Source organism: Scyliorhinus canicula, chromosome 17 (genome assembly GCF_902713615.1).
Source record: "Scyliorhinus canicula chromosome 17, sScyCan1.1, whole genome shotgun sequence".
Lineage (NCBI taxonomy): Eukaryota > Metazoa > Chordata > Chondrichthyes > Carcharhiniformes > Scyliorhinidae > Scyliorhinus > Scyliorhinus canicula.
In genome coordinates this window covers 86041789-86328086 of record NC_052162.1, presented here as the reverse complement: position 1 = coordinate 86328086, position 286298 = coordinate 86041789, and the positions used below count along the sequence as shown (strand labels likewise).

Below are 286298 nucleotides of genomic sequence, written 5' to 3'. Positions count from 1 at the left end.
GGTCACCCAACATCAAATCAAGCAGAAAAGAAAACCGATCTCTGTCCGCTCGTGGAATCCTTCCAAAAACGGTGTTCCTTCCGCATGGCAAACATCAACTGCAGTTTGGTTATGAGCACGAAGAAGAAGGCAACTGTGTTGGTGAAGAATCCGGAAACTAGGACATGCAGCTTAGAATCTGACTCAAAAGAATCTGCCCGTGTCTGATTCAGGATTGAAAAGGTCTAGGGGAGTATGTGATTCTAGGTGGTTATGTGCTCCAAACGGGTTATGGTGGCAAGCAATATTTTTTTAACTTTGCTGTAAACTACTCATTAATATTTTACACTGGTTATTTTAGAGTATAGTATCTGAATTAGTGCAATACAACTTCTGAATTGCCCATGTGAATGTGTGTACAGTGTTAGCCTGACAGAGAAGTAATCCATCTCCTTATGTGGCTAATTAAAAAGGTGGAATGCCGTATCATTATTCAGGGATGGTTTAGCTCAGTGGGCTAGACAGCTGGTTTGTGATGCAGAACAAGGCCAGCAGCGCGGGTTCAATTCCCTTGCCAGCTTACCCAAACAGGCGGTGGGATGTGGCGACTAGGGGCTTTTCACAGTAACCTCATGCTTGTGACAATAAAAGGCTATTATTATTCCTAGCTGCACTGTTACAGCTGTTTCATTCCAGCCGACATGGGAGGGTAATTGAATAACATAGTGCCCATTTTATAGGTGATGCACAGACTCCTGACTCTCAAAAATGGCATCCTGGATGTGTGAGCACACTTCCAACAGATTCTACCTTGGTAAAGGTGCACAGGACACATGTACTTAACAACTACTGGCAGCATTCAGAGCTGACACAATATGATGTGAATTAGTGTGCAATGCTGACATGATGTTAATGCTGCCACTTTCACACACCGTGCTCCAGCCAGCAGCCTGCCTTAAACAGGCACAGCTGAACATGATGGTAAATAGCATGAAGGAACCCTACCAACACAATATAAAGTGGCCCGGCCATAAAACAGCTTGCAGGTTAGTTGCTGGACGTATTGTTCTGGCTGCAGGGGAAATTGTGATTTTCAGAACTTACATATACTTACCCAAGATTTCAATATTCTGCCAGGAATGATCTAGCTGGTGCTGAGGCACCTTTTGTTCATTTAAGAACATGCAATAAATTACATCCAGCCATGGGTGGGCTGGTAAGGTTTCCTCTTGGAATTAAGCTGTGCTGAAGAGAATGAATAGAGGTCACACAGAGTAGGTTAAATTGCTAGATGAGGGAGTTGTGGGGCTGGGGGGGGGGGGGGGGGGGGGGGGGGGGGGGAGGATGGGATGCTCTCAGGAGGGTCTTGTATCCATTGGGATTCTTCGGGGAATAATTCTCTTTTCATTAAATTCATTTTTACAGGATGTGGGTTTCGCTGGCTCGACCAGCATTTGTTGCCCATCCATAATTGCCCTTGAGAAGGTGGCAGTGGGCTTAGACATAGAATTTACAGTGTAGAAGGAGGCCATTTGGTCCATCAAGTCTGCACCAACCCTTGGAAAGAGCACCCCAACCTCCACCCTATCCCGTAACCCAGTAACCCCACCTAACCCCTTTTGAACACTAAGGGCAATTTAGCACAGCCAGTCCACCTAACCTGCACATCTTTGGACTATGGTAGGACACTAGAGCACCCAGAGGAAACCCACACAGACATGGGGAGAACGTGCAGACCCCGCATAGACAGTGACCCAAGCCAGGAATTGAACCTGGGACCCTGGAGCTGCGAAACAACTGTGCTAACTACTGTGCTACCGTGCTGCCCCAACTTCATCAGAAACTAATGATTGAGGAATCTTCACTTCATTAAGAATGTTGTGACTGAAACCTTCAACTGCAACCTGAAGGGCAAGGATCGCATCGCCTATGGCTATCAAACTAACCAAGGGCAGAATTCTCCTCTACCCGGTGGGGCGGGCCGTACCGGCGCTGAGGAGTGGCGTGAAGCACTCCGGGCCGCCCGGAAGGTGCAGAATCCTCTGCACCTTCAGGGGCTAGGCCGGCGGTGGCAGGGTTGGCACCGTGCCAGCCGGTGCAGAAGGGTCTCCGCTGGCCTGCACGAGTTGGCGCATGTGTGGGAGCGCCAGCGCATGCTGGCATCATCCCAGCGCATGCGCAGGGGGGTTTCTTTGCACTGGCTATGGTGGAGGTTGACAGCAGCCGGTGTGGAGGGAAAGAGTGCCCCCCCGGCACAAGCCCACCCATGGATCAGTGGGCCCCGATCATGGGCCAAGCCACCCTGGGGACACCCCCCAGGGCCAGATGCCCCCGCGCCCCCCCCCCCCGAGGACTCTGCAGGCCACCCGCAGAGCCAGGTCCCGCCGGTACGGACCTGGTTTGATTTACACTGGCGGGACTGGCCGAAAACGGGTGGCCGCTCAGCCCATCACGGGGTGAAGAATCGCCGGGGGGGGCCACTGCCAACAGCCCTCGATCGGTGCAACACGATTCCCGCCCCCGCTGAAAAACCAGCACCGGAGAATTCGGCAGCCAGCGTCAGAGCAGCGGGGTGGGATTCACGCCCACCAGCCCCCCCCCCCCGCCCTGGCGTTTCTCCGACCCGGCGGGGGGTTCGGAGAATCCCACCCCTCGTTTTTGAATGTTTATGCAGCTAGCTCCTTTCAGGCTACTGCTGAAGATATATATATATATATATAAAGAACATCTCACAATGTCTGTCTTATAGGAAGATCATTGAGGTCTCTAAACACAAAATCAGCTTCATATCATTCCGTCTCGCCAGAGAAAAGCCAGATGTGCTGACATTCCACACCATAAAACCTACAGAGACTCCATCGGGTAATTTCAAAATTTAGACCTGAACTTTTGCACTGGTGGAAAGGCACTATGTTGGGAAAATGGCACTAGAGGCCCATTCCCAGAAGCCCTGCCCCTAAAGACATCCCCCACAATTTTTGCAGGGCAGGGAAGGCAGGAACGGGCAGCTGCCTTTAGTCAGGTCCAACTTTGGCTAGTGAGCTGCCTGGAACATGACCTGGTCATTTTATCTCTATCAGGAAAAGGGCTAAAGCTAGTGGAGTTCTTTGGGATTTGTAAAGTTAGACATGAATGGGCGTAAAAAAGTGGATGAACTCAATGGAACTGCCAATCTCATTGGTACTGTAAAGGGAGCTGTCCAGTTCAATGGGGCTGTCATAGGAATTGTCCAGGGGGCTGTCAACTGTCAATGGAACAGTCAAAGGAGTTGTCAAGCTGTGAAAAGAACGGTCAAGGCACAATGGAACTGTAAAACTGTCAAGGGAATTAAATATCCTGGCCTTAAAATTTTAAAAAAGTCTGCTAGAATAATCAATGCTTGCTATTTTATTCTGTTTATTGACAAAAGCCTGAAGATCATCATTATAGGGTTTGTGCTGCATGACATAATTCACAACTTTATCACCATGACATGAGGTTGCTTGTCACTTCACAGTTTAATTAACAACTCCAAGTGATTACCAACTCTTTGATGTAGGGCTGTGAATACTAATGTTGTGGTTATGAGGGAATAAGTTGTCGAAAGAATTTAAATTAGTTATTATTTTCTTTATCAATATGAATGTTTTATTTAATGTAATGAATTCATCAATAGAAAATTGGATCTTCTCAGCATGGATCCTGAGGCCTGCCCATGCTGAATTTTGGGTGAGTTGGCATGGAGGGTGTAAGGGAAAAGGGTGGTAGGTAGGTTAGCATGGGTTGGCATGCATTGGCAATAAGTTAATAGGACATAGGGGTTATGTAGAGATAGGGTGGCATGGATAGTAAGAGGGGCCATGGGGATTGGGTACAGGGACATAGGTTGGCAAGGATGGACCATGGGGTGTGTAGATTATTAGAAAATACTGGAAATAGATTAGAATCACAACAGTGCAGAAGAAGGCCATTTGGCCTATCGAGTCTGCACTGACCCTTCAAAAGAGCACAGTACCCATTTTCACTCCCCTGTCCATCCTGTCCTATTCCCATAACCTAACCTGCATATCCCTGGACACTAAGGGACAATTTAGCATGGCGAATCCACCTAACCTGCAAATCGTTGAACTATGGGTCGAAACCCGTGCACCCAAAGGAAACCCACAGAGAGAAAGTACAATCTCCACGCAGAAAGGCACCCATGGCTGGAATTGAACCTGGGCCTCTGGCACTGTGAGGCAGCAGTGCTAACCACTATACCACCATGCCATGTAGGGATGAGGGAGTGTGAATGGGTGAGGACCAGAGGGCTTTACCACAGCACTCAATGTCATCATCAAGCGTTTATTAGGTTGCATCACTCCTTATAGGAATGGAAGTGTTAGAGGTGCAAGCTAGAGAATAACTGGTTGGTCTTCAGTGGAGGCTTCGTATTGGCATTGGCCTTCTTAAATGGCATTCTGATTCCAACTAATATAAAGGGCCAAATTCCGATCCATTTGGACAGTCAAGTGACGTCTGACAGATCTTTTTTGCAACCTTCACCCTCTGCACTGTTAGAGATGACTGCTCTGTGGATTGCATTCAGCTCCATTTCCAAGGGGGACCTCCGGAACACTGGTCGTCGAACATTTGGAGCATGCCTCAGGAACAGACTCATTGAAAGACCTTGGAGCAATCAGCTCTACATTTCACAATTGTCAGTTTCTGCAGGCTCGAGACGTCATTGATTTATTTTTGCAGCTTTGACAAACTGCTGGATGATCTCCACAGCTGGCAACCCCCTTGCTGCCTGTTAAATGTTTTTGGGATAGGGGAGGGGGTGTCTGACATCCGGGTAAGCAAGGAAAGCCTGGAGGCAATGCCTGAGCCACATCTTAGTGACTCTAATTGGCTGCTGGCCCGGAGGGGCGGTGAAGATCTGATATCAGCCTTCCTAGTCCCCAACCCACATTCTCAAATTAGTCAGTGCAGGGAATGAAGTTGAGAATCCGGCATGCCGGTTGGTACCAGTATTTGGGTCCCTTCAACCTTCGGTGCTGACTCAACACCCTGAAAGTTCAGCTTTTTTCTTTTATTCGTTTATGAGGTGTGAGCGTCACGGGCTAGAGTAGAATTCATTGCCCATCTCTAATTGCCCTTGAGAAGGTGGTGGTGATCTGCCTTCTTGAACCGCTGAAGGGTAGGTACACCCACAGTGCAATTAGAGAGGGAATTCAGGATTTTGACCCAATGGCAGTGAAGGAACGGCGATATATTTCCAAGTCAGGATGGTTGGGGTGGCTTTGAGAGCAAGGCTGCTAACCTTGTCCTTCGAGATGGTAGTGGTTGTGGGTTTGGTGAGCCTTGGTGAGTTTCTGCAATGCATCTTGTAGGTGGTACACTCTGCTGGCACTGTTTATCAGCGGTGGAAGAAGTGGAGGTTTGTGGAAGGGGTGTCATTCAAGTGGGCTGCTTTATCCTGGATGGTGTCGAGCATCTTAAGTGTCTTTGGAGATGCACTCATCCAGGCAAGTGAATAATATTTCATTGCACTCCTGACTTGTGCCTTGTGGATTGTGGACAGGCTTTGAGGAGTCAGGTGGTGAGTTACTCGCCATTGGATTCCTAGCCTCTGACCTGCTCTTGTAGACACAGTATTTATATGGTTCGTCCAGTTCAGTTTCTGGTCAATGGTAACCCCCAGAATTTTAATAAAGGGGGATTCAATTATGGTAATTTCATTTAATGTCAAGGAGCGATGGTCAGATTTTCTCTTATTGGAGATGGTCACTGCCTGGTACTTGTGCGGCACAAATCTTGCTTGCCACTTGTCAGCCTAAGCTTGGATTTTGTCCAGGTCTTGTTCCATTTGCTTCAGTATCTCAGTAGTTGTGATTGGTGCTGAACATTGATGGAAGAAAGGTTAATGATGAAGCAGCTGAAACTCTTTGGATTTTGGACACTACCCTGAGAAACTCCTACAGTGATGTCCTGGAGCGGAGATAATTGACCTCCAACTATCGCAACCATTTTCCTTTGTGCCAGGTATGACTCCATCCAGTACAGATTTTCCCCCCCGATTCCATTTTACTGCAGTATTGCTAGGGCTCCTTGATGTCATACTCAGTCAAATGCAGCCTTGCCGTCAAGTGCAGTCATTGACACCTCACCGCCAGAGTACAACTCCTCCATCCATGTTTAAACCACGGCTATATTGACATCAGCAGTGAACCTGGTGGAACCATGACCATCTCCATCAAAAGAGAATCTAACAATCGCCTCTTGGTGGAACCAAAACTAAGTATCAGTGAGCAGGTTATTGCTAAGCAAATAAAGTCCTACTTGATAGCACTATTGGTGACCCCTTCAATCACTTTACTCATTATTGAGAGTAGCGTGATGAGGTGATAATTGGCTGGGTTGGATTTGTCCTGATCTTTTTGGACAAGACATGCCTGAACAATTTTCCACATTGCCGGGTCGATTCCAGTGCTGCAGCTCGACTGGAACAGTTTGGCGAGGAGTGCAGCAAGTTCTGGAGCATAAGTCTTCGGTGCTATTGCCGGAATATTGTCTGGACTTGTGGCCTTTGCAGTATCCAGTGCCTTCAACCGTTTCTTGATATCACATAGAATTGGCTGAAGACTGACATTTGTATGCTGGAGACCTCCAGAGGGGGCCAAGATGGACCATCCATTCAGCACTTCTGGTTTAAGATTTCTGCAAAGGCCTTAGCTTTTGCAATGATAATCAGGGCTCCTTCATCATTGAGGATGGGGAGTGGGCTGATGCTTCCAAGATCAATTTAATCATCCTGAGGTTTGGAACCCAGAAATGAACTGAATACAACAACAAATTCCATCTATACAGTGAGAACATTTTTAAGCCCGGCAGCTAGCAGGTTTGCAGAGGGGGTATGCATGCATTTCCTCAAATGGGCTTCTTAGTGGTTTCCAATTTCACGCTGGCACAGTTGAGGCCTAGATTGACCTGCCTGTCATTACGCCAATTGAAACCCTCAAGTAGCCAGCTATTACACTCAAGGGCTGTTTCCTACCCAGCCTCAATATTCAGGCGAGTGGGACGAGTCCTGAGAAGGAAGGCCAAAAATAAACTGGATTCCGGTGTTACATCGGAAATGGGTGCGTCTCAATCAGCAGCCCACTTTTAACATAGGGCTTCCCTCCCCATATGTTCCGAAAACTGCAGGTCCTCCCTACACCACCGGGCCTCGCCACTGACAACCGAATCTCCCTCTATCCACCCCCTCCAAGCTCACCTACTCTCCCCACCCTGACTTCGAAAACCTACCTGGTCCTGGGCTTCCAGGACTTCGGCTCTGCGGGACTGTTTGGTGACAGCTTCTGGTGCTGCAGAGACTAGAGAGCCCCTGGCCAATAGGATTGACTGGCAGTCCTCTAATGTGGGGTTTCCTCCCAGGTGAGGAACGAAAGTCCTGTCTCCAGCCAATTACTGCTAATTGGGGCTTCAAATGGCTGTGGGGCAGGCAGTACCCACGGAGATACATTCTCCCAGACTCTTCAGATGGCAGGAAGGCAAACTCTGCCATCTTAAAATTCCTGTCAGTGTCTTTAACAATACAAAATTCCTCAGGGACATTATGGGTGGGATTTTCCATGGTCTCCACAGTCTGTTTCACAGTGGCAGAGTGGCCTACCATTGATTGAAGATCCTGCCACTGTCAACGGGGTTTCCCGTTCTATGCACCGCACCCCCCAACCCCCCGCCGCTGTCGTGAGGAAACCCATGGTGGGGGTTCGCCAGCCGCAGTGCCGGAAAATCCGCCGGAAAGAACAGCTGGAAACACCTGGCTTATAAAACTAAGTATGCTACTGAGCCACGTGGGGATATTAGGGCAGATGGTCTATCGCTTGATCAAAAAAGTCGATTTTGAGCGATGTCTTGAAGGACATAAATGAGGTTGAGAAGCAGGGAGATTTAGGATGGGATTTCCAGAGCTTAGCGTCTCAGCAGCAGAAGGCTGAGTGACATGTGTAATTTTCTATTTAAAGGAATTGTTCCTGAATTAGGGTAACTTTCAAAGATTATAATTACTTGGCCTGCGATGTTTTCGCTTACTGCCCTTTGGACACCCCGTGGTAGACCCCTTCTGAAAGGGAGTCCGTCACTTTGTCGGTGTTAATGGAATACTCAGGCAACTAAACTCCATTTTGAAACTGGTATCACGCCATTAACAGCAGGAGAAGACAAATCTTTGATTGAAATGAAACTAGCGTGTGAAATTATACACGGGGAGGAAAATGGGGAGAAATCTGAAGTAAAACTCTGAATGCTATCTCCTTGATACCTGCTGAAGAGGAAAGCCAATCAGCCCATTATCCAGCCAGAAAGATACAGCATGAACCACTTCTTCGCCACTGCAGAATCCAATTCTTTTCTCTTCAGCAATTCCAGGAATTTGGACTTTAAACACATTGGGCGGGACTCTCCGACCCCCCCGCTGGGTCGCAGAATCGCCGGGGGGTGGGGGGGGGGAGGTGTGAATCCTGCCCCGCCACTGCCATACCAGCTGCCGAATTCTCCGGCGCCGGTTTTTGGGTGGGGGCGGGGGTCCCGCCGCGCCGGTCGGGGGCCGTTGGCAGCACCCTCCCCCACCCGGCAATTCTCCAGGCCCTGATGGGCCGAGTGGCCGCCCATTTGCGGCTTGTCCCACCGGCATGAAATGGACATGGTCCATCATGGCGGGAGCTGGCTGGTAGCCGTCTACCGGAGTCCTCGGGGGAGCTCGGGAGGATCCGGCCCCGTGGGGGGGGGCCACGATGGCCTGGCCCGCGATTGGGTCTACAGATCTGCGGGCGGCCCTGTGCCGTGGGGGCACTCTTTCCCTCTGCGCCGGTCTCTGTCGGGCTCCGCCATGGCAGGCGTGGAGACGAAACCCCCTGCGCATGGGCCAGAACACGCTGGCGGTTCTGCGCATGCGCGGGACCACGGCTGCCCTTCGACGCCGGCGCGGTGCCAACCCCTCCGGCTCCGGCCTAGCCCCCGGAAGTGTGGAAGATTCCGCACTATCCGGTCGGCCCGACGCCGGAGCGGTTCGCGCCGCTCTTGGCACCGGGCCATCTAGCCAGTTGCAGGAGAATCCCGCCCAATGTGTGAAGAAGACTTTTCCATTTAAAGTCCTAAATTTGTCTTTAACCAGTTCGCTTCTTGAGTCTCCTTTGTGATGAGGTACCTGTCCTGCCACTTTGGAGACATTTCTGGATTATCCGACTACCATCACTTTGATTCCCGAGTGAAGGCCTCCTTCATCAGACCACCGTCTCACCATACTACTAGTGGTAACCCATAGGAGGTGAAGGGTTAATGACTGGATTCAGCGTGCTCCACATGCTCCTGAGTGTAGCTTCTGATCAGATTTTAATGCACAATGACAGCTGTTCATATAGAATAATGTTGTCACTCTTTGAATTGATCCCGTGGAGATTAGGCACCATGTTGTTTGAATGATGGAACTCGAGGGTTTTGATTCATGTGATGGTTTGTACTTGCGTAGATTACAACTTCCCAGCTATCTTCAAATCTTGATAAATTTGGCAGCACAAATTTGCCAGCAGTTTCAACCGCATCTATAATTGTAGCTCCAACACACAGGCAAAAGACGTGTTCATGTACACTGGAATGAAGCACTTTAGTTTTCAAATTTGCAACATTGTTTTTCAACCCATTCACCAGCGCACATTGTAAATTTCCAGCTGTGCTTACTTGCAATCTGACACTTAGGCACCCTCCACTCTGTCTGTGAGGGCCGGTGTAGCTCAGTTGGCTGGACAGCTGGTTCGTGATGCAAAGTGAGGCCAACAAAGCAGGTTCAATTCCTGTACCGGCTGAAGGCGGTGATTCTCAGGGTAAATCACCACCAGTCAGTTCCTCCCCCTCAAAAGGGCTATGGTCATCTGGGATCAAGGAAACTTTACTCTTTCTGTAAAGGTGATTACACACAGAGGGATTCATCCAAGGTGACACATACAGGATGAATAACACAAGGTAATTCTCTCAGATTATTGCAATGCGTTAGAACGGGAGAGTCATACAGCCATAACGGCATAGAAGGAGGCCATTCAGCCCATTGGGTCCATGCCAGCCCTCTGTAGAGGAATCCAGTCAACCCCATTCCACCCAAATTCCTGCCCAAATTCCTTTCCGCCAGCCATATTGGCGGTAAGACCCATGTCATTACCATTCACTGCATAAAAAGTTATTTCTCTTGACTAAAGCCTTAAATGTGTCTCCCTCTCCCCTTAGACTTGGTACCATCAGCTAACAGGAACAGATTTTCTTTAACTGTCCCACTAGAACACGTCATAATCCTGCACATCCCTATCCAAACTCCCCACCAATCTAATTTGCTTCAAGGAAATAATCGTAGCTTCTCCATCCTAACCTTCTAGCTTAATTCCTTCATCGCTGGAACCGGCCCCTTCACACTCTCAAGGACCTTCACATTCTCTTTAAACTGTGTGACCAGAACCAGGTTTAATAAGGGCATTTTTACTTTACTAATCATTGGGAAAATTATGTTGCCTCGGCTCAGTGAAGCAGGGCATCTGCAGATAGCTGGTTTGACCATGCTTCCAGACCATTGCAGGCCAATGGCTCTGTGGAGATTCCAGGATCAGGATCCAGAATACGTAGTCAAAGTTATGCATTTTCTGAAATCACCATATGACCCCATGTACCCACCACCCTCACACCCCCTCCACTCCCCCCCTTCACCCCCACCCCTTCCACCCCACCTTCCCCCACCCACCCCCATCCACCCTTCCAGGATGATCTGATCCAAACTGGGTTATCTGCCTATTGTTCCCCAGCCAAGGGTTGTGCGCCTTTGTAGCCACCGAAGCTGGCCACTTCCCGACATAAAATGGAACATTGAGTTGCATGCAGGGAAAATTGAACAATGACAGAGAGGCAAGCTGGTTGCAGAACCTCTCTGTGGATTCTGTCTGTGAAGAAACCAGACAGCACAGAAACTAACAAGCTGCGTATATTAAGTGAGCGATTCCCGGTGATTCCCAGGCACAATGGACACAACAATTAGAAGAGATTGAAACATTCTATAGCAGGTCAGACATCCCGGCGCCAGTGGAGTCTGAAACAAAAGGACACAAATAAGGTGGAAAGAACCGCCCAGTGATCGTGGAACAGCCCCGTTATTGGGGAAATTAAAATCAATCGATTGGGAAGAGACCTAATCGATTGCAAGTTTATAGAGGGTCCGCCCAGATGGGCGCGAAACCCAAAACAGTATAAGACAGAGACCCCGACCCCAGCTCTCTCTCTTAGCCGGCCCTCCCAGCAGAACACCTTTGCAGCAGCTCTCCAGGACCGTGAACGTGAGAAGGAGAGGCCTGGCCAATTGCTACACCGACAAGTAAGTGTCATACAACGCACGCTACGAGAGTAGACACTCCTGACCCCTTTAGTCCACACCAACTGGAAGCCTGCGGATCCAGGACAAAGCAAGAGGCCATTGTTCCCTGATCCGGCAGTTCCATTATTCCAGATAAGTATTGGCCTAAGTAGTGGTAGGAACAGTTTAGTCTTAGTTTATATGCATGAGTAGCAAATAACTGTAATAATAAACATGTTTTGTTTGAACTTACTAACTGGTGTATTGAGTCATTGATCTGAATTTGAACTTGAATCTTGTCGCGGTATCATAAGAATACCTGGCGACTCTAGAGCTAAGGAATAAAACAGAGCCAATTGAGTGTAAAGCACACTCACCCAGAACGAGCAACACCTTAAAGCTATTAGGTACATATTGGATATCCTTCATTCGGCCAAAGTTATCTTTCACTGCCTGGGCAACATGTACTATTGTGCAAGAGCCTAAACTAATTCTTAAGGGGCTGGTTTAGCACACTGGGCTAAATCGCTGGCTTTTAAAGCAGACCCAGGCAGGCCCGCAGCACGGTTCACTTCCCGTACCAACCTCCCCGAACAGGCGCTGGAACGTGGCGACTAGGGGCTTTTCACTGTAACTTCAGCACGGTAGCATGGTGGTTAGCATAAATGCTTCACAGCTCCAGGGTCCCAGGTTCAATTCCCGGCTGGGTCACTGTCTGTGCGGAGTCTGCAAATCCTCCCCGTGTGTGCGTGGTTTTCCTCCGGGTGCTCCGGTTTCCTCCCACAGTCCAAAGATGTGCGGGTTAGGTGGATTGGCCATGCTAAATTGCCCTTAGTGTCCTAAAAAATAAGATTAATTGGGGGGAGGGGTTGTTGTTGGGTTACTGGTATAGGGTGGATACGTTGGCTTGAGTAGGGTGATCATTGCTCGGCACAACATCGAGGGCTGAAGGGCCTGTTCTGTGCTGTACTGTTCTATGTTTCTATGTTCATTGAAGCCTACTCGTGACAATAAGCGATTTTCATTTTTTTCATTTCAAAAGCCAAAGGTAAAGTTGCCTTCATACCATGTTTTTCGCAACCTCAGGGCTTCTCAAAGTGCTTTGCAGCCACTTAGGTATTTTTGAATTGTAGAAAACGCGACAGACAATTTGCAAACAGCAAAGTCCCACAGACAGTGATTGGTTAATGACCAGACTGTTAATCTGTTTTTCAGTGTTGGGCTAATGGATAAATATTGGTCAGGATACAAGAGACAACCCCCCTGCTCTACATCCACTGAGACCGGTTAATGATTATCGTTTGTGTCCAGCGAGATGATGAATGTTGAGAAGTCTCCATTTCTTCTACACGCAGTTCAACATTGCCTATTGTACTTGGACCCACGCATCACATTAAAATATTAAAACATTAGTACACTGTCACGAAACTGCCTAATTTTACCTTCAGTCACAAACGGACCAGCTCATCAAGTAATTCAGCTCCATAATCTGGGAATCATAGAATAGAATTCCTACAGTCCTTCGGCCCATCGGGCCTGCACCGACCCTCTGAAAGAGTACTCCAATCAAATATCCTCGCCCGCCCCATCCCAACATAACCCCTTAATCTAACCTGCACATCCTTGGACACTAAGGGGCAATTTAACATGGCCAATTGACCTAACCTGCACATCTTGGACTGTGGGAGGAAACTGTAGCCCCAAGAGGAAACTCACATAGACACAGGGGGGACGTACAAACTCCACACAGACAGTTATCCAAGGCCGGAACTAAACCCGGCTCCCTGGCTCTGTGAGGCAGAAGTGCTAACCACTGTGCCACTCAATTCAGGTTAACCACTGCTGCTTACAATTACACATTGATTGACCTCGATTAAAACCAGCTTATGTTCAGATCATATGTGATAACGTGATTGTTATAAACGGGGAATGCCCTGCGCCTCTCAGTTCCACATTCAGCTCAGATTTATTTTCCTAAAGATTTTCTTTAGAAATGGGCAGTGGGCAGTGGTCCCTTTGAGGATGGTTGGTTGAGCTGCATGTGTACCTATTTGTCTGAACTCAGCAAGCCTAGCACCAGTTGCCCCTAGACAAACCAATTTGGTCAAATCAGAATCAACCAGGCATTAGGCTGCTTGGCTGAATACACGAGGGGCCTAATCCCTCTTTAGGCCTGTCTCTTGGATGCCTCATTTGGCAGGCAGTGCACATCTGGCTAAGGGTATTATATGCCCTCATACCTGTTTACCTGTTTAAAGCTGTGTGGTGGTATGATTAGCATAGCTGCCTGCCATTGGTGCAGAACACCGGCTTACCATTGGCCCTGGTCGGTCATGTGCCTCTCGACCGGTTGGTTGAGACCAGTCATGTGACGGCTCCCCGATTGGTCGAGAGGCTGAGTTAACCCCGCCTCCACGGCGGGATATAAATACCCAGTACTCCCGGCGGTCGCTCTTCTACTGTAATCGACCGCAGGGCTTAACATCTAGTATGTTAAAGCCATACTTTTTGTTCAGCAACTCGTCTCGCATTCAATTGATGGTACATCAAGCTGCTTGTCAAATATATAGGTCATAGAGCTCACAATTTAATGGTTTCCCTGCTGGCTTGCTGCTAGTGGGGGGAGGAGGGGGGTGGCTGCTCCCGATCTGGCTATGAGTTTACAGGATCACAGGCAAGACCCCAGTTGAGGCCTTTATACCTCCTTAACTACAACCTCCTGCCTGGTCCCACTTTTCAGGCTGGTGGGAGGATGTCAGGGTGGAGGTGGGGCGGGGCGGAGGGGGGATGCATTTTAACATGCTCAGGCCAGAGGTGGGTAAACAGAGGGAGGTGGGTATCCCTCAAGGGCTTTCCTTTCTGAATCAAGATTTCCCCATCCCCACCCCCTCGAGATTTGTCTCCTCCTGGTTCCTCTTCCACATCTATCTTTTGGAACCCCCACATTCCTGGGGCCTCATTTCCTGGCCCCTCCAAGAGATCCCGAGTCACCCTTCATCCAAATCCTAACTTAACCTTGACTTAATGTAGTCCCAGCACTGGTTACCACTGCCAGTGGCGCTGCTGTAATAAAGAGTTGCCAGCCAACCATATTTTCTGGTTATCTCTCTGAAGCGGGTCTTTCTCCCATGAGGGGTTCGGAAGGCACCCCACAGTGCTCCTCAGAGGGTTAATGGCTGAGGAGAACCTGTCAGGAGATGGGAAGCGTGTTTCCCTCCGACTTTCTCAGTATAGCTACATGAGGAATGCCACCATCAATAATTTCTGCCAGATGTTTCTATTTGAAACTTATTGTGAAACTTCTGTTCGAGAAAATAGACATGTTGAAGCAATTTCATTTGCATTGACAGATCCAAAAGCAGTACAAACCCCAATCACTAGGAAAATAACTCCTGCTACATCACTGCCTTTGATATTGTGGAAAAGCACCAATGTTTTTGTTTGAAATTTCTCTATGACAATAATGAAAGTGCGATCCAATTCATTTCTAAACTAATGGAAGGAACAATATGCCCAACAGTCGTTTCTGGTCCGTAATATTTTGTTTAATGAATCACCATCTGTTTCATGGCTAATTCAGCAAGAGGATCACACTCAGACCTGGAGCACCCTGCTGAGGAAAAGCAACAAGACAGAACCTAATTATAGATTTCTGTCGTGCAACGGGAATTTAGTGTCACGTAGCTTTCAGTTAGTGAAGAGGCTTCATTCGGCAGGATGTTGTCCAGAAGAGTTAACGCCACCCAATTTCATCTAATTGGGACCCAAGAAAGGTTGGACTGAAATTTCAGCAAATGTTAAATCAAAAAACCTTGGGCTGGATTCACCGGTTTCCCAGCCATGTGTCGTTCGCTGGTGATGGGATTCTCTCTCCCTGCCGCTTGTCAATCAGAGTTCCCATTAAAGCCGGCCAATGCCGCTGGGAAATCCATGGGCAGGGGTGCGCTGCTAGCAGGAAAAGAGATTCACAATGGCCGGAGAATTCCGCCCTTCTTTTAAAATTTAGAGTACCCAATTATTATTTTCTTTCCAATTAAGAGGCAATTTAGCATGGCCAACCCACCTAACCTGCACATCTTTGCGTTGTGGGGTGCAGACACAGGGAGAAAGTGCAAACTTCATACAGACAGTGATCCGGGGCCAGGATCAAAACTGGGTCCTCAGTACCATAGGCAGCAGTGCTAACCACTGCACCATCGTGCTGTCAGCAATCTAGTTCTGAGCAGAAGTTCAAAGTCCTTACATGAGCGGCCATGGTCACTGAACTTACTTTAAACGATAGCACATCTCCGAAACATTGCACCACACTGACACACTTTATTCTCTCTTGCACGACACGGTGGTGCCGAACCTGAGGCAGGTTCACCAAATCTGAGGCAGCTGCACCTAATTGGCATGTGACAGGCACGGCTGTAAGGTCTCATGACCCACGGAGGAGAGGGTTCCGGCAATCATGGGAAGGGCCATGACTGAGACAGCTCCTGCTATTCCTAGTACCCTTCACCACAGCCCTACCCTTGTGCCTTTCTGCCTTTAGATATCCAAGAACATTGACCTGCACAAGCATGAAGTAGAAGAGGAGCAGAGCACCGATGAAGAAGAAACACTATCACTCAGTCTCAACACTCACAGCCACCAGCCTCGGTACTGGCATTGAACATACTTGAGAGGGTTGACAGGTCCCTCAACCTCGCTCCCTCCCCTCCCTCCCAGAACAAGGATAGAGTCCCCCTCGTTCTCACATTTCACCCCACCAGCCACTTCTAAGTATTAGACTAAATATTGTCTATCGCCAAGTCACTCCGAGAATAAGTGAAACTCGTCAGCACAAATCAAGGAGCCAACAGAAGCAATGGTGTCAGCACAAAGTATATGACAGAGGGAAAAGGAGTTGGCTGATTGTTATGCAATGCGGATTTGGCGCTGTGTTCAGTGGAACCATGGTCTCATGCGACTATACCAAAAGGAATTGTGTTGTTTACCTCCTCCCTTTCTCTTCTTCTTCTGCTTCGTCCTTCCCATCCTCTTCCTCCTGTTCCTATGGGAATCCCTGCTGAGTGCTGTGCCCCCATTATGGACGTGGGGCAGGTACATCAGACCACCATGTACCGACACATGTGTTCTGTCTGGTACAGGCAGCAGGAGTATTTCACCAGATGGTCTGCTTTATGATGTTTCCTGTGGTGCCTTGGCTCCCATTGTATGCCATTCTGGTAACGTGTGGTTGGATGGCATAGCACAGAAATGAGCCAGGTGTTAAGCTGATGGGCCTTGTTGCCCAACAGCCACCCTCTTGTTTGACGTAGTCGCTCAATTATTGAGGAAACAACGGACAGACAGAGTAAAAGCATAATGATTGATGCCAGGCTAGTGGGCATTTATCAGCACGAGTGTGCCAGCAGCACATTCAGCGAATGGTAACCTTTGGGGTCACAATATTGCTCTTTGGATGCAATGCCCAAAAATGTCATGGATAGACAATGGCTCCCTGTACCATGGGGAAATACAAGATCCTCACAGAAGCATGTGTATGATCTGTCTGCTTTTCACTGCTCACAATAAAACCCAATGAGCTCAGCACTGCTGGCAAGGAGTACATCTTTCACCTCTCAGATGCAGCAGTGGGTGCTGAGCTGGAAGATGTCACCTTCTCCAGCCCCAGCAGAAAGAAATTCATTCCCATGGTCACCTTCTCCGCCATTAGCAAGGTTGTCCTTGTCCTGCAAGTGGTGGAGTGCAGTCGACAAACGTTCTCCTCCCTCTTTCGGACGTGTGGTAGTCACCACTGTTGTATTATATTGTATATACTGGTATTACGGTAAGGCCCCTGTGCTACAGGTACGGGGATAGATCCCTGCCTGCTGGCTCCCCCCAGTAAGCGGAGTATAAATGTGTGTTCTCTCCGAACAGCAGCCATTTCGTCAGCTGCTGTAGGAGGCCACACATCTCTGTGTAATGAAGCCTCGATTACATTCTACTCTCGTCTCGTCGTAATTGATAGTGCACCAGGAGGTGAAGGTCGATAAATGCTCTCAGAAGGCCCGAGGTGGATAGGGCCTCCTGTTGAGATCCCTTCTTCCCCGCCTCCTTTTCCTTCTCCATCTTGCCTCTGTTCCATCTCGCTCTCATGTTACGGCCCAAGGGGGAATGGCAACTACAGCATCCATGGCTATGAATGGTTCTGACCGGAACTCGAACAGTCACAATCAAAGCCTTCTCCGTGTACAGTACTCCTCGCAGTCGAGCAACTTCAACCAGTTCCGGATACCAAACAAGCAATTTTATAATCTCGATCAGAGCCAGGTGAAATCAACCATGAAAGGGTCTGAGAATCAGTGCTCATTAAAGAGAGACTCTCACTGCAAGTGCCAACTTTGAAAACAGAGTGGTTGAATGAACTTACATTAACTTTGCCCTTTTATGTTTGACTGCCTGAGGACATTTTCTCTGTTTTAATCTGATGTGAAGCACAGAGGCTAAACATCACAGAGGAAACCTAATGTGCAGTGTTATTGAGTACATCTTTGGACAGAGAGTTAAATTATTATACACTCGAAATAATAGGGCAATGGGTTAATGTGTGTGTTACAATAATGGGGGAAGAAATCTAATACAAGGATCCAGCTAATATGATTGAGCATATTACCGTATGTGCTCGTAGTTGGTTGCAACTCCCTGGGTTAATAACTAGATCTACTGGTAATGATCATTTGCATTTGTGACAATGTTAGGCACAGCGAATTGTCCAATTCTGCTCCTCTAATTATGCTACAGGTTTCCTTGCTTCAGCAAAATTATTTTTATAAGGTCAGCAGAACAGACCACCAGATTTGAAAGCTTGCACAGTACTGAATGCTGTGTGCTGTCGCCCTCTGCAGTGTGTAGACTTTACAAATGGATCGGTTGCTTCCTGTTCCTTTATGTGCATTGAATTTGTTGCCCTATGTCCTCTGCCAATTAACTTGTCAAGTAAAGATCACTCGTGCGTCATTTTTATTTCCCTTTGCTATTCGTCTTCTTATCTTCCCAAAGACTCTGCCAGTTCGACACCTCCAACATGTTGTCATCCTAGGGCACAAACCAATGTCGCACAGTCCCAGTAAATCGGACAGCTCAAAGGCTGCCCTGAGTACAAATCCCACGTAGAGAAGGAGGAAGGGGTTCCATTGAAATTGCAATGCCACTTGTCTTAAGTCAAGTTGTCGTGAGGCCAGGCATCTGGATTACTTAAAATAAGCAAATTACCACAGATACTGAAATCTGAAACAAGAACAAGGGATGCTGGGACGCGGAACCGCTTTGTGAAACACCTTCGCTCAGTCTGCAAGCGTGGCCTCCCACCCACCTTCCAGTTGCTTGCCATTTTAACTTAGCACCTCGCTCTCATGCCCGCATGTCCCCCCCTGGGCCTGCTGTAATCATCCAGTGAAGCCTGGCGCAAGATGGAGGGGCAGCGTCCCATCTTCAGTTTGGGCACGTTGCAACCCTCGGGACACAACATTGAGGTTGGACACTTTAGATTGTGACATGTTGCCTCCATATTAAAACCCCTTTTTTAAAATGCCCCATACGTGTATTGCCTCAATACCACCCACCCCTCACCGTCCCCAAACCAGGCCGCCTGTCCTTTTCCTTAAAGTTGCTACATTTTGATGCAATCTCTCACAGCTACACTTGAAAATCCAACACAGTCTCCTTTGTAAATGTTCTGCTGAAGGAGGCCATTTGGCCCCTCAAGTCTGCACCACCCCTCCGAAATGCGCCCTTCTCTCCCTCCGCCCTATCCCCGTAATCCCACATAACCTGCTCATTTTTGGAAACTAAGGGGGCAATTTAGCGTGGTCAATCCACAAAACCTGCACATCTTTGGACTGAATCGACAGGGTTTGGTAAAGGTTTAAAACAACGATCTTTCATCCATGATATTTCTCTGCAATGGAAAATAGGGGTTTATTTCAGGTTGTGAGCCATAATGTGGATGCCTTGAGAACAATAAGCTGCAGAATATTGAATACAATATCACAATGTCAAGTCATTATCTATCTGCCACACTACTTAATAGAAGGAAAGACTAGGAGAAGCCGAGAGGCCACACAGGATCACTGGAGCTGATTGCTGTATTTCTTAAATCATCACAGGCGTGGAAATTATTGTCAGGCTCCGCTCATAACACAAAGGTTTGTTAAACAGAAACGTTGGACATAGTAAGGCTCTGTGATTTCCCCCCTTTCTAACAGATTTTCACAGCGGGAAAAAAGCCTGGTAAGAATTTTCCCATGACTCAGAAATATAAAAATATAAACATTTCTTGTGAGGGTAGGCAGATCCAATAATAAAGGGGGAGTGTGGGGGGTAGGAGGGGGAAGGGGAGTAGCTGGCTTCTGACCTGAGGCCTGTTCTGGATGTTCTCAAAACTCAGCCCTCAATGCTTCTACATTTCTGATGTTGATGTGGATTATTTAGCACGGGCTCCATCATGTGGTGAGAATAGTTATTACAGAAACACTTTGCCACAGGACCCCGCACCTCTTTATTACAATTATCATGATGCCCTGGGCCAGTGCGCGATCAATTCCAGTCGCACTTGACACAGAATCGCAACACAGGTGAAATTAAATGTTATTTAAAATACCCAAGGTCCTTTGAGCCCAAGAAACTACAGTCACTAGCTTTGTAACTTTGAAACACAAGAAACCTTTTCTTTAGTACAGTATATAATTAAACAGATAGAAGATGTAACTGACTGTAAAGTCTCAGGCAAGCGACGACTTGGAAGTGATGTCTGTTGAAACATTTTGTTTTATTCAGATTACTATACACTCCTCCTACTCTCCGAAGGATCTCCCACATCCGGCCCTCACCTGGGCCGGGGTATTTATATCCCAGCATTCCTTTGAACAGAGGGGTTAGGACCGCCCCCTCATCTGGGTAGATTATATTCAAGAGAGGCCACAGGGACTCTGATGTTGCAGATCCCTGGGCCTCCTGTAGGGTTATAACACCCCTCCCCTCTCAAGTCCGAAGCATCGTCCATGCCGATGGAAGGGGAAAATCCTTTGCCCTCTTTACTAAAGGCTGATTATCCGGCACCCACCGCTCTGGACCCGGAGGGTTATAACGGACTAGGGAGCGTTGCTTCCTGGTTGATTGCCAGGGCGGTTCTACTGCCTGTCGTACGGCGGCCACCCCAGGACTTGCGTCGATGTCCGTCGGCAAAATCTCCATATTCAACTCCTGGTCGGACTGATCGACCTCCCACATTTCCGAGTCACTGTGCCCGGCCGCCTCACGAGGTACCACTGGCAACTGCTCTGGAGGGAGGGACAGCACCGGTCTCAGGATCCGTGGTCGGTCCACGGGTACCCTGTTCCACCTGGCCCGGAGATGGTCCACATGCCCATTTGAGTCCTTCCCTTGCACCCGCATCATTGATTAAAAAGGGGATCAGGGGTGATGGGGAGAAGGCAGGAGAATGGGGTTGAGAAAAATATCAGCCATGATTGAATGGCAGAGCAGACTCGATGGGCTGAGTGGCCTAATTCTGCTCCCATGTCTTATGGTCTTATATATGAGTCTGGCCTGGTGTGTTGTATGACTGCCCCCAGAATCCATAATAACCCGTCAGTCAAATTCTGATGTCAATGGAATTGCCAGCGGTGAATTCTCTCATGGGCCTGGCTCGTTGCACTCTGGTCCGTTCATGCTGGTCACGAACCTTATCCCCGATGTCCGGCGAAACAAGGTTTGCGTGCATAAGCGATGACCCATCAAGAGCTCCGCTGGAGTCAGCCCGTTGATAGCGTGCGGCGTGGTTCTTTCGTGGAACAGAAAGCGGGCGAGGCGGGTTTCTGGTGATCCTGCAGTGTGTTTTCTCATCCCCAGTTTGAAAATCTGTACAGCACGTGCTGCCAACCCATTGGAGAATGGGTGATAGGGCACGGTGCAGACAAGAGGGACTGCGTTTTGCTTCATAAAATCCGCAAACTCCGAACTAGTGAAGGCGGTGCTGTTGTCCGACGTGAGGACCTCTGGGAGTCCGTGAATGCTAAAGGTCTGTTCAAGCCGTTCAGTAGTGGCACACGTAGTCATTGTCATTCTGTGTACATCCAACCATTTATAGTGTGCGTCTACTATCAGCAGGTGCATTGGCCCTGAAAATCCACATAGAGGTGGGACCATGGCTGGCCCGGCCATTCCCATGGGTGAAGTGGAGCTGCCGGGGGAGAGCTTCTGGTGCTCCTGGCAATGGGTACACTGTTCCGGCAAGTTCTAGATCACCGTGTCAATGCCATGCCACTACATGTAGCTCTGGGCCAACACCTTCATTTTGGCGACGCCTGGGTGTCCACTGTGGAGGCCCTGAAAAATGGTCTGGTGGCTGTGTTTGTGGATGTGTGGATGACCACCCGGGAACCCCGTAGGAGGATGCTGTCCACTATGCTGAGTTCTGCCACCTTCGTGGTACAAGCCCTCAGGTCCTCTGGGAGGGCATGGTGCTGGACCCCATACAGCATGATATGACGAACCCTGGCCAGCAGGGGGTCTGTCTGTCTTCAAGCCTTCACTGGGCCGCCATTACCGACAGCGAGTCTAAAAAATACAAGGTTGTGACTATCTCGTCAGATGCCAGTGGCGTGAGAACATCCACATGGGGAATCTTCGCTCCTGCGCGATACTCCAAAATATATTTGTATGCTGCCAGAAAGCGAGCCCAACGGCGAATGCGGGCGAACGCCATTGGGGGAATTGCTTTGTCCGCTTTTAATAACCCCAAAAGAGGTTTATGGTTGGCATAAGCCGTGAACGCATGACCGTAGACGTATTGATGGAATCGTTGAATACCAAACACCAATGCCAACCCTTCCTTTTCTATTTGGGTATAATTTTGCTCTGCCGCTGCCAATGTGCATGAAGCGAACGCAATGGACTGCTCAGTATCAGCATCCATCCTGTGTGCCCAAATATCCCCGATCCCGTGGGGTGAGGCATCACACGTGAGCAACAAGGGCTTCGCCAGGTCGAAGTACATCAGCAAGTGGGAAGACGATAGCCGGCGTTTTACTTCGTCAGGCGTCCCCTGCTGTCGGAGTCCCAGATCCGCCGCTGGCCCTTCTTCAACAACAGGTGCAGTGGGGCCAAAACCATCTCCAAATTCGGGATGAACTTCTCGTAATAGTTGACCAGGCACAATAATGAACGGAGCTGCGTGGAATCTTTTGTTACCCGCGCCTGTCGGATGGCACAAACCTTATCATCCACTGCGTGTAATCCGTGCTTGTCAACCCTGTAGCCCAAATAGACCACTTCAGTTACATGGAATACGCACTTTTCATGCCGCAGGCGGACCCTGGCCGCCTTGAAACAGTGCAGCACATCCTCAAGATCTTTTAGATGCTCTTGATCGGAGGATCCGGTGATTAGCACATCGTCCAGGTAAACTGCCCCCTTGTGGCATTCCTCGGACGATATTTTCCATCTCTCTCTGAAATATGGCACATGCCGATGAGACCCCGAATTGCAGCCTGGTATCTTTGTACAACCCCCTTTGCGTGTTGATGATCATTTACTTTAGGGAGGATCGATCCTAAACTAACTGGAGATAGGCAAGGCTCATGTCGAGCTTGGTAAAAATCTGTCCGCCACTGTGCTTCGCATATGAATCTTCAATCTTCGGCACTCGGTCTAGATCCAGTTCGGACGCTCGGTTGACTATCATTTTGTCATCCCCACAAAGGCAGACGGGCCCGTCAGGCTTCATAACCAGCACGACTTGCGCGGTCCAATCTGCAAATTACACCGGGTGGATGATTCCCAGCTTTTCCAAGCAGTCCAGTTCAGCCTCTACCTTCGGCCTCAAAGCATAAAGAATGGATCGGGCCCGAAAATAGCGGGGTTGGGCCTCGAGACCACTGATTTTCAGTGGCAGCCTTAGAGATGCCAAGGCCCTCCTGGAACACACCTTGGAAACATGCCAAAACCACGTCTGGTCCATCGGGGTGCCTTCGGCATACATGCTGCCAGTCCGTACGGAGGCGTTTCAGACTGTCGCGCCCAAGAAAACTTGGGCCAGAATCTTTCACCACAACTATTGGTAGGTTTGCCAACTGGGATCTATATTCCACAAAGACTTCTGAGTTCTCGCGATCTCTAACGGTTCCCCTCTGTACATCCCATCCGGGCATTGGTATCTTTCAATGCTAAGGCGCATATCCTAGAACAAATTTTGTTGGACGTGGGCAGCTGATCACAGATACCACGGCTCCTGTATCAAGTTCCATCGTAATTGGGAAACCGCTGATCTGGCCCATGGCCTGAAAGGCGGCGTCCATGTGCCGAAATGCACATCTGTCCTGCCATCTCCCCCTGGTGTTGGTGTTCTCATTCCGCATGTCAGGAAACTCTAGTGTATGGGATGCATGGCGTCCATCGGCGGGGAATTGGTGCCGTCAGCCCTGGCCCCCTGGAGTGCACCCCCAACAGCGGGAGTCTGAAATTTCTCCCTGGGAGGGGGACGCTCCGTGCCTTGCCGGGCACCCGAGGTTCAGGACGGCCATTCCTCGGAGCTCCTGAGCACAACGTTCTGTCCCCTCCCGGGACAACGGGTTCTTGGTTGTTTTTTTTCAGATCCAGATCAGTCTCACTCAATAAACGCTCTTGGGCCACCCCGTCCCTGATTCTGCAAACTAACTGGTCTCGGAGCGCTCTAATAATGCTGGCCCGAACTCGCCAAACTTGGCGTGTTTGCACAATAGGCCCAGGAATTCCATTTCACAGCAAAGGATGTGCCAGGCACTCACTGCGTTCAGAACAATAGAGTAGTTCTTTCACTTCAGCAAGCAGGAGAAAGAGAAAGAGAGCGCGTTCCTTTTACTTCCAAGGTTTAAACACTTCTGCCAAGTTCTCTCCGAAAGCTTCACACTGGAACCAATCACTGACTGTTGTCAGGCAGAACACTGTCCTTGGCCAACCCACCAGTTACCAGTTAACCAATCGAACCACCTTCCTCCAAGACCGGTTCCAAAGATCTACCCGGGGCTGAAGAATCTCCCAAACGTGAAACTTGGGAACACTGGGTGGGATTCTCCCGTACCCGGCGGGGCGGGGGGGGTCCCGGCAAGATGGAGTGGCATGAACCACTCCGGCGTCGGGCCGCCCCAAAGGTGCGGAAATCTCCGCACCTTTGGGGGCCAAGCCCTAACCTTGAGGGGATAGGCCCGCGCCGGAGTGGTTGGCGCCCCGCCGACTGGCGGGAATGGCCTTTGGCGCCACGCCAGCCGGGGCCAAAGGGACTTTGCCGGCCGGCAGAAGTCCGTGCATGCGCCGGAGCGTCAGCAGCTGCTGACGTCAACCCCGCGCATGCGCAGGGGAGTGGGTCACTTCCACGTCCGCCATCGTGAAGACTATGGCGAACGCGGTAGGAAAAGAGTGCCCCCACGGCACTGGCTCGCCCCCCGATCGCGGGCCAGGCCACCGTGGGGGCACCCCCTGGGGCCAGATCGCCCTGCGCCCCCCCCCCAAGGACCCCGAGCCTGCCCGCGCCGCCTAGTCCCGCCAGTAAGGTAGGTGGTTTGATTCACGCTGGCGGGACCGGCATGAAAGCGGCAGGACTTCGGGAGACGGTGGGGGCGGCATTCACGCCGGCCCCCGGCGATTCTCCGACCCGGTGATGGGTCGGAGAATCCCGCCCACTGTGTCCTGACAAGCAGGCTGTTTCAACTTTGAGTCTTCTGCTTAAAGGCACATACTGATGATGGGTCCACGGACCAAAATAATATAAAAGAAATGGGAACGAAAGGAAATAAACTGCCTTATCTGGTTTGAGTACCGAGACCACCAGTGCCACCCATCAGGCAAAACGTACGGTGGCACAGTGGTTAACACTGGTACCTCACAGAGCCAGGGACCTGGGTTCGATTCCAACCTTGGGTCCCTGTCTGTGTGGAGTTTGCACTTTCTCCCCTTAATATGTGTGGGCTTCCTCCGGGTGCTCTGGTTTCCTGCCACAGTCCAAAGTGTATTAGGTGGTTTGGTCATGATAAATTGCTTCTTAGTGTGTAAAAGGTTACATGAGGTTTTACTGGGTTATGGGGATAGGTTTGGGCATGGACCTGGGTAGGGTGCTCTTTCGAAGGGTTGGTGCAGACTCTATGGGCCGAATAAGACCATAAGACATAGGAGCAGAATTAGGCCACAGCCCATTGAGTCTGCTCCACCATTCAATCATGGCTGATAATTTTTCTCATCCCCATTTTCCTGCTTTCTCCCCGTAATGGTCTCCTTCTGTGTGTAGCTAGTCTATGATTCTATGAGCTGGCTGAATTCGGCCCCAACCTTTGCTAACAAGGTATAAGGAACCGGCCATGCCCTGAAGTTCCTCAGTTGCACATCCATGTCAACCTGAGTTCTTGCCATGGTCCCTTTTATTTTTCCCAGTCCTTGTTGGAAAACCTCAGGGTATTTTCCTAACTCTTCAGATAGACCCGCAGATCCCATTTGTTGCCTGTCCAGCTGTAGCGCGGCTAGCAGTCTGGGGTCATGTCCCTTGACTATGATCAACAGACGTTGCACCGACTGTTGTTCGTAAACTACTGGGGTCATTGTGGTTCCAGCAAACTGTTCACCGGTGTACATTGCAAATTGTACATAGATGTCATGCAGATCCAACAGCTGTAGCCCTGTCTTTATCCGAACGAAGGTTGACTGCCCAATGACTGAAACTGCATCTCCCTTGTCGAGTTCCATGTCTAATAGACGCCCATTAACTTCCATGGTTAACTTGATAGAGGCCACTCGGGGTCCTTCAATATATTCAGCTCCATGCACTCCTCCTCCTCTGGCTAGCCCAGGTGAAAGGAGCCCTTGATTGGCACCTACCTCTACCAGGGTGCCAGGGTTGTTGGCTGATTCATGCCTTGCACTCCCTGCATCTCCTGGAACCACATGCCCCACAACGCCCATCTTACCCTCTGCAGACTCTGGGGAGGTATCCAGCCAGGACATCTCGGTCCTTGACAAATGGACCTGGCCCCTACGGAACTCAGTTCAGGGCGGGTTTTCCATCTTGGGGGTGGGTGGGTTTCCTGCCGGTAGGGGGAACATCCTGAGATGTTATCTCCATCTCTCAGCAATTTCATGGGAAAGCAAAATTCCCAAGGCCTGCTGAAGGTCAAGGGCTGTTCGGCTAGCAACTTCCTTTCAGTAGCCATGTTACTTAGGCCACAGATCAGACAGTTGCGCAGCATTCCAGAACGGGAAGTTCCATAGTTACAATATTCAGCTAGTTTTCATAGCCTCATCAAAAACTCGGTTATGCTCTCTCCAGGGATCCTCGCTACCATATTAAAAGAGTACCCCTGTACTATAACAGAAGGTTTTAGGGTTGACGTTTTGCACCATTAGGGTCGCCAATTGCTCGAAAGCTTTAGTATCTGGCTTGTTACTCCTTCCTAAGTATGAGCTCAACAAGCTGTCAACAATATTACTGTCTGTCGAACAATAATGGTGATAGTATTCGCCCAGAAAAAGTAATGCATACATTCTGCACATTGTGTCCAATCCTCTGAGCTTGGGTTGAACACGTCCAATCCTCCAAACAAATGCATGTTTGTAAAAAAAGAAATTCTCCAACCTTAGTCCAGAGGTGAAACAGAGATGGCAGTGGAGCAGCATCAACAGTAATCCAGTTTTATCCTCATCGCCAGTTTATTATGTCACACATGAGTTCGAACCAAGATTGTCAAAAGAAAACTTGGTTTATTACAAAGCAGTTATATTTACATTATACATCAGATCCCAGCCAGGTCTCTCTGTCGGTTCCATACCTGGCCAACTTTATACAGATCTCAATCATGAATGTACTTAGGCTATCTGTCCTCTCAGCAGGGGAGCTCGTTTTCAGTGAGACCCCCGGGGAGACTGATTGCCCCAATCCCATAGGTGTCATGCGGATTGATATTGTGAAAGTAAAAAGTTATAATCATTAACCCACTAAGATCCAATGATTGTCAAGAGGTTTTAATATAAGAAAAATGTAGTTCTGTACCCTGTCTCACTGATGCAGATGGGTTTTCAGACAAATAGTCCGAATCCAAAATGTTAACTTCTCTCCTCTCAATCTATTGGTGGTTCTCAGCACCCACTACTTTTGTTTCAGATTTCCAGCTTATCATATTTCTCTGTTATGGTTTTTTCTTTGAATCCCTACAGTACAGAAGGAGCTCATTCGGCCCCTTTGAGTCTGCACTGACACTTTGAAAGACCACCTTACCTAGGCCCATTCCCCTGCCCGAACCCTGTAACCCTACCTAACTTTTGGACACTAAGGTGCAATTTTAGCATGACCAAGCCACCGACACCTGCATATCTTTGGACTGTGGGAAGAAACCGGAGCACCCAGAGGAAACCCATGCAGACACGGGGAGAACGTGCAGACTCCGCACAGACAGTAACCCGAGGTTTGAATCAAACCTGGGCCCCTGGAGCTGTGAGGCAACAGTGCTATTCACTGTGCCACTATGATGGAGATTTAACCCAAGCAACTGAATAGAATACCATTATATTTGTACAAGTTAGGGCAGCACGATGGTGCAGTGGCTAGCAATGCTGCCTCACGCCGCTGAGGTCTCAGTTTCGATCCCGGCCTTGGGTCACTGTCCGTGTGGAGTTTGCACATTCTCCCTGTGTATGCACGGTAGAATTGTGGTTAGCATAAATGCTTCAGTGGGCAGCACGGTAGCATGGTGGTTAGCATAAATGCTTCACAGCTCCAGGATCCCAGGTTCGATTCCCGGCTGGGTCACTGTCTGTGTGGAGTCTGCACGTCCTCCCCGTGTGTGCGTGGGTTTCCTCCGGGTGCTCCGGTTTCCTCCCACAGTCCAAAGATGTGCGGGTTAGGTGGATTGGCCATGCTAAATTGCCCGTAGTGTCCTAAAAGGTAAGGTTAAGGGGGGGGGGGGGGGGGGTTGTTGGGTTACGGGTATAGGGTGGATACGTGGGTTTGAGTAGGGCGATAATAGCTCGGCACAACATCGAGGGCCGAAGGGCCTGTTCTGTGCTGTACTGTTCTATGTTCTATGTTCTATGTTCTATGCGTGGGTTTTGCCTCCACAACCCAAAGGTGTGCAGGTTAGGTGGATTGGCCACGCTAATTGTCCCTTAATTGGAAAAAATGAATTGTGTACTCTAAATTTTGAAAACAATATTTGTACAAGGTTAGCTCTAGAGTTTTGACCGTTCAGCACTGTACAATGCTTAAGCGAGTCCTGGCTTTGTACATACAAGAAGGCTTCTTGTAATAGCTCAGATATCTGAGTCATTTATGTTATGCCCAGAGCCTATCGGAGAGCCCTCTTTGCTCCATAGTCCTGATCACATTAACTAGTCCGACATTTCAGTACACTGCTGAAGAAGTACTGCATTATCAGAAGTGCCATATTTTGAATGAGATGTTAAATTGAGGCCCCATTAGTTCCTCTCAGGAGGTTTGGAAAGATAACAGAGCACAGGTCATTGAAGAGCAGGGGTACTGGCTAATATATAATCCCTCAGCTAACATATCTAAATTAGATGGTCTGGTGACACATCTGTTTGTAGGATTTTGCTGCATTGTATACACTGGCTACTGCTTTTCCTCGCTTCTACCTCAAAAAGTACTCCATTATCTATAAAGCACATCAGGGTATCCTGAGGTTGTAAAAGGTGTAAAGTAAATGCAAGCTCTTTCTTCTCTCATTCACTGTATTTCTGTCTCACAATGTCATTGTGTGCTTTCATTATCTCTTCTTTGACTTCAGAGGACAGCACTATAAACACTTCAGTGGACTACATCTTGGGTTGGGAGAGTCAGTTTGCTGACTGTTGATTTGCCTGTCCATTGACCCCCATCCCAAGCACCAGACATGGGCTCATTTCACTGGGTTAATCATGAGGATGGTGGGGTAGTGGGGCTCCTTGAATCTGTAGGGGTGGAAAAGAGCCTGTACTCAGCAGAAGAAACTGGTGGGAAATCAGAGACACACCCTGAGGGGAGCTGGAGACCATAAAAGTGCAGATTTGATTTCCAAAAGCCATGCAGGGGAAACAAAATGTGCAGACCATGAGGTAATATACCCCTTCTGAGATTGGCTGATTGAATGTCCTTCAATGTTCCTAAGGCCCTGCAGCAAGCCCGCACCTACTCGCAGCAGCAGTGGTGTCTGAAGTGGATGCCAGGCAGAGATCTCTCCTGCTCCGGGTACCAGCTGAAATCAGGACTTATCACTTCTAGGATGGAAATCTAATGGGGATGGAGGTCCATCGCACATTTCAGTCCCCCTCAAAACTCTAGCGTTATATCCTCCTCGACACAGGAATTTCTAATGGTGCAAACTAGATTCGGTAAAATAAATATGCGTTAATGTTGTGAAATTAATCATACACTTGATGGCAAAAGAACTCTTGCCTTTCTTAAAACTTTAAGCAAAGATAATTTCCCATTTATCGGTTCAAATTTATTGCTCTGCCTCCTCAAGTTGCTGTTTCTGTTAACAAAGGTCAGGCAATACCATTTTGTTTCCGAACTGAGTAACAAATTCAATTTGCAGGCTGATTTTCTTAAATGTGTCTTTCCACTGTGTATTTGGTTATTGAAAGGTTTAGGGATGTCCTCCGCGCATCCTTTAATAAATCAGACGTCCCTGCCGACTCATGGGAGTCCCTGGTTTGTGATTGACCAAAATGGCGAAAGTTCATTTCGGAAGGCGTCAAGCACATCGAGAAACTTCGTCGGTAGCACGCAAGAGGCGAAAGTCGAGGCACTAGAGAGAGCACACAAAGGTCCACACACTTCACCTGCTGACCCTTCAAGCACCGCATGTTCTGCTGTCTGTGGCAGAGCACATTGGGTTTTGCCAGCCATCTCCGACGCCACCCGCCCCGAGTGGAAGAAAGTCATCCTCGATCCTAAGGGACTGCCTGAGACGGAAAAAGAACTTACTGATCGTAAATATTGTAGTGTATAGCCTGTCAGAGTCAGAAATTCTTTACTCAGAGAGTGGTAAGAATGTAGAACTCACAACAGCATGGAATAGTTGAGGCATAAACATTGCTTCATATGAAGGGAAGTTGGATAAATACATGTGAAAGAAAGAAATAGAATGTTAGGCTGATATGGTGAGATGAAATGGGGACAAAGGCGGCCTGTAAATCATGCCCTCAGTTGTGTCAAATGGCCTGTTTCTGACCTGTAACATTAAGTAATCTTCTATTGCAGTTTGCAGAGGTTTATCAACTTCCATACTCATACTCCAATTGAAAAATCAAGGTAGCGATCCCATAGCACAAAATTATTAAGTGCTCAGTTAGGAAGAAGTATCTTGCATACCTGCTGTAACTCATTGTGTGGGGACATCTCCCCTGATCCATCTAAACATCTGAGGCATCCCCTTAAGTACATAAGAACAAGAGTAGGTCAACCAGCCCCTCGTGCTTGTTGGAACATAGCTGATCTGTGTCTAAATAGTCATTTGGTAGTACAGAACTGGAGTACTGTTGAAAAAAGAGGCATGTCGAAGCTTTTGATCTTGCACTCATCAGGACTCTTTGCAAGAATGCCAATGTACAAGGGAAAAACAACAATTTATGCTGTAGGCGAAGAGAGATAAGTATAAAGTGTTGTTTTCCCCTTAGATTGGTATTCTTGGGAAGTGTCCTGCTGAGTGGAAGGTGAAAAACTTTGACATGTCTCTCCTTTCAGCTATAATCTGTATCTCAACTCCACTTACCCACCTTCGTTCACATTCCCAGGATACCCTTACCCTAACCTGAGTAAGCTAAGCTATTTCAATTGCTGGCTTTGTTGCGGTGCCGGAGAAGATTTTCAACCCTCCACCTATGTAGTGGATTGCCTGGCTCTAAACAATAAGGACCCCACTTTTATTTCGACACCTTAATTGAAAATGACAATCGGGCAACATTCTGTAATGGGCAGCTGAGCTGCAACACCGGGACAGTAAATTTGAGATCCACTTCTATCCTTCGGAAAGCCTTTTTTTTAAAAACTGAGTTTGGCATTAGTAACACCAACCAGAGTTTCAAGATGTGACCATAAATCACACCAGAATTGGTCACCATGCACATCAAGAGACTTCATCGGTAGCACGCAAGAGGCGAAGTTGAGGCACTAGAGAGAGCACACAAAGATCCATACGGTCAAAGATGAAGCTACAGTTTGAGCGTTGAGTTCACTCAAGCAGTTTGCAGTCTTCTTTAATTTCATGCCATCCATTGCAGAATGATAATCTTTTAATTCCTGTACTTAATAGTACATGAGGGAGTGTTTAAGGCAGAAAAAAATCACAAATTCAAAGGCAACGGTGGCTAAATATATGAAGCAGAAAAGGAGATGTGGCTCTGGGGAAAGCATGGGGCTGTAAGTTCATTTTGGATTGTGTTGGAAGAGAGCCAATACTGACAAAATGGGCCAAGTGGCCTCCTTCTGTATTGTAAGCTTCTTGGAATCCATAATAATTCACCCTGAGTGTCTCTCGCTGGGGTGACGCCGACAATGAATTGTGACTAATTAGCTGGCTGTGTCAAGCCATAGATAATATCAATATATTCCAATAGCTGTTGAAAGCCTGTTGGACCATTAAGTCTTGGAAATAGCTCATTGTTGTTCACACTTTGAGCAGCAAATGAGTCTGGAAGTTATTAGGACGAGTGTCTGACACCACTTGGGTACAAATTAGACAGTTAGCTGCATCATGCCAGGATAATGACTCTCCAATGCAGAGGGGAAATCTGTGCTGCCAGAGTTAAAAAACTGCAAACAGGGCCAGCAATTGCAAATAATGCCATGGCTTTGAGCAAGGCTGACTCCAGGTTGTTATTCAACATGTAGAAGCTGCAACACACCAAGTCACTGTTTGACCGCTTGTGTCGAAGCCTGTTTCTTTCTCCATGGTCTGAAAAAATGTTTCAATTTCAAGAACATATCCAAAATCCCTTTTGCAAATGATTGAATCTGCTTCCACCACCCTAACAGGAATTGTATTTACTGATCTGAATGATGTAGACAATGGCTGGCATAATATGGTGCCATTTTTACTGTGCTCTACCATATAACAAGAATAATGTAGGCAAAACAAAACTACATGCAGTACAACTAGATTTATTTAGATTGCAGTCTGTTCTAGATAACCCCAGTTATATTACACTTTGATGTAATATGTCGTTATTCTTTGTTTTGAGATCCAGAATAGTTTGATGAGTGGATGATAAATAAACCAGCAATCTTAAGATTGAAGCAAAAGTAATTTACTGAATAACGATTAAGTTAAATAGAGTTTGCACACTCTACAGAGCTATAACTATTAATACAGCAATCTATAATTTAATATTAACTAATGATGTCCTTGTGCTACTTCTCTCTAATCTAAACTATTCCTAGAGCTGTGATAAGTTCCTTTCCTCTGCTAACACTACCCGATTCCCTGAGATCTGATATTTATACTGGGAATTGGTTGTGCCCTCTAGTGTTTGAATGATACTGAGATGTAATAATTAACCCTTCACTGGTATACCCATATATATATATAATTACATCTCCTTTTTTAACATTTCATTTCTGTGTACAACGAAGGAAAAAACAGATAACATTATTACAATGCATGATATATATAACTTAGTGAAAAATCAATAATGAAAACAGAGTTCAATGTGAATGAGTTCAATGTAAACAATTTGTTTGGTTTTCTACTTCTCCTGGTAGATCTTCTCAAAACACGAGGAGGTGAGGTAGAAGTTAACACAGCCCTCTGTGAATCTTCACGAACCTGAGAGCTTGTCAGAGTATCATGAAAAATACTTTCATGAAGTTGTAAATCTGGAAAAATGTTACTGTGTTTCTTGACCTTTAGTAGTGCTTGATGATTTCACCAAACTTGTTCTGACAGCTGTCTGAACAATATACGAACATGGTTCTTCTTGTCTGATGACCTTTGCAGGAGTTGACCAACCTCCATCAGGTACTTTGATCCTGATGGTATCATCTGGAAGCAGTGAGTCCAGAGTGGTTGCATGTCGGTCATAATACAATACATTCTTTGTTGTTCTTGCTGATGTTTCAACTTTGGTATCACCGGCAGATGATTTGGATTGGGTAGAGACATAGATGGTAGGGTTGTTCTCAAATCGCCATTTGTTAACACTCAACTTGCGCACCGGAGAGTATGCGTGGGCGGTCCTCGGGGGGGGAGGGGGGGTGGCCTCCACAGTGGCCTGGCCCATGATCAGGGCACACGGAACTGCGGACGGGCTTGTTCCGTGGGGGCACTGCTTCCTTCCACGCCATATTGCCTGGGGGCCGGTGTGGGGAAGAGAACCCCCCGCACATGTGTGGAAATACGCCGGCCGGTCTGCGCATGCACGGAATCACGCCGTCCGTTCCGTGCATGCATGACCCCGCGCTGTCCCTTCGCCACCGGCTGGAGCAGCGCCAACCCCTCCGGCTTCAGCCTAGCCCCCTAGAAAGGTGAGAATTCCTCATCTTGGGGGGCTGTTGACGTAGGAGTCGTTGGCGCCAGTTTTCCCACAAGCATGGGGACTTAGTCCCCAGAAGGGAGGATCCCGACCCATGTCTGGCAAATATTTCCTTACTTGCTTTAATAACAGATCTGGATGTGAGATCATTTAACTTCATGACTTCTGGATAATTCGAGTCAGTCAATATCAGAACATAATCATGCCCATTGCAGTGAAACAGATCAATCCCAACTTTTGCCCATGGAGATGTTTCCAAAGCATGTTGTTGCAGTTTATTCTTCCATTGCAATGGCTGAAATTTCTGTTTTGCATCCAAGTACCATATCAGTGATGTCACGATTGACACCAGGCCAGTATACAGCTTGTCTCGCTCTTCTCTTGCATTTTTCAATGCCAAGGTGACGTTCATGAATTTGGTTAAGAATCATGGGTCGGAGAGACACTGGTATAACTGTCCGATCAAGTCGAAGTAACAATCCATCCACAACTGTTAAATCTGCTTGAATATTCCTGAACCTGGAACAATGCCCTTTTGACTGACCATTGTTGAGATGGTGGATGGCTCTAGAAGCTTTGCATCCTTCTTGGTTTCTTCACGGATGAGGTTGATTTTCACATCTGAAGCAGGGAGATTTTCAGCACATGGCTGAACTTGAGATTCTACATGCTGTATGAGTTCAAAGAGTCACTTTCTGAAATAATTGAACATGATAAAGCGTCTGCAATTATCAGGTTCTTGCCTGGAGTACAGATGAAGTTGAAGTCATATCTTAACTTCATCAATATCCTTTGTAGTCGCGGAGTCATATCATTGAGATCCTTCTGTATGATATATACAAGTGGTTATGGTCAGTTTCAACAGCAAAAGTCAGAAGTCTATAAACATAATCATGAAACTTTAAAATGCCTGTGGCATTCTTTCCCAATTTGTGCATACCGTTGTTCAGTCGGCATCATCGCTCTAGAAGCGTATGCAACAGGTAACCATGATGAGTAGTCGTTCTTTTGCAACAGAACTGCTCCTATTCCGTCCTGACTTCCATCAGTCGAAATTTTTGTCTCTCTGTTCGGATTGAAGAATCAAATAAGAGGGGCAGTCATCAATTGAGACTTTAAATCGAGCCATTCCTTTTGATGATTGTCAGTTCAATCAAACATGGTAGACTTCTTTATGAGATTTCTGGGAGCAGTAGTTCTGAACGAGAGGTTGGGAATGAATTTGCCTCGAAAATTCACAACATCTAAGAATCGTAAACGGCCTTTTTGTCCTCTGGAACTTTCATTCGTTGTATGGCGGCAACCTTGGCAATGTCAAGTCGTGCACCGTGTTCAGGAATCTGGTCTCCAAGGAACTTCAGAGTTGAAATACCAAATCTACATTTGGTTCCATTCAGTTTCAAAACAAACTTATGTACTCTTTGTAATACCTGTAATAACCTTGAGATATGTTCTCTTGTAGATGACCAAATGATTATAGCATCCACATAAACACGAACACCTTCAATACCCTCAGTCATCTGTTCCATAACACGATGGAAGATCTTGGACACTGAGATGATCCCAAATGGCATCCTGTTAAAACAGAACCTACCAAAAGCCGTGTTGAAAGTACATAACTTTCTACTGGATTCATCAATTTGCATCTGCCAGAATCCTCTGGAGGCATCTAATTTGGAAAAGAGCCTTGTGTTAGCCATTTTGCTAGTGATTTCCTCTCTCTTGGGAATGGGATAGTGCTCCCTCTTAATATTCTTGTTAAGATCTTTAGGGTTTATGAATATCCCCTGATCACCAGAAGGTTTCTTCACACAAACCATGGAGCTGACCCAGTCAGTCGGTTCAGTGATTCTTGAGATGATGCCTTGATGTTGTAATCTTGCTAGTACAAGTTTCAATCTCTCTCTGAGTGGAGCAGGAACTCATCTTGGAGGATAAACTACAGGTTTGGCGGCTGGTCATAACAGAATTTTGTACCCATGCTTTAAAGACATCTGGAAATTGGTCCAAGATCCTTTGAATGGCATCTTGAAAAATTGGTTGAGAAGAATTCGCACAATAAATCCTCTTGATTAAGTGTAAATCCTTGCAGGCTTGAGCACCTAAGAGTGAAGACTCGTTTGAATCAACAATCATATATCTTAGAAAAATTGCTATGTCATTATTGGTAACTAACAAGTAGCAAGATCCCATTGATGAGGTGCCATTGCCATTGTAGTTGCGCAGTTGACAAGCTGATTTCGGTGTTTGCTTTAGCTTTGTGAAATTAAGCTTATTAAGCAATATTGGCAGAAGCGGCAGTATCCAGCTTAAAGTTGATTGAATAATCATTGACTTGCAATCCTGCGTTCCATTCCATATCAGTGTTGATGGAGTGGACTATCTTGTGAGGTGACGATACTTCTGTGGTTCTATCATACAACTCTATGATGCCAACAAAGAACGAGTCTTCCAAAGAATAAGCATCTCTATCATTGGCAAAATTTTCTTCAAAACCTTTTTCCTTAGAATTGACATTTCTAACATTAATCGACCTTGACTTTGACTTTGCAGATTTAAATGTGTGTGTGGATCTGCACTGAGCAGCAAAGTGGTTCTGTTTGCCATATTGTGAGCAGAGCTTTCCTCGAGCAGGGCATTTTTTTGATAGTGGGCGGTCCCACAACTTCCACACGTCATTACGACCAGATGCCAAACCTGTAGTTCATCCTCCGAGATGAGTTCCTCCCAAAATTCTTTGTGCATATGCAGATCAGTTTTCGTCCGTCTCGCATCTTTTAACAAAGTGCGCATCTGTAGCATTAGAATATGCGCGGAAGAAGGCTGCCATCCGAAACGCACATTTTCTTCCTCTGCGACACTGCCTTAACACATTCTACCTTGAGGTTTGTTTTCTCGCCTTTTTCATGGAGAAAATATTCATGGTACTGACTTTTCGATAACTGATGTAAACAACACATTTCAATCGCATTTTAAGCAATTTTCATTTCATTTCAAGTGTGAGATCATTTTGCCTGAGCAATCGTTCTCTAAGCTTTTCATCAATTGTACCGAAAACTATTTGGTCTCTGATCATGGAGTCATTCAGCCCTGAGAAGTTACAAGATTGAGCTAGCAGTCTATGATCAGTAACAAAGCAGTCAATTGATTCACCTTTTTTTGCATTCTCTTGTTAAAAATAAAACGCTCAAATGTTTTATTGAATTGAATTTTGCAATGATGATCAAATTTAGCAATTATTACTTCAAACAGTTTTATCTTGATCCACCGTATATTGGAAAGAGTTATAGATTTCGATGGCATGTGGACCAGCCATAGTTTGTAGAAGAGCAATTTTACGAGCATTGGTAGCCTTATTCAAATCGGAAGCCTCTAACTAAATTTGAAGCTGCTGCTTGAACACTCGCCAGTGAACATCAAGGTTACCGGTGATCCGGAGTCGTGGAGGTTGAGCTTTGTCCATCAGTCCTGGAATCATCGCCGTTCTGCAGTCACAGGTTGGTGCTTCAAGATTCAAATTGCTTCTTAATTTTCTGTACTAGATCCTCACTAAACTAGTTACAGTAGACACATCTGGTATCATGTTATATGACACTTTGATGTAATATGTCATTATTCTTTGTTTTGAGATCCAGAATGGTTTGATGAGTGGATGATAAAGAAACCAACAATCTTAAGATTGAAGCAAAACTAATTATTTTAATAAGGATTAAATTAAATAGAGATTGTGCACTCTACAGAGCTATAACTATTAATACAGTAATCTATAATCTAATATTTACTAATAATGTATTCATGCTACTTATTTCTCTAACCTAAACTATTCCTAGAGCTGTAATCAGTTCTTCTCCTCTGCTAACACTGCCCAAGATTCCCTGAGATCTGATATTTATACTGGGAACTGGTGGTGCCCTCTAGTGCTTGAATTACACTGAGATGTAATAATTAACCCTTCACTAGTATACCTATTTACATATCATTACAAACCTGGGCTGGATTCTCTGTTGTGGAGACAAAGTGCTGCGCCCGGAATAGAATCGTGGGAACTGCGAGCTCCCACTGGGAATGCCGGCCAGGAGAAATTCAGGTCGTGCAAGTGGGCAGCCCAAGTGATTCCCGGCCCCACTGCCATTCGATTCTCTGGAGTGGGGAACTGACAAGCTGGAGCAGCTTTTAAGCTCTCCATTCATTCCAGCCAAATGGTTGGCTGCACGAAGGCCTGCTCCCAGGTTCCGGGAGTCGGAGATCGACAGAATGCTGGACGCCATTGAAGAGAGGAGAGACACTCTCTTCCCTCGGATGGGGGGGGGGGGGGGGGGGAGACTCAATCATGCCATACCGAACAAGGCCTGGGCTAAGTTAGCAGAGGTTGTGAGTGCTACCAGCCTCACTGAGAGGATCGGCATGCAATGCTGCAAGAAGATGAACAACCTCCTCAGGGCAGCTCGGGTGAGTCATCACCTCAGTGCTCCTGGCATCAGTCCCGCCCCTCACTCCTCACACCTGCCCCCAATCTCCTAGAGGCTAGCAACACCCCAACCGGATGCATCTTCCTTACAAACCACCCTCCATGAAACCCCAACGCAAGCATTGTCCTCAACGCAAAGAGCGAAAATGCTGGAAAATCTCAGCAGGTCTGACAGCATCTGTAGGGAGAGAATGGAGCTAACGTTTCGAGTCCAGTTGACCCTCTGTCAAAGCTGTGACGTAAGGGTACAAAGCTGAGTCCTTTGCTGAGAACAGCACGCTCAGCTTCAGAGAGGGGAAGGTCGGAGAATATGGCGAACACACGGCAAAGGCTGGGGCTAGATGAAATAGGGTAATGGGATTGGGACTGGTGGAGGACCTGGGGTGGGAAGTGCTGTTTCTAAGTTGTTGACGCATGCGTTCCTTAACATCTGCAAGAAAGAGGAAATGTTTCTTGTTAAGGCGTCGAATGATGCGAAGGATGAAATTTAACTCGGGACAGGGACAGCTTTGAGACAGAGAAAGACAGTGCTGCTGAAGAGAGATATCGAGTGTCTTCATGTGGTGGCGCATGGCACTGACTGTGGTTTTCAGAATGTGGCGAGAGGGCATTGAGAGCATTTGACTCGCTTGGCCAGTGATAGAGGGAAATGTCACAGGCACAGAGGGACATGTCCAAGGGTGAGGGATGTGACTCACTTGCTGAGGGACATGACTAAATTCAGTGTGATACGGCTGAGGGCATCAACACCATGGTTCAGCTGAGGGCGGCCTCCAAGACTGTCAGTGCCAGGTGATGGTGGTGCCTCCAGAGCTCACCCTGGCTTTCCCTCCATCCCATGGTGTAGCATGGGGGAGGGGGGGGGGGTCCAGCAAACACCACAAGGGAGGAGGAAGTGATGAGGCCCATGCCAGCACCTCCTGCAGGGGAGGCACTGGAACAGCTCAGCCCTTCCAAATCCCTGCACCTGGCACTGGCGCATCTGCTGGGCAGCGGGCAGAACAGGCTGATACGTTGTCACTGTGACACCGAAAGTCAGCCGGGCCCATTCTGGCCTCGAGAGGGTGCCCGCCAATGGCAGGATAGAGGGTGATACAAGCTGCAGGCCGCCTCAATTTCTGATACCCTGTCTGGTGAAAAGAAGCGGCAGACCATGGACGTGTAGGAAGATTGATGACACTTAATATGACATGGACGTAGAGACAGTGGGAGAAGGGTAGTTCACTCTTGAGCAAAACAAAGCCAGTGAATAGCGGGAGGTCGAAAACGGGAACTGCGCCAGGCGGCAAACAGTGTGCGATGCAACTGGCCCAATCAGGATCTCACCATCGCGTGGAAAGAAACCAATTATCACCGCTTATGCCCTATTTCCATACAATTAATAGGAGTGACCCCTTATCCAACAGCCTCTCAAGATTCTTCAGTGTGCTCAACCTGGCAAGGATTAGTACTCCTTTTTAAAATCGTGACCCTGGCATGATTGTTAATGAACCGCACATTGCGGACAACAGTGCCTGCAATACACATCCCAGACCTGGACAACTTTCCGGTCCTGCAAAGAATGCAACTATCTCGGGCCCAACACAAATCGGCGTATGACGCCCGCGCCACGGATCTCCCTGCTCTCGTGCCTGATGACCAGTTTCGTGTTCAGCTTCCTGAAGGTGACTGGTCTGCCACCGCTGTGGTAATGAAACAAGTGGCCCCCAGATCGTTTCTGGTTCATATGCAGGATGGCTCTTTTCTTCGCCGTGATAGGCGGGCACTGCGGCTCCTTACACTCTATGTTTGTTACATACACTCTATCTGCACTAGAAACCTTCCCGTGTAAATATGTTAGGATTTTTGTATATAGCCAGGGTCATGGTCATGTAAATATGCTCACATACTCTTGATATAGTTAGGCACATTCACATATCACACTGTTTATTGCCATGTACACATATTTTTTTTCAAAAAGGGGAAGATGTCATAATATACACACAAGTATATGATGGTGTATAGACAGACACTGGCTGACACACTGAATGACCAATCAACACACAGAACACAGCAGCCAATCACCAGACAGGACACGGCCACTATAAAGCCAGAGGGCACTAGTTTTCCCGCTCTCTTGGGATGTAGCCTCTGAGACAGCCAGAGCCCGTGAGCAGCAACACGAACATCTACCATGTGCTAGCAGTATAGTCTGGTCAGGTTAGCCTCAGGTCTCCAGTCAACTTAACATAGTGTCGACCCACAGTGCAAGTATGTTTAACAGCTCATAGTTAAATAAAATAGAGTTGTACTTCTACAAGTGTTGGTAGCCTGTCTCTCTCACTGCTATGGTAAACGCAGTCCTCGCAGACCCAGCACACCCAACACATCAAGTGCCACGGGGAGGGGACCAACGCTCAGTCCTGGTGATGTTTTGAGCAGTGGTGCTGTTGCTAGACCGGGTGGCCAGTTGCTGGAGACAGCGGCAGCAGCAGCGTCAATAGAGGCTCGAGGCGGCTGAACATGTGCCGGACCCCACTCCACACCCTAAGGACCTGGATGCCCATCAGGTCAGGGAGGGACCCAGAGGCAGAGTCCCGCGATGGCCCAGGGTGTACAGGCGTTGCTGGTCATTCGAACAGGTGACAGACAGAGCAGGAGGCTCGGCCTGAACAAGGAGATGGTGCGGCATCTGTGCCATGTCCCGTCAAGGTCACCTCAGTCCTGAACTTTCACACCTCGGGTTCATTCCAGGGCTCGAACAAGGTCATCCTTCTCACAGGCTATAGCTGACATAAGCATCCGATAAGTCTGGATGCCCCGTTTGCCCAGGCAAAAAACTATATCATCTTCAACATGGACCAAGCCCAGCAAGATGCCCGGGTAGCAGGTTTCTCCACCATCACGGCAGCACGGTAGCATTGTGGATAGCACAATGGCTTCACAGCTCCAGGGTCCCAGGTTCGATTCCGGCTTAGGTCACTGTCTGTGCGGAGTCTGCACATCCTCCCCGTGTATGCGTGGGTTTCCTCCAGGTGCTCCGGTTTCCTCCCACAGTCCAAAGATGTGCAGGTTAGGTAGATTGGCCATGATCAATTGTCCTTAGTGTCCAAAATTGCCCTTAGTGTTGGGTGGGGTTTCTGGGTTATTGGGATAGGGGGAGGTGTTGACCTTGGGTAGGGTGCTCTTTCCAAGAGCCGGTGCAGACTCGATGGGCCGAATGGCTTCCTTCTGCACTGTAAATTCTATGATTACCGGGATGCCCCAGGTCCAGGGCTGATAGATGGCATGCATGTTGCCCTGGATTCACCGGGCCTTCTGAGAGTGCCCTACGTTAACAGGAAGGGGTTCTACTACCTCAACATCCAGCTCGCATGTGACTGCCACATGAAGATCATGCAGGTGTCTGCACACTTCCCGGGGAATGACCACGACAGCTGCATCCTGGGGCAGTCGGTCATCCCCAGCCTCTTTGGGGAAATCCCAGGATGGGCGGCTAGCTCTTGGGGGATAAGGACCCACTGAGGACCTGGCTAATGACGGAGGCTTAACATCGAAGCGGAGACCCGATAAAATGAGGACCATGTGGCCACCTGGGCTGTCATTGAGCGATGCACCGGACTCCTCATGATGCGGTTCCGATGCCTCCACTCTGGTGGTGCCCTGCAATACACTGCCCACAGGGTCGGCTGCTTTGTTGTGATCTGCTATGTCCTCCACAACCTCGCACAGCAGCGGGGTGACAAGATGGAGGTTGGTGATGAGGAACATGTGGTCCTCCGAGGTGTTCTCCTCGGAGTCAGGAGAGGGGACCACCCGGGATGGACTGGTGTCGTCGGCTGGAGGACGTGCAGGAGAATGGACATGTGGTCAGTGGGAGGGATGGGTCAGTCAGAATGGAAAAAACAACTCGCGTTTGACAGGTCCTCCGGGTGCAGCCCAGTGGTTCCTCACCTCTGCTGCGTCCACCAGCTTCCACATTGGTGACCGCCCTGTCCTCGGCCACCTTAGTCACCACCAGGGTCCGTTCCACGAAGGAGATGAGGATTCCGAGGCACGACACCCCTCCGCCAGTCTGGTCCTCTCCCGGCCATTGTGGGGCCGTTTTTTCTGAGGATACACGAAACGGGCATCGGTAGACACAAGCGTGGTTCACAATGGTGGGGGGGGGGGGGGGGGGGGGGGGGGGGGGGGGGGTGTGAAGGGAGGATTGGGGGGGGGTTGAAGGGAGAGCTGGAGTAAAGGGAGGTTTATGGCGAGCGGACGGACCAACAACACCAACTCCCGATACTTCCAGCTGCACAGAGGCACCAGACAAGGATGCCCACTGTACCCGCTGCTGCTCGCTCTAGTGATCAAGCCACTAGCAATTATGCTCAGAGCAGCAAAAAGCTGGAGGGGGCAGAGAGCACAGAGTCTCACTCTATGCAGATGACCTGCTCCTCCACATTTCGCACCCACAAAGCACCATGGATGGAATCATCGCACACCTGAAAGAATTTGGCGCCTCCTCAGGCTACAAACTCAACATGAGCAAAAGCGATATCTTCCCGGTACACCCACAAGTAGGGGGGGCAGCACTAACGGGACTGCTGTTTAAACAAGCCTGACACAAATTCCGCTAACTGGGGATCCAAATAGCCCATGACTGGAAAGAGATCCACAAATGGAACCTCACCAGTCTGACAGAGGAAATAAAAAAGGACCTGCAAAGATGGAACACACTCCCACTCTCCCTCGCAGGGAGAGTCCAGATGATCAAAATGAACGTACTGCTCAGGTACCTCTTCCTACTTAGATCCATTCCGATCTACATCCCTAAGGCCTTTTACAAAGCACTGGACAAACTGATCATGGCGTTCGTATGGGGGGGGGGGGAGAAAGAATGCTAGGATCCCAAAGAAGGTTCTACAAAAAACAAAATCCAGGGGGAAGCAAAGAGGAGAAAGGTGCTGGAAAGGTGGATAAGGTGGCGGGGGGGAGGGGGGGGGGGGGGGTGGAAATTAAATGTATATTAAGAAATGGTAAAAGACAGTTAAAATGAAATGAAAACAAATTGGGCTGATCATCTGAAGTTGTTGAATTCGATGTTCAGGCCGGAAGGCTGTAGCGTGCCTAACCGGAAGATGAGATGTTGTTCCTCCAGTTTGCGTTGCGCTTCACTGGAACATTGCAGCAGGCCAAGAACAGACATGTGGGTTTCGAGGTGGGGCTGGACCCATTTGTTTTCATTTCATTTTAACTGTCTTTTACCATTTTTTTGTTTCTTAATATACATTTAATTCCCCCCCCCCCCGCCCCCCCCATCTTATCCACCTTTCCTGCACCTTTCTCCTTTTTGCTTCCCCCTTCCCCTCCCCAACACCTACAGTTCATCCTCTGATGTTAGTTTCCCTGCTGTTTGACCTTTCACATCTTTTGTCCTCTCTGGGAACTGCCATTAGCACTCTTTCCCCTGAGCATCTGTGGCCATTAGCACTCGGTTTCCCTGGGTTTCTGTGGCTATGACTCATCTTTCATTCTCACTCACAGTATAAATATTTCCCCCTTTCTCTGTCTGTTAGCTTTGACAAAGACTCATCGGACTTGAAACGTTAGCACTTTTCTCTCCCTGCAGATGCTGCCAGACTTGCTGAGATTTTCCAGCATTTTCTCTTTCGTTACAGATTCCAGAATCCGCAGTAATTTGCTTTGATACACATTTGGGTGCCGAAGAAACAATTACAGAGGGCGATACTCGAATGGGTCTGGCATTGGTGTTGTTGCTTGCTTCTCCCGGACGGCTCTCGCTGTCGTTGTCGTCTCGCGTGGAATGCAGTTACAAGGTTTTGTTGCAATGTATGAACTTAATGCAAGCGATATAAATATTATGAAGACAAATCGAAGGACAATGGCAGCAAGTTCACAGGAGCACTATCACCTGGAAGTGCCCCTGCAAGTCACACACCAACATGACTTGGAATGATATCGCCGCTCCTTCACTGCAGCTGGGTCAAAATATCTCCCTCCCTAACAGCACGGTGGGTGTACCTACACCACATGGTCTGCAGTGGTTCATGGACAGCTGCCCCTCATCGTCCCAAGATCAATTAGGGATGGGTAATAATAATTCTGGCCGAGCCAGCAAGGCCCATATCCATGAAATCACACCAGCTGTTAATTGCTGAGTGGACTCTAGATCATGGACTGGGGTTAAAGGGATCCGAGGATCAGGCAGGAAGGTGGATCTGAGACCAGGAAGAGATCAGCCATGATCTGATTGAATAGCGGGGCAGGCTCGAAGGGCCAAATTGTCTATTTCTGCTCCTAATTCTATTGTTCCTATGTTCATAACCCTATGATTTATGAACATGAAGTGTGGCACCTTTTCATCTTTGTGGCCACAACTTGCCAGAATAGCAATCCAGAGACAGACCAAACATTTTCTGGTGCCTTTTCTCCTTTGCACTCCCCAGCCCCAAATCATAATAACAAACACCCTAAATCCTTTAACCTTGCGGACTGAAATTTCTGACCCGGCGGAAAGTGAATCCTGCTGACCTTTTCACTCAGACTCCATGGGCGGGATTCTCTGATAATGGGGCTAAGTGTTGACGCCATCGTAAATACCGGAGCATTTTACAACGGCGTCAACAGGCCCCATAGCACACCGATTCTGTGGCCCACAAGGGGCCAGCATGGGCACTGCGAGAAGCGCGGGGGAGCGGCCTGAGATCAGTATCTCTACTCTAATACATTTGTTTGCCACCTGTTTATGTATATGTCGGTGAAGTTACTTTATCGTAAATGTACTTAATTAAAAGCGAAATATATTTTATTTTATGGCAAAGGGCCTTTAACCTCATGGTCAAATACTAATATTATATTTGCTGAGACAAGAATTGAAAGTGTATCAAGAGTTTTATTTTTCAGAGTATTGGGTAGGAGAAGTGCAAGTGATTGTTTAATCTTCATTTCCAACTACTTTTAAAACTTTTCTGGTGCTTTGGTACAGTTGTGAAATGGTTCTTGGTCTTTGGGTGCCCTCTTACAGACGTACACTCCAGTTGACGCTGCAAAGATGGCCGCCTGCCGTGCTGTCTCCCTCCTCTGGCCCTGACACCCCCCCCCCCCCCCCACCCACCCACCCCGATCCTGGAGGGCCTGCCCCCCCACTGCAGCCATGGCCTTGCCTGTTTCACCAGCCTGAGGTCCCCCCACATTGACCCCGACCTCCTCCGACCGACTGGCTGACGATTTTTCATACCACATTAGAAACACGCCATCGGGACTTCGGCCCATCTGGGGTGTAGTATCGTTGGAGGCCCGGAGAATCGCTCATCGGGCCACTTCTCACAATTTTGCACTGAGTGCTGAGCTTGTGGCATTTGAGTGCTACAGTGAGAGTTTGGTGACTGAGGGAGTATAAGGGTTATTTAAAGTCTAGTATTTCTTTTATTTAGTTAATTAACTTAAAAGTTGCTGTTTGGTCTATAAGAAGGTGAATTTTGAATCAGCTTTAAACAAGGTTCTACTTGGACTTACTTGCAGCTGGAGCTTGTTAATTAGTTAATTGCATTAGGCCAGTTTTTAGAAGCTAGAGTCACAGTATAAATAGGGGCTAGATACAGTGCAGACTTTGTTTGCACTGAGTGCTGAGCTTGTGGCATTTGAGTGCTACAGTGAGAGTTTGGTGACTGAGGGAGTGCTGAGCTTGTGGCATTTGAGTGCTACAGTGAGAGTTTGGTGACTGAGGGAGTGCTGAGCTTGTGGCATTTGAGTGCTACAGTGAGAGTTTGGTGACTGAGGGAGTTAGGTGAGGAGGGAGTAAGGTACTCCTTTCATTTAATTTCCTATATTTATCAAAGAGCGTGAAGGGAACCAGGAGTTTAGAGTACAGCTGACTGGGAGCAGAGCCGGAGGGCGGAGGTCCAGTTGGTCCACAGGGCAGCTAATTCTGTAAAGTAAGAGGGGATGGAGGCTAGGGCAGTTGCATGCTCCTCCTGTAGGATGTGGGTGGTGAGGGATACCACTGGTGTCCCCGCTGACTATACCTGCGGGAAGTGCACCCAACTCCAGCTCCTCAGAGACCGTGTTAAGGTACTGGAGCTGGAGCTGGATGAACTTCGGATCATCCGGGAGGCAGAGGGGGTCATAGAGAAGAGTTACAGGGAGGTAGCCACACCAAAGGTACTGGACAAGAGTAGCTGGGTTACAGTCAGGGGAAAGAAAACTAACAGGCAGACAGTGCAGGGATCCCTCGTGGCCATTCCCCTTCAAAACAAGTATACCGTTTTGGATGCTGTTGGGGGGGATGACCTACCGGGGGAAGGCCCCAGCGGCCAGGTCTCTGGCACTGAGTCTGGCTCTGGGGCTCAGAAGGGAAGGGGGGAGCATAGAAAAGCAATAGTAATAGGAGATTCAATGGTTAGGGGAATAGATAGGAGATTCTGTGGTCGCGAGCGAGACTCCCGAAAGGTATGTTGCCTCCCGGGTGCCAGGGCCAGGGATGTCTCTGATCGTGTCTTCAGGATCCTGAAGGGGGAGGGTGAGCAGCCAGAAGTCGTGGTGCACATTGGTACCAACAATGTAGGTAGGAAAAAGGGTGTGGAGGTAATAAACAAGTTTAGGGAGTTAGGCTGGAAGTTAAGGGCCAGGACAGACAGAGTTGTCATCTCTGGTTTGTTGCCGGTGCCACGTGATAGCGAGGCTAGGAATAGGGAGAGAGTGCAGTTGAACACGTGGCTGCAGGAATGGTGTAGGAGGGAGGGCTTCAGGTATTTGGATAATTGGAGCGCATTCTGGGGAAGGTGGGACCTGTACAAGCAGGACGGGTTGCATCTGAACCAGAGGGGCACCAATATCCTGGGGGGGAGGTTTTCTAGTACTCTTCGGGAGGGTTTAAACTAATTTGGCAGGGGAATGGGAACCGGATCTGTAGTCCAGCAACTAAGGTAGACAATAGTCAGGACGCCAAAGCACGTAGTGATGCAGTGGGGAAGGTAACAATGACAAAGGAGAGTACTTGCAGGCAAGGAGATGGGTTGAAGTGTGTATACTTTAATGCAAGAAGCATCAGGAATAAGGTGGGTGAACTTAAGGCATGGATCGGTACTTGGGACTACGATGTGGTGGCCATCACGGAAACTTGGATAGAAGAGGGCCAGAAATGGTTGTTGGAGGTCCCTGGTTATAGATGTGTCAACAAGATTAGGGAGGGTGGTAAAAGAGGTGGGGGGGTGGCATTGTTAATTAGAGATAGTATAACAGCTGCAGAAAGGCAGTTCGAGGGGGATCTGCCTACTGAGGTAATATGGGTTGAAGTTAGAAATAGGAAAGGAGCAGTCACCTTGTTGGGAGTGTTCTATAGGCCCCCCAATAGCAGCAGAGATGTGGAGGAACAGATTGGGAAACAGATTCTGGAAAGGTGCAGAAGACACAGGGTAGTAGTCATGGGCGACTTCAACTTCCCAAACATTGAGTGGAAACTCTTTAGATCAAATAGTTTGGATGGGGTAGTGTTTGTGCAGTGTGTCCAGGAAGCTTTTCTAACACAGTATGTAGATTGTCCGACCAGAGGGGAGGCCATATTGGATTTAGTACTTGGTAATGAACCAGGGCAGGTGATAGATTTGTTAGTGGGGGAGCATTTTGGAGGTAGTGACCACAATTCTGTGACTTTCACTTTAGTAATGGAGAGGGATAGGTGTGAGCAACAGGGCAAGGTTTATAATTGGGGGAAGGGTAAATACAATGCTGTCAGACAAGAATTGAAGTGCAGAAGTTGGGAACATAGGCTGTCAGGGAAGGACACAAGTGAAATGTGGAACTTGTTCAAGGATCAGGTACTGCGTGTCTTTGATATGTATGTCCCTGTCAGGCAGGGAAGAGATGGTCGAGTGAGGGAACCATGGTTGACAAGAGAGGTTGAATGTCTTGTTAAGAGGAAGAAGGAGACTTATGTAAGGCTGAAGAAACAAGGTTCAGACAGTGCGCTGGAGGGATACAAGATAGCCAGGAGGGAACTGAAGAAAGGGATTAGGAGAGCTAAGAGAGGGCATGAAAAATCTTTGGCGGGTAGGATCAAGGAAAACCCCAAGGCCTTTTACACATACGTGAGAAATATGAGAATGACTAGAGTGAGAGTAGGTCCGATTAAGGACAGTAGCGGGAGATTGTGTATTGAGTCTGAAGAGATAGGAGAGGTCTTGAACAAGTATTTTTCTTCAGTATTTACAAATGAGAGGGGCCATATTGTTGGAGAGGACAGCGTGAAGCAGACTGATAAGCTTGAGGAGATACTTGTCAGGAAGGAAGATGTGTTGCGCGTTTTGAAAAACTTGAGGATAGACAAGTCCCCCGGGCCTGACGGGATATATCCAAGGATTCTATGGGAAGCAAGAAATGAAATTGCAGAGCCGTTGGCAATGATCTTTTCGTCCTCGCTGTCAACAGGGGTGGTACCAGAGGATTGGAGAGTGGCGAATGTCGTGCCCCTGTTCAAAAAAGGGAATAGGGATAACCCTGGGAATTACAGGCCAGTTAGTCTTACTTCGGTGGTAGGCAAAGTAATGGAAAGGGTACTGAGGGATAGGATTTCTGAGCATCTGGAAAGGCATTGCTTGATTAGGGATAGTCAGCACGGATTTGTGAGGGGTAGGTCTTGCCTTACAAGTCTTATTGAATTCTTTGAGGAGGTGACCAAGCATGTGGATGAAGGTAAAGCAGTGGATGTAGTGTACATGGATTTTAGTAAGGCATTTGATAACGTTCCCCATGGTAGGCTTATGCAGAAAGTAAGGAGGCATGGGATAGTGGGAAATTTGGCCAGTTGGATAACAAACTGGCTAACCGATAGAAGACAGAGAGTTGTGGTGGATGGCAAATATTCAGCCTGGAGCCCAGTTATCAGTGGCGTACCGCAGGGATCAGTTCTGGGTCCTCTGCAGTTTGTGATTTTCATTAACGACTTGGATGAGGGAGTTGAAGGGTGGGTCAGTAAATTTGCAGATGATACGAAGATTGGTGGAGTTGTGGATAGTGAGGAGGGCTGTTGTCGGCTTCAAAGAGACATAGATAGAATGCAGAGCTGGGCTGAGAAGTGGCAGATGGAGTTTAACCCTGACAAGTGTGAGGTTGTCCATTTTGGAAGGACAAATCTGAATGCGGAATACAGGGTTAATGGTAGGGGTCTTGGCAATGTGGAGGAGCAGAGAGATCTTGGGGTCTATGTTCATTGTTCTTTGAAAGTTGCCACTCAAGTGGATAGAGCTGTGAAGAAGGCCTATGGTGTGCTAGCGTTCATTAGCAGAGGGATTGAATTTAAGAGCCGTGAGGTGATGATGCAGCTGTACAAAACCTTGGTCAGGCCACATTTGGAGTACTGTGTGCAGTTCTGGTCACCTCATTTTAGGAAGGATGTGGAAGCTTTGGAAAAGGTGCAAAGGAGATTTACCAGGATGTTGCCTGGAATGGAGAGTAGGTCATACGAGGAAAGATTGAGGGTGCTAGGCCTTTTCTCATTAGAACGGAGAAGGATGAGGGGCGACTTGATAGAGGTTTATAAGATGATCAGGGGAATAGATAGAGTAGACAGTCAGAGACTTTTTCCCCGGGTGGAACACACCATTACAAGGGGACATAAATTTAAGATAAATGGTGGAAGATATAGAGGGGATGTCAGAGGTAGGTTCTTTACCCAGAGAGTAGTGGGGGCATGGAATGCACTGCCTGTGGTAGTAGTTGAGTCGGAAAATTTATGGACCTTCAAGCGGCTATTGGATAGGTACTTGGATTAGGGTAGAATAAGGGAGTGTAGGTTAACTTCTTAAGGGCAGCACGGTAGCATTGTGGATAGCACAATTGCTTCACAGCTCCAGGGTCCCAAGTTCGATTTCGACTTGGGTCACTGTCTGTGTGGAGTCTGCACATCCTCCCCGTGACTGCATGGGTTTCCTCCGGGTACTCCGGTTTCCTCCCACAGTCCAAAGATGTGCAGGTTGGGTGGATTGGCCATGACAAATTGTCCAAAATTCTATGATTAACCTAGGACAAAAGTTCGGCGCAACATCGTGGGCCGAAGGGCCTGTTCTGTGCTGTATTTCTCTATTTCCTCTATGCTATTTCCAGACCGTGCGGCGCCTGCCACAATCGCCGTGGTTTTCGGGCGGGGTCGGAGGTTTGCGAACCGGCTTCTGAACGGCGTCACGGCTGTTCCAGCGTAAACGCCTATTCTCCTGCCCCATGACTTTCCTACTCAGTTTTTTAAAAAATTTAGATTAGGCAATTAAGGGCAGCAGGGTGGCCTAGTGGTTAGCACAGCTGCCTCACGGCGCTGAGGTCCCAGGTTCGATCCCGGCTCTGGGTCACTGTCCGTGTGGAGTTTGCACATTCTCCCCGTGTCTGTGTGGGTTTCGCCCCCACAACCCAAAGATGTGCAGAGTAGGTGGATTGGCCACACTAAGTTGCCCCCTTAATTGGAAAAAATAATTGGATAATCTAAATTTATTTAAAAACATTGTTTTAAAAAAAAGTTTAGCCAATTATTTTTTCCAATTAAGGGGCAATTTAGCGTGGCCAATCCACCTACTCTGCACATTTTTGGATTGTGGGGGCGAAACCCACGCAGACACGGGGAGAATGTGCAAACTCCACACGGACAGTGACCCAGAGCCGGGATCGAACCTGGGACCTCAGCGCCATGAGGCAGTTGTGCTAACCACTAGGCCACCGTGCTGCCCTCCTTTCCTACTCAGTTAGATATGAACTTTGATCACACCAACACCCCCTCCCCTCCCAAACTAAAGATTTCCCACACTTTGACATAATTTCTTGGTTCCAAATTCCCATAAAGCTGACTAATAATTATGTGTGCCGGTTGCCTGGCACCTCTCTCATCCCACTACTGAATGGGTTCCCTGGGCACTATACTCCCTCCTGCTCCTCCTATCCACCTTTCCAGCACCATATCCCTCTTCCTGGCCATTGTTCTCGCTCTTGCCCACCTTGGACTGATTATCCCCTTCCCTACTCTCTAAAGCTCTTTTGCCCTTTAATACTGAACTTGTGTGCAACATTGAATGCTTGTGTGCAACATTGTAGAACTGGTGTAAGTAAAATATCAAATTAGAGCCTAGTACAGTGACACAACAGAATGGCTGCAAATATTTCGATGCTGAAGTGCAAGACTAGTTTATTCTTAATTTTTATTTTCCATAACAATAACATGGAACTTTTTATTGAGTGTATATACAATACATACATACATACAATACATTATAAGACATGATGCATCAACTATATATACAATACCAATACATTATAACACATATATAATACATACCGTCGCTTTATGACATATTTGACATGAGGTGGTATACAACCTCCAAATATTGCAGTACCTGTCACATGACGCTGCACACTCAAATTGAATGTGACAGCCTTTCTCCAACAATTTTCAACATGGAAATCCTTGAAGATGGAAAAAGTCTTTGAACTGGAGTAACAGTGCTCAGTCGGCCGAAGGCAGCAACATGAACATGAGGTGTGGGTTCAATGAACACCTGGGAGATAGTTAGACACTGTTTTATTTTCCAACCCAGCATTCTCAAGGCATTTATGAAGTCATTGGCGTTTCATGCTCATGAAGTGGCAGCTTCTCAGACTGATTGCAATCGATTAACTTCACTTTAGAAAATTAATAATTCGCCCATTATATACAATTAAAACTCAATCCCCTTCTTACGCACCTGGATGAGTAACGTGATTTTCAACCATATTTATTTAATTGTCTTAAATGCCTAAAAGGTGTCAAGCAGCATCAATTAAGCTAATGACGACTGATTCTACAGTATACTAACTATACTAACAGCTTAAGGTGGGTAGATGCCCTACTTGCTACTTTGTACAAATGGTGACTTCAAACTACACACAGGAGTTTAGAAAGTCAAAGAGACATTAGTCTAGAAATTGGCGATACGTGTTCATAAACACTTCAATGTGTCATCCATTTGATTCCTATTATAATGCAGTTGTTACCTTGTGGTTTGGAAATGTGTTGTCACCCCCACCCAAACAGCAGACGATAACATCTTGCAGATAGTCCCATCACCAGTATTGCTAATAGTGACTTCTAGAAATTTGTCTTTTGGCCTCAGATTTCAAAGTTTCGATTTGCCGTGGCTATGTACAGAAGTTTGTTTGATTACTGTAATGTTATCTAACAAAGAGAAGAGAAATGCATCGCCAAGTTTGTATGGCAATAGGAGATGTTCGCACATCCAATATGCCTGATTTTTGCAGAGCGGGAGCTTCCTTGCTGTTTCCAGAGATGTAATCTGCCTGGTGACAATGGTCCATTAACTGTCTAAAGTGCAATATGGTACCACAAAATACCATGTTGAAGTGTGGCATTAGTGTTAAGATGAGGGTGAATGCTGAATACCTCATATTGACTGTCACATCAATTTGACTGTCACATCAATTTTGTATGTTTTTTTAAAATTCTGTTTATTCTGTACAGGCTCTGTCACTACTTGCTTCAGAAAATTGCCAGATAATGGAGGTACATGGGATGTTCTCCATCCATTGTAGAATCGTTACAATCCATTTTTGAGTGTATCCTGAGAAGCAAATCTTAGCTTTAGTTTGGGCCCAGGTATTTTGTTTTCGGTGTTGTTTCTATCCTCGTCCTCTCCTTTCTGATGTATATCTGTTTCATTGGAACTCTGTAAATCTTCTGGTTCTTCCTCGTTAATCCACTCGGTCCTGTGCGGTTGCTGAGGGGTCACTGACATGGACTTGGGTAGCTTTGGAGAGTGGTTTGCTGAGTTACTTTTATTGCCTCCGTATCCTCCAACTGCACAAAAGGAAACACAAAACACATCTTGAACTCTTTGCATAATAAAAGTCCCATCAAAATCTTTCAAGGCAAATTGTTCAATTGTGGGAAGCACCCAGCAGACCCCAAGTGAGACCACTGAATGGGTTTATAGTAAGATATAAGAACAAGAATATCAAGCTTCCAGGGAACATAGGAACAGCAGGCCATTCAGCCCCTGGAGCATGCTTTGCCATTTACTATGATCGTGGGAGATCGGAGGCTTAACTCCTTATATCTGCCTTTGGCTCATATCCCTTAATACCTTTGCTCCCATGGGAGAGCCATGGGGAGGTGGTGTTGTGGTGGTAATTTCACTGGCCTACTAATCCTGAGGCCATGGGTAATGCTGTGGGAACATGGCTTAAGTCCCGTTAAATTCAATGAAGTTCCTTGGGGATATAAATGTAGCCTCAGTAATGCTGCCTATCGATTTTCATCTGGCCTCTTTCACGGCCATCCTTACCTTGCCTATATGTGACTCCAGACCCACAGCAATGTATTTGACTTAAATGCCCTCTCGATTGGCCTAGCAAGCCACTCAGTTCAAAGGCAATTCGGGATGGGTAACAAATACTGGCCTTGGCCAATGATGCCCACCACCCAGGGTAGAATAACAATGTAATTGAAGTGACCCATAGCCTGAGAGGTTATGGGTCTAATGAGGCTCTTCTCTCAGGGAAAGCACTGAGGAGCAAGAAAGCCACCCTAATCTATCAGGGATCTGGAGACAGGCGGATTCCAGACTGGTAATCTCAACCCCAAAAATAATACTGGGACATTCACTGAGTCAGAGAAACAGGTCTTCTCATGGTGACACATAGCATAAGGAGAAGCCCAGGAGAGAGATTTTTTCCCCATTGGATTTTGGACAGAAAGTTGCCAGCCGAGACCAAAACTTGAATATTTGTGAGAGGATGGGGGCAGGTGGAATTTCGAATGACTAATTCGGAAGTCTAAGTTTCCCTGAATGCTCTGGAGTTTTAATTCTCCAGCATGAACCTTTTCTCTTTACAGCTCTCCCCAGACTCGCTTTCCAGTTGGGTGGACAACAATCCAGAGCAAGCCACAGGCACAGGTAGATCCAATCCGCAATTGAGGTGGCTTTGATCTTGGTGATGTATCATATACCACCCAATTCCTGGGGCTATGGTGGTGGGAGGGGTGGGGTTTGAGGGGGTTGGGGGGGTGTCAGTCAGGGTAGTCTGATCCATGAACTCAAAGAGCGTTTGATTCTGGGGTGTTCTATCATGGACCCAGAGCCAGACTGGACCAAACCTTGTTGTTCCTTGTATGAGGAACGTATGGGTGGCGGGCGGATGGTACAAAATGTTCTTCCTGGCCCACAAGCAATGCTGGAAAAGTCATTACCATTTTCCCCACTGCTCTCCTCATCGGCCTGTAACTTGCGGGTTTCCTTGGGCCTGGTGACTCAAATGTCTGCAAAGCAGGTTAAAACTAAGAATTCCAACCTCTCATTTAAAATGTCAATCCTTCCATGAGAGAGGGTTAGCAGTCTGCCTCCCATTTTTAAAAACCTAGAAATCAATGAGTCAGAATCAACATCCCAATAAACTTAGTAATTTACCCCATTTAAATTCTTATCTGCACCCAAATCCGCACACTCACCCATTTTAACAATCTTCCCAACATGTAAGAGAGTCACAGAAAATAAACAATAGGTCCAGCAATGGATGAGTCACAGACAGAGCAGAGCTTTACCTCAATAGACATGCTAGAATGAAGTTAATTTGCACGTGGATTTTTTGTAGTTCAGGTTGGAGATTATTAGAACATAGAACATAGAAAAATACAGCACAGAACACCACGATGTTGTGCCGAACCTTTGTCCGAGATTAATCATAGATTATCATAGAATTTACAGTGCAGGAGAAGGCCACACTTGTCTGCAATAAGAGGATCATTGACAAGGTGGAGTGTTGCAAGAGGATGTAAAAAGTGTATTGCGGTTCTATTAAGTCAGGTAGCTTTGTGTATATTGTGCTGTTCTGTGTAGCTCTGATGTTCAGTACACAACTATGAAATCGTATAGAACAGATCTGACCGATCATGAATTTGCTGGCTTTTTGAAAGAACCATCCTTGTAGTCCTAGCTCTTTACCCTTAATCCTGTAAATGTAAGTGGTGAAATTCTGTGTGCATGCTACAGTTATGAGTAGGGCATTTAGTTATTGAATATATTCAAGGCAATGATAATTCGATTTTTGTATGTTTAAGGGATATGGGAGCAGCACAATGAAGGTGGAATTGAAGTGGAAGATCAGCCACGATTGTGTTGGATGGTAGAGTAGTCTCAAAGGGCTAAGTGGCCTGCTTCAGCTCCTATTTCTTCTTTTTAAATGTTTTTATTGGCGTTTTTCAATTTTACAGAGTGATACTTTTAATGGATGCTGTATCTGGTATTTACACGTTGTACAGATTCTTATTTACATATTTCTTAACATACATTCTCCCCATCCCCCCCTTACCGCTCCCTGCCCCCTCGTTGGAAGCCCCCCTTCCACCCCGGGTATCCTACTGCTGAGCGACTCCCTTCTGTTCTGCGGCTTTTGTTGTTGACCTCTGGGTTCGGGGTGGGGTGGAGGTGGGGCGGGGGATGCTTCCTGCCCCCTCCCCTCCCCTCTTTTTCCCCCCATGTTTCTCTCTGTGGCTCCTTTGGGTTCCCTTCTCAGCTCTTTCCCCCTTCCCCCTTTGTACCTCCTCATTGTATGCGCTCTTGACTGCTCCCCCCATCTCCCCCTCTTTCCCTCATTACTGTTGGCTTCGAATAGGTCTTGGAACAGGCCGACAAATGGCCCCCACACTTTGTGGTAGCCCTCTTCCGACCCTTGGTTGGTCTACTTAATCTTCTGCAAGTGGAGAAATTCCACCAGGTCTGCCAGCCAGTCTGCAGCTGTGGGTGGTGCTGCTGATCGCCAGCCGAGCAGGATGCTCCGGCGTACGATTAAGGGAGCAAAAGCCAGGGCCCCATATGTACCTCTGGCTGTTCCGATAACCTGAAGACTGCCTCTCTCGGGCACGGCTCCACCCTCACCCCCACAAACTTGGACCATCTCCTTGATGTGACCATCAATTCACACGAGACGATTGGTAGAAGTGAACAGTGGTTTTAATAAGTTAGATCTGTGCCTGCCTGCGACTGCTCTGTACTGAGTGCCGCCTACAGGCTGCAGATTTATATACCACACCCGGGGGGGGGGGGCCACAGGCGGAGCCCACAATGACATCAACATAAAACAATACAATACAATGGTGAATTGTAGCAATATTGGGATACTTCCCCCACCCTTCCCACCCTTCCCCCCCACCCTTTCCCCCCCCTTCTCCCCTTCCCCCCACCCTTTCCCACCCTCTCCCCCTTCCCCCCACCCTTTCCCACCCTCTCCCCCCTTCCCCCCACCCTTTCCCACCCCCTCCCCCCTTCCCCCCCACCCTTTCCCCCCTCCTTTCCCCCCCACCCTTTCCCCCCCTTCCCCCCCACCCTTTCCCCCCCCCTTCCCCCCCCCACCCTTTCCCCCCCACCCTTTTCCCCCCTTCCCCCCCCACCCTTTTCCCCCCCTACCCTTTCCCCCCCACCCTTTTCCCCCCCTTCCCCCCCCCACCCTTTTCCCCCCCTTCCTCCCCTTCCCCCCCGGGTTGCTGCTGCTGCTGACCTAGTTCCTTATCGTTGAGCCAGAAAGTCGAGGAAAGGCTGCCACCTCCTAAAGAACCCTTGTACCGACCCCCTCAGGGCGAATTTGACCCTCTCTAGCTTAATGAATTCCGCCATGTCATTGATCCAGGTTTCCACGCTCGGAGGTCTCGCATCTTTCCACTGCAGCAAGATCCTCCGCCGGGCTACTAGGGACGCAAAGGCCAAAACATCGGCCTCTTTCGCCTCCTGCACTCCCGGCTCCACCCCAACCCCAAATATCGCGAGTCCTCAGCCTGGCTTGACCCTGGACCCTACCGCCCTCGACACCGTCCTCGCCACCCCCTGCCAGAATTCCCCCAGTGCCGGGCATGCCCAAAACATATGGGCATGGTTCGTTGGGCTCCCCGAACACCTAATGCACCTGTCCTCACCCCCAAAAAACTTGCTCATCCTCGTCCCGGACATATGAGCCCTGTGCAGTACCTTGAACTGGATGAGGCTAAGCCTCGCACATGAAGAGGAGTTCACCCTCTCTAGGGCGTCCGCCCATGTCCCCTCCTCAATCTGCTCCCCCAGCTCCACTTCCCACTTAGCCTTCAGCTCCTCTACCGACGCCTCCTCCACCTCCTGCATCACCTTCCCATCCCCGACCCACACCCCCGAAAGCACCCTATCCCTTACCTCCCACGGGGGCAGCGAAGGGAACCCCTCCACCTGCTGCCTAGCAAACGCCTTGACCTGAAGGTACCTGAACATATTCCCCGGGGGGAGCTCAAACTAAATTGCCCCTTAATTGGAAAAATGAATTGGGTAGCCTAAATTTCTATATTTTTAAAAAATGGCTGAACCATATCAAACATGCTAGTTAAACCTCAGCTGGAATATCATGTGCAGTTCTGGGTGCCAAGATTGTTAACACTTTGGAGAAAGCGCAGAAGAGGTTTACATGAATGGTCCCAGGGATGAGAAATTCCAGTTATGAGGATAGATTGGAGATGCTGGGACTGTTCTCCTTGGAGAGAAGAAGGCGAAGAGGAAATTTGACAAAGATGTTCAAAATCATGAGGAGGCTGGACAGAGTAGATGGGTGGGGGGGGGGGGGGGGGGGAGGAAAGATCAATAATGAAATGGCACAGATATAAAGTGATTTGGAAAAGAAGCAAATGTGTTGTCAGAAAGAGCTTCTTCACACAATGAGTGATTCAGGTCTGGAATGTTCTGCCTGAACGTGTGGTGGAGGCATGTTTTATCGAGGCATTGAAGAGGGCATTAGATAATTACTTGCATAGAAATGATCCAGAGAGGTGAGGGGAAAAGGCAGAGGAATGGGACTGAGCCATAATGTTCATTTGGAGAGCTGGTGCAGACACAATGGGATGGACAGCCTCCATCTGCGTCGTAACAATTCTGTGATTCTCTGAAAAAGGTTAATTGCGGGAGTAATATTCTTCGGTGGTACCTTTCCTTTGCGGAATGTTTGATCAGTTTTTCAGACCCATGTAAGTGTCTGTGGGGTCTGACTTTCTCAACCTGAGGTGGGGTTGATCATGTGAAAAGTACGCCTGATCTGGAAAAGTCCCAAGAAAGGTCTAGGATTATAATCCACTCCAATGGAACGCTGTGATATTTAATTCAATTAATCTTTCGTCAGGAAAAATCATCAAGCACAAGAGGAAAATACCTTTGTCAGTCTCGTTGCTTTCTAAACATTTCTTTTTCTATTTTTCAAAATGGAAAGTTGCTGAGCTTGGAGGATCACTCCAGCTGATCGGGCGGCATGGTAGCACAGTGGTTAGCACTGTTGCTGCACAGCTCCAGGGTCCCAGGTTTGGTTCCCAGCTTGGGTCACCACCGGTGCGGAGTCTGGACATTCGCCCCGTGTCTGCGTAGGTTTCCTCCGGGTGCTCTGGTTTTCTCCCGCAGTCCGGAGATGTGTAGGTTAGGTGGACTAGCCATGCTAAATTGCCCTTAGTGTCCAAAAAAGTTAGATGGGGTTGCCGGGTTATGGGGATAGGGTGGAAGTGTGGTCTTAAATTGGGCGTTCTTTCCAAGGGATGGTGCAGACCCGATGGGCCGAATAGCCTCTTTCTGCACTGTAAATTCTAATTCTATGACATGCTGGTTTCTGGAAGTTTCTGAACAGTTTGAAAGAATTCACACCTCCTGAAATGTAGTACTCCTCACATCGTATAAACATTCCAGCCAAGCAAATGTAATGGCTGAGCAGCCGGGATGTCTGCCCAAGCCATTATGGGCAAAGGCAGCTGTTTGTGACTCCTAATCTTCATTTTGGTGTTCATAGCCCCATGGTTGCCTGCCCCAAAACATGTGATTCACCAGTGGCCTGGTTCGCTGAATGGCTTAACCTCCCGAAGCCACCCTGTCACATGAACGAGCCGTCAGCTGTCAGAAATCCATTAACTATACAGGTTTTGAATGTTATCATCAGTCACTGCTTGACTTCAGAAGAGAAGCAGGACTTATCTCAGCAGCAGAAAGCGCCCATATCCAGGTTACAATTTACTTGTGCACATCTACACTGTGAACCACTAGAACATTGGAACTTCTGCATCTGTGCCTTCAAGACTAATTCATCGCGATGTGCCTTCTCCCATCGTGGAAGTCCTTGCTTCTGGAAAAATAGAATATCCTGCAACATTCTCATTTTATAATGGCAGCATATTTTTCTGATCAGTTCAGTTTGGAGTGTTCCAAACCATTATTAATAATCCCACAGCGAATTTGAGATACGGTAAAATAAGGAGGTTGGTTTATTTCATACACACACACATTGTGGGAAAGGGGTTTTGCAACATCTGCCCCACAGCTGACTGAACGGCTTATATATAATTGCTTCTAGTTACAGGCAATCAAGTTGCTTGAGCAGTGAAGAAGAGGTAAGGTTACAGCTGTATACTAATACTTGCTTTTCTATTGTATCTGTAACAGATACACATCGCAATAAATCATCATTGTCAAAAGTGTGGGCATGCATCATTTTCATTTATGCTTATTAGTCATAGTCAACAATCTGTTTTGAATGCTTCCATCACTCCCAAATGATTCTCATGTTTCATTGACATCCAGGTATGGTATGTGATTTGATTTACAACCAAGGTAATGGACTGTGGAAGCAAACTTAAGGAACTTTGCATCAGAACATTCTTTGAGATAAAAGGAGGAATTTTAATCTACCATGCCAGGTTGGAATCCCAGAGAATCAGGTGAAATTCTGATTTTACTTCCCCCCCCCCAAATATACTTTTGGGTCGGGATTCTCCCTTCCAAGGACTAAGTCCCCATGCCAGGGGGAAAAGCGGCAACAACGACTCCAGAGTCAAAGAGCTGCCAAGGTGAGGAATTCTCACCTGTCTCGGGGGCTAGGTGGATGCCAGGGGGGTTGGCGCTGGTCCAGCCGACGCCGAAGGGACGGCGTGAGTTCGTGCATGCACAGAACCGGCGGCGTGGTTCCGCGCATGTGCAGACCGGCTGGTGTATTTTGGTACATGCGCGGGGAGTTCTCTTCTCCGTGCCAGCCATGGCGGGGTCCTACAGGGGCTGGCACAGAAGGAAGAAGTGCCCCCATGGAACAAGCCCGCCCGCAGATCGGTGGGCCTCGATCACGGACCAGGCCACTGTAGGGCCCTCCCTGACTTACCTGACAGGTCCCGCCGTGTGGGACCATACGTAACCACGCCGGTGGGACTGGCCAAAAACGGACGGCCGCCCGGCCGATCAGGGCCCGGAGAATTGCCGGGGGGGCCGCTGTTAACGGCCCCCGACCAGTGTGGTGATATTCATCACTGTAGCTACACAAGGGGTCAATGTAAGTACATGTAGACTAGCTAGACACTAGAGGGAGCACCAGAAACATGACACACAGACACTCAACCAATAAGTCAGTAAGATAGGACACGACCAATGGGCATTCACGATACACACAGAGGTGACACTACCACAGGGGGGCATCACACCAACCCATATATAAAGGACACAGCACATATGATCTTACTCTTTCCAGTGGAGACACTCAGTGAGTACAGACACAGGGTTGATTCAACATCACACCCACCACGTGGATTGTAGCAGACTGCTTCGTCAGTCTGAGTAGCTATAAAAGGATTAACAGTAGAGGCGAATCCGAGTAGGAGAATTGTAAATAGTTTAATAAACATGTTGAAGTTATCTCCACATCTCAACCTTCCTTTGTCAGAGAGAACATCAAGGAAGCAGCTTATGCTACGCCAAGAGCATAACAAGACAACCGGCGAGGTGGGAATCCCGCCCCCGTCCGAAAAACGGCGCCGGAGAATACGGCAGCCGGCGTCGGGGCGGGATTCGCGCCGCCCCCTAGGGATTCTCCGACCCAGCGGGGGTCGTAGAATCACGCCCACGGAGTTCAATAGTGAGTGGAGTTGGGCAGAATGTGAAACCAAGATTACACCCAATCGTGTTCTTCTCCTGTCTGGTGGGATTGGCCAACATCGCTCTCAATGGATGGAATGTTGAGTCAACATTTAACCTGCTCCAATAAGACTGGTGAATGAGCTAAAATGTCTTCAAAAGCATTTGCCTGGTACATAGCATGTTCTTACAGAGATTGGTGATTTGCAACCATAAGGAAGATTTCTGGGTTGCAATCGAAAACTATGGCACTATAGGCAAAAACATCTTGCTGGATACTGTAATGTGGTGCATATGTTACGTGACTGGTCATCCAGAAGCCTGGATTAATAATCCAGAGAACATGAGTTCAAATGTGCTGCATGCCAATTTAATTCATTTTTTTAAAAAATCTGGAAATAACAAGCTTGTATCAGTAAAAGTGTCCATGCTGTTGAATTGATGCTAAAACCCAACTGATTCACTAATGTTCTTGAGGGAAGGAAGCCTGCTGTCCTGCCAAGAATTACTTTTATGTAGCAAGCAATATATTACCACAACCCTTGAAGCCATAGCAGGGGTGTACTCTAGGACACCCTCACGTCTGTTCAGGCACCAAACAACTGTTTCAACATGCTAATGGTGTGCTACATGATTAGTCGGATAACTGCAGGCAACTCATTAGACTGGTGTTCAGCTGGATATCCTCAGATATCACAGAGCTGTCATGCACCACAGCTCCAGAATACAAATTTCATTGATCCACGATCAACCTTGAGACTTGCCTTTGTAGGTTAAACGGCAGCTGCCTGGGAAATAAGCACTCATGCCTTATCCAAAACGTAGATAATTGCAAAATGCGCTAACATCCAGAGACTACAATCCTTTCCTATTCATGCAAGTGGTTGGTTTAGCACAGGGCTAAAGAGCTGGCTTTTAAAGCAGACCAAGGCAGGCCAGCAGCATGGTTCAATTCCTGTACCAACCCCCCCCCCCCCCCCCCCCGAACAGGCGCCGGAATGTGGTGACTAGGAGCTTTTCACAGTAACTTTATTTGATGCCTACTTGTGACAATAAGCGATTTTCATTTTTTCATTTCATTTCATTTTCATTTCAAGTGAAGGTCACTTTGCAATGGATCACAACAAGGGATTGGACGACAACCTGGAGCCCACTACTCAACTTGCAGAATTCCTGTTGTTTGGTAAAAGTTGCTGCTGCAAGACAAAGGGGGTTGTTTGAGTAAGTAAGGCAACAATTTCATTTGATACATCTACTGCGGTGATTTTGAGCGTGGGCTAGCCGTCCGTGGGATTGGCGGCATGGCGGAAAATCCCACGAGCATTGGGAAACAATCTCTCCCGCAAGCATCGTGTTTCCCGCCTTTCCCCGCCCTTCGCTGGCAACTGTGATTTACATCAATTTAAATATGATTAGCAGGCCCACTGCCACATGATCACTCCCTCACTAAATATTCACACCAACAGGTTCACAACAACTTTAGCTGGGCGTAAAGTAGTCAAGGTGATCCCTCGGGGGGGAGGGGGGGGGGGGGTGCAAAGGTTATCATAGCAACCCCCCCCACCCCTCCAGGGGAGGGGAGGGGATGTGTCCAGGAAGTACCTCCGACACTTGTTGGCACTGCAAACCTGACAGTGTCAACCTGGCAGTGCCAACCTGTGCCAGTACAAGCCCTAGTGGGAGCCCCATGGGGCGGGTGCATTAATGTGTGGTGGAGGGATGGGAGAGTGGACACTGAGGGTGGGAGATGGGGGAGTGTCAGTTATACTTCCATGGTGTTGGTCGGGGGGAGTGGATTGCCGGCAATAAATGTTGGTGGGGGGGTGGGGAGTATTCCGGTGAAGATTGTTGTGGGCAGGGCCTCGGAAAGCTCCATGATTGGGTCTGGGAACATTAGGCTGCAGCGCTGGTCAGGGAGACTTCAAAGATGGTGCGCTGACCTCTGTGGAGCTGCTTGACGGCTCAATGAGGCCCCGCCCTGCCAGTGATGGCGTAAACCACTTCCACTCTTTTTACTCCCTAAGAGAACCCTGATCTGAAAACTAAAGAGTCACACGGCACCCTAGGCTAGTGCGTGGTCAATTCGCACCCCACTTGACATAAAGTTGCAATTGAGTTAAAATTAGATTAAATTTTAAATACCCAAGGGCCTTGGTTGAGCCCAAATAACTACAGTCACCGATGGTAACTTAAAAACACAAATAATCTTTTATTATATACAGTATTATAATTAAACAGTCAGAAAATGAAACTGACTATCGATGAACCGCTTCCCAAATCCTCCCTTCCTAAATCGCCCCACTCTCTACTCACACACATAAACACAGACAAGCCACACAGACGGTGAAAAGGGAAAGAAAATATTGATACAAATAAAAGGATAAGGATTTTTGATGCGCTAGAGTGACTTCCAGTCAATAGCTTTCCGAAGTTCAGGCTTTCATTTTGGTACTTCTTCCTTCGAGGCTTGAGATGGTTTTCTCTGGCAAGGTTATCTACCTTTCAGGTTCACAGCCTTCAGAACAATAGAGCATCTCTTTCACTTCAGCAAGCAGGCGAGCAAGAGAGAGTGTTCCCTTCACTTCCAAGTTCTAAACACCTCTGCTAAGTTCTCTCAGAAAGTATCACGCAAGCACCAATCACTGACTGCTGTCAGGCAGAACACTGTCTCTGGTCAACCCACTTTGAACCAATTGAACCAACTCTCTCCGATGCTGGTTCCTAATATCCACTTGATGGCAAAGAGTCTGGTTTCTCCTCTCCAAATACAAAAGCTGGGAACACAGGGCTGGATTCTCTGATCCTGAGGCTAAGTGTTGATGCCGTCGTAAACGCTGTTGCATTTTACGACAGCGTCAACAGGCCCCCAGGAGCAGCGATCCTGAGCCCTACAGGGGGCCAGCAGGGCACTGAAGCGACCCACGCAGCTCCAGCTGCCGATACCGGCATCAAATGGGTGCCGCGGGTCTGCACATGCGCACTGGGGTCGGCATGAACTCGCGCATGCCTACTAGCTTCCTTCTCCGCGCCGGCCCCGACGCAACATGGCGGAGCGCTACAGGGGTTGGCGCGGAGTAAAAGAGGCCCCCACCAGGAGAGGCCGGCCCGCCGATCGGTAGGCCCCGATCGCGGGCCAGGCCACAGTGGAGGCCCCCCCGGGTCGGATTCCACCTGCCCCCCCCCCCCCCCCCCCCCCCCCAACCAGGCCACAGGATGGATGCCGAGGTTCTGCTGGGGAAGACCACATGTGAATGGCGCTGGCGGGCCTCGGTCTATCTTGGCAGCCACTCGGCTCATCCAGGGTGGAGAATCGCCGGGGGGGTGGGGGGTGGGGGGGCAAATAGAGCGGCCCCCAACCGGAACCTCGCCGACCGCGCCGGCACCAATAGCGCTGATTCTCCGGTCACCGGAGAATCAGTGGACCGTCGTCGGGGGTGGCATCGCGTGAATCGCACCAGGCCCGGCGATTCTCCAGCCCGACCCCGGGGTCAGAGAATCCCGCCCACACTGTCCTGGCAGACAGGCTGCTTCAACTTTGAGTCTTCTGCTTAAAGGCGCATACCAATTATGGGTCCACAGACCAAAGTAATAAAATAAAGCAAAAGAAATGGGAACAAAGGAAATTACACATCAGTTTTCAGTCTGAGCCTGAGCTTCAGTCTGAGCTTACTGTGTGAGGGAAAGGCTACTATATCACTTTGAAATGACTTGGGATGAACTAGAAGTTAAAGGCTGTAGAGAACTGCACAACCATAAGACCATAAGACCAGAAGGCCACAAGACCAGAATTAGGCCACTTGGCCCATCGAGTCTGCTCCGCCATTCAATCATGGCTGATATTTTCTCATCCCCATTCTCCTGCCTTCTCCCCATAACTCCTGATCCTCTTATTAATCAAGAACCTATCTATCTCTGTCTTAAAGACACTCAGTGATTTGGCCTCCACAGCCCTCTGCGGCAAAGAGTTCCACAGATTCACCACCCTCTGGCTGAAGAAATTCCTCCTCATCTCTGTTCTAAAGGATCATCCCTTTAATCTGAGATGGTGTCCTCTGGTTCTAATTTCTCCTACAAATGGAATCATCCTCTCCACGTCCACTCTATCCAGGCTTCAAAATATCCTGTAAGTTTCAATAAGATTCCCCCCTCATCCTTCTAAACTCATATGACAAGTTCTTCATTCCAGGGATCATTCTTGTGCACATCCTCTGGACTCTTTCCAAGGCCAGCACATCCTTCCTTAGATACGGGGCGCAAAACTGTTCATAATACTCCAAATGGGATCTGACGAGAGCCTTATACAGCCTCAGAAGTACCTCCCTGGTCTTGTATTCTAGCCCTCTTGACATGAATGCTAACATTGCATTTGCCTTCTTAATTGCCGACTGAAGCTGCACATTAACATTAAGAGAATCGTTAACAAGGACTCCCAACTCCCTTTGTGCTTCTGATTTCCTGAGCATTTCCCCATTTAGAAAATAGCCTATGCCTAATTTCGTCCTTCCAAAGTACATAACTCACACTTTTCCACATTGTATTTAATTTGCCCCTTCATTGCCCACTCTCCTAGCTTTCCCAGCAGCCCCCTTGCTTCCTCAATACTACCTGTCCCTCCACACATCTGCAAACGTAGCAACAGTGCCTTCAGTTCATTCTTCCAGATCATTAATGTATATTATGAAAAGTTGTGATCCCAGCACAGACCCCTGAGGCACATCACAAGTCACTGGCTGCCATCCTGAAAAAGAACAATTTATCCCCACTCTCTGCCTTCTGTCAGTCAGCCAATTCTCTATCCATGCTAGGATCTTACCCTAAACACCACGGGCTTTTAACTTATTTAACAGTCTCCTTTGCGGCACCTTGTCAAAGGCCTTCTGGAAATCTAAATAAATCACGTCCACTGGTTCTTCTTTGTCTAACTTCCTTGTTACCTCCCTTTGACAAAGCCGTGCTGACTCAGTCCTATTTTACGATGCACTTCCAAGTACTTTGCAATTTCATCTTTAATAACAGACTCCAAATTCTCACCAATGACTGAAGTCAGGCTAACTGGCCGATCATTTCCCATCTTCTGCCTTCATCCCTTCTTAAATTAAGTTACATTAGCCACTCTCCGGGACCCTTCCTGCCTCCAGTGATTCCTGAAAGATCATCACCAATACCTCCACAATTTCCTCAGCTATCTCTTTTAGGACCCCGGTGTGTAGTCCATCCGGTCCAGGTGACTTATCCACATTCAGACCTTTCAGTTTCCCCAGAATCTTCTCCTTAGTAATGGTCACTACACTCACCTCTACCCCCTGGTTCTCCTGAATCTCTGGCATCCCACTGGTGTCTTCCACCGTGAAGACTGGTGCAAAGTAACTATTCAGTTCGTCTGCCATTTCTTTGTTTCCTATTATTACGTCTCCAGCCATATTTTCCAGTGCTCCAACGTCTATTTTTGCCTCTCTCTTACCTTTTATATATTGAAAAAAAACTCTTCCTATCTTCCTGTATATTACTAGCTAGCTTGCACTGGGGCTGGTTTAGCTCACTGGGCTAAATCGCTGGCTTTTAAAGCAGACCAAGCAGGCCAGCAGCACGGTTCGATTCCCGTACCAGCCTCCCCGGACAGGCGCCGGAATGTGGCGACTAGGGGCTTTTCACAGTAACTTCACTGAAGCCTACTCGTGACAATAAGCGATTTTCATTTCATTTCATTTCATTTAATATTTCATCTTCTACCCCCTTATTGCTTTTTTAGTTGTCCACTGCTCACTTTTAAAGGCTTCCCAATCCTCTGGCTTCCCACTAATCCTCACCACTTTGTATGCTTTTTCTTTAGCCTTTATGCTGTCCTTGACACCCCGCGTCAGCCATGGATGCCTTGTCCTCCCGTTAGCATGTTTCCTCCTCCTTGGGATGAATACCTGTTATGCCTCCCTAATAACTCCAATAACTCCTGCCATTGCTGTTCCACTGTCTTCCCTGCTGGGCTCCTTTTCCAATCAACTCTGGCCAGCTCCTCCTTCATGTCTTTGTACTGGGAGAAGTGCCTCCATTAGGTGAGTTTAAGACAATATAGAAAGTTGCATAATTTGTTCATGGTTTTCCAAACAAATTGCACCCTTAAAGAAGGGACTTGCAAGCACAGCGGTGAACTGAGTGTTTTGGGTATTAGGATCTTTGGATGTTAAAGGTACCCAGCAAGTCAACACAACCTGACCGGCCCTGTAATGCTCTGTTTCCTCTTATTTCAAGAAGGACAGATGGAGGGGAATACCCAGGGAAAACTTTATGTTACTATAGTACAGCTGGACAAAAAAGTGATTGGATCCCAATTGTTACAAAATTCCATAATGGCAAATGACAGCACCAAAGGAAAAAGGAAAACTGACTGAAACTTGAGTCGTGAACCTTCTTCTCGAGGTCTTTAAATTAATTTCAATCAATATCGCCATCTCAAGCAATCCTAGACAGCCTATTGTCAATTGCAGAGCCATGTCTGTACCTGAATAAACGGGAGGTCTGGTGAGACATCGGGAGGTTGCACAGATGTCTGAGTGAAATAACTGAGAGAGTATTCCTGGGAACATTCTACACCTGTCAACCTTTTCTTGGATTGCCACCTTACCGTGGTGAAGCGGTTTTATCATTCTGATTGATCCCAAGAGCAATGCCTTCAGGAGTCTTAAACTCCTGTTAGGGTCACCCATGATGGAAAGGATGGAGGGGAGGAATTGGACAAAGCGTAATCGAAAACAAGTCCTCGATGGTAGATTAGGTGGAAGATACTCGTGTGGTATCAACAGCTGCAATGGCGGATGAAGGCTGTAGTATGGGGGAGATGCCCAGTGGGTCGAGGTTCCCTTTCTACTGGAACTGGACCTACCCACTGGACAGTGAGACCTGGAAGTCCCTAGCTTTGGACTGACATGTAGGCGATAAAGTTTGATTCAGTCGTCTCGCTCTTGGAATAGGAACAGGGGAGCGTTTTGGCAGCTTCTTTCACCACTGAGCAGCCTTCGTCAGGATCCACTCTGCTCACCCTGCATGGGCTAGGCATTCTAATGTCTTTACTATGCAAAGTTGGAGCAAATGGGATTATGGACAGTGTCTTGAGATGGATGGAAATCTGGTGAGCAAAACGTTGGAATAAATGGGTCTTTTTCCGATTGGCAGTGACTAGTGGGGTACCGCAGAGATCTGTGCTAGGACCCTAACTGTTCACAATTTATATTAATGATTTGGATGACGGAACTGAATGTATTATCTCCAAATTTATAGACGAAACAAAGTTGGTGGGAGGTTGATCTGTGAAGAGAATGCAGCAATGCTTCAGCCAAATTAGGACAGGCTGAGTGAGAGTGCATGTGGGTAGCAAACATAGAAAGGCAGATTATTATTTGAATGGGTGTAAATTGAGAGAGGTGGATACTCAGCGAGACCTTGGAGTCCTTGTGCATCAGTCACTGAAAGTAAGCATACATGTACAACAGACAGTAAAGAAGGCAATTGATATGTTGGCCTTCATAGTGGAAGAACTTGAGTATAGGAATAGAGATAGGGATGTTTTACTGTAATTGTATAGGTCGTCGGTGAGGCCACAGGTGGAGTATCGTGTGCAGTTTTGGTGTTCTTATCTGAGGCAGGTGTTCTTGCTATGGAGGGAGTGAAGCAAAGATTTACCAGGTTGATTCCTGGGAACTGTCATGGGAGGAGAGGCTAAGTGGGTTAGGATTATATTCATTGGATTTTAGAAGAGTGGGAGGGGATGTCATAGAAATTTATAAAAATACAACAGGATTATAAAAATACAACAGGGCAGCACGGTAGCATGGTGGTTAGCATAAATGCTTTACAGCTCCAGGGTCCCAGGTTTGATTCCCGGCTGGGTCACTGTGCGGAGTCTGCACGTCCTCCCAGTGTGTGCGTGGGTTTCCTCCGGGTGCTCCGGTTTCCTCCCACAGTCCAAAGATGTGCGGGTTAGATGGATTGGCCATGCTAAATTGCCTGTAGTGTCCTAAAAAGTAAGGTTTGGGGGGGGGGGGGTTGTTGGGTTACGGGTATAGTGTGGATACGTGGGTTTGGGTAGGGTGATCATTGCTCGGCACAACATCGAGGGCCGAAGGGCCTGTTCTGTGCTGTACTGTTCTATGTTCTATGATTAGACAGGGTAGATTCAGAAAGAATGTTCCCGATGGTGGGGGAGATCAGAACGAGGGGGTCATAGTTTGAGGATAAGGACCTTTAAGGACTGAGGTGAGGAGAAATTTGTTCACCCAGAGTGTAGTGAATCTGTGGAATTCATGACCACTTAAATGTAGTTGAAGCAATGTTGTATAAATGTTGTGTAATTTCAATAAGGAATTAGATATAGCTCTTGGGGCTAAACTAAGGGATCAAGGGGTATGGAGGGAAGGTGGGATCAGGATCTTGAATTGATGATCAGCCATGATCATAATGAATGGTGGAGCAGGCTCAAAGGGCTGAATGACCTCCTTCTGCTTCTATGTTCAACATATCTATGTCTGTGTAATAGAGTGGAGGGAAACTGGAGAGCTGTGAAGATTGCCATAATCTCAAAATGTATAAAAAAGATTGGTTACAAGGCCAAGAAACACCAAGACAGGTCAAATGAGAATAATCGCACCATCCAACACCTCATCAACAAGAAGAGGAAAGCTCTCCACGTCTGGTAAAATCAAAACCTGCAAGCCAAAGAGAAGAACTCATCAAAAAGCAAAGGTGGAGATGCAAAGAAGAACTAGGGAAATCAAGAACCAATGGTGGACTGAAAAAACTAAGGAGCTGCAATGCCTTGTTAACAAGCAAGACACCCTGGGCTTCTGTAGTGCCATCAGGGCCCCAACAGGCCAATACCCGAGGCCTCAAACCAGTACAGAGGAAGGTCAGAACCTTCTTGAGGAGCAGAAAATGTTGGCTTTCGATGGAGAGGCCACTTCGAAGAACTCCTAAACCATGACACAACGATAAATAAGGACGTGAATGAGGAAATCCCCAACTCCCCATGGATGAAGTCGAAGCCGCCATTAAACACATGAAGAATAGAAAAGCCGCAGGAGTGAACTGGGTTCCAGTGGAGATTTTCAAACTAGCAGGAGAATAGGTCATTTCCATCAGCTGTTGCTGAAAATCTGGGACAGAGAAAAATATTCCGGCTGAACTCAGCAATGCCTTCATCACGACCACCTTCAAGAAAGGAGACAAAGTGAGGAATCTCCTTATTCTCCATGTCCGGGTGGGATCATTGCCTGAATCATTACTAGCCGCCTTCCTCCAATCTCTGAAGAAATCCTTCTGGAAAGTCAATGTAGCTTCTGACCAGACAGTGGAACAATGAACATGATTTTAACTGCTCGGCAACTTCAAGAGAAATGCCAGGGGCAACATCAGATACTCTACAGACCTTCATCAATCTGACCAAGGATTTTGGCTCAGTCGATCGGGAAGTGTTTTGGTAGACCCTGTCAAAGGCTGGGTGTCCAGAGCTTTTCATCAACATCCTCTGACTCCTCCCCGACAAGATGTCGGCCACAGTCCTCACTGACAGAATTCAGACAAAAACCTGCGAGATCAAGACTGAAGTCAAGCAGGGATGGAGCATTGCCCCATTCTTTCTCCATCTTCATTGCCACCATCCTTCACCTTGTCAAGAGCAAGCTTCCCAGTGAGTGGACATCATCTACAGGATGGGCGGAAAACTTACCAACCTCGACTGGTTGAAATCCAAGAAGAAAATGACATTGACATCGCTCATGGAGCTTCAGTAAGTGGATGAAATCAGCATCTCTACTATCAGAAGAGAATCGCCAAGCTATGCTTGACACCATCGCAGAAGCATACAGGCAAATCGGTCTCAGTCCCAACTTCAAGAAGACTCAAGCCCTTTACCAACCCACCCAAGGTCTCTCCCTCCATTAATATCAACAGAGAAAACATCCGAAGTGTGGAGGATTTCCCCTACCTGGGGAGCCAACTCTCCTCTCCGGCTGACGTTGATGCAGATTTCCAACATCAGATCTGTGAGTGCCTACTTCGGACGTCGAAGAACGAGATTCTTTGATGTTCATGACATCCCTGCTGAGACTAAGATCCTCATGTACAAGGCGGTGATCCTGTCTACTCTTCTATATAACCCAGATATTTGGACTACATAAGGTGCCACCTCATGCTGGAGAGGTGCCATCTGTCTGAGATGGATTCTCCACATTAGCTGGGAGGACAGGCATACGACCACCAGTGTCCTTGAAGGAGCCCCAAGATCGCCAGCATCGAGATTAGGATCATCCGAATCCAACTCCGTTGGGTCGGCCATGAGCTTAGGATGCCAAAGTCCCAACCACCAAAGCAAATCTTCTCAGCTCAAGGAAGGCTTCCAAACAAGAGGAAGACAAAGGAAGCACTTCAAAGGCTTACTGTAAGAAATGCAACATAGACATCAACATCCTGGAGACCCTTGCTCAGAAGCGATCTACTTGGAGGAACCTCCTGAGTGAAAGGACACATTTCTTCGAGGCCACCTGACAGCAAGAGGAGGCCTGGAAAAGGAGCCTGGGAAAGGAACATCAGCAATCAAAGGACCAATCCTATCTCCCAGAAACACCTGCCAAGTGTGCGGTCAAAATGCAGCTCCAGGATTGGGTTCATCAGCCATGCAAAGACCCAGAGAACCCATGACCAGAAACATAGAGATTTTTAGGTGGACAATCATACTCATTAGTGAATGATTGCTGAAGAGAGGACATATATCAACCTCCCAACTGCATGTGCCCTAAATGGGCAGAGTGCTGGCTTAATACAGCAGTAGTTGTGATTAAGCTGTATGGAGTTGGAGATGGATGTACAATGGAAGATGTGTGTCAGGAAGACCTGATGTACAGACATATGTAGGATTCACCCAGCAAGCTTCACCTTTTGGTGGGCTGACTCCGTGCTGCTTGGGACTTTCGGTGGATGTCTCGGACCCTGAGCTTAGACCAGAAACTTGGACCAGATACCCAGGAAATGTTACACAGTTTAATGCCGCATCTAACAGCCGTGTAACTCAACTCAGCATCACAACCAAACCCCGCATTAACCCCATGACTACCTAGCAACCCCAACCTGACCTAATCTGCCCAAATCATTACCCTCCCAAACGTATCTGACCTCACCACCCAACAACATCCCGTTGACCCAACCCAACTACAGTCCAAACATCCCATGACCCTTCCAAACTGATCTGACCCCACCACACAACCATCCCTCAGACTCAACCCAAAATTCCCATGACCCCACCAAACTGCTCTAACCACAACACCCAACAACCCCCTCAACCCAAGTCAACCACCCCACTATCCTCCCAACCCAACACGACCCCACCAACCAACAACACCCAGACCTAGCCCATCTACATTCCAACCACCTCACCACCCTTCTGAGCTAACCTGAATCCCCATGGCTACGCACTTGCCCTTGACCACTCAACTACCCACCAGCCATCCAACTGCCCACTCGACTATACCAGATAACCAACCCCAATCCGACCACCTGGCTGCACCCAATCAACCCTTGGTCTCTCGACGTCCCCCCCACTCCCCCCCCTCCCCCCACCCACCCCCACGACCACCTGAATACCCACTCCACTCACCTACCCACTCCACCAAGCTCACCCCTCTTCTATTATGGACCAGGGTGTAGAGAACCCCAAAGTATATCATGGAGTTCACCTGACCCACAACTTTTAATAGATTTTGGTTATGGGGAGCACAAGGGCCCACTTTACAGGTGTGATGCAACAGAGGACCAGAAGTATTTTGAAAACAAAACAATATTAATTATATATTTGGTTCTATGAACCAAATGGACTGCAGTAGTTCAGTATAGCAGCTCACAACCACCATTAATAAATAAAAAAGTCCACAGGTCAGTTATTTGCCGCAGAATTCCCAGCCTCTGACCTTCTCTTGCATCCACAAACTTTACATGGCTAATCCAGTTAAATTTCTGATCAATGTTGACCCCCCAAAATATTGATTTAGAATCACAGGGGAGGTGATTAAGCTCTCCAGTTTGAGATGATAATTGGCTGACACTTTAAAGGTGTGAATTTTACCTTCCAACTCACCAGTCTCAGTTTGGATATTGCTTAGGTCTTGCCGTATGCTGGCATGGACTGATTCAGTATATGATGAGTCACAAGTGGAGGTGAACACTGTACAATCATTAGCGAATATCTCCCCTTCTTACACTGAGCGAGGGAAGGTAATTGATTGAGGTGTTAATGATGGTGAGGCTTCGGACACGACCCCGAGGATCTCCTAAAGAGTCACTAGAGTAACATTATGATGCTATACTTCCACGTGCTAGAGGTTTTATGGAGAAGAGGCTATTTTTTGTTGTCAGAACTACATACTATGAGGAAAAGCTGGAGGCTTCTGAGAAGTGAAATTATATAGAGTTACATTAAACAGTAATTGGAATGGGCAAGGTTAATCTGGAATATGTACTTTGACTGTGGCAAATGAAGTTTATGTAGATATAGAAAATAGGAGCAGTAGCAGGCCTCGAGACTATTCCGCAATTCATTATGATAATAATAATAATTGCTTATTGTCACAAGTAGGCTTCAATGAAGTTACTGTGAAAAGCCCCTAGTCGCCACATTCCGGCCCCCAATCGGGGAGACCGGTACGGGAATTGAACCCGCGCTGCTGGCATTGTTGTGCTTTACAAGCCAGCTGTTTAGCCCACTGAACTAAACCAGCCCCAAGAGCCACATCTAACTCCTTCTCTTAACTCCTGTTTTGACCTCAACTGCTTTCTGTGGCAACAAATTCCACAGGCTCACCCCGCTCTGGGTGAAGAAATTTCTCCTTATATCAGTTCAAAATGGTTTACCCCTTATCCTTGGACTGTAACCCATGGTTCTGAACACCCCCCCCCCCCCCCCCCCCCCCCCTCTCACCCCCCAATCATCGGCAACATCCTTCCTTCATCTACCCTGTCTAGTCCGGTTAGAATTTAAAGGTTTCTTGAGATCCCCCCTCATTCTTCTAAACCCCAATGAATATCATAGAATTTACAGTGCAGAAGGAGGCCACTCGGCCCATCAAGTATGTACCGGCTCTTTGAAAGAGCATCCTACCCGAGGTCAACACCTCCACCTTATCCCCATAACCCAGTAACCCCACCCAACATTAAGGGCAATTTTGGACACTAAGGGCAATTTATCAGGCCAATCCACCTAACCTGCACATCTTTGGACTGTGGGAGGAAACCCACGCACACATGGGGAGGATGTGCAGACTCCGCACAGACAGTGACCCAAGCCGGAATCGAACCTGGGACCCTGGAGCTGTGAAGCAATTGTGCTATCCACAATGCTACCGTGCTGACTCAATCTCTCCTCATACATCAGCCCCGCCATCGCAAGAATCAGTCTGGTACAACTACACTGCAGTCCCTCCATAGCAAGAACATCCTTTCTCAGATAAGGAGACCAAAACTGCACATGATAGTCCAGGTGTGGTCTCACCAAGGCCCTGTATAATTGCAGCAAGATATCCCTGCTCCTGTTCTCAAATCCTCTTGCTACACAGGCCAACATACCATTTGCCTTCTCCACCTCCTGCTGCACCTGCATGCTTACTTTCAGTGACTAGTCTACAAGGAAACCCAGGTCTCGCTGCACATTCCCCTCTCTCAATCTATAGCCGTTCAGATAATAATTTGGTTTCTTGTTTTTACTCCCTAAGTGGATAACTTCACATTTATCCACATTATACTGCATTTGCCGTGCAGTTGCCCACTCACTCAATTTGTCCGAATCACACTGAAGTACCTCTGTATTCTCTTCAAAGTTCACCCTTCCACCCAACTTTGTGTCATCTGCAAATTTGGAGATATTATATTAGTTCCCTCATCTAAATCATTAACATCTATTGTGAAAAGCTGGTATCCCAGCACTGATGCCTTTGGTACCATACTAGTCACTGCCTGGCATTTGGAAAAACACCCATTTATTCCTACTCTTTGTTTCTGCCAACTAGTTTTGTATCCATCGCAATACACTACTCCTAATGCCATGCACTTTAATTTTATACACTAATCTCTTATGTGGGGCTTTGCTAAAAGCCTTCTGAAAGTCCAAACAAATCACATGCACTGACTTCCTCTCATCAATTCTACTGGTTACCGGTTACATCCTCAAAGAATTTCAGTAGATTTTTTCGAGCATGATTTACCTTTCGTAAATCCATGCTGTCTCGCTTCGATTCAGCCACTATTTTCTAAATGCTCTGCTGTTAAATCTTTTATAATGGACTCAAGCATTTTTCACATTACGGACATCAGGCTGACTGGTCTACAATTCCCTGTTTTATCTCTATCTCCCATTTTAAATAGTGGGGTTACATTGGCTACACTCCAATCTGTAGGAACTGTTCAAGAGTGGGTAGAATCTTGGATGGTAACCACGAATGTGTCCACTATTTCTAGGGCTAATTCCTTAAGTACTCTGGGATGTAGACTATCAGGCCCTGGGATTTATTAGCCTTCAATCCCAAAACATTCTCCAACATTATTTCCCTATTAATACTGATTTCCTTCTGTTCTTCCCTCACTAAACCCTCCATTCCCCAACATTTCCGCTACGTTATTTGTGTCCTCCTTTGTAAAGACAGAACCAAAAATATGTACTTCGTTGGTCAACCATTTCTTTGTTCCCTGCTATAAATTCCCCTGTTTCTGTCTGTAAGGGACCTACATTAGTCTTCACCAACCTTTTTTTCTTCATGTACCTCTGGAAATCTTTACAGTCAATTTTTATGTTCCCCGCAATCTTACTCTCATACTCTATTTTCCCCTTCTTAATCAATCCCTTTGTCCTCCTTTGCTGAATTCTAAACTGCTCCCAATTCTCAGGTCTGCTGTTTATTCTGGCCAATTTTTATGCCTGTTTCTTGGATGTAACACTATCTCTAATTTCCATTGTAAGTCATGGTTTGGCCACCTTTCCTGTTTTTGTTGTGCCAGACGGAAATGAACGATTGTTGCAGTTAACCCATGTGCTCTTTAAATGTTTCTTTATCATTCCTTTAATTAATGTTCCCTAATCCATCATAGCTCATGCTCAAAACCATTGTAGTTTTTAATTTAGATTCAGGACCCTAGTGTCAGTTCAATTTATGTTGATTTTAATTAGATTTTTAAAATAAAGTTCGAAGAAGTTGAATCTTGTCCATTGGATTTCCAATTGGGGGTGTTCATTAAATTTGGATCTTGTGGTTTCTTATGGGATTCATAAGAACATGTAAGTCAGTGCAGAAATAGGAGAATAGGGCAGATGAATGCATGGCTGCAGAGATGGTGCAAGACGGGTGGTTTTAAAATTCCTGGAACAATGTGACTGGACCTGGTAGAGATGGGATATATACAGGTCGGACGGGTTGCACCGAGACCGAGTCAGGGTCAATTCCTTGTAGTGCAGTATGTTAGTGCTATTGGGAAGGTTTCAAGCTAACTTGGCAAGAGTAGGGGAACAAGTAGGTAACTCTAAAGACGGCAACTACAGTCCACTAGAATAGGAAATAGTACGGGACTGGTTGCAGTCAGAATAAAATGATATGTAAGAGGGTTTAATAAATTAGGTTTATTGTGCATGAATATGCACGGAGTGTGGTAAATACGATTGATGTGTTGCAGGCTCAGATAGCCACATGATAATATATTGTGGGGATAATGGAGACTTGGTTCAAAGAAGTGCAGGACTGGGCACTAAATATTCCTGGGTGCAAGGTGTTGAGCAAAGATAGGAAAGGGAAGAAAGGGGAGGTATGGTAGGTTAAGTAAGAAGAACAGTGTAATGTTAGAGAGAGAGAGGGAGAGAGAGGATGTTCCAGAGGGATCAACCCTACCCAAACTTTTTCATATAATTTGCCATAATTTTCTTACAACATCTTTCATTCGCACTGCACTCAGTTGCAACCATTTTGCCATCATCTCACACCAGTTTTTCTTAAATGCTCTCATTTGTCATAAGTTGATATCACCTGCAATCTGAAGCAATCATTGTATCTGACTTTCACTCAGAACTGACAATTTAGCTATGACTTTCACACAGAACTAAACTTGCAATGTCAAACATAGCCATCAATTGCCGTCCTGCACTGATCACAAAAAAATGCGAATATATATATAGCGAAAATGTTCCCAAGTCCCAACTTATTATGTATGCAGTCAGGAAGGTCACACACCTCCCCCACCCCGACATCCCATTCAACATCTCTCTCTCCTGCCTCCCACCGCCCCCTATTCACCTCCCAAAACCCCTGTTACTTCTCTCCCCAAAGTTTCCTTATTCACCTTCCCTTCTTCCCTTCTCCTCTTCCCCCTACTCCCAGCCACCTCTATCCTCCCTCCCCCTCCTCTCTGCTCTCCCTCTTCCGCCCACAAACTGAAGGTCTCTGTTTAAGGTCTGGCTGGAAACCCAAAGTGACATTTTCCAGGGAAGCCCTGAGATGATTTGAAGATGAGGCGGGGGCAGCTCACTTTGCTCCCTGAGGCCGACCCTTGGGACCCAGCCCAGAAGCGAGGTCAGGTCGGGGTCTTGGCAAGCAGCGAGGCCAGGTCCAACTTGGGAGCGAGGCCCAGTGTGGAAGGCAAAGGCCCAGTGCCTGTAGGTTGGAGGGAGGGAGAGAGAGGCAGGGGAGGGAAGACCAGGTGGAGAGTTTGACGGTGAAGGGGAGAGTGTGGAGACTGGAGGGAGTGAGGGGCAGGGTGTGGAGATCGGAGGGAGCGAGGAAGAAGGTGACTGGGACTGGATGAATGTGTTTGGAGACTGGAGGTAGTGAGGAGGAGAATGTGGAGACTGGAGGGTCTGTGGAGACTGGAGGAAGCAAGAGGACTGTGTGGATACTGGAGGGAGAAAGAAGGAGCGTGTGGAGACTTTAGGCAGTGAGGGTGAGAGTGTGGATTTTGGAGGGAGTGATGGGGGAATCATGGAGAATGGATGGAATGAAGGGTTGCTGGGCAAAAGGACTTATAGCAGGAGACTTGGGAAGTGCAGGGGTGCAAATTATAGACCCTGAGACTAATAAGTTAACAACTGATGTTGATCAAGTGGTGCTCTCTATTTTACTGGATAGCAGAACAATTCTTATGGACTGAATGAAAAACTGAATAAATCAGATAATATCCACTAGAAAGGACAAGCAGTCAGTGCAGGAATCCCCTGTGGCTGTCCCCCTCTCTAATAAGTATACCATTTGGACACTGTTGAGACAAACAGCCTATCAAGGGAAAACAACAGCAGCCAGAACAGTGGCACCACAACTGGCTCTGTTGCTCAGCGGGGGAGGGCAAAGTGCAGAACGCGATAATTATAGGGGACTCTATGGTAAGGGGCACAGATTGGCACTTCTGAGGATGTGAAAGAGACTCCAGGATGGTGTGTTGCCTCCCTGGTGCCATGGTCCAGGATGTCTCTGAATGAGCACAGACATCCTGAAGGGGAAGGGTGAACAGCCAGAGGTCACAGTACTCATAGGTACCGACAGAGGCAGGAAGAGTGATGAGGTCCTGCAGAAGGAGTTCAGGGATATAGCCAGTAAGCTAAAAAGTAGGACCTCTAGGGTTGTAATCTGAGGATTATTCCCTGTGCCATGTGTCAGTGAGGCTACAAATAGGAGGATAGTGCAGCCAAATGTGTGACTAAACTAGTGGCATAGGAGGGAGGGTTTCAGATTACTGGACTATTCGGATCTCAAACGGGGCAGGTGGGACCTGTACAAGAAGGACGGGTTGTATCTAAACTGGAGTGGCATCAATATCCTGGCTGGGAGATTTGCTAGATTCACTCGGGAGGATTTCAACTAATATGGCAGGGGGGTGGGAACCAGAGCGTTAGCTCAGAAGGTGTAATAACTGAAGGGGAAATAGAGAACAAAAATAAGAGAACAACAACATCACTCCATCTGCTCAAACGCAGTGGTATTTGTTTCAATGCCAGGAGTATGGCAGGTAAGGCAATGAACTTAGAGCCCCGATTAATACTTGGAACTATGATGTTGTGGTTATCACAGAAACGTGGTTAAAGGAAGGGCAGGATTGGCAGCTGAACTTTGGAGGATATAGATGCTTCAGGAGAGATAGAGGGAGATGTAAAAGGGGCGGGGGAGTTGCATTACTGGTTAAGGAAAATATTATAGCCTTACTGCGGGATGACACCTCGGAGGACTCATACAATTGAGTAGAGCTCATGAACAAGAAGGGGCAATCAAAATGTTGGAGGCTTGTTACAGGCCCCCCAACTGCCAGCGAGAGATAGAGGAGTAGATAGGTAGAGAAATTTTGGATAGGTCAAAAAGTAACAGGGTTGTTGTGGTTGGGGATTTTAATTTTCCATATATCGACTGTGACTCACAGTGCCAGGGGCTTGGATTGGGCAGAGTTTGCAAGGTGTTTCCAGAAAGGCTTCTTAATGCAACATGTAGATATTCCAACTGGGGAAGGGGCAGTACTAGACCTGGTATTGGGGAATGAGCCTGGACAGGTGTTTGAGGTTTCAGCAGGGGAACATTTTGGGAGTACTGACCACAATTCTGTAAGCTTTAGGCTCCTTTTGGATAGGAATGAGGGTAACCCTCAGGTTAAGGTGCTAAACTGGGGAAAGGCAAATTACGATACTGTAATATTAGACAGGAATTGAAGAACTTGGATTGGGTTCAGCTGTTGGACGGTGAATCAGCATCGGACATATGGGAGTCTTTGAAGCGACAGTTGATTAGGATTCAGGAAAGTCACGTTCCTGAGAGAACAAAGGTTAAGTATGGGAAGTTTAGGAAGCCTTCGATAATGAAGGATATTGTGAACCTCATCAAAAAGAAAAAGGAGGCTTTGTATGGTCTTGAAGGGTGGGGACAGTCAAAACCTTTGAAGAGTATAAAGGGAGTAGGAAGGTACTTAAGTGGGAAATTAGGAGTGCTAGGAGGGGTCATGAAAAGTCCTTGGCTTTTGAGGTGATCTCAAAGCTTTTTATTCATCTGTAACATAGAACATAGAACAGTACAGCACAGAACTGGCCCTTCGGCCCTAGATGTTGTGCCGAGCATTGCCCGAAACCAGGATCAAGCTATCCCACTCCCTGTCATTCTGGTGTGCTCCATGCGCCTATCCAATAACCGCTTGAAAGTTCCCAAAGTGTCCGACTCCACTATCACAGCAGGCAGTCCATTCCACACCCAAACCACTCTCTGAGTAAAGAACCTACCTCGGACATCCCTCCTATATCTCCCACCCTGAACCTTGTAACAGCTACATCCACCCAAGGAAATAGTCTCTGAACGTCTACTCTATCTATCCCCCTCATCATCTTATAAACCTCTATTAAGTTGCCTCTCATCCTCCTACGCTCCAAAGAGAAAAGCCCTAGCTCCCTCAATCTTTCCTCATAAGACCTAGCCTGCAAACCAGGCAGCATTCTGATGAATCTCCTTTACACCCTTTCCAATGCTTCCACATCCTTCCTATAGTGAGGTGACCAAAACTGCACACAATACTCCAAATGTGGTCTCATCAGGTATGTACAGTTGCAGCATAACCCCAAGCCCCCTGTTAATAAATGCTAACACACTATAGGGCTTCTTCATGGCTCTGTCCACGAGTGGCAAACTTCAGAGATCTATGGACATAAACCCCAAGATCTCTCTGTTCCTCCACATTCCTCAGAAACCTGCCGTTGACCCTGTAATCCGCACTCAAATTTTTCCTACCAAAATGAATCACCTCGCACTTATCAGGGTTAAACTCCATCTGTCATTTTTCGGCCCAGCTCTGCATCCTATCAATGTCTCTTTGCAGCCTACAAAAGCCCTTCACCTCATCCACTACTCCACCAATCTTGGTGTCATCAGCAAATTTACTGAGCCACCCTTCAGCCCCCTCCTCCAAATCATTGATAAAAATCACAAATAGCAGAGCACCCAGCACTGATCCCTGTGGTATGCTGCTGGTAACTGGTCTCCAGTCTGAAAGTTTTCCATCCACCACCAACCTCTGTCTTCTATGTGATAGCCAGTTACTTATCCAATTGGCCAAATTTCCCTCTAACCCACACCTCCTTACTTTCTTCATGAGCCGACCATGGGGAACCTTATCAAACGCCTTACTAAAATCCATGTATACGACATTAGTTGCTCTACCTTCATCTACATACCGAGTAACCTCCTCAAAGAATTCAATCAAATTTGTGAGGCAAGACTTACCCTTCATGAATCCGTGTTGACTATCGCAGATTAAGCTGCATCTTTCCAAATGGTCATAAATCCTATCCTTCAGGAACTTTTCCATTAACTTACCGACCACCGAAGTAAGACTAACCGGCCTATAATTACCAGGATCATTCCTATTCCCTTTCTTGAACAGAGGAACATTCACCACTCTCCAGTCCTCTGGTACTATCCCCATGGACAATGAGGACCAAAGATCAAAGCCAAAGGCTCTGCAATCTCATCCTTTGCCTCCCAAAGAATCCTAGGATATATCCCATCTGGCCCAGGGGACTTGTCGACCCTCAGGTTTTTCAAAATTGCTAATACATCCTTCCTCAGAACATCTATCTCCTCCAGCCTACCCGCCTGAGTCACATTCTCATCCTCAAAAACATGGCCCCTCTCCTTGGTGAACACTGAAGAAAAGTATTCATTCAACGCCTCTCCTATCTCTTCTGACTCCATGCACAAGTTCCCACTACTGTCCTTGACCGGCCCTAACCTCACCCTGGTCATTCTTTTATTTCTCACATATGAGTAAAAAGCCTTGGGGTTTTCTTTGATCCGATCCGCCAAGGACTTCTCATACCCCCTCCTAGCTATCCTGAGCCCTTTTTTTAGCTCATTCCTTGCTACCTTGTAACCCACAAGCGACCCAACTGAACCTTTTTTTCACATCGTTACACACGCTTCCTTTTTCCTCTTGACAAGACATTCAACCTCTTTTGTTAACCATGGTTCCCTCACACGACCATTTCCTCCCTGCCTGACAGGGACAGACCTATCAAGGACACGCAGTATTTGTTCCTTGAACAAGCTCCACTTTTCATTTGTGTCTTTCCCTGACAGTTTCTATTCCCATCTTATGCTCCCTAATGCTTGCCTAATCGCATCATAATTACTCCTCCCCAATTATCAACCTTGCCCTGCCGTATGCCCTATCTCTCTCCATTGCAATAGTGAAAGACACCGAATTGTGGTCACTATCTCCAAAGTGCTCTCCCACAACCAAATCTAACACTTTGCCCGGTTCATTACCCAGTACCAAATCCAATGTGGCCCCACCTCTTGTCGGCCTATCCACATATTGTGTCAGGAAACTCTCCTGCACACACTGTACAAAAACTGCTCCATCCAAACTGTTTGACCTATGGAGGTTCCAATCAATATTCGGAAAGTTAAAGTCACCCATGAAAACTACCCTGTGACCTCCACACCTATCCATAATCTGTTTTACAATTTCTTTCTCCACATCTCTATTACTATTTGGGGTCTATAGAAAACTCCTAACAATGTGACCGCTCCTTTCCTATTTCTAACTTCAGCCCATGTTACCTCAGTAGGTAGATCCCCCTCGAACTGCTTTTCTGCAGCCGTTAAACTATCCTTGATTAACAATGCCATTCCTCCACCTCTTTTACCGCCTTCCCTGCTCTTACTGAAACATCTATACCCCGTAACTTCCAACAACCATTCCTGTCCCTGTTCTAACCATCTCTCCGTAATGCCCATAACATAGTAGTCCCAGGTACCAATCCACGCTCCAAGTTCACCCACCTTCTTCCGGATGCTCCTTGCATTGAAGTAAACACACTTCAACCCACCTTTCTGTCTGCTGGTACACTCCTGCGACCTTGATACCCTCCTCAGTACCTCACTACACTGAGGTGTTACTGGCTTCTGGACTACAGCTCGTTTTCCAATCCCCTTGACAAATTAGTTTAAAACCCCCCCCACGAAGAGCCGTAGCAAATTTCCCTCCCAGGACATTGGTGCCCCTCTGGTTCAGGTGCAAACCGTCCTGTCTGTACAGGTCCCACCTTCCCCAGAATGTGCTCCAATTATCCACATAACTGAAACCTTCTCTCCTACACCATCCCTGCAGCCACGTGTTTATCTGCACTCTCTCCCTATTCCTCAACTCGCTAGCACGTGGCACTGGCAACAAACCAGAGATGACAACATGGTTTGTTTTGGCTCTCAGCTTCCATCCTAGCTCCCTAAATTCCTGTTTCAAATCCCCATCCCTTCTCTTACCTATGTCGTTGGTACTGATATGTACCATTTGTGACTGTTCCCCTCCCCCTTAAGGATTCTGAAAACACGGTCCGAGACGTCATGGACGCTGGCATCCGGGAGGCAACATATCAAAAGTGAGTCGCTTTCGGTGCCACAGAACCGTCTATCTGTCCCTCTAACTATCGAGTCCCCAATAACTATTGCTCTCCTGCTCTCCCTCCTTCCCTTCTGAGCCACAGGGACGGACTCAGTGCTGGAGATCCATTCACCGTGGCTTACCCCTGGTAGGTCGTCCCCCTCAACAGTATCCAAAGCGGTATACGTGTTACTGAGGGGAATGAGCACAGAGGATCCCTGCACTGGCTGCTTCCTCCCAGTCCTTCTCACCGTCACTCAGCTATCTTGATTCTTTGAAGTAATCCCTGAAGGGGCTGTTTAGCACACAGGTCTAAATCACTGGCTTTGAAAGCAGACCAAGGAAGGGCCAGCAGCACGGTTCCCGTAACAGCCTCCCCGAACAGGCGCCGGAATGTGGCGACTAGGGGCTTTTCACAGTAACTTCATTGAAGCCTACTTGTGACAATAAGCAATTTTCATTTCATTTCATTCATTTCATTTCATTGAAGCTACTATCTATGACCACCTTTGCAATAAAAAAACAAGAAGGTGGCCAGGGAAAGGATTGGCGCACTTAAGGACAGTGGGGGAAATCTATGTGTTGAGCCAGAGGAAGTGGATGAGGTACTAAATGAGTACTTTGTATCAGTGTTCACCAAAGAAAAGGCCATGTGGAAGATGATACTTGGGTAGGGTGTGTGATCGTCTGGGTCATGTTGACATCAAATAGGAAGAGGTATTGGGTGTTTTATAAGACATTAAGGTAGATAAGTCTCCTGGGCCGGATGTGATTTACCCCAGAATACTGAGGGATGCAAGGGAGGAAATTGCTTTGGCAGGGCAGCTCAGTAGCACAAATGGACAGCACTGTGGCTTCATGGCGACAGGGTCCCAGGTTCAATTCCCCACTGGGTCACTGTCTGTGCGGAGTCCGCACGTGTTCCGGTTTCCTCCCACAGTCCAAAGATGTGCAGGTTAGGTGGATTGGCCATGATAAATTGCTCTTAGTGACCAAAAAGGTTAGGAGGGGTTATTGGGTTACGGGGATAGGGTGTAAGTGAGGGCTTAAGTGGGTCGGTGCAGACTAAATGGGCCAAATAGCCTCCTTCTGCACTGTATGTTCTATGTACTGCTACCCTATGCCTTCAGTGACCGAGCCAGTTCTGTATCCATCTTGTCACCTCACCTCTGATTCAGTGTGACTTCACCTTTTGTACTAGTCTGTCATGAGGCACCTTATCAAAGGTTTTACTGAAGTCCATATGAACAACATCCACCACCCTCCCCTCATCAATCATCTTTGTCACCTCCTCAAAAACACAATCATGTTCATGAAGCACAATCTCCCCTTCACAAAACCATGCTGTCTATCACTAATGAGTCCATTTGTTTCCTAACGGGTATAAATCCTGTCCCTGAGAATTTTCTCCAATAATTTACCTACTACAGATGTGAAACTCACCGGCCTATAGTTTCCTAGATTATCCCTGCTACCTTTCTTAAACAGCGGTACCACATTAGCTATTCTCCAGTCCTCTGGGATCTCACTGTAGCCAATGAGGGATAGCTTTGAGCACACAGGGATTGCTTTGAGTTCACGAGGATAGCGTTGAGCGGACTGGGCCAACTTTGAATGCACAGGGATAGCGTTGAGCAAACGGGGACAGATTTGCATTTACAGGGATAGCTTTGAGTACTCGGGTATAGCTTTGAGAACACAGGGATAGGTATCAGCGCTGCCAGCGAATAGCTGGAGAATTCAACCATGATAGATGACCACGCCAAGGCTCTTGGAGGCCATTAGAGCCTCCGTGGTTGGAGATATGGTCATACCCTTCCACTGGCCCCTGACATACTGGCAGTGCCAACTTGGCAGTGCCAAGCTGGCACTGCCAGGGTGCAGTGCCAAGGAGCAGTGCCAAGGGCAGGACCAAAGAGCATGAGGGGATGTGGCATTTGGTGACCCCATAGCGGGGTGTCACTGAGTTGTGGGGGTTGCCCTGGTATTGCCGATGTGGAGAGGGGGCTGGCACTGGCAGGATGGGCAAGGGGGGTCTTTTGTACTATCTGAGATAGGGCCCTCTAAAATTAACACCTGGATCTCTGAAGAACCAGATCTTCTGGGATGTTAATGCCCTGCCCCTCTCACTGCCGGTGCAAATCACACCCCCTTCAATAAAATTACCATGGGCGCAACGGGTGAATCGCGTGAGAGCCCCAAATCGGGGTTCAGGCCTGACCCTAGGCTGATCACGAGTCACCCGACTCGCCCCGTCACAGTGAACGAGAAACACCCCGCCAAATACTGTGTGGCAGGGGACTTCATTTTAAGCCTGCTGAAACGCGCCCTAAACACGGGAGGATTGGGATGAGAATCATGTCGGAACAGCGGGTCCGATTCGCGCCGCTCTTCGAGCCCAAAATGCCTTTTGGGGGAGGGGGGGGGGGAATCCTGCCCGAAATCTCTGGAGAATTATTGGGGCCCCCACAATCTGCACGACCAAATTCCTTGGGACAACATTTTACTGTCCTTCCACGGCGGGGGTGGTGGTGGGGGAAGGGGTGGTGGTGGTGGTGGGGGGAGGGGGGTGCTGGAAAAAGTCCACTGACTTCGGTGGGACCAGAAAATCTCACCAGCGGGAGGGCCCGTAAAATTCCTTCCCTTCAGATCTGCTCGCCTCGCACAGACACACTGCACTCCACCGGCAGTTCTCATTCATCGACTGTACCCCTGTGTTGGCAGCTCAGTCTGTTGGCCGATCTGTTTAACTAAGTGGAAACCGAGTTGCAATTTAAGACGCTGCTTTTTTTATCAAGGTCGGATGTTTAGAGGTCAGGAAAATGGACAGGCAATTTGCAGTTGCAACATTTCCACCGACAGTATCCGCCTCATTTGCATTCAGTGCCCTGCTGGAATAAAATGTCAGCGCGTCCACAGATATTAATAAAATGAGCCGAACCTCACTGGGGCTTAAGATGCTAGTCTTGTACATGCTCTACTTTGAAAATGATCAGAGTGAAATTGGACCTCATTGCTCCTGATTTTCGGACAGAAAGCCATTGTAAAGCCAGCTCAGGGGGCCAATCCATAACTTGCCGATACTAGCCCAATGCAATTTGACACCAGTTTGTCGCTGCACCACTCAAAGGGATTTTAATCCCATATTTTATTTTCTGTTGATTATCGCAGTTACATAAAACACCCACTGTCCCTCTCCACTAACACTATGAGTGGTTTCTCAGCGCAAGTTTTAAACCCACACCCACAGTGACAGAGCATGCCATTTTTAGCCACACCTCCCTCTCACTGGCATATTTGCTCCACGTAAAGCTTAAAGCTTTATTATTAATGGCTCCCAGAGGTGCTCATGTGCTCGGTAAGCTCTGTACAGAAATAAAAGATGGCAGCAGTCATTTTGCACAGACACAGCCGCTTATATATTGCAAGCTGAATCCTGAAGCTTGCTACAGACATTACAATGGGATCCACGGCTAGATTGCCAAGTTATTGTTGAGATCCGTCAGACAGCGGATAAATTTGCTGTCTGTGACGCCTGATGCCTCAGTTGGATACAGTCCATAATGTATTTCATCCCAGATAATTACATTAAGTGGTTTGAGACAGTTAATTTGAACTAATGTCAGGCAGATGGAGCTTTGTCATGGAGGGACTCAACATTTTGTGATTCGCAGGCTATATTCTTCTGAAGGTGAGTAATTTTTAATTGTACATTTTAATTGCCCGCCACATCAATTTACCTGCTCACACTACTCCAAACATAACATTAAAGTATGGGTGTATTACACTGGATTCTGGGGCTAATAGCATGTTCTAAATCACTTAGTAGATTCTAAGAGTAATTTGGGGACAGTACTCCATTTTCCAAATGTTCTCACACATCTTTATAGCCCCCAAGATAAAAATGACAAACAAGGGTGGCATGTGGCACAGTGGTTAGCACTGCAGCCTACAGCGCTGAGGACCTGGGTTCGAAACCCAGCCCTGGGTCACTGTCCGTGCAGAGTTTGAACATTCTCCCCATGTCTGCGTGGGTTTCACCCCCACAACCCAAAGATGTGCAGACTAGGTGGATTGGCCACGCTAAATTTCCACTTCATTGGGAAAAAAAATAATTGGGTACTCTAAATTTAAAAAACAAATAACATACTGAACCCTGTATTGTAGATAGGCAAGTCCACTTATAATGGTGTTTCTGCTATAGTTCGGGAACAGGTTATGTACCAGCGACGCCCACATCCCAAGAACGAATAATATAAACTAAATCGCAACAGGCCTTGGTGGATTTGCAGATGTGTAGACTGGGAATGGGCTGCACACGTGGAATTCAGCAACATACGTTCTTTGGGCTGAGGACAGGCTGAGTACGCTTGTGCAGAGATGGAAAGTGGAATGTCTGGATCGTGTGACCAGGAACAGATCGCCATGGTGAAAAAAATGAAATGAAATGCAAATCGCACATTGTCACAAGTAGGCTTCAAATGAAGTTACAGTGAAAAGCCCCTCGTCGCCACATTCCGGCGCCTGTTCGGGGTAAACAGGTGTCTGAGGCAAGGGACTGGGGGAGGGGAAATGGAGAGACCCAAATAGAGATGGGACAGGGACAAGTCCCAGAAATCCCAGTCAAGGGGTAGGGATTAGGAGGTCTCAATTAAGTTACAAACAGTAAGAGCGCAATCAAAGGTAGCTCAGGGGAAGTCCTGACAATCAGGAAGTAATTGGAAGAAGCCCTGGGGATCCAAGAAGGCAGTGGAAGATTGGTGACTCTGTGCTGAGGGCTGTTGGTGTATAAGCATCCCTTTGGAGCAGTAGTATTCTGCTCAGCATGGCTGACAATCTCAAATCACACTTGTGAGTTGGTGCTTGGGTTAATGCTTGGGAATCCAGGGGAGTGGAATCTGGGGAGATGGGATTAAAACCTTGTGAGGTAGGTCATCGATGATGCTGTCTGAGTTTGCGAGACCTTTGGAGAGAAATCCTCAAAGGTGAAGACTGGAATCCTTCAAGAGAGGGATGATAATCTAGGGTTATTAGTCCCAGCCAAGCTTTACGATGGCCTGTTGAATCAGGAGAGAAGGGAAATTCGGGATTCTCGACAGGCTTCAAACCCATTGAGTCTGCCGGACCGCTGCACTTGGTCAAATCAGGTTTTTGTCCAGAATGGGCAAGAACTTGATTACAACTAATCTACATGCATTTAAATATAATTAACGCATTGAAGCAGAATACTCCCCTCTCCAAAACAATTTCCAAGTGCCGTTGATTAGCACCTGATTAGCACCAATTACCTCCTGGAGAATCATGGCCAGAGTTTCAGTAAGATTGATTGACCTGAAGTATTATTGATGTCTGGTCAGTTCTTTGAGAAATCTGTGGACTCTATCTTGGTTGTATCTGTCATTTATTGTGCAATGCGGTGTGTTTGACCACAGTTGGCTTGTTAATTAATATATGCCTCATACTACGTTGAATGTTACAGTATAAGATAGATATTGCACATTACTTTATCTTTCTGACCTTGTATAGTATTTTTTTTGATCAAAACTCATGAAATATTATGGCTTTGATCTCTGAGCAAGTTTCTTAAATGGTAATCAGATACAGAATCTCATCCCTCTGGGTTTCGCTAAAGTGACCAGTCCCTACTTTCCTCACCTCCTTCACTTGTTAGACGTTTAGCTGCTGGAGTATAAAGAGTCAAAGGTTCTGCTGCTTTTCCACAAAACACCTTTAATTTCCTTCAACAGACTTTGCACAACACTCTGACATCACATCACCTGACACAAGGGCCACCTGAAGCCCCTTTACATATCAGTGTCAATTATTGGATGCTTAACATAAATGAGACATCTAATTGGAATGTCTCTTAACCCATTACTTAACATCACTATTCTCTTATCATTTTCCCTTTAAAACCCTGACTTCATTTCCATGTCCAGTCTGAGACTTTTGCTCAAACCTGGCCACTTCAATAATGCTAAGTGCTTTCTATGTTGGAAAAGAGGAAGTGGAAGCACTTAACTGCTTTGAGGTGGCAAGTAGTTGTAAAGCAGAACAAGAAGGTTTATAAACATAGGTTAGGATCAGTGGAGGGTAATTCAGATGCATTCAAGAGTGAAGGGAAAGATAAATAAACAAACTTGCTGGCAGCTGTGTTTAAGCCATTAAGCTGTCAATCAAAGACTAGTTAAAGGCACTGCACTGTGAAATTGAATGAATGCTTACCAATTCATAGGATCTCTTGGGATTTCAAGGTTTTACAAGCACTGTGGCCTTTTTATGAAGGCTCTAACACTTCAAAAAGCAGCAGCTTTAAAAGCATAGGGCTTAGGAAGCAGATGTGAGGAAAGGGAAAGTGGGGGGTCAGGTTACCCTCATGCATACGGAGTGGGGAGGAGGGTGTTGGTGACCCATTATTCCCGTGGTTGGGGGGAGAATGCCCTTCCTTCACTCAGGGTTGGGGGTTCTCCCCTTGTCAAGGGGGGGAAGGTCAATATTTGCATTGTGTGGGGGAGGGGGGGGTCTTGCCTCTGGACACTGAGATCTGGGCACCCATTTGAAATGACAGCCCACGCCAATAAGTGCTGGGAAACTGGTGTGTTCACTGTTGTGTGGTACATTGCAGAGCAACGGTCTGAGAATTCTACCTCAGTGACACTCCTAGCGCCAGCGGGAGACAGTCTTGATTCTCCGCTGGCGGGAGCTCTTATTTTCCAGATCGGAGAATCCCGCCCAAAGAGGAGAACCCGCGAGGCTGGGACTGCTTTCCTTGTCAGGTCTGAGCAGGGTGAGGAAGCAGCAGGTAAGAGGTGCATTCCATTTGAACTGCCCCTACCTTCTACCAAGTTAAAATTTCAGTGAGTCACTGCCTAATCTATGGAACAGCCTTTCTATGGAAGTGGTGGAAGCAGCTAGCATTGATTCACGCAAATTAGATTAATACAAATTACATCAATTTCCTTCAGAAAATAACATTCTGAGATGCAGTTTATGTATAATTTTCAGATCTGAGGTGTGGCATGTTTAGCAGGACTCAACATCTTGACATTTCACAAGAGATAAAATCTGAAATAGATTGGTGATAGCTTTACACGCTGCTCCAACTTCCTAAGCCACACATAGAGGAAATATATGGGGAAATAATGTTTCTTACCTGTAAGGGATCGAGCTAGTTTGCCCTTCTTTTGTGATTCATCAGCAAGACAAATTGATCTCCTCTGTGATGTAAAGAAATAAAGAGTAATTTATGGATAGTGCTCCTTTGGCTGCTTGTCCCCTGTCAGCAGCGATTCATCAGCCTGTGAAGGCAGCAACATTCTACACTTGTTGAGGTTCAGAAACCAGCCATGCGATAGACAGTACTACGTCTGCATCAATCACAATTCGTAACTTTTAGCCACTAAAGCTCCCTTCCTCATTCACTTGATCCAGATACACCTCCAATGTGTTCAACACCTCCAGAGATTCATCGTAATATGTTAGGGGCAGATTCCCGAATCTAAACCCCATCTTTGCCTTTCTGATCAACCATCCCGCTCCCCCCCCCCCCCCCCCCCCCCCACCTCCAACACCATCACCCCCCCCCTCCAACCCCAACATCAGCCTAGTGTTAAGCTATCCTGGATTTGGCATGGCACAGCAGGAGGCCATTTTGTCTTTCACTTGCAGTCCGTGAAATTAAGTTCCCACCATTAGTAACTTTCTTGATACATACACTGCTTTATTAATTGACTGGTGAATTCATTCAGGCGTCAGCTCTGAATCTAAAATGCACAGATCTTAAAGAGCTTAAACATTGCCAGTGCACATTAAGTAACCTCAGGACCACTGTCCACCATTTCTCACTCCGTTAACTTTGGCCAAGAAAAAACAAAATCAAAGCGAAGAGGGAAATGTGAAATGCATGGCTGGTGGGCCTGCACACCCCCACCTTCCAATACCGTGAACTGAAGAAAGAAACTCTCCAAAAATCATTCTTAAAACAAAAAAGAAGAAAATGAAGCTAGTTATAACTGTGGCTGATATTAGTACTTGTGAGAGATGTCTTTGTCCACTGCTCTAAAACAGACATTGACTGACATTCTTTAAATGGAGATGTAGAGACATTCTACATTGGAAAGCATGCAAAGGCATTCCAAAAAGGTACGATAAGGCTGGGAATTTTCAGGCCCGCAATGACAAATAACGTGGTCATATCCCATTGCTGTTGGTCGAAATCTTCTGTGTGCAGGTGAGCTGTCATGTTTCTTTCATTACTGCAGAGTTTGGGTTGCCAACTGTGATTAACTGTATTCCAAAAGATTTCATCACATGACTTGCTGCCCCACTCCAACTGTTAGTCGGCCAACACATCCATCCTTGTGACTGAACTGCCTTCCTACCCCAAACGAAGATCAAAAAGACTCATTGCCCTATCGGATGATGCATGACTATCAAACAAACAGCCTCCCTTTCCCCCATTTTCAATATTTTTTCCATCTCCAGTGAAGAGAATGTTCAGAGAAAATTAAACAATGAAACTATTACCTCACTGGCTTTTCTCCAGTGTCTCACAGCAGTAGCGTGGAGATTGATTTTCAATTCCTGAGACACTCCAAGCCAATAATGGGGCGTCACTTTGGGATTGCATTTCAATATACATCACTGGCTGAAAAATCCTTTAGGATATTTACTGGTCTTGAAAGGCATTACAATAAATGATATATTTTTTTGCCTGTCCACTAATATCAGTAATTTCTAGACTTCCATATATTAACATACAAGGTGATATGTATATATGGGGCCAGAATTCACCAGCCGTTCGCTGGCGGCGGGTTTCTCTGGTCACCCCGGGAGTGCATCTTCACCTACGGGTTTCCTGGTGGCCTGGGGTGGCTTTGGGAAATCCCATTGACAGCGACGGGAGCAGCGAATCATACCACCAGCGAACCTTGCACCACTGAGAAACACGCGGCTGGGTGGCCGGAGAATCCCGCCCTTAACCTTAATAACAGAGTGTAACCTGAAAATCAACACAGTTTTGCACTTGTAATCAACAAAATGTTGTAAGAATGAAACATCAAATTATCGTTCCAGTTGACTCAATGTACCTGCATTATATTCAGGACGCCATCATCTTTGAGTAGGCTCTCTTGGCGACGCAGAAAGATCTCTTTGGCTTGATTTGTATTTTTTCCTTGGGGCAGGGTATGCCTGTTGTAAGACGGCATCTGTTCAAACAGGACCAATAGATCAATGTCTCATTTTGTGATGCCACACAACCATTATTCACATGGCTCCTTTCAACACTCATGACAGGTTTCATCATGTTTAATGATAAAATAGATTGAAAGGAAATTGAAGTAGAAAACATTGAAAAAAGTAAAGTATGGAGTAATAGAAAGTTTCAAATGATAGGTTTATTCCAATATATCCCAAGACATTTGAGGGAGCGATACTTGAATTTGATGGAGTCGGAGGGGGTACTTTTTAAATTCTGATACACATAGAACATGGTCGGTAGTGTCTGGGCTTTCACCATATAAGTTATGGAGTTTAAACTCCACAATTACGGGCAGCACGGTAGTATTGTGGATAGCACAATCGCTTCACAGCTCCAGGGTCCCAGGTTCGATTCCGGCTTGGGTCACTGTCTGTGCGGAGTCTGCACATCCTCCCCGTGTGTGCGTGGGTTTCCTCCGGGTGCTCCGGTTTCCTCCCACAGTCCAAAGATTTGCAGGTTAGGTGGATTGGCCATGATAAGTTGCCCTTAGAGTCCAAAATTGCCCTTAGTGTTGGGTGGGGTTACTAGGTTATGGGGTTATGGGGATAGGGTGTTGTTGACCTTGGGAAGAGTGCTCATTCCAAGAGCCGGTGCAGACTCGATGGGCTGAATGGCCTCCTTCTGCACTGTAAATTCTATGAATTAGCATGCTCCTTACCTAATTTCGGGGTGGAGTCGATCCGTGACGGGGTGGGATGGAGATTCCAATCCACATTTGCACGGGTCTACCAATGCAGTGGTGGTGGGATCTGATCACGAGGGAATGTCTTCACCAATGTCTTCTGAACACCAATGTTGGAGGTGTGCAACGCCCAAGGGATGTTGCTTTATATCGTGGGTTTTTAAAAAATTCTTTCATGAGATGTAGGCATTGCTGTCGCGGCTAGAATTGATGTACAGAGAAATCTGGGAGTTCAGGTCCGTTGTACCCTGAAGGTGGCAACGCAGGTCGATAAAGTGGTCAAGAAGGCATACAGCATGCTTGCCTTCATCGGACGGGGTATTGAGTACAAGAGTCAGCAGGTCATGTTACTGTTGTATAGGACTTTGGTTAAGCCACATTTGGAATACTGCGTGTAGTTCTGGTCACTACATTACCAGAAGGATGTGGATGCTTTAGAGATGGATGCAGAGGAGGTTCACCAGGATGTTGCCTGGTATGGAGGGTGCTAGCTATGAAGAAAGGTCGAGTAGATTAGGATTGTTTTCGTTGGAAAGACGGAGGTTGAGGGAGGACCTGATTGAGGTCTACAAAATTATGAGAGGTGTGGACAGGGTGGATAGCAACAAGCTTTTTCCATGAGTGGGGGTGTCAATTACAAGGGGTCACAATTTCAAGGTGAGAGGGGGAAAGTTTAAAGGAGATATGCGTGGAAAGTCTTTTACGTAGAGGGTGGTGGGTGCCTGGAATGCTTTGCATGCGGAGGTGGTAGAGGTGGGCACGATAACATCATTTAAGATGCATCTGGACAGATATATGAACGGGCGGGGAACAGAGGGAAGTAGATCCTTGGAAAATAGGCGACAGGTTTAGATAAAGGATCTGGATCGGCGCAGGCTGGGAGGGCCGAAGGGCCTGTTCCTGTGCTGTAATTTTCGTTGTTCTTTTTGTTGTTCTAGAATTTATTATCCATTCCTAATTTCCCTTGAGAAAGTGGTAGTGAACCATCGTCTTGAACCGTCAGACATGGAATAACACATTTCATTTGCTTCCTATTTACTACTCCCATCCGACACATCCATTTATGTTAAAATTGTCCACACAAGCCAGGTTTCCTAATGTTAGACTGATTCCCCCCATCAGCTCAAAAATACTTTGCCCACAAAACTGTTTAAAGGTGAGCTGATAACAGCACAGCGATAGGTACAGGGTATGTGGGTTCTGAATATAAATTAGAGTATGTAAATTTAATGCTAAATCAGGTGCAGAAAGAAAAATAACGGAAAAGGAAGATTAGGTTAAGAGAGAGAGAAAAAAGGGCAAGCATGCTTTTCTTAAAAAATGGTATTCGCGAAGTCTCCCCCCCAAAATTAAAACAAAACGGAATGGGACCACACTTATATTATTTCATTTTTAGTGCCAGGGAGGATGATTGACAGTCACTGAATTTACTAGAATGGGAACAGCAAGGCTTAACTATCTTTGCTGAGTTTAATGGAAAATAATTGAGCTGAATATAACAATTGCTAAAAAAAAAGGGGGGAGAGATGCCATCTTTTGTGAGACCAAAGATGGGAGTGTTACAACTTGAACAACAACTTGTGGATCTTCACAACCAGACATATGCTCTTCATCTGGAGTTGCTGGAGCATTTAATTTAAATTCTCGTGCACATTTGGATAGCAGGACACACCGTTGAGGTTGAGGTCTTCTCTTGGTAAGAGATTGAGATGAATCCAATTGGTGGATGACGAACTTGACTGACACTCATCCTGGATGAGGCTGGAGCACGTAGGCATTTGGATCCCTGCTGCTGATTCCCAGCTACTTTTTCACTGAGCATACTGGATGAATTGGGTGGAGGAAAATAGGTGATATGTCGTCATATTTGCCCTGTTACTGGTAAGCCTCATGCACAGTGATTAGCACTGCTGCCTCACAGCGTCAAAGAGCCGGGTTCAATTCCAGCCTTGGGTGACTATGTGGAGTTTACACTTTCTCCCCGTGTCTGCTCAGGTTTCCTCCGGGTGCTCCAGTTTCCTCCCACAGTCCAAAGATTTGCAGGTTAGGTGGGTTGGCCATGTTAAGTTACCCGATTAATGTCCAAAAATGTGAAGTTTAGGTTACGAGGTTACGGGGACAGGGCGAGATGGGTGGGGACATGGGTAGAATGCTTTTTCGGAGGGTCAGTGCAGACTCAATGGCCTCCTTCTGCACTGGTAGGTATTCTATGATTCTGTGATTACCTACTCAATCTAAAGTGTCTCCAAGTAATAATTTGACAAGTCCAACCATTCCAAATGGGAAGCGTAGGGCACTCACTTCTAAAGGATGGAATGAAAGCAATGACATAGAGTAAATTCTAACTTTAGCCCACAGCAGTTTCAGAGCCAAGGTGGGTGAGGAGCTTTTTCTACGATAATTGCAAGGCTGGTCTTGTTGAAAACTAACATTTCACATGAGCATTAAGACTTCATTTGGAAACTTCAAGGAGCTCTGCTAGACAATGAGCTTTAATTATCAATTAATTCTCAGAGGTGTATTGGCGGACATTATGAAGGATGATGACACCATTTGAAGGTGAAGAAAGGTAGCTGATATTCTAGCACCTCAAAGAGCAGCGTGGATCAGAAAGAATGAATTCGGTGCTAAGTCCATTTAAACGCACGCAACCGTGTCTATGTTTCAGAGTTTGATACCACAAGGTTCTGTTCATAAACCAAATTAAATGAAAGTGCGGCGATTTGTAGAAATGCAACATATCTTGATAGAATTGAAGGGATAACAAAGGTTGGTTCAATCCAACTTGCCAAATGTGACAAAAAGTTCCTTCGTGTTGTCATGGCAACAAGCAGTTTTTCTCCATGCTCTATTGCTGGATTCTTTTTCAAAATTGCAAGATCAAGGTTATTCCATGCTCGGTCATTTTTTAAAAATTCATTGATGGGATGTAGCTACCACTGTGGCAAGGCCAACATTTATCACACATGCTTAATTGGCCCTGAAAAAGTAGTGTTGAACTGCCTTGAACCACTGCAGTTAGCGTGGTGTAGCTACACACACAGCGCTGTTAGGGAGAGGATTCCAGGGACACGATTCAATTAAATGGGAACAAAGTCCCACAGCGAGCGTATTTAGCCGGGTGTTACCCGGCACTCGTAGCGCCAAGAAACAAGTGGCTATAAAACACCACTTGCATTGAATAAGGGGCTTCAGCGGGGAACGCGCGCTCACCAGCACACAACAAATGCCAGCTTGGAGCTTGGCAGTGTCACTTGGTCACCTTGGCAGTGCAAGGCTGGCACCCAGGTGGCATTGCCAGCCTGTCCGGCTGATAGTGCTAGAGTGTCAGGGTGGCAGCAAAGGGCATGCACCTGGGGGACTCCATTCCCCTGAGAGACTCCCACGGGTATCATTCCATCTGGTCGCCATTTGTGGAAACGGGTACTGAACGGCGCCCCCCAAAATCTTCAAGGCGAAGGGGATAGATCCCAACACCTTGGGTACCTCGAGAAACTGCATATTAAAGTGAGACTAGGTATCTCGCTCTAATATGCAGATTGTCTAAAAAAAAGAGTTAGCTCTCATGAGGTGTTGCAAGCCGGGTAAATTCCAGGACCGGGGTCTCCCAGTTTCTATTGGCCAGGCTGCGCCAGGGTGGGCTGCCGTTTGGGTGCAGCGTGGCTGTTGGATGGCTCCCCAGGTTTTTGATTCAGCGACGATGGATGAAGGAACGCCAATATATTTTCCAAGTCAGGATGGTGTGTGACTTGGAGGGAATTTTCAACTGGTGGTGTTCCCAAGCGTTTGCTATCTTTGTGCTTCTACGTGGGTTTTCTGTAAGTTTTGTAGATACACTTTATACAGTCTAGGTCAGATTCATGCTACAGCACAAGGGTGGTGTACAGTTCAGCATTAATCTGACATTTAAAAAGTAATTGAACAGTCTTTACTGAAAACCTTCAGTGATTTATTACCTTGGAACGTCATAACAACATATGCTTCTGCTAAGACACTTCGCCACTTAAATTAGACCCTTAAAATAGAGTTGCATTATTTCATTGCCATCTCTGTATTTGGATGGGGATTCACTGAATACAGTGTTCAAAATATTAGAGGTAGCTCATTGAATCAAGCAAGTCTATGCTAATTGGTTAATTTGACATGTTGGCTGGAGCCAGACTGATTGGCTGTGAAATGCCTTTGACCTTTATTCAAAATGGCAAATTTGTTGGGAAATGTCAAGGTAACAGAGATCATGTGACTGGTTGTTAACTTAAATAATCAGGAGAAAAGCAGTTGCTCTTTGCCACACTGATTTTACTAAAGATGTTGAAAAACATATCTATATTTGACTCTGCACTAATCGCCAGGAGACAGATAATGGTAGGGAGACTGAGCTGGGTTTGTGACTCCACAGCATCATTTTGGCATGTGGGTGATGAGAAACTATTTTTCAAAGATTTATTTTAGATGGAGCGGTGTCTCAGCAGAAGCATATGTTACCTTGGTGTTTCAAGGCTATAAATCAGTACAAATTTGCAGTGGCGACTGTTCAATTGCGTATTTAATGTCAAATTAATTAGTTTGTTGATTCATAGCCTGAGCTTCAATGCAATAAACTGTATGTTCATCAACTTGCCAAGGCTGAGATCACCGTACGGCACAACGTGATATATTCCTATAAATTGTATTACAGCGTCAGAAGGGTTCTCTTTATGATCCCTGAGACTCACAATAGTTCCTTACTGGTTAAACAAACAAGAGGGTCACTCTTTTGGAACAGAGATGAAGAGATATTAGGCGAGATTCTCCCATACCCGCCGGGGTGGGGGTTCCCGGCGGACGGAGTGGCGTGGACAACTCCGGCGTCGGGCTGCCCCAAAGGTGCGAAACCCTCCGCACCTTTAGGGGCTAGGCCCGCCCCGGAGTGGTTGGCGCCCTGCTGGCCAGCGTGGAAGGCCTTTGACGCCGTGCCAGCTGGGGCCGAAGGGACTCCGTCGGCCGCCGCGGGTCTGCGCATGCGCGGGAGTGTCAGCGGCTGCTGACGGCATCCCTGCGCATGCGTGGGGGGGGGTGAGGTTCACCTACGCGTCGGCCATGGCGGAGGCTTACATGGCCGGCGCATAGGAAAAGAGTGCCCCCACGGCACAGGCCCGCCCGCGGATCGGTGAGCCGATCGTGGGCCAGGCCACCGTGGGGGCACCCCCACCGGGGCCAGATCGCCCCGTGCCCCCCCCCCCCAGGACCCTGGAACCCGCCCGCGCTGCCAGGTCCCGCCTGTAAGGGACTTAGTCCAATTTACACCGGCAGGACCTGCATAGAACCAGCGGGACTTCGGCCCATTGCGGGTCGGAGAATGGCCGTGGAGGGGGCCCGTCGACCGGCGCGGTGCGATTCCCGCCCCCGCCGAATCTCCGGTGCCAGAGAATTCGGCAGCCGGCGGGGGCGAGATTCACGCCGACCCCCGACGATTCTCCGAACCAGCGGGGGGTAGTCGGAGAATCCCGCCCATTTTCTCTCGGAGGATTGTGCGACTTTGGAACTTCCTGCCTCAGAAGGCGGCTGAAGCGAGCTCATTAAATATATTTAAGGTGGAGGTAGATAAATTCTTGTTAAGCAAGAGATTCAAAGGTTATCGGGTGGGCGGGAGTAGGTGGGACTGTGGAATTTGAAAAGGAAACAGATCAACCATGATTCCATTGAATGCAAACTCAAGGGGCTTCTGAATAGCCTACGTCTGTCCCTATTTCTTATGTTTCCTTGTAAAGACACACAAGGGTAGATTTTCAACTCTGCCTCCCAGTTGTTTCCAAAATAGAAATCACCCGATTTTCACCGATATGTGCATTGTGGTTAAGTGCCAGTAATCCAGAGGCCTGGGCCAATAATCCAGACATTATAATTTCAAAGATAAAAGCAAATTACTGCGGGTGCTGGAATTTGAAACAAAAACAGAAAATGCTGGACAATCTCAGCAGTTCTGGCAGCATCTGTGGAGAGAGAACGGAGCTAACTTTTTGAGTCTGGATGACTCTTTATCAAAGCTGGAGAGAACTGGAAATCGGATGAGATTTATAAAATGAGGTGAATGGTGTATATTGTCCATGTCTCTGATGCTCTGACCAATATGGAAACAAACAATGTCGAATATTTTCAATGTACAACACAGGCAATATAAAGTGAGGAAACCCACAAAATCTTGAACCAAGCTGTTATAGAAACATAGAATTTACAGCGCAGAAGGAGGCCATTCAGCCCTTCTTCACCAGCCCTAGGAAAGAGCACCCTACTTAAGCCCACACTTCCACCCCATCCCTGTAACCCCACCTAACCCTTTCGGACACTAAGGGCAATTTAGCATGGCCAATCCACCTAGGCTGCACATCTAGGACTGTGGGAGGAAACCGGAGCACCTGGAGGAAACCCACGCAGACACGGGAAGAATGTGCAGACTCCGCACAGGCAGTGACCCAAGCCGGGATTCGAACCTAGGACCCGGGAAGCAACATTACTAACCACTGTGCTACTGTGCCGACCATATACGCAAATCGCTCTGACATCATCTTATATTTCAATGGGACCCTGCAGAACTGCAAAACAAACAGGGCGACCAAACCAGTGAAAGCTGGAGCCCTGCTGGACTGAGGGAGCTGTGTACTTCAGAAATAAACATAATATTGCAGAACAAAGAAACTTTCATACATACCGTTTGCCTTATCCGATAAAGATTTCTTATCAAGAGCTCCTGGATGTTATCGAACTGTTCTGAAGGAACCGGACTTTTGGAAACTTCAGCAGTTTCTTCATCGCTGTTACAGGAAGATTAAAAAATGTGATTAATTATCGCAGCATCTCGATGTTGAAAATGCACCAGCTTTTGCCAATTAGTTTCCCAGGAGTTCTCTCATGAAAGTACAAGCTGTTAAATCCCACCTTAAATATCTGTACTTCATTTTAAATTGCCATTTACTATGATACCTAGGTCACAATAATTCAGGATCATGATCAGGCGATGAAACCTGTCTGGTTCATATTTAGAGATGGCTGTCTAAAAAACCTCCTAAAATTTAAAGCAGACACCAAGGCATTGATTTTCGCTGTCCCCAAACCCCAATTGCAAAGTCTGGTGGGCAGTAGTGCGTGCAGCTGGAACAATGACAGTGACTCATCCCCACCAATTGCACTTTCTTCCACTGTGCCCCAATATAACCTGCTCTTTTGAGGAGATGAACCCAAGTGAAGAAAGTGGGGCCCTGCTTTAAATAGGCAGTTCAGGCCCGAGGATCAGGTGTGTCAGAACTCGATCTACAATGAGGGCTGGAGGCCTGGGAGTCAGGGTAGGGTTGGGGACAGTGTATCAGGCAAAACTTTCCAGTGTTAGATCCTTCGCTCAAAGAAGCTCCATTTGTACCCTTTGTCCAATTTTCTTTCCCGTTTCTTTGAAGCCAATTGTCTACTGGCTGTTTCGGAATATTGCCTGTGTTATATTACGTGATTGTAATACTTCGTTACTCTTTGCTTATTCTCAGAATGGTCTGATGGCTGTAGTTCAATGAAACTATCAGTCTTCAGTTTAAAGCAAATAACATTTAATAAGTAACAAATATAAATACTAATGAGTTTGTTCACTCTTCCACAACTATAACTAATGATAAAGCAAATCTGATGAAGTAATTACTATGTTTCACTACACATGCCAACTAAGCTATCTCACTCTAACACACTGCTATCTAGTCACTCCTGGTACGAAGAGGCGGAAAGATCCTCTGAGTTCAGTTTATGGGCGGGATTCTCCCAAAGGGAGTCCAAGTGCTGACGCCGGAGTAAAAACCGGAGTGTTTTACTCCGGCGTCGGCGCCCGTTCCCAGACTACTATTCTGGGGCCTCCGTGGGGCTGGCAGGGGTGTGGTATGATTTGCAGGGGCGGGGCCTCGGCACGGCTTCGGAGACCCGGCGGCGCATAAAAGACATGGCGCCTTGGGTCCCGCGCATGCGCAGTTGGGCCAGCTCAATCCTGCGCATGCGCAGTTGGGCCGCGCCATCTTGCGCATGCGCGGGGAACTTCTTATGCGTGCCGGCCCCGACCCAACATGGGGTCGGTGTTCAGGGGCCGGCCGCGCCAGTAAGTAGTCCCTGGGGGGTAGAGGCCGACCCTCCGATCGGTAGGCCCCGATCGCGGGCCAGACCCCATTAGAGGTCTCCCCCCCCCCCCCCCCCGTTGAAGGAGCCCCCCTCCCCCCAACAGGCCGCCCCCCCCAAGAGTTCCCGCAGAGTTCCCGCCGGCAGCGACCGGGGTGAACGGCGCCGGCGGGACTCTGTCGTGTCGGAGCGGCCGCTCGGCCCATCCCCGTCGATTCCACCGGCCGGCGCTGTGCCAAATGAGCCGGCGCAAATGGCGCTGATTCTCCGCACCTCGGAGAGTTGCGCGCCGGCATCGGGGCATCGTGGCACGGTTGCTCCGATTCTCCGGCCCAGCACAGGGCTCGGAGAATCGCCCCCTATATACCTGGATCTTGTGCCGCCATCTAGTGGTTGTCTAACACTATGATGCTGTTGTTAACCCTTGACATAGTCAGATATACAGATCACTACAATCTGAAAGAAACTCAACCCAGTTTACCATTGGGCACTGCTTCCATGAGCAACACCTTCTGTTTCTTTGTTCAATTGACCATTTTATAATGCGGGAACCTAGATATGTTTGCCTGTGGGGGGAGGGGGCTATTACTGCCGAGAATCTCAGTGGTCCAGCCTGAAATCTACTCTCTAAGGTTAGTCGCTGGATATTAAAGGAGTGCCTGATTTTTCTCTCCCTCATCCAGGGACATTGAGATCAGTTGCATTGCCGCCCCAGCTGAGGCCTGCTGAGGCATCATGGGTTTCAGTTCATTGTCATCATCAAAAAAGCAAGTAGCCGAACTCTGCCGGGTTTCTCACCCTGTTTCACCACCCCTGTTTCCTTCCTCACTTGATTTTGGATTAGGCTATATATTTGAGCACTAATTGCAATAACTTTGTCCAACTACTTGCTTATGCCGAATCGTGAATCAACAGGGAGCATGGCCACCACATCACGCCCACATACAATTTACACCAACTAAAGCTGGCACTTTGCTACATCTGCTGCTGCATCATTTGCGAGTGGCACTGTGGGCCTGTGTTACAAAGCGAGTCTGCTGTATTTCCAATGCAGGAGATGCGTGAAAACTTGAAAACCCAAGCGGCAGTGCTTGTAATCAGAGTCATTGATTTATATTGACTGAATCAGTCACGTTTCACTTACTACATGGCTTGGATCTCGGAGTTGAATTCTGCAATTATGTCCAATCAAATAGTCAGTTTCTCAGCTCAATAATAACAATGTGTATTTATAACGCTTTTAAAATCGAGTAAAACGCCCCAGGGAGCTTCACAAGAGCTTATCTACTAAAGATTTAACAATGGGCCACAGAAGGAGATATCATAATAGGTGACAAAATCATAGAGATTACAGTGCAGATGAAGGCCATTCGGCCCATCGTGTCTGCACCACACCTTGGAATGAGCACCCCACTTAAGCCCACACAGACAGTGACCCAAGCTGGGAATCGAACCAGGGATCCTGGAGCTGTGAAGCAACTGTGCTAACCACTGTGCTACCATGCTGCCCTTGGTCAAAGAGCCAGGTTTTAAGGAGCTACATAATTGAGGAGAGGGAGGTGGAGAGGCAGAGAGCTTTGAGGAAATTCCAGCACTTAGGAACAAGGCAGCCAAACGCATAGCCAACAACGGTGAAGCAAGTAAAATCGGGGTCAGAACTGGAGAGGCACAGAGATCTGGGAGTGTTACGGAGCTGAAGTGACAGAGGCAAGGGGAATTTTTAAGGCAGGGAAACTAACTTTTTAATTGCTGGATTGGGGGCCACTGCCAGCTAGCAGGAAAGTGGAGTTCAGGCAGAACGTGATTACATTGAATAGTGGAGCAGGCTCATGGGGTTGAGTGGTCTATTCCTGCTTCCATTCCAGATATTCTTACGAGCACAGGGTGGATGGACGAATGGGGCTTGGTGCAAGTTAGGATCTGGGCAGCAAAATAAGCAAAAATCTATGTAGGGTGGGAACTGGGAGGCTGACTGGGACAGAAACGGAATAGTCACGTCTAAGGGTAAGGCATGCGTGAGGCTTCTGCAGCAGATGAGCTGAGGAAGAGTTGGGATCAGGTGATGCTTTTGACCTGGAGGTAGGCAGTCCTTTGATGGACAGAACTTATTGCTGGGTCATACAAAATTATCTGCAGAAAATGAATTAAAACACACTATTTTTTAATAATCTTAATGATTTTTCTTCAGGGTCTTTCTGCAGTGCCCTGAAACCCTGATGGGTTTAACTACCATCTTCATTCACAGCCTTGTGGAGAAGGCAGGGTCATCCTGATTTTAACTACAGCTGATTTAGCACAAAGGGGCTGGTTGAGCACAGTGAGCTAAACAGCTGACTTGTAATGCAGAACAAGGCAACAGCGCGGGTTCAATTCCCATACCAGCCTCGCCGAACAGGCGCCGCAATGTGGCGACTAGGGGCTTTTGACAGTAACTTCATTGAAGCCTACTTGTGATAATAAGCTATTATTATTATTATTATGGCATGTGGATGCCAAAATGGCCACCAAAATGTCCGTCCCCACATCCGCCCCTAGCCATGTGAGACCGAGAAGGCTTTAACTCCCAGGCCTCATTTAAATCTTCCGTTGGTGAGTCCCATCTGAATCCAGGAGGTGTGTGTGGTGATATGCATCACTGTATATATACAAGGGATTAATGTAAATACACTACAACTAAGTAACCACTAGAGGGAGCACCAGAGATGTCATGACATGCAGACATACAGCCAATGGGTCATTACAACAGGACACAACCAGTGGGTAATCAGGACACTCAGAGGTGGCATTACCACAAGGGGGCACTTCACAACTCACAACCCATATAAAAAGGACAGAGCACACCTGTTCTGCCTCTTTCCACAGACAGATTAGCAGCATCGCACCCAGCACTTTGCTTAGAGCAGGCTGGTAAAGATAGACTGAGTTACTACAGTTAGATTAGCAGAGAATCAAACTCATTTAAGAACTGTGTTAATAGTTCAATAAACAAGTTGAACTCATTTCATAGTCTGGAGCTTCCTTTGTCAAAGCATAATCAAGGAAGCAGCTAATGCTACACGAAGCAGCATAACACAACATGATACCAGGAGTGCTTGTTCAATCTATTTAGTTCAAGTCAGCTAAATCTGTGATAACCAGCAACTGAACCCAGGCACGATGATCAAGATTCTGGTTCCTAATCCATTCAGGTACCAAGGCAATCTCAGTGCCAACTGGCATGCATTCAAGCAACGATTTCAGCTTTACATGGAAGCATCCGACCTAACTGGCGTGGCCAATGCTGAGAAGATTGCTCTTCTACTCACCATGTGGGTGAACATGCAACAGAGATCTTCCGCTCCTTTAAATACTCCAAAGGGCAGGACAGAATGCGATTCCAGACAGCCCTGGACAAATTTGAAAGCTACTGCGAGGTAAACACAAAAGAAGTCGGTAAAACTGGCGGCAATACTCACCACGAGGCAGAGGTAGGGTTGCAACAGAAGCAAACGGCAATTTTGATTGGCAGCCATCTTGTGCGTATCCAGCCGGCCCAGTCCGCACATGCTCAGTTCCCGGGAAGACGCGAACCAGCAAAACAGTGTTTTGTGCATACGCGGCTTAGTTGCGAAAAGAGAGTGCAGTATAGCAAAAGCGATTTTGCATGCGCAATCCATTCCTACGCTTTACGTCACGAGCGTCCTGACATCAGAGGCCCCGGACCATGCCCACTTAAATGTCCGAAAATTACAAAGAAGAGTTTTAAAGCTGCAAAACACCATTCTTTCACCTTGAAAGACAGAACAATGCCTGAACTTCTACCAGTAGTTGAAATCAACCTCCGCAGAACCCTGCAACAAGCAGTTAGCACCGCCCAAAGAGATGATTTGGTCCTTGAAGACGACTACTCAGACAATGATTTCATTCTTGGACACAGAGAGCGCAATGACAATATTGAAACAAAAGAAGGTTTATCGAAGAATACTACTCAGACATGGCTGAGTTATTCGGATATGCTGATCACAGCATCAGCAACACGGTTGAAAAGCTCAAAACGACTCTACTCATGGTAGATGAATCTAATACCATGATGCCATTGCAGATCATCGATACATTGGATGACAGCAACCGGTCAAATACCCAAGAAATGAAATGAAATGAAAATCGCTTATTGTCACGAGTAGGCTTCAATGAAGTTACTGTGAAAAGCCCCTAGTCGCCACATTCCGGAGCCTGTCCAGGGAGGCTGGTACGGGAATCGAACCGTGCTGCTGGCCTGCTTGGTCTGCTTTAAAAGCCAGTGATTTAGCCCAGTGAGCTAAACCAACCCCAGAAGATGACACCACACGAAAAGTGGTCCACGCACCACGAAGAGTCTCCGACCACACGAAAAGTGGTCCACGCACCACAAAGAGTCCCCGACTCCACACAGGGAGTGGTCCACGCGCCACAAAGAGTCCCGGACTCCACACAGAAAGCAATAACAGACTCCACAGCGAGACCACTGCACGACTCCATTGAGAGCTCACAGATCGACTCCACAGCGAGACCACTGCACGACTGCACAGAAGGAAAGATGCCAGACTCCACAGAGAGAGCGATACAAGTCTCCACAGCGAGCTCGTTGACAAACTCCATAACGGAAGCAACGCAAGACTCTAAAGCGCAGTCCAAGCCTGAAGAAGACCATGAAGGTCTATCAACCTTATCTGAGCAACCAGCAGCAGATGATGCAAGTCTACCACGCTCACGTGAACAACACAAAGACTATGACAGTCTACCCAGATTATTTGAGCCACCAGAAGAAGTCTCTGACAGTCTCTCCAGCTCATTTAACCAACAAGAAGACACTGAATGTCCACCCACTGTATGTGAGACAAGTGACAAAGGCATCACAATTCCCATACAATGTATGCAACATCACAGCGAGACTGAACAGATCTCAGCTCTTATGTACAGAGGCACTCGACAATCAAAGTGAGACTACTAGTGCGTCTAGTGAGACCACGTCAATTAAAACCTCATCCACTCGAGCCTCTCCACAAGAAAATGAAATCTTGAACATTTTGACTCCAGATGAGGAGCATCAAGAAACCAAAGATGATTCAAGTGAACCAGACAGGACTCCAGACGGGGAACATCAACAAACCGAAGATGATTCAAGTGAACCGGACATGACTCCAGACGGGGAGCATCGAGGAAGCAAAGACAAAATGCTCAATGCAACAGCAGATGCCACAAAGGACACTGACACAAGTAACTTTGTGAAGGACTCAAATTCTCAACTCAGAATGGTCACTGAGCGCAACAAGCACAACAATAAAACTGACAAAAACAACAACAAAGACACCAACAAGAAGCGCACCAAAGGCACCAACGTCAACAACAAGCATGACAAAACCAACAACACTGGAACAACGAATGGTACGACATGGTACAATTCTGCAAATGCAGGACACTGTGACAGCACAGCTCAAGACAATGGCAAGTGTGCAGACATACCATGGCATGATAACGCATCTTACAAATTCACATTTACTACATTACAAACAAGCAGACCAGCTTTCAAGGCAGCTGACATACGGCATCAATACCGCAAACACAGTCACCAGTCCAGGTCAGACAGGAAAGATTACATCAGGAATCGCTACCACAAGCATCGAAAAAACAGAGTCCAAACCAGACAACAAGGTGGTTTGATCATTTGAACACCTCCTGATGACTTCTTGATTCCTTAAGCACAGGGACACTGATGGCGTTCACAAGGAAATGACAACATCACCATCGACACTTCAATAACAAAACAAGTAAGCCACTCGACCATACAAATTCATGAAGTTTGGACTCATAAATATTATTTGATATTGTATAATCAACACTGTCATCGTGACTTGTTCATGTCATCACTTATCTGCCTATGTTGTTCAATTTTCTTTAACCATGTACAGAAAATATGTAACACGCAAAAAGGTGGATGTGGTGATATGCATCACTGTAAATACACAAGGTGTTAATGTAAATGCACTACAACTAAGTAACCACAAGAGGGAACACCAAGATGTCATGACATGCAGACATACAGCCAATGGGTCATTACAACAGGACACAACCAATCGGTAATCAGGACACCCTGAGGTGGCATTACCACAAGCGGGCACTTTACAACCCATATAAAAGGATAGGGCACACATACTCTGCCTCTTTCCACAGACAGACATCAAGAGAGTACATCAGGGTTGATCAGCAACATGACACCCAGCACGTGGCTTAGAGCAGATTGGTTTAAATCCCCCACTACCAAATTCACGTGTGTGCAAATGTGTCAAAAAAGCAGCACTAAGCCCCTGGCTTCCAGCACTGAGCACCTGACTTCCAGCACTGAGCCCCTGACTTCCAGCACTGAGCCCCTGACTTTCAGCACTGAGCCCCTGACTTCCAGCACTGAACCCCTGACTTCCAGCACTGAGCCCCTGACTTCCAGCACTGAACCCCTGACTTCCAGCACTGAGCTCCTGACTTCCAGCACTGAGCCCCTGACTTCCAGCACTGAGCCCCTGACTTCCAGCACTGAGCCCCTGACTTCCAGCACTGAGCCCCTGACTTCCAGCACTGAACCCCTGACTTTCAGCACTGAGCCCCTGACTTCCAGCACTGAACCCCTGACTTCCAGCACTGAGCCCCTGACTTCCAGCACTGAGCCCCTGACTTCCAGCACTGAGCCCCTGACTTCCAGCACTGAGCCCCTGACTTCCAGCACTGAACCCCTGACTTCCAGCACTGAGCCCCTGGCTTCCAGCACTGAACCCCTGGCTTCCAGCACTGAGCCCCTAACTTCCACCACTGAACCCCTGACTTCCAGCACTGAGCCCCTGACTTCCAGCACTGAACCCCTGGCTTCCAGCACTGAGCCCCTAACTTCCACCACTGAACCCCTGGCTTCCAGCACTGAACCCCTGACTTCCAGCACTGAGCCCCTGACTTCCCGCACTGAGCCCCTGACCCCCAGCACTGAGCCTCTGACTTCCAGCACTGAACCCCTGACCCAGCACTGAGCCCCTGACTTCCAGCACTGAGCCCCTGACTTCCAGCACTGAGCCCCTGACTTCCCGCACTGAGCCCCTGACCCCCAGCACTGAGCCCCTGACTTCCAGCACTGAACCCCTGACTTCCAGCAATGAGCCCCTGACTTCCAGCACTGAGCCCCTGACTTCAGGCACTGAGCCCCTGACTTCCAGCACTGAGCCCCTGACCCAGCACTGAGCCCCTGACTTCCAGCACTGAACCCCTGACTTCCAGCAATGAGCCCCTGACTTCCAGCACTGAACCCCTGACTTCCAGCACTGAGCCCCTGGCTTCCAGCACTGAACCCCTGGCTTCCAGCACTGAGCCCCTAACTTCCACCACTGAACCCCTGACTTCCAGCACTGAGCCCCTGACTTCCAGCACTGAACCCCTGACTTCTAGCACTGAGCCCCTGGCTTCCAGCACTGAACCCCTGGCTTCCAGCACTGAGCCCCTGACTTCCAGCACTGAACCCCTGACTTCTAGCACTGAGCCCCTGGCTTCCAGCACTGAACCCCTGACTTCCAGCACTGAACCCCTGACTTCCAGCAATGAGCCCCTGACTTCCAGCACTGAGCCCCTGACTTCAGGCACTGAGCCCCTGACTTCCAGCACTGAGCCCCTGACCCAGCACTGAGCCCCTGACTTCCAGCACTGAACCCCTGACTTCCAGCAATGAGCCCCTGACTTCCAGCACTGAACCCCTGACTTCCAGCACTGAGCCCCTGACTTCCAGCACTGAACCCCTGACTTCTAGCACTGAGCCCCTGGCTTCCAGCACTGAACCCCTGGCTTCCAGCACTGAGCCCCTAACTTCCACCACTGAACCCCTGGCTTCCAGCACTGAACCCCTGACTTCCAGCACTGAGCCCCTGACTTCCCGCACTGAGCCCCTGACCCCCAGCACTGAGCCTCTGACTTCCAGCACTGAACCCCTGACCCAGCACTGAGCCCCTGACTTCCAGCACTGAGCCACTGACCCAGCACTGAGCCCCTGACTTCCAGCACTGAGCCCCTGACTTCAGGCACTGAGCCCCTGACTTCCAGCACTGAGCCCCTGACCCAGCACTGAGCCCCTGACTTCCAGCACTGAACCCCTGACTTCCAGCACTGAGCCCCTGACTTCCAGCACTGAGCCCCTGACTTCCAGCACTGAGCCCCTGACTTCCAGCACTGAGCCCCTGACTTCCAGCACTGAACCCCTGACTTCCAGCACTGAGCCCCTGACTTCCAGCACTGAGCCCCAAACTTCCAGCACTGAGCCCCTGACTTCCAGCACTGAGCTCCTGACTTCCAGCACTGAGCCCCTGACTTCCAACACTGAGCCCCTGACTTCCAGCACTGAGCCCCTGACTTCCAGCACTGAGCCCCTGACTTCCAGCACTGAACCCCTGACTTCCAGCACTGAGCCTCTGACTTCCAGCACTGAGCCCCTGACTTCCAGCACTGAACCCCTGACTTCCAGCACTGAGCCCCTGACCCAGCACTGAGCCCCTGACTTCCAGCACTGAGCCCCTGACTTCCAGCACTGAGCCCCTGACTTCCAGCACTGAGCCCCTGACGTCCAGCACTGAGCCCTTGACTTCCAGCACTGAGCCCCTGACTTCCACCACTGAACCCCTGGCTTCCAGCACTGAGCCCCTGACTTCCAGCACTGAACCCCTGACTTCCAGCACTGAGCCCCTGACTTCCAGCACTGAGCCCCTGAGTTCCAGCACTGAACCCCTGACTTCCAGCACTGAGCCCCTGACTTCCAGCACTGAACCCCCGACTTCCAGCACTGAACCCCTGACCCAGCACTGAGTCTCTGACTTCCAGCACTGAACCCCTGGCTTCCAGCACTGAGCCCCTGACTTCCAGCACTGAACCCCTGACTTCCAGCACTGAGCCCCTGACTTCCAGCACTGAGCCCCTGACTTCCAGCACTGAACCCCTGGCTTCCAGCACTGAGCCCCTGACTTCCAGCACTGAACCCCTGACTTCCAGCACTGAGCCCCTGACTTCCAGCACTGAGCCCCTGAGTTCCAGCACTGAACCCCTGACTTCCAGCACTGAGCCCCTGACCCAGCACTGAGCCCCTGACTTCCAGCACTGAGCCCCTGACTTCCAGCACTGAGCCCCTGACTTCCAGCACTGAACCCCTGACTTCCAGCACTGAGCCCCTGACTTCCAGCACTGAGCCCTTGACTTCCAGCACTGAGCCCCTGACTTCCAGCACTGAGCCCCTGACTTCCAGCACTGAGCCCCTGACTTCCAGCACTGAGCCCCTGACTTCCAGCACTGAGCCCCAAACTTCCAGCACTGAACCCCTGACTTCCAGCACTGAGCCCCTGACTTCCAGCACTGAGCCCCTGACTTCCAGCACTGAGCCCCTGACTTCCAGCACTGAGCCCTTGACTTCCAGCACTGAGCCCCTGACTTCCAGCACTGAGCCCCTGACTTCCAGCACTGAGCCCCTGACTTCCAGCACTGAACCCCTGACTTCCAGCACTGAGCCCCTGACTTCCAGCACTGAGCCCCAAACTTCCAGCACTGAGCCCCTGACTTCCAGCACTGAGCTCCTGACTTCCAGCACTGAGCCCCTGACTTCCAGCACTGAGCCCCTGACTTCCAGCACTGAGCCCCTGACTTCCAGCACTGAACCCCTGACTTCCAGCACTGAACCCCTGACTTCCAGCACTGAGCCCCTGACTTCCATTTTAACCGTCTGCCCTCCTGTTTCCGCTGGGCAGCCTGGATTAACAATCGGTCTTTGTTTGTCCCTGACAAACATAGGATTGTAGGTCAATGCAGATTTATTGTATGAAACATTAATCCATTCCTCATATGCTTTTCTCCCAGAGAGTGTGGATTAATGACACTATGGCAAAATGCTCTATGTCAAAAGCTGTACTTAGTGTCAAGTCATCGATTTCAATGTGTTCAGGTCCTCCATCTTTTTCTTTTAAATTTAGAGTACCCAATTCTTTTTTTCCAATTAAGGGACAATTGAGCGTCAGCCGCCCAATGTCGGGAGCGCAGGGTGCACGAGACACTCTGTAGCGGGGTGTGGGTCTCACTCGTGCTTGACACTGTTGCCCCTCACCCCCTCTAAGGGACTCCCGGAATCTGGCACATCATAATTGAAGGTTCTTTTGTTTTTCTACTTCCGTAGATAGTTCAGGCAGTGCCATATTTGCCCCTCCCCCATCCACCAATACCCTGACTCCCCCTCCCTCCCCACCACCCTCCTTTTCCCTCTCTCCCCACCACCCCCCTTCCTTTCCCTTCTGTTGGTACAGAGGCGAGGTTAGCTGGTCTCTCCAACGCAAAGTTTAGTGCTGGTACCATTTGTTTTTTGTAGAAACGTGTTGTGAACTGTTTTAATAATCAGAGTACCCATGCCACCCCACCCCCCCATACATTGGTACTGAGGGGAGGGTACCCTGTTTCTCCAACACAAAATTACCGTTTGGCCTTGTATATATTTTTTACTGTTTTAATAAAAAGATAAGGCCAATCCACCTAGCCTGCACATCTTTGAGTTGTGGGGGTGAAACCCACGCAGACACGGGGAGAATGTGCAAACTCCACACGGACAGTGACCCAGAGCCGGGATCGAATCTGGGACCTCGGTGCCGTGAGGCTGCAGTGCTAACCACTGCACCATCGTGCTGCCCGTGTTCAAGCCCTCCATGAGATTGAAAAACGCACGGTCCATTTTCTAAACGAAAAACATTTTCTGTAAATAGACTGCAGATTTTCCAGCATTTTGGAGATGCTGTTCATCAGTACCTGTTACTACATCTCAGTATTGCAGTCCGTTTATGCTACTTTAACATCAGTATGAAATGATTTCTAGTTCAAAACAACAACCCTGCATTTATCTGGTTTTAAGGAAGATTGAAGTAGCTGCTTTAGGGGGGTCTCATTCTGTGTTGCTCAGTATCAAGTTGAACCTTGATCCAGGATTAGGCTGAACTCCCTGGGCTGGATTCTCCGGTTGCCGATGCCGAAATTGCGTTCGTCGAACGGCTGGAGAATCACATTTCCCGAATGAATTACGGGCGGGTCAGCTTTCGCGATGCTCCGCAGAGTACGCCACGCCATGTATTGATGGCCTCGGGCCATTGCCTGAAGTCCCCTCTGATGCTCCGCCCCCAGCTGGCCGAGTTCCCGATGGCGTGGGCCACGTGTGGTCTCATTCGTTGGGAACTCAGCTTGGCGACTGCGGACTCAGTCCAGCTCCGCCACAGTCAGAGGAGGGCCGATTCGCCGGCAGGGGGAACATTATTTGGGTCTGGGGGCACTGTGGTGGGGCGGTCCCTGGCATGCGAGCCAGCTGAAGGGGAACTATTTCGAGGGCCAGGTCCGCGAGCGGCCTCCACCATAAAGCAAGGCACGCCCACTGCAGGCTGCAGCTGTGCGCATGCACGACCACAGACCTGGGAATTTTCCAGAGCTATCGGCAGCTAGAGCCAGGTGCCCGACGCTGCCGTCCTGCTAGACCCCAGTAAAACGGGGGATCGGTGGCCGTTTTGCCTCAGTTTTCCTGGGGCAAAACACCAACGTTCCCATGCCGGCGTGGGGACATAGCCGCAGAATCGGCAAACCCTGCTCTCTGTATTCCAATAGTTAGTGTGAAACACCCTTCACAAAAATGCTTATAATGTAACTGGACTCAATGGTAGCCTTATGCACTTTGATGCTAATCGATCTGATGTAAACTTCTAAGTGTGGCTTGTTTCGTCAACTCAGCATTTCATTATTAAAGAGCCTACACTGTGGAAAATGCAGCTCAAGGACAGACAGAGAACCCCATGCATCAGGCCAAATGTAAACAAAGTCTCCCCTCCTGGCTCAGGAAGCAGATGTTTATAAATCTTCCCAACCAAAGCAACCAGTCTAGGTGTTCGCAATAATTCAGCACATTCAGACAAAGAGTAAAAGTAAATACACAGCAGTTACTGGAGAATGAATTATGGATTTCCATTACTAGAATGGTTCATGTTAAATGCTTCAACCTGGACCAGTGAAACAATCAGGTAGAGATTTGTTTTGTACAGAGCACATGATGAGTCATAACAAATTGGCAGCTAATTTTGGATTTTGTTTATTCATTCATGGAAGGCCAGCATTTGTCACCCATCTTCATTTTCCCTTGAGAGTGGTGAACATTCATCTTTGACCGCGCCTGCGCATGTTGTGTAGCTACATCCACAGTGCTGTAGGGAGGGAGATTTAGGATTTGAACCCAAAGACAGTGAAGGGACGGCTTTATGTTTTCAAGTAAGGATGGTTTGTGAATTGGAGGGGAATCTCTAGATGATGATGTTCCCATGTATCTGCTGCCCTTGTCCTACTAGATGGTAGTCTCAGGTTTGGAAGGGGCTGTTGAAGGAGGCTTGGTGTGTTGCGACAGGACATCTTGTAAATGGTGCACACTGTTGCCACTGTGCACCTGTGATGAAGGGAGGAAATGTTGAAGTTGGCGGATTGAGTGCCGACCAAGTATGATTGTGGATGGTGTTGAGCTCCTTGAGTATTGTTGGAACGTCACTTATCCAGGCAGGTGGAGAGTATTCCATCACACTCCAACTTGTGCCTTGGAGACGTTGAACAGGCTTTGGGGAGTCAGGAGGTGAGTTACTTGCTACAGAATTGCAGATCCTGGGCTGGGATTCTCCCCTACCCGGCGGGGCGGGGGGTCCCGGTGTGTCGGAGTGGAATGAACCACTCCGGCGTCGGGGCATCGCAAAGGTGCGGAATTCTCCGCACACTTAGGGGCCAAGCCCTCAGATTGAGAGGCTCGGCCTGCTCCGGAGTGGTTCCCACTCCTCCGGCTGGTGTGAACGGCCTTTGGCTCCATGCCAGCCGAGGCCGAAAGGACTTCGCCGGCCGGCGTAAGTCCGTGAATGTGCCATAGCGACAGTGGCTACTGACGTGATACCGCCGCATGCGCAGGGCAGGGGGTCTTTTCCGCCTCCGCCTTGGCGAAGGTGGAAGAAAAAGAGTGCCCCCACGGCACAGGCTCGCCCGCCGATCGATGGGCCCCGATCACGGTCAGATCGCCCTGCGCACCACCCCACCCCAGGACCCCGGAGCCCGCCCGCGCCTCCAATCCCGCCCCGCCTCCAATCCCACCGGTCAGGTAGGTGGTTTAATCCACACCGGTAGGAGAGGCCTGTCAGCGGCGGGACTTTGGCCCATCACAGGCTGGAGAATCCCGCGCATGTGCCGACTCGCACCGGCTGGTGGAGGCCCTTCAGCACCGGTTGGCATGGCGCCAAGCCCCTATCCCGACGCCCAGTGGGGCGCCAACCTCTCCGGGGTAGGCCTAGCCCCTGAAGGTGTGGAGGATTCAGCACCTTTGGGGCGGCCCGACGCCGGAGTTGCTCACGCCACTCCGTCCCGCTGGGACTCCCCCGCCCCGCTGGGTACGGAAGAATCCCACCCTTTATACCCGCTGGCAGCACATCCCCGCCTGTTGGTTTCCCAGCGGCATGGGTGACTTCAATGGGAAATCCCATTGATAAGCGGCGGCAAGAAAGAATCCTTCCGCTAGCATATGGAGCGTCGCCGAGAAACACGTGGCTGGGGAATGGAAAATCCAGCCCCTGATGTTCAGCTGCTTTTATGGAATTGTGTCTTGTCCATCTCTTTGAGGTTTCTACTTTCTCTCTGCAATCCAGAACTATACAAGTGGCACTGGCCTGCATTTTACAGAGATCAGCATGTAGATCTATATTTTGGCTGCAAATTAAGATTTGTTAACAGAAGATAAGCAGAAAGACAAACAGAAAGATAGACTTGGATAGGTAAAGTAGCCAACTTGTTCAACAAACAAATCTTTTGTTGATCTAGGCTAAAGTTGCATGTACAACAAAGTTGTAGCTTGGAATGAAAACTCTGCACTGACACGAACATTGACGATTTATCGGGGTACAAATTAGTCTCAGGCAAAATGCCGGGCAATGGCCATCTCCAATCAGAGAGATTGACATTCTTGACATTCAACATTACTGTGGTTAATGTATTTCACCTAATGCATGAGCTGTCTGTACTGTCTGTATAATGATGTGTCCCATGACCTGGAAGTGACGGTACGGGCTATTTCCAGTTACTGTACTGGAACCCCGGTGGGCTCCGCCTCTGACTCCGCCCTCACCGGGGCCATAAATAGTCCGGCCACCTGTGGGTGGCACTCATTCGTGCAGCCGACTCTGGCAGGCAAGTTCATGGATATTAAAGCCGAATGTTCATTCGTTCTCACAGTCTCACATTGAATTGACGGTATAGCAATTACCATGGGTGAATTCCCCCACACAACTATGGTCCAGACGACCAGAAAGGATTTCCAGTGAGTGACAAAAACAAGATCTTCCATTAATATCAGACATTACACAATTCCTCTTGTAGTGCCTTCCTAACTGATAGCACAGGTGTGGCCAACATGTACAGAGGAATAGCAGCCAGTGGAACTTAGAACTTTGCAACGGTCAACACAAAGATGAATGAAACAGCGCTCAGTTTGCAAAAGGAAGTCTACTCACGGGAGAGAAGCGAGGGATGGTGCTCCAACCAGCTGGCCCGCCTCTGCCAGCTCAATGGCGTGCTTCTTCTCCAGCTTCTGGTATAAAACCACAATGCTGGATTTCGACAGATGCTGCTCTCTGATGAAAAGCTTGTTGAGATATTTGTTGTTAAAGTTCTCAAACCTGTAAGAAATGGAAGAAAATTGTAATGGGGATTCCGGAAATGGTTGTGTTCGGACAAATGCAGCTCAACCAATTGCAACCCACTTGCCAGTCAAGATAAAAGAGGAGATTTGATGGAGGTATTTAACATCATGAAGAGTTTTAATGGAGTAAATAAGGAGAATCTGTTTCTGATGGGAGGAGGTTTGGTATTGGAATGACGCGGATGTAAGATGATTAGCAAAAGATCCAGATGGGAGTTGAGAATTTTTTGTTGTGTAATATATTATTATGACCTGAATAGCACAGTCTGAAAGGATGGTATATGTAGGCTCGATAGTAACCTTCAGGAGAGAATTGAATATATCTGCGCAGAGGAGAATTTACAGAGCTATCCGGAGATAGAATGTAGGGAGGAGATTGAAGATGATTGGATAGCTCTTTAAAATAGCCAACACAGGCACAATGGACTGAATGGCCTCTTTTCTACGCTGTATGATTCTAGTATGCAATCACTGTAAACTCAAACAATTTGAAATTATGACATAAATTGCGGTTCTGTATCATTAACCCAAGCAAAATTCTATCTGACTGTGATGATGCCCCAGATGTGATGTTAATCTGCCTGATCCACTGGTCCAGCTGTAATTTTGTGTTTTCTTCGTCCATGGGATGTGGACGTCACTGGAACATTCATTGCCCATCCCTAATTGCCTTTGAGAAGGAGGTGGTGAACTGCCTTCTTCAACTGCTGCAGTACATGTGGTATAGGGACAACCACTATGCTTTTAGGAAGGGAGTTCCAGGAGTTTGACCCAGCAACAGTGAAGGAATGCTGATATATTTCCAAGTCAGAATTTTGAGTGGCTTGGAGAGAAAATTCCAGGTGTTTCCATGTGTTAGATATCCTTGGCCTGCTCGATGGCTGCAGTCACGGGTTTGGAAGCTGTTGTGTCAGGAGCTTTGGTGAGTTCCTGCAGTGCACCTTGTACAAACGGCTGCTACTATGCGGCGGTAATACAGGGTATGAATGTTTGTGGACGGAGTGTCAATCAAGCGGGCTGCTTCGTCCTGGATGGTGTCGAGCTTCTTGAATGTTATTGGAGCTGCACTCATCCAGGCAAATGGAGAGTATTCCATCACGTTCTTGACTTGTGCCTTGCAGATGGTGGACAGGCTTTGGGGAGTCAGGAGGTGAGTTACTCACCTCAAACTGTGGTGCCTCTGACCTGCTGTTTTAGCTACGGTATGTATATGGCTAATCCAGTTCAGTTTCTGGTCAATGGTAAACCCCAGGATACTGATAGTTGGGGATTTAGCAATGGTATTGCCATTGAATGTCAAGGGGAAATGGTTAGATTTTGAAGATGGTCATTGCCTGAAATTAGTTTGGCATGGACGTTACTCGGCACTTATCAGCTCCATCCTTAATGTTGTCCAGGTCTTGCTGCCAATGGACACAGATTGCTTCTGTATCTAAGGAGTCGCGAACAATGCTGAACATTGTGCAGTCATCAGAAAACATCCCCGCTTCTGACCTTATGATGGAAGGAAGACCATTGTTGTCACAGCTGAAGATGGTTGGGCCTGGGACTCTACCCTGAGGGAGTCCAGTAAGGGCAGCACGGCATCATAGTGATTAGCACTGTGTCTTCACAGTGCCAGGGTCCCAGGTTCGATTCCCAGCTGGGTCACTGTCTGAGTGGAGTCTGCATGTTCTCCCTGTGTCTGCGTGGTTTGCTCCGGGTGTTCCGGTTTCCTCCCACAGTCCAAAGACGTGCAGGTTAGGTGGATTGGCCATGATAAATTGCCCTTTGTGTCCAAAAATGTTAGGAGGCGTTATTTGGTTAGGGGGATAGGGTGGAAGTGAGGGCTTAAGTGGGTCGGTGCAGCCTCGATGGGCTGAATGGCCTCCTTCTGCACTGCATGTTCTATGTCATGGAACTGAGATGATTGACCGCCAATAAAAACAACCCTCTTCCTTTGTGCCAGGTATGAGTCCAAACTATGATCCCATACTACCTCTTAAAGAGGAACAAGGAGGTTCTCTGCTGTTTTGATTGACATGGTTCCTTCCAAAACTGTAAGCGTTCACAGCAACACTGTTTTTGGATTGTGGAAGCAATCCATGTGAAATGCTTTGAGTTGTTTCTGAGAGAATAAATTCCAATTACTGACTGGAATATTAGATCACCCTTTAGTTAACTTATCAACTTTAAACATGTAATTTCCTAAATAATAATTCTATGTCCTTGTATATTTGTAAGCAAACTACAGAGAAGCCTTTAATGGGAATAAGAATCTATAGTATTTACCTTCCAAGGTTTTCTCTTATATCGGATGATTACCCGTACACAAAGGGGAAATTTTTAACCAGGAAGGGGCCATGGGTTGTTGTTGGATTGGAAAATAAAGTCAGCAAATTGTAAGTGTGAATGGAAGCTGGTTCCAGTCCACACTTGAGTTGAATATTGGCACATCAAGCTGACTTTGTGTGACCCCCTGGGGAGAGTCAGGCTGCTGACTAACACAATATTCACTGAATTGAAGTGGTGTTTCAACAGAACCTGGATGAGGACCAGCAGCAGAAGCTGCGGCCTGTTGTTAACAGACCTGTAGCTCGAGAGCAGAGAGGAGACGTGTACAGAGGAGAGCGGCAGACAGGTGCAGCCTGCAGGGGGGCATGACCCATGAAACAGGGGTTAGAGGCAGAGCAGGAGCTGGGGCAACCATACCTGATTAGACGGTGGTAGACATAGAATAGAATCATAGAATCACTACAGTGCAGAAGGAGGCCATTCAGCCCATCGAGTCTACACGGCCCTCCGGAAGAGCACCCTAACGGCCCAATTCCCCGCCCTATCCCCGTAACCCCATCCAACCTTTGGGCACCAAGGGGCAATTTAGCATGGCCAATCTACCTAACCTATGCATCTTTGGACTGGGAGGAAACTTGAACACCTGGAGGAAACCCATGCAGACACGGGGAGAATGTGCAAACCCAACATGGAAAGTGCCCATTGGGTAACTGTTGCCCCCTTGGCCCACTGCGAGATCCACCACATTAGGTTCACGATTGCTGAGATCACGAGTGAGCCTCTCCCATGTGATTCTCGGGCGCGTGGACTTGAGAATCACGGGAGGGCGGAGCATAGGGCTCCCAGCCTGCTAAATAGGTGCAAAGAGGTCGTTATGGAACTCATTCAAGCCACTGGCGAGGGGTCGGGTGCGACCCCGATTTTGCCCCGACGCCCAATTCTCTGCCCCATCGGGGAACGCATTCTGGGCATCCGGACAATGGAGAGTCCCACCCCAGATTTCCTCCAACCATTGCTGGGGGAGAGACTGGCTGGAATTTTATCTAAGAAGACACACCTGGAGCAAAGAGCCTGGCAGCAGGTCAAGAACCTGTTTGTTCTGTCAGGCACTGCATTAGCAAACAGTACAATCGCACAGTACAGGCATGATGCCTACCCACGCTCTGTCAATGAAGGATCTCAATTCAAGGGGACCCTGGTAGGTGCCAAAATGGCTGCCGGCAATCTTGATTGTAAAGGTCAGTGGAGGCAAGGAAATGGAAAAGACCAACAGGTACTCGGGTCATCAGCTGCATCTGTTTCTATTTTCATGGCCTGCCACCTTGGAAGTGTCATAATATACACTAATATATCATGGTGCAGACACACACTGATGGACACACACAGGGACGAATCAACATGTACAAACACCACAGCCAATCACCAGTTAGAATACACACACTATAAAGGCAGAGGACACCACGGTTCCCGCTCATTCTGGGTGCTGCCTCTGAGTGTAACAAGAACTCATTCAGCCCAGCACGGACTCACAACACGTGCTGAGAGAATCAACTGGTTCGGACAAGGCTGAGCTCTCTAGTTTAAGTTAGCATTATTTAGACCCACAGACATCGTGTGTTAGTTAGTTAGAAGTCTTTAATAAAATTGAGTTGAACCTTCATCTGTGTTGGAAATGTCTGTTCATCTCTCCAGCCTACACATACCAACACTTCATGATACCAGGAGTTGAGGAATGCTCGCACTTCTGAGACCTACCCTTCAGTGATCTGCCTTCCACCAGTCTCCAGCCTTCCTACAGAATGGACTCCGTTCGCCCGCCACCGCCTCTCCGCATTGCAGGGAATCTGGGCTCGAACTGGAAACATTTCAAACGGCGCTTCCAGCTGTACCTCGAAGCCAGGGACCTGGAAGCTGCCTCGGACACACGTCAGATTGCTCTCTTCCTCTTCACAGCCGGTGACCAGGCTCTGCACATTTACAACTCGCTCACCTTAGATGAGGGGGAGGACAAATCGAAGTTCAAGACCATAATTCTGAAGTTCGACAGCCACTGCGCGGTCGAGGTCAACGAGAGCTTCGAGAGATACATGTTTCAGCAGCGAATTCAGGGTAAGGATGAGCCTTTCCAGTCCTTCATTACCCATCTCCGCGTCCTTGCGCAGTCCTGCAACTACGGGTCCACCTCTGACTCCATGCTCCGTGACCAGATTGTTTTTGGTGTTCAATCTGAGCCCTTGCGCCAGCAGCTACTAAAAGTAAAGCAGCTCACTCAATCTACGGCCATTGAGACCTGTGTACTTCATGAACATGCCTCCACGCACTACTCATGTATCCAGGCCCCCTACGAGGCAGAATGGGTCCAAATGATTAAATCTCTTCAGGCTCTGGATCTGAACGATGGCGGCCATTTCGCGCGCTTTTCGCGGAGTCCCGTGCTCACACGTAGCGAGCGTGCTGACGTCACGGACCGCATCGCGCAGGTGCGCACTACACTGGATCGCCCCGTGCATGCGCGTTGTGCGACAAACGTCCTGACGCTCCGGTGTGCGGCAACTGCGGCTCCGCCCACTTAAAGCGACAATGTCCCACAAAGTCCCGACGCTGCCTGCAGTGTGGCAAACGAGGCCACTATGCTGCAATGTGCAGATCTTCCATGCCTGCTGCTTTTCGAAGGTCTACCCAGCCCCACAGAGACGGCAGGGCTATCCAGCCTGCCATCAATGAACCTACTCCACACCTTGATTCCGACTATGCCTGCAATGACCCACTGGTCCCGTTCCAAATCGGCGTCATTACTACCAACAGGATGTCCCCCAACCGTGGCACAGAACCTGTCCACGTCCACAGCATCAGCCAGGATGATGAGTGGTGTGCCACCCTTACGGTCAACTGGTCCCCTGCCAGGTTCCGCCTGGACACTGGCGCTTCTGCCAATCTTATCGCGTCGTCAGATTTTCGCAAGCTCTGCGTACAGCCTGCTGTCCTGCCATCTGCGTGTAAATTGCTGGACTACAATGGCAATGCCATTGCCGCCAGCGGCTCCTGCCGCCTTGAGGTGACACATGGTGCTCACACAGTCATTCTCCCGTTCGGGATTGTTGCTGCCTCAAAAGCCTCCTTGCTTGGTGCCCAGGCATGTAAGCTGCTCCACTCAGTGCAGAGAGTACACTCCCTCTCTTCAAGCGATGTGTCTGCATCCTCTGACACAGACTTCAGGGCGCAACTCGACTCCATCATCCATGATGTTTTCGAAGGCATGGGCACGCTCCCCTACACGTGCAAAATCTTACTCAAGCCCAACGCAACGCCTGTCTTTCACGCACCTCGCAGAGTCCCAGCTCCCCTCAAGGACCGCCTCAAGCAACAGTTCCAGGACCTCCAGGACCAAGGAGTCATTTCTAGGGTAAAGGAACCCACAGACTGGGTAAGCTCCATGGTCCGCATCAAGAAACTGTCCGGCGAGCTGCGGATCTGTATTGATCCTAAAGATCTAAATCAGAATATCATGCGGGAGCACTATCCGATTCCGAAACGTGAGGAGCTCACGTCCGAGATGGCCCACGCCAAACTATTCTCAAAACTGGATGCCTCGAAGGGTTTCTGGTAGATCCAACTAGATGAGTCAAGCAGGAAGCTGTGTACGTTCAACACACCCTTTGGCAGGTTCTGCTACAACCGGATGCCATTCGGCATCATCTCTGCATCCAAAGTTTTCCACCGGATCATGGAGCAGATGATGGAGGGGATCGACGGCCTCCGGGTATATGCCGACGACATTATCATCTGGTCAACCACCCCGCAGGAACACATTGCCCGCCTTCAGCGTGTTTTCAGGCACATCCACGAACACGGCCTCCGCCTCAATATGGCCAAATGCTCCTTCGGCCAGTCAAGTATCAAGTTTCTGGGGGATCACATCTCCCACCAGGGGGTGCGTCCGGAAGAGGACAAGATTGCAGCCATCACGGCCATGAAGACGCCCGAGGACAAGAAAGCGGTCCTCCAGTTCCTGGGTATGGTGAATTTCCTCGGGAAGTTCATCCCGAATCTTGCCTCACACACCACGGCCCTCAGAGACCTGATTCGCAAAACCACATATTTCCGATGGCTCCCTGCTCACGAGCGTGAATGGCAGGAGCTGAAGGCCAAGCTTTCCATAGCCCCAGTGTTGGCCTTTTTCGACCCGACCAAAGAGACCAAAATCTCTACTGATGCCAATCAGTCGGGGATTGGAGCCGTGCTCCTGCAACGAGCGTTGCGTATGTGCCGCGGGCATATCCCCGTTGCATATGTGCCGCAGGCAATGACTCCCACAGAGCAGCGCTACGTGCAAATCGAGAAAGAATGTCTCGACCTTCTCACTGGAGTTGTGAAGTTCCACGACTACGTCTATGGACTTCCGCAGTTCACGGTTGAAACTGACCACCGCCCCCTTGTAAATATTATCAAAAAGGACCTGAATGACATGACGCCTCGCCTCTAGGGTATCCTACTCAAGCTGCGCAGGTACGACTTTCAACTGATCTATACCCCTGGCAAGGACCTTGCCGTTACCGATGCCCTCTCAAGGTCGATCACAACTCCATGTGATCATGACGGCTTCATTTGCCAAATAGATGCTCACATCCAGTTTTCAGCCTCCCATTTGCCAGCTACGGGTGCACGACTGATGTAAATTCGCCACGAGATAGCGGCTGATCCACTTCTGCAGCGGTTGATGCGCCTAATGTCAGACGGATAGCTCAAGGGCCAATACCCGCAATTTTACAACGTCCACGATGACCTGGCGGTTGTCGACGGGATGCTCCTGAAATTGGATCGAACGTAGGAATCGAGAAGTGCCGCCGCAGGGCCAGAGAAGCTGTCTACTGGCCGGGCATCAATGATGACATCGCCAATGTGGTGCTCAACTGCTCCACCTGCCAGCGTTTTCAGCCCCCCCAACCACGGGAGACCCTGATGCCCTATGAGCTCGTCACATCGCCTTGGACAAAAGTGGGGCATCGACTTGTTCCATGCATTGGGCAGGGACTACGTCATCACCATCGACTACTTCTCCAGTTACCCAGAGGTCATCAGACTGCACGACCTCACATCCTCGGCTGTGATCAGGGCTTGTAAGGAGACATTTGCCTGACATGGCATTCCGCTGACGGTCATGTCAGACAATGGCCCCTGTTTCGCGAGCCAGGAATGGGCCGGCTTCGCCCGACACTACAATTTCGAGCACGTTACGTCCAGTCCCCTATACCCCCAATCCAATGGGAATGTGGAAAAGGGGGTCCACATCGTTAAGCAGCTCTTCAGCAAGGCCGCCGATGCCGGCTCAGATTTCCATGTTGCTCTGCTGGCCTATCGCTCTGCCCCGCTCTCCACCGGCCTGTCGCCTGCTCAACTGCTAATGAACTGCACCCTCAGAACGACGGTGCCATCAATTCTTGCTCCCAACCTCGATTATGTCCCCATGCTCCACCGCATGCTTATGTCTCAACTGCAGCAGAAAACTTCCTACGACTCACGGGCTGCTGACCTTCCCGACATCCATCCACACGACAAGGTTCGCATCCACCTCCCGGATGGTGGCTGGTCTGCTGTCCTTCTAAGGCAGGTGACTCCCCCCTCGCTCCTTCCTGGTCCACTTACCGGATGGATCCATTCGGCGCCGCAACAGGCGTGCTCTTCGCCTGGTTCCAGGGTCGTCACGGGATCCTCCGACCAGCTCTCCTACTGATCCCGCCGTGGACTGTGTGGCGCTTCCGGTCGCTCTGCCTGCCCCTGACAGTGGTGCAGCCCTCCCAGCTCCTGAGGCGCCAGCCATTGCCCCACCCTTGAGGCGGTCAACCAGAGTTCGTCGCCCACCTCAGAGACTGAACTTATGAACTCTGCACACATGTGGACTCTCTGAAATGTTCTTTTTCCTATATCCTTTATTGTTGCATTCGTTATCCAGTGATTTGTGAATAGATTCGTTGGTTGTTCCAGTTCATGGTAGTCATCTGCACCAGGCACCTTCCTCTGTAAATAGTCTTGTTCCCTGTATATAGCTTTGTACATATGTCTTCGTACCTCACACGTAGCTAGGTACATTCTCCACACAACCACACTATTTATTATCACATGCCTAGATCAGCAATTTTTTTATAAAAGGAGGGAATTCATAATATATACCAATATATCATGGTGCAGACACACACTGATGGACAGACACAGGGACCAATCAACATGTACAAACACCGCAGCCAATCCCAGTTAGAATACACACACTATAAAGGCAGAGGGCACCACTGTTCCCGCTCATTCCGGGTGCTGCTTCTGAGTGTAACAGGAACTCATTCAGCCCAGCACAGACTCATAACACGTGCTGAGAGAATCAACTGGTTCGGACAAGGCTTAGGTCTCTAGTTCAAGTTAGCATCATTTAGACCCACAGTCATCGTGTGTTAGTTAGTTAGAAGTAGTTAATAAAATTGAGTTGAACCTTCATCAGTGTTGGAAGTGTCTGTTCATCTCTCAAGCCTACACTAGCCAACACATCAGGAAGGAAATCTTGTTCCAGGAGGTTGTGGACATGAGCAGCAAAGCAACAACCTGCAGTAAAAACCTTGATTTCCTGAGGCACTGTTGCTCAGTCAGAGCGAGAAAGCTGATTATTGCACTATATCACATGTGCCAGGGCGATCACCTCCTTCAAACTGTGCCTACTCCTTGTGTTTTGTGGAGCAACATGGCTGTGGGTGCTGCTGCTGCTACTGGGATGGGTGGGCTCCTGTTCCTCCTTCTCAGGAGGCCAGGTTGTTGCGGCACAGGCTGACAGCAGGGAATTGAGATCAGGTTCAGTAAACACCAAGGGTGGTGAAAATACTCCCAAAAAGTAAGATAGGCCTTCAAATCAATGAAACAAATTGTTCCAGCATAAACCTATCACAACAGCTGGCCAGGAGCATTGCAATTTCACGTTTTAAAGCCTTCCCAGCCTATCAGCTTCATTGATCAATGCGCCACGGTTGCAATCCTGCCTTGATGAATCTGATAACGTCCAGACAGCTTGAGAAACCCATGCGCTAACTGTTTAACACAAATGCTGGGTTAAAATCACAGTCGATTACTTCTTTAAATATTTAATTACTTACCCTACAACTTTATGGGTTTTCTCGTTTGCCCGCAAGCCCCCCCCCCCCCCCCCCCCCCCCGGGTTAATCTCAGATGTGAACAGGATTGTGTTGTGTTCCTGATCCAAGACCTCATTGTGGGGCTTTAACCATCGCCGCCGGCAAGCCCCGCCCCTTCCCCACTGCGACCTGAATCTGTCTCTCTTTGGCAGTTAACTTTCTGCCCTGTAACTCTCTGACTCCTCACTGCCTGCAGCATTATTTCAAGAGATTAAAACTGGCTGCAGATTTTGACCATTCTGAATCTATTGTCAATGGATTCTTCCTCTCTTACTTCTAACACTCAACATCTCCACTTTAGGTCTCTGGATTGTCCCCTTACATATAAGAGTTGAGGTCGTATAACACAGGTCCTCAATACAGGAATTTGAGAGTGGGGGAGTAGGGATGGTAATTTCTTTTAAAATTAATTTCCGGGATGTGGGCGTCGCTGGTGATGCCAGCATTTATTGCCCATCCCTAGTTGCCCTTCACAAGGTGGTGGTGAGTTGCCTTCTTGAACCACTGCAGTCCTTGAGGTGTAGGTACACTCTCTGTGCTGTTAGGGAGGGAGTTCTAGGATGTTGCCCCAGCAACAGTGAAGGAACGGTGATAGGTTTCCAAGTCGGGATGGTGAGTGACTTGTAGGTGAACCTCCAGCTGGTGATGTTCCCAGGTATCTGCTGCTCTTGTCCTTCCAGATGGTAGTGGTCGTGGGTTTGGAAGGTGTTGTCTAAGGAACCTTGGGGAGTTACTGTAGTGCATCTTGTAGATGGTACACACGGTTGCTACTGATCATCAGTGGCAGCCTTGGAGGCAGAGTTGTTTTCTCCAATGTGTCCCACCTCCTGACAGGCTTGGCACTGCACAGCATCCGCAACGCAAAAGATTCGGTATTAAACCCCCTCATGGTCAATGCTAAATACCCCTTTTGTCTATTTCTCCCGGGCCAGCTCAATGACAATCTACAGCTGGAAGGAGTACATACTCTACAGGCTGGCTTCTTTGAGGCTGAGCAGGGTCAGCATTACCCGGGACCTGACTTCTCCAAGATGGTGTAGGTAGAGGCGGAGGAGCTCACGGGAAACAAAGGGTTTGAATGTTGTGAAAGGGGAGCAATGAAGCGGGTTGCTTTGTGCTGGATGGTGTCGAGCTTCTTGAGTGTTGAGTGTAGCCACAGTATTAATGTGGCTGATCCATTTTAGTTTCTGATCAATGGTAACCCCAGGATGTTGATTATGGGGTATTCAGTGATGGTAATGCCATTGAATGTCAAGAGGCGATGGTTAGATCCTCTCTTGTAGGAAGTGGTCATTCCCTGGCACTTGTGTGGTGCGAATGTAACTTGCCACTTGTCAGCTCAAGCCTGGATATGGTACAGGTCTTGCTGCATTTGGACATGGACTGCTTCAGTATCTGAAGAGTTAGGAATGGTGCTGAACATTGTGCAATCTTCAGTCAACAACCCCACTTCTGACCTTATGATGGAAGCAGCTGAAGATGGTTGGGCTGAGGACACAACCCTGAGGAACTTCTGCCGTGATGCCCCGGGTGTGAGATGGTTGTCCTCCAAGAACCACAACCATCTTCCTTTGTGACTCGAACCAGCAGATAGTTTTACCACTGATTCCCATTGAAAGAGAGTGAGAGAGTGACATCTTTCGTCTCCCCATGTATCCATTTCATGAGGCAGCACTGCAGCACAGTGGTTAGCACTGTTGCTTCACCTCGCCAGGGTCCCAGGTTCGATTTCTGGGTTGGATCACTGTCTGTGCGGAGTCTGCACATTCTCCGTGTCTGCATGGGTTTCCTCCGGGTGCTCCGGTTTCCTCCCACAAGTCCTGAAAGACGTGCTTTTAGGTGAATTGGACATTCTGAATTCTCCCTTGGTGTACCCGAACAGGCGCGGAATGTGGCAACTAGGGGATTTTCACAGTAACTTCATTACAGTGTGAATGTAAGCCTACTTGTGACAATAAAGATTATTATTATGATGATGAAATAAGAACAAGAGGGTGGGTGTAGCACCTGACATGATGGCAAAACTATCTTTGTTAGTGGCGAGCCCGTAAAGTCCTATGTGAGAGTAGCAGTTTCCTCGGCTCTTGCTACTCCTGCATTCCTACCACCTTTTTGTGCCTCTAATCAAAAACCTTGGCGTGAAGTGCTACACCCACCCCAAAATTACAAAAGAGGCCTGTATGAAGGCTATTTTGTTGGCTGCTCAGTCACATCTGTAGCCTCCAAAATTATGTCAAAGCCTTGTTCATCATGGCAGGGTTTGTGGTGCACCTGGCCATGGAAGAGGGATCACCGTGTGCGAGACATTCCTGCTGGTGCACCCTTTAGAGGTTACCGTGCAGAGTGTCACAATCTCAAATGTCCCACCCTTTGTTTCCAGTGAGCTTCTCCGTCCCTACCTACACCACCTTGGGGAAGTCAGGTCCGGGGTAATGCTGATCCCACTCAGCCTCGAAGAAGCCAGCCTGCACCGCACGTACTCCTCACAGCAGCAGGTCTTCACTGAGCTGGCCCAGGAGGAATGGGCAAAAGGGGTATTTAACATTGTGGATGAGGGGATCCAACACCGAATCTTTTGCATTGCGGATGGCATGCAGTGCCAAGCCTGTCAGGAGGTAGAGCACGTTAGAGAAAACGACGCTGCCTCCAAGGCTGCCAGTTTCACCCAGGCAGTAGCTGGCACTGCCACACCTCCCCACATCACCACTCCAACCCAATTACCACAAGGGACATCGATGCCAGTGGCCAACGCCATCTTGGCTCCAACATCATAACTTTGTAAGTCCTGGAGTCAAAGCGACCAGAATGGACTGGGGGCCCGTATCCGCAGCTAAAGCTGCGAGAAGCACTCCGAGGCCATGCCAGCCCCCTTAAGTAGGTGAATAGCTGCTAATATTGTTAAGGAATCTCCAGAGTAAAACTCCAGCTTTTTAACGCTGGCGTGGGAACATAGCCCCATTTTTGGAGAATCCAGCCGAGGGTGTCCAGACTCGAGGCCTTCCAGGCCCGATGGGCACCTTAGATGTTGGAGGGCATCATCAGCTCCTGGAATGATATTTTGGCTTGATTAGATCAGTTCCCTTTCAACAATTTATTTCTCTTACATTGCCCCATCAGTTTTCATCCCTCCATTAGTTTATTTAATGATGCATCATTTTGTTTTAAGAGAGATTCTAAGCAGGGGATGGTGGGATACTGAGTGTGTGGGAAGAGCGCTGTGAGACTGAACAAAGTCAGCAAACTCTCTTGGTAAATAATGCTCTGTATCTGGGTCTGCACAAATCGGCTTGGATCCTACTAACCTCAGGGTCCTTAGGAGTACATATCTAATCATAAGGAGTCTTTGGGAATGTGCCAGTAGTTGTAGGGAGTCTTTGGGAGTGTGTTAATATTTGTGGGTTGGGGGTCTTTGGGAGTGTATCAGTAGTTGTCAGGAATCTCTAGGAGCCAGTTAATATTTGTGGGGTGGGGGTCTTTGGGACTGTATCAGTAGTTGCAGGGAATCTCTGGGAGTGTGTTAATACTTGTGTGGTGGGGATCTTTGAGAGTGTGTCAGTAATTGTAGGGGGGTCTCTGGGAATGTGTTAATATTTGCGGGATGGGGTCTTTGGGAGTGTGTCAGTAGTTGTAGGGAGTCTCTGGGAGTGTGTTAATATTTGCGGGATGGGGGTTTATGGAAGTGCGTTAGTAATTGTCGGGAGTCTCTGGGAGTGTGTTATTATTTGTGGGTTGGAGGTATATGGGAGTGCGTCAGTATTTGAGGAATCACATCACAGCCGCTGGCGGAACGTTATGGCTTTTTTATAGTTGTATTATTGTTTTATTTCATTTTTACAGCTCCGTTCTTTTTGAGTATTTAAGAATGCTGTTCAATACGACAAATAAAGTGTATAATATATAAAATATATAAATTGCTCAAGAGGAAAACATTTGGAGCATTTACCTTCCTGACTTTACTACCTCGTGAATATACATTCTCCTTATTAGTAAGATTTGGTATTTGTACTGTTGGTGAAATTGGTGTTTGACCAGTGCCGGAGAACCCTATGCAATCTGCAGTGCTGATTGCCATCGCAGAACACATCAAATTGCACGTTAAGTTTGACCTGGGATCATAAACCCGCAAAATAGAAAGGTTATCTCACCAGAGGCAGCAAGATTTAAATATTATTTCCCTGTTGTGATGACCATTGTAACTCATTCACACGGGACGTCTGTAAGTTACATCACCATTAAGCTCGCACAAACAGCGCCTAACAAGAATGGGCCCTATCACTTTCTCCTCCCTTCGGGTGCTCCTGAGCACCGCAGCGATGTCCATGTGCGCCCGGGACATGTCCACCTGTGACTGGGCTCTCCTGTCCTGCATCTCAGACATGGACTGTACAGTGTGCCTCAAGCCTTGGATGTCCTCATACACAGCACTGGTGTCTTGTCCCAGTCTTTCCACCGCAGATGCCACCTTTTCATTGTTGGTCTGGAGGCCATGAATTGTCGACACCATCACCTGCGCCTGAAGGCTCCTCCGACTACACTTGCAGGCGCTGAAGAGTTGTTGACACCCCCCTTCCTGTAGATTCTGTCTCTGCATCTGCCTATTCACCAGTGATGGGAATCTTTTCCAGAAGCGCATCATCTGTCTGGCGACAGCTATTCCCTGGGATCAGGCAGCCCTCCGACTACCTGCTTCCTCGGGAGGCCTTGCCTGTGCCTGATGTGCTGTATGTGTGTGGTGCTCACCAAGAGTGCCCTAAGAGCCTGATCACGAACATTATTCACTGAGGTGATAGTATCTGTGATGGCGGATAGTGCAGGTGAAGGCAGTGCTGAGATGTTAATGTCTTCCTCAAGGTGGTGCTTCAGGGTGTTCTAACTGTCCAGTTGGGGGCAGCGACCCCGGATGGCTCGGCCTCATCTGATAGGGATCCTGCAAGATAAAAGACAAGAGGTGAGATCCTGGGCAGGCCTGGTCTGTGGGCGAGGGGTGACTTACTTGCTATTGGGTAATCTGGTTTAGCTCACTCAGCTAAAATCGCTGGCTTTTAAAGCAGACCAAGCAGGCCAGCAGCACGGTTCGATTCCCGTACTAGCCTCCCCGGACAGGTGCCGGAATGTGGCGACTAGGGGCTTTTCACAGTAACTTCATTGAAGCCTACTCATGACAATAAGCGATTTTCATTTTTTCATTTCAATCATTTCATCATTGGACTCTTAGTTGTTTGGCGCAGGCTTAACTCCATTCGAGACACTGACTTCTCCTCGGCCAACCTCGCAAGTTGCAGGGCCCTTTCCTCAGAGGGGGTGTGGACCCGAATATCTGGGATTCCCCCTCATGTCTTCTGGTGCTCCCGATGATTTAGGCCCGCTTTGGAGACACAGATAGGACATAGTGAGACATTGGGATGTGAGTTTTATGGGGAGTTGTGTGTGCAAGACGTCTGGCCAAAGAGGACAGTACATTGTTGGGGATTCATGGATGGGTGGCTGTAAGGGAGACACAGGCAGGTGGCCTCTATGGAATGGATTCAGATGTGAGGAGCGATGGATGGGAGTGATGCCAGGGGCACAGAGGTGGTGACTCACCCGAGCTGCTCAAAGGAGGTTGTTCATCTACTTACGGCTTTGCCTACCGATATCCTTGGTGAAGCTGGCAGCACTCACAGCCTCTGCCACCTCATCCCGGCCTGGTTCAGTATGGCAGGCTTGAGTCGCCACCCCACCTGGAGGAAGAGGGAGACCTTCTTCTCGTCAACGTCGACCAGCTTTCAGTCAATTTCCAAGTCCAGGACCCTTGGAGCTGTTCTTCGTGCAGGCATCTCCTTGGCTGGAGTGACAATATGTGGTGAGTGGAGCACTTCAAAGCTGCTCCAGCCTGGCACACTCTGAACGCGAATCCCGAGTCCCGTGAATCAGACACCTGCGGGCTACACGTGGGATGCATGCTGGCCCATTTGCACAACTTGAATTGCTCCTGGCCGACATTCCTTGCGGCAGCACGTAGTTCCGCGATTCTCCACCGACGGCAGCACAGTCTCCAGAACGGAGAATCCAGCTCACAATCTAAAAGCAACTACTTGTTCGGCCCCTCGCTCTATCTCTTCATATACTTCCTTTTCGGTTCCATTTTTTGCCTCGTTTCAGTGGCCACTTGTGGTGAGACTATTCTTCAAATAGTGTCGTCTGAACCACGGAAGGGTTTCTACTAATGCAGCTTTCCGTGGGATTATCCGATCCCAGCTGAGGCCGGGATTTTCTGAACCTGCTGAAAGTCAACGGACTTTTGGCTGGCTCTGTTCCCGCCCACCGCAATGGGACAACCATCACTTTAGATGTTTGCAATTATGAGAGAGAAGCTGCAATTCAAGCCAAGACTGACAATTTTACTGCTCTTCCCCTCAGAGCAGGGTTTAAACTTAGCCACCTGTGATGGGGACAGGGGGTGGGGGAGACCATTATTCTTATGTGTTATCTGGTATCACCTGACTTTGTAACATTGGTAGTCTGGTGATGTGAGTAGACACACCTTGTTTCAATTAGGCCGATTCCTCCCATTTTGCCTGCCTTCCTGCCTCGCAACCTTCTCCACAAAGTGCTGAACAAAGTTCAGCTCAAATACATTTGGAGAGTCACTTCACCCTCATGCACACACAGATTGAAGAATAGTATACCTGTCTTTCCAGTAATATTGGCCCCAATGTCCACAGATGTCTTCGATACCAGCCAACAAGTGATCCAAGAACTGCAGAAAACACATTTTGCAAAATAATTCTGTCAATTATTCACCATAAGCATTTTATACATTATGAGGTATCTTCCACGCCAAGGCAATTTTTTGAAGGAAGGAATTCAGAGTCGATAATCGTGCTGAACTGATTGTCAAGTCCATTTGGATATCTGAGGTAGCATCTTCCATTCTCATTCCACCAATTTTGGATATATCTGGGCAGACACTGGGTAAATGATCAGTTGGAATCAGTTTTCTGATGCTCACTGCTGGTTCTAAGATCCAGTAGCCCTTGCATGCATCCCTCCAAATCCAAGCCAAATTTTATTCACTATGTGCAGTGGGCCTGCTGGCTCAGGTTTTAATACCGAGCATTCCTGTGGTGGCAATGCTGCGCTCAGGAGTATCAGTATGTTCTCCCCATCTCTGCGTGGATCTCACCCCGAGAACCCAAAGATGTAGGGTAGGTGGATTGGCCATGCTAAATTGTCCCTTAATTGAAAAACAAAGAATTGGGTTCTCTAAATTTATATATAAAAGAAGGAATGTCAGTATGTTAATTGGGCTCCATTGTCGCTATGGTGATTGGGACGTCACATGGGAATATAACATTCCAAAATGCCTTTTTTGAAAACAAATCGACATGTCAAACTTGTGCCTCCCCTTGAGACAATCCCACTCTACCACTACAGGCTAATATTGGAAAAAAGGCAACATATCATTATAGTTTCTTAATGCCTGTGATTGACTTCCCTCCTCCCCTCTGTCTTGTATCCAGCTGCGTATAACATGAGAAAAGAAGAACATAAAAACTAGGAGCAGGAGTGGGCAATTCAGCCCCTCGAGCATGCTCCGCCATTCAACACGATCATGGCTGATCTCATCTCAGCCTCATCGCCACCTTCCTGCCCGCTCCCCATAACCCTTCATCCCGCTAAACAGTGATTAGCACTGTTGCTTCACAGCAAGGGTCACTTTTTGTGTGGAATCTGCACCTTCTCCCCGTATCTGAGTGGGTTTCCTCTGGGGGCTCTAGTTTCCTCCCACAAGTCCCGAAAGACATGCTTGTTAGGTGAATTGGACATTCTGAATTCTCCCTCTATGTACCCGAACAGGAGTGTGGCAACAAGGGGATTTTCACACTAACTTCATTGCAGTGTTAATGTAAGCCTACTTGTGACAATAATAAAGATAATTAGTATTATGATTATTATTATTAAAATCCTATCTATCACCTTCTTAAATTTGTTCTGTGTTCCGGTGTCCACTGCCCTCTGGGGTAGAGAATTCCACAGGTTCACGACCCTTTGAGTGAAGTAATTCATCCTCATTTCTGTTTTAAATCAGCCACTCCTTCGACTAAAATGATGGCCTCTCGGTCTAATATGTCCAGCAAGGGGAAACATTCTCTCTGCGTCTGCCCTGTCAATATACAAATCTTATATAACTCAATTAGATCTCCTCTCATTCTTCGAAATTCCAGCGGGTATAGGCCTTAACTGCTCAATCGCTCTTCGAAAGACAAGTCCTTCATCCCTGGAATAAATCAAGTGAACTTGTATGTTTGTGTGCATATGAGTGCGCATGTGTGTATGCACATGTGTACGTGTGACCCCAAAACTGCCTGAGTTGGGAGGAATAAAGAAATGGGAGATAAAAGTAGAAAATTATGAATAATGAATGTTTGCATTCCTAAGGGTTTTGCTACTTCTTCACAAGAAAGGCTTTCCCCAAAGCACAGGGAATTTAGAGGGATAGAGTGAATTCCTGAACAAAAGTCAGACATATTTGTTTGATTGCTTCTGTAAAAGTGTTCGAGATGAATAACACAAAATTACTGAAGCTGCAGAATTCTTTTCAGCATATTTGTTGTCCTATTTAACTCAAGATTATCCATGTTAAAATCATGCAAGATCAGCAGTAGGACTGGTGGCAGGACCATTCAAGTCATTGAGTCTGCACCAGCTCTCCAAAAGAGCACCCTACCTCGGCCCACCCCCCGCCCTACGCTTGTAACCCCACCTAACCTTTGGACACTAAGGGGAAATTTAGCATGGCCAATCCACCTAACCTGCTCATCTTTGGACTTTGGGAGGAAACCAGAGCACCTGGAGGAAACCCACACAGACACGGGGAGAAAGTGCAAACTCCACACAGTCACTCAAGGCCGGAATTGAACCCGGATCCCTGGTGCTGTGCGAACCATTGTGCCGCAATTTCACTTCATTACAGAAATCACAAGCATTTTGCTAAAAAATACCAGGGATTTGAAAATTTAAAGAGGCAATTGCACTGGTCCCTGTCTGTGGACAAGCTGAGGACAGTTCTTTGGTCAATGCAGTGATATGTAACAAGATATCCTCGGTCGTGCTGAAGTGATCACAGTCAATATTGACATATCATCACAATCTGGCACTCCCGACAGGCAGTATTAAATATGTTGAAATGACTACATTTGATCCTCTAAACTCCAATTCCCAATGCAGCTGCAGACAGTCTGGAATGTGTTGAGCATTGGACGACTGCCCAGCAGAAAGTGTGAGCTGATTGTCCCAACATGCGGCAAAGAGGTAGACTTGAGCTTCAGGCTCCAGCCTCATCAACAGTTGGTGGGGAGGGCTATGACTTACCAAAGAGGTGTCCGGGTTCAACTCGCCAGGCCATCCCATTCAATGGGCCCTCCCATTGATCTGCTCCAACCATCAGCAAACTGTCAGGGGAGGGGGGGGGCGGGGTGGGTGGGGGAGTGCTTTGCAATTGCAGAGGGTTTGGAAGGTCCGAGAACGGCAATGGGAGATTTGTGGGGCCTGGATGTCCACTCCTGTCCCTTCAGGTTCCACAAAAACAATTCCAAATTTACTTTTTTTGGGGGGGGGGGGGGGGGGGGGGGGGGGGGTGCTGATGCTTGGATTCGCTTCAGATGTCTTTTTTACTCTTCCATGGGGGGCTGATGTCAGCATATTTTTCCCATCGTTCATTTCCATTGAGCTGAGTGGCTTGTTAGGCTATTTCAGAAGACAGCTAAGAGTCACTGGTGTAGGCCTGGAGTCACATATAAGCCAGCCCAGGTAAGGACGGCAGGTTTGTTTCCCCAAAAGGACATTAGTGAACTCGGTGGATTTTTACAACATAGAACATAGAACAGTACAGCACAGAACAGGATCTTCGGCCCTCGATGTTGTGCCGAGCTTTGTCCGAAACCAAGATCAAGCTATCCCACTCCCTGTCATTCTGGTGTGTTCCATGTGCCTATCCAATAACCGCTTGAAAGTTCCTAAAGTGTCCGACTCCACTATCACAGCAGGCAGTCCATTCCACTCCCTAACCACTCTCTGAGTAAAGAACCTACCTCGGACATCCCTCCTATATCTCCCACCCTGAACCTTATAGTTATGCCCCCTTGTAACAGCTACATCCACCTGAGGAAATAGTCTCTGAACGTCCACTCTATCTATCTATCCCCCTCATCATCTTATAAACCTCTATTAAGTTGCCTCTCATCCTCCTACGCTCCAAAGAGAAAAGCCCTAGCTCCCTCAATCTTTCCTCATAAGACCTAGCCTGCAAACCAGGCAGCATTCTGATAAATCTCCTTTGCACCCTTTCCAATGCTTCCACATCCTTCCTATAGTGAGGTGACCAGAACTGCACACAATACTCCAAGTGTGGTCTCACCAGGATCATGTACAGTTGCAGCATAACCCCACGGCTCTTCAACTCAAGCCCCTGTTAATAAACGCTTACACATTATAGGCCTTCTTCACGGATCTATCCAATTTAGTGGCAAACTTCAGAGGTCTGTGGACATGAATCCCAAGATCTCTCTGTTCCTCCACATTCCTCAGAACCCTGCCGTTGACCCTGTAATCCGCATTCAAATTTTTCCTACCAAAATGAATCACCTCGCACTTATCAGGTTTAAACTCCATCTGCCATTTTTCAGCCCAGCTCTGCATCCTGTCAATGTCTCTTTGCAGCCAACAACAGCCCTCCACCTCATCCACTACTCCACCAATCTTGGTGTCATCAGCAAATTTACTGACCCACCCTTCAGCCCCCTCCTCCAAGTCATTGATAAAAATCACAAATAGCAGAGGACCCAGCACTGATCCCTGTGGTCCACCGCTGGTAACTGGTCTCCAGTCTGAAAATTTTCCATCCACCACCACCCTCTGTCTTCTATGTGATAGCCAGTTACTGATCCAATTGGCCAAATTTCCCTCTATCCCACACCTCCTTACTTTCTTCATGAGCAGACCATGGGGAACCTTATCGAATGCCTTACTAAAATCCATGTATACGACATCAACTGCTCTACCTTCATCTACACACTTAGTTACACACTCCTCAAAGAATTCAGTCAAATTTGTGAGGCAAGATTTACCCTTCACAAATCCGTGTTGACTATCCCAGATTAAGCTGCATCTTTCCAAATGGTCATAAATCCTATCCTCCAGGACCTTTTCCATTAACTTACCGACCACCAAAGTAAGACTAACTGGCCTATAATTACCAGCGTCATTCCTATTCCCTTTCTTGAACAGAGGAACAACATTCGCCAGTCTTCTGGCACTAACCCCGTGAACAGTGAGGACCTAAAAACAAAGCCAAAGGCTCTGCAATCTCGTCCCTTGCCTCCCAAAGAATCCTAGGATATATCCCATCCGGCCCAGGGGACTTGTCGACCCTAAGGTTTTTCAAAATTACTAATACATCCTTGCTCAGAACATCTACCTTCTCCAGCCTACCCGCCTGTATCACATTCTCATCCTCAAAAACATGGCCCCTCTCCTTGGTGAACACTGAAGAAAAGTATTCATTCTATTTCTTCTGACTCCATGCACAAGTTCCCACTACTGTCCTTGACCGGCCCTAACCTCACCCTGGTCATTCTTTTATTTCTCACATAAGAGTAAAAAGCCTTGGGGTCTTCCTTGATCCAAGGACTTCTCATGCCCCCTCTGAGCTCTCCTAATCCCTTTTTTTTTAGCTCATTCCTTGCTAGCTTGTAACCCACAAGCGACCCAACTGAACCTTGTTTTCTCATCCTTACATATGCTTCCTTTTTCCTCTTGACAAGACATTCAACCTATTTTGTGAACCATGGTTCCCTCACACGGCCATTTCCTCCCTGCCTGACAGGGACATACCTATCAAGGACATGCAGTATTTTTTCCTTGAACAAGCTCTACTTTTCATTTGTGTCTTTCCCTGACAGTTTGTTCCCATCTTATGCTCCCTAATTCTTGCCTAATCGCATCATAATTACCCCTCCCCAATTATAAACATTGCCCTGCCGTATGGCCCTATCCCTCTCCATTGCAATAGTGAAAGACACCGAATTGTGGTCACTATCTCCAAAGTGCTCTCCCACAAACAAATCTAACACTTGGCCCGGTTCATTACCCAGTACCAAATCCAATGTGGCCCCCCCTCTTGTCGACCTGTCCACATATTGTGTCAGGAAACCCTCCGACACACACTGTACAAAAACTGCCCCATCCGAACTGTTTGACCTACAGAGGTTCCATTCAATATTTGGAAAGTTAAAGTCAGCCATGACAACTACCCTGAGACCTCCACACCTATCCATAATCTGCTTTGCAATTTCTTCCTCCACATCTCTATTACTATTTGGCGGTCTATAGAAAACTTCTAACAACGTGACCGCTCCTTTCCTATTTCTAACTTCAGCCCATATTACCTCAGTAGGCAGATACCCTTCGAACTGCCTTTCTGCAGCCGATAAACTATCCTTAATTAATAATGCGACTCCTCCACCTCTTTTACTACCTTCCCTACTCTTACTGAAACATCTATACCCCGGAACTTCCAACAACATTTCCTGTCCCTGTTCTAACCACGTCTCCGTAATGGCCACAACATCGTATTCCCAAGTACCAATCCACGCTCCAATTTCAACTACCTTATTCCAGATGCTCCTTGCATTGGATAATAGTTGTCCTGGTCACTACTAGGTTATTCTCTATGTCTGAATAAAGATTGTAGACTTCCATTTAACACAAATACTTTATTCAGTGGGCTTGTTCTGTTTCCAGAGCTTAACTAGATATAATAGTCAAGAGATATGACCAGTGAAGCTAAGGTAAGCTGCCTATGCTGAGCTGTCTCTGTCTGCTGCTGCTCACTAGCCCTGTGCTTCTGAAAGAGGCGGATCCTACCTTGGGCTGGACCCTTTATACCCGTCACTGATGCTGCCCTCTAGTGATGCTGTGGCTGTTACATCTGTCTGTAGTCCCTGGTGTACGTGCAGATACGGATGTACAGATCACTACAACTACTACTAAGATTAGCTTTATATTCCAGATTTATTCATTGAATTTAAATTCCATCAGCTGCCTTGGTGAGATTTGAAATCACATCCGTAAAGCATTAGCTTAGTCACATTAAGGGGCGGCATGGTGGCAAAGTGGTTAGCAGTGCTGCCTCATGGCTCCCAGGACCTGGGTTCAATCCCAGCCCTCTGTCACTGTCCATGTGGAGTTTGCACATTCTCCCCATTTCGGCCTGGGGCTCACCCCCATAAGCCAAAGATGTGCAGGGTAGGTGGATTAGCCATGCTAAATTGCTCCTTAATTGGAAAAAAAAGAATTGAGTACTTTAAATTTATAAAGAAAAAAAAAACTTAGTAACTTTAATACTGCTCATTGTGTGTATGTCTAGGAGCTGACCTAAAATGGTGATCAGGGTGCTTGAACTCCAATTTGCATTATTGGAGGGTTTTGCCACCTGAGACAGAGGGATGGGCACTCTGTTCGGCCAGCGGTAAGCTCCGTTTCTGAATAGCCCCAGCTTCCCTGCCAATGTTAAAGGCGTGGTAAGGCTACCAACCCTATTCTGAGGTCGTCACCATCTCATGAATGTCCAGGTGAAGGCAATTATTGTCCACCTCTCTGAGTGAATGCAGTCGCATGCCTTGCATCTAATATTTGTGGTTTAATTAATTAATTAAGTGCCCTTTTTCAAGTGAAACATGTACTGAAGTGTATATGCTAAGTGCATATGCTCTGTTAAATTAAATCAGAACTCATACCAATATTGCACTGACACAGGCGGAGATTGTGAGCGCAACTTACCCTGATATGAATCTGCTCACTTACAGTCGGAGGCGCTTGACTTGTCCTTTTAACTTCTAGCAACTCGACAAGTGGTTTGATTGTCATTCCCTGTGATAATGAAGACAAGAGATAGATGTTAATACAAAAGCAAAATGCGGCGTTTGTTGGAAATCTGAAAAAAGAACAAAAATGCTGGAAATACTCAGCAGGTCAGGCAGCATCTGCAGAGTCGATGGTGCAAAAGCCAAAGAGGGTGGTAATGGGTATAATGAAGATACAAAGGTTGTGTCCAGATGAAGTGTGAATAGCTTCAACATGGAAACACAGATATAGGAGCAACAGTAGGCCATAGGGACGGCATGGTGGCACAGGGGTCAGAACTGCTGCCTCGCAGCTCCAGGGACCTGGGTTCAATTGCGGCCTAGGGTGACTGTCTATATGGAGTTTGTACGTTCTCCCCATGTCTGCTTCGGTTTCCTCCCATTTCATCCCACAGTACAAAGGCGTGCAGGTGAGGTGGATTGGCCAAGCTAAAATTGCCCCTTAAGTGTCCAGAAATGTGTACGTTAGGTTGGATTATGAGGATACGACGGGGGAGTGGGCCTGATTGGACTGCTGTTTCGGAGGGTTGGTGCAGACTTAATGGGCCAAATGGCCTCCTTCTGCACTGTAGCAATTCTATGGATTCTATTCAGCCCTCGAGCTTGATCCATCAGACAACATGATCATGGCTGATTCTCTATCTCAACATCATACTCTAGCACTCTTGACGTATAGCAACCAACTGAATGCAACATGAAGCCAGGAAGAAAAAAACAAGAACACACCGGACAAGATGTAGGCAGAGGTTGGGATCTAACATTGTTGAACTCGATGTTCAGTTCAGAAGGTTGCGGTGTACCAAGATGAAAGATCAATACAATCAGTTTGTTAAATTTCAGCACCATTAACCCATCAGATGGGTTTAATGATTGAACTGCACTGTTGTGTCCAGGTGCAGGAGGTTATATTCAGATCATTCAGGACAAAATATGAACAAAAACATTGGGCACGATCCAATAGCCACGCTGCATCCGAAAAGCAGCTCGCCGCGGCATAGCATGGCCAATACGAGGCCTATGCCGCCCCCGGTCTGTCATTGAGCCGTGCATCAGACTCCTCAAAATGTGATTCCAATGCCTTGACTACTCTGATGTTGCCCTGAAGCACACCCCCAGAGGGTCGCATGCTTTGTGGTGATCTACTGTGTCCTCCACAACCTGATGCAGCAGTGGAGTGAGGTGCTGGAGGTGGAGAGGGAGGAATATGTGGCCACCTCCGAGGAGGAGGAAGATGAGGACAAGGAGGCGCCGGACCAAGAAGGTCCGGTGGGCGATCCTGGAGAGGACCCACAGGGTCAGCCGGAAAATGGAGGACAGGCGGCAGCCGCGAGGGTCTGGCAAGCCCGAGGGCCAGGGAGGCCCTCATCCTCGCCCGCCTCACATAGGATGTGGCCTCATCCATCATTCCCCCACTCCCATCCCTCTGCCCCTCTTCACCATCCTCCACCCAGCCCTCAATTCCTACCCTCCCAGGATCTGTGTAACATCATTCCAGGGTGATGAGACTGTGCCGGCACTGTCAGCGGGTCACTGTAAAGGGAAGGGGGTTGATGATAACCCACAGGGAGCTGAAGGCTGGAGTTCCTCAATCAATGCCATTGTCTACCATCTGCCTGTCTTCTGAGTGCTCGTTTATACCCATCACCTGCACGTGGTGAGCCAGGGGGATGGGAAGAGAGGGGAGGGCAAGAAGCCCAGGACGTCCATGTCCGGGGAGCTGGGGCATAGGATTGCTGCTCGTGCAACGCGGAAGAAGTGCCAGAGACCTCATATTAGTCATTTTAATGATGTACATAAGTGCCCCCAACTGCCCCACTCTCCCGTTGGTGCCACCCCACACTCCTCACCCGTCCCAGCACCTCCCCAGACCCTTTCCCCTGCACCCCTTCCGTACACACTACTCCTCTTACCCCCTACCCCCACCACCTCCCAGTGCCCTCTCAGTGATCCTCAAAGTTATTAGCCTTCCATGCTATACCGTTGTGCCTAGGTCCCGACCTAGAATGCACATCAGAGATGGGGAGATGGGCTGTATGTTGGGACGGGGGAATGTGGCACATGGGGAGATGTAGAGCATGGTGGGGGATGGAGAATAAGGGGGTGGGGTATATGGGGGAGATTGTGTGTGGGAAAACTGTATGTGTGGGGGGGTTGGGGGGGGGGTGTTGGGGGTCCGGTCCAAACTCACCCGAGCTACCCAGTGGGGGTCGTTGACCTAAAGGCACTGGGTGCCGTTCCTCCTGGTCATGCTCCCCGAGCTGAGTTTCTTTGCCACTTCCTCCCAGATGGCAGTGGCTGCCCTGTGATTGACACTCCATGACCCTCGGGGAAGAAGAGCATCCTGTCTGACCTCTACCACCTCCAGTAGTCTGCCAAGATCGGCATTGCCGAATCATGGGGCTGGTCCTCTCAGCGGCATGACTGCGAGCTGAGTGTGGTTGGCTGTGCAAAAATGGGACTGTTTCCCATATTGGCAGAGGGCTGGCAAGTGTGGTTCTGGTGAATAACCGGGGAGGGGGGAAATCATGGGGGATAGGCTAGAAGGCGGCAAGGGAGATCCAGAGGTCTCCAGGTCTTCAGGGAAGGGTACAGTTAGTCAGAAGGGGCCTTCTGATGGAGGTGCCTCCCTCCTCTTGACTTCTGGCCCTAGATGGTATTTGTTTTTCCCCTGGCCTTGCACACTCCCTCCCCATCGCCCCTCCCTCTGAATTGTCATCCTCCGCAAGCCGAAAGGTTGAGGCTGGGAAGGGGGCCATAATTGGGGCACGGGCAGTCTTTCTGTCTGAGGCCTTGCCCACCCCAGTGTAGCACATCGTGACAGGCAGAAACAGAACAAATCCACTCTGTGCTTCCGCGCCCCCCCACCCCCACCCCCACCCCCCCCGCCACAGAACCCGCTGGGAAGGGAGTGGGTGGGGGGTTTGTCAGGGTAGTGGGGGGGGGGGGGGGGGGGGGGGGCGGGGGGGGGGGGGGGGGACAGCATTAAATTCTGGCCATGGTCTATTTGTGCAGAGCATTTTCACTGTGTTTGGTACTCATGTACACAGCACAACGGAGATATTTTCAAATGAGAAAATTTGGGTTAAAGTAATTTGAAATAACAAATGTGCCCTATATAATTCAATGCTGGGCGTTTAATAAATGATGTGTTTTAGCCTATATTTGCACCATAAATTTACTCATCTAAATCAGTATTTAATAAACATGGGAGGTGTCGGGAGATTTCATTTCTATTCTGCACCCCCAGTGTAATACATATGCATTAGCGCTTGAGCTGTTAGTTCAGCAGAGTACCCATGCATCTCCATGTTTATTACGTGCTGTTACTACGCAATAAGATGTTGAAATTCACAGTGTTGGCTAATTTTAATATTTCATATCATCTGCTCATCCTGAGATGTGCCTTGGGAATTGTCGATTCCCCTTGCTAATATCACATTCACATTTCCTGTGGCAGTAAGAAAAACTGGGGCACCTGTTATCCCATTCTAATTCGTACACAAAATTCAATTAATTAAGAACTCTTTCCTGGGAATTGTGTACCCAATGATTTTACTGGAATGATGGAAGGGGCAGCACGGTAGCATTGTGGATAGCACAATCGCTTCACAGCTCCAGGGTCCCAGGTTCGATTCCGGCTTGGGTCACTGTCTGTGCGGAGTCTGCACATCCTCCCCTTGTGTGCGTGGGTTTCCTCCGGGTGCTCCGGTTTCCTCCCACAGTCCAAAGATGTGCAGGTTAGGTGGATTGGCCATGATAAATTGCCCTTAGTGTCCAGAATTGCCCTTGGTGTTGGGTGGGGTTACTGGGTTATGGGGATAGGGTGGAGGTGTTAACCTTGGGTAGGGTGCTCTTTCCAGGAGCCGGTGCAGACTCGATGGGCCGAATGGCCTCCTTCTGCACTGTAAATTCTATGTAAATTCTGGATTTATGCTTTTCAACTGAAAGGCAAAAATCACCGCATGAAAGAGAAATTGGATATTATCCTAATGTATTCACTTTTATCGGCCTTTTACATTTTACTTAACATGTAAGTGCTGCAGCTACACGAGCAGGTCAGAGGCGAGTAGACTCACCCCTGACTCCCCAATGCCTGTCCACAATCTACAAGGCACAAGCCAGGAGTGTGATGGAATACTCTCCACTTGCCTGAATGAATGAGGCCACAGCAACACTCAAGAGGCCTGACACCTTCCAGGACAAAAAGCCCATTTGATTGATATCCCTTCCACAAACATTCACTCCCTCCACCACCGACAAACATTAGCAATAGCGTGTACCATCTACGAGATGCTCTGCAGAATCTCCCCAGGGCACCTTCAAAGCACACGACCACTGTAATCGAGAAGGGCAAGGGCAGCGGAAACCTGGTAACACCACCGTCTCCAAACCACTCACCACCCTGACCTGGAACTATATCGCCGTTCCCTCACTGTCGCTGGGTCAAAATCCCAGTACTCCCTCCCTAACAGCACTGTGGATGTACCTACGCCTCATGTGCTGCAATGGCTCAAGTAGGCAGCTCAGCACCACCTCCTGAAGGGCAATTAAGGATGAACAATAAATGCTGGCCTGGCAAGCGAAGCCCCGATCCCATGAGCGAATAAAAAGAAGATTTTTCTATTAAGTTTTTAAAGCTCCCTGGGTAAAGGTTTAATTGCAGCAGCAACATCTATTCAGGTTATGTGTTAACATAGAAAAATATCCTAAAATGATTTGACAAAGACAGAGGTAGTAGGAAAGTTGGCTAAATGCTTTGTCAAATAGGTAGGTTCTAAAGCCTTAAAGGAGGAGGGGAAGGAGGAGAAGTGGATCAGTTTAGGATCTGAATTCTAGAGATTCAGGACTCGGCAGCCAAAGGTACGACATTAATTGTGAGGCAAAGGGAGGGAACTGGACAAAAGGCCAGAGTGAAAAGGGCAGAGTATTGCGGCATGCTAGAGGTTTTAGTGAGGCCATGAAGTAATTGAAACTTAAAGCTGAGGATGATAAATTAGAGAAAATTGAGGAACCAGGAGCCAAAGTTGGTTGAGCGTATAATTTTAGTGATACTTGATGAAGGATGCACAGCAGAGTATCATCTGATTGCAGAGAATGGATGGGAAGTTATCCTGGGTGTGTAGGGGGTGACATTAGAACAGTCAAGTCTGTTGTTCAAAATGATAAGGGAGGGGACCTCAGCAATAGGATGGATGAGATAGAAAATATCACCAAGGCGGTCTTTTAATGGAGCGATTCTGTGGTCAGCAACTCATCTCAGGGTCAAATCGGATGCTGAGGCTGTCAATTGTCTGCTTCATTCTGTGACAGTGGCGGGGAGGGGAAAGGAATGAGAGTAAAATGGTTTGCAGTTTGTGGAGAGGGGCTGAAGATAAGGGCTTCAGTCTTGGTGTATACAGAAGGAAATTACAGCTCAGCAAGACACAATGTTGGACAAACAGTCTGAGGGAATGAAGAGGTTGAAAGAGGTGATAGAGAAGTTGATGGGTGAGTGGCATAATACAAAGCTATTTTGTAAAAGATGACCATTAATTAAACTTATTTCAAGTGTTTCTTCTTACACATACAATTCAGCCCAAGGCTCATTTTAACTAATTCACCATGAATAATATTTTGCATCCTCCCTGTGCTAGTGCAGCCCCTTTAAGGGGTGTGTCCTAGTGGCCCACATGACTGGCTCAGGGCCTATAGCGAGGGAGCACACGAATCCCGATCAATGGAAAAAAACACAGGGCCCGTGGAACGAGTTTACAGCACAGTGGACCCTGAAGGCAGAGAGTGGAGATCTGTTTAGAGACCATGGGCTGGATTCTCCAATTTTGGGGCTACGTCTGGAGAGTCCATGGCGTTTTACGTGGGAAAAATCGGTGAGGCCTCAGCACCGATTCTCCAAATGGTGAGGGACTAGCAGCCGCGCCACGTAAAATGCACGGTCTTCCCAAAATCAAGGGCCGGAGAATTGCCAGGTCCGTGACCTGCAGCGGTCGCGCCGTACAACATGGCACCGGCCGCGCGCAGACCCGACCTGCCAAATAGTGCCCCCCTGGACACCCCTCACCACCCCCAGGCCACCCTCCTCACCAGTCCCCCCAGCCCTCGCCGAAGCTTCCCCGGGCAGCAGTACGGCTCCCGCTAGACTTTGACGACGCTGGACACAGTCTGCAGCCGCCATGCCGGTTTGCTGACCGCTGAGACTCCAGCTCCCCTGCGTAGTTGGGAACTCGGCCCATTGGGGGGGGAAGGGCCTTCAGGTAACGTCCTGAGGCCATCCCAACCGTGGGCAGCGTGCTCCTCGATAATGTCATTTTGGAGGGGGCAGAACATCCAAAAGCAGGCGTCGCCCCCGATTCGGTCGTAAAAAGGGATTCTCCGCGCCATAGTCGATTATGAAATTGGCATCGGGGAACGGAGAATCCCACCTCCTGTGCCTGGATATGATTTACCCTCATTTGTTGCCATTAAACCTTTGTTCTGTTACACCGGAAGTCTCCCTGGCATGTCTCCAAGCCACCACATTGACAGTGAGTGTAAATTGGATCGATTGCAATTCCACAGTGGTTTATATTTGTGGAGGGGGTGTGGGGGGGGGGGGGGGGGGGTGTGGGGGGGGGGAGGTCAGGAGAAGCCTCCAAAACTATCAGAGAAGTTGAAAAGTGTCAACGGCACCATAAAACAGTGGCTGAAAATGCCCATGTTTGGGAAGTTGGGCCAATCCACCAGGGGACCAAAGACTGAAGCCAATATATTGAGCAGCTCCATTACACCTTCGTGACAAATTAAATAACGGGGAAGAGAAACAGAAAGTTATCCTATTGTCAGGTTGTGGACAAACAACCTACAACCTTCCAAGGAATTTGACCCTGAAGAATCCTGACACAAAATAATTTTACCAGTTGGTGAAGTTGGTCAGGAGCATTTCAACCCCAGGGCCATGATCATACTACAGTGATACATGTTCAATTCAGCTGTCCGGGACCCAGGAGGAACAATCTCTGTCTTTGTCGCCAGACTCCGTCAAATGGTCATGCACTTTGAGTATGGTACAGCGCTCGGTGACATGCTGTGTGATCGTTTAGTATGCGGTATTAACAACATAAGTGTGAAAAAGATGCTTCTGGCTGAAACGAAGATTACCCTGGACAGGGTAATCGAGATTGCTAAGGCAACCGAGTGCACTGAGAGGAGCATGTCAGAACTTTAAAATGTGCAAAAGGGTGAGGTGAACCGGCAATGGGGCAATATGGCTGCAAGACGCACATCTTAGCCAAGCAGTTCAGCCACGATCCCAGGAAGGATCAAATTAAGGTATATAAGATAATAAAAGATAAAAAGGAAGTATACATGGAGTGAATGCTTCCTCTTCTGGGCATTCTAGAACGAGGTCTGAGTCTCAGGACAAGGTGTAGCAAATTTAAAACCAGAGATGAGGAAAAATTACTTGTCCCAAAGGGTCGTGAATCTGTGGATGCTGAGACAGTGAGTAAAGTTAAGGAAAAGTCAGACAGATTTTTAATTAGTAATGGGTTGAATGCTTTCGGAGAATGGGTAGGACTGTGGAGTTGAGGCCATGATGAGATCAGCCATGAGAATATTGAACGGTGGAGAAAGTTTGAGTGGCTAAATTGCCTATTCATGTCCCAGCTTTTATGTTCTAAGAAATAACCATTCAGCCTAATTTCACCTTCTAGCTCTTGGTCTGTAGCCCCGTAGGTAACAGCACCTCAAGCACAAATCTGGTGTCCTTGATTAATAAGATAATTTATTGATTATTAAGGGGATCAGGGGTTAAGGGGAGAAGGCAGGAGAATGGGGAGAAGGAAGATATCAGTCATGATAGAATGGCGGAGCAGGCGCGATGGGCCAAATTCTGCTCCGAGAACTTATGGTCTTATGGAACACGATCATAGTCAGTAGCCAGGGAGGAATTTGTGTTGTGAGCCCATAAGTCAAGACAATTGCCTTTGATGTGGGGGAGACCACCCCCAAGACTCGTGTCACTGCAGAGAGCTATTTGTTTTTGGTGTAATAGGAAGGGTCATATCCATGCACATTGTCCTGCCTGTCAGAATGCACTAATTTTTAAAAAAAGCAACAAACCACAGCTCCAGTGAACAAAGTGAGGAGGAATTCATGATGAAGAATCATGAAGGTACAGATTAAACATGGTGAAAGTGAGCAAAACTGCCCCAATTGAAATAATCCTCATGTTAAAAGGAGGACCACTAATGATGGAGGGTGACAATGGGGCATTGGTTACTGTTGTGGGTGAACAAATGTTTAAATATCTTCAAGGAGGAGTTCAGTTTTTCAATTTGCGTAACATAACATCCAAGTTGGTGAGCCAGAGGAGACCCTGAGAATTGTGGGAACAACCATGACTCCAGTATCATATCAACAACAAAAAGCCTTGCTACCTATGATCATTGTTGAGGGACATCGACCAAATCTTACGGGACATGATTGGTTGCACAAAATCAAGTTGATTTGTTTAAAATCTCAGACAGTGTCTTCCAGGAAGTCTTATGCAAACATAACGTGTTCCAGAATGAATTGGATTGAATTAAGGGGATAAATGCCAAGGGGCTGGATTCTCCATCGACAGGATCCTCCGTTTTGCCAGCAGCGCACTCACATGGGGGGATTTCCCGACGGTGTGTGGGTGCCCACAATGGGAAACTCCACTGGCCGGCTGCCGGGATGAAAATCCCGCTGCCGGCGTTGGCGCGCCGCACCAGAAAATGGGTGTGGTGGGACACAGAATACCGCCCAAGATTTCCCAGACTCAACAACAATGTTTTTTTCAGAGCAAGACCTTATGCTTTTCACCACAAAGTGGAAGCCGAACGTAAATGCCTGGAAGAATTGGGAATTATCAGACTCGTGCAGTTATCTGAATGGGCGACCCCCATCGTCCCTGTGCTAAAACCGAACTGTTCAGTTAGAAAATGCAGGGATGACAAGCTTATGATAAACCAGGCAACCCAAGTATAAATACCCAATGCGAAGTTGGTGGAGGCTTCACATATACCAAATTCGACCTTCATCATGCCTATTTGCTGTTAGAACTTAATGGAGATTCCCAAAGGTTTGCAACAAGAAGGCAGCATGGTGGCCTAGTGGTTAGCACAGCTGCCTCATGGCAGAGGTCCCAGGTTCAATCCCGGCTCTGGGTCACTGTCCGTGTGGAGTTTGCACATTCTCCCCATGTCTGCGTGGGTTTCACCCCCACAACCCAAAAATGTGCAGAGTAGGTGGATTGGCAACACTAAATTGCCCCTTAATTGGAAAAAATAATTGGGTACTCTAAATTTATTTTTTTTAAAAAGGTTTGCGACAAGTAACAGCATAGAGGCCTGTTTCCGTACACCAGATTACCCTTTAGCATTTCCTCGATCTGTGCGACATTCTAGGGCACAATGCCTAATCTACTCCAGGGCATCCCATAGGTTGTCATCTATCTGGATGATGTCTTAGTAAGAGGAACATTGCATGAGGACCAACTGGCAAACTTAGAAGAGGTGCTGAGAAGATTCAGAGATGTGGGAATCTGACTGAAACATGAGTAGTGCACTTTTCAAACTCATGAGGTCACTTACCGCACTGCATCCACTTGAAGACAAAGTGAGAGCCAGAAGAGGAGTCCTGGCACTTAAGAATGTCGCAGAATTAAATGATTTCATGGGCTGTGCAACCACATCCTCCCCCCCCCCCCCCCCCACCCTTAAGTACGTCAATAAAATATATACAAACAAGCTATGTCCAAAAATTCCAAATGGTCAATCAGAGCGTTAACCTATCGGGAGATTTCCTGGGTCTCATGGGTTGCCTTCATCCCCCAACTGGCTCCCCCAACCTGGAGGTAACAAAGTCGTCACTCTCAGCAGAATGTTGCTCAGAGTCAACCAACCCCTGTAGCTTGTCCCTGGATTATCAATGAGGCCTCCTTGAGACTTCTGGATTCCCTTTGTCCTGGATCCACCACAGGAGCACTGATGCTGCTCACCTGCTCCAACTGTTCTGGGATTGGAGTTGTTTTACTTACTCTCACCATATTTAATCTGCATTTTTCAGGTTCTTCCTCTGAATTTCTCTCCATTTTGTTTACTGGTGCTATGGTTTACTGCTTTTTTTTAAATTGCCATTGAAGTGCTAACTTGGCAGAGTTCTAGCAGGCACGAAAACGTGCCTGGATGATGCGACCATCAATTCACTCAAGACACGAGTAGAAGTAAACTGTGGCTTTAATCGACTTACAACTGAGCCTGCCTGCGACCAGATGAACTGAGGGCAGGCTCACCACACCGCAGCACTTTATACTTCTGGTTGTGGGAGGATGTGAATTATACATTCACCACATTCACCCCCTGTTAAAAAATCAAGTCCGGCGGGGGTGACGGGTCTTCACACTGTGTATCACTGTCCCTGTGGGCTCCATCTGTGAGCCGTTGCGTGGCTCTGCCCACAGGGGGAGATGAGGAGCTTGTACAGGGCTCCACCCTTGGCTCCGCCCATGGCTCCACACGTGGCTCCTCCCACAACCGGAAGTATAAAGTGCTGCGGTCCTGCGAGCCTGCCCTCAGTTCATCTGGTCACAGGCAGGCTCAGTTGTAAGTCGATTAAAGCCACAGTTTACTTCTACTCGTGTCTTGAGTGAATTGATGGTCGCATCAATTTAATCGACTTAAAAACCACCAAGGAATCAGCCCTCAAGCTGATCGACTGGAACTCGATCCACAGGCCGCAGAAGGGAAGGAAATATTTCTGCATTGGCTTCGGTGCTTCAAAGCCTACCTGACTGCGTCGACTACCTCCACTTTTACTGAAGAGCAGAAACTCAGTCTTCTACACGCATGGGTGAGCCATCGCATTTCAACTCAACTTGACAGTACCGACTCGTACACCGAGGCCCTCGCGATACTCGACCGCCTGTACGTGCGGCCCGTAAATGAAGTTTATGCACAGCACATCTTTACTACCCGCCGCCAGCGCCCTGCAGAGTCGCTAGACGAATACCTGCGTGACCTAAAAGCTCTAGCACGGGAATGTAACTTCCAGGCTGTGACAGCCTCCCAGCACATGGAACTTGCCGTCCAAGATGTGTATATTGCAGGGGTCCGGTCCAATTACGTGCGCCAGCGTCTCCTCGAAAAAGGTGCCCAGAACCTGGAGGACACAGTAACGCTAGCAACCTCGTTGGAGGTTGCTTTTCAAAGTTTAAACTCGTTTCCAGCCGACCACGCAACCCCATCGTGGACCCCCGACCAGAGACTACCCCAGGCCTGTGCCGCGCGGCCACCCGCCCACCACGGAGTGCCATCGTGCCACTTTTGCGGCCAGTCTGGATATAGCTCTTCCAAGTGCACTGAAAACAAGTAAACTCTTTGCAGCGGCACGATTCCTGGGGTCGATCGCCCCCACACCACAAATAGTCAACTTGACTCCTGTGCTGACGGCCAAATTGTTTTCCTGGCCATTGACTATGATCCTGTTCCTAGGATCGTGGCTGAACGTCCTCTATGCCTGTCAACGTGGCTGTGCACCTTGCAGCCATATCGCCCCACAACTGGTTGACCTTATCCTCTTGCACGCTTTGAAACTCTCGGCACACTCAGTCTCCTGGTCGACCTCCATCGCCCTGTCTAGGGTAATCATTGTTTCAGTCAGAAGCTTCTTTTGAACACTTATGTAGCTAATACCGCATGCTAAACAGTCAGGCTGCATATCATCCAATGCTACACCAAAGTCACAATGCTCGACCATTTGCCTGGTCTGGCAAGAAAGACGGAGATTGTTTCTCCTGGGTCCCTGACAGCCGGGTTTACTTGTATCGCTGCAGTATGATAGAGGGTCTGGGGTTGAAAGGCTTCCTGACCAGCTTCAACAATTGGTCAAATGGCTTTGTGTCAGGAGCCTCCGGGATGTCAAATTCCTTGTAACATTGTATGTTGTTGGCCCACGAACTGTCAATAGGATAACTTTCTGCATATGCTCCCTTGTTATTTCATTTGTTGTAAAGAAGTAACAGAACTGCTCAATACACTGGCTCTCGTCTCTGGCCCCCTGCGGATGGAGTCTAACTTCCCAATCATGGGCATTTTCACTCACTGTTCTCTGAAATTGTCATTGCTTTCCAACTCTTTGTTTGTCTTGGAGGCTTTTCCTTCCCCCTTTGAATTCGACAACTGCGGACTTGCGATCGATCCAGTCCATATCGGCAATGTGGTGGCTCGAGGCACTACCAAGTAGATGGTAGTAATGAAGAACAAAGTGTTTATTGGCAACTAACAAGGGTAACTTTTGTAGAGGTATAGGGTGTCTCATACAGGTATTAACGCTCTGGCCCCTGGATTCACTAACTCGAGCCCCACTCCCCGGGCTCCATGTTTTTCTTCATTGGTTGGGGTTCGCAGGCTCCTGAACGATAGGCCTCAAGTCAGTCACAAGGACCGTGTGGGAACCTGCCTTAAAAAGGCTGCACCATGAAAGATATTTGGCGAAGAGCAAGAGGACGGCTTCCCTTTTCCTGGCCAACACTTGGCAAACCCCACCAAAAAAAGATTATCTAGTTAATCACCAAATTTGGTGTTGATGGCACCTTCTGAATGCCAAATGATTCGATATTTTTTTAGGAAGACAACAGGGTCTCTGGCCCCCTGATCGGATGGAGTCTAGCATTACTGTGTCCTCCACAAAAGTAATCTCTAGATTGGAAAATCCTTTTGGACATCCTGATCATAGAATCATAGAATCCCTACAATGCAGAAGGAGGCCATTCGGCCCATCGAGTCTGCACCAACTCTCTGAAAGAGCACCCCACCTAGGCCCAAGCCTCCACCCTACCCCCATAATCCCATAACCCCAACTAACCTGCGCATCTCTGGACGGTGGGAGGAAACCAGAGTACATGGAGGAAACCCACGCAGACCCAGGGAAAATGTGCAAACTCCATACAGACAGTAACCCAAGGCCAGAATTTAACCCGAGTCCCTGGTGCTGTGAGACAGCAATGCCGCCCCGATGATGACACAATAAGTTGGAAGATAAATATAAATACAGATTGATTTTGTCTGTACAATTTAAAATCTTGTGTTTCTACCATGTTGCCTTCGAATCACCTCTTGATAAGACTGAAGGGGTAATGTGCATGCTATCAACAATCTGGGTGTGGCCAGTTTTGTGGGTGGAACCAGGTTCAGGCACGATATTCAAAAGAGCACAGGAACTCAATTTGCATTGGACGTAGTTTGAGTTTAAAACACTCTTACCTTTTGCGCTGGGCTGGCTAATTTGGACAAATTGCGTCAAGTTAACCGACGCTATATATCACAGACTCCAGGGCATAAAGATCTCCATTTTCCTCAGTCCCTCTTGGTGATTCAATTCCTTAACAACAGGAACCAATTTGTGACTTTTCTCTGCTCAAGTTCAATTGTTTATTTGATATGATTTGACAGCCCAAACTGCAAACAGCACTCAATCCAAATGTGGAACATCCTTGCATTCATATTTAAGAAAGAAGCCGCATCTTTTCTCACAGCTTAAGTGCACACTTCTCATTTCAGCTTCTTAATGCCGATCATTGATTTGTTTGATCAATATTTTGATCTCCAGTTCTGTATAAGCACTCTCTCAGTAATTCAGCTGTTGTGCTTTTTGGAAGATTTATTGATGTGCGCAATAAAAAGATTTGAAAGGGAACATGGCACTCAACATATAAAATAACCTTCACTACAACTAAGCCTAGAACTGATGGGGAGTTATTAGCAGATGGACATATGACTGGGTGAACATTGAACGTTGTTTAGGGGTACGGCTAGGAGGATGGGGCGGTGGGGTGTTGGTTATTTATTTGGTATGAGATTTCCTGTTTGTTCTCTTTTTTGTTTTGGTTCTGTTTGATGTATATATTTATATATATATAAATGCCTTAATAAGAACAATTTTAAAAAAGCTTTCCTCTGTCATCCATATTAATGGAGATGTTAAACCTATTTAAAATAGATAGGTTAACGCTCCTGTTCAATTTGAAGATTGAAATGAAAGATTTACTAATGTTACTCCTGCTGTGGCTCACTCAGTTGGTAGCATTCTTGGCTCCAAGCCCAGGGATTGTGGGTTCAAGTCGCACTGCAAACACACAGGATGACATGCCTTTGCAGTGCTGAGGCAGCGTTGCACTGTTGCGAGGTTCAGTCATCAGGTGAAATTCTAAAGGGGTCTTTCTGCTTTGAATGCCAAATATCCTGTGGCACTATTTAAAAGTAGGGCATAGAGGAGTCCTCCCTTATGTCTGGCAACCCTTTGGCAACATTACAAGAACAGGACCTATGCATGACGCTCAAGGCTACTGACCAGCTTTTCCACACCGATCCAGGCTCTATCATTGGGGAGGACTCTTGCCAACGCTCAGAAGGAGAGCCTCCCGCCATTTGCTGACAACCTGGAGGGTGTTCAGGGAGTCATGGGGCCATCCGTCCATATTCCCCAGCCACTGGCGATGGGTGAACAATGAGGTTAGCTCTCTTCAGGCCCTTGCAGTCTTTGAGCTTCTGTCCTCAGCCTCTGGTAACGCACGGTCAATGAGGTGGCAATGGGACTGGCAGGATCTCAGTTGCCCCTCTGCATACAACTTCCCTTCACTGCCTTACTAATCAAGTAGCCACAATCTTCTCCTTCAGTTCGCTCCTTTGAGCAGACCGGCATTATTGTTGTCCCTTTAAACTCCCGTGGCAGCGCATTCTGCCTTTGAGTCCGCCCCATTAATTGGCCATCCCGCACTTGACTGAAGCGGGAAGACGGTGGATTATATGCGAGTGGGTGTTACACATGGTCTGTTTCCATTCAGGCGACTCGCTCGCTCCCCGTTAAATTCTGCCCATGAGTTTAAAACAGGGAGAAATGGACCTTTCCAAAGAAAGACTGAAAGATAATGGAGGGCAGTGGGCATTTGAAAGGAAGATGATGTTGAGGCAGCACGGGATAAAGAAAGGGTTTCCCCAGTCGATGGTTATAATATATATCCAAAGTTTAGATTCAGAAGCTTCAAGCAAAGTTGTCAAATCACCATGCTGGAGAACTCAAGTTAAATCAAATAAAGTGGTCACAGGAGAAATGAGAATCTCAGTGAGGCCAGATGATATTCAGTACGGATACGAGTAGAGGACTTCGGTGATGGGGGTGTGCTGAGTGGACGCACGGAAGGTGCCTCTCCTCCTGGAAACCTGAAATTAGGCATTATTAGTCCAAAAATAGACTGCTAAACCCAGGGAAAATAAACCCAACCTCCTCCAACACCACCACAATGAACGAGGCATGCCAGGCAACAACCCAAGGAGCCGAAAAGACGGCAGAATCAGTAAAAATCGGGAGGAAGATTGAGGAGATGGCAAACACGTGGGCCGACAAGGATCCAGCCATACCCAAATGGTATGTGCCGCCAGGCCATATGCAGGGCTAACCCCTCAATAAATGAATGGAGGGATCTCCTAACACAGGAGCTCCAAGTCCTCAAACTTGAAATGATGGCGCCAATGAACTAGGTAGTATGGAGGTGCTTGTCCCTCTCCAAGCAGCGTTGAAAAAGATGGAGCGGTGTGTGGAGACACAGGAGGTGAGGATCAGAGAGCTGGAGAAGGCCGTGACCGACCAAAGTGACCGGATCGCCTCGCTGCAGGCAGAGATGGCAAGGTTGGTGGCAACGCAAGGGATCTAAGGCGGTTGTTTGAAGGCCACGAGAACCGTTCGCCCCGCTAAATCCTCCACATTGTGGGCCCATCAGTGGGTAATGAGGGTGGGGACCCTACGGAATATGTGGCAGAGATGCTGGGCAAAATTGTTGGAGGGAAAAGCTTCCCCAGGCCCCCAGAGGTGGGCAGAACCCACAGGTCGATCCAGCCAAAGGCCGGGGAGCAGCTGTGGGCCATCATCGCGAAATCCCTCTGGTACCAAGACTGGGAAAAGATCCTGAATTGGTCAAGGCACATACGGTCCTGTAACTGAGAGGGACACGTGATCCGTGTGTAACAGGACATTGGAGCAGACCTGGCCAAGCCGCGGGTGGAATTTAACACAGCAAGGTGGCCCTTAATGTTCGGGATGCCGTACACTGCCAAAATCGGGGTGACTTTCCAGGGTCGGGAGAACTACCTCACCACGCTGGCAGAAGCAGATGAATTAATATAAAAGTATAGGTTGGGAAGGCTACGTCACCAGCAGTGAACCAGAACTCTAGTCCCATTGGTTAAAAAAAAGGAGAGACTATTTGCGCGGGACTGATCTGCCGCATCTTCAATCTGAGACTGAATCTCAGAAAGGAGGGAATGACAGCAGTAGGATGCAGAAAGGGATGAGGAAGGGGAAAGGGGGGGAAGAGAAACCCAATGGTCAGGGAACAGGAGGAGGGGCGGGGGGGGCACCACACTAATGGGTAAGCTAGCACATCGAAATGCAGGCGAGGGGAGGCCTGCAGCACAACTCCCTCTGGGGAGAGAGTGTTTGGCAGCAAGGGTGGGGAGGAACTCTAGATGTGGGGAAAATAGGGGGGAGAGCAGAGGGGGAAGGGTTGGGTGGAGGTGGGGCTTACAGGCTCTGGGGAAAAATCGAGGCCTGGCGGGAGGAGTAGAAGGCTTGCTACGACAGACATGGCAACAATGGAAACAAGGGCACCTCAAACATCCAACTTAGAGGGCCCCCAAGCAAAGGGAAACCCCGGAGTGCAGGAGCGCAGCCACAAGGCAAGTATGGTTGATCCCGCAGGAGGGGGGGGGGGGGAATTGAAACGGCCCCTGTCAGAATAGTAATCTGCAAAATCAGCGGACTTAATGACCTGGTGAAAAAATCCACCAGGCGGCACATACCATTTGGGTATGGCTGGATCCTTGTCGCCCCACGTGTTTGCCATCTCCTCAATCTTCCTCCCCAGACTTTTACTGATTCTTCCAACATAGTCTTCCTCCAGGAGACCCACTTGAGGGAGAACAACCGACTGTGGGTAAGAAAGAGCTGGGTGGGGCAGACTTACCCATCATGCTGCAGGACGAGAGTTAGGAGGGTAGCCATACTGCTCAATAAGAGGACAGCATTTACAGCAAAGAGAATGATTATGGACCAAGGGGAGATGGAGTTCTCCCTCTCTCAGGTACACAGAGTATAGAGTAGGATTTACTTTTCTGTAGTGGGGAAAGCGATGCTTCCAAGGGTAGTAGGAGTGGAGCACTCCACAATCGTAATCACTGACCAAGCTCCGCACTACGTGAATGTGAGGTTGGAGATGGGCGGGCCATAAAGCCCCATGGAGGCTGGACTTGGCCCTACCGGCCTATAAAGCATTCTGCGAATGAATATCACAGGCCATAGATGGGGTACCATAATCCAGAATGGGGAGGTCTCATCGCGTTCTGAAAGCACTGAAGACAGTGATAAAGTGGGAAATTATTGTGTCCAAGGCAGGATAAGATGGGAAGGAGAGGGTGGCCAGGCAGAAGTTGGTTAATGCCACACTGGAGGTGGATCGGTGTTACTCCTCGATCCCAACCATCAAATTACTGGTGGAGAGAAAAGAGCTACTGATGGACTTTGACCTGCTTGGAAGTAGGAACGCAGAGCAAGAGCTCCACCACACAAGGGGGAACCTTCTCAGAACATGGAGACAAAGCTAGCTGCCCGCTGGCTCACCAGCTGAGAAAGCAGCCACGAGGAAAATAGCCCAGTTCAGGGACAGCAGTGGTCAGCTGTTTGCCACACCAATAAGGATCAACAAACCCTTTTCAACCTTCTACCGGGGACCCACGAGGGGGGCTTGGGGATGAATCAGTTCCTCGATGGACTGGAAATGCCGGTAGTGGGGGAGGATAAGAGATGGGGCCTGGAAGCACCATTAGAACTGCGGGAAGTCATGGAGAATATCAACTTTATGCAGGTGGGAAATGCGCCGGGGCCAGATGGCGCCTGCTGAACATGATAACGACCCCACCCAGGGACAGAACACCAGAAATGACCATCTCCTTGGACGCAGAAAAGGTCTTTGACAGAGTTGAAAAGAAGTACCTCCTAGAAGTATTGGAACGGTTTGGGTTTGGACCAGGGCTCACCTCCTGGGTAAAACTACTGTACAGTTCTCCCATAGTGAGCATATGGACAAACACCACCAGCTCTAAATACATTCGGCTGCATAGAGGCATGAGACAGGGGTGCCCGCGATCCTCGCTGCTGTTTGCTCTGGCATTCAAGCCACTGGCGATCGCCCTCAGAGCAGTGAAGGGGTGGAGAGGTAGCCAAAGGGAGGACAGTGAGCACGCAGCTTCACTCTGTGCGGATGACCCGCTCTTCTACATCTTGAATATCCGGACCAACATGGAAGAGTAGGGAAAGACCTAAAGAAGTTCGGAGCCTTCACAGACTATAAGCTTAACCTGTGTAAGAGCGAGATCTTCCCTATCAACACAGTGGAGAGGGTCAGAGTTGGAGGTACTGCCACTGAAACAAGCCAACACCAAATTCTGCTAGTTGGGGGTCCAAGTAGCCCACGACTGGACATGGATCCATAAATGGAACCTGACGTGTCTGGTAAAGGAAGTCTAAAGGGACCTGCAGAGGTGGGACTCACTCCCACTCTCCCTCACACAGAGAGTGCAATCAAAATGAACGTTCTGCCCAGGTTCTTCCTTCTGTTCAGATCCCGCCTGATCTACTTCCCCAAGGCCTTTTGCAATGCAGTCAACAAACTAATCATGGCATTTGTGTGGGGGAGGGGGTGGGGGGAAGAGCCCAAGGATTCAAAAGAAGGTCCTGCAAAGTAAAAGAAACGTAGGAGGCCTGCTCCTCCCAACCTAAAGTTCTACCACTGGGCGACCATCACAGAAAGAGTACGGGGATGGATGAAGGAACCGAGGGCAGAATGGGTGAAGCTGGAAGACAGTTCATGCACAAGAACGTCCCTCTCAGCCTCAGCCACAGACACTCTCCTATTTCACCACCCCCCTCCCACACCACCCTGGCCAAACACTTGAGGACCGCAGTGGTAGTAGCCACGCTCCAGAGGTGTTGCAAAATGAGGCAAAACTTTGGCCTAATGAAAATGTCCATCATGGCACCCATCTGCAACAAACACAGGCTCACCCCCGCATCATGGACGCTACCTTCAAAGGATGGAGACAGGACGAGTGGACACTGATGGTTAGGGACATGTACAGGACGATAGATTAATGACCCTGGGGAATTCACAGAGTGTTTTCGGTTACCAAGAGGAAACAACCTGAGATACACTCAGGTCAAAAGCTTCTTCAGGAAATAACGACGTATCCCCAGAAAACAGGACACTGGTGTGGCGCTAACAATTGCACACAAAGACTCGAGACTTGTACAATCGAGGCTTTATTGCTGTGTGATGCTATTCCTCTGGCGGCAGCTGTAGAATAGGATCTCAGTGACTCACACGCATATTTATACACAAGCTCCCTGTGGGCGGAGCTAGCCGGCAGGAACTTACCGGAGGAACCTGTATCACAGGTACAGGCATACATCCCCCTACTGCAAGTACATATCTACAGTGGTTATATCACCACAACTGGTTAGTAGAGGAACTGCTGGATGCAGGCGACCTAGGGAAGAGTAACTGTGTGAGCCTGTACGGAGGAGGTAAACTGCTCCCTGGACATGAGAAGGAATAAATGAGAGGAGGAACTAGGCATAGAGATAGGGTGCGGAATCTGGATCGAAGCAGTACACAGGGCAACCTTCACCTCCACATGCGCAGGGCTGAACCTAATGCAGCTAAAGGTGGAGCATAGTGAGCACCTAACCAGAATCTAAATGACCGGGTTCTTTCCGGAGGTGGAGGACAAATTTGAACGGGGACAGGGAGACCCAGCCAACCACACCCACATGTTCGGCGCCTGCCTGAGACTTGTCGGTTTCTGGACGACCTTCTTTCAGGCAATGTCCCGGGTTGTGGGGGTGAGGGTGGAGCCGTGCCCAAAAGTGGCGGTCTTCGAGGTTTCAGATCTGCCGGAGCTTTTCACGGGGAGGGGAGGCTGACGCCCTCGCCTTTGCCTCCCTGATCGTCCGCCAGAGACTCCTCCGGACATGCTGGCTGACCTGGTGGAATTTCTCAGGCTGGAGATAGGGGGTTGGAAGAGGGCTTCCACAGGCCGTGAAAGTCGTTCACCAACTTGTTGGGGGGGGAGGGGGGGGAGAGACACAAATGAGGCACCCGACAAAAAGGGAAAGGAAAGGGGATTGGGAATGGGGGGACCAGGGGTTGGGGGGGGGGGGGCGAAGAAATGCAAAGCGAACGAGTGGGACAAGGGACAAAGCCCCACGGAACTGGCCGAAGGGCAAGCTGAAGCCCAAACCAAACTGTAAATAGACACTTGTCTATGCCTGCTCTGGCCATACTGGGGAATGTAACATATGTATGCTGTCCCCGGCTGCATCGGAATCGACGTGGAGTAACTGGGTGCAGAGAGATAAGTCACTCCCCCATTTTATAGGGGTGGGTGGTGCAGGGGGAGATCAGTCTGGGGTGGGGGGAAGGGGGGAGGGTTCAGACTGGAAGGTGGGAGGGGTGCATCAGTCCGGGAGTGGGTGGGGTCAGACCGGCGGGGGCAGGTGGTCAGTCCATGATGGGGGTGGGTGTTCAGTCCGGGAGGGGATGGGTGGTCAGTCCGGGCTGGGGGGTAAAGGGCGGGGTCAGTCCGGGAGAGAGGGTGCCGGACTGATGTCAGGAAGAACCACTTAATGCAAAGAGCGTTGAATACTTTGAATTGCCTTCTGGAGAGAGCAACAAGTGGAAATTCTAACGAGAAAAACGTAGTTACACGTTGGGAAGTTTTAGTTTCCTGCCGAGGCACATAGTCTTAAATGGGCTTGGTGACATTTCACATTTGCACTTAGTGTGGTGGTATGATTAGCATAGCTGCCTGCCATTGGTGCAGAACACCGGCTTACCATTGGCCCTGGTCGGTCATGTGCCTCTCGACCAATTGGTTGAGACCAGTCATGTGACGGCTCCCCGATTGGTCGAGAGGCTGAGTTAACTCCGCCTCCAGGGCGGGGTATAAATATCCAGTACTCCCGGCGGTCGTCCATTTACTGCAATCGACCGCAGGGCTAACATCTAGCTGATTAAAGCTATACTTTTGTACAGCAACTCGTCTCGCGTTCAATTGATGGCACATCACTTAGCTTGTGATTTATGGAACAGTGGGGGACTTGCCATCATTCTTCTGTATGTGTTGAGGGTTATAAGAACCGTTTAACCCAGGGAGCAGTGAAAGTTTAATGCAGATGCCTATTTGCCAGGTATGTGCAGACTCAGTTACTGAAAATGGCATCCGCTGCTGAGGGACTTTGGCCATGACCCATATATCACAACAAAAGGGATCAGAAATATTTCTCAGGCCTTGACAATGTACAGAACATATTAATAGCACACCGTAAGTAGACATTTCCCTGTTTACCTGAACAAAGACTGTGAAAAAGATGACCACTATAGTAGCTGTCGTGAATAACTTCTTCTGAGGGAAATTTGGAAGCAAGAAAACCAGGGAGAAGCAAATTGCCCCTCGCAAGCCACCATAGGCAATGATGAACTGGTCCTTTGTAGTCACGACATTCACACGGACTTTATTCACGATAAATGTCAGGAAAATGACGCCTGAGAACAAAAAGGAAATCAAGGAGAAAATCTGTTACCAGACATTGGCAGCTGTTGGAAAGTCTGAAGGTGATAAAATTAAGAAACTGAAATCCGTTCGCCTTCCCACACCCACTGAAATGCAGCTCAGTTATCTTCTCAGGAACAGATACTTGTTATCTGCTTCTCGAAAATTGAGTTTTCTCACTATGCTTTTTTTTCAATTAATTTTGACATTTGAGAAAGCTTTACAACTGACAAGAAATCACATTTTTTTGAATGTATTCTTTCACAGGATGTAGGTGTTACTGGCTAGGCCAGCATCTATTCCTAACCCCAACTGCCTTTGATATAGTGGTGATGAACCACCTTCTTTGCGATCTGCAGTCTATGTGTGTAGGTACATCCACAATGCTGTTAGTCAGGGATTTTGACCCAACAATAGTTCAGGCTGGTGTGTGGCTTGGAGGGGAACCTCCAGGTGGTGGTATTTCCCCATGCATCTGCTGCCTCTGTCCTTCTATGTGATGAAGGCCATGGGTTTGGAAAGTGCTACCTAAGGAGTCCTGGTGAGTTCCTGAGTGCATCTTGTAGATGGTGCACATGACTGCCACTGTTTGCCGATGGTGGAGGGATTGAGTGTTTGTGGAAGGGGTGCCAATCAAGCGGGCTTATTAGTTACTTAATGACAGTTAGCTTTGGGTTCAATATCCAAAGTATAAATGCGCACACTGTACTGACTAGAAACTAGATTTGATTCGGTTCTGAAGTGTCATATTGCCAGAGCATGACAATGCCTCAGTTGCTGCAAACTAGTGGGATATGTGAATCCTTTCCCATGATTTTTTTGCATGGCAAGATTTCAATCTGGGCAATGTCACGAGAAGTGAGGCAACAGGCACCGGAATTTATTTTCCTTCACGGGGAGAGGTAAAATCAAACGCTTTCTTATCTCCATTCTGCTCTCTTATTGAAGGTTAATTTCCTGAACAAGAACAAAAGAAATGGAAGTAGGAGTAGAACAGACAGGCTGTCAAGCCTGCTCCGCCATTCACTACGGCCATGGCTGATCTCGGGCTTCAACTCCACTTGTACACCTACTCCCGATATCCCTTCATTTCCTCAGAGACTAAAAGTCTGTCTATCACAGCCTTGAATGTGTTCAGCTAAGGAACATCCACAACCTTCTGGGGTAGAGAATTCCAAAGTTTCACAACCCCGCCTGTTAAGTAATTTCTCAGCCCGAAACATACACCTTATCCTGAGACTGTACCCCCATGTTTTAGATTCTCTGACCAGGAACAAAATGTCTCAGCGTCCACGTATCATATCCCTTCAAAGTCTTTTAGGCTTCAATGCGATCATCTCTCATTCTTCTAACCTCCAGCGAGGATAGGTGCACTATTAGTGAGTACTGCAGCAAGGAAATAACAATGGGGCGCGATCAACTTGCCATGCTGCATTCAAAAAGCAGCGCTCCGTCATGCAACATGCCCGGTAAATGCTGGGAGACCCTGCTCCCGGGATCTACCCGGCTTGCCACACCTCGTGAGATCTAACACGATCTCGCGAGACATCGCAATGTGAAACCCGCCCATTGTAGGCGGGATCACTTTTTGGCAAATCTGTACATTGGAGTGAAACAGCTAGTCTCACTTTAATATGCAGTTCCCTGAGGTAACCAAGGCATTGGGATCTATCTCCTTCTCCTTGGAGAGCATAGGCGAGCGCAATCTGTACTGGTCTCCACAAACGGGGACTGAACTGCACTTGTGGGGGGCTCCCAGAAGGTAAGAGGCCCCTAGGTGCTTCCTTCTGGACATGGGGGCACCCTGCCACCATGGTGGTGCCAGCCTGGTACTGCAAAGGTGCCCAGGTGGCGCTGCCAGTCAGGCAGTGCCAAGCTGGCATTTTTTGTATGGAAGAGATTGGGTCCAAGGGTGCCCTCTGCACGGTAGGTGGGGTGCTGGGGGGTTACGAGGACCCCCTTATAGGTGAGTTGGGGTTTTGGAGGGGTTCGGGGCTCGTGTCCTGGCATCAAGAGATCGGGACGTCATTTAAAAATGGTGAGTGGTGCTGCTCAGTGCAGAAAACAGGAGTAAGTACGGCCTGAGCACCGCATTTCCCGCTGAGGCCCCCTATCTAAACAGAGTTGCGTTAAATAGTGTGTTTCTTGGCACTGAAGCGCCGGGAAACACTCGGCTAAACGGGCTCGCTATGGGATATGGTTTCCATTTGGTTCGATCATGCCCAGAAACTTGTTGTAATTTTGACTAACCACTTTGTCGTATTAGTTATAAAAAATAACCTGGAGATGGGGAAAGAAAGTTGTTTGACTTGGGCAGCTGTAAGTGAATGGCCATGTGATTAGGCCGCTCAGAATAAGTCCAACTCTATCTTCTCTACCTATTAAAAGTTACCACATAAAGGGCAGCACAGCGGCGCAGTGGTTAGCACTGCTGCCGCACAGCGTTGAGGTCCCAGGTTCAATCCCGGCTCCGGGTCACTGTCTGTGTGGAGTTTGCACATTCTCCCCCGTGTTTGCGTGGGTTTCACCCCCACAACCCAAAGATGTGCAGGGTAGGTGGATTGGCCACGCTAAATTACCTCTTAATTGGCAAAAATAAATTGGGCACTCTAAATTTATTTTTAAAAAGTTACCACATATGTGTCTGGCGTAATTGTTAATTTGTATGTACTTTATTGACAAGGGAACAAGGGAATGAGTGAGCAAGTTATTGAAAAGAGAGAAAAAATAAATTCTAATTACCAACTGCTCTCCAGACAAGGCAAAATAGCATTGTGAAACACACATAGGGCCAACTCCATTCGTGCTTGTCTCCAACAGTGGAAACGCCGAGGAAAATGAAGATGAGGGTCTCACTCACACTGCTCCACATCTTCATGAAGTACTTGATTGTAGTGTGAGACTTCTGAGAGATATTAGCTTCCACATATCGTTTCATACTCATAGAGCAGGTAATAATCCTGAAAGATATATTTACATAACATTAATTGGACCAGTTGAGGAATAACCGTGACTATCCTTTATCAACACTTTACTTTAAAATCTTGTTAACCTGCAAACCAGTATCTGCTAGTTAATAGTCAACTCGAACTCCTCCTTAGGGAGGTGGATGCGCACTTACAGGAGTCGCATATTCAGTTCTTACAAAGATCTGGGAAGTCCCGGGAAGGTAAGTTAAGTGAGATTTATTTAAAGGCAAAAAAAATGGCCGCTATGGCGACATACAACACAACAGGTCTTGGTCGTGACGTACCGTCAATTACCACGAGACGAGAATGGTGGAACAATCGAGGCTTTATTGAACAAGGTGTTGTGCCTCCTGTTGCTGGAACCAGAATGGCGGCAGTGCGGGAGAGCACATACTTTTATACGCCGCCTGCTGGGCGGAGCCAGCAGGCAGGGATTTACCGTCGTACCTGTAATGTACAGGCAGTGCCGTAAAGCAGACAATATACCACTAGTGGTGTTTACCACAGGTCGGGACTATGAAAGTGCCGTCCCCAGTTCAAGTCGTTTTTCACAGAGCAAGGTAATGAGCCTCAGCTGGGCGAGCCTCTCCCCACTAATGGGCTGGATTCTCCATTTCAGGGACGACGTCCCACGCTGTCGTGGAAACTGTGGCCTTTTCCACCAGAAAAACTGGCTCCAAAAGGCCACAGATCACAGCCTTGCAGGGGACTAGCACCAGCTGCCGATACGGCCCCAAGCTCTTCTGGGTCAGAGGCCGCACCGTGCTCCATGGCGGACTCAGCCCGCAGACCTGGACTACGGAAATAATGCCCCCGATCGGTCGCACACCCGACCCAGACCGCCCGCACATTAAAAGCCCAGTCCCGAATGAGGCCCCCTTGCCCTCCGATCAGCCCGCCCCCGATTGTGGCAGCCGCGGACTGATTCCAGATTAGATCCACGCCGGGGCAGAGAATAGCGGGGCGGACCTCTGGCAATGGCCTCAGTTGGTGGATACTCTGTGCAGCGGCTTTTCGGGTAGGCGGAGAATAGCGAACTGGCGCCTGTCCCAATTTCATGCGGGAAACTGGATTCCTCATCCCGTCACCGAACAAGATTTTGGCGTCGGGGTACGGAGAATCCAACCCCATATTCAATGAGTCCCACAGGGGGAATCGATCAGTGTATCGCCCTGGGCCTCATAAGGGTTATTGTAGTCCTAAAGTCTGTTCTACCATTCAGTGAGATCATGGCAGATCTGGGCCGGGATTCTCCCCTACCCGGCGGGGCTGGGGGTCCCGGCGTAGCGGAGTGGCGTCAACCACTCCGGCGTCGGGCCTCCCCAAAGGTGCAAATTCTTCGCACCTTTAGAGGCTAGGCCCGCGCCGGAGTGGTTTTCGCGATGGCGCCAAAACCGGCGCCAATGGCCTTTGGCGCTACGCCGCCCGGCATTGGGGCTGGCCAAAAGGCCTTCGCCGGTCCACGCATGTGCCGGTGCGTCAGCAGCCGCTGATGTAACCACCAGCGCATGCACAGTAGGGGGGTCTCTTCCGCCTCCGCCATGGTGGAGGCCGTTTCGGCGGCGGAAGAAAAAGAGTGCCCCCACGGCACTGGCCCGCCTGCCGATCGGTGGGTCCCGATCGCGGGCCAGGCCACCGTGGGGGCACCTTCCGGGGTCCGATCGCCCTGCACGCCCCCAGGACCCCGGGGGCTCGCTAGCGTCGCCAATCGCGCCGGCATCAGAGGTGGTTTAAACCACGTCGGTGGGATTGGTCTGTCAGCGGCGGGACTTCGGCACATCGCGGGCCGGAGAATCGGCGCGGGGGGCACGCTGATCGGTGGGGCGTGATTCCCGCTCCCGCCGATTCCCAGGTGGCGGAGAATTACGGCCACGGCGGCTGCGGGATTTACGCCGGCCCCAGGCGATTCCCCGACCCTGCGGGGGTCGGAGAATTCCGCCCCTGAATTCTAACTTCACATACCCTCTTTTCCCCCTTGTCCCCAAATACGCTTGGTTGACACAATATTGATCAATCTCAGCATTAAATTTTAACAATTGATCTGGCATCAACTGCTTGGGTCACTGTCTGTGAGGGGTCTGCACGTTCAACCGTATCTGCGTGGGTTTCCTCTGGGTGCTTCGATTTCCTCCCACAGTCCAAAGATGTGCAGGTTCGGTGTTTGCGAATAAAGCTCCAAACTTCTGCCACCCCTTTGTATGTGGATGTGTCCCCAAATTTCATTCTTTCCTGGAAAAACGGAAGAATCCTATGTAATTCTCTCTAGAATTTTCATAGAATCATTGAATTTACAGTGCAGAAAAGGCCATTTAGCTCATCGAGTCTCCACCGGCCCTTGAAAAGGGCACCCATCCTAAGCCCACACCTCCACCCTATACCCGTAACCCAGTAGCCCCATCTAACCTTTTTGGACACTAAGGGCAATGTATCATGGCCAATCCACCTAACCTGCACATCTTTGGACTGTGGCAGGAAATCGGAGCACCCGGAGTAAACCCACGCAGACACGGAGAGAGCGTGCAGACTCCACACAGACAGTGACCCAAGACGGGAATCGAACCTGGGACCCTGGAGATGTGAGGCAATTGTGCTGACCACTGTGCTACCGTGCTGCCAAAGTTCAGGAAAGCTGACTCAGTGCAATTGCAGTGAAGAATTCAAGTAAATGACGCACATTTATTTAAGAATGGCTCTGTTTGTAGCACTCCTCCAATGGGTGAAAAGGTTGTGGGTTCCAGCCCCACACCAGGGGTTTGAGCACACAACTCTGAGCTGCCATGTCCGTGCAGTACCGAGAGAGTACCGCACTGTGGAACGTGCAGTTTCTTTTTGGATGAGATTGAACAGAAGTTCATCTGGTCCCTCAGATGGACACAACCTGTCCCATGGCACACATTTTAAAGAAGAGTAAGGGAGTTTGCCCAGGTGCCCTGGCCAATAATTAGCGCTCAAGCAATACCATTAAAATAGATCATCAAGTCATTAGCACATTGCTACTTGTGTGATCTTGCTGTACAGAATTCAACTGCTCCTCTGGTCCTTTCAGTTCCCTTTTCTTCAAACCCCTCCCAATGAAATCTATTCTTAAAGGCTAACTTCAGAACTGTATTCCACAGAAACCTTTGTGAATAGGAAAGGCTACGAATACCTTTGCATCGTGCTTCTTTTTATGATGCTACAGAGGCTTGGAGCGATTGTTGTGGTGCAGCACCTCTGTGTGGCCCACACAGCAGGGCTGAGGAGAAGCATGCACGTGGGCGTGCCACCTCCTTGGGCGCTGATCCACTCTACAACCTAAGCGGCTGCTGGAATGGCAGGTTTCCAAAACTTAGGCAAAGTTAGTCTTCAGAAAGGCAAGGTGAAATCTCAGAAAGGCAAGGTGGGCCCACTTCTAGGTGTATGTAAATGGCCACTCGAGAAGTTGCAGGTGAGGTATTTTCACTTACTTTTGCTCAGGCAGAATTGGCGGAAACACTGCAATGAGCTGCTGAAGCTTTGATGGCAGGTTCTGGAAAGAAATCAGGGAGGAGAGAAGAGTACTGCCTCAGGCGGAGAAGCGGGACATTCGTTAAACTAGCTTTTAGCTCATCAACCTGATCAGGAGACGAACAAGGCAGAGAGGAGAAGCTCTGCAAAGAACGGAGGGGGAACAAGCCTACCCATTGAAGGTCCAGGAGCAACAGTCTGACATACCAATGAGCCAGGAGCAATGCCTGAGGCAATGGTCACTGTACTGAGCCACTTCCTTCAGCCCTATCTGCAACCTCACACTGGAGTGAGAATCACCATCCTCACTTTTATGCCTTTAGATCCAATATATCCATTATAGCCAAGCATCCAGGAAGGGATGGAGGTCAAGTACACCAAGCACAGGAATCACCCTCTTTCACAATAGGAGGCAAGAGCAAGGTAAAGGTGCACCTGGATACGCCGGGTTGACATACTTCCTCAATAGAGCTGAGTTCCATTAAGTATATCTGTCTGACTTTCGATGCCCCATGTTGACAGGAAGTAGGATAGAAGCTGTGTGGCAAGGTGTTTGGGTGATATTGCTTCCATGGTTGAATAGTTGGAGGAGTGTGGAGGCACTGAGAGATGGGTGTGATGCCTGCAGGATTACTCGGTTTGTGTGGGTAAAGTGTTTTATCTGAATGTTAAGTATGAGTCCCGAGTGGCAGTGAATACTGCTGGCTGAGTGGTGGGGAAGCGGTGCATTAAGCAAAGCAGGAGGTTGTTGCTGTGGTGGATATAAAATGCGATGTATAGCGATACATTCACTCATCTTGACCACCCATGTGTGGTCACTATTTCTTCTGGCACTATTGCAATGTCCTTTATGTGAGACCTCCCTGAAAATGTGCTCCCACTCTCTACCCGGGTTGGTGCATGGGTGATTTCTGCCTTCTTCTCCCAGGTTCCCATGACAACACTCCCTCCCTCCTGGGTTACCAGTGACTTTGAGATAGCATCCCTGAATCTCGGAGCACTGCCTCTTGTCTGTGGCATCATTCCCTTTCACCTCTACTCTTCCCAATTGATTACCAACAGCCTTCAGGTCAGAAGTGTAGCCCAGCTTTAACAGCGGGTAAATCTTTAACAAAACTGGATTGGCTGCTGAACAACGCTAATAGGCTCCCCTGCTGAGCACATTAGCAGCCAGCAGTAGGACAAGGAAAGAAGCAAGGCGCAATCCACTTAGCTGGTTCTTAAATTATGCAGACATGTTGAGCACGCAAATAATTGTATTTCTCATCTCTAAACAGGACGTGCAGCTCGCAAATCAAAATTCCTTTGTCGAAAACCAGTTTTTAGTCCAAGGTTTCTCCTGCTCATTGAAAGATTTGTAAGTTCAGAGGACCGTCCTGGTAACAGATGTGTGAGGCATTCAGAATGGTTTGGATTCATTTGGTTGATTACAATGGTGAATGCATACCTTTTTTGCGAACGCACAATGTGAAAGTTATTCCTCAGCACTAATTGTCAGGATGGAAGTGACATTCTGCTGCTAGAAATTTTAGATCGATCTAGATTTGGCCAGTTGCCAAGTGTGTGAGCGAAGGGAGTAATCTGCTGAAGCACCCTTTCTTCTTTTGAAAGGTTTCCTCCTTTCAAAGGATAAATTAATGAGAAACTTGACTGAGCTGTACACTGGGCCAAGATATGTCGCAGATGCTGATGAATTAGTTAATGAGAAAAAGAGTCGGCAAATGGATCTTTTCTCTTTTCCTTGCGGTTGTGGAAACTACACAATAGTTCTTACTGAAGCACATCAACTTCCCATGAGCAATGATCATTCTTTAATCGACAATCTGATCTGCTAGGGCAATCTTGTGATACTTGGAGAGTGACCTAACATCCCACTTCAGATTATGTTGTGTGAGCCTCTGATCATGGCCGCTAACTGTCTGATATTTTGGCTGACCCAGGTAGAGACCAAACTCTTGGGACAGTGTTGGTGTTCCGAGCATTCGAGTAGTGGAAGTGTTGGTGTTTTCCTAGGTTTTTTTGCTGTCCCAGTTTTGGTCTCATTGCCATGTGCATGTTATCGCAGTGTCAATGTAGTTGTAGTGTAGATTTCTGATGCAGTGGTGGCGTTGATGTAGTGTCAGTGCTATCACAGTGTTGATGGTATTGCATTTTCAGTAAAATTGCAGTCGGCACAGAGTTGGTGTTCTTCCAGTGCTGCTGTTATCAAAGTTTGGCTGTGTTAGGAAAACAAGGGTGGTTTTAAGTGATTTATATTTGTTTCGATAAACATTAGAAATAAGGTATAGTTTTAAGAAGGTTTAATTTTATGTTTCTGAGCTTGGAAGGGTAAAACCTCTCATTAGATCCATGCTGGACAAAGGTGTTTGGATGTTAGGGGTTGGTTTTAATTCCAGCTGTGATTGTATTGTGCTTAGAGAGGGTTACAGTGTGAAAAGTAAACAGAAGTAAGTCATTACTTAGCAACCAGAGGCCACTTTCCAGTGGGATGTGCTTTCCTTTATTCTGAGCTTTAGCTGGAAAGCAGAGCAATTGGAGATAGGTAATGAGAGAGAAGGCAGCTCTCACAGCTCTGCTTGAAACAATTGGTTTGAGAAGGCTTAAGAGGGATCATCTCTCTTTGACGTGCTGAAGGAAAAGCCATACAATGGAGAAATGGTTAAGGAAACAGATGCTAGGAATCTAAATTCCAGCTAGTTAAGGAAACTAGAGAAATGAAGAAAAGTTTTCAAGAAGTCTGGAGTTAATGGAACAGAGGAAACTAATGTGTGTTAATGAGACCAATGTAGCTTAAGATGCACTTTGTAATCCATGTTAATATTAAAATCTGTGTGAAATTGTTAAGATAAGGGAGGAGAAAAGACATATTCTACAATAATCCACCTTTTCAGGTTTAATTATTTTTTTCTTATTATTAAAAGTGATTTGCAGTCCTGTGACTCAGTTCCTCCAAGTTTTATATTAAAAAAATAAAATGACGGTCTTTTGAGGCAGAGTTCCATTCTTCCATCCAGTTATAACATCAACAGGGAGACATTATTTGGTGTTGTTTGAGTGCCGTTGTAAAATTACCACCCTGCTGATTTAAAAACAGTTTTGATGCTATTGCAGTGATGGTTTTATTGCGGTGTTGGTGCTTTCACAATGCTTATGTTCTTACAATCTCGGAATTAACATAGCATTTATCATGTACAACATTATTGGCAATTACATTGTTCAGGTTTCATGGACATTTTGGGTGGGACTTAGCAGCCACCACGGGGGAGGGGATCCGCCAGCAGGATCTGCCGATGCTGCTGCTGTCAATTGGACAGCACCCATCGTTGCCGGGAAACCCTTGCATCAACCGGAATTTCCTGTTGACGTGTTGTTAGCGGCTTGGTAGCACAGTGGTTAGCACTGTTGCTTCACAGCGCCCGGGACCCGTGTTCGATTCCCGGCTTGGATCACTGTCTGTGCTGAGTCAGCACATTCTCCCCGTGTCTGTGTGGGTTTCTCCGGATGCTCCGGTTTCCTCCCACAAGTCTCGAAAGACGTGCTGTTAGGTGAATTGGACATTCTGAATTCTCCCTCCGTGTACCAGAACAGGCATCGGAGTGTGGTGATTGGGGATTTTTCACAGTAACTTCACTGCAGTGTTAATGTAAGTCTACATGTGACACTAATAAAGATTATTATTATTCTGAGATTTAATAGCAATTACATTGTTTAACAAGTGATGGGTATTTTTCCACCCATAAATTGCAACAAGTGGGACACTGGAAGAGGAGGGGGTGGAAGAGGAGCCTTGCTTCTGTACTAAATCAATAAACGCTCTGTGAGGAAAGGCACTGTGGTGAAGATTTTATGTTGTGAGTATGTCCCTGGCAAAGGCAAAGGGCGGGTTTTCCCATCCTCCAGCTGCTTGTGGCCACCCCACACCGTTGAGAAACTCATGGTGGGGTGCGCTGCTGGCGCAACGGAGAATCATGCCGGTCGAGAATCCAGCTCAGAGAGTTTGGCACTCAGCCAGATCCCTAACTCACTGCAGAAGGACCGGAGAATCCCATTGTCGTGAACAGACGGAGAATCCTGTCCTCTATCTTAGTTTTGACTTCATCAACTGGCTTAGTTCCTTGTAACATGGGAGCAGAGAATGGTTGCCTGAAGGTGAAGATTAGAAATTGGGAAGAATTATTTTTCAGACGACTGAAAGATTGTAATCACAGTTATGGACAGAGGATTGTCATCAGAGATACTTTGGAGAAGAATGGCAGAAACCAAGTTGAAAGTATCAGAAAACGATATTCCACCATTGCTCTGTGAAGCTGAATAACCGGTGGAAGAATGAAGTAGCTATGTGGGTATCGGTTATGTCCTTACCAAATAAAAAGCCAGCAATGGCCTTGGCATTTTCGCTTCTCACCAGAAGCAGGATAAAGTGTAAAATATTTGAGAGATAGAAGCTCATCAATTGGACACTGAGGAAGGATTGGATAAACATTTGGCTAGAATTTTTAAGATGGCGGGGTCTCCTTCACCACCATCTGAAGAGTTGGCAGGGAACCTTTCCTCTCTGGCACCTGTGTTGCAGCCTTTTAACACTCCAATGAGCACTGATTGGCTGGAGGCAGGGCGTGCACCCCTCACTCGAGAAGACGTCTGCGTCAGAGAATGGCTCATCTTTCTGATTGGCCAGCAGCTCCCTGGTCCGTGCAGTGCCAGAACTTCAGTGGACAGGACTGGTTCTGAAATTAGTCTCCAAGTCTAATAATAGTCTACGTTAGAGGAAACAGTGCTTAATGGCGCCCACTCGGAGTCTCCGAGGCCAGGCCATTAGGTCCCGCGCCTTGGGTAACTCCGCACGAGCATACTGAAGCGAGCTTAACTACACACTCAAATATGAAAATCTGAATCCCGCCCATAGAGGGTGAGGTCCATATCGCCATGCTTTGCGAGATCGCATTAGATATCGCAAGGCGTAATGAGCATCGTAAGTGTCACTAGAGGCCTCTCTTGAGATTTACCCGCCTCATCGTGTACCAAGTAGGGGCTGGTTTAGCTCACTCGGCTAAATCGCTGGCTTTTAAAGCAGACCAAGCAGGCCAGCAGCACGGTTCGATTCCCGTACCAGCCTCCCTTGACAGGCGCCGGAATGTGGTGACTAGGGGCTTTTCACAGTAACTTCATTGAAGCCTAGCCTAAGCGATTTTCATTTCATTTCATTTCAACAACGCCATCCGATTCTGTCCTATATCTCGAGACCCCTAACTTTCAAATTGTTATATTGTGCTAAAGTATGGAACATGGAGAGGCTCCTGGTCTTGACAGGAGTTAAACTCTCAGAAAGGGATTTACTTTTGAAATAGATGCCTGAAGCTTTAAGAAGAAACTCCCGGGTAACATTCATTTCCAACCATTTGCATGAGACACGGCGGTAACACAAAAGATGGAGGATTCAACGCTGGTGGCATTTCAAGATATGGAGCATAAACATTAATATAAAAGAAGAATGTGATGAATGTAGGAAATGGCTGCTAAAGCTGTAATTAAAGGGTTAACAGCTAGGTAGACAGTGATTCACTCATGGGCTACGCCCTGTGCCTGTTGTTTTTAGTTTGATTTTTTTGAGTTCTGCCCTGGTTTCTGAGAAAAGGTGTGTTTCTCAGACTGATTTCTGAAAGCTTTGTTCCCAAGGACTTCGTGCATAAATCTGTAAGCCACTGAATGTTGACTGTATTAATAAGTGGCATTTGACTTGAGTATGGATTTTGCTTAATTGAAAATTTAAAAGTGGATGGGAAAGTAAGCTCAAAGACCTTTCTTTTTTTGGAAGAACTGTTTAACTGTTAATGGAACTATTTTTCCCTTGGATGTTAATGGGGCAAATTCTATGTTGATAATAAAATTTGTTTTAATATAAAAGATAACTAGTTGTCCGCAGAATCAGTGCTGGAGCGAAGTCTCCTTTCCTCGCAGTTTACAAATCGAAAAATTATTAGCATCTCTCGCCCGGCTTCCTAATTTTGAAATGAAACATGACAAGGAAGGATTGGAGGGGAAAGATGATGATACTGAAGAGTCAGATGGAACTGTGCTGGTCAACTAGAGTCCAGTGTGCTGTGTTAGCCCGTGGGTGCAGATACACACTACCTGGAGTGGATTGGTTAAAGTGTTAGCTGGATTCTCTAAATAGTAAAGCCCAATGTAAGGCTTATGAAAGTTCCACATTTCAGGATTGGGGACAATAACATGTCGAACTCACTAAAGAGGTGATTCCATATAAAACAGCCAGGGCAAACCACTTCATCGGCACAGATGTAATAAGCTGCCTATGAAAAAGGCTCAAATGAAATTAGATATGAAACATGATGAAGTGACTACTTTGGGGAAATCTGTAGTTTACACAGTCGGGACATTATTATATCCTGTTATCAAAAATAACACTTCAAATCACAATGTTAAAGAATTGTTGATGACTTTGATAGATCAAAGGAAAAAAACTACATTGGCAGTTTGCCCCTCTATCTTGTCATAGGGTAAAAATGCTACTGAGGGGTGCAAGTGGATGATGAACATTGTAAACCTATAGAAGAGATCAGTGAGAAGTGCGAGAAGTGTAGAAAATATATGAGGACTCCATCACGGCCCATAGTGAGTCTCCCAGTAGCAAGATGCTTTCCTGACATTGCAGCAATGGACTTGAAAGTATCGTTTAAGGCCAAAAACATTTTTATCTAGCAGTTTATAGGCATAGCAACTAGATTTAGTCTGTCAACAGTAACATATAGCACAGGCAAAAATGTAATTGCAGACAAGATAGGAACTGGGGTCACCGGTTAAATCCCTAACTGACTACGGAGGGGAATTTGCCATCGATTCATTTAAAAGTACGTGTGAAAATACGATCATCGTAGTAATGGACACAGCAGCGGATAGTCTCTTTAGTAATGGGATTTGTGAAATAAATCACACAGTAATGGATGAGAAGCTTTGCAAATTCTTAGCTGATCAACCGAGCTGTGAACTATGCTACCGTGGGCAGCATGGCAGCATAGTGGTTAACACTGTGGCTTCACGGCGCCAGGGTCCCAGGTGCGATTCCCTGCTGGGTCACTGTCTGTGCAGAGTCTGCACGTTCTCCCCGTGTATGCGTGAGTTTCTTCCGGGTGCTCCGGCTTCCTCCCACAGTCCAAAGGCGTGCAGGTTAGGTGGATTGGCCACACTAAATTGCCCTTAGTGTCCAAAATGGGTAGGAGGAGTTATGGGGATAGGGTGGAAGGGAGGGCTTAAGTGGGTTGGTGAAGACTCGATGGGACAAATAGCTTCCTTCTGCACTGTATGTTCTATGTTATCTGCCCTGGCATGGGCAGTCCATGTGAAGAACACTTCAAGTGATTTGGGTTACAGTTCCTCTCTCTTAGTTCATGGGGAAATCAAAAAAACCTTCGGTCATGTGGAATCATTCCCCGGCCTTGGAAGAGATTATGCTTAGTTATTCTTATCTGAGCATCTGAATACCCTGCCTGGAGAGAGAATGCGGTTTCTCAAGGCTGAGATTTAAGAGACAATTGGACAAGCTAAGGCCACCAGAAATACATTTTAATCTGGAGTATATTGCAAATAGAAAAGGGCAGGAAGAGTGTAAAGGCTTGAATAAGGTTCTAGGCAGTGATGGACAAACAGTAATTTTACAACGTCGAATTGTTAGGGTACATTCCACAAGGCTAATTGGCGCCGATTATACATCTGCCAAATCTAAACAGGCAATAGAAAGTGAAGAAGTACCATGTACTTAACATATGCATATATTGTACAATTATCAGGAGCAGACTATAGCGGATAAAAGGCTGACTGAACGAACAAAGTGATGCTGAAAGGCAGGATGAGGCTATTCATCCCAAAGGACAACTACCCAAATTTGTCACCAGAGTATGCCAGTAGGGGGCAGTGTATGGACAGACACAACCACTATAGGAAGAGCAGAAAAAGATACTGGCAAATAGAAGCATTGGCTGAATGCGCAAGATGAGGGGTAGGAGGTAAGATCCCAACATTGGAAAAATGAGGTAAAGATGTGGAGGGCCACAAAAAACAGTCTGAGTTCCGAAAGGGGGATTGGAAGTGATGATGGCCCTTGGAAAAGATCATGGATTCTGATTGTCAGAGGGAGAACATTAACACTAATGTAACATTAGTCCAGAAAGAGATGGGAGGGCAAGTAGAGGTCGTAGTTTGATAAGAACAAGGACCACAGAACAGGCAATGAATGCCACTAGAAGTAGAAGCCCTTATGATTGAGAAGTTGGAGTGGCTATTAAAAAATTCAAAGACGACTTGATAAGGCATGTCAAACAAAAGAGTTGTAAAGAATTTGGTCTATGCACTGAAATACCAGACGGTGGACAGCCAGCCTTATCACAGGTGCAATGCACAGAAAAGGTACCTGCTGATGGCACGTTTAAGGCTAAACCAGTAGCTCAGGGTTTCAAAGAAGTATTCAGTGATTAAGATATTAGTGTGGACTCCTCCACTGCAGAAAGAATGTGCTTAAAGATTTTCCTTGGTCTTTCAGTAACATATTCCTGAGAACGTAAATTGAATTATACAAATACTTATTTTTTGTACGGTGAGAAATTTCAAAGAGAAGTGTTTATGCAACCAGGTAAAGAGTATAGCGATTGTCATAATCCCACAAGGATCATGGGGAAACCATTATTGATCTTCCTCTGGGGCCAGTGGAATACGGGCTCTCTAGGTACGGGGCAGAGGTCAACACCTGGGGCTCGTTATGAGCTAACAGAAAAGCTGACCAAAACGGGGCCTGGTGTGGTTAATCCTCCCAGCTAGGATTGTCATGGGAGTGAAATACTGCATTATGCAGACCATTGTAAATAGTGTAAATAAATCTATGTTTGTTTACTGCCAGCTTTAGCGGAATCATTAAACTGGCGACAAGGATTAAAGGAAGCTCCGCATTTGTTCCGGGATTCAGCAGAAATTTATTGTTTGAGAATATAACGTCATGCCGGTTAGGATGCCATCACTTGGAAAGTTGGAAGCCTTTGATGCATCTGGAAGATTGGAACCACGCGTGAGGTATTTTTTTCCAGGTGAATGGGATTTTTGGGGAAGACCAACAGGATGTTCTCAACCTGACTACCTCACAGGGTCCAGATGCTTGGGATCATAAAAAGCTTGATTTACCCGGCTGCACTGGACTCCAAGTCTTTTCAGGAGTTGTTTGCTTTGTTTTTGAACACTATGATTCAATAACTTCCATAATTATGAAATGTTGTTGTTTTAATATAGTGGTGCAGTCTCGTCTCCAGGTGAATCAGTCACTGACGTTTTGACCCACCTGTGGCGTTTGGCTGCAAACTGCGAGTTCAAGCCATCTCTGTTGAGGGACCAGCTCATGTGGGGGATTAATCAATAAAGGTATTCAGGAACTGCAGGGTTCCATGGACTATGGCGTCCACAGTCTGGGCTGCTCACCCTTTCGACCTCCCTCCAAGTCACGGGATGATATTGGACTGACCAGACTTCCTCTGACAGATCAGCTCCAAGGCAATTCTGAGGTAGAGTTCGGGTCTCAAGCTCTGCCGCTACCCGGTGAGAGTCTTACCCGAGGATGAAGGAGATAGCCGGCTGTAATGCCAACTGTGTAGTCAAATGAGTCATGAGGGTCAGGGTCACCCAGTTCGATGCAGGAAGCACAGATCATGGTAGCTACCTAGGTCGCCACGAACCAGGGCTTTGCACGTGGATGCCCCAGATGAGGATGACTGATTAATGCAATTAAACTGTGTCTTGGCTCCGAGAGTTGTACCAATCACGATCACCTTGCAGGTCAATGACTATCCAGTGCTGATGGAAATGGACACTGGAGCTGCCGTTTGCATTGTCAATCTCCGCACATTTCGGCGGCTCAGCACTGTGATCATGCCACTGGCATTGCGTGACACTAGAACGAGATTGGCAATCTACATGGGAGAGACTTTGGAGATTGTAGGGACCACCATGACTCCGATAACGTACGGGAAGCAGTTGGTCTGCCTTCCTTTGGCTGTGGTGCAGGGACTGGGTTCAAACTTGTTGAAGCGAGACTGGTTCAGAGTCCTCCGTTTCGACGGGAAACAGGTCTAGGAAACCACTCAATCGCATCAAACTGCTAAAAGATCTAAATGAAACTGGACGGACGATCTGCCGTTGACCTAGGCACTTGAAACAACAAAGGCAAACTCAGTCCGGTCAACCCTGCAAAGTCCTCTTTATTGACATCTGCAATTGTGCCAAAATTGGAAGAGCACAGATGAGTCTGCCATACATTTACTCACGAAATCATACCCTACAGATAATGCCCCAGACATCACATGAAGCAGCAAGAGGGATAAACATACTTGACTTTATCCTTACCAAACTGCCTGCCACAAATGTAACTGTCTATGATGGAATCGGCAGGAGTGGCTATCACACCGCCCTTGTGGGGACAAAGTTCTGTCTTCACATTAAGGGTACCCTCCATCATATTGTGCAGCACTACCACTGTGCTAAATGGGATAGACTTTGAACAGATCCAGCAACTCAAAACTGGTCATCCATGAGGTGTTGTGGGTCATCAGCAACAGCAGAATTGTATTCAACCACAATCTGCTCCCTCATAGCCCGGCATATCCCCCCCTCTACCCATTACCACCAGGCCAGGGGAACAACCCTGGTTCAATGAAGAGTGCAGGAGAGCATGTCAGGAACAACACCGAAAAATGAGGTGTCTCCCTGGTGAAGCTGCAACACAGGACTACTTGTGTGCCAAACAGCATAAGCAGCAAGTAATAGACAGAGCTAAGCAGTTCCACAACCAACAGATCAGATCTAAGCTCTGCAGTCCAGCCACAACCAGCTGTGAATGGTGGTGGACAATTATCAACTCACTGGAGACGGCAACTCCACAAATATCCTCATCCTCAATGATGGACACGTCCAACACATATATACAAAAGATAAAGGGCAGCACGGTAGCATAGTGGTTAGCACAATTGCTTCACAGCTCCAGGGTCCCAGGTTCGAATCCCGGCTTGGGTCACTGTCTGTGCGGAGTCTGCACGTTCTCCTAGTGTGTGCGGGGGTTTCCTCCGGGTGCTCTGGTTTCCTCCCACAGTCCAAAGATGTGCAGGTTAGGTGGATTGGCCATGCTAAATTACCCTTAGTGTCCAACATTGCCCTTAGTGTTGGGTGGGGTTGCTGGGTTATGGGGATAGGGTGGAGGTGTGGGCTTGGGTAGGTTGCTCTTTCCAAGAGCCGGTGCAGACTCGATGGGCTGAATGGCCTCCTTCTGCACTGTACATTCTATGAAATAAGGCTGAGGCATTCACAACAGTCTTTAACCAGAAGTGCTGTGGTGATGATTTATCTCGATCTTCTCCGGAGCAGGAGCAGATTTACAATGAAACACACTGTTTATGGGCACAGAGCCCTGATCAATGGGTGGGGCCCCCAACCATTGGCTGTCTTGTTGTACGGTCGCATATGGTACTGGAACACTCAGAGTCAAATAAGCTGGACTGCATGTCAACATGGCCAGTTTGCAGGGCAGCCAATCAGAGGTTGATTACTGGGGATAAAACAAATTATTGCGGATGCTAGAATCACAAAGAAAAACAAAAAATACTGGACAATCTCAGCAAGTCTGACAGCATCTGTGAAGAGAGAAGGGGGCAGAGCAGACCCCAATCTCACCCCAGGCCAGCAGCAGGCACGTGTAGGTAAGGCAGGCTGCCTCGAGGACCTCTGGCGAGCGAGGTGAGAATGGAAGAGTATGAGCGGACTTCGGCTTCGGGGGAGGCTCGGAGGGGATGGGGATGGGAGGGAGAGAGTGAGCATGTTGAGGGGGGGGGAAGAGTTTGCTGGGGGTTCGCGAAAGAAAGAGTTTGTTAGGGTCATCCAGACGGAGGGAGAGAGTATGAGGGGGTTGCAGACGGAAGGCAAAAGTGAGAGGTTTATGGGGTGGAGAATGTATCAGGGATTTGCGATGGAGGGAGTGTGTGTTTGAGGGTTTCAGGAAAGGGAGAGCTTGTGAGGGTATTGAAGATGTGAGAGGGTTGCGAGAGAGAGAGATTATGAGGTTTTGCAGGGATGGAGAGCGTATGAGGGGTTTGCAAGGGAGGGAGAGTTTGTGAGGGGGTTGCAGATGGAGGGAGAGTGTGTGAGCATTTGTGGGAAGAGAAAGTTTGTGAGGGGGTTGCAGACAGAGGGAGTGTGTGAGGGATGTATAGGCGGAGGCATTGTTTGTGAGGAGGTTGGGGAGGGAATGTTTATGTGGGGTTTGCATACGGAGGGTGATTTTGTGAGAGGTTGTGGGCAGACAGAGTGTTTCAGGGGGTTGTGAGGGAGGGAGAGGTTATAAGGGGTTTGCGGGAGAAGCAAGTTTGTGAGGGGCTTGCATGGGAGGGAGTGTCAGTGAGGGATTTGCGGGAGAGGTTGTGAGGGGGTTGCAAGGCTGGGAGAGTATGTGAGGGGTTTGCAGGAGAGGGAGAAGTTTGAGGAGTTTGCGGGGCGGGAGAGTGGGTGAGGAGGTTTGCGGGAAGGATACTGTGTGTGAGGGGAGATTTGGTGAGGGGTTTGCGAGGGAGACTTTGTATGGGTTGCGGGGGGCGGGAGAGTTTGTGAAGGTGTTGGGGAGGAAGAGTTTATGAGGGGTTTGCAGGGAGGGAGAGTTTGTGAGGGGTTTGCGATGGAGGGAGAGTTTGTGAGGGGTTTGCAGTTGGAGGAAGAGTTTGTGAAGGGGTTGCAGGGGAGGGTGAGTTTGTGAGGGGGTTGTGAGGGAAGAAGTGTATGTGAGGGGTTTGCGACGGAGGGAGAGTTTGTGAGGGAGTTGGGGGTGGGAGAGTTTGTGAGGGGTTTGCGAGGAGAGTTTTTGAAGTTGCTGGGGGAAGCTGTGTTTTTAAAGGGGTTGTGGTGAGGGAAAGTTTGCGAAAGGGGAAGGGAGAGGTTGTGCATGGATTGCAAGGGAAGATGAGTTTCTGAGGGGGTTCGGAGGGAGGGAGAATGTGTGAGGGGTTTGCGACGGAGGGAGAGTTTGTGAGGGGTTTGCAGGGAGAGAGAGTTTGTGAGACGTTTGCAGGGAGAGAGGGTTTGCGAGGAGTTTGCAGGGAGGGAGAGTTTGGGTAAGGGGTTGGGGTGGAAGTGTTTTTGAGGGGGTTGCGGGAAGGGAATATTTGCGTTGAGGGTTAGGGAAATGTTGTGAGTAGTTCTGGGGAGGGTGAGTTTGTAAGGGGGTTGCAAGGGAGGGAGAGTGTCTGAGGGGTTTCCGAGGGAGAGTCAATTTGTGAGGGGGTTATGAGGGGGTGAGAGTTAAAGAGTTTTGCAGACAGAGGGAAAGCGTGTGAGGGGTTTGCGAGGTATGCTTATAAGGGGTTCAGCAGAGTGAGGGAGGATGTGTTTGTGAGGGGCACATATGGAGCAAGAGTGTGTGAGGGGATTGTGGGGACCGTGGGTTTGTGTGGAGTTTGCGGGGAGAGAGCGTATCAGAGGAGTTTGCAGATGAAGAGTCCGTGAGGAGCATGCAGACGGAGGGTGAGTGTGTGAGGGGGTTGCAGTGAGGGTGAGTTTGTGAGGGGTACAGATGGAGCAAGAGTGTGTGATGGGGTTGTGGGAAGCATGAGTTTCTGATGAGTTTGCGGGGAGAGTGTCAGAGGAGTTTGCAGATGGAGGGATAGTTTGCGAGGGAATTAAGGGGGAGGTAGAGTTTGTGAGGGAGTTAATGGGGAGGGTGTGGTAGTCACCACTGTTGTATTGTGTATACTGCATACGAGTACGGCCCCTGTACAACAGGTACCAGGGTAGATCCCTGCCTGCTGGCTCCGCCCAGTAGGCGGAGTATAAATGTGTGGGCTCTCCGAGCTGCAGCCATTTCAGCAGCAGCTGCGGGAGGCTCCACATCTCTGCGTAATAAAGCCTTGATTACTCTCTACTCTCGTCTTGTCGTAATTGATGGTGCATCAGAGAGTTTGTGAGTGGGTTTCAGATGGAGGGGAAGTTTGTGAGGGGTTTGCAGATGGACAGAAAGTCTGTCAGTGGTTTTTGGTGGGGTGTTTCTGAGGAGGTTGTGGGAGAGAGAGTTTGTGGGGAGTTTACAGATGGAGGGAGAGTTTGTGAGGGGGTTGTGGAGAGGACGGGTTTGTGATGAGGTTGCAGGGAGGGAGAGGGTGTGAGGGGTTTGCAGACAGAGGTAGTGTTTATGAGGGGATTAAGGGGAGTGAAAGTTTGTGAGGGGTTTACAGATAGAGGAAGAGTTTGAGAGGATTGGACGAAGGGAGAGTTTGTGAGGATGTTGTGAGCAGGGAAAGTTTGTGCACAGTTTGCAGACAGAGGGAGAGTGTGTGAGGGAGTTGTGAGGAGGCACACTGCTTGAGGGGATTGTGAGGGAAGGCGTGTTTTTGAGGGGGTTGTGCGGAGGGAATGTTTGCAAGCAGGTTGACGGAGGTGAAAGTTGTGAGGGGGTTGCAGGAGGATGGGTTTGTGAGGTAGTTGGAGGAGGGAGTGATTGTGAGGGGTTTGCAGGGAGGGCGATTGTGTTCAAGGTTTGTGGTGAGGGAGAGTTTCTGAGCGAGTTGGAGAGGGAGATTTTGTGAGGGGTTTTCAGGGAGGAAATGTTTGTGAGGGGGTTGGGGAGGGAGTGATTGTGAGGGGGAGGGAGAGTTTGTGGGGGGTTGGGGAGTGAGTGTTTATGAGGGGGTTGGGGGAGTGTTTGTGAGGGGGTTGGGGGAGGAGAGTTTATGAAGGGGTTGTCAGGGAGGGAGAGTTTGTAAGGTAGTTGAGTGAAGGGGGTTGGTGGAGGGAGAGTTTGAGGTGTTGCCAGGGAGGGAGAGTTTGTGAGGGGGTTGCCAGGGAGGGAGAGTTTGTGAACGGGTTGGAGTAGCAAGTGTTTGTGAAGGGGTTGCCAGGGAGAGAGGGTTTGTGAGGGTGTTGGGGGAGGGAGAGTTTGTGAAGGGGTTGTGGGATAGGAATGTGTGTGAGGGTGTAATGAGCAGGAGGAGAGTAGACTGAGTGTTGTTTGAAATCCATGATTAGAATTGCAGTTTAATAATAAAAATTAATCCCATATTTGCAGACATTTACCTGATAATAGCCTGGGAGTGAATGTGCAAAGGTCTGCTCATTCAAATACTTTATTAGCTGCCTAAAATCAAGATCAATTTCTTTAGCAATATGAAGCGACATTATCAATCTGGCAGTCAAAGACGCTGAAAATTGAAGGCAAGTCAAGAGGATGAAGCTTGGGCAAAAATATAGTTTTATTACCTCTGATGATGTAATTGGTGATTTTGTAAAGAAAAAGTGTAGAGAAAAAGTTTTCTAAATTGCCATGCCAACGAGGGATGAAGCAAGACGATCTTCAAAATCTATCCTTCTCCCATCTTCTCTTGTTTAAATTCTGTGTTTCGAAATGGACCATTGCTGGTCTGATATAAAGGCTGCAGCTGGTCACATGCTGGTAGTTCTAACCACCATCGCCCTCCAGACTGGCCTTCACGGACTCACTGGACTTCACCCAGATGAATTTACGGCAATAACCTTTTGGATTTTGTGAGTGGAAGTTAACTTTTTTTGTTGAATCTGAACGAGACTCTGAGAAATACACAGAATGGCCGCGTATGCATCTTGTCGATTGGAGTATTCCCTCCTGCAATGACTCATTCTGAACAAACCCTATTTGTGATGCATGAACCTTTAAAATAAAGAGTTGCTAGGCGATGTTTTTATTAGCTGTACTGGTCTGTGCTGCAGCGGTGTCATCGGCCGATTTTTCCATTTCATTGCTCATCAGCAAGTTCCATGTTTGCTCGCCTCAAAACCCATACACCGCCCTAATGACTCATACACCGCACTTTACTGTCACTGACAAGAGATAAGCTTGGATTTCAGTAATTATTCATATAGGCATGTTTTTACGTGGAAAATCAGTTTGTGTAATTTTGTGGTTTCCACCTTTACGCTGTGGGGTGAGGATGGATGAGGAGGGATGAGGTGGTTGGGGGGGGGTGGGGATGGTGAGGTTGCTGGGGAGGGGTGCTGAAATGAAGGCGAGCACAGGGTCCCACTCACTGTAACTCTGCTCCAAATGTTCCCAACATCACAGCCAATTCGATTCACCCCACGTGATGTGACAAAATGGCTGAAGGCACTGGCCATCCAGGACAAAGCAGACCGCTTGATTGACACCTCTTCTACAAACATCCACTGCCTCCATCCCCGATGCCCAGTGTCAGCGGTGTACCATCTACAAGATGCACTGCAAGAACTCCGTCAATAGTACTTAAGACGTGCTCCAGAGTTTACGGCGTGTCCCGGTACATCTACATCTACAACACTGGCACTTCCCAGCTATGTGCAAAACTGCCCAAGTATGTCCTGTACATTACTGCCCCATCCGTCTACTCTCAATCAGCAATAAAGTTGATGGAAAGGGTCATCAATAGTGCTATCAAGCGGCAATTTGCTTAGCAATAACCTGCTCGCTGATGCTCAGTTTGGGTTCTGGCAGGGTCATTCAACTCCTGATATTTTTACAGCCTTGGTTCAAACATAGACAAAAGAGCTGAACTTCAGAGGTGAGGTAAGAGCGACTGCCTTTTGACAGAGTATGGCATCATGGAGCCCCAGCTAAACTGGAGTCTATGGGAATCAGGGGGGAAACTCTCCACTGGTTAGACACAGACCTGGCACAAAGGAAGATGGTTGTGGTTGTTGGAAGTCAATCATCTCAGTACCCGGCCATCACTGCAGCAGTTCCTCAAGGTAATGTCCTAAACCCAATCATCTTCGGCTGCTTCATCAATGACCACCCGTCCATCATAAAGTCAGAGGTGGGCATATTCGCTGATGATTGCACAATGTTCAATGCCATTTGTGACTCCTCGGAAATGAAGCAGTCCATGTCCAAATGCAGCAAGACCTGGATAATATGCAGGCTGGGACTGACTGGCAGCAAGTTACATTTGTGCCACCACAAGTGTCAGGCAATGACCATCTCCTAAAAAAGAGGATCACCCACCATCAACTCCTGGGGATTATCATTGACCACAAGTTGAACTGGACTAACCATATAAATACTGTGGCCACAAGAGCAGGTCAGAGACTAGGAAACCTGTGATGAGCAACTCACCTCCTGTCTCCCAAAAGCCTGTCCACCATCTACAAGGCACATGTCAGGGATGTGCTGGAATAGAATCATAGAATCATGGAGTTTACAGTGCAGAAGGAGGCAATTCGGCCCATCGAGTTTGCACCAGCTCTTGGAAAGAGCACCCTATCCAAACCCACACCTCCACCCTATCCCCATAACCCAGTAACCCCACCCGACACTAAGGGAAATTTTGGACACTAAGGGCAATTTAGCATGGCCAATCCACCTAACCTGCACGTCTTTGGACTGTGGGAGGAAACCAGAGCACCCGGAGGAAACCCACACACACACGGGGAGAACGTGCAGACTCCGCACAGACAGTGACTCAAGCCAGGAATCGCACCTGGGACCCTGGAGCTGTGAAGCAATTGTACGAACCACTATGCTACCGTGCTGCCCGAATACCAGAATACTCCTTACTTGTCTGGATGAGTGCAGCTCCAACAACACCCAAGAAGCTAAATATCATCCAGAACAAAGCAGACCGCCTGACTGACACCTCTTCTATGAACATTCAGTCCCTCCATCCCCGATGCACAGTGTCAGAAGTGTGTACCTTTTACAAGATGCACTGCAGGAACTCACCAAATCTCCTTTAACAGCACCTTCCAAACCCATGACCTAACCACTGAATAGGACAAGGGCAGCAAACACATAGGAAATCCACCACCTTCATGTTCTCCTCCAAGCCATCCTGACATGATACTATGTCGCCGTTCGTTCACTGTTGCTGGGTTAAAATCCTGGAACATCCTTCCTAAAAGTATTGTTCCTGAGCCACATGGACCACAGGGGTTCAAGAAAGCAACTCACCATCACCTTCTCAAGGGCAGTTATGGGATGGGCAACAAATGCTGGCCCAGCCAACAATGCCCATGTCCCATGTCTGCATAGTTCAGGGTTAGGTGATTTCAATGGCAAATGGAGCCCAAACCTGGTATCAGGGCCCTACCAGTGGGAAGTACAGTAGGGTTTCTGGAAGATGTCTCAATCTTACTTCAGGTGGCATGACGCCCAACACAAGTGAGACAAGTTTATAATGTGACTGCACCACGAAGTAAAACTGTTGAAGCTTTTTTCCAAAAGCACTGTATTTGGCAACAGGCAAGAAATGGAAAACAAGGGAAGGATAGAATACAGTCCAATTAGTGCAATCAAACGACAGATCTGTTCCTCGCTCAGCAGGCTGTCTGTCCATGAAAGAAAATAGGAATGGAAACTAAGTTAAGAAAGATGAGTCAGTAAATTTGATGTTGCATAATATAATAAATCTGAACAAATCAGATGCCACTAACGCTTTGAAGCATTGTTAGCCTCATCCTTCTATTTGTATAATCCTATTGTTCATGCTAAATGCTGATTGCTGTTTTTCCAAGTGACAGGGAATACATGAAATATGGTTCAGAATTCCAATTATAGCTCTCGAGGATCTGCTTTTCAGAGGTTTATTCAAATCGATTTGATGAGATTAAATCACTTTTATTCCATGTCAGTGCCCCTGCCCAGGTTTGAACTTCATCATATCCCACACCATCCCAATGACTGGGACAATCAGCGTGATTTGTAGCCGCAGTAATATTTGTTCCTCAATGCAGAGAGGTTTAGAACTCAAAGTGGTGTTCTAAATCTCTCTGCTCACAATGTATTCTAAACGCAATTAAATGAAAGAAGCCATAGTCCCCGAGGACCACAGGCTGCTCTCCCCTTTTTGAGAGAGTGCTGACTGGTGGTGATTTAACCTCAGAGTCACCACTCCTCAGGTGAGGGGTAAGGTTGAGAAGACGGGCCCTGCCCGGATAACCGGTATGGGAATTGAACCCATGCTCTTGGCGATGCTCCACATCACGAGCCGGCCGACCAGATGGGTTGCTCTCCACACAGGCATCTGGACCCTGGGCAGAAACACATTGGTATTCCAGGTAAGCGTTTTTTGCGCTGGTTTTGTGGTCCGCACTTCCAATGCTGCCTGCAGAAGTGCTGGGAAATGTTTCTACAATCAGGGGCTCCCAGTCACCAGCATTATTATTGGGCAGATTCTTAGCATCCCGAAAGAGGTTTAGATGCCTTGAGTGGTCAGGAGGTGGCCTGCAGTCCTCAACTCAGAAGCTATCCTGATTTGCTGTATGCGCCACATTCTGAACGTAACGAGAAAGCCAACTGTCTCTGCCAGCAATCGCGTCAGAGAATTCTGCTCAGATGGAAGAAGAGGAATATTTAATTATATTCATAGACACATAGAAGATAGGAGCAGGAGGAGGCCTTTTGGACCTTCGGGCCTGCTCAGCCATTCATCACGATCATGGCTGATCATCCAACTCAATAGCCTAATCCTGCTGTCTTCCCAATATATATTCAAATGGGAATCCTGACGTTGAACGTCTGGATTCGCTTTATATCACTGGTGGGTGTGGCGGAGACAATCGGAGCGAGAATTCCCGCTGCCGTAAACTGATAGCCCACCCCTAAACTCAATGTTGTGAGTTGACTGTACTGTATTTTTAATCCGGCAATAATATACCCTTCAAGTTCTCAAAGATCAGACACTTTCCCCGCTAGTACTGTTGAATATTATACAATATAACAAACAGGTGTATAAAGTTAGTTCAAATACTATTGCTTCTTTAAATCAATCACATATTTCACCTGCAGCGAGGGAAGATCAGCGATGGGAGCGGGGAATTCACAAGGCTCCCAAAATGCAGGGGTCCCTGTGGGTGGTCCCTTTAGTTCGGGTGTCTCTGTGGTGGGGGTTCCTTTAGTTAGAGGTCTCTGTGGGGAGGTCCCTTCGTTGGGGTGGTTCTCAGGGGTTCCCCATATTAATGGAGCCCTTGGTCAGGGTCTCTCTATTAAAGGGATCCCTGGGGGGTCTCCCTACTAAGGGTTCCCGACGGGGAGGTCTCCCTATTAAGGTGGTCCCTGGGGAGGGGGTCTCTCTCTCTGAAGGGGGTCCCGGGAGAGGTTATTAAGGGGTCCTGAGGGAGGTATCCATATTAAAGGGTCCTGGGGATCTCAATATAAAGGGGATCCTTGAAGGTAGGTCAGGTCACACCTGTATTTTGGGGAAGGAGGGCACCCAGGCAATCCAGGGTGCCGGGGTTGCTTTGTGGTGTGGTGGGGGTGGGGATGGGGGGAGGTTGCAGGCCGCAGGACTTCACTATTGGGCTGCCCGCTCAAAATGGCGGCCTGATTCTGGGATTCCCTCAGGAATCGCTCATGTTCTTCGCCACGCATAAATTTGCATGGCAACGGATACGGAATTGCTTCCCGATTTGCACTCTCAAGAGTAGTTTGTAAATCGGTTGCAATTCCCCTCCTGCGGGTGAACACCAGGCTGGATTCTCTGTCGGCGGGATCCTCCATTTCGCCACTAGCGCACTCACGCCGCTGATTTCCCGACGCCGTGAGGTTGCCCACAATGGGAAATCCAATTCGCCGGCTGACGGCCGGGGCATGCCACACCAGAAAACGGGTGCGGCAGGATGCAGGATCTCACATACACATCTTCCGGCCTCGTTACACTCACGCTCAAGCGTAACGAGGTCAGCGAATAATGGGAGAGGCCAAAAATGAGATACGCACTGGGCGCCAAGCAGATTGCGATGCAACCGGCCCACTCCTGTAGGCGGTATTGGGATCTCGCTGGAGTGTGGCATGAAACCAATTATCACCTCTTAAGCTCCATTTCCATAGAGAGCGACCCTATATCCAACAGCCCCCCCGTCATTCAGCGGCCTCCCCAGCGAGTGCTGACGCTGGCACCGATTGGTACTCCTTTTGAAAAACGTGAACCTGCGGAAGGGTTTCCGTGGGGAGCCAAGGAGGAGAGTAGCAATCTTTGCTCACAGGGAAAGAGTCCGGGTGTGCTGGTCTTGACATCCCAATGCTCGGCGGGGTTGGGGGTCCCTCCATAGGGGTGGGCCACCATGGGAGGGGGGGGGTGGGGGAGGCGCTTGGGGGAAAACCGGGGAGGCAATCGCTCATCGCACCATCATTCCAATCCCTGGATTCCAACCCCGTTCCGGGAAAAACCGCTGTATTTGACCACCTGCCCCACCGATCACCCATAACCCCCACCGACTGCTAAGGACTCTGAAATGAAATTGCTTATTGTCACGAGTAGGCTTCAATGAAGTTACTGTGAAAAGCTCCTAGTCGCCACATTCCGGCGCCTGTCCGGGGAGGCTGGTACGGGAATCGAACCGTGCTGCTGGCCTGCTTCGTCTGCTTTAAAAGCCAGCGATTTAGCTCAGTGAGCTAAACCACCCCCTGGTTGCAGACTCTGGCTGCATGGCTGAAGGCAATTGCCAATAGGGTTAATCGTGATTAAGTGAGCACGTGACACATGCCACGTGCATTCCCATGGGTAGGCGGGTCATGTAGCATGTGGGAGTCATTGTCTAGCATCCCAATCACAACTTGATGCCTGGACACTGTGTCGGAACACTGCAGGAGGCACCACCACACACACAGCAGCCAACATCCGACCAACCAGGAGTGGTCCACAGCTCCAGAGACATTTCCATGTCCAGAGGCAGGGTGAGCACTTCAGAGGCCATCATTCTCTGTGTGGTTTTGGTGAACCTCAGGCGTCTCCCTTTTACTGCTAGCCGAAAACTCTGGTGTCTTTGACTTGGTTTCGACGTCATCCGTGGCCGTCTTAACTTGAGTCAACACAAATGTTCTGAGGTTAACTTGGCGTCTGGTTCACAACTGAGATACTACTTTCCCCAAATAGATCAATTAGTGTCAGGTTCTTGGGAAGGTCTAGGTCATCTCTTGGCAAAGTGTGATTTGGACTCTCTGTCGGTTCTGTCTCTGGCAGATTGGTTCTTGCCGCCTCCATATTCTATCGTCTCGGGTTTGTATAGTGTCTTAAACTGGTCCTGTCTGGACTAAAACGGTGGCAGGGATCCTCTTTACACTGGTGGCATAGTTCCTTGCCAGAACTGCTTGATCCTGGTGAATATGTCAATGTTTCACCTTATTCTCCCGTCGTATGACCTGATCCTGCTGCTTTTTGTCGACAATTTATTTTGTCTTAGGTAGTTTTATCAAATGGAATACTGTGCGTAGTTGATGTCTCACCATTAACAATGCTGGAGAAACTTGGGTTGTTGAATGCACAGTATTTTTGTCCGTGAGCAGGAATTGGCTTAAGCGTTCAGGCAATCAATCTTGTTCTCAGTTACCTTCAATTAATGTTTCATCGTCAGTACAAAATGTTCTGACAGCCCATTTGTGGCATGTTGATAAGGAGCAGATCGGATATGTTGAATTCTGTTCTCCTTCAAGTAGTGTACAAAATCTTGCAAAATGAATTGCGGCCCATCATCGCTGATGAGTTTTACAGGTTATCCAATCTTCAGGAGATTTCACCCAATCTCTCAATTTATTTCTCCACTGATGTAGTCTTCATGATGGCCACTTCAGGCTATTCTGAGTGAGCATTGACTAGAATGAGAAACATGTGCCTTCCAACCGGTCAGGGGAAATCAGCATGGTCCTCGTTACCAGGCCTCATCTGACCATTCCAACAGGTGTAATGAGACTAACAGTGGCAGGTCCTGCACTTTTTCTCAAGACGAACACATTTCTGCCTTTTCCTTGATTTTGATAACTAATTCCAGCCACCAAAAATAGTTCCTGGCTACATTTGTCATCCTTACAATGTCACACTGTTGTTGTGTCATTGATTTAATCCAATTTTTTTAGTAGTGGTGGAAAGATGACTGTCATTCCCCAGAGGTGGCAACCTGCCAATACAGATAATTCAAGGCTTCAAGTGGAATATGGCTCAGGGTTTGTTTCTGAAGTCTTTCTCCAACAATGTTTGGACACTAAGAGGCAATTTAGCATGGCCAGAACACCTAACCTGCACATCTTTGGACTGTGGGAGGAAACCGGAGCACCCGAAGGAAACCCAAGCAACCACGGGGTGAATGTGCAAACTCCACACAGACAGTGACCCAAGGCTGGAATTGAACCCAAGTCCTCGGGTGCTGTGAGGCAGCAGTGCTGTCCATTGGCCACTGTGCCTCCCCTTCTTCTTGGTTGCGTTTGTCAATAGTGAATACCGGCCCTGCAATATTTCGACGATTTCATCGTAGGTTTTCGTGCATAGTTTTTCCAGCTGTACTAGAATCCTCAGGCGGTTAAATATGTACCCCCCCCCCCCCCCCCCCCCCCCCCCCACCCCCTATGCTCAGAAAAGTTGGGGCTTTTATATTTATTGCTATTTTGTTTGCTTGAACAAAACAGTTGAATCTCTCTGAATAACAGCTCCATCGCTCGGATATGTTGAATTCTGTTCTACTTCAAGTAGTGTACAAAATCTTGCAAAATGAATTGCGTCCCATCATCGCTCATGAGTTTTACAGGGTATCAATCTTCAGGAGATTTCACCCAGTCTCTCAATTCATTTCTCCACTGGTGTATCCTTCATGATGGCAACTTCAGGCTATTTCACCGTATTCTCATCCACTGCGCCAAAACTCCCCACCATCTTTCACTATGGAACGACCTACGCATGCACAATGTGCCACAAATTCCTCAGGCTGCCTGCTGTCCCTAATTGGACAGGGCTGTTGGAGGAAGCTTCTTAATTGGCCTCCACACTTCCTGGTTCATAACCCGGGAATCGGTCTGTGGTGGGCTCACGTCTCGAACGGGAAAATCCGTCTTGTTTTGGGAGCCTGTGACTTCCTCAAGAGTCACGAGCATTGGCATCAGATGGTATGGCTTGTCACTTCGTAGTCATTGATGCACATTACAGGGGAGCTTAAAGATCTGTGGCACAGGTAGTTCTGTCCGAAGAAGCCCATCAACCTCTGCTAGCAGCCATTTTCCTGCCATTGATTGGCGAGAATACCTGCTGTTGAGAATGAAATGCCTGTCTGTTCCAGAACTCATCCAGGTTTAAATCAGGGGCTCAAATGGCCACATGGAAATCCTGAAATCTTGTTGAATTCTAGAGTTCTCTGCCACTAGTTGTCTCTGGCAACAGGCAATAATAGTCACTGTATGTGCAATTGCAGAGATCTTCCTTATGTAAAACTGTGCAGAGGATTGTGAGGTATGGATGATATCACCTGTGATAGCCTGAAAATTTCCAGTAACATAAAAAGTAAGTGTGAATCTGATCATGACTGCCACAGGCAATGCGTTCTGACTGTTCCATTGTATTTGAGTCTTCATTCCATGGGGCCACAGGTCACTTTTACTGATCTCCTTGGTGAAGTGCAGGGTCTTCATGTATTGGTCCTGGGTCATGTTTACAAATGTGAGGTTATCCATTTTGGTAGGAATAACAGCAAACGGGATTATTATTTAAACGATAAAATATTAAAGCATGCCGCTGTTCAGAGAGACTTGGGTGTGCTAGTGCATGAGTCACAGAAGGTTGGTTTACAAGTGCAACAGGTGATTAAGAAGGCAAATGGAATTTTGTCCTTCATTGCTAGAGGGATGGAGTTTAAGACTAGGGAGGTTATGTTGCAATTGTATAAGGTGTTAGTGCGGCCACACCTGGAGTATTGTGTTCAGTTTTGGTCTCCTTACTTGAGAAAGGACGTACTGGCGCTGGAGGGTGTGCAGAGGAGATTCACTAGGTTAATCCCAGAGCTGAAGGGGTTGGATTATGAGGAGAATTTGAGTAGACTAGGACTGCACTCGTTGGAATTTAGAAGGATGAGGGGGGATCTTATAGAAACATTTAAAATTATGAAGGGAATAGATAGGATAGATGCGGGCAGGTTGTTTCCATTGGCGGGTGACAGCAGAACTAGGGGGCATAGCCTCAAAATAAGGGGAAGTAGATTTAGAACTGAGTTTAGGAGGAACTTCTTCACCCAAAGGGTTGTGAATCTATGGAATTCCTTGCCCAGTGAAGCAGTTGAGGCTCCTTCATTACATGTTTTTAAGGTAAAGATAGATAGTTTTTTGAAGAATAAAGGGATTAAGGGTTATGGTGTTCGGGCCGGAAAGTGGAGCTGAGTCCACAAAAGATCAGCCATGATCTCATTGAATGGCGGAGCAGGCTCGAGGGGCCAGATGGCCTACTCCTGCTCCTAGTTCTTATGTTCTTATGTGAATATAGGAGAAGTACTCATTGGCGGCCTTGGGTGAATGGGCCCTCCTCACCCTCATGCCCGTCTCTCCTCCAGCAGTTGGTGCTGCTCTACCCTTTGGCGGATTCAAAATTGGGTCTGCAGGACTTGGAAGTTCAACCAAAACGTAGAGGTTTATTCAGAAGATGTTGGCACAACAGGCTGCGATGTTCGACAGCCCGCGCAAGTGGCCGATGTGTCAACTCCGATGACGTTCTCTTAAAGTGCCCCTATTCAACTACAAGGCTGCCAACAATACACAACATACCTGACCTGACCTCCTCCTCCAGTGCTCATACAGAGAATGGGGGTCCCCCCACCCCCACTCACAAGATGGCCAATGCACTTCTTTCTCTTGGTGACTCCTGTAGGTTGTTCAATCAGATAGAGTTGCACAATGTTGACTCATTTTAAGTGAAGCTCCGAGATAAATTTCCAGGAGAAATGTTGAGAAGGTGTTGCTGCTGAAGTCCCCTAAACTTGTCTAACACTGTGCAGTTAGTGCATCTTAGTCACCAAGTGGACACGAAAGCTGAACATAGGTTTAAGTTGTACTCACAATCCTCATAATGACTTGTTTCATTCCTGTTCAGCTGGTCACTGTTAGGTTATAGGGGTCAGGCTGGCAAGGGACATAGGCCAGGAACACAAACTATCACATGAGGCCCTGGCTGGAATCGTCTGCAAGAGCACTCAAGTCAACGCATAAACCCATTATTGTTATATGGACTTTGTGATTACCCCACTCACGTTAAAGAATGGAACATCAGAACCGACCTTCAGCGATAGCCTGGGAGTCCCCCAGGCACAACCATCGCAAGAAGGCAGGACCCTGGGTTTCGAAGCCCTGCGAAGACACCCATATCCAGTGATCATAGCCTGGCCAGCCTCCTTCACCAAGTGCGGGTAAAACCTAAAGCTCCACGGTGTCTGAGTCATACTTTGTTGAGTGAGAGAATTGTGAATAAAATTGCGTTAAACCACGAACCTGTTTTGTCCTTTGTTCATCTTGCAAATAAGGGCACCTAGGTAAAATTTTTGATTAATATACTGGTCGAAGCATCTGAGGTTTTACAGATACAACTGATATCATTTGAAATGACCTCTACCAGTCACTTTTGACAATTGAATTGTCAATCAGTCGTCTCTTAATGATCCTGATTAATATTCCCAATGCATGTCAACTAATGTATGCACTAAAGGGTCCGCAAGTGTCTGATTGATTTACTTTCTGGTGTAGAAGTGTAGGTTACAATTGCCGATGCTTAAATGTCTATGGAAATAAGTACAAGAAAATAAATTTAAAATCCAAAAAAAACCACACCAAACAAGTGCATCAGCTCAAGATCAAATCCTGGACACCAAGGAAGATCTTTCGTACTTAAAGTATTGGGTCAAAATTACCCCTGTTAAATAGTCTTAATATTCATGAGCAAGTCGTGATAGCAAAGGAGACTATTACATTATTTATTAATCTATTTATTCATCGATCAAATATGTTGTGTTAACATGTAGGGGAGTATAACCAGTAACGTACCGCTCAGCAAAGTATTGAAAAATATATATGTGCTGGGCAAGGAAATTCAGAATGCAATGAGTTTCAAACCATTACTGCACTCACAGAGCTGGTGATAGTGTGTTAATACAAAATCCATATATGTACAAAGCACTTCAAAAAAGGAATATATGTTATTCGCAATATAACAGGGTTGTATAATTTTAAAAGCCATTATTTAAATTTGGAACTCAGAGTACAACTTCACTCATTTTGTTTGAAACACAATTGAATGACTTTCCAATTGTTCCCTGAAAATTTTTGTCCTGTTTCCCAAAAACAATTTGTCTCTCTTCCACCATTTCATCCTTTATAACCCATCGTGAAGATTCACTCTTGGACCAAATCTCCCCTCAAACACTTGTGAAGAGCCGAGGATATTACTAAAGGTGCAATGCAACCTTTATTGGGAAAATCAATAACTTATGGCCATGAGCAGTTCATTCTCTGTCAAGAAATCCTATACATAGGTTCAACTAGAGCATATCCATGACATTACAGTCATAGATTTTAAACTTCACACGGGTAGATTGTTAGCCCCAGTGATTAACGCATTAATAGATGCAATACTTACGCCACAATGCCAGAGAAATGGAACATTTCAGCGGTCAGATATGATAAATAACTGTACAGGAATACGAAGAGAGGTTCAATCACACGGATATTCTCTGTGAAACGAGTAGTGAGTGCCGCGATGATTCCATAAGCAATGCCCACCAATAAACCGCCGAATCCCACGAGAAAGAACTTTATAATTCCAATCAAAATATCTGACACTCCAACTGAGGGCATGATGCAGAAAGTCTTAAAGAGTTTGTATAAAACCTGCAACAAAAAAAATCATGAAAAGATTCAAATATGTTATTACTGATTATCCTGTATATAGTAATCCTTTTGAAGACAAATTCAGTAGAGAAGAATAAAAACATTCAAAGACTGTACTGAAAGAATAACACACCACTGACTTAACATATGTTAAGTTTTGACTTAACATAACAGAAGCTGTAAATTACTGTTGATAATATCGACTAATGACCACTCGATGGTAAATTCACCAAGGCACTCCCAGCAGAGCTTCACTCATAGAGATTAGAGGTGGGCCTCCAACTCTCTGTTGCTAAATTTATGACCAATGTTCTCTGCCACAGGGCTCCTAGATCAGTGAATAGCCCCTTTTAATGTACTTGCATGTCTGTGTCCATCTGTACCTTTACTTTTCAAACAAACTAGCTGATCATGCCATTGAAATAGTAGCCAGAGTGAGAACATGTGAATGCAGCATGTGTTAGTCAATGTTGACGAGTCAATTTCCAGCCCAAACAAACTTTAAATATTGCGATTTGTGAAATATTGTAAAAATTACCAAATTTATCTCTGCTGTTTTAATTTTATTTCAAAACATAGGCCCAAACACTTTGGTTCTCTTGCTAGAGCATGGACTAATTGATATTGATAGATTGCTACAATTAATCAAGTGCTCCATTATCATTGTACCATGAGACTAAGGTGAACTAAATAGACCTTATGCTCATCTAGGAATTGCTGTGTTCCAAAAATTATTCCCCTCATTCCAGTTCTTGTTTAACATAGCAGTTAGAATCACAGACTGAAACAAAACCCAACATATACCTGTCATATATGCTTAATTATTTTCTTAGAATAATGCTGGTTACAATAATAATCTTTATTGTCACAAGTAGGCTTACATTAACACTGCAATGAAGTTACTATCAAAAGTCCGGAGTCGCCACATTCCGGCGCCTGTTCCGGTACACTGAGGGAGAATTCAGAATATCTAAATTACCGAACAGCATGTCTTTCTGGACTTGCGGGAAGAAACTGGAGCACCCGGAGGGAACCCACTGTCATGTGAGAGTACCTTTAAGAAATGGGTGTTTATGAAATGTACCTTTAAGAAATGGGTGTTTATCAGTGATGTCAGACTGTGGGTGCTGGGCTGTCTGTCAGCTTTTTACTTTTGTTTTAGGCTGTTTGCTGCAGGGTGTGTTTTAGTTTTGTTTTCAGTGTTGGAGCTGAAGCCAGACAAAACAGGTGTACTGTTGATCTCTCTGCCATGAAAATACTATCTCTTGATCATTTGGTGAATTCAGAATTATAAATGTTCTCAGTAGTGAATGTGAACCTAATGTGCTTCTGTTAAAAGGTGTTTCTTTTGTCTTCTGGATGTTGTTTGAGAAGGTATTAAGGATTACTTTGTGTTGTATTCTTTGGGGGTTGTATTTGAATTGATGGTTGCTAAGATGTTCAGTATGTTTTAAAAAGGTTAACTTGAGTTCATAGAATAAACATTGTTTTGCTTTAAAAAAATACTTTTCGATTTCTGGTGTACCACACCTGTAGAGTGGGCCGTGTGCTCCCCATACTACAATCTGTTAAAGGTTGTGGGTCAGGTGAACTCCATGAGACATTTTGGGGTTCTCTAAATCATGGCCCATAACAAATTGGGGGCTTGTCCAGGATAGAAGTCGATCTATTGGATTGGCTGACTGAACTTAAAGACAGTGAGGAGTGAGCATATTGTGGTTGCTTTTCAGGTGTGGTATTTCAGTTTAAGTAGGGAGTATGTTTTGGACAATGGCTCTTTCAGATGCTCTGAATTTTTGGGGGTGGAGACGGTCACACGCAGTACCTTACGGGCAGAGACTAAAAGCAGATTGGTAGATTTGGCAAAAACATTGCAGTTAACATTACCTGAAAAAATGCGAATAGATGGGGTAATTAAGGTGGTGGCTAAGCATTTAAAGTTGCCTGAGATACAGTTTGACTCATTGGAAATGGCAAAACTTCAGTTACAACTTAAACAAATGGAACATGAGAAAGAATTAAAGCAGCTTGAATATGAAAGAGAGGAAAAAGAAAAGGAGAGAGAAGAAAGGAGAAAAGAAAGAATAGCCCACGCAGAACAAAAAGAAAGAGAAAGGGAGATATAGATCGGGGAAAAGATAGAGAGAGTTTGAACTGCAGAAAATGGCCATGAAACATGACAGTCAGTTAAAATTGGCAGATGTAAAGGGAAACAGTTGGATGATAGTGATGAGGATAGTGAGAAAGAGCGTCAAATTCGAAGGCTTGGTGGGGATCTATTTAAATATGTCCAAGCATTGCCAAGTTTTGATGAGAAGGTGGAAGCCTTTTTCATTTCATTTGAGAAGGTGGCTAAACAAATGAAATGGCCACAGGACATGTGGGTATTACTGATTCAAACAAAGCTGATAGATAGGGCTAGTGAAGTGTTTGCATCACTACCGGAGGAGGTATCTGGGATGTATGAGGAGATGAAAAAAATCCATCTTAGGTGCATATGAACTAGTGCCTGAAGCCTACAGACAAAGGTTTAGAATTTAAGGAAAGAATTTGGTCAAACATATATGGAATTTGAAAGGCTCAAACAGAGTAATTTTGATAGGTGGATAAGGGCTTTGAAAATAGACCAAGTGTATGAAGCTCTCAGAGAAATTATACTTTTGGAGTTTAAAAATTCAATTCCTGTTTAATGAGAACTCATGTGGAAGAGCAGAGGGTTAAAGCAGCAGAAATGGCAGACGATTATGAATTAGTTCATAAATCAAAGCTTGGTTTCTAACGTCAGTTTCAGCCTGTGAGGGATAGAAACTGGGGACATGAGAAATACTCAAGTGGTAAAGGTAAAGGCGATCAGGTGGGAGGTAATAAGGAGAGTGTACCTCAGATTAAAAAAGAAATCTCGGAGGGTGGAAAAGAAATGAAAAATTTCAAATGTTTTCACTAAATAAACTAGGTCATGTAAAGTCACAGTGTTGGTGGTTGAAGAAAAGCACTGCAAAGGCTGATGTGGTAAAACAGGATAAGACAGTGGGGTTTGTTAAAGTGGCAAAGGAAAGCCCAAGTGAAGCAAAGGAGGTGCAAAAGATTTTACAGCCTGATCAAGAGGTGATTGATAAGAAGGTGCCAGATCTCTTTAAAAATGTACTTGTGTGGGTAAAGTTTACTCATGTGTATCAGGAGGAGCAGGTAAAGAAGTCACAATTTTAAGAGATATGGCAGCTAGTCAATCTTTAATGGTAAGAGATGAGGAGTTATGTAGTTTGGGACGACTATTGCTAGAAAATGCGGTGATATGTGGAAGTCAGGGTGAGAGGAGTAGTGTTCTATTATTATAAAGTAAGGTTGGAAAGTCCATTGAAGAGTGGTGAAGTGCTAGTAGGAGTAATAGAGAAACTATCTTGTCCAGGAATACAGTTTAGCTTGGGTAATGATATAGCTGGATTGCAGGTGGGAGTGATGCCTACTGTGGTCGATACACCAGTGCAAAATCAGACAACTGAAGTGTTTTTAGGGCGAATATCAAAGAACAAAGAACAAAGAAAACTTACATCACAGGAACAGGCCCTTCGGCCCTCCAAGCCTCCGCCGATTCAGATCCTCTATCTAAAACTGTCACCTATTTTCTAAGGATCTGTATCCCTCTGCTCCCTGTCCATTCATGTATCTGTCTCCATACATCTTAAATGATGCTATCGTGCCGGCCTCTACCACCTCCGCCAGCAATGCGTTCCAGGCACCCACCACCCTCTGGGTAAAGAACTTTCCACGCATATCTCCCTGAAACTTTTCCCCTCTCACCTTGAACTCGTGACCCCTAGTAATTGTGTCCCCACTCTGGGAAAAAGTTTTTTGCAATCCACCCTGTCTATACCTCTCATGATTTTGTAGACCTCAATGAGATCCCCCCCCCCCTCAACCTCCGTCTTTCTAATGAAAATAATCCTAATCTACTCAACCTCTCTTCATAGCTAGCGCCCTCCATACCAGGCAACATCCTGGTGAACCTCCTCTGCACATTCTCCAAAGCATCCACATCCTTTTAGTAATGTGGCGACCATAACTGTACGCAGTAAATCCTGGGATGTTTCCAGATTGTGTAGTAACAAGGTTGCAAAGTCACAGGTTAAGACAAGAGAGGAAATCAGAGAGTGAAGATAAAGGTGAAGTGCAATTATCAGAAATGATTTTTGATCAGATGGTTGGAAAAGAACAGGTGGAGGATGGAGCAGATATCTTTAGTTCGGGAAAATTGGCGGAGTTACAACAGAAATATGTAGAAATCAAATGGATGTATCAGAAAGCATACACGGAAGAGGAATCTGAGTAGATACAGAGTGTTATTACTGTAAAAGTGATGTCTTGATGAGAAAATGGAGACCTTTACATATGCAGGTGGATGAAAAGTGGGCAGAAGTTCATCAAGTAGTATTGCTGGTAGAGTATAGAAAGGAGGTGTTCGGAGTTGCACATGAGGAACCAGTGGGAGGTCATTTGGGAATCAAGAAAACTCAAGCTAAAATATAAAAACATTTTTATTGGCCTGGACTACATAAAGATGTAGTTAAATTTTGTCAATCATGTCATACATGTCAAGTGATAGGAAAACCTCAAGCAGTGTTAAAACCAACGCCCTTAATACCCATTCCAGTATTTGAGGAACCTTTTGCAAGGGTCCTAATTGATTGTGTAGGACCGCTTCCGAAAACAAAAAGTGGGAATCAATATCTTTTGACAATAATGGATGTATCTACTAAGTTTCCACAGGCCATTCCAGTACGTAATATTACAGCTAAAAAGATTGTGGAGTTACTTCAATTCTTTACTAGATATGGACTACCCACAGAAATACAATCGGATCAAGGATCAAATTTTACCTCCTGGTTACTCAAAGAAGTTATGGATAGCTTCGGAATAAAACAATTTATATGAACTGCGTACCATCCAGAATCGCAAGGAGCATTAGAAAGTTGGCAACAGACATTAAAGACAATGTTGAGGGCTTATTGTCAAGATTATCCAGTGGATTGGGATAAAGGAATTCCATTTGTACTGTTTGCAATTTGGGATGCACCTAATGAGTCAACCAGATTCAGTCCTTTTGAACTAATTTTTGGTGAGGAAAAAGTGGTGAGTGAGAAATCAGAAATTACATTATTGGATTACGTGTCAAATTTTAGGGAACAATTAATTAGAGCAGGTGAATTGGCTAGACAACATTTAAAAGTTGCATAAAATGTGATGAAACGGGTAGTGGACAAGAAATCCAAAGTTCGTAGTGTTGCCATTGGAGATAAAGTTTTAGCGTTGTTACCAGTGGTAGGTGAACCTTTAAAAGCTAGGTTTTGTGGACTTTATCATATTGAAAGAAAATTAGGTGAGGTGAATTATGCGGTAAAAACACCAGATAGAAGGAAGGCTCACCGAGTGTGTCATGTGAATATGCTTAAAAGGTACTTTGAAAGGGAAGGAGAAAAAAAGGAGGTTTTAATGATTCTAACTCAAAGTGACAAACCAAATCCACATGACTTGAAATTTGACATACCTCAAATTAAATTGGAAAATAAGGATGTTCTTAAAAATTGGGATAAATTGTTGAGTTGCCTTCCAGAGGAAAAACAAACTGACCTGAAAGAGTTATTGATATCAAGTGGGCATGTTTGTGGAGATAAATTGTGAAGTCTAAAATGGTTATACATGATGTAGATGTGGGAAAGGCTGTTCCAATCAAACAACATCCACACAAAATTGGCACAGGTTAACAAAGAGATTGAGAGTATGCTTAAAAAGGGCATAATTGAAGTGGGTTGCAGCCAATGGAGCTCACCCATAATGATGGTACCAAAACCAGACGGTACCCAACGGTGTGTGGACTACAGAAAGGTTAATGCAGTTACAAAAATGAACTCTTATCCTATCCCACGTTTGGAGGATTCAATTGAGAAAGTGCGACAATCAGCTTTTGTTTCCAAATTGGATTTACTTAAAGGTTACTGGCAGGTACCTTTATTTGAAAGGGCGAAGGAGATTTCAGCTTTTCTGACTCCAGATGGTATATACCAATTCAAAGTTATGCCCATTTGGCATGAAAAACACCCCAGCCACATTTCAACGGTTAACTAACAAAGTCATTTCAGGATTACCCAATTGTGCGGTATACATCGACGATCTGATAATTTTCAGCCAGACATGGAAAGAACATTGAAAACATCTGATGGAGTTATTCGATTGACTTCAGGAGGCGAGTTTGGTGATAAACCTAGCCAAAAGTGAATTTGGGAAAGCCCAAGTATACAAATAGACATACAAATGGACGGTGTCGAATGGTCAATAACTGTTGAGATGTGAACTCAACAGTTATTGAGGAGTTTCCGATACCCTCAAGACGAAGGGAAATAATGCGATTTCATGGCATGAGTCGATTTGATCGAACATTTGTGAAAAGTTTTTATTGTGTGGTTGCTCCACTGATTGACCTGCTGAATACACGTTGAAAATTTCAGTGGACAGCCGAGTGTCAACAGGCATTTGACTGCCTGAAAGCTGTGATAGTCACTGCTCCTGTGTTGGAGAATTACAAGGGTCTCTGTGATCAGATTGAACTAAAGTATCTGACTTTAAAGAGAAATGCCGAGGCATAGAGGAATGCATGGATCGTACAGAGACCTTCTTGTTCAATTTAGAGGGATTCCAGTTGGAGGAAGAAGAAAAAGAAAATTGACGATATTATTGTACCTGTTTGTGTGCGTTGTTTTTTGAAACGGAAAAGCATCTTTACTGTATGTATTTCTTAAAGGATAGTGAAAAGGTGGAAAATGAAACCATCTTGATGTTGATGGTTTATTTTTTTTTCTTGGGCGGAGGTGTCATGTGAGAGTACCTTTAAGAAATGGGTGTTTATCAGTGATGTCAGAGTGTGGATGGAGCTGGGCTGTCTGTCAGCTTTTTACTTTTGTTTTAGGCTGTTTGCTGCAGAGTGTGTTTTAGGTTTTTTTTCAGTGTTGGAGCTGAAGCCAGACAAAACAGGTGTACTGTTGATCTCTCTGCCATGAAAAGACTATCTCTTGATCATTTGATAAATTCAGAATTATAAATATTCTCAGTAGTGAATGTAAACCTAATGTGCTTCTGTTAACATGTGTTTCTTTTGTCTTCTGGATGTTGTTTGGGAAGGTATTAAGGATTACTTAGTGTTGTATTCATTGGGGATTGTATTTGAATTAATGCTTGCTAAGATGTTCACTGTATGTTTTAAAAAGGTTAATTTGAGTTCATAAAATAAACACTGTTTTGCTTTAAAAAAAATACTTTTTGATTTCTGCTATCCCACACCTGTGGAGTGGGCTGTGTGCTCCCCATACCACAATCTATTAAAAGTTGTGGGTCAGGTGAACTCCATGATACACTTCGGGGTTCTCTAAACCCTGGCCCATAATACTACGCAGACACGGGGAGAACAGACAGTGACCCAAGCCGAGAAGCGAACGTGGGACCCTGGCGTTGTGAAGCCATAGTGCTAACCATTGTGCTACCGTGCGGCCCAATAAATATTATAGATATTATAGATTAGAACTTATAGATATCAGCTGGAATTTTATGACCCCCCACCCCGCCGGTTTTATTGGGCAGTGTGGTATTATCATAACTGTCAGAACTGCAAGGGTTAATGAATAGTCGAGAGCAGCCACTAGAGGGCGCCACAACTATATAAGGCCCTGTGGGAGTGTGTGCACAGGAGTTTGCTGGTGAGAGTCAGAGGTACCGATAGTGTAAGTGAGTACAGAGCATAGTTTAAACCAGCAGTGAGATTAGCTGTAGATGAGTGTAGTTTAGATGTTATTAATCAGCTGTGTATTCTTTAGGAGTACGTGTCCATATTTAAATACGTCTGAATATTATTCGCAGGCTTCCCTGCTGCATCCACCACCCACATTTGTATTTTCCCCCAATAGGGGAAATGGCAAAGAGAACCAGTCGGGGCCGCATAGGTAAGTAAGCCCCCTGGGGAGGAGGGGTTCATGTCCGGGTAATATCCTGACCGCCTTAGGCTGCCTCCAGGACTGCCCTGTGCCACTAGACGGTGCCAGGCATCAATGCCAAGGGGCAGTGACAGTGCTGGGGAATGACTTCGTTTGGGAAGATCCGCGGGGGCGGTTAGGTGTTCCATGTGTCTTTTGGGGAGGGTTTACCCGTGTGCACACATGGGGCGGGGCCCTCTGTGCATGGGAGGGGGCTTCTCTTTATTTTTATTTGTGTGAGATCAGGGCGCACTCTTGAAAGCGGAGTTTGCTGGAAGAGACCGCTCTGCCAGCGCCACAGGGCGTCACCTATCCCCAGCGTTTTGTTCAACTACTTGTTTGAAAAATATGGCAGGGAACGCGGTTAGTGGAGCCAGCGGGTTACTCGCCACGTTTTCTTCCCAAAACAGACAGCACGGTAGCATAGTAGGGCAGCACGGTAGCATAGTGGTTAGCACAGTTGCTTCACAGCTCCAGGGTCCCAGGTGCGCTTTGCAGCTTGGGTCACTGTGCGGAGTCTGCACGTTCTCCCCGTGTCTGCGTGGGTTTCCTCCCACCTCCAAAGATGTGCGGGTTAGGTAGATTGGCCATGATAAATTGCCCTAAGTGTCCAAAAAAAAGGTTAAGAGGGGGTTACTGGGTTACGGGGTAGAGTAGCTACATGGGCTTGAGTAGGGTGCTCTTCGTAAGGGCCGGTGCAGATTCGATGCGCCGAGTAGCCTCCTTCGGCACTGCAGATTCTATGAAAACGATCTGTAGTTAAAAAAACTGAAAATTTTGCCCATTGTATAATATATTGCGAGTTGCAGTTCCATATTGGATTTCCAGCTGATTATTCAGTTTACAAGTCCTAGCAACAAGAATCACAGAATCTGAAAGTCCCGATGATGCTGCACATCTCTGAGGGATCCTGTGCATTTTCCACGGATATGTCAATAAAGCCGGTATGTGGCCATTCATGTGTGCAATTGGAGTGCTCTCCATTTTCAGTGTTCAAAAAATCTGGGGGAAAAAGATTGCACTGTATTTTTGGGTTGGCACCTTCCTTTATTTCGTGTTGGTTACTGTATTGAAAATCGAAACCTTCCTTTGCAAGAATTAGACTTCTTGATTTGGATTGATGGAAATCTGTCTGCTGATTGTGACAGTTTGCACAAAATGAATTTGGATTGCCTCAGTCCTGTTCCTAGTGAACATGAGCAAGCAGTAGAAATCTGCATATAACTCAAAACAATAGCATAAAATGTAAACTCAATCCATGAAGTCTTGCACGATAAACTGCATCCAGCTATGCTACTGGGGAAGAGCAGAGAAGTCACCCTTACAACATCTCTAAGTGGGTGTTTTTGTGGGCTCGTACCATGAACATGAATCATGTAAGCCCCTCGTACTGGACTAGAAGGCAAGGTTTTTGTTATCGGTTAGCGAGGTGACGCATTGCTTTTCGTGCTTCAGCGATATGACCAACATAATGTTGCTCTGTATCTATTGACGATCAAAAGCCAATGATAGCTTGATTGAAGAAGGTCTTCTGTCAAGTTTGTTTAAAATTTCTAAAATGTTTTTAATCAAGCTGTTGAGGTGAAAAGATTAGTATTCCTGGGCAGATAGAGAACAAGACCTACATTTCACTCACGCAAAGTGGAATAGATTAAATGATGTAGGACTGCATGGTAGCCTGCCAAGTCGATACTAAAGTTTTCCTGATGTTCGTGATAAACCCTGAAATTTACACTATTAGAAGTAAATTGAATGGGACACATTCCTCTCTGTGTCATTGCAAGAACAAATTGGAACGCTATTAAAATGGTCAATCTCCCTCGCATGGTCAACCAATACTCTTTCACTGCTCAAGTCATTAAGAAACAAAATATAATCATCTATACTGCATCGTCAAACTCTCAGCTATTCGACACAACCTGTTAGCAGAATGCATCATCAGTAAATGCTGGTGTTGCCATCGAAGCCAACATCCCAAGTGTCTTAAAGTGTACTTTAAAATCTTGTCCATTATGAAAGGTTGTGTTGCAAACTTTCTTCACAAATGCAAAATTAAGCTCACAAAGAGGAGGCTAAAATTATGTGGTAAAGAGAGCAAAATTTCTTAGGAACAACATTTTTTTAGGCTTTCATGGGATGTAGGCGTTACTGGCTGGACCAGCGTTTGTTGCCGATCTCTGAATACACTGAGTTTGGAGAGTCTTATCCATTTGTTAATCTTTTCAGGCCCCCAGTAGGCCGTAGTTAATGAGGTGCCTCAATAATTGTCTCAAGGTTACGGGCAGCACTATTTTTAAATCCAGGGCTACGTTCCAATCCTTTTATCTAATTCAGCCAGCAAGGCATCAAAGTCCAATTCAATTATATATTTTTAATACCTAATTGCATTGCGGCCTTTTATTTTAACTGAATGGAAAAATTAAATAGGGAGGAAATAAGGTTATAACATTAATATTAGCTGCGGGGAGCAGCATCGAAACTGAAGCATGTAACGTGCGAAGCAAATGCAATAAATAGCTGAGGGATGCAGCAATCTCAGCAAGCCTTTCAGCAGGAGCGCTGCTTATTATCATAGAATTTACAATGCAGAAGGAGGCCACTCGGCCCATCGAGTCTGCACCGGCTCTTGGAAAGAGCATCCTACCCGAGGTCAACACCTCCACCCTATCCCCATAACCCAGTAACCCCACCCAACACTAAGGGCTATTTTGGACACTAAGGGCAATTTATCATGGCCAATCCACCTAATCTGCATATCTTTGGACTGTGGGAGGAAACCGGAGCACCCGGAGGAAACCCACGCACACACGGGGAGGATGTGCAGACTCCGCACAGACAGTGACCCAAGCCGGGAACCGAACGCTTATTGAATTATTGAATGCTTCCAGCAGAGAAAGAAGCCATTCAGCCCTTCGTACCCAAGCAAGCTAGTCACACACTCTTGCCTATTTCCTGCAATTCGACAGCTCATTTTTCCTCTTCAGATAATTAGCAAATGTCCTATTGAAAGCCATGATTGAATCTGCCTCCAACCACCACACTCTCAGGCAGCGCATTCCAGATCCTACCCACTTGCTGTGTGAAAACTATTTACTTATGTCATGTCTGGTTCTTTTGCCAATCTGGTTTGTGACCAATGGGAACAATTTCCCCCTGTCTTCTCTGGCCATGCCTCTCGTGATTTTGAACCCCTATATCAAATCTCCTCTCCTAGCGTGATTGAAAGGCCTCATCCCGCCTGACTCAGTTACACATATGTCGCAGTCTGGATCTCGCTGAGCGTGATCCAGATTTACATATTTAAGTGAGCAGTAAACTCAACAGACGGGATTCTCCGACCCCGCAGAGCGGAGAATCGGCACAATTGGGGCAGGCGTGGTTGGCACGGTGCCGGTTTGGGGCCACTCTACGCCTCCACCCAACCACCCCCCCCCCCCCCGAGCGGCCGTAAAAAGAAACCTGAGTCCCGCCGCCGTTCTAACATGCTCTGAGCCGGCGGGACCTCGGCGTTGAAGGGTCCGGGGACGGCCTGTGGCGGGGGGGGGGGGGGGGGGGGGGGTGTCCGACCCCGGGGGAGGGCCTTCGATGTGGCCCGGCCCGCGATCGGCACCCACCGATCGGCGGGCCGGCCTCTCTGTCTCCCGGCCTCCTTTCTTCCACGCCGGCGCCTGTACTCCTGCGCCATGTTGGGTTGGGGCCGGCGTGGACAAGGGAGACACTGCACATGCGCGCAAATCACGCCGGTGGGACTGCGCATGCGCGGGATCGTGCCGGACCCACTGCGCATGTGCGCATCCCCCGGCGCCCATTCCACAGCCAGATCAACAGCTGGAGCGGCGTGAACCACTCCAGCGTCCTGCTGTCCCCCTGCAGGGGCGAGAATTGCTGATCCTGAGGCCTTGTTGATGCCGTCGAGAAACGCGTCAACACTTAGCCTCAGGATCAGGGGAGCCCGCCCCCGTGTCTTCATGGGTTCCACCCTCACAACCCAAAAATGTGCAGGCTTGATGAATTGGCCACGCTAAATTGCCCCTTAATTGGAGAAAAATAATTGGGTACTCTCCATTTATTCTTAAAAAGTGAGCAGTAAGGCTCACTTAAATGGGTCGCCGCTCGATACTGCCGGGGCCCGGAACTAACACCCACGCCTGGGAGACCTCACATTGTGCCATTTAAAACTGGTCCACACAAATGTGGACCAGGTGTAACAGCACTAGCCCGCTGCTACCTAGAGACCTTGACATTGCCAGCCTGGCACCTTGGCACTGCCTCAGTGCCCAGTGGCAGTGCCAGGGATTGGGCCCGAGGGTGCCCTGCCCTCACCCCCTAACAGGTGAGGTGGGATACTGGGGGTGTCCAGATTTCGTGGTGAGAGATCAAGGCGACTTTTTAAAATAGTGGCCCGATCTCTTCCTGCGCGGACAAGCTGAGTTCATCAGTGCAGGAGGCAAGGTAAGTGTGGCCTCGGCAGGATTTTCCTCGCCAAGGCCAGAAAAAAAAAAGAGTTCGGTTTGATTGCGGGGTGGCTCTCGTTGCCGCAGACACCAAGAAACACCCCTCTAAATGCACCCAAAAATGGTGCATTATTTCCCGATAAATTGCGCCCTCCATCTTTGTTTCTCTGAGGCCAAAACTTCTCCAATCTAAATGAGGATGTGAAGCAAGGGTTAATAGCTCGAACGAGCCAGAATGAATGGGATACATTGGGATACATTAGTGGAAAATCACCAGTAGAGGAGTTTGTTATTGAAGCCATTGAAGGAGGATGAACTTGTTGAGATAAGTGAGTTGATATCTGAATTTGTGAGCCGACTCATTGACTGTAAGCCGAATAGCCTTGAGAAACAAGGAAGATGGCCGGATGACGGAATAGGAAATGTGGGAGCCGCTTGCAACTATGGCTAAACACCTGCGGTTTATGCTAAGACTACTATATACTCATGTGCCAATAGATAACCTCAAAGTCTGTAAAATCATGTATGGAAACTATGGCAATAACAAGTTTTTTTTTTTTTTTTTTTTTAAATTTAGATTATCCAATTATTTTTTCCAATTAAGGGGCAATTTAGCGTGGCCAATCCACCTACTCTGCACATTTTTGGGTTGTGGGGGCGAAACCCACGCAGACACGGGGAGAATGTGCAAACTCCACACGGACAGTGACCTAGAGCCGGGATCGAACCTGGGACCTCAGCGCCGTGAGGCGGTTGTGCTAACCACTAGGCCACCGTGCTGCCCGGCAATAACAAGTTAATCATGTATTGGATCTATGGCAAAAACAAGTTTATGCTTTGTAATGGGGGTGAGCTCAAGTGAATGTAAGGGACAGCCCCCTAATAATACATATAAAAGAAGGATGTTTTGAGCAATACTTTGGCACTCTCCGAGGTGGTTCTCCGGAATACCTAGAGAGCTGCCCCGATCGCAATAAAGAATATTCTGATGTACGGACGTGTTCGAGACCGTTTCTTCCGGACTGAGAGACAAGTGAATCAGAGACGCATTCACATAAATAGGCCCTGTAACATAGTGAAACCTTGATCGGACAGTAGTGAGAGAAAATCTGGCACACAACACATCAGGAGATAGGTGACCAATTTGCATCTTGACGAAGAGCTCACTGTAGGCCCTGTCTTAAGAGGGGAGGACGAGCTTTTGGAAATGTTCCAGAGCTTTGGCCGGGATAGCTGAAGGAAAAATTGTCAATGGTGGATGTTGTCACCAGCACATTCTAAGAGTAAGAAGTTTTATTTTGTGAAGGGTGCAGCAGGGCAATTAAATAGTCTCATGAAAATTTAGTGATCGTCTCAATTGAATTGTCTCCATCTATCTTTACAAATGTATCACAATCATTAAGCAAATCCTTGATTTAAGAATGGACATATTGAATTTTTCTAGCAAAATGAAAATATTTCATTGCAAATCAAGAATAGCTAAATATGTAAATTCTGGGAATGTAAATTCAGTGACTGTCTGAGGGGTTCCTGTGCAATTGATACTAAATCCTGAGAGATAATGGATTATCACACAATGGATTATGACAGGAAGGCACAAAGCCATGCAGTAACCAACTGTAATCTCCTCTGGAGATAATGGAAGCTGTTGACCATCTTATCAGGAATCACATCCTGCAAATTATGTCTCAGAATTGGTTGTGGGTTCTCCCCTTTTTTCATGATTACACAGGAGATTGGGATCAAAAGGAGCTGCAAACTTGGTCTAGTACTGGGTATCTCAGAATGTGTGGCACATAAGCAAGGGAAGACAACAATAGTCACCCCTGCTCTGGCAGGTAAAAATGCAAGTCTTGCTGTCTATCTGATTGCTGAAAGCAAGTAAATTCAGCAAAACCACAGCTGAAAAGGAACCAGAACCAGAACCTGAGCTAAACCCTGGAATCCCAAAACCAACTATTCAACTGCAGATATCAGTGCTATTAGAATCACAAATCTCAAACGGCTGGAACGTTCCACAATCTACTCCTCATGGACAAATCAAAGACTTTTTTGTATATCTCTTTTTTTTAAACCTATTTTTGTAGTCCCTTCCCATTTCTAATCTGTGGGAATACATGTGCTTTTCTCACTATTTTTCTCACGTTTAGCAGCTGATAAACTCACTCTTTCTGCAACGCCAGAAAGCCTTATTAAATTGGCACTATTTAAAACGCAATACATTGGGACTGGGAAAAAGTTGTTTATTAAGGAAGGAACTTCCTTTTGAAGTTGTCCTATTGCAACCAGGCAAGGTGGTTGAATAAAAGAAAAGGGAGTTCATCACTTACCAGGGGGCAGAACAATTTAGGGGTATCCCATCCAGAATTTGACAAATTAGGGCTCATGCCAAGATAGTTCCCACAGAGCTGACGAGGGTGACAAATTTGAGGACCTCGCCCAGGGGCTGATCATGATAAATGTCAATGAGGGCACCATTATTGCCACTCTGGTAGTGTTGCCTTGTATAATCCATTGTGCATGGTTTGGACGAGTTTGGTTCAGTCGTTAGCGATAGTGCAGACCATGGGCAGGATTTTCCGGTTGGTACCTGCCCAATTTTATTTTCAATCAATGTCAATGGATTATGAAACAGGCCTCTGATTCGTTAACTCCTGCCTTGAGCTGCCGCCCAAATTGAATTTCTTCCCCATTATCTTCCAAAGAACAATTTTGAAGCGATTAAGGGACGGACCAAGAAGAGCACCAATCAGTAACATCACAAAGAAGTGACACAATGATGCATTTGCACATCTGCTTCATCATTGCACCAGGCTTAGAAATAAATGTGCCTTTTCTTAGAAGATCTCGACTGCAGGAGGTGGCCATTGGGCCTATTAAGTCTGCTCCGACCCTCTCAAAGAGCACACCACCGAAGCCCACTCTCCCGCCCTAACATAATAGTCCCTTAACCTAACCTACTAACCTACACATTTTTGGACACTAAGGGGAAATTTAGCAGGGCCAATCCACCAACTCTGCATATCTATGGACTGTGGGAGGAAACCGGAGCACCCGAAGGAAATCCCACGTAGACACGGGGAACGTGCAAACTTCACACAGTCACCCCAATGCCAATTTTGAACCGGGATCGCTGATGCGGTGGGGCAGCAGTGCCAACCACTGTGCCACCGTTCCGCTCATTTTTTTACGATTACTTCATTTAATATAGCCCCGAGAAGCTGACCATCTCCTAGTTTGCTCCCTACGCCTTTCTCAGTCTAATCCGGGATTGGCAAGGACAAAAGAGCTGTTGCGAGAGCTGCTTGGGTAACAGAGCTGTACTGCTAGTGACGTGCCATGAGTATATTAATAATAATAACTGCTTATTGTCACAAGTAGGCTTCAATGAAGTTAATGAAAAGCCCCTAGTCGCCACATTCCAGCGCCTGTTCGGGGAGGCCAGTACGGGAATTAAACCCGCACTGCTGGTCTTGTTCTGCATTACAAGCCAGCTGTCAGCTCACCATGCTAAACCAGCCCCTAAAGGGAGTGAAGTGCTGGTATCTGTGCTGTGTGCTCTTACCCAATAGGAAAAAACAGTTCGGATCAGTATTCTTATTTTCCCGTTTTTACAGTTTTCTCCTTCTGGGCAGCTAGTGCATCAAGTGGATATGTGGATGGCAGGAAAAATGGGTAGTCTTAACCGCAAGAATTACCCGTTTGCCACAACTGCAAGATTGTTAAGGGGCTGACATATTTGGCCACTCTCTCAAGGCAAACCAATGGTGGCGATCAGACAGTGACATCGCTACCTCTTCTATGTGAGCCTGTGTCCTAATACTGTGTCTAAGGGCAGCACAGTAGCATTGAGGATAGCACAATTGCTTCACAGCTCCAGGGTCCCAAGTTCGATTTCGACTTGGGTCACTGTCTGTGTGGAGTCTGCACATCCTCCCCGTGTGTGCGTGGGTTTCCTCCGGGTACTCCAGTTTCCTCCCACAGTCCAAAGATGTGCAGGTTGGGTGGATTGGCCATGATAAATTGCCCTTAGTGTCCAAAATTCTATGATTAACCTAGGACAAAAGTTCGGCACAACATCGTGGGCCGAAGGGCCTGTTCTGTGCTGTATTTCTCTATCTAATACTGAAAGTGTTCGCATGGTTAGCTGTGGGGAACTGTGGCACTGTGTCATTGGTATGAACATGACATTCCAAATCTTCTCATTCCAGATGATAAAAGTCGCCTATTAAATCTGTGAGTCAAAACTCTGGGGGTCCCGGCCCAATTGATAAAAATAAAGCAATCTTATTCCACCAGGCATTGAAATCTGGAGCTGCAGTATGATATGCCGGCAGCAGCCAGAAACTATTTTAAGCTCATTAAAGAGTAGCCCTCCTGAGCCATTTTCAGCCAACCAAACCGTCAATATTCCAACACTGAAATCAAAGACTTTCAAAAGATTTTGTTCAGTGTGAGTCACATTGCAGCCTCCAGCAGGCCAACTGAACTCCATCGGGTACGCAGTGCTGCAACTCAGAAAAAATGATTATCGGGTTCAGCATGAAATACACTGCCAGTGTATTGTGGTGGATGAGTGTTAAAATTAGCCTGTAGCTTTTAATGGGATTATTCATTGACTTGTTTTAGCAGTAGCCAGCAAATGGTTTCTCGCTATTCAAATGTTTCGATGAGATGTCCTTTTCTATGTTATGTTCCAGGCGGTGAACGATGGCTCAGCCGTCCTTTATTTTCACGCACCTGAGGCCACTGACAGCATCCTGGGTGCCACGTATTCTTGGGAACTTGAGTTAAGAAGCCACTCTTTGTAAGTGAGCTTCGTCGTAGGAATATTCAGCCCCTCCACCCTGTCCCACTATTCCATCAGATAATGGTACCTCAGTGATTCAATTCTATTATGGTTGCTCAACCACTTAAGAATCAGCCCATTGATGCACAATCAATTGCACAAAGATGAGAGCTGAATACAACTGCTTTATTGCTCAAAGATGTGTGGCCTCCCACAGCAGCTGGCAAAATGGCTGCTGCATAGAGGACACACATATTTATACACCGCCTACTGGGCGGAGCCCGCAGGCAGGGATTACCGTTGTACCTGTAGTACAGGTCCTACCATACATCACCTAATATAGGTGCAACAGTGGTTTACCACACCCATATCATCCATGACCATAGTTTTTAAAATGTTTACGATTCGCTTTAGTATTCCTTGCAATTATTTTTTGTGCTTTTTGTCTCTGGTTTTGTTTTCTTTTATCCCTTTATTGCTGTCTATCCCTTTCCTGGTCTGCTGAATTTCCACCTTTCTTTGTATGAGCTGTTTCTTTCCGTTTAACATAGAACATAGAACAGTACAGCACAGAACAGGCCCTTCGGCCCTCGATGTTGTGCCGAGCAATGATCACCCTACTCAAACCCACGTATCCACCCTATACCCGTAACCCAACAACCCCCCCGCCAACCTTACTTTTTTGGACACTACGGGCAATTTAATATGGCCAATCCACCTAACCCGCACATCTTTGGACTGTGGGAGAAAACCGGAGCACCTGGAGGAAACCCACGCACACACGGGGAGGACGTGCAGACTCCACACAGACAGTGACCCAGCCGGGAATCGAACCTGGGACCCTGGAGCTGTGAAGCATTTATGCTAACCACCATGCTACCGTGCTGCCCATTAATACTGTTTAATACAGTTTAATACTGTTTCTCACCTCATTTGTTGACCGTGGTTGGTTAACTACACAAGTTATTCGGGGTATTGTAATATTACCCATTCGCCATTTAGATAAATAACAATTGCGATGTTTATTTACATACAACCACTATACAGAGGCTCGCAGCCTCGTGGCAGTGAATCAGCTTCCAGGATCGAACCGATACAGAAACCCATAATTGCTAGAGTGATCCCCCACCCTGGATCCAGATTGGTTACCCTGGTCTCGTGACCCTATCTGCAGATCGTCCCTTAAAGGGACAAACGCCACATCCCTCCCTAAGTTGTTTTATACATTGATAATAATTAAGTTACTTCGTCCCAAATAATTAGAACATTAAACACACGCAATCAGTCCATCATAAATTGAGTCTTTCGGGTGATTCACGATTTCTCGTGGAGCAGTGTAACTCCTCTGTCGGGGGTGCTTCCACTGGGCAACTTTCTTCAGAAACCAAAATGCCCGGCACCTCCTCAGGTTCTGATAACTCATCTTCATCCGTCTCCAAGGGGACGACAGATTCGCCTGTCACAGGTTGGCTCAGTACTTCACTGCTTGGAAAGCCAACGTTTCCTGTTGGCAGCGTGGCTTCAGGTGACAGCACTGCTTCTGGGACAACTTGCGTCCTGGTAAATGGTTTATATGCTTCGAGACAATTCTTCCTTGTGCATTTACATCATAGGACAAAGGTTTTGTTTTTGATGCAACAACTCCTGGGGCTCAACCCGAGCACTTCCAAAATTTCTGACACACGTGGATTCCTCCACTGAAAACAACCTTGTTGAATTGCCTGAATCATGATTTTTCTTCTGACTGGCTTCTACCCTCCTCGGCAAATTCAGAAACACCAGGTTTAGTCTGGTGCTAAGATTTTGGGAAGCACAGTAGCACAAGTGGATAGCACTGTGGCTTCACAGCGCCAGGGTCCCAGGTTCGATTCTCCGCTGGGTCACTGTCTGTGCGGAGTCTGCACATTCTCCCCATGTCTGCGTGGGTTTCCTCCGGGTGCTCCGGTTTCCTCACACGTACTAAAGACATGCAGGTTAGGTGGATTGGCCACGATAAATTACCCTTAGTGACTAAAAAGGTTAGAAGGAGTTATTGGGTTACGGGGATAGGGTGGAAGTGAGGACTTAGTGGGTTTGTGCAGACTCAATGGTCCGAATGGCCTCCTTCTGCACTGTATGTTCTATGTCAGCCCATCAACAACTCTGTTGGTGGCACTCCCGTTCTATAGCCTAGGGAGAATCATGAGATTCTGGTCTCCAGGGTTGCCTCTGACTGCTTCTTAAGGCCCGCCTTTAAGGTTTGGACTTCTCATTCAGCCAGTGCATTGGATGCCGAGTGGTCAGGCACAGTTCTGATCTGCTCCAGTTAAGGAGGAGAAATTTCGAAATTCAGCAGTCGTGAAGGTTGTTCCATTATCCGGCACTATGACTTTGTGTGTTGAGAAACAGACTCAATTTCTCAATTGTGGCATGCAATGTTGAAGACTTTGTTTCAAATATTTCCATCCACTTTGAATGGGCATAAACATTGTGTCAAGGAATGGCACCACACAATCACTATGAACCCGTGCCCACAGCCATCCCAGCCATTCACAAAGGTTCAGTGGGGTTGTAGCAGGCAACCTGTGTTGCATTTGGCACTATTCGCAGCGCTTCATCAGACTCTCAATGTCGGCATCGATGCCAGGCCATCATATATAACTCCTGACAAGCATCTTCACCTTAGAAATACCCAGATGGGCACTATGCAATTCGGCTAGGAGCAACTCCCTTTCTGATACAGGGACAACTACTCTGGCTCCCCAAAATATGACACCATCTTCGCAACTTAATTCCTCCTTCCGTACATGGCGCGATTTCATCTCTTCAGAAACTGGTTCATAAGGTCCAGCCTCTACTTGATTTGCTGCGACAAAACTGGCAACATGTCCAAAAAATACATCACCATAACAATTTCCTGTGGTACTGGGGGAGGTGCTATGCTCTCTGGTAAAGGCAGTTGATTCAGTGCATCCGCATTAGTGATGTGCTCCTGCGAGTGCCTGAATGAATATTCATTGGCAGACAGAATTAATGCCCAACGCTGAATTCTTGGCGATGCGATTTGTGGACTCACTTTATCTTCTTTAAAAGACCCATGTGTAGTTTGTGATCTGTAACAATGGTAAACTGCCTCCCATACACATGATGGAACTTCTTTACCCCACATATTGACAAGCTTCTTTTCCAATCTGAATGTAGCCTTATTTGGCCTGTGAGAGGGTTCTCGAGACAGACCCTATAGATCTTTCAGATCCCTCATCCATCTAATGGGATAATACTGTACCGACGCCATATGGAGAGGCGCCACAGATTAAAAACAATATCTTAGACCGGTCAAAGTGCACCAGCAAACTCAATGAATGTAACAATTGCTTCACTGTGTTAAAAGCTTCTCTCAGGGACGTCTTCCAAATCTTACATTGGTGCACCTTTGGTAGCATATGCAAATGGGCGAGTAATGTTGACAAATTTAGTACAAAACACCCAAATTTGGCAGAAAACACGTCCATAGTCATTCAGCATTCCTGAGAATGACTTGAGTTCAGATGTGTTTCTGGGAACCGGCACCTCCTTTATTGCTCCGCCCTTGCCTTCCATGGGTTGTAATCTTTGTCCATCTACAGAATACTCCAGAAAGGTTACCTCAGTGGCCTGAAAAGTGCACTTTTCCTTCTTTTGGCGTAGTCCAGCCTCTTGAAATTTTTTTCATACCTCCTCTAAATTAGCCAGGGGCTTAGCTTCTGACGATCCAGATATCAATACATCATCCAGGTATACTACAACTCGAGCCAGGCCATGCGATAGACTTTGCATTGCCGATGACACACCAAATTGCAGAACCTTGGGAAGCCTCGTATAACTCAAGTTGCTGGTAAATGTGGCTCATATCTAACTTTGTATAAGACTGACTTCCAGCCAAATATGCTTGCAAGTCTTCAGACTTGAGGATTGGACATTTATGGACCCTGGCAGCCTGATTAACTGTTAATTTATAGTCTCCACAATGCAGACGGTCTTGTCAGGCTTTATCACAGGTACTATGGGTGCTGCCCACTCTGCGAATTGAACTTGCTAGATATTATCCAGTTGTTCCAATCTCTTTAATTCCATGATCAACCTTTTTGGCAAGGCATATGCTACTGGTCTCTAAAAATGTGAGCAGTTGTTCCTGGATTTCCATGGATCGTCGCCTGGAGACCCTTTATTTTACCAAGCTCATTGTGAAAAACTTTCTCCTATTTCTTCAGGAACTTTTCCCCGACTTGGAAGATCTCCATCCAGTTTAACTTGAGTACCTTGAGCCAATAACAGCCAAAAATATGTAGGGTTTGACCAGGAGGTGAGCCATGGGATTGAGATGACCGTGAGACCAGGCACGAACCGTCATGTTTGCAGCATCCATCTGCGCACCCCACTGAATGCCCTCCATAGCATGATGTGCAGAGAGTCACCGGCCATTCCCCCTCCACTTACAACAGGGCACCATCCTGCTGGTGGGGCATCCCTTGGACCACCCAGGAAGGATGCGCATGGTAGATGCCACAGGAGAGCAGAGGATCGGGGCCCCAGAGTGTACTACTGGCATGGGTGCACCAGCCACTGCTGGCAAGGATGGGTGCCAGGGTCGGAGGACCCACCGGTGGCAGACTGACGGGGCCAGGGGTGCAATGTGGAGGGCAAAGCTCAGTGGAAATGATCGGGATTGGTGGTAGGAATTGGGGTGGGGGCAGGAGGACATGCAGGGACTGAAATACACATCGGGGTCATCATGCAGCCAGTCAGGCCTCGTTGGGCATGGGTGTACGCGCCATGCTAACATGTCCGCCTTTCACCTCCTGCAGACAATGGAGTTCGGTATTCATGCTTGGCATCTGCCTGGCCACCGCAGACCTGGTGGAAGCAATGAGGCTGTACGAGCGGGAGCTGCTCCGGGAAGGCCCTGCCGCAGGTAAGACAGGAGCCAGCTGGTGAGGATGGAGAGCCAAAGAGGAAGAAGAGGAAAGGCAGTGCTGCATCAGGACTTGTGTGTACTGATAGCGCCTGTCATTTGGGGATCTGTCTGACCGGGCGTGTTGTCAAAATATCCGGCTACCCAGGAGACCGTACGACATATCTCCCAAATCATGGTGCACCTGGGACTGCAGGGGAACGGGGAAGGACACCTGCTTTCGGTGGCCGTCAAGGTGGCAGTCGCCCTGTACCTTTACGCCACGGGGTCCTTCCAGCCGGCGAGTGGGAACCTGTCGAGGATCTCACAGATCTCAGTGCACAGGCGCACCTGTGCCGTAATGGAGGCCCTGTATGCCTGGGGGGCACAATGCATCAACCTGATCATGGTTCAAACCCACCTAGTTGCCCGGCCATCGGGGTTCGCCGCCATCGCTGGGATTGCCCAAGTCCAGGGGATGATCGACGGAATGTATTTCATCGTATGAACACCACTGCATGAGGGGGTGCACTTCACGAACCGCAAGGGGTAGCACCCCATGAATGGGTAGCTGGTGTGTGACCACGAGCTGCACAATCCTGCACTCGATACCGGGCAGCATACATGACGCCTTCATCCTGGTGCACTCGATGACACTTGACAACTTGGAGCCGTTCCCCTGGGTGAGGGGTTGGCTCCTATGTGACAGGGGTTATCTGCTGCGGTCTTGGCTAATGACGCCTAGCCAGGGGCCATAGACCAACATGGAGAACGGCTACAATGATGCCAATGCAATGACCAGGAGCATCATCAAGTGCTGCATCGGCATCCTGAAGATACGGTCCAGGTGCCTGGGCCGCTCTGGAGGGGCCCTCCAATATAGCCCCAGGAGAATCTCCCATAGTGTGAGGCCGGCAGTGTCCTCCACAACATTGCACAGCAGAGGGGCAACATGCAGGAGGAGGCAGATGAATGCCAGACCTCGTCCAATGGGAAGATGTGGCGGAAGGCCAGGATGGGCAGGGCATGGGGCCAGGGAAACCACAGGAGGCCACACAACGCATGCGCCAGGGCCAGCGCACATGAAACAATCTAATCGCCACCAGGTTAGCTGACCAGGGGGCCTGGCCGGCGGCAGCTCAAACGCCCCAACCCAGCCTCACACAAAACCAAACTCCTCCGATCCCCGGCCAGTCACCCCCCCTTCCCTGTCCGCCATCCCTGCACCAACGTGTTTCCCCGTCCTCTTCCCTGCACCTTCACCCCATTCCATGCTTTCTACCTGCTTCACTCATGGTGCTGGCCCTGAGTTGGCAATATCAATGTGTCTGGTCCTTGGGCTGGAGGATGCTGACAACCCGCTCTTCATGAGCTCTAGTGATCCTCATTATGTGACACATCTGACTCCTGCCCTCGGTAGCACTTTCCACCATCCACCCAGGCGACCTCTGCACGCGTGCAAGCCAGTCCACCTGACGGTCCCATCAAACCCCTGGGGAGATTGGGGGTGATGGGGTGGGGGGGGTGCGGGAGAGGGGGAGGGCAGCAGGGTTGGGTACAGGGGCGGTGTGCGGTGGTGGATCATGCACCAGGTAAGCCCTACCGCATGGTGCCCCCGCGTATCTAGCCCCTTCCCCTGCCGCCTCCAGGGGTGACACCAGGGGTGGCCTCGTGGACCTGGCGCGTGCCCTCCTCCAACACCTGCGCCCCACACCAGCGCCCTCCCAACCCACACCCGGCACACCCTCGGTACCCATCCCCCCCGCCATTCTGATCGGGCACCAGGGCTGGTCGGAACATTGGTGAACAGCTGTTTAATCTGCTTTTTGGTATTGTGCACTAGCCCCTATCGCTAACCTATGTGCTTCACCCGTGCCAACTTAACTGGTGCCGAACTTTTGAGCATTACATGTCCTAATGCTCCGTCCAGGTGGGTCTCCAGGTGGTACATCAGAAGTGGAGGTGGCCTGCTGCAATCCCCATCCTGCGACCTTGGTCCTCTGGAGCAACCGGCCCGGAGGGGCCCGCCAGTCTATGGGGTGTCACAGGTGGAGTGGTGCCACCCTGTTCTGCCCGCTACCCATCAGATGGACTGGGGGGAGGGGATTTGGAGACACTGAGGTGTTCCAGCACCTCCCTTACGGGAGTCATTGGCACGGGCCCCATCACCTCCTCATCCCTCAGAGTGCCCGATGGCCCCAGGGCTACTCCTTGGGACGTGTGCGTGGCTGGATCGAGCTCTGGGGCCTCCAATGCCACCTGGCAGTCAGTCCTGGAGGTCAGCTCTCGTCTCAACCATGCTCATTGTCAAGGAGCCCAGGGATCGGGCTACATCCCTCTAGGACAGTGCTACGTGACTCAGGGACCCTGCCACATCATTCAGGAACCTTAACAGCTCCCCGTGATTGGCTCAGGTCAGCTAGCGCCAGGCCAATGCTCTCGACGTCCGTAGCCAAGGCCCGTTGTTAGTAGGCTATGCTCTGGAGTGCCACAGCAATGTCCATGTGGCGTTGGTACATGGCTGCCTGTGACATGGCCACCCTGTCCTGTGCCTCAGCCACTGCCTGTACACTGTGACCCAGGACTTGGACATCATGACCCATGAACGATACTTCGCCACGAAAGCCCCACTGAGGTCGCCACCAGCTCAGTTAGTCTGGGTGGCAGGCACGTTCGGCACAGCCGCCTCCCCATACTGGCGGTTGAACTCCTCCAACTGAACCTGCAGGCGCTTGATGGTTGCTGGCGCTCTCTCATGTAGTTTCCGGCTCTGTGCCTGCTTCTCCAACATTGATGGGCCTGAACGTTCCAGCAGCCCGAGACCTGTCTGGATGGCAGCTAGTCCCTGGGTCGGGCCGCTCTCCAACCCTCCGCTTCCTCGGGGGTTCCTACCTCCACCTGATGTACCACTGCACCAGCACCTCCCTTACGGGAGTCATTGGCACGGGCCCCATCACCTCCTCATCCCTCACCATGGCGCACACCATAACGTACTCCAGAACTCTTCATTAACAACCAAGGTGATTGTCTTTGGGATGGTGGAGGGTGTTAGTGGCAGCAGTGCCAAGAAGTCGGTGTCATCCCCGAAATTGTGCTCCAAGGTGTCGCGGGATTGAAGCTGGGAGGTGCAGTTCACCAGCAGATCCTGCCTTGTCGGATGAATCACAGGGTTGTGGCTGGGGCAGGGGACACCAGATGGACCCGCTTCATTCCCAAGTGATCCTGAAATGCAAAGGGCAAGACACATGGTTAGATCACGGGCGGGATGGTCTCACGTGCCATAGGGTCATCAAGATTCATTGCGGGTTCACTTGGATCTCTGCCAATCTCGGCCTCAGAGACTGCCCAATCTCCGACCCCACCGACCAAGTCCAGTGCCCTCTGCTCTACGATGGTGAGGGTCTGCAGGTCCAGTGGGCCCCCTCCAGTTTTCACCCACTCCCAGGGCTGGTGGGACAAATTCTCCTGGGGGGAAAATGCACAGTGTGAAACACTAAGATGTGGGCAGAACAGGTGGTCAGCGGGTGGTGGACTGTGTGCGCAGGGCACCGGGCCAAGGATGTTGACAGGTGGTGCAGGGTGGAGTACACATGGACTGCCGGAAAGTGGGGTTTGATCGGCCTCTAGTTGGTAGATAGACGGGAACTATGGGTGTTTGGGATGGGATCGTGGAGGTGGCACGTCCTGGCTAGCCTGGGAGGGGGGGCTTGCTCACCCTCACCCAGCACTGCCTACCAGGGTGCCTGGTGGGGTCGCGTTGATGGTGGAGTGGGTCGGTGGGGGCGGACTATGGGTATTGGGTGTGTGGAAGAGGTGGTGCCAGGGGCATGGAGTTGGTGACACACCCTGGCTGCTTCGAGGAGGTCATGCAGCTTCTTCCTGCACTGTTGGCCAGTGCTGGCGGTGGGACTCCTTCTTGTAAATATCGAAATGTGTTCTCCTATCCCCATGGCAGAGACTCCTGTGTCAACTTCCATCTTTAAGGGCCTACCACTTACCAAAAGCATCACAGTGACGGGGGCCACTTTTCCCGCTTTCACGATGAACAATGAGTGAACATTTAAATCCGTACTATTGACCTCTTCCATATTATGCACTTGTGATGTATTACTAACCGCGTTACTGGGTAGTCTTGACTTACTTTTACATCAGTGCCTTAAGTGACCTTTCCTGTGGCAGAAAAAACATTCAACCTCTTTATACAGACAAGCTTCAGGGGAGTGATCACCCCCGCACCAGTGATTGATTGACTCCCTTTAATCCTAGGTGATTGATTGACTCCCTTTAATCTTCTTGCTTCAATCTCGCTGCATTTGTTTCCTATTGTGAAATGACATCTTCATTTTTGACGCCACTGCTGACTGCAGCTTCCTGACCCAACTGGTGGACTATGCCACTTTGCATGCTCTGGTGCTCTTGTGCTCCCTTCTCCACGTTCTCCATCACAAACACTATCACCAGTGCCTTTTAAAATGTATATCTATCTTTACACATAGTTTATTTTGGGTGGCTTCATTATTTATTCCGCAGATTCCGAAATCGCAGTGCTCTGCAATCTGTCATAACTTGATATTATTGGGTATGCATGGTGGCACAATGGTTAGCACTGCTGCCTTATTGCGGCCTCGGGTCACTGTCTGTGTGGAGTTTGCACATTATCCCCGTATTTGCGTGGGTCTCACCCCACAACCCAAAGATGTGCAAGATAGGTGGATTGGGCACGCTAAATTGCCACTTAATTGGAAAAAAATAATTGGATACTCTAACTTTACAAAAAGAAACTGATATTATGAGTTGCAGTAGACCCCCCATGGGCTCTCAGTTGAATTAAACTTAAATTGCTGCAATATTACCGACTGGTTTCAGGTCGTAGGTGTATTTTTGCCAATTCAACAATCTCAGTGAATGACTTGGAGTCAGGTGTGCTTGGGGAATGTGAGGCTGCGTATTAAATTGTACTCTTGGGTCCCATACACGCAGAGAAGGATTGCCTTTCTCTTCCCCTCCTCTATTTTGTTGGCCTGAAAAAGTAGCCCAAATGTTCAATGTATTGTGTCCAGCTCTCCACAGAGGCATCACAAGGATCTATCTGTTCGAATAAGGGCATATCTGCAAACACTGTTCTCTTTCTGAACTCGAACTGAATTCCAATGTGACTGAATACTCACAAACTTGGGACTGCTTTGTTTTTTTTAAATCCTCATCGCCAATGTAATATTTCCCATTCACCAGTTAGTTGAAAAACAACTGCAACATTTATTTACATGTAATTACACTGCAGAGGTTTGCAACCTCGTGACTGTGAATCAGCTCCCAGGGTCGAACTGATACAGAAACCCATACTTCCTGGGGCACTCTCCCTCCCTGGTCCCTGATTGGTTACCCGGGCCACATAACCCTCTCAGCAGATCGCCCCTTGAAAGGGGACAAACATCACAGTTATGTCCCAGCTTTATATTGTACCAGCACTTCTATCAGTCTTCCCACTGATTGTCTATGGGTTTAACCATTAAGAGCAGAGTCTAGTGTGCTGCGGTTAATTTAAGTCTCATTGATTCAAACGTTTTTCTGGCTTAAATTTAAAATCTTAATTTTGTGACTCTAACTTCTTACTCTCAAATCTGGTATCAAATTTAATCATTTTATAGTCACCAAAATGTTCCCTTCCTGTCAGTTTGTTAACTAATTCTGGCTCATTATTCATCATATGGTTTGTTTCCTGTTGGGTCTGAAACACATTGGTTTGAATACACAACCATAATCACAGAAGCGTGATTCTAATCCTAAATAGTTTTGTACTGCACAGACATGTTCCACAATTTCCACGATATGTTGGCTGTTTACGACTGAATAAATTATCCCTCTGACCCTCAGAAATGCTGATATTATTGTGCTTATAATATCTGAGCTCAGCCTATCTGACCATGATATCTGGTTAGGCTACAGCTGGAGTACTGTGTGCAGTTCTGGTCGCAACATTATAGGGAGGAAGTGATTGCGCCAGAGAGGGTGCGGAAGAGATTCACCGGGATGTTGCCTGGGCTGGAGGGACTGGATAGGCTGGGTTATTTTTCTTGGAGCAGAGAAGGCTGATGGGGAATCTGATTGAGGTGTACAAAATTATGAGGGGCGTAGATAGGAAGGAACTTTCCCCTAAGCGGAGGGGCCAATAACCAGGGGACGTAGATTTAAGGTAAGGGGCAGGAGGTTTAGAGGAGATGTGAGGGGAAACCTTTTCACCCACAGTGGCTTGGAATCTCAAACTCAATGCCTGAAAGGGTAATAGAAACAGTTAGGTGGACTGGCAATGCTAAATTGCTCCTTAATGTCTGGGAATGTGCAGGTTCGGTGGAGTTACAGGGATAGGGTGAGGGAGTGGGCCTGGGTAGAGTGCTATTTCAGAGTGTTGGTGCAGACTCAATGGGCTGAATGGCCACCTTCTGCACTGTAGGGATTCAATCATTCATATATAGAAACATACATAGAAAATTGAAGCACGATTAGGCCATTCGGCCCTTCAAGCCACCATTCATTATGATCATGGCTGCTCATCAAATTCAATACCCTGATCCCACCTTCCCCCTTGATCCCTTTAGCCACAATGGCTATATCTAATTCCTTCTTGATTTAGATGAACACTTGAAATGCCATAGCATACGAGACCACGGGCCAAATGCTGGAAAATGGGGTTCGAGCAAATAGGGGTCTGATGGCCAGCACAGACATGATGGGCTGAAGGGCCTCTTTCTCTGGTCTAAAAATTCTATGAATCTATCGGTGACACCTGAAATAAAGCACAACATAGCAGAGTGCTGGGCAAATCTCCATGATTCCACAGATTTGACCAATGTCACACATTCTTATTGAATCATAGAATCCCTACAGTACAGAAGGAGGCCATTCAGCCCATCAAGTTCACTCTGACCCTCTGAAAGATTACCCTACCTATGCCCAATCCTCCACCCTATCCCGCAATTTAGCAATGCCAATCCACCTAACCTGCACATCTTTGGACTGTGGGAGGAAACCGGAGCACCCGGAGGAAACCAGGCAGACAGTCACCCAAGGTTGGAATCGAAAGCTGGTCTCTGGCACTGTGAAGCAGCAGTGCTAAGCACTGTGCCACAACCAGGACAGGTGCAACCAAAATCAGGGAAATACTGCGGATGATGGAATCTGAAACAAGAACAGAGGGCACTTTAAAAATTCAGCAGGTCTGGCAACACCTGTGAGGAGAGAAACAAAGTTAAAGTTTTGAGTCCATGGACTCTTCATCAGATTTGAAAGGAGGGAGAATGTGTAAGAGTTGTGGAAACACTCTAACGCAGTGTTTCTATAGAGTGTTTCCAGAGCTCTAACACATTCTGCCTCATTTCAATTTTGACAGAGTCTATGGACTCAAAACTTTAACTTTGTTTCTCTCCTTACAGATGCTAGCAGACATGCTGAGTTCTTCCAGCACACTCTGTTCTTGTTGAAGGCATAACTATGTCATGAGGAAGTTATAAATGATTGTTGGTTATAATAAATATTCAGTGCACGTTATAATATTCCTCTGCGTCCTGTGCCATTCACCTATTTAGAACATAGAACAATACAGCACAGAACAGGCCCTTCGGCCCATCACGTTGTGCCGACCACTTATCCTAATCTAAGATCAGCCTAACGTGCATCCTTCAATTTACTGCTGTCCATGTGCCAGTCCAAGAGTCGCTTAAATGTCCCTAATGACTCTCACTCCACTGGCAGTGCATTTCACGCACCTACCACTCTGTGTAAAGAATCAACCTCTGATATCTAGCCTACACCTTCCTCCAATCACCTGAAAATTATGATCCCTCGTATTTGTAAGAGACAAGTCCATAGACTCCTCTCTGCACCTGCCCAGGTTATATGCTGCTAGAAACCTCATCGTGCCTTTCTTAACATCTGAACTTGGCTGTTCCAATGGACTCCTACTGGCCTCCTACTCTCTTTTAACTTCAGCTCATCCAAAACCTTATTACCCACATCTTAACTTGAAGTAAGGCCCATTTCTCCATCACCCCTCAGCTTGCTGATCTATATTGACTCCCAGTTTGGCAATGCATAACTTTAAAATTCTCATTCTTGTTTTCAAACACCTCCGTGGCCTCTCCCTAACGCCTCCTCACAACTTTCTCGGTCCGTATGACCCGCTACAATTTCTACCTAGTTCTGCCCTTTTACATAGCCCTGACTTTAGTCGCTCCACCATTGACGATCCTGCTCTCATCTGCCTCGGTTCCAACCTCTGGATTCCTTCCCTTCTCCATTCCTCTTCTCCATCTCTGTCCACCATTAAAACAACATCTCAACACCTACCTCTTTGATCAAGCTTTTGACCAACCTAACTTATCATCTCCTATTGTGATTTGGGTCCAATATTGTTGACAACGCTCCTGCAACATACTTAAGGATATCATACTATGTTAAAGGCACTATATAAATGCAAGTTGTCGGTGGGTGTAGTGTGTAAAACTGCCTATGATGGTGCCTACATTTTCCCTTGGAAAGGGTACAGAGGATATTCACAAGTCTGTTACCTTGAAGGGTGATGACTTCAGTCATGAGAAGAGGTTGGAGAAGTTAGGACTCTTCTCCGTGGAATAGGGGAGATTAAAAGGTGACCGAATCGAGGTTTTCAGACATTGAGAGGTCTTAATGGTACAGTTTGAGGAAAGCTATTCCCCATGACAAGTGGATCAGTAACCAAAGGTCATAGATTTAAAATCACTGGCAAAAGATCTCGAGGAGTGATGAGGCAAACTTTTCCAAATGGGATGTTAGTTGGGAACTGGAAATCCCCCCTAAAGGAGATGAAAGCTGATTCTATAAATAATTCTGAAAGGGATTGGGATAGTTATGGATGAACTAGAATTGGCATTGGCCATTACATCTTTTCGTGCCTATGAATTGTCTCTAACTGTCCAGCTATGGCCTAATTCTTGAACTTCAAAGTTCTGGCATTATCTCTTTGCTCTTATCGTCTATGCTTCCAGCTATAAAGCCGGGTAATCCATATGCCTTGCACTTTTAGTATTTGTGCACACGGCAACCAAGGAAGTAGGTGGGGAATGTGGAGCTAAGCATGACATCGCTATCAAGGAGTGAGCACAGACACGATCGGCTGAATGGCCTCCTTGTAGCTTTCTATGATTTTGTTTGGGTTGGACAACCATTATTCCAGAATGAGAATCTTTTGCTGATTAACCAGAATAATGAGTCCAAGAATTATGAGTCCATGAACCAGGGCTTTAATGCCTCTTGCCTGCTCCAAGTGTGGTCCAAAGCCAAATCGCTCAGGGGGCTACTTACCACGGTGACGGCATCATTGAGGAGTGATTCCCCAAAAACCAGAATGTGCAGCTGCTCGTTTACGTGGATCTCTTCAAAGACGGACAGGACAGCCACTGGATCCACTGCTGCAATCAAACTGCCAAACAGTAAATTGTAGAGCAGGGAAATGTCCTTTAGGCCAAAGGACTCGATCTGGCAAATCCCGTAGAGGGACAAGCCAATTCCAAAAACATTCCACATGGTTCCCACGACCGCATACCACAGGATTGTCCCAATGTTCTCAAAGAAGGGCCTACTAGGCATGAAGTAGCCTGCGTCGAGTACGATTGGGGGCAGCAGGTAAAGAAAAAAGACATCAGTGCTCATAACTGGTGCAGATCTCCCATTCACTCCATAGATTATTCCTCCCATTATCAGGCCCACGATTATAAGCAGACAGCTTTCAGGTACAATAGAGGGTAGTTTGATGTAGAGATGAAATCCTGAATAGGGTTTAACAAAAAAAAAGACGGTTCAGTTCTCATACAGATTTCAAAACTGAAAAGAATGCTCCTGACAGCACTAATAAGATTGAAAGTGTTAGAGTGTATTAACAGTTTACATATCAAGCTCTCTCCATGGTAGCTACAAAATTGAAGCTACATGTTGTCAGCATACAACTTCACATCCAGACAATTAAAAAAAAACACACACAAGTCATTGATGTTCGAGTATATTGTTAACAATTCTTCCTGCCCACTTCCTCTGTAAACTTTGCTCAGGGACAAAATATTGCAGATGTTGAAAATCTGAAATGCAAAGAGAAAATGCTGGAAACACTCAAGTGTGTCAGCCACCATCTGTGTAGAGACAAGTAAGTGTTTCAAGTGTCTTACCTTCCTTAATACCGAATAATGTGTGAGCAGGCACAGTATACCAGCTTTGCTTCCTTTCTTGAAGGATATAGATCATAGAATTTACAATGCAGAAGGAGGCCATTCGGCCCATCGAGTCTGCACCAGCTCTTGGAAAGAGCACCCTACCCAAGGTCAACACCTCCACCATATCCCCATAACCCAGTAACCCCACCCAACACTAAGGGCAATTTTGGACACTGAAGTAAGGGCAATTTATCATGGCCAATCCACCTAACCTGCACATCTTTGGACTGTGGGAGGAACCTGGAGCACCCGGAGGAAACCCACGCACACACGGGGAGGATGTGCAGACTCCGCACAGACAGTGACCCAAGCGGAATCGAACCTGGGACCCTGGAGCTGTGAAGCCAGTAACCCTGTTAGGGCTGTAAACCCTATCCACAATGCTGCTGTGCTGCCCTCTATGTCTAACACTCTTGTTCCGCTCGTGGATCACCTCCTGTTCTACAGTTGAGGCTTTCAATCCTTGACAATCGCATTAACTACAATACTACATTTTGCCCTCCTCTTGCTGTCAGGATTTGACGAGGATTATTATACGAGGAGGCTGCCTCCTTCTCAGTTCTGAACCAGCAATATTATCCTTTCCATTTTCTTTGCAGATGCAAACAAACCTGATGTGTGCTTCCACCTGTTTCCTCCCTTGGAAAATAGTCATTTCACATTCAGAGGAATGATTCCATATTGCATTTGAAGAAAAGACTCCACGGTGAGTGTTTCCTTTAAAGCTCATTGACCTGCGTCGGCTTGACAATGGGCTTGACAAAGAGTCATTCAGGCTCGAAACGTTAGCTCCCTTCTCTCTACATAGGGGCAGCAGGGTAGCATGGTGGTTAGCATAAATGCTTCACAGCTCCAGGGTCCCAGGTTCGGTTCCCGGCTGGGTCACTGTCTGTGTGGAGTCTGCACGTCCTCCCCCTGTGTGCGTGGGTTTCCACCGGGTGCTCCGGTTTCCTCCCACAGTCCAAAGATGTGCGGGTTAGGTGGATTAGCCATGCTAAATTGCCCGTAGTGTCCTAATAAAAGTAAGGTTAATGGTGTGGGGGGTTACGGGTATAGGGTGGATACGTGGGTTGAGTAGGGTGATCATGGCTCGGCACAACATTGAGGGCCGAAGGGCCTGTTCTGTGCTGTACTGTTCTATGTCTATGTCTATGACCTCACTTTTGCCGAGGGTGTCTTTTGCCATGCTCCAGCAAGTGCGCCATCATGCAAAAGATAGCTATTCCCACTCCAGGGACTTTAGCACATCATCCCAACAGACATACCAGTGCAGGACTGAGAGAGTGCTGCATTGTCAGCAGTGATGTTCTTTCAATTAAACATTAAACTGAAGTCCTGTCTTTCTGTCCACGACATCTTTGTCAATCTCCACCTATCGCTGGCCCCCCTATCCAGCCCCACCGCTCCACTCCCCCCCCCCCCCCCCCCCCACCCCCAGAACAGTATCAATCTGATCCTATTTCCAGTCCTCTCCAGCTTTGACAAAGAGTCATTCAGGCTCGAAACGTTAGCTCCCTTCTCTCTACACAGATGCTGTCAGACCTGCTGAGATTGTCCAGCATTTTCTGTTTTTGTTTCAGATTCTACATCCGCGGTAATTTGCTTTTCTTATCCTGTCTTCCTCCTCTCTTCGTCGGACATAACAATCCCATGGCTCTATTTGAAGATTTTCTCCTCAGTGCCCTGAACATTAGTTACCCCTCACCAAAACTCTTTAAAATACATTAGTTGGTCATTAACCCATGCGGCTGCCATATATTCTGTATTAAAGGGCAGCACGGTGGAGCAGTGGGTTAGCAAGCAGCCTGCAAAAGCACTTGTGTATTCTGACTGCTGCAGAAACCAGACAGCACTGTGAAAGAAAACAAGTTAGCATACTAATGAGGCGATACCGGGTGATTCCTAGGTACAATAGAAACAAGTTAACTCAAATCGCTACAGTGAATAGAAGGCCAGACTTCTCGGCGCCAAGAGAAGTCCAAAACAATAAGCCCCAAGAACCGCCCAGTGATCGAGGGACTGCACCGTTATTGGGGAAATTCAAATCAATCAATTGGGAAGAGACCCAATCGATTGCGAGTGTATAGAGGGTCCGCTCTGGTGGGTGCGAGACCCTGGGAGAGGTATAAGACAGAGACCCAGAACCCAGCTCTCTCTCTCTGCCAGCCTCTCCTTGACCAGCTCTCTCAGCCGGCCCTCCCAACAAGAACACCTTTGTAGTAGCTCTCGAACTTGACCACGGAGAGGAGAGGTCAGCAGCTGCCACCAAGTAAGTGTCACACAACGCACGCTACGAGAGTAGACACTCCTGACCCCTTTAGTCCACACCGACTGGAAGCCTGCGGATCCAGGACAAAGCAAGAGGCCGTTGTTCCCTGATCCGGCAGTTCCCTTATCCAGATAAGTATTGGCCTGTTAGTGGTAGGATTAGCCTAGTCTTGTAGTTTTATATGCATAATTAGTAGATAACTATTATAATAAACATGTCTTGTTTGAACTTACTAACTGGTGTATGGAGTTATTGGTCTGAATTTGAACTTGAAACTTGTGGCGGTATTTTAACGATACCTGGCGACTCTAGAGCTAAGGAACGAAACAGAGTCAATTTGAGTGTAAAGCACACTCACCCAGAACGAGCCACATTTAGTGGCAGACTCTGATGGGACTCGACTAGAAGTGGCCCCCCCACTCCGAGAGAACCCAGAAATTTGAATCTGAAATCCAAGTGGGAAAAGGAAAAACCACAAGTGTTCAAGTAGTTCAAATCAATCCTCATAATTCGGAAATGTGCTTTTGCATGCGTAACTAACAGGGTTGTAAGGTAAAACCGAGAGATTTTTGTTGCGACAAACTGTCGGGAGTTTATCATTCGGAAAATAGCGAAAGCCGCACCCATTTTTTATAACTGCCTTATTATCCCTCGTTCCAAATTTAAGAGAGCATAAGAGAAAAAGAAATGGCCATGCAGGCAATGGAACGCCTCATGAACCCAGAGCAGTTCGTGGTCGCAGCGACCAACAGCAGCAGAGTAGGTCAGTGTCCCGTTTGGGAGCTGGAACTCATGAAGTACCTCAAAGGGAAAGGATGGCCCCTTTGGAGTGAGTTTTGTTTGAATGAGGAGACAGGTCCCGGGAGTATAGGGCATACTTGGTGGGAGAACCTGTCTGAAATTCATAAGAAAGGTTTGAGTAAAGCACGTAAGCCGATGGCAATTGTGTCCTGCTTGGCACAATTACGAGGCACAGAGGAGGTCGTCAGGACGCTCCGCGCAGATTTAGAGGAGAAAAATAGAATGAGCAAAGTGGATGTCAGGGACATTGAGACAGATAATTCAGAATTAAGGGAAAGGTTGGCAGATAAGGATAGAGAGGTGGATGATGCCAAGAGGGCACATCAGTCTTGTCTAGCCCATCTGAGCTGCTCTCAAGTTCAGTACGAAAAAGCCTATCAAGATGAGCAGCATGCAGTCTTGATAAGAGAAGAATCAGAAAAACAGGTAGAGACACTGAAAAAGCAGTGTAGCGACCTAAAGGCAGCTTTAAGGGCACTCCATGCTGCCACCACTGAGCAAAGGCAAAGCACAGTGGACCATGCAAAATGTAGGAAGCAGATTGCGGAGTTGCAATCTCTGCTTTCTGTGCAGAATGGCTTCCAAGAAACGTTTGGAACACAATTAGAAGAAGAGAATGCCCCAGATTGGCAGGAGTTAAGTGAGACAGTGCAGCGATATGTTCAGGGAAATGTGCGCTAGCAGCGCAGCAGAAAAGGAAAGTGCCCCAACCCCCCACAGATCAGATAGCAGCCGTACCAATGAACCCAGTCACCAGCCAACGAAAAGCAACCGCAGACGGCGCACCCGAGATCACTTACACCACCCCCTTAACCGTGACTCAACTAAGGGACGCATGTGAGAAAATCACCCCATTCCTCCCCACTTCAGACCCCCACCAATTCTTCGCAAGAGTGAAGCAGCAGGCGACCATGTACGGCCTGGATGAGCGAGAGCAGGTTAAGCTCACAGTTTTGAGTTTAGACTCATCAGTTGTAGCAGCCCTCCCCGACCCACAGAACATTGGAGGAGGCACCCTCGAAGAGATGCATACAGCTATTTTAGACGCGATAGGGTACAACAGAGGAGACCCCGTCGAAGGCCTAAATAAGTGTAGGCAGAAAAGGACCGAGCACCCCACAGCATTCGCAGGAAGGCTGTGGATTCACTTCACTGCAGTTTTCGGTGAATTAGACCGCTCACATTTGACCCAGGATAACATGGTTAAATGGACCCGCACCATCATCTCCCACACCACAGATGCAGGACAGAATGTCTGCTCCAATTACGACCCCTCAGAAGAGGCCCATAATGAAAAATGGGTATTGAAAAAATTGTCCCACGCTTGGGAGCAATCTGTCCATGGCAAGGTAACATTTAAGGACCCTGAAGAAGCGCAGGCTGCAGCAGATATTCAGGCAGTGAGAACGCACCAAAACCCCGCATTTGTAAATGAGGGAAAGACCAGCCCCCCACAGAAGTCACAGGAATGTTTTAACTGCGGACAGTTAGGGCATTTTGCTAGGGAATGCAACGCCCCGCAGAAATTTCAGAGAGGCCAGCAGACAGGCACTCTGAACAGGAACAAAGCAAAGCCTATCCACAGTATAGGGACGCAGTCAGGACAGACCAATGTGGACGGAACGGACTGATGGTGTTTGGGCTCCCCCACTTGGGTCTGTGACACCCTCTGGGACCGATCCGGACAACCAGTAGTCACGGCGAAAATTCGGGGAAAGCCCATAGAATTATTCTGGGACACAGGAGGGTCCCGCACGACCATTAATTCCTCCACTACACCACAGGCAAACACGTGGCCCACCACAGCCACAATAACACTCAGCGGATTTACAGGACACTCAAAGCAAGGAACCATTACAGCGCCTGTACCAATTCAGCTAGGGAATATCTCCACCAGACACCCCGTTGTTTTAGTTAATCTGCCCCACACAGCAGAACACATACTGGGCATTGATTTTATGAATGCCCACAGCCTGTCATTCAACAGTCAATCAGTGTGTCTGGCGAATGGCAAAATCAGACAGAGCGCCCACAACGCTCACAGTAGGTGAGTACGCAAACAGGATTAGCGCAGTAGGTGCCTATTGTTGTGACCCGACCACGCTTAGCACGGACAAACAGGTTAGGGCAATTTTGAACAAGCACAGGACAGCATTTGCCAGTCACCGGCACGACTGCGGCAGAATGACTGGACAAGTTCAGATTACAGGACCTGACCCGAGACCACAAAGACAGTATAGATTTCCCCTAGAAGCGGAGGGAGAAATTGGAAAGTTTATAGAGAGCTTATTAGAGCAGGGTGTACTTAGGACAGTAGCCTCGACTAATAATGCCCCTATTTGGCCAGTGAGGAAGCCCGATGGATCATGGCGTCTGACCATTGATTATCGGGAACTCAACAAAGTTACCCCAGCAGTAGCCCCCACGGTAGCAACAAGTCCCGTGACCATGCTCAAGCAGGGACTCAACTCCAAGTATTTCACGGTATTGGACATTAGCAACGGCTTTTGGTCAATCCCATTGGCAAAGGCGTGCCAGTAGAAATTTGCCTTCACTTTCAAAGGTCAGCAGTACACGTGGACATGCTTCCCACAAGGATTCCACAATTCCCCCTCCATTTTCCACCGACAGCTGGCAAATGGTCTAGCAGAAATTTCCCGACCCGAATGTCTGGTACAGTATGTGGACGACCTATTACTGCAGACAGATACCAAGGCAGAGCACATCACGCTTCTGTCTGAACTCCTGGAACTTCTGAACTCAATCGGATGTAAAGTTAACCCCAGAAAGGCCCAACTATTGGAGAATAAAGTGATGTATTTGGGTACAATAATCACATACGCAAACGCGAGATCGAGTTCAAAAGAATTGACTCGATCGTCAAATTGCCCCTTCCCCACAATGTTTCAGCCCTCCGGTCATTTTTAGGACTGGTTGGGTATTGTTCGAACCATATCGATGGTTTTGCGACCAAGGCAGCCCCACTTTCAGACCTCCTTACGAAAGGAGCCCCTTGGGAATGGCTTCCTCAGCATACAGAGGCTGTGGAAGATTTAAAGAAAGCCCTTAGCACAGCACCTGCACTACAAGTTCCAGACCCGCTCTCCCCTATACAATTGAGGTAGCAAGCACAGATCTGACTCTCTCGGCCGTGCTCCTTCAGGAACGGCACAAGCAGCTACGACAAGTGGCTTATGCCTCCAGACTGTTAGACCCAGTAGAGCAAGGATTTTCAGCCTGCGAAAGGCACCTACTCGCTGTATTCTGGGCAGTACAATACTTTTCTTACATTACCGGACGCAACCCCATCACCATTTTGACCGAACGCACCCCCACACAGTTACTTTTAGACGGACGACTGAAGGACGGTTCAGTGAGCCAGATAAGAGCAGCTAGGTGGACACTTCTGTTACAGGGACGGGACATAACCGTTAAACGGACTAGGACACACATTTTTAGTAGACAACCTACAGTATCCAGGACAACCCCGTAATTGTGAGATAGTAGCACCCCTCCACAACACAGGACCCTTCATTGCTAAGACGCCCCCCCAGGAAGATAGGAAGTTCAACTCAAAGCCCCCAGCACACAGACACGTGTGCCCCCTTGAAGATTTATGTGGATGGTTCATCCACTGTTTTAGATGGCGAACGCATCACTGGATGCGGAATATATGTGGAAGATGCGCAGGGACGCGCACTAGAGGAGATAGCATTAAAGTTGCCTGGTCACTTAGGCGCGCAGGCAGCAGAGCTCGCGGCCATAGCATACATAGTGGGCCACCCAGATTCGTTCCCCAGCCCAGCAGACATATATTCGGACAGTCTATATGTCTGTAACAGCCTAACAGATTTTCTACCCCTGTGGAAGACAAGAGGTTTTGTCTCCGCGGACGGGAAGCCCTTTCCATCAGCCCCATTACTCCGCCATATCCTAGAGAAGGCAAAGGATAGGACGTATGGCATTATTAAAGTTAGAAGCCACCATCGGTCATCCCCCCCTGGAAATGTGAAAGCCGACGCACTGTCTAAAGCAGGTTCCAGGCGAGGTCATTTTTGGACACCCCCAGCTAGCGCACCAGCTAGCGCCCCTGTGAGCTCAGTCCAAGTCTCACAAACGAACATAGAGGATTTAGTACAGGCACAGAGGCACGACGAAAATCTCCAGGAGATTATAAAAGGAAACTTTGTGGCCCAGTATGCCAAATTCAAACACGCTTTGACCACACGAGGGTGTGATTATCAAAGACAAGTTGTATGTGGTTCCTGAGAAAGACAGGAATCAAATGATTGCCTTATTCCATGATGGTCATGGACATCAAGGGATCGACCCTACCACAGCCCACCTCAGGCAGCTCTGTTGGTGGCCCAATTGAAGAGACAATGTAACGCACTACATAGAGAACTGTTTGATTTATGCACAGAATAACCCGGAGAGGTATTCAAAGAAGGCACAACTCAGCCACACTCGCCCCGTTTATGGCCCCTGGACTAACCTCCAGATCGATTTTATAGGACCATTGCCCCCTTGCAGGAATGGCTATAAATATGTTCTGGTGGTCATAGACACGTTTACGAAATGGGTAGAGGCATTCCCATCTCGAACAAACACAGCAAAAACGACCGCAAAGATCCTGATCTACCACATCTTTACTAGATGGGGACTCCCCAGAAGTATTGAGTCGGACCAGGGATCTCATTTTACAGGACGGGTCATGAAGAACGTCCTGACCATATTCGGAATTAAACAAAATTTCCACATTGCGTATCACCCCCAGTCAAGTGGAATAGTGGAACGCATGAATCGGACTCTAAAATCGACCCTTAGAAAGATGGTCCAGGAAAACAATTCAACTTGGGATTCGGTGCTCCCATTCGCACTTCTGTTTCTACGGAATACTGTTTCAGCATCAACAGGCTTCACCCCACACACACTCATGACCGGACGTCCTATGACAGGATCTGAATTCCATTTAGGACTAAACATGACCAGCCCAGAAGTGACGGCCCTCACACACGAGACAGTAGTAAAGCAATTAGTTGAAACTGCAAGGTCGGCTCAATTAGCAGCCGCAGTTAAATTGGGAAAGAAAGGGAAACAGAGCAAGGCTTGTTTCGACAGATCTGTCCATTCCACAGAATTTCAGGTTGGACAACAGGTAATGTTATCTGTTTATAACCCCAGCACGTTTTTGGCCCCCAAAATTTTCCGGCCAACACTCAATTGCCAACAAAATCAGCCCTTCAGTTTACAAGATAAAGTACCCCAACGGGAAGACTGCCTGGTTCCATATCAACCAGTTAAAGGCATATGGAACACAGTCCAACCACTCACACCATGTCCTGCTAGACGCAGCAGAACACCACGCCCCGCCCACAAGAGACACATTTCCACCCTCCCCCTCACAGACCAGCTCCTCATCGGACTCGACCTCGACTCCGCCCAGACCACGCCCCGAAACTCCCACAAGCTGCCACAGCAGCGACTGTGACTTTGACGACACCCACAGCACACCTCTCTACTGCCCTGATACAACAGACCTCTACACCACCAACTACGGCCCCAACTACAGTGATTTGGAGATCACTTACATTAAAACACCAGACCCACACCCAGCCCCACTGCCCAACTATGACGACCCCGACAACGTTCATACAAATGTAGACCCCACGATTTAGAACATAGAACATAGAACGATACAGCGCAGTACAGGCCCTTCGGCCCTCGATGTTGCACCGACATGGAAAAAATCTAAAGGCCATCTAACCTACACTATGCCCTTATCATCCATATGCTTATCCAATAAATTTTTTAATGCCCTCAATGTTGGCGTGTTCACTACTGTTGCAGGTAGGGCATTCCACGGCCTCTCCACTCTTTGCGTAAAAAACCTACCTCTGACCTCTGTCCTATATCTATTACCCCTCAATTTAAGGCTATGTCCCCTCGTGCTAGCCACCTCCATCCGCGGGAGAAGGCTCTCGCTGTCCACCCTATCTAACCCTCTGATCATTTTGTATGCCTCTATTAAGTCAGAATAGAGGCATATTTGGCACAGGGACAATTCTTGGAGACTTGTCCGAAATGATGAGAGTGACCCCCGGTCACATAACGCTATGATTGCATGCCTGATCCATACAAGGGTATGGGATCCGGGAGAAGAGGATGACTCTGAGTCTGACTCCCGACACGGCAACCCCTTTGCGACCCTGTTCGCAGAGAATGAAGAGAATTGAGGTGTCCAGATGATGTAAAAAGAGGAACCGCTTGAGGGATAAACGGTGTCCTTTCTGATGGAACCTGCAAGAATGTTTGGTGATGTTTGTTTGTTTGTATTTGGAGATTGGCCACACGATTTTCAGCTGAAAAGCTTGTGACCACCTCACATGCACGTTAAGTTTGTCCGCAGATAACTCTGAGAACTTGGCTCAGCTGCAATGTCTGGAACCCAACTTAAGGCTTCACCCTTCACCCCACTAGGAGCATCTTGGCTCCCCCTTTTTTTAGGTGCCTCTATATTCTGGGAAGAGGCTGCAAATCCACGGTGACCACATTCATGCCCATTCATTCCAGGTTGCTCAGGCAGTGGAGAAATGGCATTGAGGACCCGCCCTGTCTGAGGACTCCTCTCTGGTCAGCTAAGCTCGGGTACAGCACAGCACGCCCTACCCGGGGATTCCATCCAAATCTTACCCGTAGCGGCCCATACGCAACTCATTCGGATATCTCATTTCTAAAGTTTGGTTTCATTTGTTTTGTTTGAGATAGCCCTTCGGCTGCCACTCCTTATGCTATTTACATCCAGAAACATTGGGATGGTAAATCGCAAAACCTGCGAGACGGCTCGCAGTAGCACAGTTAAGTATATGTCTGGTCCTAAATTCGCTTTTGAAAAAAAAATGAGGGGAGTCACAGGGAGTGACTTGGCCATTCATTTAAGGGATAATTGGAATAAGAGGACAGATACACTAGCATTAAAGGTATTAAACGGATCATTGATAGATACTATGCTTGATCCCCTAGCTTCGAACAAGCCAAGGAGATCACCGCAAGAACAAAAGCCAGAAGAGAAGAAAGAAGAGAGAAGGAACATGACCGCAACGACTGTATTCTTCTTCGCCACCATTGTATTTTTGCGTGCGAACGCGAACCCTTTTTCCCCTATGACCCCCGCCGTTAATATTTCCCAGACACCGACTACTCAAAGCCCAGTAATGAACAGCGATGACCCGACCTGGTGCACACAATTTATGAATTGGTACTACCTATCATATGTTGTAGAATCACTTTTGGTGATAGCAGCTCTCTGCATCGTAGTACAGACACTTAGGTTAAGGAAATGGAGAAGGAGAGCCTCCCGCTCTCGCGCCTCAACCATATACAGAGTACAATTCCCTATTTTCGGCTTCCACCAGTCCCCCCAACCCCTTGATGTGTAATGAATGATTTAATTTTTGAGTTGCTGTTGTAAATAAAGACCTTTTCTGGCGTATTGTGATGTTCTGAGCTCAACTGCCGAGCCAGAAATGGAATGTAATGATTTAAGGATAGGAAGTTAGAACGTTTAAATGTGTAAGGGAGTGTAGTTTACAAAGGATAGTTAGAGGTTCCCTAGTAATGCATGTCCCCTTTGACATAGCGCCAACCAGAGACTGTTAGATAAAAATTTTGTGCCATAATTAAGGAAAGTGTAGAGGCCATGGGACTCGCTGAGATCAGGGAACACAAAGACACTGAACTTGGGTGATCCTTCATGATTTCTCATGAGGATCACAAGGAGGGAGTGTAGCCACCTGAGGTGGCCACTGCCCAACACAAAATGGAAGATTACAAAGAATGCAGGGAAAATGGACATGTTGCAAAAGCAAGCAGCTTGCAAAAGCGCTTGTGTATTCTGACTGCTGCAGAAACCAGACAGCACTGTGAAAGAAAACAAGTTAGTAAACTAATGAGGCGATACTGGGTGATTTCCAGGTACAATGGAAACAAGTTAACTCAAATCGCTACAGTGAATAGAAGGCCAGACTTCTCGGTGCCAAGAGAAGTCCAAAACAATAAGCCCCAAGAACCGCCCAGTGATCGAGGGACTGCCCCGTTATTGGGGAAATTCAGATCAATCGATTGGGAAGAGACCCGATCAATTGCGAGTGTATAGAGGGTCCGCCCAGGTGGGCACGAGACCCTGGGAGAGGTATAAGACAGAGACCCAGAACCCAGCTCTCTCTCTCTGCCAGCCTCCCCTTGACCAGCTCTCTCAGCCTGCCCTCCCAACAAGAACACCTTTGTAGCAGCTCTCGAACTTGACCACGGAGAGGAGAGGCTTGGTCAGCAGCCGCCACCAAGTAAGTGTCACACAACGCACGCTACGAGAGTAGACACTCCTGACCCCTTTAGTCCACACCGACTGGAAGCCTGTGGATCCAGGACAAAGCTAGAGGCCGTTGTTCCCTGATCCGGCAGTTCCCTTATCCAGATAAGTATTTGGCCTGTTAGTGGTAGGATTAGCCTAGTCTTGTAGTTTTATACGCATAATTAGTAGATAACTGTATTATAATAAACATGTCTTGTTTGAACTTACTAACTGGTGTATGGAGTTATTGGTCTGAACTTGAACTTGAAACTTGTGGCGGTATCCTAACGATACATGGCGACTCTAGAGCTAAGGAATGAAACAGAGCCAAATTGAGTGTAAAGCACACACCCAGAACGAGCAACAGGTCCCAGGTTCGATCCCAGCTCTGGGACACTGTCTGTGTGGAGTTTGCACATTCTCCCCATGTTTGCGTGGATTTCGCCCCCACAACCCAAAGATGTGCAGGTGGGTGGATTGGCCATGCTAAATTGCCCTTTAATTGGAAAAGAAATGAATTGGGTACTCTTAATTTATTTTAAAATATATATATTTTCTGTATTACAACAGTCGCCAAAATTCAAAACTTTATAATTTGTTCTAAAGCACTTTATAAATGTGCTTTATAAATGCAAGTTCCATCTTTTCCCACTCCAGCCCTTCTGCCGCGACCTGCAGCTTGCAGACAAAGCACAATCGAGCTGTTCAACAATTATGGTGCTGATCCCAGTGGGGATGCCCACATTTTCTGGTTTCCAGTGATCATGCCCTTTTCGGATTTGCGGCTTTGCAAAGGTCAGTGTTCTTGCTGGTAAGCTAAAGGAAGGGCAGATGTGCTGAGTGGTTGCACAGTGATGGAGATTAGTACACTGCCCTTGTGCCTTGAACCCAACCTAAATGGTAAGGCCCAAGTCACATCATTCTGCAGCTCTATCAACCCTACTTTATGTTTCGAGTTGCCATGGGGACAAGCAGTTAAAATGGGAGGAAAACCAGGCAGAAGGCTGCAGCAATACCGACTGCTGGTAATATTTTTAGCTTTCTGGTAAGTCACAGCTTCCACACACATTCTGGATGTTTAACTACGCCCACTAGTTCTTAAATTAAACAGCTTCTAATGAAGCTTCGCACTGACAGCTGCTTAGCAACTGACCAAGACTTAATCCTTCCCCAGAGCAGCTTTCAGCAGGGGCCCGACTGTCGCAGTGAGCGACAGATATAGTGGTAGTAATTGGAAATTGCTGCTCAACTGACATCTCACAGAATCTAAAGGGTGTTGCACATTTTATGGCGTATTATGGGAGCTCAAGTGCCCATGGTCACCATGGCAACAGTTACATCTCTTGTTCCCCTCCTTTCCATCATTTCCCAAGGTTTTTGTTGTCAGCTCCATGTGGAAAACGCTAATCTGCTCTTTACAGTAATGGGTCACACTGAAGATTCAAATATCGATTAACTGAGGTGTCTTCTTTGCTATCAAAGCTTTGTTTTCTCTCTCAATGGCAGCCTTGTTGACCTTTTCCCGGGTCGGTTGGTCAAATTTCTGCAACTCGTTGCATTAGCAGAACAAACAAGTGTTTCTTCGTTGAGAAAATGGGTAGGCCTGACAGCAAAATCTCTCGAGAACATGTTAATCGCACTCTTGTTCCTCATAATCCAAACCGCAACATAGTAGCACTGTGGTTAGCTCTGTTGCATTCTCAGCTCCAGGTCTCCAGGTTTGATTCCCGTCTTAGGTCACTGTCTGTGTGGAGTCTATACATTCTCCGTGTATCTGTGTGGGTTTCCTCCGGGCGCTCCGGTTTCCTCCCACAAGTCCCAAAAGACGTGCTGTTAAGTGATGTGTTGGGTATGCTGAATCTGCGAGGACTGCGTTTACCATAGCAGTGAGTGAGACAGGCTTCCAACACTTGTAGAAATGCAACTCTATTTTATTGAACTATGAGCTGTTAAACATACTTTAACTGTGGGTTGACACTATGCTGAGTTGACTGGAGACCTGAGGCTAACCTGACCAGACTCTCCTGCTACCACATGGTGGATGTTCGTGTTGCTGGTGATTGGCTGCTGTGTTCTGTGTGTCGATTGGTCATTCAGTGTGTCAGTCAGTGTCTGTCTGTGCACCATCACATACTTGTGTGTATATTATGACATATCCCCTTTTTTTTAAATGTGTACATGGCAATAAATAGTGAGTATGTGAATGTGCCTGACTATGTACAGAGTATGTAAACATATTTACATGACTAGGAACCTGACTATATACAAAAATGTGAACGTATTTAACGGGAAGGTGTCTAGTGCAGATAGAGTGCATATAACAAATCATGGAAAACAGTATGTATAGGCGAGCAAACGGAAAATCAAGGTAACGAAACAATCAGTTCATAAATTCAGTCTCTGTGGTGGGTGATGAATTCTGGTTGACCATAAGGGTGGCACACCACTCGTCGTCCGGATCAATGCTCATCACTTGGCCTTTTTTCGGAAAGCATCGTATGCTTGGTGATGATGGCCACCCGGAATGGGGATGTGATATCCTCGGCGTCAGGGTCTGGAACCATGTCGGAGTCGGAATCTGGAACTGGTTGTTGCACGGACCGGACATTCCTGCGCTGCTGCTGGGAGCGATGTGAGGTGGGTAGTTGAGCAGATCTGCACAGGGCTGCGTAGTGGCCAAGCTTGCCACACTGGAGACAGCTTCGAGATTTTGCAGGACATTGCCGCTTTAAGTGGGCAGAGCCACAGTTGTTGCACATCGTGGCGCCGATGTCAGGACGCTCCATGCGCCACCGTGCATGCACGGTGCGGTCGAACGTTGTGCGCACCTGCGCAGTTCGGTCCTCGGCCTCGCCGTCCCCTCGGTCGTTGCGCGAATGCGCAGGAGCCCGGGAAAAGCGTGCGAAATGGATGCCCTCATCCAGACTCAGGCCCTGGAGCTGATTTACGGCCTGCAACCACTCCGCATCGTGGAGGCCTTGCCGCGCCATCTCTGCCGCTTTAATGTGCGGCTACCGGTTAGTAGCGTGCTCATGCAGGACGGAGGTTTCAATGACTATAGTGAGGGTGAGCTGCTTCACTTTAAGGAGCTGCTGGCGTAGGGGGTCTGAGTGCACCCCGAAAACGATCTGGTCGCGGATCATGGAGTCGGAGGTGGAGCCGTAATTACACGATTGCGCGAGGATACGGAGATGGGTTAGGAAGGATTGAAAAGGTTCATCCTTACCCTGCAAATGCTGTTGAAATACATAGCGTTCAAAACTCTTGTTGACTTTGATGTCACAGTGGCTGTCGGACTTGAGCAGGACTGTTTTGAACTTGGACTTGTCCTCACCTTCAGCAAATGTAAGGGAGTTAAAAATGTGGATAGCGTGGTCCCCGGCCATGGAGAGGAAGAGAGCAATCTTTCTGGCATCTGACGCGGCTTCAAGGTCGGTGGCTTCGAGATACAGCTGAAACTTCTGCTTAAAAATCTTCCAGTTGGCACCGAGGTTGCCAGCGACACGGAGCGGCGGGGGAGGGTGGACGCTGTCCATACTACCGGATGGCTGATCACTGGTCAAAGGCAGACTATCTCAGGGTAGGTCCGTCAAACTCCAACATACGCACTGGTACCATGACGTGTTGGGTATGCTGAATCTGCGAGGACTGCATTTACCATAGCAGTGAGAGAGACAGGCTTCCAACACTTGTAGAAATGCAATTCTATTTTATTGAACTATGAGTTGTTAAACATACTTTAACTGTGGGTTGACACTATGCTGAGTTGACTGGAGACCTGAGGCTAACCTGACCAGACTATCCTGCTACCACATGGTAGATGTTCGTGTTGCTGCTCACGGGCTCTGGCTGTCTCAGAGGCTGCATCCCAAGAGAGCGGGAAAACTAGTGCCCTCTGGCTTTATAATGACCGTGTCCTGTCTGGTGATTGGCTGCTGTGTTCTGTGTGTCGATTGGTCATTCAGTGTGTCAGTCAGTATCTGTCTGTGCACCATCATATACTTGTGTGTATATTATGACATTAAGTAATTTGGATATTCTGAATTCTCTCTCCATGTGCCCGAACAGGCGCTGGAACGTGGCAACTAGGAGCTTTTCACAGTAACTTCATTGCAGTATTAATGTAAGCCTACTTGTGACAGTAATAAAGATTATTAGATTATTATTATTAATGTCAAGGGCGGCATGTGGCACAATGGATAGCACTGGACTGTGGCGCTGAGGACCCGGGTTCGAATCCCAGCCCTGGGTCACTGTCCATGTGGAGTTTGCACATTCTCCCCATGTCTGCATGAGTTTCACCCCATAACCCAAAGATGTGCAGGTTAGATGGATTGGCCACACTAAATTACCCCTTAATTGGAAAAAAAAATAATTGGGTACTCTAAATTGAAAAAAAAAATTATTATTAATGTCAGTCGTCTTCGTAACCACTGTGGCCTGTAGGGTGAAAGTATTTGGCATAACTGTCCTTTTTGTTTTAGCAAAAATACCATTATTATTATGATGTGGAGATGCCGGCGTTGGACTGGGGTGAGCACAGTAAGAAGTCTTACAACACCAGGTTAAAGTCCAACAGGTTTGTTTCAAACACGAGCTTTCGGAGCACGGCTCCTTCTTCAGGTGAATGGAAAGGCTTGTTCCAGAAATGTTTATATAGACACAGTCAGAGATGCCCCGGAATGCGAGCACCTGCAGGCAATCAAATCATCAAAGATGCAGAGAGAGAGGTAACTCCAGGTTAAAGAGGTGTGAATTGTCCCAAGCCAGTTCAGTCGGTAGGCCTCTGCAAGTCCAGGCTTGTTGGTGGGGGCCGAATGTAATGCGACATGAATCCCAGATCCCGGTTGAGTCCGCATTCATGCGTGCGGAACTTAGCTATAACTTATTATTATGAAGCAGAAGAGCATAAGGAATTGGAGCAAAAGTGGGCCAAAGGCCTCTTGAGCCTGCTCCACCATAAAAGACCACGGCAGATCTTCTGCCTCAACTCCACTTTCCTGCCCAATCTTCATATCCTTTGGTTCCTTGAAAGACAAAAATATACATCTCTCAGTCCTGAATGTTCACTGTCCGACCATCCACAGCCCCACCGGATATGGAGTTCAAAATGTTTGCATTTGGACTGGAGAGATTTCTCCTCATCTCAGTCTTAAATAAGTGACACCTTATTCTGTAACTATGCTGCTCTTGTTCTAGACCCGACACTTAGAGGAAATTACCTCTTCCCCATTAGCTTGCCAAACCCTGTCAGAATCTTGTAGATTTCAATGAGAACGCCTCTCATTCTTCTACACGCCAGAGGACATAGACCTAGTTTACTCAACCTCTCATCATAGGACAAGATTCACATCCCAAAAACAATCCATTCAACCTTCAATGTACCACCGCCAAGGCGAGTGTATTATTGTTTTGGTAAGACCAAAACTGCAAACAGTACTTCACATGTGTCCTCACCTAAACCCTGTATAAATCTAGCAAATCTAAATTCCCAGCCGGGAATCGAACCTGGGACCCTGGTGCAATGAAGCCACAGTGCTAACCACTGTGCTGCCGTGCTGCCCTAACATGCCGACCAAACAACCTGTTCGGTCCTCATCCTACATACATTTTGCTCCGAAGAAACACAAACACACGCACGCACGCACGCACTATCCAAAAGCTACTGCCAGATTCGCCAACTGCCAGTCTGACACTGAGATCTTGAAGAATCACAATGCTTTGACAAAGTTAATTGTATCCTCTTCAGCTCCTACCAGCTCCCACATGTTTGTAAGAAACATGGAAAATAGGAGCAGGAATAGGCTATTCAGCCTATTGAGCCGGCACCATCTTTCAATGTTATCATGGTTGCTCCTCTATCTCGATGCCATACTCCAATGCTCTCCCCATACCCCTGACACTTTTAGTGTCTAGAAATCTATATTTTAAAAAATTAATATATTCACTGACTTGGCCCACACAGCCCAATGTGGTAGAAAATTCGTCAGGTTCACCACCCTCTGAGTGAAGAAATTTCTCCGCATCCGAGTCTTATCCCATATCCTGAGTCTGTGACCCATTGTTCTAAGACCCCTGCCCCCAGCAGTCAGGGGAACCATCATAAATTTTGGTATTGACTCCATCAAACTCTCCGATTGGGCCTCAACATTAGTCAATAAACATGACAGAATAATAATCTTTATTGTCACAAATAGGCTTACATTTCAATGAAGTTACTGCGCAAAGCCCCTCGTCGCCACATTCCGGTGCCTGTTCGGGTACACAGAGGGAGAATTCAGAATGTCCAAATTACCTAAAAGCGCATCCTTCAGGACTCGTGGGAGGAAACCGGAGCACCCGGAAGAAACCCAGGGAGAATGTGCAGACTTTGCACAGACAGTGACCCAGCCAGGAACCGAGCCTGGAACCCTGGTGCTGTGAAGCCACAGTGCTAACCACTGTGCTACCAAGCTGCCCTAACATGCTGACTGAACAAGCTGTTCGATCCTCATCCCACATCCATTTTGCTACAAAGAACAATCCAGGTCCAGCAACAATGCTTTAGCTGTCAAAACCACATTCTATATATTTAACACCTCCAGATTTAGTCAGTCATCAATCTGCATAAACTGCAATTCAGTTGAAAGTGGCATGACCCACAGACACCAGCACCGCCATCATTCTTATGATTTTCAAGCACTTCTGGATCTTACACCCCAGAACACTGACTCTACATCCTTCTTGATATCCATTTATGACTTAGAGATGTCTTCCTATGCATGTGGGTTGGTCCCAGAATCATTGTACTTGTAGAGCAAGCTTTAACTCTAACACCAGTCTGTGCTGGACCAGCATTGGGACTGTGCAATACTGCAAAGTGGGAGCCATAGTGTTTTCTCTACTGTACTGCACTGATAGTCCTCACCTTGAAGGAATATTAATGACTTGGGTGAAGGGACTAAAGATGTGGTTGATAAGTTTGCTGATGACATAAAAATAGGTAGGATAGTAAGATGTGAAGTGGACACAAGGAGGCTACAAAGGGATATAAAAATGTTGAGTAGTTGGGAAAAGATCTGACAAATGGACTGTAATGTGGGGAAGTGTAAAATTGTCCATTGTGGCAAGAAAAATTAAAAAGAAGCACATTATTAAAATGGTGAGCGACTGCAGAGCTCTGAGATACATCTGGGAGTCCGAGAGCATGAATCACAAAAGGCTAGTATGTAGGTAGAGAAAATAATTAGGAAAGCTAATAGAGTGTTGTTGTTTATCGTGAATGGAACTGAACACAAAAGTAGGGAGGTTATGCTTCAGTCATACAAGGCATTGGTGAGACCACATCTGGAGTTTTGTGCACAGGATGGGTCTTCTTATTTGAGGAATGACAGAAATGCATTGGAAGCAATTCCGAGATGGTTTACTCGAATGGGCGGATTGTCTTAAGAGGAATGGTTGAATAAGCTCGGCTTGTATCCGCTGCTGTTTAGAAGAGTAAGAGACAACTTGATTGAAACATTTAAGATCCTGAGGGGCACTGACAGGGCCGATGTGGAGAGTTTCCTCTTGTTGGAGCTTCTGGAACTAGGGGTCACAATTTAAAAATAAGGGGTCACCCATTTAAGCCAAAGATGGGGAGTAACTTTGTCTCTCAGAGGATCGTGAGTTTGTGAGTCTTTGGAACTCTCTTCCTCAAAAGGCGGAGGAGGCAAAGTCCTTCAATATCTTTAAGGCAGAGGTAAATAGATTCTTGATGAGCAAGGGGGTGAATGGCTATTGGGGATAGGTGGAAATGTGGAGTTGAGATTGAAATCAGATCACCCACGATCTGATTGATTAGCAGAGCTGGCTGGAAGGGTCAAGTGTCCATATTCTGCTCCCATGTCCGAATGCATCCCTTAAAGAGGAGATGCAGTCTGGCTGCAGAATGTGCGGGAAGTGGCTGGGGAAGGGTTTCTGCGTAGGAAGAAACTGGAGAAGCAGGGCAAAGAAAGGGGTCCTTGATTCTGAGATGCAGTGCCGCAGGCCTTAGTGCAGCAGGAGGTAAGGAGCAGTGCTCTATCCCCAGCGGGGAAAAACAGGCAAAGAAGCAAACCAGAGCAGGTAGCTTGTGATGTAAATGCCAGCAGTCTGCTCTTGAGGGCCTGAATAAAGTGCCAGGAAAATTTCCATGACCTTGCATTAGTGGTCAAGGTCATATTCCAGTAACTGCACCTCAAATTACCCCGACTCAACATTGTGGATTGCAGATGGTTGGAATAGATGATTGGTGTGGAATGAATTCATGAATGTGACCATCTGTATATGATCATACAAGCAGGGCCAGATCTTCACTGTCTGTGTGGAGTCTGCACGTCCTCCCCCTGTGTGCGTGGGTTTCCTCCGGGTGCTCCAGTTTCCTCCCACAGTCCAAAGATGTGCGGGTTAGGTGGATTGGCCATGCTAAATTGCCCGTAGTGTGCTAATAAAAGTAAGGTTAAGGGGGGGTTGTTGGGTTACGGGTATAGGGTGGATACGTGGGTTTGAGTAGTAGGGTGATCATGGCTCGGCACAACATTGAGGGCCGAAGGGCCTGTTCTGTGCTGTACTGTTCTATGTTCTATGTTCATCCTGAAGGCGGGAATCAGGGGTTTTCCTATTCCCGACATCGGGCTCCCACCACCACCTGGAGATAACCCTCTAAGTCACTCACAACCTGAATTGGAAATATATCACCATTCCTTCACTGTGGGTGTACTTACACCTCAGGGACTCCAGTAGTACTAGAAGGCCATTCATCACGACCTTTTCAAGGACAAATTGGGATGGGTACTAAATTCTGGCATAACAAACGATGCCCACTTCCCATAAATGAAGTAAAAAAACTTCAACAATATCCTCGCATGCTATTTTTGTGAGAGCATGGGTGTCAGGGTTTCCACCTCTGAAAGCAGGCCTGAAGTGAAAATGGATGCCGAGTGGAGCAGGTCCCCACTCGCTGAGACATCGGCCCTGTTGTGTAGATAATTGTGGGGTTCCCCAAGTCTCACCTTCCTAGTCCATCACTGCTATGCTCCCATATCCCCTTCACTCTCTTCATAATATCCTGTACCCACTTACCTTATTTTTATTTTTTTAAATTTAGAGTCCGCAATTATGTTTTCCAATTAAGGGGCAATTTAACGTGGCCAATCCACCTAACCTGCACATCTTTGGGTTGTGGGGGTGAAACCCACGCAGACACGGGGAGAACATGCAAACTCCACACGGACAGTGACCCAGAGCCGGGATTCGAACCCGGGTCCTCAGCGCCGTAGGCAGCAATGCTAACCACTGTGCCACCGTGCTGCCCCTGTACCCACTTACCTAATATCACTTGTACTATTGAGCCCCTAACAACCTTTGGACGTCATTGAGATGCTCATAAAAATGTCAAAATAAACAATCAGTCATTCAAAAACCTCGTAAAGACATTATCCTATTAACAGGATCACAGAAAATAATCAAAGAATTATTACAGCACAAACAGCGGTCTTTCAGCCCATTGTGTCTGCACCGACTCTTCTAATGGCATTTAGTGCCATTCCCCCACTTCTCACCATAAAACTGCATATTGTTCCTTTATGCTTCTTAATTCCTGTTAAAACAAAACTGTTAAAACAAAATAAACAAACTAAATTTCCTTGACAGCTACATAAATAAGGTCTGATGAGTTGAATCCTTTAGTGGAGTTTAGAATTCATGAAAAATGTTCTTGCGCAACTCTGTTAATAAAATCTCCAGAGCGGAATACATTAACGCCTCTGAATTCATTGGAAATCTCAGTTACCTGTTCAAACTTGGATGCATGGAAGCAGATGTCTGATCTGTCACTCAGTGAATACATTAAATCACATGATACAATTGACATAGTCAAATCTGAATATCAATAGTGTTCAATGAAGAACAGTACTCTATCCATGGATAATGTACTATAATGCATTTGAAATCCACCTTAACAATGCCGGTCCATAATTTGTGAACAAAGCCTTATCATCAATCACTGCATTAAAGACATATTTAACTTATCATACAGCATTACATTATGACAAGTGTAGGTGACAACACCTGTTGTAATTACTGTCAACCGGTTCCTATCTTTTGACTGTGGTTTACTCACGGCTCACTTCACGTCTGAGCTGGCATGAACCACTTCATCTTCAGAAGCCAGCTTGATTCCATCAAAATTGCGAGGGATCTGAAATTCTCAACCCAATAATGGAGCCAGTAAGTCTTGACTATGTGTGTGGGCTTGTTATGCACACACTTCTGTCACTGAAAATTGCCAGCAACAGAAGATGCAGGCAGGAACCCTAGAAGTTAGTTCTATCCATCATGTTTTTTGTCAGCCTGCCTCCATTCCCACGCAGACGGAGGCATAAAAGTCTGGCACTGACTGCACATTCAGGGCACTGAAATCTTGATCCAGGACATCTCCCTGTTGAGATGTGGCATACACAAAGCCAACTGTTTGCAGCTGATGGCTCCCTGCAGCATTTGGAAGCCTGCTACCCTGGCAAAGCTAATTGCCCAATCTTCCTGCATCTCTCTGTTTGGAGAGATAATGGCGTTTCTTGTCCTGGCATTCAGGCTCTTGGTTACCTCCCACATACAGTGAACTGAGATACATTGGCGATGGACTAGCTCCAGCCTAGAAGGATTCGTTGGCATAGGAATTGACGGCACCATTCAGTAACTACCTCCTTGCTGAACCACAGCCAGCTGAGAACCTGCTTCTGTCTGAAGCATAGTTAGGAGAAGAGCTCTCGAAAAACCCTTGCTGAGAGACCTTTCTCTCCTCTCTGCTGTCTTTGCTTCATCTCTCTGTGACGCCACCACTCAGGAGGAATGGCAACTACAGCCCCATCACAAACAGTGAACACAGAGGCTTTTCAGAACATTCTTTCCAAAGGTTGAGCAGCATTCCATTCGGACAGAACTCTGTCAACTCCTTCTGTATCTCCACAAATTCTGCAGGGGCAAAAACAATTCTCCTAAAAGCTGTATGTTGATGCCTTTAAATAGTACTAGCACAGGGGGTAAGTGAGGGGGTTGTCCCACGGCAGAAGCGAGGATGATATGAATTGCTGCAACAGAACATCAATAAGCTAACGGAATGAGCAGCAAGCAACAAAAGAAATTTAATAAGGAGAAGTGTAAGAAGATGCGTTTTGTCAGAAGGGGGATGGAAAGGCAAAAGAAACATCATGGCAGTTTTAAAGAGTGTGCAGTAATTGTAGGCTTTGGGGTGTCTGTGCATCAACGTTTGAAGGTAGCAGGACATATTAAGAGAGTGGAAAGGAAGACATCTCGGGCTAGATTCTCTGTTCTGCAGACTAAATGCTGACGCCAGCGTACAATGTGCCGACTTTCACAACAGGAAATTCGATGCCGACCCTTCACCAATTCCAGTGAAGGGGCTAGCACCAGTGCCGACTGACACACCCGCCACCCACGCCGAAAACGACCAGAGAATGGCCGGGACCTGCGCCACGCACGCATATGGCCAACGACCTGCACCGGTCGCGCTGGACAACATGGAGCTGGCCGTGCACTATACCTCACCAGCGAACTGCAACTCCACAGCCCACCCCCTGGCCACCCCCCACCAGTCTCCCCCCAGCCCTCACAGACATCCCCCCGGCCAGCAGCACGGATCCTGGCTGAGTGTAGTTCAGCCAGCACAGACCACAGGTGTCCCACGCCGTCGGGAACTCGGCCCATTGGGGTGGAGCATCGCAACTGGGCCGGCTGATGAGGCGCCAACGGCATCGCCACTGCGCATGGTGCACATCATGATGATGCCGGTTTGGAGGTGTGGAGAATCGCAAACCGCCGTCAAACCAGCGCCAGCACCAATTCCAGTTTCGGAATCAATTTTCCGCCCGATAAACAATTATGATTTTGGCGTCAGGCAACGAAGAATCCCGTTCATGGATTCCTGGGCTTTATAACTACAGGCATTAAGTTGAAATGTAGGAATGATATGTTGAACCTCCTTAAAGCTCTGGTCGGGCCTCAACTAGCGTACTGCATCCAATTCTGATCACAACACTTGAGGAAAGATGGGAAGGTCCTTGAGAGAGTGCAGAGGGGATGAACCAAAATGGTATTACAGATGCAGGATTCCTTTGGAAACCTTGGGGTTGTTCTCTTTGGAACAAAGGAGATTGAGGGGAGAGGTATACAGGATTATGATAGTCTTAGACAAGGGAATACTCATCCCGTTAGTTGAGGGCACAAGGACCAGGGGACACAGACTTAAAATTTTGGGCAAGAGACACCGTGCGAATGTGAGGAAGAACGTTTCTATGCAGTGAATTATAACGACCTGGAACTTGCTGCCCACAACAATGGTGGAAGTGGGATCAATTGATCATTTCAAAAGGAAACTGAATGGGCACATGAAGGAAATACACTAACAGGGCAACTGGAACTGAGTGGGGGGAGTGGGCCTGACGGAGCTAGCCGATGGATAGCTCCGTCGAAGCTAAAATGGACTCCATGGGCTGAATGGCCTCCTTCTGAGCTGTAAATGACTCCAATATTCTTTACCATGCTGGTCATTATTAATTAAAAAATCTAGAGAGATTAAGAGGCCCGAGGGGCATGTTCAGAATGTGCGGAATGAGACAGGTAAAACGATCCACTCTTGGCACAGGAAGGCTCCATGTCAATGAAGGAAGTGTAGGCAATGGGAGCGTTGTGTGGAGCTCAAAATCCATTGAGATTCTGTGCCAAAGTGGATGAAGCTAATTAAGGCTTTTGGTGAGGACGGATCATTCAGAGTAAGAGAGGGGAATGTCAGAAGGTATCAGGAATACACGGCAGAGGTGAGATTAGAAGAAGGGACGGGGTCAGAGGGAGGTGAAGGGGAAAAAGGATCCAGGGGCTGTTGATTCCTGTGGTTGTTGAAGCCTGAGATCCTATCCACCTGAAAGGGAGATAAAAAAAGTTTTTTATGAAGGTTACCTTGAATCAAGTAGACCACAGCAGTTTGAGATGATGGCTCACCACAACCTTCTCATGAGCAACTAGGGTCAGCAATAAATGCTCTCCCTATCAGGTTTTTTTATTCATTCTGAGGATGTGGACATCATTGGCTGGGCCAGCATATGTTGCCCATCCCTAATTGCCCTTGAACTGAGTGGCTTGCTAGGCCTTGGGGCAGTTAAGAGTCAACTGCATCGCTGTGTGGGTCTGGAGTCACATGTAGGCCAGACCGGGTAAAGACGTCAGACTTTCAATATTCAAGGGCATTAGTGAACCAGATGGGTTTTTACGACAACTGGCAATGGTTTCACAAGCATCATTAGACTTATTTTTTTTATTCCAGATTTTTTTTATTGAATTCAAATTTAACGATCTGCCTTGGTGGAATTTGAACCCGGGACACCAGACCATTACCCTCGGTCTCTGGATTACTAATCTAGTGAAAATACCACAACACCACCACCTCCCAGTGACGTATATATCCCCAAAATGTATTGAATAAAATTGTTGTACTGCTGCCTCACAGCGCCAAGGACTGGAGTCCCGGCCCACAGGTCACTGCCGTGTGGAGTTTGCACATTCTCCACATGTCTACATGGGTCTCAACCCCGTAACCCAAAAAGATGTGCAGGTTAGGTGGATTGGCCACGCTAAATTGCCCCTCAATTGGAAAAAAGGAATTGGGTACTCCAAATTCATACTAAATAAATGAATAAAATTTAAATTTTCAAACCATTTTCTTCGGATGTTGAGACTTACTGTTCACACTGCAATATTTGGAAATGTTAAAGTTACCTGTAATGTGTTTTGACACCATACGGCATTATTCTGTGTTTGACACTTAAAGAGCATGATTACTAATCATGGGGTCAGAATTCGTGTCTGGAGAAAATGCGACTTCAAGTTTTGGTCTTAGGTTCCAAAGCTTATTTAAAGTACTACATGATAAATAATCAGCAATGAAAATCCCATTCGGAGGATAAGCATGGGAAAGTGCTCTCAGTTGTTCACAAAGAGAAATTGGTGAGCCAGCGGTTGGAGACAACGCTATTGGACCACGTGCTAAACGTTAGAGCGAAATTAACTAGGGCTGGTGAGTTGGCTAGGAAACATTGAAAATTATCACAACATGTGATGAAAAAAGAGGCGGATAAGAAATCAAAAATTTGTAGTTTTGTTAGTGGGGAGACAGTATTGTATTGTTACCAATAGTACGTAAACCACGAAAGAAACAGAGGAGAGGGGAAAAAGAAAGATAGAGAGATGCAGAGGACAAAGAAAAGGAGAAAGAAGAAAGGAGAAAAGAAAGAATAGCTCTAGCAGAACAAAAAGAAAGAGAAAGGGAGATAAAGATCATGGAAAAAAGATAGAGACAGAGTTTGAACTTCAGAAAATGGCTATGAAACATGACAGTCAGTTAAAATTGGCAGAGGTAAAGGGAAATGTACGGTTTGAGGACAGTGATTAGGACAGTGAGAAAGAGCGTCAAAGTTGAAGGCTTGGTGGGAATCTATTTAAATATGTCCAAGCATTGCCAAGGTTTGATGAGAAGGAGGTGGAAACCTTTTTCATTTCATTTGAAAAGGTAGATAAACAAATGAAATGGCCACAGGACATGTGGGTATTACTGATTCAAATAAAGCTGGTAGGTAGGGCTAGTGAAGTGTTTGCATCAATACCGGAGGAGTTATCTGGGACGTATGAGGAGGTGAAAAAATCCATCTCAGGGGCATATGAACTACTGCCTGAAGCCTACAGACAAAGGTTTAGAAATTTAAGGAAAGAATTTGGTCAAACATACATGGAGTTTGAAAGGCTCAAAGAGTCATTTTGATAGTTGGATAGGGGCTTTGAAAATAGACCAAATATATGAAGCTCTCAGAGAAATTGTACTTTTGGAGGAGTTTAAAAATTCAATACCTGATGTAGTGAGAACTCATGTGGAAGAGCAGAGGGTTAAAACTGTGAGGGTAGCAGCAGAAATGGCAGATGATTATGAATTAGTTCATAAATCAAAGCTTAGTTTCAAACATCAGTTTCAGCCTGTGAGGGATAGAAACTGGGGACATAAGAAATACTCAAGTGGTAAAAGTAAAGGTGATCTGATGGGAGATAATAAGGGGAGTATACCTCAGACTAAAAAAGAAATCCAGGAGGGTGGAAGAGACATGAAAAGTTTCAAATGTTTTCACTGCAATAAACTAGGCCATGTAAAGTCACAGTGTTGGTGGATGAAGAAAAACACTGGGAAGGCTGATGTGGTAAAACAGGATAAGACAGTGGGGTTTGTTAAAGTGGTAAAGGAAAGCCCAAGTGAAGCAAAGGAGGTGCAAAAGATTGTATAGCCTGATCAAGAGGTGATTGATAACAAGGTGCCAGATGTCTTTGAAGGATTTACTTGTGTGGGTAAAGTTTACTCATCTGTAACAGGAGGAGCAGATAAAGACGTCACAATTTTAAGAGATATGAGAGCTAGTCAATCTTTAATCTAGGAGATGAGGAGTTATGTAGTTTGGGAAGAATATTGCCAGAAAAGGTGGTAACATGTGGTATTCAGGGTGAGAGGAGTAGTGTTCCATTATATAAGGTGGTTGGAAAGTCCAGTGAAGAGTGGTGAAGTGGTAGTAGGAGTAATAGAGAAACTGTCTTGTCCAGGAATAGTTTATCTTGAGTAATGATGTAACTGGATCGCAGGTGGGAATGATGCATACTGTGGTGGATAAGCCAGTGGAAAATCAGACAACTGAGTATTGAAGGACGAATATCCTGTTATTTCTCCGGATTGTGTCGTAACAAGGTCGCAAAGTCACAGGTTAAGACAAGAGGAGAAATCAAAGAGTGAAAATGCAGTTGAAGTGCAATTATCAGAAACGATTTTTGATCAGATGGTTGAAAAAGAACAAGAACAGGTGGAGGATGAGGCAGATATTTTTAGTTCTGGAAAATTGGTGGAGTTACAACAGAAAGATATAGAAATAAAATGTATGTATCAGAAACCATATACGGAAGAGGAATCTGAGTGTATATCAGAGTGTTATTACCAGAAAAGTGATGTTTTGATGAGACAATGGAGATCTTTACATATGCAGGCAGATGAAAAGTGGGCAGAAGTTCATCAAGTAGTATTGTCGGTAGGGTATAGAAAGGTTGGAAATGAGCTACCAGTGTGAGGTCATTTGACAATAAAGAAAACTCAAGCTAAAATCCAGAAACATTTTCATTGGCCTGGACTACATAAAGATGTAGTTAAATTTTGTCAATCATAGAACATAGTGCAGGAGGCCATTCGGCCCATTGAGTCTGCACCAACCCACTTAAACTCTCACTTCCACCCTATCCCCATAACCCAATAACCCATCCTAACCTTTTTGGTCACTAAGGGCAATTTATCATGGCCAAACCATCTAACCTACACATCTGTGGACTATGGGAGGAAACTGAAGCACACTGAGGAAACCCATGCAGACACGGGGAGAATGTGCAGACTCCGCACAGGCAGTGACCCAGCGGGGAATCGAACCTGGGACCCTGGCGCTGTGAAGCCTCAGTGCTATCCACTTGTGCTACCATGCTGCCCTATGTCACACATGTCAAGTGATAGGGAAATCTCAAGCAGTGATAAAACCAGCACCCTTAATACCCATTCCAGGCTTTGAAGAACCTTTCACAAGGGTCCTAATTGATTGCGTAGTACCGCTTCCTAAAACGAAGTGGGAATCAATATCTTTTGACGATAATGGATGTGTCTAGGTTTCCAGAGGCTATTCCAGTACGTAATATTACAGCTAAAAAGATTGTGGAGGAGTTACTTCAATTCTATACTAGATATGGACTACCCACAGAAATATAATCAGATCAAGGGTCAAATTTTACCTCAAGGTTATTCAAAGAAGTTATGGATAGCTTAGGAATAAAACAATTCAAATCAACTGCGGACCATCCAGAACCGCAGAGAGCGTTAGAAAGGTGGCATCAGACATTTAAGACAATGGTGAGGGCTTATTGTCACGATTATCCAGAGGATTGAGATAAAGGAATTCCATTCTTACTGTTTGCAATTAGGGATTCACCTAATGAGTCAACCAAATTCAGTCCTTTTGAACAAATTTTTGGTCATGAGGTAAGAGGACCACTTAAATTGATTAAGGAAAAATTGGTGAGTGAGAAGTCGGAACTTACATTGTTGGATTACGTGTCAAATTTTAGGGAACGATTAAATAGAGTAGGTGAATTGGCCAGACAACATTTAAAAGTTGCACAAAATGTGATGAAACATGTAGTGGACAAGACATCCAAAGTTCGTAGTTTTGCCAGTGAAGATAGAGTTTTAGTATTGTTACCAGTGGTAGGTGAACCTTTAAAAGCAAGGTTTTGTGGACCTTAGCAGATTGAAAGGAAATTGTGAGGCAAATTATTTGGCAAGAGCGCCAGACAGAAGGAAGACTCACCGACTTTGTCATGTGAATATGCTTAAAAGGTACTTTGAAAGGGAAGGAGAGAAAAAGGTTTTAATGATTCTAACTCAAAGTGATGAAACAAATCCAGATGACTGTGAATTTGACAAACCTCAAATTTGACAAACCTCAAATTAAATTGGAAAATGAGGATGTTCTTAAAAATTGGGATAAATTGTTGAGTTGACTTCCAGAGGAAAAACGGACTGACCTGAAAGAGTTATTGATATCACGTGAGTAAGTTTGTGGAGATAAATTGGGAAGTACTAAAATGGCTATACATGATGTAGATGTGGGAAATGCGGTTCCAATCAAACAACAGGTTAACAAAGAGATTGAGAATATGCTTAAAAATGGCATTTTTGAAGTGATTTGCAGCCAATGGAGCTCACCCATAGTGATGGTACCAAAACCGGACGGTACCCAACGGTTGTGTGTGGACTATAGAAAGGTTAATGCAGTTACAAGAACGGACCCTTATCCTATCCCACGTTTGTAGGATTGCATTGAGAAAGCGGGACAATCAAACTGGATTTACTTAAAGGTTACTGGCAGGTACCTTAGTCCGAAAGGGCGAGGGAGATTTCAGCTTTTGGGACTCCAGATGGTATTTACCAATTCAAAGTTATGCCATTTGGCATGAAAAATGCGCCAGCCACATTTCAACGGTTAACTAACAAAGTAGTTTCAGGATTACCCAATTGTGCGGTATACATGGACGATCTGGTAATTTTCAGCTAGACATGGAAAGAACATTTGAAACATCTGATGGAGTTATTCGATCGACTTCAGGAGGCGGGTTTGGTGGTAAACCTAGCCAAAGTGAATTTGGGAAAGCCCAAGTCACTTTCCTTGGTCATACAATCGGACAGGGTCAAATGGTCCCACGGGATGTGAAAATAAAATTTATGGGGCGGAATTCTCTGACCCCCTGCAGGGTCGGGGTTTCGCCCAGGGCCGGCATAAATCCCGCCCCCGACGTGGCCGGAATTCTCCGCCACCCGGGAATCGGCGGGAGCGGGAATCACACCCCGCCGATTGCTGTTCCCGCCACGGCAATTCTCCGGCCCGCGATGGGCCGAAGACCCGCCGCTGACAGGCCAATCCCGCCGACGTGGTTTAAACCACATCTGGTGCCGGCGGGATTGGCAGCGCGAGCGGGCCCCTGGGGGTCCTGGGTAATCGGGGGGTGCCCCCACGGTGGCCTGGCCCGCGATCGGGGCCGACCGATCGGCGGGCGGGCCAGTGCTGTGGGGGCACACTTTTTCTTCCGCCGCCACCACGGCCTCCACCATGGCGGAGGCAGAATTGACCCCCCCCCCGACCGCGCATGCGCCGGTGGTGACGTCAGTGGCCGCTGACGCCCCGGCGCATGCGCGGACTCACGTCGGCCGGCAAAGGCCTTTCGTCCAGCCCCGATGCCGGTCGGTGGGCGGCAAATGTCGTTGGCGCCGGTTTTGGCGCCAGTCGGCGTAGCAGGAGCCACTCCGGCGCAGGCCTAGCCCCTAAAGGTGCGAAGAATTCCGCACCTTTGGGGAGGCCCAACGCCGGAGTGGTTGGCGCCACTCAGCTACGCGGGACCCCCCCCCTCCCCGCCCTGCCTGGTAGGGGAGAATCCCGGCCATGGAGTTTCCGATACCCTCAACACGGCAGGAAATAATGCGATTTCTTGGTATGAGTGGATTTTACCGGAAATATGTACCGAATTTTCGCAGTGTGGTTGCTCCACTGACGGACTTGCTCAAGAAGCATAACAAATTGCAGAGGACAGTGAGTGTCAACAGGCATTTGACGGCCTGAAGGCTGTGTTAACCAGTGCTCCTGTGTTAGCCATCCCAAATTGTACCAAAGCATTCAAAGTGGCTGTTGATGCGAGTGACGTGGGCGTAGGTGCGGTGCTTGTACAAGATGACGACGAAAGGCTAGAGCGGCCTATTGGATATTTATCAAAGAAATTGAATTCTCACCAGAAAAAGTATTCAACAATTGAGAAGGAGACTTTTAGTTTGTTGCTGACTTTGCAACATTGTTACATTTATGTGACCAGCAATCCGTCTGACACCATTATATATACTGATCATAATCCGTTGACGCTTCTGGAGCGAATATGGAATAACAATGCAAGGCTGTTTCGCTGGAGTTTATTGTTACAACCATTTCATTTAAAAATAGTACATGTGACAGGACGAGAAAACGTGATAGCCGATGCTTTGTCGCAAATGTGATGAACAGAAGCAGTACCAGTTTGAGGAAGAAGAGACTATATTATTATACCTGTTTGTGTGTGTTGTTTTTTGGGGGAAAAATGCATATTTACTGTCTGCATTTCTTAAAGGATAGTGAAAAGGTGAACAATGACACCATCTAGAAGTTTGATTGATTTTTTTTTCTTGGGAGGGGGGTGTCATGCGAGTGTACCTTTAAGAAACAAGTGTTTATAAAATGGGTGTGTATGTAAATATCTGTACTGAGAGTACCTTTAAGAAATGAGTGTTTATTACTGCAGTGATGTCAGAGAGTGAGTGGAGCTGGGCTGTCTGTCAGCTTTTTACTTTCACAGGCTTTTTTCTGCAGGGTGGGTTTGGTTTCATTTTAGTTTTGGAGAAGCTGAAATCACAGCAGGATGTGCATGAATCTCTACAAGCTTATGAATATTCATTTGCGGATTTCAACGTGGTAACTGTTCTCAGTAGTGAATTTAAACCTGATGTGCTTCTGTTAAAAGGTTTTGTTTTGAGTCTTATAGATATTAAAAGGACAGTAAGGATTACTTAGTGTTGTATTCTTTGGGGGTTGTATTTGAATTGATGGTTGCTCAGATGTTCAATGTATGTTTAAAAAGGTTAACTTGAGTTCATAGAATAAACATTGTTTTGCTTTAAAAAATACTTTCCCATTTCTGCTGCACCACACCTGCAGAGTGGGTCGTGTGCTCCCCAAACCACAATATATTAAAAGTTGTGGGTCAGGTGAACTCCATGATACACTTTGGGGTTCTCTAAACCCTGGCCCATAACAATTGCAACATTTTAACATCTGACACAATTGTATAGAAGGACCATATCCATTAAAATTCTTGGACAAATTTAAAACGCAAGACTATTCAAATGGAATTTATTATTACAGCCGTTTAATTAACAAATTCTTCATGTGGCAGGAAGAGAAAATGTGATTGCTAATGCTTTATCACGACTGTAACTTGTGAAGAGACAAAATGAACTATATTTATGTTGATGTTTGCGTGTCTAAAAAATGTAAAATAATATATTGTATTGAATGTATGTAATCTTAAGAAATGTTTAACGTTAAAAGGGTTTTAGAAAAATGAAGCCATCTGTTAACATTGCTGAACCTTTTTTTAAAAGGTGGGAGGTGTGTCGACTGGAAGACTTTGGTAATGGCCACAGATACCAAGGTGAAAGAGTGTTAATGGCAGTCCCCAGAGAGGACAAAAGATGTGAAAGGTCAAACAGCAGAGAAACTAACATCAGAGGATGAACTGTAGGTGTGGGGGGAAGGGAAGGGGAAAGTATGGCGAACCACTGTGCACACCTGTGTTAGGGGATGTAAGGTAGGACCTGTATTACAGGTTCGCCGGTAGCCCCTGCCATCTGGCTCCACCCACTAGGCGCTGTATAAATATGAGTGTCCTCCACTGATCTGCCATTTCGCCAGCTGCAGTAGGAGGCCACACCTCTGACTGCAATAAAGCCACAGTTGTACCCAATCTGAGTCTTTTTGCAGTTGATCGAGCACCAATTTATTGCAGTCAGATTTTCAACGAAATGGATATCAGAATCAAACCAGATCGCCTGCAACTGGATCCGCACTCCCTCGATGCCAGAAAGGACTTTAATCACTGGCTAGCTTCGAGGCTTACATCAACGCTGCGACCTCCACGCCTACGGAGGCTCAGAATATACAGGTCTTGTATTCCAGGATGAGCTCAAGCGTGTTTCCGTTGATCCAAGACGCGCTGAGTTACGCGGAAGTGATGGCACTCCTAAAAATATGCGCAGAAAGCGAACATGATCTTCGCCATGCACATACTCGTCACACGTTCTCAACTCCCTGGTGAGTCCATCGAAGACTTCTGGCGGGCCCTAATCCCACTCGCCCAGGACTGTGACTGTCAGGCCGTTACGGCCACCAAACATTCTAATCTCCTCATGCGCGATGCATTCATAATGGGGATTGCATCGGACCCCATCTGACAATGACTGCTGGAAGGGGCCACACTCAATCTAGCGGAGATAAAAACGGTCGCATCCCGTAATGTCGAGGCCTACCTCCCTCGCCGCGCGGCCCACCCGTCCTACTCCTCCTTGACCCCGCAAACGACACCCCCAGCTGGAGCCCTGCCCAGCCAATACGCCTGCACCGCACGCCGATCCATGCACACCGGGGGTCCCCGCTGCTACTTCTGCGGTCAACAGAAGCACCTCCGCCAATGCTGCCCGGCCCCCGCCACCACTTGCAAGTCCTGTAGCAAAAAGGGCCACTTTGCAGCAGTGTGCCAGGCCCGCGCAGTCGCCGCTATCGCCCCCTCCCCCCTGCCAAACGCACAATGGGTGCCTCCATCTTCTCCCGGGGCCACATGCGGCCAGTGGGCGCCGCCATCTCCTCCCCCTCAGTTCACGTGTGGCCATCTTGCCCAGCACTACCAACGTGCGTCCCATGGGCCCCGCCGTCTTGTCCCACCCCCAGAATTTTGTTCTCCACTGGACCTCCAGACGCCGCCATCTTGTCTTCCCCACAGGGCTGGAACGCCAACTACATCCCACAATCTGGGTCACCAACGCTCTCCATCCGGAACCTCTGACGACCACCCGCAGCTCGCCTCGATGACGCTGGACCACTCGCGTCCACACAACCTGGCCACTGCTTCGACAACGGTGAAAATCAACGGCCACGTGACCTCTTGCCTGCTGGACTCCGGGAGCACCAAAAGATTCATACACCCGGATACGGTAAGGCGCAGCTCCCTCGTGGTTCACCCTGCCAATCAACGGATCTCCCTGGCCTCCGGATCCCACTCTGTCCCAATCCGAGGATTCTGTACGGTAACTCTCTGTAGAATTGCGTAGAATTCAGCGGTTTCCGTCTCTACGTCCTCCCCAACCTCTGCGCTGCACTATTGCTGGGCCTGGATTTCCAGTGTAATCTCCAGAGCCTCACCCTCAAATTCGGCGGGCCTCTACCTCCACTCACTGTTTGCGGCCTCGCGACCCTAAAGGTTGACCCCCCTCCCTCTTTGCCAATCTAACTTCGGATTGCAAACCCATTGCCAACAGGAGCAGACGGTACAGCACCCAGGACAAGGCCTTCATCAGGTCCGAGTTCCAGCGGCTGCTTCGGGAGGGTATCATCGAGGCCAGCAACAGCCCCTGGAGAGCCCAAGTGGTAGTCGTTAAAACTGGGGAGAAACACAGAATGGTCATGTACTACAGCCAGATCATCAATCGGTACATGCAGCTCAACGCGTACCCCCTCCCATGCATATCTGATATGGTCAATCAGATTGCGCAGTACCGGGTCTTCTCAACAATTGACCTGAAATCCGCCTACCACCAGCTCCCCATCCGTAAATTGGACCGTCCATACACTGCCTTCGAGGCGGACAGTCGGCTCTATCACTTTCTTAGGGTTCCCTTCGGCGTCACTAACGGGGTCTCGGTCTTCCAAAGGGAGATAGACCGAATGGTCGAATGGTACGGTTTGCGGGCTTCGTTTCCGTACTTAGATAATGTCACTATCTCCGGCCATGATCAGCAGGACCACGACGCCAACCTCGCTAAACTCCTCCGTACCGCAACTCTTCTCAACCTTACGTATAATAAAGAGAAGTATGTGTTCAGCACGACACGCTTAGCCATCCTCGGCTATGTAGTCCAAAACAGACTTCTGGGGCCCGATCCCGACCGCATGCGTCCCCTCATGGAGCTTCCCCTCCCCCACTGCCCCAAGGCCCTCAAACGCTGCCTAGGGATCTTTTCGTACTACGCCCAGTGGGTCCCAAACTATGCGGACAAGGCCCGTCCACTCATACAGTGCACTCAATTTCCACTCACGGCCGAGGCACAACATGCCTTCGCCCGTATCACAACAGACATAGCCCAGGCTGGGATGCACGCAGTAGACAAGACACTGCCCTTTCAAGTAGAAAGCGACGCTTCAGATGTCGCCCTTGCCGCCGCTCTAAATCAGGCAGGCAGACCAGTGGCATTCTTTTCCCACACCCTTCATGCCTCTGAAATTCGGCACTCATCCGTCAAAAAATAGGCCCAAGGCATCGTTGAAGCTATGCGGCATTGGAGGCATTACCTGGCCAGCAGGAGATTCACTCTCCTCACTGACCAACAGTCGGTAGCCTTCATGTTTAACAACACGCAGCGGGGCAAGATCAAAAATTATAAAATCTTGCGGTGGAGAATCGAGCTCTCCACCTATAATTGCCCCAGCAAACTCAACAAGCCTCCAGACACCCTCTCCCGAGGTACATGTGCCAGCGCACAAGTAGACCAACTCCGGGCCCTGCACGACAGCCTTTGTCACCCAGGGGTCACACGACTGTACCACCTCGTCAAGGCTCGCAACATGCCCTACTCTGTCGAGGAAGTACGGACAGTCACCAGAGTCTGCCAGGTCGGTGCGGAGTGCAAACCGCACTTCTACCGGCCGGACCGTGCGCGCCTAGTGAAGGCTTCCCGCCCCTTTAAACGCCTCAGCGTGGATTTCAAACAGCCCCTCCCCTCCACCAACCACAACACGTATATCCTCAGTGTGGTCGATGAGTACTCCAGATTCCCCTTCGCCATCCCATGCCCCGATATGACGTCTGCCACCGTCATCAAGGCCCTCAACACAATCTTTGCTCTCCGGTTTCCCCGCCTACATCCACAGTGACAGGGGATCCTCATTCATGAGTGATGAGCTGCGTCAGTTCCTGCTCAGCAGGAGTATCGCCTCCAGCAGGACGACCAGCTACAACCCCGGGGAGATGGGCAGGTAGAGAGGGAGAACGGGATGGTTTGGAGGGCCGTCCAGCTGGCCCTACGGTCCAGGAACCTCCCAGCTTCTCGCTGGCAGGAGGTCCTCCTTGATGCACTACACTCTATCCGGTCACTACTGTGCACCACCACAAATTACACACCCCATGAACGTGTTTTTACCTTCCCCAGGAGTCCACATCTGGGGTGTCGCTCCCGACTTGGCTTGCAACTCCAGGACCGGTCCTGCTCCGTAGGCACATCCAACTCCACAAGGAGGACCCCTTGGTGGACAGGGTACACTTGCTCCACGCCAACCCCCAGTATGCCTACGTGGCGCCCCGCCGGCCGCCAAGATAATGTCTCCCTCAGGGACCTGGCACTGTCAGGTTCCAGCCAAACACACTTCCCCACCCATGCACCACCCTCCCCTCCCCTGGCGCTCCCAACATTAACCCCACCAGGTCCATCCCTCCTTCTCCTGCCTACGCAAGGGGACGAAGAAGATTTTGGTACACTCCCGGTGTCATCCGACTACTGGCCAGCACCAGCACCGATGACGGTGACACCAGCACCGCCAGCACTGACATCGCCGCCACCGTTACGTCGCTCCCAGCGAATCGTCAAAGCACCGGATAGACGTTTTTTCCTTCCCCACTCATTTTATAAGACACTGTACATAATTCGTAACATTGTGTATAGTTCCACACCACCCCCGCAGGACTCATTTTTAACAGGGGGTGAATGTGGTGAACCACTGTGAACACCTGTATTAGGGGATGTAAGGTAGAACCTGTACTACAGGTTTGCCGGTTGCCCCTGCCGGCTGGCTCCGCCCACTAGAAGCTGTATAAATATGCGTGTCCTCCATTGATCTGCCATTTCGCCAGCTGCAGTAGGAGGTCACACATCTGACTGCAATAAAGCCACAGTTGTACCCAATCTGGGTCGTTGTGCAACTGATCGTGCATCAGAAAGCAAAGAGGAGAAAGGTGTAGGAAAGGTGGATAAGATTGGGGGGGGGGGGGGAATTAAATGTATATTAAGAAAGAAAGAAATGGTAAAAGACAGTTAAAATGAAATGAAAACAAATGGGTCGAGGTGGGGCTGATCATCTGAAGTTGTTGAATTCGATGTTCAGGCCGGAAGGCTGTGCGTGCCTAACCGGAAGATGAGATGTTGTTCCTCCAGTTTGCGTTGCGCTTCACTGGAACATTGCAGCAGGCCAAGAACAGACATGTGGGCATGGGAGCAGGGTCTTTTGTTAAAATGGCAAGCAACAGGAAGGTCAGGATCCTGAATGCGCACAGACCGAAGATGCTCAGCAAAGCGATCACCCAGTCTGCGTTTGGTCTCTCCGATATAGAGGAGACCACATTGGGAGCAGCGAATGCAGTAGATCAAATTGGAAGAGATGCAAGTGAAACGCTGCTTAATCTGGAATGAGTGTTTTGGGCCTGGAATGTTAAGCATGGAAGACGTAAAGGGGCAGGTGTTACACCTTCTGCGATTGCATGGGAAGGTGCCATGGGTGATGGGAGAGGTACTGGGTATGGTGGAGGAGTGGACCAGATTGTCTCGGAGTGAACGGTCTCTGAGGAATGCTGACAGAGGGAGTGAAGGGAAGATGTGTTTGGTGGTGGCATCACGCTGGAGTTGGTGAAAATGGCGGCGGATTATGCATACGGAGGCTGGTGAGATGAAATGTGAGAACGAGGGGGACTCTATCCTTGTTCTGGCAGGGATTGGAGGGGGCGAGGCTAGTGGCGTGGGAGATGGACCGCACACTGTTGAGGGCTCTGTCCACAACTGTAGGTGGGAAATCATGGTCGAGGAAGAAGGAACACATTTTTTAAGCACCATTTTGGAAAGTGGCATCGTCGGAATAAATGCGACAGAGGAGAAGGAGTTGAGAGAAAGGGATGGAGTCCTTACAGGGTGTAGGGTGTGAAGAGCTGTAGTCCAGATAGCTGTGGGAGTCATTGGGCTTGTAGTGGATATTAGTGGATAGTCTATTGCCAGAAATGGAGACAGAAAGATCAAGGAAGGGAAGGGAAGTGTCTGAGATGGACCAGGTGAAAGTGATGGAGGGGTGGAAACTGGAAGCGAAGTTGATGAATTTTTCCAGGTCTGGACGAGAGCATGACGCGGCACCAAAATAGTCATCAATGTATCGGTAAAGGAGTTGTGGAAGGGGGCCCGGATAGGCCTGGAACAAGGAATGTTCCACATACCCCATAAAAAGGCAAGCGTAGCTAGGACCCATGCGGGTACACATTGCCACACCTTTGATTTGGAGAAAGTGAGATGAGTTAAAGGAGAAGTTGTTGAGAGATAGAACGAGTTCAGCCAGGCGGAGGAGGGTGGTGGTGGATGGGAATTGTCCGGGTCTCTTTTCGAGAAAGAAGCGAAGGGCACTCAGGCCATCCTGGTGTGGGATGGAGGTGTAGAGGGATTGCACATCCATGGTGAATAGAATGCGGTTAGGGCCGGTGAACTGGAAGCTGTCAATATGACGCAGTGCATCAGAGGAATTCCGGATGTAGGTGGGGAGGGAATGGACCAGAGTGAGGATGGAGTCAAGATAAGAGGAAATAAGTTCGGTGGGGCAGGAAAATACTGACACAATGGGCCTGCCGGGACAGTCCTTTTTGTGGATTTTGGGAAGTAGGTAAAAGCCGGCTCTCCGGGGTTGGGGGACAAAGAGGTTGGAAGCCGTAGGGGGAAGGCATCCGGAGGAAATTAGGTCACTAACGGTGTTGGTTCGATGTTCAGTGGTCTGGTCATGGTCCAGGGGGAGGTAAGAGGAAGTATTGGAGAGTTGGCGCTCAGCCAATTACATTTAATATACAATTACATTTAATATACATTTAATTTCCCCCCCCCATCTTATCCACCTTTCCTGCACCTTTCTCCTCTTTGCTTCCCCCTGCCCCTCCCCCCACACCTACAGTTCATCCTCTGATGTTAGTTTCCCTGCTGTTTGACTTTTCACATATTTTGTCCTCTCTGTGGACTGCCATTAACACTCTTTCCCCTTGGTATCTGTGGCAATTAGCACCCAGTTTCCCTGGGTTTCTGTGGCTATGACTCATCTTTCATTCTCACTCCACAGTATAAATATTTCCCACTTTCTCTGTCTGTTAGCTTTGACAGAGTCATCGGACTCGAAACGTTAGCTCTTTTCTCTCCCTGAAGATGCTGCCAGACTTGCTGAGATTCTCCAGCATTTTCCCTTTCGTTTCAGATTCCAGCATCCGCAGTAATTTGCTTTTATCCAGACTTTGGTAATATTGGATTCTAAGCTATTGGTCAATTTAAGGGTTAAAAGCCTGGGGCAAGAATGTGTTTGACTGCAGTGGTCATGTTTGTTTAAAAATAATTCTGTTTTGCAGGGCCTGGGGGCTTTTAGCAGGCAGAAGGTGAAATTAACAAAGGGATGTGTTTTTCAGTCTGGACTACTGGACTGTGGTTTGACTGGAGAAGCCCCTGGGGAGTGAATGTGCTCTGCAGCCTGCAGAGATCATTTGTTCTTCAGCTTGGGGAGCTGAGGGTATTGCTGGGTGGACCCAAAGAAAGCAGAGCCATTTTGAAAGGCTTTACAAAAGTAGTTTTTGGAGAAAGCTTTGGAGAGAGGAGTTGAACTGTGTTCTGACTGATACAACGTCGACAATGCTCCCACAGTAAGATAGACTGAGAGCTGTATGTTTCTTTTCATGTTCATTCGTAAATCGAGTAGGAGTGTTTGAGGGGTAAGCTATTTTGCTCAGGTTTGAAGTTAAAAAGTTAATATTGTATTCATAATAAAGTTTTGCTTTAAAACTAATCAAGCCCTATTTCTTCATGCCACCATTCCTGGAGTGAATCATTCTTTCCGCACAGTCTTAAACAAACAAACTAAAATATTGGTGTTTTGGTCCCAATATCCTAGCCACTGTTGGGGTCTAGTCTGGGATCATAAGAGTAGATATTTGCTGCTGAAAAAGGCTGCCAAAAAGAGTCCTGGATGATATTGAGCTTCTTGACTGATCTAGAAGATACATACATGGCGAGTATTTCCATCACACTCCTGACATGTGTTGGAAATACAAGGGAGAAATGCTTTTCGCGCTTCTCCAGACATATTTTCTACAAATTACTTCTTAATTGTCATGAGTTTTAATCATTACCAAGGGAAAAAAATTCTCTTACTGGGTATTTTATTGATGGCTCTTTGTCCTGGTCTTGCCCACCATGGGCTGGGTTCTCCACCACCCGTCCCATTTGAGGAGGGCCCGTTGCAGCAGGGAATAGAAGGTCAGGGAAAAACCTCCTTGGCACCTCCTCCTCCTCAGAGAGGAGGGGGAAGCTGCAGCAGTGGAGCGGCCAGCAGCAGAGCTACCAGCAGAGGAATGACCAGCAGAGGACCGGGCTGCAGAGCACCTTGCTGTCGAGGACCGGGCTGCAGAGCACCTTGCTGTCGAGGACCGGGCTGCAGAGCACCTTGCTGCAGAGGACCGGGCTGCAGAGCACCTTGCTGTCGAGGACCGGGCTGCAGAGCACCTTGCTGTCGAGGACCGGGCTGCAGAGCACCTTGCTGCAGAGCACCTTGCTGCAGAGGAACGGGCTACAGAGGACCGGGCTGTAGAGGGGCAGGTGGCGACTGCACAGCCTGAACAGCCAGCCGCCCAACAGGCCGAGGAGGAGGTGCCAAGGAGACGCTGCATGAGGCCTTGTGTGTACCGGCAGCGCCTGTCATTTGAGGACCTGCCGGACTGGGCTGATACTCCGGCTCAGCAGAGAGACAATGCGACACATCTGCCACATGATGGCACACGTGGCACCGCAGGGGGAGGAAACCCACTCTCAGCGGCCGTCAAGGTGATGATCGCCCTGAACTTCTACGTGACAACGATCTTCCAGTAGCCGAGTGAGGACCTGTCCAGGATCTCACAGACCTCGCCGCACAGGGGCATCCATGGCGTCACGGAGGCCTTATACGTTCAGGCGGATCATTACTTCCATTTCCATGTGGACCGAGCCCACCAGGATGCCCGTGCAGAGGAGTTTGCTTCCATCGCCATCATGCCCTGGGTCCAGGGGGTGATAGATGGGATGCATGTCGCCCTATGGGCAACAGCGAATAACAGGCCAGTCTACACTAATCGAAGGGGGAACGACTCAATGAACATCCAGCTGATCTGTGACCATCAGCTGCGCATTGTGCACCTCTGCGCCCGATACCCGGGTGGTGTGCACGGCTCCTTCACCCTGGCACACTCGGTGATTCATGATATGTTCGAGGTGCACCCCCACAAACTGAGTGGTTGGCGGCTGGGCGATGGGGGTTTACTCGCTGCTGATGCCACCAATCTGGACATGGCGAGCCTCTACAACGACGCCCATACAGTGAACAGGAGTGTGATCGAGCGGTACTTCACCAAGCTGAAGATGCTTCAGGTGCCTGGACATCTCTGGAAGGGCCCTCCAGTATGATACTGAGAGGATTGCCCGCATCATGGTGATCTGCTACATCCTCCACAATATTGCGCAGCACAGGGAAGATGTGCTGGAGGAGGAGGATGAGGAGGACGTGCATGCCTCGTCTGACACGGAGAATGCAGGGGAGGCGGACGATGAGCAGCACATGGGGCCCGGACAGGCAGAGGAGGCAGCATGATGTCATCACCAGGGCTAACGCGCACCGGACACTGTGATCACCTCAAGGTTCACCAACAAGGAGGGAGGGGGTGGAGAGGAGGGGCAGGGTTGCTGGCCAGAGGCACAGACACCACATCCCAGACCCACACCCTCTCACCTCCCACACAGCCAAACCGCCCGCTTGCTCAACCCTCCGTTATATACACCTGCGGGGCAACGAGCTGAGGGCCCTGGGGGTTGGCAGTGACAGCTGACCGGGTCCCTGGGAAGGAGGATGACGACAACCCGCTCTGCGATGAGCTCTGGTGGTCCACATCGTATTACAATGTCTGACTCATGCCCACAGTAGCACCTTCCACCTGGGTGATCCGTACATGCAAGCTGGCCAGTCATCACACGGTCCTGTCGAATCCCTGGGGTGGGGGACAGGGGGTGGGGAGGGGAAGCATGGTCCTCCCACAGAGCCTGCACTGGTTCCCCCGCCGCACAGCCCCCCCCCCCCCCCCCCCCCCCCAACCCTCCGGCCAGTCTGGACCAGCTCACATCAATACCCATCAAACTGAGCACCGGCAGGTTTTAACCGTGTTAACAGATGTTTATTGCATGGAAATATATACACAGTCTGTGCCCTAGCACCCATAACACAACTGTGCCCTGCACCCGTACTTAACTGGTGTCTAACTTTCTTGCCTTACATGCCCTAACACTACGCCTAGGTGTAGCCACCTGGGGTGACCACTGCCCAACAGAAAATGGAAGATTACAAGGAATGCAGGGAAAATGGGCATGTTGCAAAAGCAAGCAGCTTGCAAAGCGCTTGTGTATTCTGACTACTGCAGAAACCAGTTCTGACTGCTGCAAAAACCTGACAGCACTGTGAAAAGAACAAGTTAACATACTACTGAGGCCATACCGGGTGATCCCCAGGTACAATGGAAACAAGTTAACACAAATCGATACATTAAATGGAAGGCCAGACTTCTCGGCGCCAAAAGAAGTCCAAAACAATAAGTCCCAAGAACCGCCCAGTGATCGAGGTACTGCCCCATTATTGGGGAATTCAAATCAATCGATTGGGAAGAGACCCAATCGATTGCAAGTGTATAGAGGGTCCGCCCAGGTGGGCGCGAGACTCTGAGAGAGGTATAAGACAGAGACCCCGACCCCAGCTCTCTCTCTCTGCCAGCCTCTCCTTGACCAGCCAGCCATCCCAGCAGAACACCGTTGCAGCAGAAGAACCTTGAGGAGGAGAGGTCTGGACAGTAGCCGCCAACATGTAAGTGTCACAACGCACGCTACGAGAGTAGACACTCCTGACCTCCTTTAGTCCATAACTACTGGAAGCCTGCGGACCCAGGGCAAAGCTAGAGGCCATTGTTCCCTGATCCGACAGTCCCCTTACCCAGATAAGTATCTGGCCTATTAGTGGTAGGATTAGCCTAGTCTTATAAATTTATATGCATGATTAGTAGATTACTGTAATATAATAAACGTGTCTTGTTTGAACTTACTAACTGGTGTATGGATTTATTGCTTTAAACTTGAACTTGAAACTTGTTGCGGTATCTTAACGATACCTGGCGACTCCACAGCTAAGGAACGAAACAGAGACAAATTGAGTGTTAAGCACACTCACCCAGAACGAGCAACATAGGTGATTCCCCAGACGGTACCTAATGGATGGAGGCGGCCTGCTGTGACTCCTGCCCTGTGAAAAGAGTCCCCCTTGGCGCATATCTCCTGGGGTGACCCGACCTGGATGGGCCTGACGCTGCTCGGGTGTCACGGGTGGCGTTGTGCCGACCTGTTCTGCTCGCTGCCCACCAGATGCACCAGGGACAAGAGGAGGAGAGTCCAAGGTGCTGCGGTGTTCCAGGACCTCCCCTGTGGTAGTCAACAGGACGGGCCCCATCACTTCCTCCTACCTCGGTGTGCCCAATGGCCACTGGGCTACTCCATTGGACGGGAGTGCGATCGGAGCCATTCCCACCTCCCTCTGGGACTGGGCCAACTCGCCCATTGTCTGCGCAATGCTGTCCAGCGCCTGGGCAATGCCACCGATGTGACTGGACCATGCTGATGAGCGCCACTGCAATGTCCAGGCGGCTCTGGCACATGGCTGCCTGTGAGATGGCAGCCCTGTCCTGGGTCTCGGCCTGCACAGAATGCCCCAGGCCTTGGATACAGTGATCCATAGCCACAACCGTTGCCCCCCAATGCCTCCACTGCGGACGCCACCCGTTTGGGGTCGGCCTGGGTGGCACGAATAACCGGCGCCACCTCCTGCTCCTGCAAGCGGATGGACTCCTCCCCCTGCTTCTGCAGGTGCTGGATGCCTGCCATCATCCCCTCTTGTGGTCCTTGGGGCTGCATCTGCACTGTGGCTGGGACTGGACGTTGCACAAGCCCGGGACTCGTCTGGGCGGCAGCTGGTTCCTGGGGCCGGCCTGCCCTCCGAGCGTCTGGCCCCTTTCCACCTGCTGTACTGGATGCGATGTGTGGTGCGCACCAGATAATGTTGCAGGAGCCTCTTCACTAATGTGCCCAACCGAGGTGATAGTCTTTGAGATGGTGGAGGGTGTTGGAGGCAGCTGTGACGGAACGTCAGTGTCATCCTCTGACCCGGGCTCCAGGGCGTCCTGAGTCTTGGCAGAGGACTGATGCCCGGGCTGCTCTCCCCGTCAGTGCTCGGCTGAACGTGGGGCACCGGCTCTGGCACTGGCTGGAGGCGGGGTAGCTCCGGATGGACCGGCTCCGTCCCCGGCAGGTCCTGTAAGACACAAGATGGCATGTATGATTATACAGCTGGCCAGGAGGGTAGGGGGGGTGCGGTGTTGAGGGGCATGAGGGGGCTGAGGGAGGTGATGGATGAGGGGGGTGATGGATGAGGGGGGTGGGCTGAGGTGGGTGAAGGAGGTGCGGATTGAGGGGGTGAGGAGGTTGTGGGGGTGGGGGGGGGGGGGTGTCATGGGGATCCGCAACTAAGCAGGTCCTACTTCCTCGCCCACCGCCGAACCACCTCGGTGACCTCCCTTACCTACGGGCCGCCGACTGCATCCAGTGCCCTTTGCATGGGCATGGTGAGTGGCCGCAGTTCTGGGTGTCCCCCTCCGGTATTCTCCCGCTCATGGAGGTTGTGCGCTGCCTTCTCCTGCGGGGGGTGGGGGTACACATACAACACCGTTAGACCCTTCAAAGCATGCAGCCCAGGGGTTGGGTAGTTTCTGGCCTCAGTGACCGGGGCACCAGGCCATGGAGGCTGGCATGGCTGCTGGCATGTGGGGCAGGGTGGGGGTTCGGCTGGCCCCTGGGGGTGGAAGGGCCGGATTACCAGTGTGGGGTACAGGATCACCCTTCTCTCCTCCACGGCGTCCATGAGGGTATCCAGCTCAGCATCTCTGAACCGTGGCCTGCTCTCCTTCCAGCCATCTTGTTGATTGGGACGGTGTGGGGGGGCAGGGGGGGAAGGATCGTTTAAGTGCGGCTGCGGTGTGTGAGCCTCATGTGCGCCAATCACAGACAGAGCCAATCCAGGCCTATTTTCTATGGAATTGATTGTGTTCCACGTGGCGATGGTGTTCGCCCATTTAAAGTAGCTGAATCGGTGCAGCTGTTGTGCCATTTTTCTGTCGTAAACCACCACGGTTCCCACACCGGCGTCAGCAATTAAGACTCAAAATCGGAGAATCCAGCCCATAGTCTCCTGAACTGAGAATCCAGCCCTGTCTCTTCGACTCCCCTATAAAATCTTTTCATAATCTTCATGACCTCTATTGGGTCAACCCCCAGTCTCCTCTTGTCTCGGGCAAAAAAGCCCCTTTCTGGCAGTGCAAACTGCTGGTTCTGGTATCATCCTTGTAAAACATTTTGCAGTTATCCAGTGGCTCGATATCATGCACTAAAAATTAAAACCAGGATCATCCACAAACTATCGTAGCATTCACACACAACTCTTTTTATGAACACTGTTTTAGTGCTGAGTGAACTCGGACTTAATGTCACTTTCTGCTACTGCAATATATTATTGATGGAATGAAGCAGTGTAGTTGCCCAGACTGGCACACGCGCCTAATGCATCTGATTCTGTCTGAATACAATAACATTTATAATCTCTGAAAAGTGGCAGACAACATGGTACACATTAACAGAAGTATCAGGATTGAGAAGTGTTGATTAAAACTTAAATTATGCAGCAATTAATTGCATTAAAAACCCCAGCGTCCTCCCAGCTATAGTCAATCATTCATATATGTGCAACTCTAGACATTTTGCATAAAAAGCATTTGATTGATGGGAGAATTGCACTGTTGTCAAAGGCACCACAGGCAATGAACAAATCTCAATGAAGCAGGTTCTACGTATTGCTGACAAAAATGCTAAAGATTGCACCAAAAAACAGACAAGTATTGATATCTTTAAGACGTACGTGACATTTTAATATGTTAAAAGATAACAATTTTACATTCATAATGAATTAAGAAATGTCTATGATGCTTTATTGTTTGAACATTTATGACCACAATGGAATACTTATGACCACAATGGCCAGGGGTTATCAACAGACATAATGAAAACTTTACAAAACATTGTCCACAAAACCCTGACAAAACCTACCAACTAATTTCTCAGCATTTAAACTTCATGTCCTCCAATCCATTACATTAACAAGAACTTGCAAGAAATACTCTGTCCAATTTTCACTGAGAGCCAATCCATTAGAGTGGTCCGCTGGAAATTGATAGCTTAAAAAAAATATTTTTCCAATTAATAGGCAATTTAACGTGGCCAATCCACCAACCCTGCACATCTTTGGGTTGTAGGAGAGAGACCTACGCAGAAATAGGGACAATGTGCAAACTCCACATGGACAGTGATTGTGTCCAGGGTCCATGGACATGATGGGGATCGAACCTGGGTCCTCATTTTCAGTGCAGTGATACCCATGGTGTCTATCTTTCGCATGTACATAGCAGTTTTTAGGATGTGTGGAGCATATAACATCAATATATTAATGACAAATTATATATTTAAACAACTATATTAGGGTTAAACATAAGATAATTTATTTAGCAATTAAATTTGACATCACTGAGGCAGTAGGTCTGAATAATATTTCTGTTCGAAATGTGGTTAATAGCTTGACTGAGGATGACACACCTTCTAAAGGTGTTATTAAAAAAGACATCTAGTGCAAAAGTAAAATGGGGGACAAAAATGACTTGCATTGGTGTTTTGTGCCTCTTGCTGTTTCTTACTTCCAGACAGATGAATTCTACACCTTGCTTTTCTGAGTTAAGATAATTTCCCTCCATTATACTGAATCCCTTGGTTTATTATCAGGGCTTTATCTAATCCCTTTCCATTTTTCCTCTCTTTCAAATGTACATTTTTCTGGAATATTTAGTTCCTTGTCTTGGTCACTTTGCAACCACATTACTGTAAGATTAGATCAAATGCATTAATTTCTACCTGCACTATTAATTCACCTCTTTTGTTGTGAAAGCTTCACACATTCTGACATTGTGTCTTAATATTTAGCTTTTTCTTCTATTTTCCACCAATGCCATATTACCTTTTTTAAGCTCTTCCTCGTCAAATCTTTTTTACTCAAATCACTGCTCTGATCCAGAGCCCTGATATTTTTCTTGCTGTGTTCAAATTTTCCATTCCTGAATTGTCCTACCTCCTTCCTGCAGAGATCCACTGTCCGCATAAGCAATAATGGCAGCTCACTACCAACTCTTACAAACAGCAATATGATACTCACCTGATAATCTGTTTAAGTTCTTGGTTGAGGCATAATTGTTGACCAGGGAGAATTCCCTTACTCTTTCAATACATTTCCATCCTTTACACCCATCTGAGTGTGCAGATTTGGCTTGAGTATTATTCAAAGGATGGCACCTCCAACACTGCACTGATTCAATACTGTGCTCATGTGCTGCCTTTCTCTTGAGCTTTTAACCTATTCCCAAATAGAAAAACACCGTGCAGATTGAAAGAGTCCTGCCTGTTTACTTCCTTTGTTCCCATTTACTTTCTTTTCTTATTTTTGGTCCGTGGACCCACAATCAGAATGTTTCTTTAAGCAGAAGAGTACTTGCCAGTTCAGTGTGTTCCTAGGCTTTGCATTTTGGAGAGAAGAAACAGAGTAATGGCGCTGGGTGAAGTTTTGGAGGAAGTCGAAATTGGCTAACTGGCAACCGGCGGGTTGCCCTGTAGGTAACAGCACCTCAAGCACAAATCTGGTGTTCTTGTTTAATAAGGGGATTGCTTGATTAATAAGGGGATCAGGGGTTATGGGGAGAAGGCTTAATTCTCCACCTATATCTATGGTCTGAGAGAGTGTCAGACTAGACTAGGTACTCCTAATCCCTAGACTGGGCCTTGTATCCAAGACCTTTTCATTCAGAGGCAAGAGTGCAACCCACTGAAAAACAGCAGATATGAATGTGACAGACTGCCTTTTCACTCAAGTGATGTGCCTGGGAAATTACAAATTCTACTTTTCATAGACTTAGCAATTTTAACAAAAACAACCTTGTTGTTATATAGAAGCAATGTTTCAATAAATCAGCTCATTGTGCAAAAATATTGGAAGTCTTGTAAAACAAAAGCATCCCTGGGTATTTCCAATCCCCAGGTATTCAGTTAAACACCAGCGAGAAGGTGCAAAATGGTGAGGTGAAGGTGAGGACCTAACCCCAGCTCCGAGAGAATGCGTGATAAATATTTCATGATGTTGGAACTGAATTTAATTTTTGAAAGATGCAACCAGCGGATGTGATGAACGGCAGGCCGAAACCAAAGGGATTAAAAATTAATCCAGTAAAAAAATGCCATCGCACAAACAATTGCGAGAATATGGTTTGCACAGTCTCAGCAGGCCATGTGTGCAGAATTAATTGAGATTTCTAGAAAGGAAGTTAAGACAGGAGATTCAGACATATGGGGAAACAGCAGGGGGGTTCTGATTAAAACAACAACAATTTATATTTACATTTCACCTTGGACGTGTAAAATATTCCAAGGTGCTTCACAGAACTATCATCAAACAAATTATGACGCGGAGCCACGTGACTTATTAGGTCAGGTGACCAAAAACCTGGGAAGAAGTCTGACAACACCAGGTTAAAGTCCAAAAGGTCATGAAGGAGCTACTCTCCGAAAGCTAGTGATTCCAAACAAAGCTGTTGGATATTGACCTGGTGTTGTAAGACTTCTTACTGTGCCAGTCAAACCCTGGCATCTCCACATCAAAAACCTGGTAAAAGAGATAGCTCTTAAGTCACGTCCTAAAAGAGGAATATGAGCTGGAGAAGAGGAAAGCTGGAGAGGAAGTGTATTCTCGATCCCGGGGCCGAAGGCAGCTGAAGGCGCAGTCATCAATGACCAAGCAATTAAAATGAAGAATGCTTTAAAAGGCCAGGATTAGAGAAGCACAGATATCCTGGAAGGCTGAGGGGATTAATAGAGATAGGAATACAGACATAGTCAGTAAAAAATGAGAGCTAATTAAATGGTGCAGCAGGCTCAAGGGGCTGAAAGGCCGACAGCTGATCTTACTTTCAGCCTCCAATACTAACGACAAGCTGTTTACAGTCTGAATTTATTTTGTAATTGTAATAACCTAAAATCAAAATGGACAGTCAGGTGGATATTTCTAGGACGGCGGAAGCAGTTATTTGTTAAAAGAGTTGTTGGAAGTATAAAGAGCAGTTGACCTGTAGGCGGTCCACAGTACTGTACTAGTCGCAGGCAGGCTCTGTTCTAAGCTGATTAAAACCTCGGTTTGCTTCTACTCGTGTCTTTGAGTGAATTGATGGTCGCATCAAGGGCAAAAACTAGTTTTATCTTCACAACACAATCCAGGAAGTTCATCAGCCAATGACAGCAATGACAGAGCGGCACAGTGGTCACCATTGCTGCCTCACAGCGCCAGGGACTCAGATCGATTCCAGCCTTGGGTGACCGTCTGTGTTCTCATGTTCTCCTGGTGTCTGTGTGGAATTCCTCTGGGTGCACCAGCTTCCTCCCACTGCCCAAAAATGTGCCGGTTGTGGATTGGCCATCATCGATGCACGGGGTTACGATGATAGGGCGGGGGAGTGGGCCGAGATAGAGTGTTCTTTGGAAGGGTCAGTGCAGACTCGATAGGCCGAATGGCCTCCTTCTGAACTGTAGGGAGTCTATGGTATTCGTATTCTGGGATTTGCTTGTTCATTCCAATTCACACACTTATCTGATCACAAATGCTTGTGTTTCTGGGTAGTTCATTTCTGTTCAACCTCAAATAACAACCTTCACTAATTGAGTAAAATGACAGGCGTTGGCTACAGCTAAACATCTTCAACTCACTCGACTACAAATATTAAGTTCAGGCAATATCCACACGCTGCACGGATCACTAAATTATTTCACTCTTAAGAAATAATCGTTTTACCAAGGGAATTGGTCGAATACTTGAAAATTAATACAGCAACTGTAATGCTGGTGAGGAAAGAGTAGCCAAGTGAAAATTATTGGGCAGCTCTTCCCAAGAGCTGGCACAGAAACTGTGGGCTAAAAAGCCTATTTCTGTGCTCTATGATATGATAATTAATGTAGAATTTAATGCGTCACTACTTAAACCCATTCATCCTCAGCACGTTTGGAATCCACGTTGCACAATTCAAGTATTATCATAGAATGTACAGTGCAGAAGGAGGCTATTCGGCCCATCGAGTCTGCACCGGCCCTTGGAAAGAGCACCCTACATAAGCCCACCCACCCTATCCCAGTAACCCTACCCAACCCAAACTTTTTGGACACTAAGGGGAATTTAGCATGGTTAATCCACCTAACCTGCACATTTTTAGACTGGGAGGAAACCGGAGCACCTAGAGGAAACCCACGCAGACACAGGGAGAAAGTGCAAACTCTGCACAGGCAGTGACCCAAGCCGGGAATCGAACTTGGGGCTCAGGAGCTGTGAAACAACTGTGCTAACCACTATGCTACCATGCCCCCCCCCCCCCCATAAATCAATAATTCCTCAATTGTTGCCATCGGAGTAGGGGATGTTGGGGCAAGAGGGGAGGCTAGGGGATATGTAGAGTGGCAGGTAGTGTTCAGGAAGCAGGCAGGCTGCAGAAGGACTTGGAGGGGGTAGGAGAGTGGGCAAAGAAGTGGCAGATTGAATGCAATGTGGAAAAGTGTGAAGTTATGCACTTTGGTAGGAAGAATAGAGGCATAGACTATTTTCTAAATGGAGAAACGCTTGGGAAATCTGAAGCACAAAGGGACTTTGGAGTCCTAGGGCGAAATTCTCCGACCCCCAGCAGGATCGGAGAATCGCCCGGGGCTGCCGAAAATCCCGCCGTGGCAGAAATTCACCGCCACCCGGGAATTGGCAGGGGCGGGAATCACGCCCCGCCGATCGGCATGACGTCCGCGCCGATCAGCAAGGCCCCTGCGGCGATTCTCCGGCCCGCGATGGGCCGAAGTCGTGCCGCTGGGAGGCCTGTCCCGCTGCCGTGGTTTGAACCACCTCTGGTGGCGGTGGGATCAGCGGCGCGAGCGGGCCCCCTGGGTCCTGGGGGGTCACGTGGCGATTGGACCCCGGGGAGCGCCCCACGGTGGCCAGGCCCGCGATCGGTGCCCATCGATCGGAGGGCGGGCCAGTGCCGTGGGGGCACTCTTTCTCTTCCGCCACCGCCACGGCCTCCACCATGGCGGAGGCAGAAGAGAATCCCCCAGCACGCATGCGCCGGTGGTGACGTCAGCAGCAGCTGATGCTGACGTCACCACCGGCTCATGCGCGAACCGGTGAAGGCCTTTCGGCCACCCCCGGCGCCGGGCGGCGGGCCTGAAAGGCCGCTGGTGCCGGTTTTGGCACCAGTTGGCGTGGTGCCAACCGCTCCGGCGCGGGCCTAGCCACCAAAGGTGTGGAGAATTCCACACCTTTGGGGAGGCCTGACGCCGGAGTGGTTGACGCCACTCCCCTACGCCGGGACCCCCCACCCCGCCGGGTAGGGGGGAAGGCCGCCCCTGGTTCAAGTTCAAGGTTAACATACAGGTTCAGTCAGCAGTTAGGAAGGCAAACGTAATGTTAGCATTCATTTCAAGAGAGCTGGAAAAGAAGATCAAGGACGTATTTCTGAGGCTGTATAAGGCTCTGGTCACACTCCATTTGGAGTATTGTGAGTAGTTTTGGGCCTCGTATCTAAGGGTGTGCTGGCCTTGGAAAGGTCTAGAGGAGGTTCACAAGAATAATCCCCGGAATGGAGGGCTTGTCATATGAGGAGCGCTTGAGGACTCTGGGTCTGTATTTGATGGAGTTTAGAAGGATGAGGGGGAATTTTATTGAAACTTACATAATACTCAGAGGCGCAGATAGAGACGATGTTTCCACTAATTCGAAAGGCTAGAACTCGAGGGCACAGCATCAGACTGAAAGGACAATCCTTTAAAACTGAGATAAGGAGGAATTTCTTCAGCTAGAGGATGGTGAATCTGTGGAACTCTTTGCAGCAGAAGGCTGTGGAGGCCAAATCACTGAGTGTCTTTAAGACAGAGATAGATAGGTTATTGATTAATAAGAATTAATATGAGGAGAAGGCAGGAGAATGGGGATAAGAAACACATCATCCATGATTGAATGGCAGAGCAGACTCAATGGGCCGAATGGCCTAATTCTACTCCTCTCGGTGGTGCAGTGGGTTAGCCCTGTCGCCTCACGGCGCCGAGGTCCCAGGTTCAATCCCGGCTCTGGGTCACTGTCTGTGTGGAGTTTGCACATTCTCCCCGTGTTTGCGTGGGTTTCGCTCCCACAACCCAAAGATGTGCAGGGTAGGTGGATTGGCCACACTAAATTGCCCCTTAATTGGAAAAAATAATTGGATACTCTAAATTTAAAAAAAAAAAATTCTACTCCTCTGTCTTATGGTCTTCTGGTCTTACTAATTTGGCACACTTCCCAGGCCTGCCCCCAGGACTCCACGCTAACTTTGGAAAGACAGTGCCAGCTAGCCACATGAAAACCATGACAGGTGCAGAAAACATAACTCACTGACTTCAAATTAAAATGCAAACAAGACAACAAATAGGAAAAGGTGATGATTGACCTACAGAAATCAGAGGTCACCCCACTTTCAGACCCCCCACCCCCCCCCCCACACACACACACATCTCTTCCTCGAAGCCCGATTTGGCGAATCTAATTTGAAAATCTGTGCTCAAAAAAGAGAGAATTTGAATCTGTTCTGTATCCTAAACAATTTCAGTCCCTCCTTGGATCAAATTACAAAATTATAATTCACGGAATTGAAAGAATAGCTATGTTTTCTCTTTTTTTAAACAAATACAGCTTTATTTCCTCTCTTGAAAATGTCAAACAAGAAATAAACGATTCCTTGAATTGTATTACAATGCCCAAAGCTAAACTAGCTGCGAGCTCCCACAAAGATCATTAAACTGTTGTACATATTTAACTATCGCAAATCAGTCAATGGGCAGATTTTAAGGATGTGTATGGAACAATGGTGATATTGGACAGACATTGGGGAGAGCTCTCTCAGATTTAAAAAAAACCCCACAAATCTCAAGGAGATAGCTTGGGTTGCATTCTTAGGCTGAACTGTGACAACAGGGACCTGTGTACATGCATCGACAAAGTAAGGTGAAGCTGTCAGTTTTTGCTGGACCCCGGGTAATCGGCTCTTGGGAACACAAGATGGGGAGAATGAACCAAGGAAGCTCCCTACAGACCTGTCTCTGAGGCGGTTCTAATAAAGGAGAGTGTTTAGCACACGAGAGAGGTTCCCCGTGCCCTTACCTATCTTGGCCAGCGATGCTAACATGATCCATAGTGTTATCTCGAAGGGGACCTGGACGTGATGATAATCCAGGGAGAAGATCTTCAGCCTGTCGGTGGATGTCGTCTGGTTGTCCTCGTGCTCCAGGCTCCAGACCGGTTGAATTGCTTTGGACTCGGGCTGACGGCTGGAGGTGACCGGATTCCAGTGCAGGCTCTCATTATTGCTCCGCCCGGCTGCTTTCGGGGAGTCCCAGACCGTCTCGGCGAACAGCGAGCCCCCTGCTAAAAGTTCAAACAATAAAAAGATGCCAATCCACATACTGCAACGGGACATGATGAGCAGAGCCATTGAACAGCCTGTGCTCACTCTCCACCGCACCCTTTAAAAGTGAGCTGGAGACTGAGGCTCTAGCGGGCTGCTTTATATTTAAAGCTGAAATGTCTCCTTTTTTTTTCTTTCCAAAGGTGCATGGTTTTATTTTAATTCCGATCCTCCCCACGCCAACGGGTTGGTTTTACGCTGGGGTCGAGTTCCAAGACGGCACCATGCCTGGCATCCAGCTGTGAGTCCAGACTTTGCAGGAATTGAAGGTCATTCGACCAGGGGGGTGGGTCTCTCGCAGCTCATCCTTATTCTATCTTCTCACTAACATATCCTCACTCCCAAACCCGCCAGCTTTGTTACCTAGAAGGACCAGTTCAGCAGACTCATGGGGCGCCACCTGAGGACCTGCTGAGTTTGTCCACCATTTTGTTTTACACCGCCACCTCTTAAAAGTCCCCCTCCGAGGCCCGCGCCACCCTGACTACCATCGTCCTTCACTGTCGCTGGGTCAAAATTCTGGAACTCTCCCTTCCCGACAGCACCGTGAGCGCACCAGCACCAGCTTTGACAAAGAGTCACCCAGACTCGAAACGTTAGCTCCGTCCTCGCTCCACAGACGCTGTCAGACCGGCTAAGATGATCCAAGATTTTCTGTTTTTGCGCCTACACCACACGGACTGCAGTCGTTCAAGAAGGCAGCTCACCACCACTTTCTCAAGGGAAATTAAGGGTGGGCAACCAAATGCCAGCCTCACGAGCGATGCCCACGTCCTCCAAAACAACAAATAAAAAAACCTGACCACAGACCAGCAATTAATCCTGGGCCCATGCTGGTCATTAAACTCTATAAATGGCTTTTGGTGAGGCTACAAGGCTAAATTAGATACTGTTTAATTGAGCATGAGTATAAACTTGCAATATCATGTACAACTGAAGCATAACATCTCTTCTTTTATGTTCAATTTCTCTTGGAATAAAGGATAGCATTCCATTAGATTTCTTAATTACTTGCTGTACCTGCAAACTAACTTTTTGTGACTCATGCACTGAAACAACAAGGTCCCTCTGCAGCTCGGAATTCTGCAGTCATTCTCCATTGAAGTAACACGGGGAGCTGGTTTAGCCGACTTGGCTGGCCAACTGGTTTGTGATGCAGAGCGAGGCCAGCAGCCCAGGTTTAATTCCCGTACCAGCTGAGGTTATTCATAAAGGCCTCACCTTCTCAACCTTGCCTCCCCCTGACCAGCACGGTAGCACAAATGGATCGCGCTGTGGCTTCACATTGCCAAGGCCCCAGGTTTGATTCCCCGCTGGGTCACTGTCTGTGCGGAGTCTGCATGTTCTCCCCGTGTCTGTGTGGGTTTCTTCTGGGTGCTCCAGTTTCCTCCCACAGTCCAAAGACGTGCAGGTTAGGTGGATTGGCCGTGATAAATTGCCCTTAGTGACCAAAAAGGTTAGGAGGGGTTATTGGGTCACGGGGATAGGGTGGAAGTGAGGGCTTAAGTGGGTCGGTGCAGACTCGATGGGCCAAATGGCCTCTTTCTGCACTGTATGTTCTATGTTTTATGTATGGTGATCTTCTGGTTACATAACCACCAGTCCCCCCTTACAGGGAAAAGCAGCCTATGGTCATCCGGGACTATGGTGACTTCATCTTTACTCTGCCCTGTCAAAGTGAATAACTTCACATTTTCCCACATTATACGCCGTCTACCAGATTTGTACCATTCACTCAACTTATCTACATCCATCTGAAACCTTCTTATGTCTTCTTCACAACTTGCTTTTGTATTTATCTTTGTGTCATCTGCAAATTTAGCTACATGTCTTCGCTCCCCTCATCTAAGTCATTGAAATAAATTTGAAAAAGTTGAGGTCCCAGGACAGACCCGTGCGGGACTCCACTCATATCATCCTGCCAATCAGACAGAGAGCCATTTTTCCAACTCTCTGTTTTCTGCCAACCAGCAATCTTCTATCCATACAAATATGTCATCCCCTGCACCATGAGCTTTTATCTTCCACAACAACCTTTGATGTTGCACCTTATCAAATGCCTTCTGGAAATGCAAGTCCAGTACCTTCACTGCGCATATTTCTCCTTCAAATAACTCCCAAAATTGGTTGAGCCATGATTTCCCTTTTCCCTTTCCCGAAACCATGCTGATTCTTGCGGATTACCTTGGGTTTTTCTATGTGCCCAGTTGTGACCTCCTTAATGATTTATTCCAATACCTTCCCCATGACATCAAGCTCCCTGGCCTATATATCCTGTTTTCTGCCTCCCTCCCTTCTTTAAGAGAGGGGTTATATTTGCTACTTTCCAGTCTGCTGGAACCTTTCCAGAATATAATGTGTTCTGGAAAATTAACACCACCGCATCTATTATCTCATGTGCTGCCTCGTTTAAGGTCCTAGGATGAAGTCTATCAGGACCCAAAGACTTCTCAGCCCAGAGCTCCATCAGTTCCTTTCTCCCTTCCACCTCTGAGTTTACACTTGGAATGTTTTTTGTATCCTCAATAATGAACAGAAACAAAATATTTGGGATGGCCCAGTGGTTAGCACTGCTGCCTCAAAGTGCCAGGGATGCAGGTTCAATTCTGGCTTCGGGTGACTGTCAGTGTGGAGTTTGCATGTTCTCCCTGTGTCTCCATGGGTTTCCTCCAAGTGCTCTGCTTTCCTTTCACAATCCCAAGACATGCAGGTTAGGTGGATTGTCTATAATAAATTGCCCCTCAGTGTCCAGGGATGTGCAGGTATGGGGCTAGGGTGTTAGGAGTGGGCTTAGGTAGGATGCTCTTTCAGTGGGTCGGTGCAGATTTGATGGGCTGGATGGCCTCCTTCTGCACAGTAGGGATTCTATGATTTGTTTATTTGATCCGCCATTTCCTTACTATCTACTATTAACTCCTCATTCACACTCTCTAGAGGGCCAACACTCACTTTCCGTACTCCTTTCCTTTTTACATACGTTTGGAAACTCTTGTTATACATTTTTACATTTCTAGTCAGCTTCTCCTCAAAGAGTCTCCCTCCGAGTGATCTGTTCCCTGTAAGACACTATTCACGACGTCCTATGTTGCTCTTGCTCATGTATTTGCTTTGTCTGGCCCTTGCTCCACACGGTAACCAATTACTTATTTGTCAATGTACTTTGTCGATTACTCTTTTTGTTTACTGTGTACGTACTGTGACCGCAGAAAAATACTTTTCACTGTACTTCGGTACATGTGACAATAAATCAATCAATCAATCCTTTCATACTCCAATTTCTTTCTCCTAATTAACCTTTTAGTCATGCTCTGTCATCCTGACCAATCATCTGACCTGCACCTCACTTTGCGCAGTTATATGCTTTTCCTTTTGATGTGTTCTGTAACTTCTTTAGTAATCACAGATGGTGAGTCTACCCCTTAGAATTTTTCTGCATGGTTGGAATATCCACAATAATGTCTGACTCTGCTTCTCTATTGATCTATACCCTAGTCTAGTATCCCAGTTCAGTTCAGCTTGCTCAGTTTCCTTGAACACATGGTTGACTTATTTAAGTTTAAAATACCAATGTCAGACTAGCTCTTCTTCATTTCAAACTGCATGCAGAATTCAATCATGCTGTGGCCTCTGCCACCTCCGGTGCCTTTACTTTAAGGTTATAAATTAATCCTGTCATATGACTGAATACCAAGTCTAATGTACCCTGCTGTCAGGTTGTTTCCAGAACATGCTGCTCCAGGAGACTATCTCAAAAGCATTCCATGAACTCCCCAACTACTGCCAATCTGATTTTTACATTTTATATCTAAATTAAAATCACCTGTGAGCATTTCCATTCCTTTATCACAAGCAGCCAATATTTGTTCTTGCACACTTTGTCCTACATTCTGGTTACTGTTAGGGAGCCTGCAAACTACTCCAGCTGCTGACTAACCTCCCCTACTATTCCTCATCTCCACCCATACTGATTCTACATCCTGATCTCCTGAACCAAGGTCACCTCTGACGATTGCATCAATGCCATCCTTGAGGATTGCTACCCCTCCACCTTCACCTAACTTCCTATTCTTCGTGAATGTCACATACCCCTCAATATTCAGAACCCAATTATTGTCATCCTGAAGTCACGTCTCCATAATGGCTGTCAGATCTTATTTAGTTTACTTTGTCAGGAATGCTACATGTATTCAGAGACAGAGCCTTTAATTTTGTCTTTTTGTTGACCGCATTTAATGTAGTCTGTGTAGTCTTAGGTGGTTTCTTTGTCATTTCCTGCTATTCCCTAACCCTCATTTCCCATATTACTATAATGGTCTCCTGCCTTGACTTTACCCGTCCATTTCCTGCAGCCACCCAAGCTTGATCCTTCATTCACCGTGTTTAGTTTAAAGCTCTCTCTACTGTTTTGTTATGCTCTTGATGTAGCATAAGCTTCTTCCTTGGTGTGCACTCTGACAATGGAAGGTTCAGACTTGGAAATATTTTTATCACATTTATTTAAACTGTTAACAATTCTCCTACTTGGATTCGACTCTCCTGTTAATCCTGCTATAGCTACCCAGACTGATGAACCAGTCTGCTACAATCCAGGTGGTGGGTGTGATGTGTTCAATCAACCCTGTGTACCCACTGAGTGTCTCCATTGGAAAGAGGAAGATCATGTGTGCTGTGTTCTTATATATGGGTTGGTGTAATGCCCTCCTGTGGTAG

General features: G+C 47.7%; 1 protein-coding gene across 1 annotated transcript; it reads right to left on the bottom strand.

Moving 5' to 3' along the window:
• Positions 1-51442: 51442 nt before the first annotated feature.
• Positions 51443-281874, bottom strand: LOC119952125 (sodium/hydrogen exchanger 2-like). Its single transcript, XM_038775699.1, has 12 exons — positions 281285-281874; positions 227072-227535; positions 195318-195568; positions 164204-164421; positions 161258-161454; positions 139717-139806; positions 132564-132634; positions 116265-116429; positions 100259-100361; positions 92716-92835; positions 90780-90843; positions 51443-53133 (listed from the first exon to the last, which is right to left on the bottom strand). The coding sequence occupies exons 1-12, from the start codon at positions 281613-281615 to the stop codon at positions 52874-52876; spliced, it is 2334 nt and encodes a 777-aa protein (XP_038631627.1). The 5' UTR covers positions 281616-281874; the 3' UTR covers positions 51443-52873.
• Positions 281875-286298: the final 4424 nt, after the last annotated feature.

Bases quoted from the DNA above. Each gene is read 5' to 3' on its own strand.
- LOC119952125 (XM_038775699.1), bottom strand. From the start codon at position 281,615: ATGGCTCTGCTCATCATGTCCCGTTGCAGTATGTGGATTGGCATCTTT. The intron at 116,430-132,563 runs GTATACTATTCT...CATTTCTTACAG, and splicing joins CAATATTACTGGAAAGACAG to GTTTGAGAACTTTAACAACA. The intron at 92,836-100,258 runs GTATGTATGAAA...CTGTTTGAACAG, and splicing joins TTTATCGGATAAGGCAAACG to ATGCCGTCTTACAACAGGCA.